At 41.2% G+C, this 243,413-nt stretch overlaps 12 protein-coding genes across 18 annotated transcripts; 8 read left to right on the top strand and 4 right to left on the bottom strand.

Annotated features, from left to right (window-relative positions):
- Positions 1 to 8,659: 8,659 nt before the first annotated feature.
- engl (endoglin, like) lies at positions 8,660 to 30,646 on the top strand. Its single transcript, XM_061712619.1, has 17 exons — positions 8,660 to 8,706; positions 10,086 to 10,191; positions 10,598 to 10,770; positions 13,939 to 14,076; positions 14,172 to 14,346; positions 15,487 to 15,658; positions 15,747 to 15,891; positions 16,569 to 16,761; positions 20,798 to 20,967; positions 21,468 to 21,623; positions 25,016 to 25,096; positions 25,290 to 25,550; positions 25,691 to 26,236; positions 26,749 to 26,890; positions 27,889 to 27,990; positions 28,519 to 28,637; positions 29,977 to 30,646. Exons 2-16 carry the CDS (start codon positions 10,125 to 10,127, stop codon positions 28,626 to 28,628), a joined length of 2,631 nt encoding a protein of 876 aa, XP_061568603.1. The 5' UTR covers positions 8,660 to 8,706; positions 10,086 to 10,124; the 3' UTR covers positions 28,629 to 28,637; positions 29,977 to 30,646.
- A 1,118-nt stretch (positions 30,647 to 31,764) lies between these two features.
- Positions 31,765 to 38,957, bottom strand: LOC133422486 (zinc finger protein Gfi-1b-like). The gene is made up of 6 exons (XM_061712495.1): positions 38,874 to 38,957; positions 37,897 to 38,131; positions 36,641 to 36,807; positions 35,169 to 35,318; positions 34,210 to 34,375; positions 31,765 to 32,174 (listed from the first exon to the last, which is right to left on the bottom strand). The coding sequence occupies exons 1-6, from the start codon at positions 38,949 to 38,951 to the stop codon at positions 31,978 to 31,980; spliced, it is 993 nt and encodes a 330-aa protein (XP_061568479.1). The 5' UTR covers positions 38,952 to 38,957; the 3' UTR covers positions 31,765 to 31,977.
- A 26,827-nt stretch (positions 38,958 to 65,784) lies between these two features.
- si:ch211-106h11.1 (volume-regulated anion channel subunit LRRC8D) lies at positions 65,785 to 76,878 on the top strand. The gene is made up of 5 exons (XM_061712270.1): positions 65,785 to 66,126; positions 67,887 to 68,474; positions 70,833 to 71,083; positions 72,333 to 72,710; positions 75,345 to 76,878. Exons 1-5 carry the CDS (start codon positions 65,785 to 65,787, stop codon positions 76,465 to 76,467), a joined length of 2,682 nt encoding a protein of 893 aa, XP_061568254.1. The 3' UTR covers positions 76,468 to 76,878.
- A 2,753-nt stretch (positions 76,879 to 79,631) lies between these two features.
- On the top strand, positions 79,632 to 86,000 carry ddx39ab (DEAD (Asp-Glu-Ala-Asp) box polypeptide 39Ab). The gene is made up of 10 exons (XM_061712620.1): positions 79,632 to 79,728; positions 80,420 to 80,641; positions 82,576 to 82,703; positions 83,034 to 83,310; positions 83,421 to 83,539; positions 83,636 to 83,767; positions 83,995 to 84,104; positions 84,305 to 84,449; positions 84,569 to 84,716; positions 85,061 to 86,000. Exons 2-10 carry the CDS (start codon positions 80,434 to 80,436, stop codon positions 85,075 to 85,077), a joined length of 1,284 nt encoding a protein of 427 aa, XP_061568604.1. The 5' UTR covers positions 79,632 to 79,728; positions 80,420 to 80,433; the 3' UTR covers positions 85,078 to 86,000.
- A 247-nt stretch (positions 86,001 to 86,247) lies between these two features.
- si:ch211-106h11.3 (CCN family member 1) lies at positions 86,248 to 98,351 on the bottom strand. Its single transcript, XM_061712621.1, has 5 exons — positions 98,155 to 98,351; positions 96,762 to 96,975; positions 93,231 to 93,671; positions 91,519 to 91,697; positions 86,248 to 88,455 (listed from the first exon to the last, which is right to left on the bottom strand). Exons 1-5 carry the CDS (start codon positions 98,203 to 98,205, stop codon positions 88,150 to 88,152), a joined length of 1,191 nt encoding a protein of 396 aa, XP_061568605.1. The 5' UTR covers positions 98,206 to 98,351; the 3' UTR covers positions 86,248 to 88,149.
- Positions 98,352 to 110,636: 12,285 nt separating this feature from the next.
- On the top strand, positions 110,637 to 119,675 carry txn2 (thioredoxin 2). Its single transcript, XM_061711404.1, has 4 exons — positions 110,637 to 110,745; positions 115,006 to 115,277; positions 118,554 to 118,677; positions 118,793 to 119,675. The coding sequence occupies exons 2-4, from the start codon at positions 115,006 to 115,008 to the stop codon at positions 118,907 to 118,909; spliced, it is 513 nt and encodes a 170-aa protein (XP_061567388.1). The 5' UTR covers positions 110,637 to 110,745; the 3' UTR covers positions 118,910 to 119,675.
- A 7,528-nt stretch (positions 119,676 to 127,203) lies between these two features.
- LOC133422827 (myosin-9-like) lies at positions 127,204 to 169,319 on the top strand. 2 transcript variants are annotated; one of them, XM_061712925.1, is made up of 41 exons: positions 127,204 to 127,385; positions 141,152 to 141,483; positions 143,068 to 143,224; positions 144,443 to 144,470; positions 144,582 to 144,675; positions 145,238 to 145,258; positions 146,878 to 146,970; positions 147,071 to 147,134; positions 147,242 to 147,340; positions 147,439 to 147,582; positions 147,665 to 147,760; positions 148,613 to 148,884; positions 149,619 to 149,792; positions 149,917 to 150,090; positions 151,510 to 151,624; positions 152,807 to 152,994; positions 153,644 to 153,765; positions 154,343 to 154,412; positions 154,504 to 154,664; positions 154,831 to 154,939; positions 155,970 to 156,101; positions 156,193 to 156,399; positions 156,503 to 156,640; positions 156,764 to 156,887; positions 156,972 to 157,143; positions 158,138 to 158,350; positions 158,499 to 158,643; positions 158,734 to 158,940; positions 159,032 to 159,136; positions 160,431 to 160,583; positions 160,703 to 160,951; positions 161,816 to 162,028; positions 162,111 to 162,323; positions 163,132 to 163,293; positions 163,399 to 163,527; positions 163,622 to 163,710; positions 163,824 to 163,947; positions 164,470 to 164,678; positions 165,692 to 165,800; positions 165,924 to 166,096; positions 167,641 to 169,319. In XM_061712925.1, the coding sequence occupies exons 2-41, from the start codon at positions 141,157 to 141,159 to the stop codon at positions 167,759 to 167,761; spliced, it is 5,895 nt and encodes a 1,964-aa protein (XP_061568909.1). In that variant the 5' UTR covers positions 127,204 to 127,385; positions 141,152 to 141,156; the 3' UTR covers positions 167,762 to 169,319. The 2 variants fall into 2 exon arrangements, with proteins under 2 accessions (XP_061568909.1, XP_061568910.1); XM_061712926.1 differs by lacking the exon at positions 145,238 to 145,258.
- A 4,269-nt stretch (positions 169,320 to 173,588) lies between these two features.
- Positions 173,589 to 178,355, top strand: LOC133421794 (mitochondrial glycine transporter A-like). The gene is made up of 8 exons (XM_061711559.1): positions 173,589 to 173,795; positions 174,601 to 174,666; positions 175,362 to 175,486; positions 176,630 to 176,714; positions 176,841 to 177,020; positions 177,122 to 177,290; positions 177,379 to 177,539; positions 177,633 to 178,355. The coding sequence occupies exons 2-8, from the start codon at positions 174,652 to 174,654 to the stop codon at positions 177,753 to 177,755; spliced, it is 858 nt and encodes a 285-aa protein (XP_061567543.1). The 5' UTR covers positions 173,589 to 173,795; positions 174,601 to 174,651; the 3' UTR covers positions 177,756 to 178,355.
- A 1,844-nt stretch (positions 178,356 to 180,199) lies between these two features.
- Positions 180,200 to 183,069, top strand: rpsa (ribosomal protein SA). 2 transcript variants are annotated; one of them, XM_061711558.1, is made up of 8 exons: positions 180,200 to 180,256; positions 181,115 to 181,286; positions 181,491 to 181,609; positions 181,847 to 182,092; positions 182,341 to 182,469; positions 182,552 to 182,711; positions 182,798 to 182,839; positions 182,932 to 183,069. In XM_061711558.1, the coding sequence occupies exons 2-8, from the start codon at positions 181,154 to 181,156 to the stop codon at positions 183,024 to 183,026; spliced, it is 924 nt and encodes a 307-aa protein (XP_061567542.1). In that variant the 5' UTR covers positions 180,200 to 180,256; positions 181,115 to 181,153; the 3' UTR covers positions 183,027 to 183,069. The 2 variants fall into 2 exon arrangements, with proteins under 2 accessions (XP_061567542.1, XP_061567541.1); XM_061711557.1 differs by having other exon boundaries at positions 182,798 to 182,845.
- A 3,870-nt stretch (positions 183,070 to 186,939) lies between these two features.
- Positions 186,940 to 199,674, top strand: ubn2b (ubinuclein 2b). Of its 4 annotated transcripts, none has more exons than XM_061711445.1 (17): positions 186,940 to 187,537; positions 189,833 to 189,961; positions 190,136 to 190,237; positions 190,576 to 190,707; positions 190,883 to 190,989; positions 191,214 to 191,736; positions 193,030 to 193,100; positions 193,190 to 193,319; positions 193,584 to 193,690; positions 193,779 to 193,889; positions 194,011 to 194,154; positions 195,136 to 195,186; positions 195,274 to 195,316; positions 196,013 to 197,293; positions 198,144 to 198,351; positions 198,860 to 198,928; positions 199,172 to 199,674. In XM_061711445.1, the coding sequence occupies exons 1-17, from the start codon at positions 187,262 to 187,264 to the stop codon at positions 199,216 to 199,218; spliced, it is 3,531 nt and encodes a 1,176-aa protein (XP_061567429.1). In that variant the 5' UTR covers positions 186,940 to 187,261; the 3' UTR covers positions 199,219 to 199,674. The 4 variants fall into 4 exon arrangements, with proteins under 4 accessions (XP_061567429.1, XP_061567428.1, XP_061567431.1 ...); XM_061711444.1 differs by having other exon boundaries at positions 193,560 to 193,690; XM_061711447.1 differs by lacking the exon at positions 190,136 to 190,237 and having other exon boundaries at positions 193,560 to 193,690.
- Positions 199,675 to 200,743: 1,069 nt separating this feature from the next.
- Positions 200,744 to 202,433, bottom strand: trir (telomerase RNA component interacting RNase). Of its 2 annotated transcripts, none has more exons than XM_061711275.1 (4): positions 202,335 to 202,433; positions 201,607 to 202,034; positions 201,190 to 201,261; positions 200,744 to 201,103 (listed from the first exon to the last, which is right to left on the bottom strand). In XM_061711275.1, the coding sequence occupies exons 2-4, from the start codon at positions 201,910 to 201,912 to the stop codon at positions 200,996 to 200,998; spliced, it is 486 nt and encodes a 161-aa protein (XP_061567259.1). In that variant the 5' UTR covers positions 201,913 to 202,034; positions 202,335 to 202,433; the 3' UTR covers positions 200,744 to 200,995. The 2 variants fall into 2 exon arrangements, with proteins under 2 accessions (XP_061567259.1, XP_061567258.1); XM_061711274.1 differs by having other exon boundaries at positions 202,142 to 202,427.
- A 3,524-nt stretch (positions 202,434 to 205,957) lies between these two features.
- Positions 205,958 to 223,018, bottom strand: LOC133421502 (protein Hook homolog 2-like). The gene is made up of 22 exons (XM_061711136.1): positions 222,823 to 223,018; positions 219,951 to 220,033; positions 219,411 to 219,483; positions 219,242 to 219,292; positions 219,015 to 219,147; positions 218,650 to 218,717; positions 218,324 to 218,389; positions 218,118 to 218,192; positions 215,097 to 215,263; positions 214,737 to 214,877; positions 213,452 to 213,653; positions 213,255 to 213,365; positions 212,334 to 212,421; positions 211,967 to 212,033; positions 211,552 to 211,689; positions 209,838 to 209,925; positions 209,285 to 209,319; positions 209,119 to 209,201; positions 208,928 to 209,031; positions 207,965 to 208,066; positions 207,819 to 207,890; positions 205,958 to 207,706 (listed from the first exon to the last, which is right to left on the bottom strand). The coding sequence occupies exons 1-22, from the start codon at positions 222,865 to 222,867 to the stop codon at positions 207,578 to 207,580; spliced, it is 2,121 nt and encodes a 706-aa protein (XP_061567120.1). The 5' UTR covers positions 222,868 to 223,018; the 3' UTR covers positions 205,958 to 207,577.
- Positions 223,019 to 243,413: the final 20,395 nt, after the last annotated feature.

Genomic DNA, 243,413 nt, shown 5'->3' with positions numbered 1-243,413 from the left:
CCCTCTTTCACACTTTAACTGTTTTGTTACACTTCCACTTGGAATGAAGTTCCATTTATGTGTGTTATGGGTGCTTACTTTGAAAAAAAGAAAATAACTGGCACTTTTTATTAACTTTAACACAGAATAGTTCCCGCTCCGTCCCCCTGGCTGGTGTCTGTTGCTGTGCAGCCACCTTTACATCATAGCTCAGATTCTCAGTCAGACTGAGCTCCAGGTCTGACTAGGGCTTTCCAACATACCTAAAAGTTTACCCTTAAATCAACCAAGTGTTGCTGTAGCACCACGTTGAAGGTTGAGTGATAAATTGGATCTGTGGACAGAAAATCTGTGTTGGGGGGCTCCGTGGCTCGTTTGGCCTCTCTGTTACCTCTCACACTGATGCATTCCTTGCTTTGTCTGAGTTTTAGTAATAATGACCTTTCTTGGCAGCTGTGTTGTGGTCAAATGTACCAAAAGTCCATCCATAACAAGATCTACATGCTGAACAAAAATAGTACCAAAGATGACTCAAAACAATAGAGATTAGTTTGGGAACTCATGGTTTGGTTAGGTTTTGAGGACAAAAGGATGTCATGTTCTACTTTTTGAAAAAGATGGATTGACTGGTGACCAATGTTCCGCTCCTCGTCTGAAGTTTGCAGAAAGTTTGTCTCTGATCTGTCTAGAAAACTTTGGTCTTCAGTGTGATTTGTGCTTGGTGGTTTCCTGTCCTTTGTGGTGCTGCAGACTGGCTTCTTTCATGATTTGATGAATATCTGTTTGAGAAAAGGTTGCACTTCTTTTGCACCGAGGAATATGCACTTGAATGTAAAACAACAAACAAAATCCCAAAGCCTCTTCATTTAGATTACAGGTTAAAATGCAACACAAGCGAGAGAAGTAAATGTCCAAAGACGCAAGGATACTGAAATATCTTGAATTATCTTAAACTATACTCTGCAAAACTAATATTGCAAATAATGGTAGGAGTTTATGAGTCTTTTTGTCATGAAATTACAGCGGTTTAGTATTCAGTTTAGTTCACAAAACTGAGTTAAGTCTTCCTAAGGCACTGTACACAATCAAGTCCAATTAACGACTAATAAAGGACAATCTGATTCACTTCTGTTACATTTCAATTCATTGCAATTCACTTCAGAAATTAAATTCTGTAGTCTAGATTCAAAGTTCATATCACACCATTTCATAAAATCAAGGCGACAAAAAACAAAACAAAAATAAAAACAAACTCAATGACCCTCCAAAAAGTCCTACAATTATTTGACTTCCTCTTTGTGTTATTTTATTGTATATCATTTCAAGACTAAACTAAGATTAGATCTGGATACAGTAGCTCCTTTAGAAAACAATTAAAAAGGGAACAACTAATCAAAAGCCTCCCTGAAGAAATTTGGAAGTTAAAGATTTAAAAAGAGTGAGTGCAGAAGAAGATGGAGAAAGAGAAAGTTAACAATAGACTGTCAGATACTCCATGACAAGAATTGAAAACTAACAAGTGCAAGACAAACTCACCTAATAAAGCCAGTAACTGACAGAACAACCCTTTTATTCTCAACAACTGATCGTTTGATCATCCTCTTCCTATAATAACAGTTAGTGAATCTACAGTTGCTAAATGTAAACATTTTGCAGTCACCTCACAAGACGACTAATGTTCAACCAAATCTGCTCCAAGATAAGAAATTAGGTCGCAGAAATACTGGAGGAATGTGTCCTGGCTGATGATCCTGGCTAAAGTTATCTCTCAAATGAAAACAGCTGTTCCCACATCCTTTAAAAAATCCTTTTATACTTGTTTTATCAATGATTTACTTCCAATAGTAAATTATTCTCTTGATGATGCTTCAGATGGGGCTGCTTTAAGATCACCATGGTTAATCCCCTTGTGAGCGATGAGTGGTTACTCCGTTTCAGGATGTGACCAGCCTGGAGTTTGTTCAGAGGAGTTGGAAGGAAGAAGTGACAGTTGGTTTTTACAAAACAAAAAGTTGTTTTATTGCAAAGACAGACGGCCCATAAATAGTTCACAGGTCAACAAACTGAGGATGGAAAAAATAAACCAAACCAAAAGCAGAATAACAGGTTTGTACTTTCAGCACTGTTGCTGCTCCGGCAGGCCAACAAAGTACCCTCATCGCTCTCTAGACCGGATTGCAGGCACTCTTAAGTAGTGATATCACCTTCTTACATTTCCCACCCTTTCTGTAGTCTCGCAAGCAGGTTGGCGAGACAAGAATTCTGCAACCGTGGTCTGCCTGATTTGGTGCTCTGTACCGCAGCACGTAGCAGTAGGTCTTCAACCTGAGGCACTGGATAAGCATCAAAGTGGGACTGGGCATTAACCTGGTGGAAATCACCGCAAAAGTGCATAGTCCCATCTTTCTTTGGCTCTAGTATCAAGTGGTTACTCCACTCACTGACAGACCTCTCAATCACACCCGGAGCCAACATCTCTGCCTACAGGGATGGCAGGAGACGTTCTGGCACCAGGTACATTCGCCGACACACAGGGGTTGTGTCTTTGAGAGGTATGCAATGTTCCACCACCGTGGTGTAACCTCTCTAACTCCTCCTACTGGTGGGGGGACAGATGGGAAATGTCAATGGTGGCTAACTGTTGGGTGGTTTGGGAAGAACTGCCCGTGACTCTCCTCCTCCTCCTCCTCTTCCTCCTCCTCCTCCTCTTCCACAGCCTGCACCTGGAGCTGTAGTCCCGGCTGCCTCTCATGCCACTCCTTTAAGAAGTTGACATGGAACGTCTGTCGAGGCTTGTGATCCCGGCTAAAGTTATCTCTCAAATGAAAACAGCTGTTCCCACATCCTTTAAAAAAATCCTTTTATACTTGTTTTATCCATGATTTACTTCCAATAGTAAATTATTCTCTTCAGACGGCCATGATGCTTCAGATGGAGCTGCTTTTAAGATCACCATGGTTAATCCCCTTGTGAGCGATGAGTGGTCACTCCGTTTCAGGATGTGACCAGCCTGGAGTTTGTTCAGAGGAGTTGGAAGGAGGAAGTGACAGTTGGTTTTTACAAAACAAAAAGTTGTTTTATTGCAAACCAGACAGCCCATAAATAATTCACAGGTCACCAAACTGAGGATGGAAAAAATAAACCAAAAACAGAATAACAGGTTTGTACTTTCAGCACTGTTGCTGCTCCCTCCGGCAGGCCAACAGACCTACCCTCATCTAGACCGGAGTGCAGGCACCCTTAAGTAGTGATATCACCTCACATTTCCCACCTCTTCTGTAGTCTCGCAAGCAGGTTGGCGAGACAAGAAGTCTGCAACCGTGGTCTGCCTGATTTGGTGCTCTGTACCGCAGCACGTAGCAGTAGGTCTTCAACCCGAGGCACTGGATAAGCATCAAAGTAGGACTGGGCATTAACCCGGTGGAAATCACCACACAAGCGCATAGTCCCATCTTTCTTTGGCTCTAGTATCAAGTGGTTACTCCACTCACTGACAGACCTCTCAATCACATCTCTGCCTACAGGGATGGTAGGAGACGTTCTGGCACCAGGTACATTCGCTGACGCACAGAGGTTGTGTCCTTGAGAGGTATGCAATGTTCCACCACCGTGGTGTAACCTCTCTAACTCCTCCTACTGGTGGGGGGACAGATGGTAAATGTCAATGGTGGCTAACTGTTGGGTGGTTCAGGAAGAACTGCCCGTGACTCTCCTCCTCTTCCACAGCCTGGACCCGGAGCTGTAGTCCTGGCTGCCTCTCATGCCACTCCTTGGAAAGTCAGTCGAGGCTTCCTCTTCCCCGGCATATTCACCTTATCCATCAGCATCCATCTTCCGGACAACCTTGTCGGCTAAGAGAGTTTTCTGTAGTGGGCAAGAGAAACAAGACCTTCTAGCGAGGCTGCAGGTTGCGCTTCAGTCTTGTCAAACCAGGTCTTCTGGTTTGCCTGAGCCTGCCCCAGGTTAGCCTACACCAGTCCTCCATTTTGTCCCTCATCTTGAGGACATGGGCCAGGATGCTGTGGGTCTGGGGTGTCCCAGGTCCGTCCCATGTCTCCCTAAGTACATCCAAAGGCCCCCTCACGTGTCTTCCATGAAGCAATTCAAAAGATGAGAAGCTTGTGGAGGCCTGGGGAACTTCTCGATAGGAGAAGAGCAAGTACGGCAGCCAGCAGTCCCAGTCTTTCCCTTTGGCTGCCAAAAACTTCCTCAACATGTTCTTCAGAGTTTGATTATAGCGTTCAACAAGGCCATCCGTCTGGGGGTGGTAAGGAGTGGTTCGGAAGCCCTTGATGCCAAGCAAGCTACACACCTGTCTAAGGGTCTTGGACATAAACGCAGTATGCTGATCGGTAAGACCTTCCTGGGGGATTCCTACCCTGGAGAACAGCTGTAACAGAGCTTAAGCTATGTGGCGAGCTGCAAATTTCCTCAGGGGAAAAGCCTCTGGGTAGTGGGTGGCAGAGTCACATAACTAGAATATATCTATGGCCTGTTTGGGATCTCTCAAGAGGACCTACCAAGTCCATGGCAATGCAGGAAAAGGGAATCCCAATAATGGGCTTTGGCTTTAGGGGATAAGGTCCAGCCTTTCTTTTGCTAGTCAGCTAGGCAGCTCTTGCACTTCTCTATAGAGGCCTGGCCAAGGAAACCTTGTGGCTACACCCTCATAGGTCTTGGAGTTACTTAGATGCCCTGACCATGGTACCTCATGGCCCAAAATAAGTACTTTTGCCCTGAGGTACCTAGGGACAACCAGTTGCTCTGCCCTGCCCTCTCCTGGCTGAGGGTACAACCAACGCTCTTTCAGCACATAGCCCTCTCCAGACAAAGCTGGGGCAACACCAGTAAACACATCATCGATGAGTGTGGAAAAAAAGAAACCAAACCAAAAACAGACTAACAGGTTTGTACTTTTAACACGGTTGCTGCTCTCTCCAACAGGCCAACAGACCTACCACTGCGTAAAAAACCCAAGAATCAAATGAAGTAGATTTCTTGTTCGGAGCATGCCAAATTCCAAGAATGGGAACACTTTTATACTTGCCATACTGTACCCCGGAGTTCATTTTCTTCCCAGATACTCTAAGTTTCCCCTTTTGTTATTTCCCAAAATTGACCTTAAAACCATTATCCCAACACTGCACCCACCATACCCACTATGGCCTGCACCTCCTATTCTCATATTGATATGTGGCTAGTTTTTCTGCATGACTAAAATAGCATTTGTCTAGTTTTTGCAATGCTACAAAGATGGAAGAAAGTAGTAATTGGACCTAATGTGTGATTCCAAGGACTCATCCTCACAGTATTACTAAGTGAAAAAGTGATGTCATTCGGAGTTATTAAATGACTAGACACTCCACTTCTGGAGTATTCAAGCTCAACAACCTTGAGTTTATTATAAGTTTATTATAAGTTTAATAGCATTTAATACTTTCTCTCTTTCTGGTAGGAGAACGCAGGAGAGAATCTGTCTTTTACCATCAATTTATGGTAAAGGTTAATAACAGGAATCTTGCTACCCCCTTCGGTTATCTTACAATCTTACAAAGACTCCAGTTGAGACTGTTAACAGCTGCCCAAGATGTGAGCCAGACTCATGTAAAGAGAAGAAGGATTGTGCTTTTACTGCAAAACAACAGCATCATTTTGCATAAAAGAATATTAGATCTCACTTTTGTTACCAAAGCTTATAACGACTGAAATTTTGCAAAAATGTGCTTGAACTGTCCAAAACATTATGAGAAAAATGTTTGACTAAGTGTTAAAAAATAGAAACTTATAATTTCTTTATTCTTTACTGTATATAAGCTTCAAGATGTTCCCCAGGAATATGCATGTTATTTTATTTGTGGGGGGTCATGCTAACATCAGTCGGACGTCAGTAATAACATCAATTATCTGAACTCCCGGAAGCTCAGAAGTATTTTGTGGACCAAACAACCCAGTAAAATGTAACAATGCAGGATAAAAACATCTTACTGGTCCCAGCTGCCAGTACTAATGCTGAAATGGCCATGAAGATGAACATCGGTGGATCTATTAGTGGGGGTGAAAGCGGACATGGAAAAAAATTTGTAGAACAAAACACGCTCATGCAAAAAAAGCATTTAATAAAAAATGTTATTTCTCATTTTAAAACGGAAGTAGAAATTAAACCGTTAAAGCCTGAGAAAACAGAGAGAAATGTCCTGCAATTCTGAGTCATCATTTTGTTCCATAAACAAAATGTTCCCGCTTACTTTTAAACCCTGTCAACTCCACTCGTCTGAAAAAATGGAAATCCCTCAACTACATAAAGACTTCCCAGTTTATGTGTCGTCACGCTCTTAACGTAACGACCCATGTCATATCAAATTCTTCAGGAAACAGAATAAAACTAAACCAAATTATTTGGTTAAGTTGTTTTTGTCTTTTGAACCTCACATCATGGGATGGAGTGGTGTAAAGCACGCCGACGCTGGACTGTGGAACGTGGAGTGGCCAATCACGCTTCTCTGCTCGGCGTTCAGGTGGGCACGTCTGACTGTGACGGTTCCCAAGAGAACTCTACCTGTCCTTCACGTGCTACCTGTGAAGTTTGGTGGAGGAGCGGTATTAACATGGAGGTGTTCCTCTGGGTTTGGGCTAGGAAATTCTTCACCGTACCAGGACAGTCTGGACAGTGTTATACTTGCATCTTTGTGAGACGACTTTGAGGAAGGTCTGTTTCTACTCCAACAGGACTGTGCTCAGTGTTGGGTAGAATATAACTTATTCCGTTACTTTGTCTAAATACAGTATTGTATTCTGAATACTTAGAATACTTCACATTGATTGTCATTAAATCTATGTATAAATATGGCGTATAATTACCAATTACATACTCACCATTAATCAGGAACTCAAACTGTCCTGGCAAATACATAGGAGCAGGAACAGAAGGCATATTAATGCCAAAGTTAATTTATTTACTGGATAAAAATAAAAGCAATAACCAATATATTCAAAAACACGTAGACGGTTGCTCTTAATATCTATTTATTATTTATCTATATTACTTATCTTTGGTGGGAAAGTAGAAAATATGAAAGTATTCAAATGGTATTACGAAAGTATTTTAAATGGCCCGATTTAAAAGTAACTAGTCTTTGAGTAACTGTACCGGAATACAGTTACTCAAAATATTTATTGTAAATACATAATGGCGGTACATATAAACCGTTACTCCCCAAGACTGACCGTGCTCTGGGAAATGGAAGAGTCGTTGTGGGCCAGATCTTCTTCATCAGTGCCTGATCTTATAGAGGCTCTACGGAGCGAATGGGCACAAATCCACTCATAAAACACTTCAACATCCTGCAGAAAGCCTTCCATGAACAGTGGAAGATGTTATAGCCACATATCGAAGTATACATATCTGAATACATTGTCTTCACAACTTCGATTGCTTCTTGAGTTAGGGTGGTGCACGAAAACAGCTTGGTTAGGTTTAGGAATAAACCGCTTGTTTTGGTAAGGAAAATAAATAAAGCAAATTAAAACTACACACCTCATACATAGGGCAAGTTAGACGTGAAGGCTGGATTCATTTGTTGCTTTCATAAAGGGGCTATTCTTTACTCAAGAACTTATATTTAGATGTCTTAAGTGATTGTAGACTCATTAAACTTTAATATAACACAACCATGTAATTTTATTTGGGGCCGTCAAATTCTGAAAATGTATGTCATCCACTGAGTCAGTTGCATATGTAGGACACTTCAGAGAAGGACCAACTTCCCTGTCTGTATCTCCACGTGTGTGTGTGTGTGTGTGTGTGTGTGTGTGTGTGTGTGTGTGTGTGTGTGTGTGTGTGTGTGTGTGTGTGTGTGTGTGTGTGTGTGTGAGCGGTAGTAAATGTAAAGCTGTAACACAGACTTTAAAAACGTAAGCCTGTGGAAGAGGGTGTTGTATTTGAAGAGAGTAGCCGACTCCGACCCCCTAAATGCTGCTGCTTTGAACAGAGATATGAAGAAGTGGTTGAAAATGGTGCTTTTATCAGTCTGGTATTTCGATCAAACTGTCCCGGGACTTTCATTACTACCTCAGGGAATAAATAATCTTTAAAAAATGCTGTGTCATGCTTCTCCAAAGAACTTTTTGATGAGCAACATTGAAACATTCACACAACTCAGCTTTATTTTTATAACTTCCATGATTTATTGAAGTGGGCAGTATAAAACAGTTTACAGAGGACCAGTATCCCAGAGAATAAGAGGCAGATGTGTCAGACTTTTCTCCCCCCCTTCATGTTTCACCTGCCAGTCAAGCTGCAGGTCCTCCCTCCTCCTCCTCCTCTTCCCTCCTCTCTCCCTCTGGTCCTCCTTCCTGTTGCCATTTACGCTTGGAGACGTATCCAAAGCCTTTCATTCCTCTCCTTGCCATTTCTCTCTCCACTCTGTCACACCACCCCGCAGTCCCTCCCATAGATGTGTCTTTATAACTCCTTCACCCCTTCAGCCCTTCTCCTTGCATATGATTAGTTTTTTATCCCATTTTTTCTTTCTTTCCTTCCCCCCTCTTGTTCAGACGCGCATCAGCTGAAGATGAAGTTTGAGTGTTTTGTTTGTTTTTCCCCTGTTTAGAGATGTACTTGAGACGGCGTGGGTGTGTGTTTAGGAAATGAGGAGGGGGGGGGGGAGTGAAGACTTGGAGATAAAGTCCTGAGAGTCTGCAGCCACATCTGGATCAGCTGCGCCGCAGGTGAGTCGCACATCTGTCTGTCCGACCCGGTTACTGGCGAGGAAGAACTGTTTCTGTGATCCACACTGAAAAAAATAAACCTAAACGCACGTAAATATAACATATTTAAATCTGTGATATTAACAATTAAAAATGAAGTTTGTTGCTTTACATGAATGCATCTAGTTTTGAACTTAACCTGCATTTGTTAAAAAAAACAAGACATTGTGCATTTTGTTTCCTTAACAAGCAGTATTTATGTAATCCCATGCAGGCAATCTTTTCATTTACACACAAACAACAAGCAATGATCTTGTTGTATTTACTTTTCCTTTAAAAATCTTAATCTATTGGGCAGATTGAGCAATGTTTAGATGAAACATGCTTTATTTGTCTAAGTAGAACACCATAGTAAAAAATATCTTGCTTGATCTACTTTTAAAAAATTAAGGCAACTTTTTTGTATGAGATTTTTATGTTGATCAAGAAAGACTAGTCTTTGTATAAACGACTTAATTTTTAGTATGTACAAAATTCATTTGCAAGTAAAGTCAACTTTATTTTGGTAAATAAAGTCAACTTAATTTTGATAAATAAAGTAAACTTAACACAATTAAGTTGATTGCATTTGCAAAATGTATTATTTACATACAAAAAATGAAGTAGTTTATACAAAGACTAGTCTTTCTACATAATAATCTCATGCAAAAAGTTATTAAGTTATTACTTATTTTTTTTAAGTAGATCAAGCACAATATTTGTATCAGTGCACATATCCTTCAAAGACGACCGAGAAACACTAAAGACATAAACAAGAGGAAAAAAACTGATAGAGATTTTATATGGAATTATTAGGATAATATTTGACCTATTCAGTCTGTATCGTGCCTCATATAAAGAAGTTATACTTGTAACTGTTCTTGCCAAATGTGTTTGAACATGTTGAACAATTGTTTTACTGTTATCTTAATGAACAAACTTGAAACAAACTTGAACAAACATGAAATGTATTTTATCAGTTTTATCATTGCTTTCATTTTCATTTTGACTCAAGGTCTTCATTATGATTTTACATCAAGTATTAGTTAAAGACTAAATGAAGATTATTATTGTTATTGTTATTATGTTATTTTTTCAACTTTCATCACTACAGCTCAAGGATAAATGTTCATACAGTCACGATACACGTTTTCATCGGCCATTAGTGCTAAATATAAAGATGATCATTTCACAACTACATGACAAACAATCATCAGTGATGAACAACCGATTATTGCTCTTAATGAGTTGTTTGATCAGATCATTTTACACACATGATGCTAAACTGCTCTCACGGCTGCAGAAACTGTTACTTCAGCCGTTACAGCTGGTCAAAAATGGTAAATGTGTTGCTTTTGAAGATATTTTCAGGGGCTTCGTAGCGTCAGTCGAGTCTCATCATGCCCTCCCTGACAGATATGAGCTGGATTATCTTCTGCCTCCTTTCGTTGTGTGAGAGACCAACAGGTACGGTGAAAGCATCAGGGTGGGGCTGCACACATTTAGGACAAAAGGGACTTTGTTGCAAAGACACAATACAGTATGTTTCAAAAGTTGTATTTTATTCACACACACACACACACACACACACACACACAGACACACACACACAAGAAGGCCCTTTATAGTAAGTGTCAGAGTGAAACTGAAATTGTCTGGGAAATGTTCCAATCCCCTCTGGCGAAGATTAAAACAGACTGTTCAATCAAAAGGAATGTAGTGAGCCCAGGGTAGCAACCCCTGACCCGTCATTTATCACTTTAAACAAGAAAATACAAGAAAATGCATCCTTGCATCAGCACATAAGTTAACCTTTCTTTTTGTTTGGTTTCTTTTTCCACTTAATTGTCAAGTTTCTGCCACTTCTCCTCAGCTCAAAGTGCAGACGAGTCCTGTTCCCTGGACGGTCCAGTCGGGTCAGAACACCCTGTTCAGGGGCTGCTGGAGCGGTTTGAGGCCGGACCGGGCTGCGCTGCTAGAGAGCACGGAAACAAGGAAACTCACGTGGTGGCGTTGGGAAGAGTGACAGACAGCCCTGAGGGCAAGGTAGCGGATGAACTTTCACTTCTAACAGGATGAGCAAAATGAATGCTTTCAAACCAGTCTGGCCTTATATGAAAAAGTATCTGTGATTGTGATTAAGGATGAAAGATCAATTAAAGCTGCAAGCAGTGATGAACGGGCCCTCGCGCGTGCAATTTTTCACCCATAAAGATCAAGGACTCAAAACTAAGTCCGATGACACCACCTATGACTCTTTATGTCAAACCATTCAAACAATATGGCAGAAAATAGGAACTATCAAATATCGACCAATCAGAAGAAGGGGCGGGGCTAATTTGCACCAAGTAAGGTGAAGGACTCAATACCGAGTCCGATGACACCACCCACGACTCTCTATGTCAAACCATTCAAATGTTATTGCAGAAAATAGGATCAATCAAATATCGACCAATCAGATGAAGGGGGGGGCGCGCTTTTTGGTGTCTATCGTCGCCACGGTAACGCTTTTGACTGAGAAAAGTAATGCGCGTCGTCGCAGGATGGAGACGCACATTTTGATGTATAAATTACGGTTCGGGCCGTATTAACGGCCAAAGAAGTGGCATAAATTGCGTCAAAATTACGCGATTAATTCAAAATGGATGACTTCCTGTTCGGTTTCGGCCATGGCGCCAGGAGACTTTTCTTTAAGTTGCGACATGATACAGGTGTGTACCGATTTTCGTGCATGTACGTCAAACCGTATTGTGGGGCATGAGGCACAAAGTTTTCTAGGGGGCGCTGTTGAGCCATTAGGCCACGCACATTAATGTAAACCATTAAATATAAAATCTTTCGCCAGACCTGGCTTGCTTGCAAAATGTGTTGACTTTTGAGGCACGTTTAGGGGGGCAAAAATGGCCCTCATTTCGTCGGAAGAAAAACGATAAAAATTCCTGCAGATACAATAGGGCCTTCGCACTGTCAGTGCTCGGGCCCTAAAAATTATATAACATGAAGTAGCCTGAAAGATCCCAAAAGGCAACACATCACATTTCAATCTAAAGAAATTCAAGAACAGATGAAGGACAAAGTAATGGACATCCATCTGTCAGAACAGGGTCACAGAGACATTTCTAAGGCTTTGAGATCCAACAAACCACAGCGAGAGCCGTTATTCATGAATGGAGAAATCATGGAACGGTGGTGAATGTTGCTCGGAGCGGCCAACCTACAAACATTACTCCAAGAACACACTGACGACTCATTTGGAAGTCAAACAAGATCTTAAGCAGGTTTAACTGGCCTCAGTTAAGGTCGGTGTTCATGACCGAACAGTAAGGAAGGTAATGGGGAAAAAAGTCCATCCATGGGAGAGTTTCAAGATGAAAACCAAAGAGGTGTGGTTTGGAAGGTGTGCATCCTGTTTCATCTGGCCTCATATGGACAGTCAAATGTGGTGGTGCTAGTGTGATGGTCTGGGGCTGCTTTGCTTCTTCAGCACCTGGACGACTTCCCATAATTGATGGAACCATGAATTCTGCTTTATACCAGAAAATCCTGATGTCAGGCCCTCGGTTCATGACCTTAAATCCAAGTGCACTTGGATCTAGCAGCAGGACAACGGTCTGATCAGCATCAGCAAGTCCACCTTTGAGTCCAAATAAAGGTTCTTGGAGTGGTTTGGTCACAGTCTGGACTTAAATCCAATTGAGATGCTGTGACATGACCTTTTATGATTGAAAACCAATGAGACTGACTTGTAAACTACTCTGCAAAGATTAGTGGACCAGAATGCTTCCACAGGGACGAGAAAGACTCAGTATCACAAACACTTGCCTGCAGAGTTTGGTGCCAAGGATGGGACAACCTGTTATTACGTCAATGGGGGGTAACTTTTTCACGCAGGTCCAGGTTGGCTTGGAAATGTTTTTTTTCAGTTGATAAATGATTAATGATTGATTATTATTATAAAAGGTTATCTTTGTCTGATATCAAAATTAGTTAGATCATGTCCATGTGACAAAAATGCAAAAACCAAGGAAATTGTATTAGGAGCTTCATGAGAGACCAGACCACCTTCATTTTTTGTGGAGGAACAGGAATCTGGTTTGCTCCAACTTCAGCTATGAGAAATTTAAAATTCCTGTCTCCTTCCATCAAATTTGACCAGAGAATGTGAAAAATGGAAAAAGGTCAGCAGACAGTAAACCACTAGACGTCAGCCTGCGTCCTCTCACACAAACTCTTTGTCTTCTGCTCGCTGCAGACAGAACTGAACCGTATCCAGGACAGATTCAAATGTTTCTTTGGTGCAATTGCTCATTGTTTATTTCCACTTTACACCTAAATTTACAGAGATAATCTGAATTTTTATTCATTTGGCATAAAAAGACGCAAAGCACAACATGATTTTGGCCTTTTGTTATTACGATTTCTTGTGTAGTGAAGTCATATTAGTCCTGTCTAGATGGTCACTTTATCACAAGATGAAATTATAACTGAAATAAAGTCAAAGAAATGGGTACCAGAAATAACAAAATACCAGAAAAACCATTAAAAATTAATATTCACCTGCCACATCTCGAATGCTCAAAGTGAAGAGTCAATGCAATGTATTTATTTCTTTAGCTGGATTGCTTTTTATGGATTTACTTCAAATTACTGTAAAGCAGTTTTGATGAATTAGCCTGAATTCGAATCAATGTCATGATAAAAAAAATTGATTTATTTGATAATAAATAGTATTTATATTCGCTGAACTGAATTGTATTTGATTATACTTGCACTCAATTAGCTTACTTTCTTTGTAAAAACATTTTCTTATGAATTAGTGTTATTGAACTGAAATAAAAAAAAATTTCAATATAAACTATGGTCTGATTCAGAGTAAAATAGAAACGTCATGGCCGTCTTGTGTCTGAATTCCTGCTGTACGATTCTTATCCAGCTGTCATGTTGAGTTTTTAAAAAAACTAAGAAAGTTATGACAAAAATGTTCAACTTTAGACTCCAAAACTGTGAACCACAAACCAGTTGGAACAGTTAATATTTTAGCTGGGCACGCTGTTTAATCTCTTTCTATGGTTATTTAGTCCTGTTGTATACATATACGTGCTGGAAAAACTTTTGTTGTAGAAAAAAGTATGGTCCAGAAATCCCATCCTTTTGTGTGTAAGCATCGAACAAGTAGCTTTTTGTATATTTCCCCCGTTTGTCTCCCGTCCACAGGTGACGGTGCTGCTGAAGCCTTTGCCTCTGTCCTCCTCCCCACTCAGACCCGTCCAGCTGGTGCTCAGCTCCAAAGTCCCGGTCACCTGGTTGCTGGAGTCTGAGCAGCTGCCGTCCAACCTCTCAGTGCTGGTGCAGGTCAGTCGTCACACACTGAGAACAAAAAACCTCTCATTTTGTTCACATTTTGATTAAATGGTCTGTTATTTTTGCTTCTCCTCCTTTCCTGGTAGGTGTCTGCAAGCTCTAGCGTGCGGTCATACACTCTCCATTTGCGCGTTCAGACTGTTCCTTCAGTACCTTTACGCCCCCTTGCCCTGCACCGCTGGGCCCTGAAGCACCATGGCAACCTGTCCTCTATGACGCACGCTACACATGGCAACCGTGTCTACATCCGACTGGGAGAGGGTAAGCCACCATCAAACGATACTACATGGAGAATTCATATCAAAGTACAGCAGTGGTGGTTTGTAGTATAAATGTGAAATAGTAAGGATTAGATGATTATGTATACTAATATATACATACATACATACATACATACATACATACATACATACATACATACATACATACATACATACATACATACATACATACATACATACATACATACATACATACATACATACATACATACATACATACATACATACATACATACATACATACATACATACATACATACATATACATATACTATACATACATTCAATTCAATTCAATTCAATTCAATTCAATTCAATTTTATTTATATAGCGTCTATTACAACAGAAGTTGTCACTAGGCTTTTTCCAGAGACCACAACATGACCCCCGAGCAATTATTACATAAACAATGGCAGGTAGAAACTCCCCTAGTGGGAGAAAAACCTTAAGCCAAACAATGGCAAGAAAAACCCCCCCTTTAGGAGGGAAGAAACCTGGACCAGGACCTGGTTCATAAGGGGGGACACTCCTGCCGGAGGCCAGCTGGGCAGAGCAGGAAAAGAGAGAACAGACAGAGAGATCAGAGGTGGGACTGCAGGTCAGCATGCAGCTCCTGAAGCTCTGGCCTGCAAACATGCACAGAAGAGAAAAGGAGGGGGACGGGCAGAGCACAACAAACTAAGAACAATGGAGAACAATGACAATATATATAAACCAGACCATCACACTAGAACCACCAAATTTGACTATATGTATGATTCTCTTTTTCTAAAATGCTGTGTTTTATGCCAGATGAAGTGGATACACACCTTCCAAACCACACCTTTTTGGGTTTCCCCTTAAAACTCATTTTCCCCATTTCCTTCCTTACTGTCGAAATTTAATTCACCAAACACAAAATAAAAGGTTCAATGTTAAAAGAGAACAAGTGTCTTTCCTTGTGGGTGCACGTGGTTAATCTTAACATCTGTGACATACAGTTTTGCTCGCTGTGGTTATATTTCAGGTCAGTTCACGTCTGTGTTCTCGGCAGACAGAGCGTGAGGTCGATTGCAAGTCAGTAAGACTGTCCGAGAAAGATCTTGATAAAAAAAAACTCTGTTTTGTGTCAATTTTAAAGATTCGACCCTGCCTGCCGTGTGCCGACTCCAGTCCATGTTCGTCTCCCACAACTACCTGACCTCTGACCTGCAGCCACAGGAAGTGCGGGGCTGCGCCTACGCCCCCGTGGAAGGAGACGGTCCTGAAGTCCATGTGATCAGGCTCCATTCAGCCGGCTCAGGGCTGTGTGGGTGAGAACACGCCGCTTCTGAGAGTCCTGACAAAAGCACAAACGTTCATCTGTTATACACGTGAGGGTTACGCTTGTCCTCTCTCCAGCTTTCTCCAGGTGGAGGTCATTGTCTCTCTCCTGCCTCCCGTTGCCAGTTTAAAGGCACAAAAGGTGGTGCTGATCCTCAGCAGCTCGGTGCCGGTCAACTGGGCGATAGTTGCTCACGGTGTCCGCGGTCAGATCTCTGTTCATGTATGGACCACGTCTCTCATCTTCAGATAGCAGTTGAAGTTTTTCATTTACCGTATTTTCCGCACTATAAGGCGCACCTAAAAGCCTTCAATTTTTTCAAAAGCTGAGCATGCGCCTTATAATCTGGTGCGCCTTATATATGGATCAATATTGAGCAAAGGCTCTGTGTGTATTGTTGAAATGTCTTGCGACATTTGACCGTTTATTGTTAGACAGTTTTTCTCCACAAATTAGGCATGCTGGTAGGCCACTCTCATCAGAGGTAAATGCAAATAAATCTGCCCAGGCATCATTGAATGTTCGATTTTCTTCAGATATTTTTCTTTTCTTACATTTCTCCATACTTGGCCTTGCTGGGGTTGAAAGTCGCGACGAATGGATGCCGTTTTGGCGGGTATACCGGCGTTCACGAGTATGACGTTTATTTTGAGCGACGAAAAACAAGAAAGCAGCGGAGCCACGGGTTGCCGACCCTTGGTCTAATGGATACATAACGTAACCCCAGCCTCTACTGAAGCGCCTTATAATGCGGTGCGTCTTATAGTGCGGAAAATATGGTATATGGTCATGTTTTGGTCTCTGTCCTTCTGAGATGAATCCAGCACCCTTCACGTCTTTGTCCTTGACAACCGTGTGATCATGTGCTTGTTTTATGTGTCTTCTGTCTCCTTCCACAGTCTTCTAACAGTATTTCTCCACCCTATCCACCTGAGCCTGGCCTAACCCTGTCCAGCGCACTCAACTCTGACCTGTCTACCATATCTGACCTTCTCGCCTGGGCCAGGGAGTGCGGCTACAGAAAGGTGACGTCATACACTGAGGCTGACTTGGCAAATCGCTTTGTGATCCAGCTAGCTGAGGGTGGGACAGGTCAGGAACCCTGTGTGTCTCTTGTGTCCATCCCTGTGTGAATATTTCCCTTTTATTTTCTCCGATTCAGTAACTTATCATTTTCATCATGTGCCTTTTTTTTCCTGTAAGGTTTTGTTTTTAGTCAGAACTTTTAAGTGAGAAATGGTAGGTTTATGCCACAGTTCTCAGTTAACAGTTAATGTCCATAGTGAGACGGCAGAGCTTGACTTGAATGATGTAGACCTGAACAGAGCACAAAGATCTTTCCAAAAAGACACAGCAGGACAGAGTGAGTTATAGTGAAACCTATTCAGACAGAAGATATAAATGGAACATAATGCTTTAATGATCAAGATAATTTGTGATGGTTGAAAGAATATGGATTACAAGTTGTAACACTGAAGCTAACTGCAGGTCTTCATACACCCTTGTTACTTTGTCCATTAATTTAATCCACATTTACCCATTTACACACTCTTGGTCCATATACTGTACTTCCTCTTTATTCAGTTTTCTCTTTTTGACAAACACTCTTGACATGCAGACTTCAAGGGCCGGGATCAAACCTTCAGAGCTCCTAGAGGGGAATGAAAATAAAAAGCACACAGGCTTACTGTAGCTCTCAAAGCTTTGCAAAAAGCTCTCCAGACCTTGAAGGCGAACTGGGACCCTAAACCAGATATCATAACAGGGGACATTTGTGGAAATAAAAGGTAACGTGGACCAGCAATCATTTCACAGGCAGATGGAAGTTTGGGCAATGCTACACAGTCAGTTGCTGTGGAAAAACAATTCACTATGCTTAATGTTACTGTGTTGACCTGAAAAGGAAGCCAATAACAAAGTCCAAAGAAAGAACAGGACCCACTGAGGTCCTGGGACGGGTAATTAATAATAATTTAATAATAATAATAATAATACATTCTTTTATAGGCGCCTTTATAGACACAAAAGGTCACCGTATAAAGTTAAAAAGGCAATGAGTCCATCAAACACTCAAAAAAAGCAGCAATAAAATACAGTAAAACAAACAAAAAGTAGTACTGATACCAGGGATGCAACAAGTTGATAGGGAGAAAGCCTGTCTAAAAAGATGTGTTGTATTTAAAATTGACAGTAGAAGTGGCATGCTAGATGTCCTATGATAGGGAATTCCAAAGGTGGGGGGCTGAGCAACTCAATGCCTTGACCCCATGGTATCCAGGCAAGTTGGTTGGAGGTGGATTGAGGAAGAGGACCTGAGATATCGGGCGGGTATTTTGATGTGGAGGAGTTCAGAAAGATAGGGAGGGCCAAGATTGTTGATGGCCTTAAAAGTGAGGATAAAGATCTTGTAGATGATGCGATGTTGGATGGTAAGCCACTGACGTTCCTGCAGAACGGGTTCTATTGTTGAGACTTTTGAACCAGTTGCAGTTTATGGATGGACTTGGCAGGCAAACCAAGGGGAGAGAATTACAATAATCTAGATGGGATGTGACAAGAGTGTGAACCAGAATTTCAGCACTTGAGTAGGAGAGTGAAGAGTGCAGGCAAGAATGATTACATAAAACAAAAAGTAAGTAAGCTGACCGAGTGACATTATTGATATGGGACTTGAAAGATAGGGTGGTGTCCAGACTCTTAACCTAAGGAGAGGGGGAAACAGATGCATTGTCAATGGAGATGGAGAAATTATTTATTTTCGAGAGGGTGGAATTGGTGCCAATGAGTAGGAGATTTTTTTTGTTTGATGTTTTATCACTGTTGAGCTTGAGAACGTTTTTAGAGAACCAAGATCTCATTTCCTGCAAGCATTCGGAAAGGGAAGTGGGGGGCAGGGATGTGGTGGGTTTAGTGGACAAGTATAGGTGTGTGTCGTCTGCATAGCATTGGAACTTGATGTTGTATTTATTGAAGAAGTGGCCAAGAGGGAGAAGGTAAATGATAAACAAGAGAATTGTAGTAGGGGAAATGGATGAATTAATGAAAACAGTGACAACAGGAGACAGGAGATCAATTTTATGACTAGAGACTCAAACGACCGCTAAACTGGCACAGAGATAGACGAGACATTCCAACTCCCTCCACCGTGTCCAGTGGTTCAGGGTTGGCAGTTGTAAACAAACCCAAGGGGAATTGCTTAGTTCAGCTCGGAAAAGTAATTTGCTTTGTTGCCATGTCTCTGTCAAGCTTAAGAAGTCCTACTTGCAGTCATTGATGAGATCTTGGAGGAAGTGAGCGGATGTTGAATAATGCAAAGTGGAGATCCATATGGGCGCTCTTGTGAGAGACATTACTGATGTTAGTTGACCTGGCCAGGCTGGCTAACACAGCGTGGTCAACTTTCCTGCTGGATAATCTTGGTTGATGGGGAGACCAGAGGGAGCTAATTGTAGTAGAGTCATTGATGCTGAAACTCTGTCAGGACCCATCAGGAAGATATCTCCGACAAGGTAAACGAGTGTTGCCCAGGACAGGGTGCAGTGTTGATTGTAAAGCTGCTGGAGCAGTTAGGTTAAAGCGAAGTTTGAGAAGTTCAACAGCTGAGTATTGTATAACAGGGTTGACAAGGAGTTTATCAAAGAAAACACAGTAATCCATATTAGTATAGCCGATTTGATGATCCACATTCTGGCTCGCAGAGCAGGACCGGAGAGAGGCAGGTGTAGCCAAGCATGCTCTTTGATCGCAATTACAGTCACACACTGAGCTGATCTGAATATTATAGCGTAATTTCAGCATAAATTATCAACAGGGTAACAGACGGTAGGAGAGCAGCCGTCAGATGAATCAAATTAGTTAAAAAGTCTGTTGTTTTTCCTTCTTTAGATAGCCGGAGAGTAGTGGTAGCAAGTCGCGGCAGCAGGTCGCACCACCGTTCACTCACCGTGTTTACCTTATTTGCTGTGGAAGGTTGGCTGAAGGTTTGAGGTTGACCACTACACAAAAGAGGGAATAATATTTATCATGTATGTTGTAAAGTTATTTTTAATTTAAGGTCAAAAGCTTATATTTTCCACCTCTATTAAGTAGAAAAACACATTTTAAGTATTGGAGTATAAAGAGTGCTCTCTGTGGCTCTGAAGGTGGGGCATTAGGTGGAGAAGGAAGGATCAACAACTAGAGGCAGATGTTCAGCCTGGAAACATGGACACCGAGAGAGTTGAGCTTTTAAAGTTGCAGCTTTTTATTACCACACAGTTCACCACACCACACAAACAATCACCATACTGCACACACCGCACCCATTACTGTCTCATCTCTTTTCTCTATCCTGTCCTTGTTCATTTCACACAAGTGATTTTAGTCCTCTCTGACAGAATCATGGATTAATAAAATGTGTTAGATCAGACTGTCAAAGAGGCCTGGTGAAGCACACACACACTCACACGCACAAGATATCAGCTGCAGGATCAAAATGCAAATATGTCTGACTTTTACAGGTCGATTTACATGTCAATAGCCATGCATAGCAATGCATGCTACTAACTATTGATATAAATATTCTGATAGTTGTTAGAAATAATTAAATAAATAAATAAATAAATAAATAAATAAATAAATAAATAAATAAATAAATAAATAAATAAATAAATAAATAAATAAAAGTTGCCCCTTCAGTGGTGACTTGACTTATTTTGTGAGATGGATTTAGGGATTGAGCAGATTGGTCACTCAAGCCCAAAGAGGTAAACCTTATCTTAAGATCTCTGTATGAATCACCCTGGTTCTGTGTCCAAGGGAAGCTCTGCACGGTCAATTTTTGCCAGTTTTTCTATTAGTCTGAACCCTTTAGCTAAGACTGAGAAGCAGGCGCATAGTTTACCAAACTTCTTCCATAATTTTCATAACTGCAAGTGACAAGAGGGCTGATCACAAGGTGGGCTGAGTAGGAGGAGGACCTTTACAATAAGATATGTATTAAATAAAATTTCCTCCACTGGGCTTTAGTCACCAATCAAACACTTTTTCAGTCACTTGCTCCTGTTTTTTTAACTCAGGCAGTTATGTCATGTACAACACTGCATAGCTGTTCTTCTGTGTCCATGTCCCATCTCGGTTCGCACCACAGATGAGATGGCAGTGGGGAATTTTCTGCAAGTGAGGCCTCCTTGGGCAGAGGGGCGCAAGCTGAGGCAGTGGCTGATTACTGGAGGCAGAGCAGCAGGAGGCCGAGGGAGTTTCACAGTGAGCTGCGATGATGGACGCCTCAGCGTGACCGTGGACCAACTCATCCTGCAGGTATTATATTAGTCTGACATGCAGTTATAAATTACATTCACGCAAAAGAAGCTAGAAATATAACTTGTAATGTTGAGAGGTGTCAAGAAACAGTTAATGATGTGCATAAAATTCAAACATTTCACTAAATATTGGATAAAACATAATAGTCATTCTTATCTAAACCTAGGTGGAACAAATATTACTGAGATAGTTGTGGACAAAGTTGAATGCAAATCATGTAATTTGAAAAATATAATGTTTATGTTAATTATTAAGTTTCCCTGTCAACAGAAAATGTTCAGGTAGACACAAAAACAAATGAAAGCTATTTCTGTCTTAAATTCGAGATATCGTTGCTGTTAAGGTCTAATTAATCAACATTTGTCATACTGAGTAAGTGCTTAGGCACTGTTGTAATATATATATATCCACCTGTTTAATTGTTTTTTTTCTACTTATGGTAGACATAGTGTCTGTGATTGGCAGTTTTACAGCCTGGCATTATTTCTCTCCCTCAGAGATTGTCTCCCGCAGTCGCTGCCGTGACTCTTCGGGACACGACATGCCAGGCTCAGTCCAATGGGAGCCATTTCCTGTTAGTGTTCCCAGTGATTTCCTGTGGGACAGAGGGCCTGCTTTTGGGAGAGCCCAGAGGGGTGCAGTATACAAACACGGTGAGATTACAGGACAGACAGAAAGCAATAAGGGACAACATTTCTGTATCTCTTTTGGTTATGTGTTTTCTACATATTGTTCAATTTATTACACTCAAAGTGACTTTTTTTTTTTTTGTATTTTCAATTCAAATATAATTGTTTCACTACATTTTGAAAAGGTTTGGGCCTGCTTTGGTTCAACTGCATTTCATATGATCAAAAACTAACAAACAAAGGTGTCCGAGGGACAGACGGAGAACTGCAGAGGTGTTTTAAAAAGAAGCACACAGCAAGACCAGAATAAACTTCAGCACAAAGAGAACATGAACTAAGAAAAAGATGATATTATGCCCATTTTAGCACGTTTATGTTGTTTTTACATGGTCCCTGAATGTGTCTTTCACATTTTAGCTCAAAATACCACATAGATCCTACAGTCTGTGTGCCTTGTACACTCGTGTTTTCTTGTCCTGAGTCAGCAGTGCTGAAAAAAACAAATCTGGTGCATAATGAACATTTTAAATTGTATCTGGATGTTCCTCTGGTGCAAGTCATTACCCATGTCATCATGACCAGAACACAGCAGTTATATCCCAACAAAAATTAGTATCTGCAGAGAGGCAAATTAAGTGAGCGGAAAGCTCCAGTTCAGAGGTTGAAACTGGAGGAAAGGACAGCTAAAAATTAAACAAGCAACAGAGGCACAGGGATAGTGTTTTGGAATACTGAATTAAAATATACAATTTAATACATTCTATAATGTGTTTATTGTGTGTTTTATACAAAAAACACCCTTTGCTCCTTTTCTGTCAGCATATCTGCTACCCAATGAAGGGTATATGCCAAAGCAGCAGAAAAACAAACAAACAAAAACATCATTGACAGCGTCTTCAGCTTAATAAGATATAGAAGTAAATTAGTTTCTGTTATCACCTGTGTGTCATCAACATAAAAATCACACTTGGAAATCATTAGTGAATAATGATCCTGAAAGGAAACACAAACATAAAACAGCAGAAGACCTAAAACTAAAACTGAGCTGAACAGATGTAGATGGGAACTTACCAACAGTAGCACACCTGGCATTATCATCTTTGAAAATGTCCACCCCGCCAAGGAACAATAAATACATTCTACTGTTGGTCATTCAGGTTTTCTCTGACCTGTTTTTGTTCTTATTATTTTTTTATTATTATATTTTTATATTTTAAATTACAACTAGAGGGGTATACTGTACATACATAGAACACAAAACCCCCACATCTCAACTTCCAATAAAAAATCAAGTCAGTCAAATTCCATACACACCAAGACATATTTCATAGTGCTATAATCATGCCAAATATACTGACCAAAAATTATATTCATTACACTTGTGAAAATACCAGATAGTACTACCATATCAATGACTCTGAAATAATAATTAAATAGTTAAATAGTATTCCTACCATACTTCATGATGAAGGGGACTTATCCAAAAAAAAAGTAGGAAACACTTGTCATTGTTTTCCTATCCTAAGTTGGGGCTGGTCCGTTAAAGAACCAAAATGATGTCCAAACATATACCCTCAAAACAAAACGGAAAGAAAACCAAAAACCTAACAAAACAGACAGACAAACGGTGGGAAAACCCCACTTAAAACAAACAAGACAACAAAACAACACAAACCATTGCACTCAGGTCTTATCATTGTTACTATGTCTTACATTGACCTACGAGATTCTTAAAGTCAAATTCTATATGAGATTGCCATATTTTTTTAAAAGTCTGGGGATCTGCCTTTACTCTTGTAATAAATATCGTCAAGTGTAAGGTAGCTTGAGAGTTCATTCCACCAGTGGACTAATACTGGGGGTTTAGATTATTTCCAATTTAGTTATACATTTCCTGGCTGCCAACATAGCAAGATCTATATATCTGCATTGATATTTGTTCCACTTGTCTGACATACTAGTTCCCAAAAGACATAAACAAGGTGACAGATAGACAAATACAAGTATTTATTTTTTATGTGGGGCGTAAAGCGATCCAAACCATGATAGCGTTAATTCAGGCTCGTGCCATAGGCATTTGGCATGATGGGAGCACACTCCACCTATCACAGCGGCACGATCACCGCCACATGATCTTTTTCATCGCTTCAGACAGAGTCCAGTCTTTGTGATCCCTCCCATATTTTCTGTAAATCCTTAGTGATCTGGTTTTTCTTGAGGCCATACAGTTCTTAAGTCCCAATACCTTGAGTATTCTATTACCTTTGCATACGAACATATTTAATTTCATCCCCACCCCTGATTTTCTCCTAAACCGATTCACCAAACATTAAAGTGTTCTCTGACCACGATCCTCCAACATTTTTTCCCAACCACATTTGTCTGTTTAAGATGATCAATCACCACAGGCTTTAATAGTCCTGGACCCAGTGTTGGTTGTTTTATTTTTGGTAGGTTTTTTTTGTTGTTGTTTTGTTTGCTTGATTCTGACCAGCCGTATGAGTCTTCTGGAAAAGGGTAACATCTTTTCCTCGGCAAGAGGACGTGTCCTCCACCACAGTTTTTCAAGGACGTACTGCGTCAGTAAAGGTTAAATAGCCTGAGGGATATATAGTTCTTAGTGTTCATATCACTATTATTCCCTGCTCCGTACACTATTGCAGCAGGTGAGGTAAAAAGAAAAAATAGTAATATTAAAAACACACACAAGCAACAAGCATAGAGGATGGCGGATCAGCAGCAGCGTTAAGATAATCTGGTACAAAAATGAACTGAAGTGCTGCAGAGGAGCAATCAGTGCAACTAAAGCACACAGGCAGGGAACAGGCTGCAAAGGAGTATGGATCAATGAGAGGAACAGTCAGGACAACAAGAAAATAACGCATCATGTGGATGAAATTACAGACCAATCACTCAGGCAGCAGTCGAGTACTGTACATCCTACAGTAACACTTTTTTCTTTGAGCTCAATCTTTTTCCCCCCACAAACCCAAGTCTTTTTTCTATTTTTTATTTATTTCACAAGGTGATTTAAAAACTAATTTACAAATGCAAACTGAAGAAATTTGTAAACAATCCTTTTTAAAGCTCAAAATCACATTGACTAACTTAAGTTTATATGCAGTACAAACACGAAGCAGCATGTGAGCAGAAAACAGAATGAGGCCCAGAACCAACCCATGGGGTTCTCCGCAACCCAGCTGAGCCAATTAGAATATAAAATAGTGTCAGAAGGGATTCATTTGGGATTGTATGGAAATAATAGTACACTTTTCGTTTCCTACCCAGGACTCTGCATGATGCAAGTAGCTTTTAAGAATTACATTCAAGCTAACTTCTTCTTTGCTCTTAGACTTACAACTACACCAGATTTCAGAGAGCGTGTTGCTCGATTTGGCTCTTGGTTCTCTGTCCAGGTGTTACTCTGGAAAGACAAGCCTCAGACCACGGTGGCTCTCACTGGGACGGAAAAATCCAAACGTCCACTCAGCATACATGTGAGATATTTGTGTGTTTGTACCAAAGAGACAGTTTACACCAATAGTCATCTCAAAGCGCTTCAAGCATATTCAAGTTTGATCCAATTCAATGTAATCCATTTACAATCCAATTATCATTTTCCCATCATGCAAATATCAATGCAATGTTCCCATTTGAGATTCCTCACTTGTAATCTTGTTTTTCTACCAGTTTAGTTGCTTAGCTGCCATCTCCAGCCACCCCAGCCTCCCAAATCCTACTGCTGTTAATGAGAAGGTGAACTATCCTCAGATGGGACTGGTCCCATGGGCGTCACGGGGTCCAGTGTCCAGTCCAGGACTCGGGAACAAACCACGTCCCCGACACAGATCTGGTCCTGCTCTTACTTTGGAGATTTTTGTCACTGAGAACTATGAGCAGATGCAGAATAGGCCCTGCATCATCACTGCTGAGCGGCGTGTCTACGTTCAGGTCTGGGTTTGCCCCATATGTTGTTTTTACATTTTCATGCAGACTATCATGTGTATTTTCATGTTCTTTGGTTAAGATTTTGTCACTAACCTCAATGAAACATCCCTGATATGCACTTGTTAATATCTGTTCTTCTGTAGATTTCAGCCAAACCGCCCCTTGCAGATGTCATACAAGTGAAATCATGTGTCATATCCCCGGGGTCCGACCCCAAAAAATCCCCCTTCTGGACCTTGATAAGCAACGGCTGTTCCTCCGACCCCTCGTTGATGCTCAGCACAAAGACAGAAGACGAGGAGGAGGAGGAGGAGGAGGAGGAGGAGGAGGAGGAGGAGGAGGAGGAGGAGGAGGAGGAGGAGGAGGAGACTGAAGAGGATGATGAACTGGAACAGGAGAAGAGTGAGGTGGAGGAACCAGAGAGAGGCGGAAATTCCCACAAAGCAAGAAGAGGCGCAGGCATAGACAAAAGCACCCGACGAAAAGGAAAAACGGAGGAGGCGCAGAATTTAAGATTTAGTTTCATCCTGAAGCCGGTTTATAACAACTCTATGCAGTTCCTCCACTGCAGTCTCCGCATGTGCGTCTCTGACTCAACAGGAAGAGAAAACTTGAAGGAGGAAATTAAGAATGACTGCCAGGGTGGGACACGCATCCCTCCACTTGTATCTAGATCACGAAGACATCAGGTACTGACGCTAAAACAGATCATATTACTGAACAGGGTTATTTTGTATTTGCTCAGTTTACTTCTTGATTATGAAATGAGATCAGGCACATGGGGGAGCCCTCTGACATTCTAAGTGCCCTTTCTGTAGAGAAGGAACATTTCTAACATAGCTTAACACTAAATCGCAGCCACTTACGTGGCTATAAGAATACACTTCTACAGCTTTCCAAATGACAATAACTTAAATGAAATTCATCTTTATTAAACATGGCAAATCTTTGCTGAGGTACCTAAACTTAAGCCTCTTACTGTTACAGTTTTCTTTCTTTTACAGCACAACTGCTGTGACTCAAAGCATTTTTTACAAAATTAAATTATTTGCACTTCATCACAGCTTACCACAGCATACCACAGTTTTAAAAGAAAACCCCAAAAATCTACAGTTGGATTCAAAAGTTGTGGAAATGAATGTTTTCAATCCAAGATGTCGACACAACAACTGACACTTATTCCCCTGCGTTCCCACCTCAGTGCGAGACCAGAAACCTCTCCAGACCCATGGTGGTCACCCATCCTATTAGTTCACTGGCGCCCAAAGTGCGGGCTCCCGGTGGTCAGAGGACCAAGAGGCTCAGTTTCACTCCAGAAGCCTCTGCAGGCCTAAAGCATGCACGTGAGTATCATTTATACAGGAACCCCAGTTTTCTGAAGTATTAATGACATGTCTGTGATGTGTTTTCATCTCAATGTTAGAGAGATTCAGTATAAAAGCTCCTTTCTCAGTCACGCCTTTGCAGTCTTGCTCACAGCAGCTGATTTAAGGGGGCGGAGACAGTCCTCCCTACCTGAGGCCCCTGCTTGCTTTGTGCTACTCACAGAAAAGGAAAATGCAACCAGTGTAATTGGGAGAAACAAACAAGAGGACGCAAGATCATTTTACTCAGATCTGGATGTGACATTATTCTACAAATTTGAACAGATCACTGAAAAACATCATTTAAGACCTAGTGGAAACAAAATTTGAGTTTGAGTTTGAGTTTGAGTTTATTTCGATCAGCAATCATTGAAAAATGTCCATCCAACAAAACAAAAAAGGGTACATAAGTCTGACCGAAAGGGTTAGGGCTGAAGCTAACGAGCTTATAGATGCCCTAACCTTTATACCATCAAATCATATACAGTACGCACACATACACATTGATACATTCATGCCTGCATCTACACCCATATACAGTGCACATACTCATACACACATAGATTTTCACACGTACACACATACCTACCAACTATACATATAAATACACATACACAGCTAATACCAAACATAATACCAGAGATTCAGTTCAATTGCCCCCTAAATGGTGATTATATACCATCATGTCTATACATATCCAGAGTATTGTTTTTAAATTCTTTTTTGAATTGCGCAATATTTTTACTTTCTTTGATCTTGTCAGGTAACTTATTCCACAGCTTCACCCCATGGACAGATACACACATGCTTTTCCGAGTAGTATGTACAATCGGTTGTTTGAAATTCCATCTCCCTCTTAGCTCATATCCTCCTTCTCTATCACTAAACATGTCATGACATTACTAGAGTCCTTGGCAATAAAATACAGTCAAATATATGCTCTCAAGGTGCTTAACTTATCCCCACTCTGTCTGTAGACCCTCTGGTGCAGACGGGGCCGGTGATGGGAATCGTGTTTGCAGCGTTTGTGATGGGGGTCAGTCTGATGGGGGCGATATGGTGCATCTATAATCACACAGGTAAGGACTTCAGCTGGCCACACATTTTGCCATCTCAAGGTAAAAACAAAAAAAAGAAGTATTTTTCATCTCAGTGAAACTTTATGTGATTGCAAATTTAAAATAAAGTTGTGATTTACAGTAAAACACCAATGTTAAGTACAACCTGTCAAAGCCTCTACTGTCACTTTCAAGTCTTTTATGTGTAGGGGTTTCAAAATATTGTGGTTTAAAGAGAAAGGATTTTGGCGTAATGAAGGAAGTGATATTTGTAATTTGGACATTAAAATGTTGTGAAACTTAAAGACATCCTGTAATTTACCAACAAAAGGATTTGCCTTCTGTCAGAAGTGCACTCCTACACATAAATCTGCCTTTCAGCAGTAAACTATGCACAACACTACATAACAGCTTTTCTGGGACTGCCAGTAAATATCATGAGACGTGCAACTAAAATGTGGAAATACATGAATCACTGTTGTCTGGAAGTGGTGGTATTTCCTGAGTAGACATTTTAAAACAGCAGTGTGTGTGTGGATTCTTTTGAAGGCGGACGCCCGGTGTATTTGGGAGAGAGTTATTTGACAGACCAGACTTGTGGGGGCCACAGCGTCTGGAATCCTCCCTCCCCGCCTGATCAGTCCTCCAGCTCTGTGTAGAGACACCAAGTAAGTGAAGGATGTGATGCAGACACTGGACACATATTTGAAATTCCTCTCCAGTCAAGCTCCTGTGCTGATCCGTATGAATATTATCACCTTGAGATAAAGCTGCTGCCGTTTCTCATCTTTGACTGCTTTTATGTGATGTGTGAAAAACTCAAAGATACTTATCTGAACATAAGAAAAAGACCCCAAATCTGTATCCACATGTGATGTTATGTGGCAGTACATGCAGAATAGGATCAAGGTATGTTCACATCACGTCAGACAACAGCTCATAATGGTATATTTAGCTGAAACCAACAGCTAGAAAGTCAATGAAATTCATTAAAATGCTTGAAACTACAATATTAACCGCGTCATTGAGTACTGGGCTGAAATCAAAAGCTCTAGCCTGAGTTTATTTATATGTTAATTTCTCTCCAGGGTGGCCTTCTTCATGGCTGAACAATTCTCTCTTCTCACTAAATCCAGCTGAGGTGTGGCGTGCCTCAGGGGTCAGTTCCAGCCCCCGTTCTTTTTTTATTTACCCGCTACCACTTGTAAAACCCTAATCAATATCAATATTTTTATTCTAATTGCCCTCAACTATACCCAAAGATCCCAAAATATCCATCTAATTCAATGCAGATACACCTTTAATGAACTTATACCAGGTAATGCACGCTCATATTCACTCTTGTGACCACTGAGGGTGACTACAGTCTTGTATTAGTGTCGTTTACAGTTCGTCAGAAATGTTCCTGTCACAGTCAAAGGCACAACTCCATCATTTCAGTGTTTGCTTCCCCGTTCTGGCTCTCTGATGGAGTTTATACAACCACCCTTCAAGGCCTTGAGCAGCATATGGATGCGTGTCGCGATAAAGGGAGATCAGGGTTTCCTCTTTAGAGTTTATGGAGCTCCCGTCCAACAGAGCTTTATAAAGTTTTATAAAAGCTAAAAAAAATAAAAAAAACTCTTGTATTTGTGAGGATCTGTTACTGGCATCCTATTATTATTGTTATTTGATGAAAATACATTAACATTTGCTGGTCAAATATACACTACACCATTTTATGAAGTCTTCTTTTTCTTTATCACACTACACAAAAATAAAATCCAACAAATAGCTAATAATAGCCAATCAAACCATTTAGATCTCTATCCGCTACTTTCCCCTTTTTGTTCTAATAAAAGACAGCACAATTGTGCACGGTACTCCAGCTGGGCGGAAAGAAGTAAACTGAAGCGGTTGGAGGCGCCGCCAGCTCCAGAAAGAACATGAGCATTAGACGAGCACCTGCAGATTTCAGCTCCGATATGCTGGATAAGTGTCAACCCCTTTTTCTTTTATCTCTTCTAGGATTTCCTTCTGCAAATCTGAGAGAGAAGAACTGGGACACGGGTTCTACCAGCTGTGTGTGTGTGTGTGTGTGTGTGTGTGTGTGTGTGTGTGTGTGTGTGTGTGTGTGTGTGTGTGTGTGTGTGTGTGTGTGTGTGTGTGTGTGTGTGTGTGTGTGTGTGTGTGTGTGTGTGTGTAGGGAGCCGTTTTCTGCACCGCTCTTCTCGTGAATATTGTTGATGCTGTGCAGCAGAGTTAAATGAGGCCAGAAACCCTAAATACAGTAGAAGTTACTCATGGCAGCGGTCTGCAGGGCCAGATGTTTTGATTCAAACTGAGATGTGACTTGTTTGATGTTTGCGAGCCATTCTGCCCCCACATCACCTCAGAAGTGGCAGCGGACACGGAAAGGAAGCTTATGTGGATGCAGTTGCATCTAAACATGTTTGGAGTGACTCAAACAGAAAGTACCCAGTCGTTGCCGCCGTGAAATCTTTGTGTCCGTGTGGTTAACAAGATGTGTTAAATGAACTGAGGTCTAATCGACTTGGTTTTTGTTTTGCATTTCAAATCAAATAGTGCTCAAATAAAACAAAGGAATTGTATGTGTTTTGATAATTGACATGTTGTAATGTGCTGGATGTTGTATTCTTGTATTTCTGTGAAACATTAATAAAGGATTGTGAGGCTCTCAGGGGCCAGCAGAGGAGGTTTGGAGGATGTCAGTTTCATTTACAGTATGTGCACATCCTGCTAAACGCGGCGCAAGATTCACGTGAAGATGTGCTGCTCTCCATCAGTTTCAGCTCTCTTGGTCGGTTATTTCAGGAACTTGCCATTCAATGCAGAGATGACTGAGATGACTAGCATTTGAGAACAATTTTGTGGAAAACAAACCTAACAAGAGCAATGAGTTGCACGGTGAAAGGTGACTAAATCCTTGGTGGAGCTGAGATTCTTATGACTGCCAGTGGCTCCTTTTACAGATCCTTTTTTATTTACAGGACTGTCTCAGAAAATTATAATATTGAGATAAAGTCCTTTATTTTCTGTAATGCAAAAATGTCATACATTCTGTATTCATTACGAATCAACTGAAATATTGCAAGCCTTTTATTATTTTAATATTGCTGATCATGGCTTACAGCTTAAGAAAACTCAAATATCCTATCTCAAAAAATTTTAATATTCTGGCAATCTTAATCTTAAAATGTAAGCCATAATCAGCAATATTAAAATAATAAAAGGCTTGTAATATTTCAGTTGATTTGTAATGAATCCAGAATGTATGACATTTTTGTTTTTTTAATTGCATTACAGAAAATAAAGAACTTTATCACAATATTCAAATTTTCTAAGACAGTCCTGTATGTATGTATGTATATATGTATATATATATATATATATATATATGTATGTATATATATATATATATATATATATATATATATATATATATATATATATATATATATATATATATATATATATATATATATATATATATATACATACAGGACTGTCTTAGAAAATTTGAATATTGTGATAAAGTATATATAAAGTATATATAATATATATATGTATATATATTTTTTTATATAAAGATATAAGATATAGTTCAGTGAAATTTTAAATGTTTTCACCTGCACTCGTTTGAGTCGGTACGTTTTTTTAAAAGACCTCTCGATGCGACGCTTGCCTTTCTTTCTTTCTTTGTAACTTTTTTGTCATGGAGGATAATAAAGATTAATAAAGAGGCAATAATACAGGAATACACAACACCATTTTTGCATTAGTGCTGGTTATTTTATTTATTTATGTAAATCACATCATTAGAAACTGCAAACAAAGCAGATACATGTTTGTAGAGCACACAGTCCAACTGTATTCATGAAGACTTTCCATCTTTAAGGCCACACGTGTTTGCTCAAAGCATCTTTATTTAGTCTTTTTTTTTTACACTTATGCATGATTCAAAGTTCTGTACAAATGTCCATTCCTCCTGTCTGTGCGTGCGTGTGCTCAGGTCTGGCTGTACACGGTTCCGTAGCCGCACTGCGTCTCTTGGTGGCGCTGCAGGTCCACCCTGCGCTGGAACGTGTGCTGGCAGCCGGGGCAGCTGAACGGCCTGTAGCTGCTGTGCTTTCGGCTGTGGGTGATGAGGTTGGAGCTCTGGCTGAATCCCTTACCGCACACCTTGCAAATGTGCGGTTTCTCACCTGAGCAAGAACCAGAGCAGAGAGCGTGACCAGTGGCGTCAATTCAGTCCAAGCTAAGGTATGGCAATGTTACGAGTCACAGAACTTAACTAGAGTATCAATCAACACGTCCCGCAAATACTCATCACAGAAGTCTGCTATGTAGCTTATCTGTGTGCAGAGCCGGATTAAATAAATGGACTACACTAGGCAGACTGTGATTTTCGGGCCCCCCTCCATCGATGTTATTTATGAAATCTTAAACTTACCAAAGTTACTAATAAAACTTAATTCACATTTTACATAGCAAAGTCATAGTCAAGTTGGTTCTTTGTATTCCAAAATAAGTCATGTGTTGTATATTAAACAGTCTATCAGACTATTTTTAGATTTTTATTATTTATACGTTATTACAATGCTCTATTAAATGCTATTAAATTATCCTTATCTTATCGATTGTGAGCATTTTGCAGAAAATCTTAATTAAATGTGTTGATTAAATTGAATAGTTAAATAAGAAGTCAAATCTACAAAGACCAATACAATTTGCAGTAAGACAAAGTGTGCTGTAGTATGTATGTCTGTATGTGTATATGTATGTATGTGTATGCGTATGCAGAGCCGTTAGAGAGATTTGCGAGGCCCTGTGTGAAATAGCCAGGGTGGCCCTCGCGCGTGAGCGTAGCGAGCGCGCGCGAAATTTTGGGGTTTTTCGGGTCGGATCTGGTGTCTCTATGCGCAATTTTAACTCTCCAATTAGCAAAATACTGATGGATTAGCAAATCCCCTGATGGAAATTTCCTGAATCTGTCTCGTTTTCTCGACATTGTGTGACAGTTTGTTCCACCTCCACCCGTCTGGATCAGAGCAGCTTGTGTCTGCGCTTGGTCTGATCATTGGATTGAACAACAGACACGCGTCATCATTGCACATTTATTGATATGCACAGACTAGTACACATTTAGGTCTGTAATGGAACGTGACTGTTGATATTTATAAAGAAAAAAAAAAAAAATAGGGGAAAAAAAAACGGCCCATAGCGCCAGGCCCCTTGGGGCGCCAGGCCCCGTGCGGTCGCACGGTTCGCACATCCCTTGCGGCGGCCCTGTGCGTATGTATGCGTATATATATATGTATGTATACTAAATATAGTAATAATGCACATATATATATGCCTTAGGTTTTTACCGGCATGTTATCAACCATTAATATGTGTGCAGACAAAAAAAAAAAAAAAAAAAATTTTTTTTTTTTTTTTTCCCCTCTGTCTGGGCCCCCCCCCTGTCGGGCCCTAGGCACGTGCCTACTCTGCCTCTCCGTTAATCCGGCTCTGTCTGTGTGGTCAAGAAAATTGGAACTTTTTCAAATGCAGTTTCGCTCACTGCAAAAACTAAAAAAAAAAAAGGAATATTTGTCTTATTTCTAGTTAAAATGTCTAATTTTTAGTCAAAAAAATCTCATTACACTTAAAACAAGAATCATCACCAGAAAAATAACTTGTTATTTTACCATGTTCGCCTGTTTCAAGTAAATTTTCACTTGAAATAAGTAGAAAAATCTGCCAGTGGGACAAGATTTATCTTCTCATTACAAGCAAAAAAATCTTGTTCCACTGGCAGATTTTTCTACTTATTTTAAGTGAAAATCTACTTGAAACAGGTGAAAATGGTTGTTTTTGAGTCTTGTCTTAAATGTAATGAGATTTTTTTTTGACTAAAAATTAGACATTTTAACTAGAAATAAGACAAATATTCTTGTTAAGACTTTCAGTTTTTGCAGTGTACAATAACTAGTGAAATCGATCATGTTGTTCTGATTTGCATTTGTAGTTATTCTATATGTATTAAGTAATAGAATAATCAATACAAATAGACACAGAGTAATTCCATAAATGTATTAAAAAAACAAACATTTACATTTTCCCTTGAAGCCAAGGTGTGGCGGCTGCCATACCTTGCCATACCCAATTGACGCCCCTGAGCGGGAGACGCCCACTTGTGTTCAGAGTCTGGTGCTTGAACTTCTGCAGGCCGTGTTTACCGTGGTCTCCACTCACCTGTGTGTATGAAGGTGTGTTTCTTCATGTCTGATTTCTGGTGGAACCTCTTGCCGCAGTACTGGCAGGGGTAGGGCCGCGTGTCGGAGTGGATGAGGAGGTGAGTGGACAGCGTGGACGAGCGCTTGAACACCTTCCCACACACCTTGCAGCCGAAGCTGCGCTCCTGTTTGCACACAAAGCCCACGGTGAGTTGGTCCCACATTCAGCTACAGCTGGACAGAGGTGTCAAAAGTATTCACATTCATTATACTCAGGTAGAAGTATAGATACTAGAGTTTAAAAATACTCCTGTAGAAGTTGAAGTATCATCTCAAGTTTTTTACTCGAGTAAAGTATAAAAGTACTGGTTTCAAAACTACTTAAAGTATAAAAGTAAAAGTAATGTAAGGGGGGGAAAAAACATTAAGGACAAGGCCATTGAAAATGAATGTATCTTAGTATAATGCAAATATATTAAAGAACCATATATGTGTACTATTGAGCATTAACATGTGTTTCAGAGAGCAGGAGATATGATGACTAGTTGCCTATAAGTATTGTAATGGTGCAAAAAGTCAAACTTCAGAGGCATGTTATCATTTATCCTAACCTTTATTGGAATGTACATCCAAGTTTAGTTGCAGGAATCTGAGGGAACGGATGTAAGAACAAAACTGGACAAGAACATCTGAAACAACCACAACCAAATTCACTCTATCCGGATGGAGCAATTTAACTGGATAGTTTTTTTTAAAGGCAGAAATGAAATAGAGTAACGAGGCTGTTTTTAAAATGTAAGCAGTAAAAAGTACAGATAATTGCGTGAAAATGTAAGGAGTAAAAGTAAAAAGTCGTCTGAAAAATAATTACTCCAGTGAAGTATAGATAACCAAAATTTCTACTTAAGTAAGGTAACGAAGTATTTGTACTTCGTTACTTGACACCTCTGCAGCTGGACACACGTCCACGGCCGGTACCTTGGCTCTGCTGTAGCCGCCCACCGCCCTGAAGCCGAAGGGCCCGTGAGACACGTGCAGGGGTCCCAGTGTCCGCGGCAGTGGGACGGAGACGCCGTCGCAAACAAAGTCCTGGAGACCACTTCCAGACATGAGGACATCCGACACAGACTGGGAAGAGATACGATATGGCTTCAATGTTATTGCCCTGAGGTGTTAAACAGTTCTTAGTGTGGAAGCAGGAACTTTCTGGAGACTCCAGAACAACACAGACATACTTGGTCATCTCTGGTAGTAAAGGACTTTGAAAATGTTGTACAGTAAAATCATAATGATCAAACTTTCAGCACTGGCTGCCATTTAGCTCAACTCCATAAGAGCACTGCAAAAACTCAAAATCTTACCAAGAATATTTGTCTTATTTCTAGTTAAAATGTCTCATTTTTAGTCAAAAAATCTCATTACACTAAAAACAAGAGTCATTACCAGAAAAATAACTTATTTGACAATTTTCACCTGTTTCAAGTAAGTCTTCACTTGAAATAAGTAGAAAAAATCTGCCAGTGGAACAAAATTTATCTTCTCATTACAAGCAAAAAATCTTGTTCCACTGGTAGATTTGTTCTACTTATTTTAAGTGAAAATCTACTTGAAACAGGTGAAAATTGTCAAATAACAAGTTATTTTTCTGGTAATGACCCTTGTTTTAAGTGTAATGAGATTTGTTTGACTAAAAATGAAACATTTGAACTCGAAATAAGACAAATATTCTTGGTAAGATTTTGAGTTTTTGCAAAAGCGCCCCATGATCAAAGACTAGAGTCCTGCAGGTCCACGACCCGGCCTCTGGGCCTTTACTGGCTGTCTGCCCTCAGTCTCAATAAAGGCCACTAGAGCCAGAAAAACAGAGATACAAAGCCACTACCATCACATCCTGCTCAAGCCTCGTAACATTTGATGTTTCTCCATGAGTACAAGACCACGGGGACGATCTGGTCCTTGCAGCACAAGTGCATCACTCACAATGTTTATCTTTCATCCTCAGACTAAAAAGAGGAAAAACTTCATCAGTAGAAACAGAAGCAAATCTGAGAGTTTACTTTGATAGAGTTTGAAATGTATGATATTCACTGCTAATCAAATCAAACAACCATTGTAAAGATTCCAAGTAATGTGGGATTTCTTTGGTTTTAAGGGTTTGGCCTCATCTTTTACTCATGTAATCAAGATGTCTTCATTCTTGATCATGTTAATCTTAAAGTTTAACTTGACCACACAATCCTGACTGTAAAAGCTGGACATTTTGCTAAAGAAGCGCTGTTTTTGATAAGATGCGGCTAGTGACAACTTTAAGCTCCCATACAAATTAAATAGATGTCATTCCCCCCATCCCCATCTTCATTTGCATCACGAGCAGCAGATACTTTTATTCTGCTTCATTTCTGTTTTTCATTTCAACGGCGAGCTTGAGGACGGGCGATGAACCCTCTCACCTTTTCGCAGAGCGGACACTCTCTGACGGGCGACTTGAGGTCGGTGTGTGACGTGTGGTTGAGCAGCATGAAGACCAGTCTCTCCAGCTGTCTCTCTCTGTCGGACCCCCGTCTGCCTGGCAGCCACGCAGAGCCCAGTGGAGAAGAGTCTCCTGTCTCAGCCGGGGCTTTGGTGAGAGGATGAAGGGATCACATCAATGTGCAGAAAAATATATTTTTAGCTTGTTTATTTTAACAGCTTTGGTTCAGGTTTTGTGGGTTTGACTTTACAAATATGAATGCCGAACATGGATTTAGCTTTATACTCTCTACAATCTAATAGTTTTTTGTTTTTTTTTATGACCAACTTTTTATTGATTTTCAAAATAATTTTAGCCCATATTTCAAACAATATTCAAGAAGAGCATCAACATTTCAAAGATATACTTGTAACAGTTTAAGAGAATGACTGTAACCTTAATGTGAGTGTCAATAGGAGCACTGGTCTTATTTGACAGAAATCTAAAGTATATTTTGTAGTAGAATTTCCTTTTTTTTTACTGTTTTCTTTTCTATTTTTCTTTTCTTTTTCTTTACTACCTCTTTAGGTTTGCTTTTAATTTTTGTCATGTACTGTATATTATGTGTCGGAAAAATAGCTGCAGTTTTGCTGCAGCTAATGGGGATCCAAATAAAACTATAAACTATAAACAGTATAAAAATTATCAAAGGAGGATGCTCAGCAATTATAATGTGCACTGAATCCACCCACCCACCCCACCCCACCCAATGACTGCAACTGATCTCCCCGCCCTCACCCACCCTCCTCCTTTCTTGTCTTGACAAAATACATTCAAGCGTTATCAGACTTAACTTAAATACCACATGAAACACAATTCTTATATGAAAAACAAAAACAAGCACCAACAAAAAATAGAAAAAACACTAAAATACACATTACAATTACATGTAACTCATTTTTGCAAGAGAGAATCTGCTTTCTGCACAGTTTCTTTTGCTGCACTGTGTAATCGCACAATTGATAGATCCAAAGACAGTACATCCAAAAATAATGAAAAACCAGTGACATATATTAAAAACATTGCATCTCATGACTAGAATTTTCTTAGCTGCTGTTAGTCCACACAATAATATTTTCTTCTCAATTCTATTTAGAGTGATAGAGGAGTCATCGTTTGACAGTATAATATTAGGAAGATAAGGTATATGAAGGTCAACTATCTAATAGTTTTGATATAATGTGGTTTCATTCATACCTGGAGGCCAGAGGTCGTCGGTGTGAGCGCGGTCTGTCCTCGGTCCTTCAGCCAGCAGGTCTCTGACCCCCAGCACGGCGGCTTCAGGCCGCCCACCGTGCCCCGTCACCTCCTCCTCAGCGCCTGGTCCAGGCTGGGGCTGTTTTCTGCAGTAGTCCTTAGACGGGCCGGGCGGGTGGGTTCGTTTGGCCCTGACGAGGAAGGAGCGCGGCATGGCAGAACGCTGGCTCTGGAGCTGCAGGGGGGGTAAACATGCTGCACTGTAAATCTGCAGGAGCCTCAGAAATCAACTCTTTCATGTCACTGTTGGAGCCTCGCGCGCTCAGATGTCAAACACCTGCAGGTACATCTTCAGTTACAATGCCGGAGCTTGAGGTTTCCTTAACAAACGCAGCCTGCCACCTGCACGCAGGTCTGGGGGGCTTTCACTGAGGAGAACCCCGCTCTACGCACAGTTCACAAACACACTCCAACACTGCTTTTTATGCATTCTGTTCAAGTCTGTTTGAAAGCTGGTCTAGAAATGTTTAATGTGATCTTCCATATTTTTAGAATAAAAAAATGAAAAAAGAAGTTTAACATCCCATTTCAATGTTGAGCTAATTTGTAGACAGGTTACAAATTGAGTCAGAAAGAAAAATCCCTGAAAGAAAAACTAAAGAGGGCAACGCGAGAGGACTGCACCACAGACTGGCAAACTAGCTCCTCCAACTTTGCTTCAAAAGCTTTACAAAGAATTTGAGGGAGAAATGGTAATTTATTTATTTTTAAATATCATAAAAAAAATATATATTCTTGTGTCTATTTTATCTAATATCCAGATTGTCGCCCGTAAAAGATTAACATTTTCTTTCAAAAGTCTGAGTGGATCAGAGGACTAAAAAGTCATCTAAAAAGTGATCAAATAATGTGAAAAACGGGCATAAATCAAACTTTGACTGGGTAGCAACATAGTTGAGACAGATTGATGGTCTTACCTCTGTACTGCGACGCTGAACTGACTGCTGCTTGTCCTGCTTGTTGGCAACATCCTCGTTTCCCTTCCTCACACCCATCAACTGATGACATGACACAAAGAGATTTGATCTGATTTTGAACAGGCTGCTGCACTTTGTTTTACTGTAAGCATACACACTTTAGCTTCCAATTAATCTCCCAGACCTCGCAAAGGATTCAAAACTGCTCTTTCCAAAAATGTAACGACAAGGTTGAAGGCTTTCCTTCTGCTGTTTTATCTAAATTATTACCAAGCAACAGTCAATGAAAATAGTTTCCTCTGCCAGAGCTTACCAGTCGTGTCATCACGCCAGAGTCAAGAGTAATTGTCTTTAATGTGGGATCCACCTGTGACTACGGGCTACACTCCACGGTGAGCGTTCATGTGGGCGACTCATAAACACAGAGAGCATCATTTTGGAAAGTTTGAATGTCATGTGAACGTGTGAACCTTTATTCTCAAGCAGGGATATTTTTAGGTTTGTCAAGTGTTATTATTTGTGGAAAGACCAATCCGTTTTAATGTTTATGTTCATGTTCATCTAGCCCACAAGTGAGTCATTTCCTTTATTAGGTAAGGTCTCTTCATTTATCTTTAGAGGTGGGATTGTTTAGGAGATTTGATCGGAAATGGCCTCTGCTTTCTTTTTTTGTTCTACTTTCCCACCATATATTTAATTTGGTAAAACAGTGCTGTTGTCATGGTTTATAATCTCAATCAAGGTTATTTAAATACATTGCGCTGTGATGCTTTGAAGAGAAATAAAGTTTTTATGATTCACTGAATCAAAAGTGAATTCTGAATAATCTTCTGTGACCTCACAATAATGTTTATTAAATAAATCACTCAGGGTGAAACTGCTGCCTGAAACATCTGTACAGATGTTAATGATAAGGACAAGCATCTTAAGTAAAACCTGTTTAAAAAAAGAAGATAAAAGGTATTATCTTTAAATTTATATATATATATATATATATATATATATATATATATATATATATATATATATATATATATATTTAGAGATAATACCTTTTATCTTCTTTTTTTTCTTTATTTTTTTTTAATGCTTTTTCCCCAATCATATTTTTTTCAGTTTCCTTTCCACATTTCTGTTTGATTAGGAAATTAAGGAGAGCTGTAAACATTTTCAGCAAAAATATTTCTTCAGTTATCAGTTTTTGCAGCATTCATGGGCATATTAATTTATCTTTTGTGCCTTTCACGATTTTGTTGTTGCTATCGCTCTCAGACCTCCATATTTCTGGGGTCCCAGTCTCATCTTAAAACCATCGGCACCTTCTCTCAGCTGTGTCTCAGCGTTAAAGTGAGAGGCCACAGGCTTTTCCTGCAAGACTAGTCAAGATAACAACTAAGCTCTGCAGCAGTCAAGAAATTCCTCCAGTTTCTAAAGAAATGTCCAAACCACAGAGATTTAATCTACAAACAGCCCCCTAAAGGGAGAACAAAACCGTTTCCATGATTAAATGCATACTGAGAAAGATAATTTTCTTTTCTTCTTGTCTAATTCCTCAGTAGTCCATTCATCACTTTACGATAACATGGGTTAGGAAAGATTCAAGCAACACAACAAAGAAGAGTGAAAAGAGAAAAGCTTTCATTACCAATAAGAAAACCCACGTTCCCCGTAACAGAAAAGCAGAGACCTACAACAGGCTGATAAAGAGTAATATTTTTGTGCTGATATACACTTACTAACTTGTTAATCCATTTAGTTCAGAATCAGCATGTTGTATTGTTGTTCTTTGGTCTGTACTTTAGTCTGTGCCATTTGATCAGTCTTGTCTGTATTTGTGTTTTATTTTGTAGAGCTTGTTTCCTGTGTACTGTTGAGGTCTGCTTCCGGTTTTGCTTTCGTCATTTTCATCTTGTTTTTCATTAACTCCCAGATTTGTTTTATTCATTGCTGCTCTTTCAGATTAGGATGCATGCATTTTGAAATTCTTTGCATTTCTTGTGGCCCTGGTTGGGCTAATGGGCAAATTTATGGTGATCCAACTAAGGTGTTCCAGCCAGTTTCCAGGCCTGCTCCTTTCACGAGATTTGCAACATGATGTCATGGCAACGAGGTTTCCAGATCACATTTCAGGACAATCTGTGGTTAACGTCACAGGAGGGTTGTCTCGTTCTTCTTTGTCACACTGCAAAAACTCAAAATCTTACCAGGAATATTTGTCTTATTTCTAGTTAAAATCTCTAATTTTTTGTCAAAAAATCTCATTACACTTAAAACAAAAGTCATTACCAGAAGAATACCTTGTTATTTGACAATTTTCACCTGTTTCAAGTAAATTTTCACTTGAAATAAGTAGAAAAATCTGCCAGTGGGACAAGATTTATCTTCTCATTACAAGCAAAAAAATCTTATTCCACTGGCAGATTTTTTCTACTTATTTTAAGTGAAAATCTACTTGAAACAGGTGAAAATTGTTGTTTTTTCCAGTGATGAGTCTTGTTTTAAGTGTAATGAGATTTTTTTACTAAAAATTAGACATTTTAACTAGAAATAAGACAAATATTCTTGTTAAGATTTTGAGTTTTTGCAGGGCACGTTTGTAGTCTAAGCTTGGATACTTGTTAGCTGTTGTTCCCCGAATCTTAAACACGGTAACAGAGCAAATGAAGCACATCTTATTTGAGTTGGAGCTGGTAAATGTGGAGCATGTTTCTTCTGGTCCATGTCAACCCAATGTTTAGTTACATTTAAGGGGTCAGGTCAGGATCCCCAGCTACAGCAAACATAACGCTGTTGGTTTATTGTTATACACTAACTCTATACCGTCCTGTTAGCTCAGCAGGTGAGCATAAAGCACAGTAATAAGAGGACAGGTCTGTCTCGGATCACTGTTGCTGTTGTTTGTTGTGATGTGAGCGTTTTGAACGTTGGCTCTCTCAAACATCTAATAACATTGACTGGTTGAAACTAACTCTTGAGCAAAGGTTGAAAGATCAATTCCTGCAAAAATGGCGAAGTGAACTCTATAGGATGACATCATGTGATATTTATGTAGAGATTAAGTAAAAGATTAACCTAGAACAGTACTTACTATGTCAAAATCAAAAGTATAGACAGGCCATTTGTAATTTTAGGATGAATAACAGCATAATACCAAAAGTCACTGGAAGGTATAAAGGTCTGAGGAGTCAGAGATTCTGTAACTCTGTAACGTCAACCGTATTGGAGATGAGTTTCATATTTTGTTTGAATGTAAAAATGTAAATATAATGAATCTCAGACAAAAATACTTACCAAAGTATTATACAAACCGCCCATCTATGTTTAAATTGATTTTGTTACTTCAATCTAATAAGTTAAATGTTATTTATAAATTAGGCGCCTTTTTGAAGAATGTCCTTCCTCTGTTTAAATTTTTATTTATTTTTTTTCTTTGCCAAATTGAGCATTTTAGTTGAACATGTACAGCCTGCCACTTGCTACAAATGTACAAATGTTTGTGTTCTTGTGCTCCATACCATGTGATCATGGTCGTGAGTTAAAATAAATGATTGATTGATTGATTCAAAAGTCAAGTAGTGATAATATTGATAATATTGAGGGAAGCTACAGATTGGATACAGCTTGTTCTGCTGTGATCATACCCGTCCTTCATCATATCACGTAAACTGGACTGGACCTCAGCAGACCTCAGCAGCCTGGCAGCTGAAACATGAGACTTCACTGTTGGAGAAGGAGCCGGAGCTCATGTAGGATACCAGAGATACGGGTATTTGGCCTCTCCTCAACACACAGCAGGGACTATGAAAACGGTCTCGGTGTGAGAGAGGCTAGACTTTATTCTACTCTGGACTTTCCCATGGTAAGATGTGGGGGTGGGCTTCCTTGTAAACCCTCTGTCTCATCACTGAAATGCATGTTTTCACATGCAGGAGAGTCCACAACAAGCTCCACGTTGGAGCCTAGATAAGCTCATTTAGGACCACATCATCCTAGATTGGAGGTCAATAATTGATTTTGTAAGTACACTCAAAAAAATGAAACATTGACTTTAATTAAAATTATTTTAATTAAACGAAAGTGTTTTATGTTAGTTCAAAGCAAAAATGTGAAGGTCATCTAACTTTATTAACTTGTATTACATCAACACAATGTGAATTGACCCAACTAGATACAATTATTTATGAGCAACAATAGTTATTTAAGCTTATCCAACCTTATGTTACATGGACATAAATAATATATTTACAGGCTACATATTTTACATTTATCCTTAAAACATGTATCTTATTAGAAGTAAAATAATACATTTAAGTTCAATTTATTAAAATAAGTTTTCATCCAATTTATTTTATACTAATTACCGTAATGTGACCTAATTCTAGTTTGTCAACAGGTTCCACACAAATGAAATTGGTACGCAACATATTTTTGGTATTTCCTTTATTCCCCAATATACATTTAACATTTTGTTGCCACTGCGTCCAAAATACAACCCCACAACTAACCCTAGACATTAGGGTGCAGCAGGTTCAACACTATCAGTAGTAAACTGCCTTTATGTCATTGGATCTGAAATCCCTTATTTTGAATACTAAGTCGAACAGAGGAACTTGGGTGCTTTAGAAAGTGACTTTTGTGCAAACTATGAGTACTTTGAATATAAAATTAGGAAAATGAAAAGTTTTTTTCTTTCATTTCTGGTATGAAGTATCTTAAGCCCAAAAGAGAGAATTAACCTGAACCTGTCTCAAAAATGGAGGGAACCTATACACTCGGCGTCTGTTGCCATGGTAACTTAATCTATGAACATAAAGTTGTTGAGTTCCTGTCTGTCTCTCTCCCAAAGCTTTCATGGGCTTAATTTCACAAGACAGTTGGTGTTGTAATGCACATTTTTGAGATGTCTGTCCTTCTTTTGATGAAGATGCTCCGCTGGTGAGAATGGAGCTGCTTTTGTGTTTTGTGGTTTTTTTGTGTACATTAAGACTCCAAATAGATGGTTTGGGGCTTACATGATCTGCACTGATATTCCCATCAAAACTCATTGAAAGTTTTTGACTTTTTCTTTTTTTCAGGATTTCACCTCAATGAAAGGTCAATCGTAGGTATGATACACATGCGTTCTACCACTTGTCACTTGCGCCATATTATAACAGTCATTAAATGTTGAGATTGTACACTCTTTCACTCTGGGATTTCTCCCACACCAACTCTCTTTCCTTTGCCACCTCAGTCAACTTATGTTTCTGCAGAAACATGTGAACTAATTACAATCATAAACTGTAGTCCCTAGTAAGTACAGCTTCAGGGTACCAGTACATTCAAAGTTTAGTATGTATTTTCAACACTTTTGGGTGTTGGATCCTGCCTGAGCGACTTTTTCTCACTGTTTTTGTTCATAACTTCTTTAAAAAAAATTTGTGGGCACAGACGGGTTGAAAGGTGTCCAGTTCAATCATCATAGGATTGTATCTTTGCTATTTTCAGGTGGTGTTTTCCTGATTGAGCTTGAGAAGGCGACTAGGGAGAGGGAACTCTTTTCTCAGATTGTTGCCCATGCAGATTGGTACCAGATAAGCATAAGAAATAGATGGATGAACACCGGGATGAATGTTTTTGCTTCTTGCAAAGCCCCGGTTTGTCATCTTTGTGTCCAGTTGTTCAAATGATGGCACTTTTCCACTAGTACCTACTCAGTGCGCCTGTAGTCGCCACACCCCCGTCTTGCGCTTCTCCACTACGGGCCGAGGCGGGAAGAGGCTGTCCGAGTAGATACTTTTTCTGTAACCATTCTGTCGAGATTCTAAGCGTGCTGAGTCGGCCCTGTGTCTGACGTCATCACAATACACGCCACTGATTGGTCGGGGGGCCGTCAGACGTTTGAATCAGGAAGCGGGAGTCAGCGGGAGTCAGCACGAGAACGACTCGCGGCTCGCGGCTCTTCATTTTATTCAACAGGCAATGGCAGCGCAAAAGTCTGTTTGGTGATCCAACTCTGAGGTGCAGATGTTCATAAACCTGGTGTCTGAGGAGAGAATTAAAAAGGGATCTAGACGGGCGATAAGGAACGACTAGATCTACCAGAAGCTCGGTCACTTCTCAGCCGCTCGCGGCTCTCAGCTGATTTCTCATCAGCGCCGACATGAACAAAATAAAAAAATAAAAAGCGTCGCCGCTTGAAGCTTCTTTCACTCTCATTTTTTAACTTAATATCGAACAGAAGCCACAGACCCAGCAGCACATCTATCATCTCCTCCAGGTTCTACATCTTTAGTGTTATTGTCTTCTTCATTTAGATACACAATTAAATACGTCACAGCAGCTTCACTCCAACCTCCTACTTCTCATCTGGGTGTTGAAAAACAAACGAGGTCGAGGCGAGTGGAGGCGGGACGCGCTGAGTAGGTACTAGTGGATAAGCGCCATAATGGACCATCCTTTGTGGTTCTGGACATACGCTGGTTTATAGCGCCCTCGGCTCCTCGGCTGAGCAGCTCGCAGATCTCCTCGTCTCCCCAGTTGCTCACTTTGCTAATATAGATCCTATCTGTGGCTTCCAGCTGCTGCCGTTACTTTTATCAGCTATTTGCTTATTTTATAAAATAATAATAAATACATTTTAAAAAAAAATGTAATTCCCAGGTGTGTTGTACTCAGGTTACGTGATCAACAAACTTCTCCCACGACCCGCCACCCCGGGGTAGTTCTGTTTACATCAGACCTGACCCAGTTAGGACCACCCTCAGTTATTCAGGGCAGAAAAGGTACTTTTTTCAGCCATGATCTGCTCAAAAATCTGATCTTGGTTTGGTTGCACTGTTTTCAATCAGTTTTTAACTGTATGAGCTTGAATGATAGCTAGAAGTGACAATTCTTCCTTTCAAGTTTACTCAGAAAAATTACCTTGTATTTCAAAAGTCATAAACTCCATGTGACCTCTTTGTCTGTCTCTGAAACTCAGTGAAGATGACATTGCACGTTTCCCATCTGGTAAAATGATACCCAGACAACAAAACCATCATGAAACACCTCACTGTTCATGTTACATGCTGCATTAAATTGATGAAGAAAAGAAAGATTTTCCAGTAAAATATTTTTTTAAAGCCAAAATATTGCTTTAAAAGTAAAATATCGCCTAGATCAGTGTCTTCCAACCTGGGGTCCGGGTCCCCCCTGGGGGGGCACCAGAGATCTCTGGGGGGGCGCGAAACTTTGTCTGCTTTGAGGATATGCAGTTGTAAAAATTATATTTGCGAATGAGACATTCATAAGACATTGTTAGGAATAATTTATGAATGTCTTGAATATTTTTTGTGTTTTTTATACACTGGTGACAAACACAGGAAATTATTTAATTCCTTATTATTATATCATTACTCAACATTTAATCTACTCCGACAGGTTGTTAAAGGACAAATGTTAAAAACTTTGGTCTCATATTAAAGCAGCACAACGTAACTTTCAGCTTTTCTGAGTTTGGCGGCATCTTTTGGACAAAAGCGGTAGTGCTTTACCAGAAAGAACACTACGTTTCCCATGAGCACCAGCGCGTACTGCCGGAAAACTCCTGTCCCGTCGCTGCATTTGTTTTGAGAGAAGACGGGACGCTTTTCTGGTTCACCAAGTGAACAGACGGAACGCAAAAAAAAAAGATGTTAAACTGCTGGAAAGAAACTGGAATTTACCGGGATACCTTACACAAGGAAGCCAGGGAGCGGTGTATATGGAGAAAATAATGATTATTAACGGTCTGGATCCATATGAAATCCCCTATCAAAGAATGGAGCTCCTCGTCGGAGCTGCACTCTTTAGAAGGATTTACTGCCGCAGTTCTGCAGAACCACCGTCTCCGGCTACCTTGTTTAGGAGTGTTTGGCAGCTGCTTTGGTAAATGTTTGACTTGCCATGTGTTTCAATAAATTAGTATAATAGTACAACATACAGTACATGTTTTGTATTACTCTTACTTTTCTTTTCTTTTTTTTGACTGCTATATTATGTTGAAGAGGCTCCGAGGCATGAGCAATATTTTTTTTTCCTCGTGAGATAATTTTTTTCCTCTGCAGCTACAAATCAAATAGTTAATATTTTTTCCTCAACAAAATTAATCGCACCGCAGAGAGCTGGCCAACAACTGCGTTTAGCTGGAGAAGTGGGGAATAAAACCCGTTTGAATGATCCGACCCCGGTCTGTGAGTGTTTGTTTGTGGTTTAATAAACCCGTGTTTTGATCCGACGCCCATCTGTGTGCGTGTTTGTTTGTTTACTGAGGAACGTTATGTTTGGTCGGACTCGTTACAGCCGCGATCCAACCGAGCCGACGACTCTTTTACTCTTTTAATTTGTTATCTCAGATAATTGGCCGGCCTCCGTGGTTCTGCCTCCGAGCAGGAAAGCGGTGAAAAGTTAAACCATTAGCGATCTTTTCCCCACGTCTGTTATGTGTGGAGCTGCTGCAGCCACAACACAGCAACGGGTTACCAGCTTCTGCGGAGCTCTGCGCTCCAAGCCCCGCCCATTTTCGTCTCGACTACGAATCGGGAAGGAGGGGGAAGTGACGTATGCCGTAAAGCAGTCAAAGCCGTTTTTTAGTGTGGCAGGGTTCCTACCATGCTCCTCAAAGTTACATAGTGCCAGTGAAGGCGATACAGACCCCCCAGACCATGACAGAGGTTCATTAAACCTGTTGGAAGTTGATGTACCATCACAATGACTCAATGACATGGAAATATGATATTAAGGTGGAAAAGTTAGTAGTGCCGCTTTAAAAGAGACATTTTTCAGAAATATTTTTATTTCCTTTTATGTCCTTTTGTGCCTATTTTATACATTGGTGACATTGGAGAAAAACAAAGTCATCTGTATACAGAGTAAACCAAAGAGAAATGTATCAAAAAAATATAATTAATGTTAATTTTTTCAATTAAAGACTATTTTGGTGCTAGTACGTACGGGTCGGGGGGGCCCGTCTGGTCTTAAACACAAGTAGGGGGGAAACAAGGAAAAAAGGTTGGGAACCACTGGCCTAGATGATCATCCTTTTTTACATAAAGTTGAGTGCTGAATCTTGAATCTGGCCTGAGATTGAAGACAATCAACGTGAGCTGAAACCAACATATTTCTCAGTGTGGCTACATTTTTGCAAGCGTCTTGTTTTCCTCCTGTTGTAAGAAGTATAAAGTGTAGCTGAGCTCCTTGTTCTGCAGGAAGGCAGTCATGGCAGGGGCCTGTGGTTGGTGTGGTAGGGGGCTCGAAACCTTCTCCTGGGGGCTGCTGGCAGAGGAGACGCAGGAGCGCAGGGAACGAGACGGGCTGGTGGGTTCGGTGGGTTTCTGCCTCATTTGTTTTTTATTGGGGGGGGGGCTTTTTTTTTTTTACCCTGGTGACAGAAAACTGCCTTTCTAGGAACCTGAAACCTGAGGAGGAAGAAGGAAAGAAGTGTGAGTGTCAATAGCTCATTTTTTTATAGCTTTGTTTCAGACCTTTTAAATCCTGTTAAATGTCAAATACAACATGTGAGAGGTGAATGGTATATGCTGAATATGAGATAAATTAGGTTTTGAGGAATATATTTATGAATAAATACTAATACACTGCCTTTTTGTTTACATAATTTCAATTATGTGGTCATTTCTTTTTGTGAAATTAAAACTTGTAAAACTTTTTTCTTACCCAAACTGACTCCACATTAGAAGCTTCAACAGAGAAATCACCCTTTAACTTCCTCGTTTGGTAGTACACTATGGTAAAGTTGGTGCATCCTGGTGTTCAGATTAGGCTATCTTTTCAATTTTTTTTTATTCAAGTCGCAGATATGAAGGGGGTAGAGAGAGAATGGGGATGACATGCAGCAAAGGTGCGCAGGCCGGGATTCGAACCTGCGACCGCTGCAGGAGGACTGTAGCCTCAGTATATGAGCCCCTGCTTAACCCACTGCGCCACCGAGCGGCCCTATCTTTTCATTTTTTTACCATGTTAAAGTAAGTGCGATATTCTACCGATCATCATAAGGACGATCTTTCATCCAGAACCAAACTAAAGTTGGAACCTCCTGCACTGAACTTTAGATGGATTTGTGAGCTTCTGTTGCTGCTGAAAAAGAGACCCTCATGGTGTTTTCATACTACGTGCAAAGTGACGTGCACGGCTGGTGTGATTACACAGGAGATAAATGGAAGGATGGAAGCACAAGTGTCTGCATGAGTTGAAGATCTTTCGACTTAAGCAACACATTTGCATGATTGTTGCAGCAGCCTGTCAGCATTTAGATTCTTCAAAGCCACCCAGGGTGAGAAATTATAATGGTTACACTTTACTGCGTATAAAAATTACTGGCTGAGTTTACACTTAGCACCTACATTTTCAGCTAAAACTCAGGACACATTTATTTCATGTTTATCCAATTCAAATTCATGCGCATACTTTATGATCCACTTGGTTGTATTCCTCTGTTCTAAGTCGCTTTGGATAAAGGGCCTGTTAAAAGTACATGTATTGTAAAATATATATATATTAACACAATGCCAAGAGGGAAATACATAAGCAATGGTCTTAGAGAATAAATTGTTGCATATCATAAGGATTATAAAAGCATTTCCAAACAATTCTGAGTTCAATGTTATACAGTTAGAAGATTATTCACAGCTGGAAAGCATTCAAACCAGCTGCCAATATTTCCAGCAGCGGACGTCCTTGCAAATATAGACAGAGTGTGAAATAGTCAGAGGAATCAGGAAAAAATGACCAAGAGCCATACAGTATGTCAACACTAAAAGACTTGCTGAGCGTGGTTAAGTCCTTGACCTCGCTAATAGAAGATGACTACACATGTATGTTTCGGAAGAGTTACCTGGAGAAAACATCTTTTGTTCAAAAAACTGAGATGCACAGCTGAAGTTCACAGAACTGCCTCTGAACCAGCCACAAAACTTTTAGAGCAATGATCTATGGCAGCTGAGACCAAAGTTGAGTTGTTTGGAGCCAATGTCCTGAGCCAAGTTTATTGAAAACTAAATACAGATTTTCAGCTGAAAAACCTCATGTCCACTGTCAACCAATAGTATGGGGTAGATTTTTCAGCCAGAAAACCGAACCATCATTGTTGAGTTTATATAAACACCACCCTGAACCAGAATATGCTGGAGGAACTAAAAGCTGGAGCAAAAGCTTGGTCAAAATTGAGTCATGCAGCGGGATATTGAGCCGGACCTCAACAGAAAATCTCCAAAACAAAACAAACTAGACAAAATGAAATCATTCAACCCATTCTCACATCGAAATGTGAAATAGCAACGTTTGTCCACAGTACAAAACGTGGCCTCTCAAATTGTGACATATTCACATTTTTTCCCATTATTTTCTATTGGCCTGCCGAAAAGTCATGTGACTGCCCGCAGCTGCCTTTTAAAAATAAAAACATGTCTGTGATCCTTGTCTTTTTCAGTGGAAATGCATTATTTTAAGGTAGTTTTGACATATAAAAGCGTTTTGATCATATTTCTACACTTCCCTAGTACGTCATTACTCGTGCTGCTACACTAACATAAACTATCGGCTTTAAAACTGACACCAGCTTAGACTTTATAAGTTGTTTTGCTCCTAAAGCAACCTGTACACTACAGTACATGATTTTAATAATTCAGTGCAAATCCCTGATGGAGGAAAAGGGGTGAGCAATCAAGGATTACAGGTAGGTAGTTTCCAAGCAGCACATGAAATTTGACATGTAAACTATTCAAGAACATATCAGCAGTTGGCTTGACACCCTACCGGGCGATCTTCAACACCTGATGGTTATCTACCGTTGTTGGAAACTCTTATCCAAGCAACAGCCAATGAGGGGACAGAAACAGAAGTCACCATAAGGAAGCGAGGGAAAGTTGTTCAACTGTCAACGAGGAGACAAAAATGAAGAAGCAGCAGGATGGCAACATTTCTATTTGCAGCCAGCTATTACCTTCAAGTCACTTTCAACAAACTGTTCCATCCGCGGTTTCAGTATCAGTGCTTGTGTCACTCCCGCATGTGTTTGGTTGACAAAACATGGTTAGGGGGAAAATCAGAGTCATTGTTGTCAGACTGTGTATCGTGTGACCCCTTTTATTGATCAGTCATGTAGTGTGAACACCACAAAAACTCAGCAATGTGGCCATGTTAAAAATGACTGTAGTATAAAGCTGTCCTCTGCAGCCGAAATATCAGCAGCTAAACTAAAGACCTAAACATTAAAGGAGCCTGAGGCAGGATTGAGGCAGGATTTATGAAAAAAAATCGTATACGTTTGAAGTTTTCTAGTAATAATGTCAGATGAAGCGTTCCAAACCAAAAAGAATGAGCCCTCTAGTGCAGGGGTTCTTAACCTTTATGACCTTGGGGCCCATTTTTTTCAGTACAGAGTGGCCCGGGGCCCATCAAAATATTAACACTGTATAGCAGGGGTATTCAACTAAAACTTTAGGAGGTCCATTTAGAGAAAATGTACTCAAGGGAAGGTCCAGAACATCATAAATATATATATATATATATATATATATATATATATATATATATATATATATATATATATATATATATATATATAATGTGTGTGTGTCCAGCAGTTTGAATTTCCCCTTTTCTTCGTTAATTGTCTCAACACATCTTAACAATTGAACAGTTTTGCAGTTTCTCTTTCCTGCCAGAACTTAAATCTGGGCTGGATGTGCATGAGATTCTGACACCATCCAGCCCAGATTTAAGTTCTGGCAGGAGAAAGCTCAGTTCTCTCACTGAACGACAGAAAGTGGGGGCATAAGATTATAACAGGGGAAGAAAGAGAAACTGCAAAACTGTTCAATTGTTAAGATGTGTTGAGACAATTAACAAAGAAAAGGGGAAATTCAAACTGCTGGTAGAGAAATAAAATAAGATACCATTTGAAAAATAAAATAAAATCTATTTTATTTTTAAGAGAGTGTTAAGTGGCAAATATGTACTTTTTTAATATAACAGTTATATATATATATATATATATATATATATATATATATATATATATATATATATATATATATATATATATATATAAAAAACACACACACACACACACACACACACACAAGCATACAAGCATACAAGTGTGCATATTTAAAAATAGAGCAGGATGATTTTACATTAAGTTATTTTACATTAATAAGTTGTCAGGACTGCGCGCGTCAGGTTTCATCTGAGCCTGATCAGCTGCGACGAGCACGAGCCCGCCGCAGCTCTCTGGCTGCTGAGCAGCAGTCACTTTCCGATGCTTTTGCGAGCCCGAACAGTCCAGTCCAGCAGACACGACAGCCCACGCATCTACATCTACCATCTTTCACCAGTAACGACGGAGCCGCCCGAGCGGCACCGACCTCCCCGGCCGCGGGGCCGCGGGGACGCGCCGGGGTAAATGATCACGCCGCGCTCGCTCGCTCTGGGCGCAGACCCAAGTAATCGATCCCTGATCCTGGCGGATCTAAACGTACTCTGTGCAAAATGAAGGATTTACTCTGTAAATACACACCAATTCTCTTACTATTACACGTACAGCTAGCTGAGTGTCTTCTCCTCATTTGGTCGGGAGTTGCTATGCAGTCCCGCGGCCCTCGCGGCCCACATGTACAAAACTGATTTTTTTTTTCGCGGCCCACTAGATGGCGCTCGCGGCCCTATGGTTAAGAATCACTGCTCTAGTGTATCTCTCCGTTGCCTTGAACAGGCTGTGTGCTGCAAAATGTGCTGCAATTCTGGACCGGAATTTCCCGCGCTGTCCTGCGGATGTGACGTCACATGACGCTGCATGCGCGTTCTCCCCGTTCTCCCGTGCCGGCTTCACTGTTGGCTGCAGTACCCCCGACGGCCGTCGTGGCGAAGGGTGGCGCTATAGAGTCTCATTTCTTAAAAAGAGCCTCATGCTCCTTTAACAGAAAATGTGAAAAAGTGGAAGACTTTTTATAAAAATGGTACTGGAAGATACTATGTTACGTTTCCAGACATGTAAAATTTATGTTGACTTTTGAATAAGACAAGAAGTAGTTTATAAATAAACATGAAGATCAATTCCTGCAAAAATGGCGAAGTGAACTCTATAGGATGAACATCATGTGATATTTATGTAGAGATTAAGCAAGAGTTTAACCTAGAACAGTATTTATTATGTCAAAATCAAAAGTATAGACAGGCCATTTGTAATTTTAGGAGGAATAACAGCATAATTGCAAAAGTCACTGGAAGGTATAAAGGTCTGGATTGAAGTCAGAGATTCTGTAACTCTGTAACGTCAACCGTATTGGAGATGAGTTTCATATTTTGTTTGAATGTAAAAATGTAAATATAATGAATCTCAGACAAAAATACTTACCAAAGTATTTTACAAACCGACCATCTATGTTTAAATTGATTTTGTTACTTCAATCTAATAAGTTAAATGTTATTTATAAATTAGGCACCTTTTTGAAGAATGTCCTTCCTCTGTTTAAATTATTTTTATTTTATTTTTTCTTTGCCAAATTGAGTATTTTAGTTGAACATGTACAGCCTGCCACTTGCTACAAATGTACAAATGTTTGTGTTCTTGTGCTCCATACCATGTGATCATGGTCGTGAGTTAAAATAAATGATTGATTGATTGAAATATCATCATTTCAGAGCTTGTTCATCTCATCAGAAAACTCTGCAACACCGAGACTTCAAGGCTTCATCTTTACTTTCCAGTTTACCTCGATATGTTCTAGCAACATTCAAATTCCTCACTGAAATAGAGAGACGAAGCCACAAAGCACTTACAGGCAATATAAACAGATATTTGCATGAACAAACGTACTTTCTCAATAGGCCCCGGGTGACAGGCACATGTAGTGACATCACTATCAAATGAATCATTACCGATCACAGCAAGAAAAACAATTCTCCGGCAGCCTCGCTGGGCCAGACCGCAGTTGCTTCTTGGTGTTTATCAGCGCAGCTACCAAGGGCTGGCGGCCTACCATGGTTTCAGTCATGGGACCTGAAGAATGAAGCGCTGCACTACTTTCTCACGGCCAACAGCTTTGCTTATGCCCCCTGTTCACGCCTACCCACTCCCTTTACGCTCAGTCCCTCACAGTACTTAGCTTATTCTCACTCTGGCTGACAAAAGAGCAAAGGTTACGGCGAGTGCAGGACTTTCTTTTCCTTCTGAAGGAAAATGTTACAGCATCTTCACGTGATAGTGAAGGGAAGTGACACAAGAGACAATAATAGATTATAAAAATAACATTATTATTGTTTATTTACTTATATTTACCACAGATTTACATATTCACAAACCATATTTTACACAGTCTTGTACTAAAGTAAAGCCACAACTCTCTCACAAAGGCCCGTGCCTCCCACTGAACAGGAAACAAGCATTTTGCTGAGGTATTTTTCTTTCTAAGTTACATTCTATCATATCCGCCCACACTTTGCAATCAATTGCTGTCAGATTGAGAACATCACAGATTCAGATTAAAACCATATTGTGGTGTTCCTCATCTATTGCAATACATTACAGAAGGAAATGAGTCTGAAGGCCGAAAAAGTGTCCTGACATTTGCTTTGTGCAACATACGAATACAAAATTTACATTCACTAATTTCCACATGTCATGAAAACTCGCAGGGAAGGCAGTGAAAATGATGGGGACGATGACGATAGTAATTATAGTAATGATGACGTGTCAAACTCTCAGATTCAGCTCACAAACGGGCATCCCCACTCCCACAAATACAACCAAGAGAAATTTGAATCACTGTGTCAATGCAGGGTTACGGAGCGGTAAGGGGGTGTGAGAACAATAAAAAGACATGGTACCCACGACGGCTCCTGGAGTTTTACAGGTCAGGCTGCAGATCTGCAGATCTACAGAGTCTAGAGATGACATTATGGTACACTGCTTGTGCAATCTACCTTAAAAAAAAAATAAAAAAGCAGAAGGGAAAGTGTTTCATGCAGGGCAATTCAAAAGGAAGTGAAGTTTCTGTGACTGCAGCCAAAAACAAAAACCTCATTTACGTGTAAAATATCATATTCAAACTTTGTTAAATGATACGGAAACAAGCCTGGTGAAACACGATTTCACTGAAAGTAAAGTAACTCAGCAAGGAGTTGTTTTGGATATGACAGAAGCGCATGCATGCCTGTGAAAAACAGGGGTGGGAGTATCATGATCCGGGGGTTGCATTGGTACAGAAGGTGTTGGGGAATTAATGTCTGTGGATAAATTAAAATAGCAGAAGATGAGATGACTCAAGCTCGGAAATTTGACAGGAAGACGATGCCAGCTCTGAAACCGTTCTAACCGTGATCACCTTTCAAAATGACCGGCCAAAACCGTTCAGTTTTTACAGATAAAAAAAACAACTTAAATACTTAGTATTCATATTGACTTCACAGCAGACACTGGCAGTGGCTTGGATACGAGTCGACAGCTATACTAACATCTTATATGAGGCGGTTGCACTTGCATTGGGACATTCAGCAGAAGGATATCATTACAAAAACATAATCCTATTATTATAATTAAAGGGGACCTATTGTGAAAAAATACGTAACGCATTTTCGTTACGTAACCAAAATGCAAACAACTAAACACTGTGTAACTGCATGCGAGCGTCCGACTATCGCATAGCACTGCGTGACATCGGATGCTCTCTGTCCATCTCCCTCCAGCAGCTGCCACTTTATTGAGGTTTTTGTAGTGAAATTAGGAGGAATCATAGAGATAACTTCTCATTTCAACTAACTGGATCAGCCGTTCCTCGTCCGTGACTGTTTCCTACAGCGCTTTCAACCGGCTTTCAATGCGAGCGGCAGGAAACGGCCAGCTCAAAACGGCGCGTCGCGCAGCACTGCATCGCTGCGTCATTGCGTCGCTGCAGCCAGTTAGGACAGTCCAATAGAAAATAAAGCAATGGAATTGATTTTGTCGCTGACGCTCGCTCGCATCGCATGCAGTTATGACACGGTGTTAGGACACGGTAACTCCGCCGGCCGGAGCTTCCACCATTTTTTCATAGCAGTGTATTGCGTCATCGCGTCAGGCAACCAATCAGCACAGAGCCTCATTATCATAGCCCCGCCCACTCAGAATCCTGCATAGATAATGAGGTTAGAGAATGAGAAGATAAAGACATGGCTCAGAGACTGAATTTCTAATTTATTTAGCAAAAACAATCAAAAGCTTGTTTTTAAGACATTCAAGGCCTGTTTAAAATAGGTATTAGACGCCATAATAGGTCCCTTTTAATAAAGAAAAAAAAATGCTGTTCACAAGCCCCGATCAAGCTTACGTTGTTCTGGCCGGAGGGTTATTGATACCTGGGCGGTTTAACTGCATCACATCATAACAGTGTGTCCTGTCAATTAATCAAAGATGAAGAATGTAATTCAGCTGAGAAAGGACAACAATGGACGACATTGATCCCAACACATTCTGTCAACTTGGAAAAAAATAAGTTGACCTTTGTTCAAGGAAAGACACACAATTAAGTGTATCTTGTGTCAATCTTCATGTCACACAGAACAGAAGTGTTTGTTGTGTTTTTAGCCCCGCCTTAAGTGTGTAGTACTAATACAGCATGGTGCGTGTGTTTTGGTATCATTTGCAGCTTTTATGATGTAAACACGTATAATTTCATGCTAAACTGTACCGTTATAGTAATTTGTGGTCGTTCAGATAGAGAGGACTGTTTACAGTACTTTGATCTCCAAAGGTGAGGAGCGTGCACATCCTGCAGCTGTGTGCAAGTGAAATTTAAGAGGAGGTGAAACGTCACAGATTACCTCTTCTTTTCTTTTCTGCACCTTCAAAACATATTGTTCTTTGACAGAAGCATCTATTTCTTCCATGAGCTGTCATCACAGAGGACTGCTAAACCATCCTTGTGCTGGAGAAGTGAAAAGCACATCCTTGTGCAAGACTGTGGCACTCAATATGCCTTCATGAAAGCAGCAGTGGACACGAGTTTGAATTGGCCTTGTTGACCTTTAGAGATTTGGATGAAAGGATAAATGGCACTTGTGTGTCTATGTTGTGAAAATAATGAAGAAAGCTGAATATATAAAGCAGCAGAGGAGAATAACAGTGAATGGCAGAAAATAAAAAAGCTTGAGTTTGATTAACTTATCATAAACATTGGAAGCAGATTAGCTTGGCTCTTCTCTATGAATGAAACATCTGCTTGCTAGCCGTGTCAAAGTTCGGTGATAAGCCCGAGTGCTGACAACATGATGGGCGTGTGAGGCCTTAACTGTTTACTTATCATTAAAGATACACACAACATTTCTGATGTGTGAGATCTGTAGCACACTTTTCACTTTCTCATGATATGGACTTGTGAATTCCTTTAACATAACGCGACTCCACCCTGCACGTCGCAGCCTCGGGGCAAAGACGTGTCTGCATCGAGTGTGTATGCTTTTATTGCAGAAGTCAAGGTGTGAAGCCGCATGCCATTTCACTGCATAACTTTGGGTGTTGGGTGTTGGTACTATATGGTCCACTTGTTACATTCATCTAGCCACAAAGCAGACCTGCTGCCTAATTTTAAAACTGTTTTCTTGGAAGAGCTACACAAACCTCAAACAGTTTTACAGAAATTTTACAGAAACAATCACACGACGGCCCCTTAAAAGAAATAAGAACAAGACGAGAAAATGTTGCGAGAAAGTTAGAGATTAGTCATCGCAAAACTTTATGTAAAGATTATGTATATTTAGTATTTGTTTAAAAGACAGGATATCTGAAAACTAAAATAACATTCACCCATCATCCATCCATCCATCCATCCATCCATCATCCATCCACCCATCATCCATCCATCCACCCATCCATCATCCATCCATCCACCCATCCATCCATTATCTATAAACACTTATTGGCGTTCAGGGTCACTGGGATCTGCTAGAGTCAATCCAATCATTCCTCTGAAAAAATCCATCAATCAATCAAACTTTATTTATAAAGCACTTTTCATACATATATGTAGTGCAATTTGCTTTACATGTTTAAAAATTGTATAATTTAAAAAGTAAATACAGAGCCCAAACCCCACTCCCCCGCATACAGACACACAACAGACACATCATAATAATTCAAATGTAGAGTTAAAAAGGCAGCGGTCCACCCTGTACGGGTGGACGTCCATCGCAGGGTCCTAAAATAACAAGACATCAACCAACGCACTGCCGAGACGGTATAGATCTCAGATATCCTCTTTATTATCTTCCTTTTTAAATCCAGTGTAGTGGACATTTAATTTAATGTGTGTCTGCCTATCTTAACATGACCGTGTTTTATAGAAATCTATATTTTAGAAGTAATCTGCAGATGCTAATACAGTTAGTGAATATGAATTCTGGCTTGGCAACATGGTGGGGCTTGTTGACATCAACACTTGGATTGTTGATGAATTCATGTTTATGTGGCACGTGAGTGGCGCCCCAAAAATGGTGCATGTTTGATTTGGTTTTTATGCTGTTTTATTGTTTGGTCTGAACTGCCTGGGATCCGCACAACATGTCATACATCAATACATCAATAAAGGACTATCTTATCTTATCTTTTCTTAGTGTCTACAATCACCCACTTTACATTTACTCAATAATAAAATAATTTAATCATAAATTGCTATTTCATGAATATGTGAGATGCCAATATTCATAACGATGCTGCCAGGTTTTTGATGTTTGGTTCTCTCTGCTCTACCTGTTGACAGTATCAGCAGCACACTTGTAATAAAGAAATAAAATGTTAATGGTGAAAGCCACTCAATCAATCTTTATTTAGCACAGTTTTTTTAACAACCAGGGTTAAACAAAGTGTTTCACAGTTAAAATCAAAACATAAACTGGGAATGAATCATAATATATAAAAAATAATCCATTAAAAAGCTACTGTAAGACTGAAGTGGCAATTTTTATAAAAATAGAAGCTCCTATAACTGTGCTTCATAAGATGTGTGGCAGCTTCTTACCTGGAAAAAGTGACTAATGTTAATTACTTTCAAAGGCCCTGGCACCACACTGTACTGATTGTCAAGAAATGACTAGAACTTTGCATTACTACACATAAAAAAATGATTTTCAATTTGACTAAGGCTGCATTCACACTGCATCTCAATTCAGATTTATTTATTTATTTTGCCCCTCCTCCTTAGCTTATGAGATTCTGGGATGTGAACCCCCTCAAAAATTGAATTTTTGTTCCAAAACTTGTACTCCATCTACAAAACTTCTGCTGGTTTAAAGTCATTTGGAAATATGTTGCTTTAGGCAACACTGGTGTCTTTAAAAAAAGATAAGATAAGATAAGATAATCCTTCCTCAATGGGGAAACTCACTTTGTTCAGCAGTAGTACACTTAACACACACATGCAGGGGGGGTTAAAAAAAGTAAAAAGTAAAAAATATATATAATTACGAAATATAGACAGTATATACAGTACATTGCAATGGAAATAAAGTAGTGCGAAAGACAAAAAAGACAAAAAACAGTGCAAAAAAAGCAGGTAGAATGTGTGTGAGGTAGACAGACAGATATTGCACATATGGTATTGCACATCTTGTTATTATTATTATTGCACGTGTTATTAACGTGCATTTAAAAGGTTTAATGAACAGATAACCCACACAAACAATCATTTTCACACTTCTACACAAAACAGATTCACAGAAGACACTCGCATAACTGCATAGATTCATTTTCACGCTTCTGCACAAAATACAGTCGTACATAAGATACACACAGAACAGCTGCGTAGGGTAGCTCTCATTGTGGTTCATTGTCAGTTTGCATCTAAACTCAAGATTCCCAGTGATCTAAATACAAAGCATGTAACGCATAATGAACACAATGTGAGCTTTAAACTTGCAGGAAATGAGCAATAATTAGGTTTCCTAATTTTGGCCAGAAGCACAGACCCTGAGAAGATGAGAAAAGTTGAAATGTCAGACAACCACACAGATAAACGAGTGACCGGTCGAGGTTCCAGCAGGAGCTGCCACACTGGCTGCAAAGTCAAATGCAGCTGTTGCAACTTTCAATTCAGTGACTACAGCATCCTCTGCTGGATCATAGGGAGTATAGTACCTCCAACTAACTGACAGAAACGTTCGTTAACTCCCTCAAAATGAGAATATTGTGTAAAATTTTAATAAAAAACAGAATGTAATGATCTGTAAATCATTTGAACCTCATTTGGTTGACAACAGTCTAGAAACAATATCTTGAAAGGGAAAAATGTTCTTGAATTCTGAAAAGTACTTCACGTTTTGCTTTGATGTATTTGTATATCAATGAAAAGCTTTCAAAGAAGTTGGGACACAGGGATGTTTAACCTTTGTGATGTATCATCGGTTTGGAGGTTTTTTTTCTCTTGGAGCAAAACCTTTAAGATACCAAATGCTTTTCTGGTTCTTGTTACAGGACTTTTAAAGGGTTCAATGTTGTCAGTGGTTGAAGTGTCTGAACTGTCGGCGAGCCAGCAATCTAACCTTCTCCACAGAGACCTTCTATCTATGATGCAGTATATCAAAGATGTGGTAGAGAATTGTGTTTCTCAGTTAAGGTCTTCACTGAAAATGATATCCGGACCATATCTTGGTCCTAAACCTATAGCTACTGTTCTGCATTAAAGATCATATGTTATGAAAGGAATTAATAAACCAACTGTGCTTAAAAGCATACTGTATGTATACCGGTACTAGGAAACCCAACTCTTCATCGCCACCAACGTCTCATCACACTACATGTGCTCAGGTGAAAGTCTTGTTCCTCCTCTTTGATTTTTGCTATTACTGCGAATTCTCAATAACTAATACATAATTAACTTAAGACAAAAATGAGGAAATATTTCATTTTACTCATTCATTTAGTCATTATTTAACCTCTTTTACAACGGAGACCCATGATTGTCGTTACATTCAAAGGTGGGAAAAAAACAGCTAACAATATTTAAACTCTCAAGCAGACGAGGTAGACTGAGAGCTTTGAACTCATTCAGTGTAACAAGTTTGCTGCTGAAGTTCAGATTTTTATTCCAAAACAAGAAACTGCAATGCTTCCAGCTGTGGGGATGACAAATCGCAGAGTATCCATAGATCGGAAATAGTGGCTGTCACGTTTCCTTGTTAAAAAGAAGACAGATAGGAAGGAACGACAACCAGAATGGTTTTGTAAATAAACAATAAATATATACCAATAACTGGGGCTACAGGTACATAAAACATCGGGTTAAATGTAAAAAACAAACAAAACACTTTAAAGGAGACCTATTATGGCATTTAATGTATATTTTAAACAGGCCTTGAATGTCTTAAAAACAATCTAAAGCTTGTTTTTTCTACATAAATCATAAATCCAGCCTGTGGGCCCTGTCACTAGTTTTACCGCTTCTAACCTCTTTTTCTGCGCCTCATTTTTAGGGAAGGGGGGGGTATGATAATGAGGCTCTGTGCTGATTGGCTCCCTGAATGACGTGTAGGAGGGGAGGAGCATAAACCTCGCTCCGCCAGAGCAGCCCGAGCCTGTAAATTATCACAACACTGAATTTCCACAAATGGAAACTTTATTGTTAAAAAAATAAAATATGAGTTGTATATAAATAACATTTATGCACTATTTAAGCCGGATCTGCCCGGCGGATGCTGAACGCTGCCCCGGAGCTGTGCTGGCAGGGTGAGGGGAGACCACTTTATATATGTTAAAACAAGAAAAAACTTGTTTTTCATAATATGTCCCCTTTAAAGCAGCACAATGTAACTTTCAGCTTTTCTTGAGTTTGACGGCTCCTTTGGACAATAGCGGTAGTGCTTTACCAGTAGTGTGGAAGGGTTCCTACCATCCACCTCCAAGTTACATAGTGCCAGTGAAGGTGATACAGACCCCTCAGATCATGACAGAGGTGTCATTAAACCTGTTGTAAATTGATGTTCCATTACAATGACTCTGGAAATATTATATTAAGGTGGAAAAGTTACATTGTGCTGCTTTAAAACAGAGTACACAGCGGTGAGTAAGGGGACCACAGTTGGTAATGAACGTCCGTGACTGATACACACTGCTACACCATCATATCCACGGTCAAAAACGGGAAAAAATAGTGTTTCTACCCATTTCTGTTCCACACTAAAAGACAAGCCAGACTTGTTTCTGTAAAATCCTAATAAGAGGTGCAGTTTATTTTTAATTCCTAGGTATTTAGAAATCAATGCCACCTCAATTAATTGGCCATTTCTTGTTTTAAATCTTTTCAGATTGATCTTGCAGTTGTTGCAGTGTTAAAAAAGCATGCGTATTGTTTTGTCTACATTTAGAAGAGGTTTCAGATAGAAATGCTGTTCTTGGACCTTATCAAAACACCAGTTGCAAATGCTGAAAGATCTCGGCAGGAGTGGGGGATGTGCAATATATGACGATGGCATCACCATAGAATGGAACAGATGCATTAAGAATATTCTCTCTGGGATCATTTATATAAATAGTGAATAACAGTGGGCCCAACACAGAACCTTGAGACCTGCCCTTTTTTCAACTTGCAATACTTCAGAGACCACATCTCTCCTGTGATGGCCTCCCTCCATCAGGAAACATGTACCATGTTACATAAACATGAGTATACTACACAAATGTGTATCAAAAGAGTCTAAGGGCCTGATTTACTAAGATCCTAAATAAAGAGTACTAAATTGCGTGTGCACTGAAAAAGTTTGCACGTGCTGTTGTTGTGTGTTTTGCGGGTGATCAACTAAGAATGCTTGCGCAATTGATAACAGGTGCAAACCGCAGTATTTAAATGAGGTGTTGCGTGTCTTACGGTTTGCGAGCGCAAAATTAAATTTGACGAGTTGGAGTTAGAGATATTAGTGGAAGAGGCAAATTGTTGTGCCGTATTCCGCACCCCTGCCGTGAAAAGCACCCCCTCGTATATTCAATGATAAGTAGACCAAGAAAAAAAACAACACACTGACACTTCAATATATTTATATATACACACTCACACAAACACATACTTAGGAGTTTATATTATATATATTTACAAATATTATGGAAGACAACACAGTAAGCAGGCTATTAATTAATGACATCAATAACCATTTACCCGATTTTTGTTATCTGTGACTGTGATTGTGGGAAAGTATGACTATTGTGGAATCCATGAGCGCATTTAAACATGAATCATTAACACAAAACTGGACGCTAAACAGAACGTGACACGGAATGAGAATATCATTTTTGTCAGACGAGGGGGTGCTTTTCACGGCAGGGGTGCTGAATACGGCACAACACCGGGGTATGACAACTGCAAAACAAGTATAGGCGCACAATGAGAAACACTTTTTTCTCCATGAAAACACGTGATTTATTTATTATCACAAATAAAAAAAATGAAGGTGCCTCCTGTGGCAACCTTTTGCTGAATAATACTCGATTTAACATTCAAATAAAATATTTCTCCTTTTGCATGTGGAGAATCCTCAGCACAAGTTGAGCCATCCCCACCCCAGTCCTCAAATCAGGCACCAACAAGCATCCCTGCGTAATGCTGGGCAGATTAGCACCTTCCTTTCGAACGTATTAAATACAGACGCAATCACAATCCCCGCAAAAACTTTCAGGCTTGGTAAATCTCATTGCGTGTGGTAAAAGGAGATATTTGCATTTTCCCCTCCCAGTATTTAGCGCTTTCTGGCGGGTACGCCCCATATTGATTATTCATCAGGGCAAAAGTACTAAATGAACAGCGTGTGCTATTTTGCTCATTTGAGAGGCGCAGTCCTCTTTGCACGCTGTTAGTAGATCAGCTTGCACATTGGTTTGCGGGTGATGTCAAGTTTGCACACGTTTTTACGCACGCAAACCTTTAGTAAATCAGGCCCTAAGTGTTTTATGTACCAATCATGACTATATTATGATGAGAATATACTGAAGTTTGAGTCCACATGATTCCCCATCTAGCTGTTGGCAAATGATAAAGGAGTCACTTTCTTGATCCATCGCATTGATGAAAATGAATAACACACTTAAACTCAGCAATGCAGTAAACATGTACCATACCATCACAGTAACAGCTGGAGTTTAGGAGGACCAACCAGATTATTCGGGCACTTACGTCAACAACCAAGTCAAAACGACAAGCTCACAAGAAGCCGCGGTTTGTTTTGGCCTTTCCAACTCGACATGCTTTAAAGGATTAACATTAATCATTCAGGGGCCTGCTAGCGGCTCACGAGCTGTGCTTGCTTTGGTGTTTGGGATGCTTTCAGATAAAATACCTTTGCACTAACATTAACACCTTCTGTCATCTGTTTAAAAGGGATAAAACTGACAAATACGTGGGCTGGTTGTCTAAGCAGCAACAGAGATGGCTGACTCCGGAGAGGAGAAACCCCCCGAGGCTTGATAAAACTGTCTTTGGAAAATGTCCCGGTAAGAAACTTTAAGGAAGAATGAAGCTCGACTAACACAATGTAACACAGCATAGTTGAAGAAGGGGACTATTGTTGTATTGTATTGTTAATATACATATATTTTTTTGTCCTCTTCTTCCTATTTTACTTCTTGATTTGTCAGTGGTAATGTAATATGCAGCATGCCCTACATTTGTGTGACTGCCCCCATCAGTCACCCCTTCATTTGTTTCCCATCGGGCCTCATTTCACTTTTGACAGCTCTTGGAGGAAAACATTGCACATTTTCTTTTGTATCATGTTTTATCAATGTTTTTCTCTGTAATTTCGTTCTGGGGGCGTTAAAGGCCGGAGGCAAGCAACAGTGGGCCCTGAACAAGCTTTGAACTTTGAATTAGGTATTTCAGCCACATATGCTCCGCTGCCATGGCAACGCTTGAAAAGCTGTGTGTAGGCCAGCTCAGGGGGAGTTTGTTGTAAGTATGAGGACTTTTGCACAACAGAAGCAGACAGCGCTGGCCTGAAGTTTCTCTAAGGCGGCTGAGAGCTGATCAGGACTAAAGACAGTAAAAGCCGCCGAGCAAGTTTTTATTCAGGTATGTCGAAGCTGATCTATGATGTAAAATATAAAGAATGCATGGATGGGTCAGGTTGGATCTGCACTTCTGTGGACAATGTTTTTTATTTATTTGCCTAACAGTTCACTCTAAGATGAGGTTTACAAACTCTCACATGTTGCAGATTGTGAGTCAGGCAATGCTAAATCCTACTTAAAGGGGACCTATTATGGAAGCTAATACCTATTTCAAACAGGCCATGAATGTCTTAAAAACAAGCTTTTGATTGTTTTTGCTAAATGAATTAGAAATTCAGCCTCTGAGCCATGTCTTTATCTTCCCATTCTCTAACCTCATTATCTATGCAGGATTCTGAGTGGGCGGGGCTATGATAATGAGGCTCTGTGCTGATTGACTGCCTGAATGACGCGATACACCGCTACGAAAAAATGCTGGAAGCTCCGGCCGGCGGAGTTAGTTGTGGGCGTGGTTTCACGCAATCGGAGGCCAACCAATGTAAATCGCTCCCGTCGTTACGTAATGACGGGAGCAGAATCTGAACGGCTCATAGAAGCCACATCACTCTGGACGGCTCATCCGGGCGGCTGTACAGACACTGCAGAATTTGGTTGCTTTCCTCCTTCTCTGAGTTGGCAGGCTGAGGGGAGACCACTTTACATATGTTAAAGCAAGAAAAAACGTCTTTTTCATAATAGGTCCCCTTTAATGACAGAAAAAAAACAGGAACTCTCCTTTTTTTTTCTTAAAAATCTATGCAAACTATAAAATCATCTGTCATTAAATAACATTCCATAAACTTGTGCTTGTAATAAATCATGCCTTTGATTCTGAGAACTGTCATTTTTCCTAATGTTGTCACTTTACAGAAGTTGCAGTGTAATCCAGGGAGCGCCATGTTTTCCCTGTCGGAGATGGCTCCCCTGAATCAGCATCAGAACAGCTGTAAACTCCTGAAGCCCTGGTGGGAGGTCTTCATGGACTACCTGGTGGTGCTGATGCTGGTGACGTCGGTCCTGGCCTGCACCGTGCAGCTGTCCAGGGACAAAGTGGTCTGCATCCCTTTGGATCCACTGGTCACTGAAAACTGTAGTAACCACAACGTTTCACCGAGCCTGGATGTGGCCCGGACTCCTGCTTCAAAGAGCATTCCTCAGGACATCGGTCCAAATCTTCTCTCTGAAGCGCGAGGTCGGCGTACACATCTGGTCTACCAGCAATACATCTATATTAGCCAGGTACTGTAATCCTACCTTGGTTTTGCCGGTTTGAATGGAGAAATTAGATACTTTTTGACAAAACCTGGAAAACCAATCGTCTTTTATTAAATCACTTAAATTTGCAGGATACTAGGGGCCAGTACAATGTACAGTGGGTTGATGGGGCGCCATTTATATAGGCTGTAGTAAAAAAAAAATATATGTATAGGCTGTAGTCCTCGTGCGGGCAGCGCATGTTCGAGCCCCGGCCTGTCGCTCCCTACTGCAATGCCCCCCCCCTACCCAATTCCTATCTGCTTACTTTCTAAATAAAGGCCACTAGTGCCACAAAAAACCTTTTAAAAAATTGGCAGGATACTGTTGCATCCCAGGCACAAATCAGGGTAAATTATCCAGCTTCCCCTTGTTTGACTCAAGCCAACTTCACATCAAGCTGTAGTGTAAAGCAGGAATTACAAAAGAGGCGTGCCCTCCCGAAGAGAAGGGTGTAGTGCAACGCCTCTGTGAAGAAACACAGCTCTGATGTAATGGATTGTCTGAGTCCACCCACTAAAACCAGTCGCTATGAACAGAGCTGTAAAGGCATGGTTGAAAAGGATGGCTGTTGTACCTTATCTGTTTGGCATTTTAACTAAAGTATGTCAGAAACATTTCATTAAGACCTCAAAATTCATGAGCAGATGAGAGGAAAGTGGCAGAAAAAGGCTTACTTGTGGTCATTGTTTTGGCTTTGGCTTACTTCTTGTTTTATTTTGAAACTCTGTTTCCTTGCGTTTTTGCTTGACTTCCCTCGTCCAATCTTCCTTGATTGTTCAGACTTGTGTCTCTTTAACTCTGTCTATGTATTGGCTTGTGTTTTTTCCTTCCTCTGTGCTGGGTTTTCTGTGCTTTATCTTGGCTGTTTGGTAACCCTTTTATGAGTTTTCTTAAGTTCTGGTAATGGAGGTCTTCTTTCAGTTTAAAAAAAAATTATTATTATTATTATTCCTGTTTGTGCAGCTTTTTAATTAAATGATGTGTGTTTGACCTCTCCTGCCTTAATCTCCTGCCTTTGGGTCCTCAACACACAATATGTGACACCTTTAAGGCTCAGCTTAATCTTTCGATAACGTATGAATCTCTAGTACAAACTCTGGGGTACTGGATCATAGTCACGTTTCCACGTTTCCATGCAGTCTACATGACTGCAAAACCTATATATCACAAAGAAAAACCTGTAATGGAAACCCCTCTAATTTAAAAAAAAAAAAACTACCAAATGTTCCAAAACATTATTATGGTTTCACGGGGTGGTTTTTCAGACGTCAATGATCCAAAAGTGTAATGTGGAAACACTTTCTCTGGCCACACTGGATGTGACACAGTCAGTTAATCTAAAGTTATCTAATTTTCAGCTGTTTTTGGACTTATTAATATAATGTAGTTGTGCTATAACTTTATCATTCAAAATCTTTTTTTTGTTTGTTTTGAAGAGAAGTCTCACAGAACAAGATACGAAGAGATACGGAGAGAGAACTAGGAGAGTTATGACACTAAAAACAAAAACACCATTCAATGGAAACTGTTCACATTTAAGGCTATTTTGGTTTCATTTTAATCATCTTTGAGACAGGAAGCTGTGAAACTTATTGCAGCAATATAATCTCCGTCCATCAGGAAAGAGGTTTTACAAAAAAACGAAGACAAACCTAGAAATTCATCAAAATGCTTGTTTGCAGTTTGTTTTCGTTTTTCCAAATTGGGCAAAAGAATCATTTCTTCTGTGCTTGTCTGTTTAGGTGTGCTACCATGTGGCTTTGCCGCTGAGCTCCCGCTTCTTCCCCTACATGGTCTTGCTGCAGTCTCTACTGCTGGTAGCCAGCGGCTCGTTCTGGCTCCACTTCCCTCACACCTCCTCCCGCATTGAACAGTTCCTATCCATCCTGGCCAAATGCTGCGAGTCGCCCTGGACGTCTCAGTCCTTGTCCCATGCCGCCCGCCAGGAAAGCATCCACGAGCTAGTGAAGGGGGGGAGACGGCCACTGCAGCCTCCTCCATCTTCAGGGTCCTCTTCCCCCCCAGAGACCCAAACACAGCGCTCAAGCATCGACTCGGGGACGGACAGCCCCGTTTTGAAGAGGTCGGATTGTGCACCCTCAGCCCCCCCACCATCTCCTAGTCCGTCCACGCTGTCCTGCAACTCCACCATGTCTTCTATAACCGTTGGTTCTGAGGTCCACTTTCCGTCCTCCAAGCCTTCAGTCACAGTTGACAGTCCCCGGCATATAATGTGCCTGGATAAAAGTGATGGGGAGCAGGCCAGAGCGCTGTTTGAGAGAGTCAGGAAGTTTCGGTCTCACTGCGAAAGCTCAGCTGTCATTTACAAGGTAAGAGAATATCTTTCTATATATATATATATACACACATTTATATATATATATATATATATATATATATATATATGTATATATACTGTATATACAGTGGGGCAAAAAAGTATTTAGTCAGTCACCAATTGTGCAAGTTCTCTCACTTACAGTTTTTCACAATTGTTTAAACACATTTCCTGATAGACTATCTCACTTTCTCAAAACTCTAAATAAAAATTACAAAACTCACACACAAAATGCAAAATCCTAGACTTCTCTTGCAAAAGCACACTCTACCCTCAAAACAGTGTTAACTCTTCACTAAATGGTATTTCCTTCTCAAATGCCAAACACATACATCATTTGAGTAGACATTTCTAAGCACCCACTGAACACTGATGTGCAGAATGGAAGACACTATAGTATGAATGGAAAACACTATATGAATTCCTCAGTGTTACACCTTCAGCTGTTGGATGTAATATATCACCATATAGTACTCTTATGTATAGGCTACTCAAATAGAAAACAATACACAATTCTTTACTGTAACAACAAATAATATTTTACAGTATTTGGACTCAAAATGTCCGGTCCACTGGACATCACAGCAAGCTGTGGATGAAAACTTGACAGAAAATAGAAACAGAACAAAAGTATTTGGCTGCATCCTGCCTTTCATCCCTGGCTGGCCACAGGACCTCGTCCACGTTGCAGGCGATGTTCTCCCTGGCCGAGCAGCGGGGGAAGAATCTCCTACAATGCTGCATGACGTCTTGACAGGCCTCAGCAGTGACATCGCCACATGCGTCCTCCGTGGCCTGCAGCAGTGGGATCCGTGTCTGAGGATTTATCTCGTATACCTTCCATCTCCAGGCAGAGAAAAACTCCTCAATTGGGTTGAGGAAGGGAGAGTATGGAGGGAGATATAGGACATCAACTTCTGAATGGACCCTGAACCACTCACGGACCAGAGCAGCCCGGTGGAAACTGACATTGTCCCAGATAACAACGACCCTGACCACCTCTGTGTCCTCCATCTGGTCTGGCTGGACAAGGATATTGTAGAGCTGGTCCAGGAATGCTAGAAGAAGTGCAGTGTTGTAGGGGCCAAGGGTGGCATGGTGATGGAGGACGCCGTGGTGATTGATGGCAGCACACATTATGTTCCCTCCACATTGGCCAGGGACCTCTGTGATGGCACGCTGGCCGATGATATTCCTCCCTCGGCGCCTTCTTTTCACAAGGTTGAACCCCGCTTCATCAATGAATATGAATTCAATGGCAAATTACTGATTGCATATTACACAACAGCCTTTGGAGTTTAGAAATGTGATTGACTGTGTGTTCTGTGTGAACAGCAAGAGAGGGAATTCAGGAAGAGTGTGCAGGATATTGGGAATTGTGTGTAGTGTTGTGAGAAATGTGTGGTATGGAATGGGAATTTGAGTCTAGAGCAGTAAATGTGCTTGGAGTTCAGCAGGATTGGTTCAGCCACCTGAAATATGAGTTTCAGGTTGTGCACATTGTGTCTGATGTTCCAATAAATGTGTTTAAACAATTGTGAAAAACTGTAAAAAGATGAGAGAGGCCTGTAATTTTCATCATAGGTAACTTTACCTATGAGAGACAGAATGGCGGGAAAGAATGCAGGAAATCACATTGTAGGATCTTTACTGAATGAATTGGTAAATTCCTCTGTAAAATAAGTATTTGGTCACCTACAAACAAGCCAGATTTCTGGCTTTCACACACCTGTAGCTTCTTCTTTAAGAGGCTCCTCTGTCCTCCACTCGTTACCTGTATTAACTGGTTATCAGTATAAAAGACACCCGTCCACAACCTCAAAAAGTCACACTCCAAACTCCACTATGGCCAAGACCAAAGAGTTTTCAAAGGATGTGAGAAACACAATTGTAGACCTGCACCAGACTGGGAAGACTGAATCTGCAATCGGTAGCAGCTTGGTGTGAAGAAATCTGTGGGAGCAAATATTCGAAAATGGAAGACATATAACACCACTGATAATCTCTTATTATTGACCAAATACTTATTTTCCACTATAATTTGCAAATACATTCTTTAAAAATCCGACAATGTGATTTTCTGGATTTTCTTTTTTTTATTTTTGTCTCTCATAGTTGAGATATACCTGTGATGAAAATTACAGGCCTTTCTCATCCTTAAATTAAATATAATCTACTAAATACTTTTTTGCCCCACTGTGTATATATATATATATATATATATATATATATATATATATATATATATATATATATATATATATATCTTCTGACATATGATATCTGTGCATTTTGAAAGCATCAGTCAAACATTATTGCTTTCATGTCAAACCTTGTGTTTTCTCTTCAGGTCTACTTGGCTCAGACAATATTCAAACTATTCATGGTGACGCTGATCATCAGTTACACCATCCCTCTTCTCGCCTCCCTCTCCTTTAACCACATCTGTCACCCTGCCGAGCGTGCGTTGGTGGGCTACGATACCTTTGAATGCATCCATGTGCTGTCCTCACTGCTGCACAAGCTGCTGGTGGCCTACCTGACCCTGCTGGGGCTGTACGGCCTGCTGCACTTCTACACACTCGCCTGGATCTTTCAAAGGTCTCTACTTACAGCAAGTGGATACACATGATAAACATGCACCTCTGTGCATCAACAGTGTTGAGAAAGGGAGGAAAAAACCGTCCCACATAGTGGAGTTTTTAGGGAATGATGATTTGGCTGTTTGGATTTTGGAGCTCTCTCTTTGCTGTTATTCTGGTTCACTGGCACAACCTGCCAGCTCTGAATGCAGCAGAGGGTAACCCACAGGAAATAAAGCTCTGACATGCTCAACAACCTCATAACAGAGCCAACAGACAAATGGGATATTTCCACATATGTTGTTTTAACTGTAGGAAAGCTCATTTCCAGCATTTTAACGGGATATGAGGCTAAATCAAGTTTGTTGTTGTGCAGCCCCCAAAGTGGCCACAAAGTTCATTTATGTACCGTTAGTTCATGTTAAAAGATCTTGTTTATATTTCTGAGATTTTGAATACACTGAAAAAATAAATCTAAGCGCATGTAAATATAACATATTTAAATCTGTGACATCAACAATTAAAATGAAGTTTGTTGCTTTACATGAATACATCTAGTTTTGAACTTAATCTGCATTTGTTCAAAAAACAAGACATTGTGCATTTTTTTCCTTAACAAGCAATATTTATGTAATCCCATGCAATCTTTTCATTAACACACAAACAACATATTTGATTTTCCTTTTAACAATTTTAATCTATTGGGCAGATTGACCAACGTTTATATGAAACATGCTTTATTTGTTGTAGAACACCACAGTAAAAAATATCTTGCTTGATCTACTTTAAAAAATATTAAGGCAACTTTTTCGCTTGAGATTTTTATGTAGATCAAGAAAGACTAGTCTTTGTATAAACTACTTAATTTTTAGTATTTACAAAATTCATTTGCAAGTAAAGTCAACTTAATTTTGATAAATAAAGTAAACTTAACACAATTAAGTTGACTGTACTTGCAAAATGTATTATTTACATACAAAAAAATATGTAAAAAACAAGTAGTTTATACAAAGACTAGTCTTTCTTGATCTACATAATAATCTAATGCAAAAAGTTGACTTTTTTTTTTTAAATAGATCAAGCACAATATTTGTATCGGTGTAGATTTATAGAGCTAAGGGGTGATTGTTCAAAGCAAGAAAAGAAAAGAAAATGCCCAGGAGCTAGAGCATACCAGAGACACAATAATAGGATTAGAGTGTAAAACCGTAGTTTGGGCTATACTGTGTTTCTTATTCCCTGTTTGTTTTTGCTCTGTTCCTACTTAGCTGTCTTCGGCAATATTCCTTCCACTCTCTCAAGGAGCTTTGGTCCCTCAGAGACGTCCCAGACCTGACGAACGACCTGGCCTTCCTTATACACATGTTAGACCAGTACGACCCCTTGCTGGCCCAGCGGCTCTCCGTGTTCTTGTCCCCCGTAAGCGAGAGCAGGCTGCTTGAGGAAAGCTTGGAGAGGCTCTGGGGAGAGGAGAAACTGAAAGCCATGACCACCGTGGAGGCCGACGGCTGCACCAGACTGCAGCTGGTGGCGCTGCCCCGGCTTCCTCCAGCCCTCTTCACCCTCGGCCAGCTCCGGGTCCTCAAACTGGAGCTCATCACAAACGCCAGGTTCACTGCACAGACGGCTAACATGACCTCACTCAGGTGAGCTGTTCGGGGCGACTGGTAACATGTGTATTATAGATTTGCTTGTTCCTGCTTTGTTTTCCACATTTAAATTGGGGCCAGTCCCAATCCCCCCCCTACTCCTACTTTTCAGCCCTACCCCTAAATTTTGCGCGTTCCCGTGAGGGTAGTGGTGTCCCAATTCCTCTTTGCATGTAGGGGTAGTGGGCATAACGAGGGGTAGGGGGTATGAATCTAGCCCTTAAAAGCGAGGGATTTCAGATGCTGACTTCGCGACCGAGGGCTAGAGAAAATTTGACCAGAATGCTTTACGTCATCATTTACAGACGGAATCAAACAAAAAAACATGGCGGACATTTCTCATTTTTAGTGAATAAAATCAATATTTTGAGTTAGTTTCTGCATAAAAATGCGTTTTGATTACATTTCTAGCGAGAAATATATATTTTACTTTCATAATATTCAAGGCAAGGCAAGTTTATTTATATAGCACAATTCAACACAAGGTAGTTCAAAGTGCTTTACATTGACATTAAAAGTAGCAAGACATAATTAGACAGTAAATGACAAATAAGATTGAATAAAATTATGAATAAGATGATAAGAAAAGAAGTAAAATAATAAAAAGCACAAGCTGTTAAAAATAAGGGCAGTAGAGTACAGCAGGTAAGTTTAATTTAAGAGTATATGCTTCAGTAAACATTAATGTTTTTAGGCCTGATTTAAAGGATCTACAGTTGGAGCAGACCTCAGGTCTACAGGAAGTTTGTTCCACCGGTGAGGAGCAGAATAACTGAACGCTGCCTCACCTTGCTTGGTTCTGGTTCTTGGGAAACACAACAAACCAGATCCAGATGAACCTCAGGGGTCTGGGAGCTTCATAGGAACTAACAGATCCAGCATGTATTTTGGTCCAAGACCATTCAGGTCTTTGTAGATCAGCAGTAAGATTTTAAACTCTATCCTTTGACTCACTGGAAGCCAGTGTAGTGATTTCATGACCGGTGTAATATGGTCCAGTTTCCTGGTGTTTGTAAGGACTCTGGCAGCAGAGTTCTGGATCAGCTGCAGCTGCCTGATTGATTTCTTGTTAAGGCCTGTAAACGTGCCATTGCAATAATCCAACCTACTGAAAATGCATTCAATCAGTGAATGTACATAATCACTTGCTTGCTCGTTGTTGTGTTGTATCTTCAGATCTCGCCAGAATAAAGGCTGATTTATGGTTCCGCATTACACCAACGCGGAACCATAAATCGCCGGCGGCTCTTCTCATCCCCCGAAAACATCTCAACTCAACTCAACTTTATTTATAAAGCGCTTTAAAGGTATTGTGACATCATTTTTAACATGCTTTTAACACTATTAAAAGTCTTGGCCAACATCCCTCAAATGTGTCTAAAAGAGTGTAACAAGAAAAACTTCACTCTTAGTACTCTTTTCCTGGCTTTTTATTACAGTGATTTTTGCGCCGTGAAAAATGCTTCCTTTCCCCCCTTTCCTGTCAATCATTGCTCCGCTCCTCCTCCAAACCTCCTCCTCCTCCAGCCATACGCTCACAGCGGCGTCGGAGCGACAGGCGAAGCATGCACGGAAGAGCAGCAGGGAGAACCACAGCAAACAATCATAAAAATAAAGGCATGCAAGCAGCACTGTCCCCTTATCTTAAGTCCACTCAGTGGCCGCGGGTCTTCTTAGCAGTTTTCCTCCGGTGATTAGAACAAAAGACGCTCTAAACAGCTCCGTGTTAAGCCTCATTTATGGTCCCGCGTTAAATCGACGCAGAGCCTACGCCGTAGGGTTCAGCGTATGGTGCGCGTCGCAGCGTAACCCTACGCCGTAGGCTCTGCGTCGGTGTAACGCGGAACCATAAATCAGCCTTTATGGTGCGCTGGAGAGGAGCGGAGGCAGGGAGCTGGGTGGAGGGGGCGGTGATTTAGCGGGCCGTTACGTAACGGCCCGCCACCAAACCAGGTGCGCCGTTTTTGCACAGTTATGCGGAAAATCCCAGAAAGCACACAATACACTGAATGTTAAAAGTTCGTTGTTTTTTGGGTGTAATTGATGTCAAGACACCCAACAAAACACAAAAAATCAAGAAAAATGTGTTTTTCATGTCACAATCCCTTTAAAACAACCACAGCTGAAACAAAGTGCTGTACATGAGAGGACACACAATCAACGATAAAAGACAATAAAAACAATTAAATAAACAAATAAAATTACATAAAACCACTAAAAACAGAGCGAGGTCTCATACTGGGTTAAAAGCGTCGGAGCAAATTTCTTAACGGACGTTATTTGGATAAACTGAGCCCAGGTTGGGGATCTTAACGGTTACTTTTACGCTTGAAAAAATATTAAAACTTAATAAAGTGGCATATTAACAGCGCTACAGCTGAAATTAAAACAGCTTTTATCTCTCAGCTTCCTGATATGGTGTGACGTATGTGCAAACGTAACTACGCAGTCGCTTACGTACCCGAACGTAAACCACGCAGTGACGTAGCAAGTGGTGTCCCAATCCCTAGGGAAGATTACAAGGGCCCTACACCTGTGGCCTCATTTTTAGGGCTAGTGGTAGAAAGTAGGGTGAACATTGGGATTGGCCCTTGATTTTTAATTATTTTTTTGACTATTTTCTTCCAACAGGGAGCTGCATCTTTACCACTGTGTGGCGGCTGTGGATCCCAGTGCACTTGCGGTCCTCCAGGAACGCCTGGAGGTCCTGCACATCACCTTCACTCAGGCATCGGAGATCCCCAGCTGGGTCCTGTCCCTCCGCAGCCTGCACGAGCTCCACCTCTCTGGGCGTTTGAGCAGTGAGGGTGGCGTGGGGCGTAGCTGGGCCCTGGGGAGCCTACGTCAGTTGCGTCACCTCCGTGTCCTGGTCATTCGAGGCATGTTGCAGAGGATCCCCGGTGAGTTGAACGAGGTGGCGGGCAGCTTAGTGACACTAAAGATCAACAACGAGGGCACGAGGCTGCTTGTGCTTACGGGCCTGAAGCGGATGGTGGACCTGACGGAGCTGCAGCTGCAGGACTGCCAGCTGGAGCGTTTGCCCTCTGCACTGCTGGCTCTGACCAGCCTGCGGACATTGGACTTGCAGCATAACAAATTAAGAACCCTGGAGGAACTGCTTAGTCTGGCTCACCTGTGGCGCCTGTCTTCCCTCAAGCTCGCCTACAACCGTGTCGTGGCCCTGCCGGCGAGCGTTGCCGTTCTCCGAGGCTTGGAGCTTCTAGATCTCTCCAACAACCAGCTGCAGAGTCTTCCCCCGGCACTCTTTACTCTTCGCCGCCTTCGTAAGCTTCTGCTGGCTGGCAACCTGCTGGAAGAGCTGCCTTCTGACGTGAAGGTGCTGCAGCTGCTTACGGAGCTGGACCTGAGCGGTAACAGGTTGGAGAGTCTTCCCTCCGGCCTCTTCCTCAGCTGTTTGGAGCTACGCGTCCTCAACGTGGCTCACAACTCCCTCGGTTCATTGCCAAGCGGGATCGCAGCTTTAAATCAGCTGTGCAGGTTGGATTTGCGCGGCAATAGTCTGGAAGAGCTGCCTGTGGAACTGGGCTGCTGTTTGGGGCTGTGTGGAGGAGGCCTCTTGGTGGAAAACTGGCTGTTTCTTTCTTTGCCTCCAAACGTCAGGGACTTTCTGAGCCACTCTCACACGACCAGCGGCAGGTGTTCAGAGGATCGTTCCCGGCCAGATTCTGACTTTTTCCCGTATTTCCCTCCTGCACAGTGGTGCTTCTCTTCTGCTCTGGAATCCCAAATATAGGACGAATGACGGACTCAGTGCTAAGAGTCATAGTAGCTACTGTGCTTATTTGTAAAGTGAAAGTTTATACTTTGTGCTTTTTAACTCCTGAAAGACTCTTTTTCCATTCTTAATTTTTTGCGCCACGCTGAGCGAACTCTAACAAAGTCAGCTACTGTATTCAAATTGTTGGGAATAATTGCTGACCTTGCACAGAGTAGTGTTTTTGTCAGCACTTTAAGAGCGGACGTGTCTTTTACAGATGGACAATGGCTAAAAAGGAATGACTCTTGAAATGAAAGGGAATAAAAAGATCAGAAAATATTGTCTCTGAGGGCCATTTCTAGATTTATTACATAGTAAAGAAGTTTGTGTTATTTGATATCACCCTTATTGTTCGCTCTAAATGAAAAATATTAATCTTATACTGTTACTAAAAAGCAATAAACACTTATTTTGTGAAGATTTCTGTTGCTCTGCTCATTTTTTATTATTGCAGTGAATCCTTACATCATGTAATACATTCCATTAATGAAATGTATTTTAAGGTGCTTTTTGAAGTCCCTTTTGTCCACAAACTCGACATGTTGAAACCAGCCGAAACAGGCCCACCTTATTCCACCATATGGTAATATTGGACGCTAAATTTAAAAACAGACAGGTGCAGAGATGATTCACCTTGGCTCCCGCCTCCTTCAGCCGAGCCATGCCGGAGGTGCTAGAGCTGCCGTGAACATTACCAGCCTGCATTCAGCCTTCACACTGTTACAACAAGCTGCATAGCCAAGCTTCATCCAGGCAAAAAACAAGCGGTCGCACCAGTCCGTTACTAGAATTGAACACAATAAAATTAATTATCCTTAAAATATGAACCATTATGCTGTCATAGGTCTTTCTTCACAGCTCAGATGCTACAGTATGCTCAGAAGTCTTTACAGTGCTAAAGGCTAAGCTGATAAAGTGATGTCATTATTCAAAGTGCAGTTCAACAATCAAATATCAACACTCTTAATTATACATGTCTTATGTGATTTTTACTGTACAAAAAAGTCCACCCCCCATACAGTTGTCATGGATGTAAAATCTACCGATGGAGACCAAAACAATTTTTTGAACCTGGCCAGAAATATTCTGCAGCAAATTTGGACATTTGATTTGACATGAGAATCGATGGAGACTGACTCGCAATTGGAGCTCTTAGTGGTCAGTCGAACTGCAATTCATCGTAGTTTCCTGAGGTAATTGAATTGAAGCAAACAAAATAAAAAGTCAAAGTTTACATTGATATTTGTTTTCATTCCTTAAATGTATTTCATGTCATGCAGTAAAGTTACCCATCAGGCAGCACCACATCCAGTGAGCGCCAAAACTGGACCTAAGTAAGAGGAAGAAGCTTCTGACATTGCAGATGACTTCACTTAAACATACATACTGGACAGATGAATCATTCAATAAATGCTAACTACAAAGTTTATATTCAAAAACTACAGTGTAGAAAAGTTTAAAAGATGCAATGGCTTAATTTAAAATGTTTTCAATGTATAATTTTCAGAAAACAAGAGTTTTAAAGTGTGCAATTAGAAGGACCATGTGAGCTGTTGCACATCCTCAATTTTTGTGTTTGTCCTATACTCTTATCATCACGAGTCTGTATGCATCGCCTTCGTTCGTTCGTTCGTTTTGTTTTTTTTCGAACATGTATAAAAAACAAGAAAAAAGATAAAACAAATACAGGTGGGCATTCCACCACATAAAGAAAAAAAACATCAAAACACATATTTCAGTTACATGTTCGAAAAGGAGTGGGGGGGAGTATAAATCTATTTAATCCCACCCCCTTTCCACATTAAACATAAATTATATGTCTGTATTTGCTTTTTATACACTAATTTGTATAAATATATATCATTTTTACAAAAATAACCTGTTTAATACCAGATGTAAGCTCTATCATAAATATAATATAACTATGACATAAATACAATATAACTATCATACAAATATAATATAACTATGATATAAATATAATACGTATATCTAAGTATATAAACATACAAAGACAACATGACGAAATAGCAGAACACACACCTTAAAACTACATCCATTTTCCAGCCTTTACAATTTAGATAAATAAATGTGCAAATTAATAAGTGTAATTGTTGTTGAAGAAGGCTACAGGGGTAATGGAGCACGATATGAACCCTCAACTAGAATAACATTCTTGCCCTGTGGCGTGGGTAAATTTATGTGATCATGTATTTCGCTCCAGTAACAAATGCAACTATAAAGGTGCTGGTGAGGTAACAAAATGAAAACATTGCCAAAGGGCCAAGAAGTGAGTGCAGCACAAGATGGCGAACATTGCAAAAACTCAAAATCTTACCAGGAATATTTGTCTTATTTCTTGTTAAAATGTCTAATTGTTAGTCAAAAAATCTCATTACACTTAAAACAAGAGTCATCACCAGAAAAATAACTTGTTATTTGACAATTTTCACCTGTTTCAAGTAGATTTTCCCTTAAAATAAGTAAAAAAATCTGTCAGTGGAACAAGATTTTTTTGCTTGTAATTTACAAGCAAAAAAATCTTGTCCAGTGATGAGTCTTGTTTTAAGTGTAATGAGATTTTTTTTGACTAAAAATTAAACATTTTAACTAGAAATAAGACAAATATTCTTGTTAAGATTTTGAGTTTTTGCAGTGAAGAGGTACCACCATTCAGTTAATTTTATATTAAATATTTGATTGACATTTATTCAAACTGTTCTTGACCTTTAAATTGTTCAAATCTAATTTGCGAGTACAAACTACATAATCTCTCACGCTGAAAGCCTGAAAGTCGAATTTCAGGGTTCAAAGACCCTCAAAATTGAAAGGACAACCTCAAAATGTGTTTTGTATAACAAAGAAAGGACGCTCATTTATTTGTAATCCAGTAATCCAGAGGTTTATTTAAGATTTTGTGCTCAGAAGGCCCATCATTGTCTTCATTTGATCTACCAGTTTATATTCTTGCTCCTACATGTTCACCAAAATACATTTTATCTTGTTTATTTCCATGACCCACATGAGTTCCCATACATACACACGTCCCGCTTTTTTCAACCACCGGACTGCGGCGCACATTTCAGCCAATCACGTGCGTCCGTTCTCCGCCGGTGGCGGAGCTGACCAATAGGAGGCCGCGCTGGGCCAGGGGGGCGGGACTTCCGGCTGCTCGTATAAGCGCAGGCCTGCCCATGCGGTTTTGATCCGGTTACACTTGGAGCTCCGACCGTACAGGTAATAGGTTTAAATCCACCTCACCACCACTCTCAAAGCCCGTTTAAACTCGTATTCAGACGCCCGGGGAGTATTGGGTTGTAGTTCATTTAATGAATTCAACATTGACTCCGCTTTTGACTGAAATTCATTGTTAGCTTCAGCGGAAAGAACCAGCTAGCCGATGCTAGCTGTGGCTAACTGGAGCTAATTTGCGGCAAACTTGTCTGTTATTTTTCAAATACGCGACCTTTACCGGGGGGTTTTAACATTTTACAGATTGAGACGTCGTGATATCGGTGTAATTTGGGCGGGGGTGTGCGGGACAGCAGCCGGTATGTGTGAGTGAGTTCAGGCGGATTTATGGTCCGCGTTACATCGACGCAGAGCCTACGGCGTAGGGTACGCGGCGACGCGCACCGTACGCCGTCGATTTAACGCGGAACCATAAATCAGGCTTTAGCTCGCCACGTTAGCAGCCGTTATGCAACACAAGGAAAACTGCAGTTTGATCAGAACCAGCGCGTTGGGAGAGATCAGCACCTCTCATAATAACTATTATGTGTGTATTACATGGTTAAAACGTTACGGAGGAGCAACAGGTAGAGTTTAAATGAGTCCCACAGTATCGGCCCAGTCCAGGGCCACTAATGGCTCCCTCTGGTCAAATATTATATCAGTAAAACAAGGTTTTGTTTTAAATCTGTTCCAGACTCTTAACACACAATGGCTGAGAATGATGTTGATAACGAGCTGCTCGACTACGAGGAGGACGAGGAGCCCCAGGGAGCCCCCGAGAGTGCAGCCCCCACAGGGAAGAAGGAGGTGAAGGGATCCTACGTCTCCATTCACAGCTCCGGCTTCAGGGACTTCCTTCTCAAGCCAGAGCTGCTCCGCGCCATCATCGACTGTGGGTTTGAGCATCCATCTGAAGGTACGGCTCCTGTGGTTCTCCTCTATTCTGTTTTTTCCCCTTCAATTTAAGCATCAAAGCTCTGATTTGTGCTTGCTATTGCAGCATTATAGTCCATGGGCCAGACCAGATATCAGTACCACTCAAGGTGACCAAACTAACTTGTGATTTTTGAAAAGATCCATGTCTGTAGATGATATTTTGGTCTGATAACCTTCCTGAGAGGCAGCTGGATCATAGTTATCAGCTCATGAAGATACACACCCCCTTCAGAAAATTACATTTTAGATGCTGCTGCATATCCTGGTTAAGACTCATGTACAGGATATCTCTTAATGTGTCATAATATTGTCTTTGGTATCATTTTAAGCATTCATTCAAGCTAAGATGTGAATCTTTCTGACCAACATAGAGCTCACTGCAGCTCTTTAGACTATAAACAATGCCCATTTTTACACAATTTTTGCCTAAATGACTATCTTTTAGCCCTGTGTCATCTAGGAACAACAGACACAAAATACAAAAACTGGAATACTCACAGGACCATAAGGTTTCAGGAAATGTATCACATCTTAGATTGAATGAATGCTTAAAAGGTCCCCTTTAAAATGATACCAAAAACAATATTGTGAAACATTGACAGATATCCTGTACATGAGTCTAAACCAGGATATGCACCAGCATCTAAAATGTAATTTTTTGAAGGAGGTGGTAACTTCATGAGCTGATAACTATGATACAGCTGCCACTCAGGAAGGGTTATCATACTAAAATATCATCTATAGACATGGATCTTTTCAAAAATTATAAGCAAGTTTGGTCACCTTGAATGGTACTGACAAGTGAAATTTTCGGCTCTGGCCCGTGGACTATTAGTTAAAAGTAATTGACTGTCCCTGCTCCCTCACGGGGAGTGACCCCTGACATGTCAGCTGTTGTGTGTTACACTACACTTTTAAACAAGTTTGGCCTGCTTTCAACCTGCTTATTTGTATTGGTAGTAGTAACCAAGGGGGGCTGTTGTTGAACTTCCAGAATATTAGAAATTAATGAATAACCTATCAGTCTCAGATATGTCAAAGACTCTACCAAATTAAGTGAACATGCCTCGAAGACGGGATAGGCAGGAATGTCTTGGCATCTCACATTACTAGCGTCTGCATTCCTGCACCCATTGAAGAACATAAAACGCGCTCTCTTTAGGATACGTTTTTAAGACTTCTTTAAAACTTCATGCCCAACAGGTTGAACTGCCAAATTCAAAAAAGGGAGCATATGCCGTGTTTAGCATTAATAACAGGAATAAAGCTAGTCACAAGCTCACAGCTTGTTCCATCTTTATGGTGTGTAAATATGAATATGCCTGTTTATTTTTAAATGGGTGTTTATATTTAACTAATGTCCAGTGACCGGGGATGCTTTATTTAGAGATGTCAGTGAGTGATCTGGTGTTGTTTTGGAGAAAACATATACAGTACAGACCAAATGTTTGGACACACCTTCTCATTACCATTACCTGTGAAACTGATTAATGGCTTAAAATAATTAAATCACTGTCCTCACAAACTCCTGAAAAATGAACAATAAAATCAGCAGAAGAATGAAATGGAAACCAAAAACAAATTAGTGAGTTTAAAACTTATTTATTCTCTTTGACTTTTAAAAGATTGTTTAAAAACAAAAAATTCTGTCTTTCTGATAGTCGACTCGTTGCAAAGTTGCAGGGCGATTACTGACTGCAGATGCCTCCATTCTTCCCCTGACCTGAGTGTATAAAGCAAAATGTGGCCGTAGCAGGTCTGACAGATACTGTGGGACAAGACATATAAAAGCCTTTTAAATCAACCCAGAGAGCCAATGACGTGACACTAAAAGTGGGGTGATGTGCTGATGATCCTGTTAATGTCATGAATGTGCTGGCATTAATGAGTGTTTGTTTGTTTTTCTGCGTTCAGTTCAGCATGAATGCATTCCACAGGCCATCCTGGGCATGGACATCCTGTGCCAGGCCAAATCTGGTATGGGCAAGACTGCCGTGTTTGTGTTAGCAACACTACAACAGATCGAGCCGGTTGATGGGCAGGTTAGTATCTGTTTTTAACTTGTCTGTAAAGTTTAATCAAGTTAAGGACCACATGTCAAGTGTAGGAGACGGTAAAAAAAAAAACATATTGGACCGTTTCTTAGCTTTTTTTGGGCTATGAATCACTGTAGACTTGTATCTTATTTATTTTTCAGATATTGCATTGAACTGTAAGCTTTAAAGCCTTTTATTAATCACAATGTACAAACAGCTTTGCATTGCAAAGGGCTTTGATGAAAACATGCTGTTCCAGCTGTGCATGTTTTGAATGAATCAATATATGAGAATGCAAAACATCTTGGTCTTTATTTTCATACCTCTGCCCCTCAGGTGTCTGTATTGGTTATGTGCCACACACGAGAGCTCGCCTTCCAGATCAGCAAAGAGTACGAGCGTTTCTCCAAGTACATGCCCACTGTAAAAGCAGCCGTATTCTTCGGTGGTCTCGCCATCAAGAAGGACGAGGACGTCTTGAAGAAGAACTGCCCTCACATTGTGGTCGGAACGCCAGGTCGGATACTCGCTCTGATCCGCAACAAGACCCTAGCCCTGAAAAACGTCAAGCATTTTGTCCTGGATGAATGTGACAAGATGCTGGAGCAGCTCGGTGCGTTCTCCCTCAAGTTCCAACTTTCACCCACTTCTGAATTATCTGGGATATAAATCAAATACTTCGAATGGTCAGAATCTCATCTAATGTGTCTCTCTGTGTGACAGACATGAGGCGTGACGTCCAGGACATCTTCAGGATCACGCCCCACGAGAAGCAGGTCATGATGTTCAGTGCCACGCTGAGCAAGGAGATCCGGCCGGTCTGCCGCAAGTTTATGCAGGATGTAAGTGATCCGCGCCGAAGCTGCAGGTCTTGGATGTGTGGCGTTCATGTTTTCCTAATTTACAACTGAAAAACGAATTGACTTTCTCCTGTGCAGCCGATGGAGGTGTTTGTGGATGACGAGACCAAACTTACGCTCCACGGCCTACAACAGTACTACTCCAAGCTGAAGGACAGCGAGAAAAACCGCAAACTCTTTGACCTTCTTGATGTGTTGGAGTTCAATCAGGTAACTTGTTTGTACAGCAAATATCAAGCCTCCTGCAGCAGCCAATTAGATTTATTTATCTTAAATAACTGGAGACATTAAGGTGGCTTTGTCCAGGGCTGATGCTCCACCTGGTGGGTGTAAGAGGGGCATAAAGTAGCATATTCAGTTACTTTAACATGAACACGTCAAGAAGCTTGTTGTTGACTTTTTTTTTTAATTAACAAATTGCTTGTGCTCTCCTCTAGGTGGTGATCTTTGTCAAGTCAGTGCAGCGCTGCATCGCTCTGTCTCAGCTGCTGGTGGAGCAGAACTTCCCTGCCATTGCTATCCACAGAGGGATGGCTCAGGAGGAAAGGTGAGACGCCGATGCTCCTCCTCGACCCGCATGCTCTCGTAAACGTATGCTCTGGCAAGCTCAGCTTGCTAAGTATGTTTAAGGGGGCATGGGGCGCCATCATTTATCTCAACACGTTACTGACTTCAAAGGGGGTTGTGGTCCAGTAATGGCTTCAGCAACTGTTATTAATCCTCTTGATGACCCACCCCTCTCCTCAGGCTGTCCCGCTATCAACAATTCAAGGACTTCCAAAGGCGGATCTTGGTGGCCACTAACCTCTTCGGCAGAGGGATGGACATTGAACGAGTTAATATCGTCTTCAACTATGACATGCCAGAAGATTCTGACACCTATTTGCACAGGGTGAGGGACTGAAGCCACTTTTTGTTGTTTTTTTTTTTTTTACTCTGCTTATTGTGTAATTGACAAATGTTTTGTTGTTGGATTTTTTTTTTTTAACACAACTGTCTTGGATCCATCAGGTGGCCCGTGCTGGAAGGTTTGGCACCAAAGGCCTAGCTATAACCTTTGTGTCTGATGAAACCGATGCCAAGACTCTGAATGATGTGCAGGACCGCTTTGAGGTCAACGTGGCCGAGCTGCCAGATGAGATTGACATCTCGTCTTACAGTAAGTGCCTCGCATGACTCTGAATGCCGGCGAAAAGCAATTCTTCTCATGTTAGGAGTCTGTCATATGTGCTGGAATGATTGTAACTTGTTGATTGAAGGCTTTTAAGGTGTTTATAACTTTCATATCAAAATATCAGTGGTCAGATGGGCTGAGATCCTTCTGCAGATAATAAGTAATGGCAGCAAGAAGCAACAGCTGGTGTTGTCATGTAACCGTGGGGCCTTTACCAAATCCCACACATGTTTAACGTGCTGGTGAAAAGTCGGTATCCTCAGCTGTTGCTCATTGTGCAGATCTTTCACATGCTCGGCTAATGTCCCTCATCTGTCCTCTCCCCTCAGTCGAGCAGTCGAGATGAGGCCGCCAGCCCCGCAGAAGTCTCCTCGTCACGGATCTCGTCTTGTATCTGGAAATACATGTACTTCACCGTCTTTCTGAAGGCTCGGCACATTCACCAAACATCTTATTTTTATTGTTTGTTTTTATGTAAGGGGATTGTGGTTTTAATTTTGTCTTTTACAGTTTTTTTTTTTTGTTTTGTTTAATTAAACCTTTTTATAAAATGCCATTTCTTTCATTGTGGTCTCTTGTGAGACTTTTGTCTCTTGTTTCAGTGTTGAGCTCAACTTCAGGGAAAAATTCAGTGTAGATCTGAGGAGTATCGGCAGTTTAAATTGTTTTGTTTTTTTTTATTTTTCTGGCCCCCAAGTTAGATGTTTTTTTTTCTAAAACTTTTTTTTTTTTACTCCAATGGAAAAAAAAAAAAAACTACTCTCCTTTGGCCTTTAGTTGGTAGTTAATCGTATAGTGGCATTTGAGCAATTGGCTCACATGGCAGCTCTTTTTATGGATTTCTAACTGAATGCCTTTTAATAAATGAAGTCACCCAGTAGACTCCTACTGATTTTGAAATTTTTGATTAAGGCATGTTATTGATAAAATGTACAAACATGTTACGCTCACTGTTTGTTTTGGTCTGGATAATTGAAAATGCATTACAAAACATTACAAATTAAAAGAATTTGGCACTTCACAGTAGATTTTTACTGCTTGGAAAAGGTTTATAGACACTAGCAACGAGACTAAACGAGTTGCTAGTTTCTAAAGGTGAATCACACCTGAACACTGAAGTAACTGAACGTGTGATGTCGTCAACTCAGTGTTTGGATTTAATTTCTTTAGTTGATTACCTGAACTCCTTTAACTGATTTGTTATACTCTACTGTTCCTGTATAAATAAAAGTTGGCAGGCTGACCCGATCAGCTTATTGATAAATCTACCGTGAGGTGTTTGGATGCTGATGCTTGAGTTTCCTTGCATGGTTTTATTGGGCATTTCATGGTGGATTGGATCATTTTATATCAGATTACTTCAAATCAATGTGAATATTTCTTTATCACAATGTGTAAATTGACGATTAAATCCACCTAAAACCAGTTATGAACAGACTTCCAAAAGAAGTGAGGAAGATAAAAATAGTTGCTTAGATTCAAGATTTTTTTTTTAAACAATTTATACGAATGATTTTATAATACAGCTGGTATTAATGTACACTAGTCATACAATCATGCTTTCAAACACACATAATGCTCAAACATCTGAACCCTCCCTCGTTCAGTGCGTGGCCTATACGGGACTAGGCTATAATGTTTGGCCCTTACGCAGCAGACGGAGCGACAAACGTTAAAAAGCATCTGTACATAGCTGCTCTACAGTGTCCCTTTAGAAAAATACATACAGTACTAACCACATCTACATGCACAAATGCCAACAGAACATTTTTATCACCTGTAAAGTTTAAAAACCTCTACAAGCCAGTAGGGTGGCAGACGCTTTTTTTACAAGAACAAGAAAGCTTTAGAAGATGCAACTTTCCAAGATCAGAAAGCTTCAAAATCGAATGGCACACCAGCAATAAAAGTAAATGCTGCTTCTGTTGGGTTGGAGTCACCAATAACACTAAACTAACTTCTAAACAACTTATTCTAGCTGTTTTACACGTGCGTGAGACAAGATTAGGTTATTAATAAAGTTGTGCAAACTACACAAAGCGTCAGTTACCGCCGGGGTTCTTCAGTCGTGACACGAGCTGAGCCACAGAAATCAAAAACAGTTCTCTTTAAGTGTCCTTTATAAATACGTTGGTGCCGTTTTGCAGCGTCGGTCGTAACTTAAAGCTGTTCCCAGCCTTTCCAGTCGCGTCACTTCTCATAAACACACACCTCTTTAACACTAAAAGGCAAGGAGTTCTTGTTTTGTTTCATCGACATGCAACGCTGCTCAATTACAGGCCAGATTAGGCACCAGAGCGGTTCCACCCACAAGTCACAAATTACATGTTTACCTCAGCACACGCGCAGTTTTTAGATTTTATTTTCGTAGCAGACCAAAGAGTGGCGGATTTTTTCTCTCGCTGCCCCCTCGGAGATTGTAATTTGCTCAGAATTAGGTGGTCGACTTCTCGACGCCGAGATCCCTTGCTTGTTATTCTGGTGCTTTGCTAAATGTCTCAGTTTCTCAAGGAGGCAAAGGCTGAAGATGAGTCCAGCTGTGTAAACAAGCTTTAACATATCCTCTCCAACTGCATTCCCTCAAATCATCAAGTTCATCCGTGTCTTTTTCCACTTCTTCCCCCCGGTTTGCCTTCCATCGATAGATATGGCTTCTCTGACTGATATGACCCCGGGGGTCAAGTCCTCCCCACCGGGGGATGGACAGCTCTCAGCTGTCCAGGTCCAGTCACACCGTTTGTTCCAAACATAGCGGCGCCGCCTCCCCCGGTGGCAGCTCCGCTGTGTCATGTCTGAACAATAAATACCAGTGAATAAATATCTGAAAAACACACAAACCACATTCTTCTCAGAACCTCCGAGAGGCTCCTCCACTTCTCTCACAATCCAAGTCCTGTCAGTTCCACACGAGTCCTCGATCGGTTTAAATCAGTTCTCACCTTTTGGCGTTGCACTGACAAAAAACGCTCCCAGCTGATTCGATCTGCTCGGTCATATCTATCCCTTAGCAAAAGCAGTAAGTGAATCCGCTGGTGAGATTCGGGAGCCGTGGCTCCGCTGTTCCCAACAAATGTCCCACAGTTCTGGGACGGCGTTGGGGAAATCGAAGCAAACCTTGCAGGTGACTGCAACCATATTTTACACAAAGATTTAGTCGCACTTTGAAAAAAAAAACATCCGGGCCAGAAACAACTTTCAGTCTACAATGAAGTCGGGAGTTTCTCTCGTTGCTGCCCATCCTGTTCAATCTTCTTTCCACAATCATCTTCCAGAAAAACATCCTTTGACGTGTGAACATTGGTTGTTTCTACTGGTGGATACAGAGAGGAGATCTACTCTATAATGTATATTTCTAGGTAGGAGTGAAAGCCTGCTTTAATGAAGGAATGTAGGTGGGCTTGGGGGGGGGGGGCTGGCGCTAGTCCTTGAACTTGTGTGTGTCTCCGTAGAGCCACTGCTGCGGCGACATGGCCACCTCGTTGAGATGGTCGCACTCGTCGCTGCACTTGCAGGACTGGATGAACATGACGGAGCGGCTGAAGCGCTCGCCGTCGGGACAGACGAAGGTCACGCTGGCCGTGCGCGTGCGGCGAGGGGAGCAGCAGCGGCCGTCCCTGCACACGCCGCAGTAGTTGGGCCTGTGCAGGCGAGTGCTCCTGCAGCCGGCGAAGGACAGGCGGTGCGGCTCCGAGGCCTTGTGGGTGCGGGAGCACTTCCTCCCTTTCTGTGGGCAGAGATGGAGGAAACAGTGAATAAAGCTGCACATCCAAAGATAAGCAGGACAAAAGTCTAGAAAACAGTTATAGGAGGTGGTACAAGAGTGGACATATTCTACCTTTCCACATCTTAACAAGAATATTTGTCTTATTTTTTAGTTAAAATGTCTCATTTTTAGTCAAAAACTCTCATTACACTTAAAATAAGAGTCGTTACCAGAAAAATGACTTGTTATTTGACAATTTTCACCTGTTTCAAGTAAATTTTCATTTAAAATGAGTAGAAAAAAATCTGCCAATGGAAGATTTTTTTGCTTGTAATGAGAAGATAAATCTTGTTCCATTGACAGATTTTTCTGCTTATTTCAAGTGAAAATCTACTTGAAACAGGTGAAAATTGTCAAATAAGTTATTTTTCTGGTAATGAGTCTTGTTTTAAGTGTAATGAGATTTTTTGACTTAAAATTAGACATTTTAACTAGAAATAAGACAAATATTCTTGTTAAGATTTTGAGTTTTTGCAGTGTGACACTGTTTTCCAGGATCAAAATGTCTGTGGCTTTGTAAAAAAAAATTAAACATCACAACAGCTCCTTCTTTTTACAGCAGCCAGATTAAATTTTTTTTAATTCAATTTTATTTATATAGCGTATATTACAACAGAAGTTGTCTCTAGGATCTTTCCAGAGAACAGAACATGACCCTCGAGCAATTATTACATAATGAATGGCAGTAAAAACTCCCCTAGTGGGAGAAAAACCTTTTTTGCCAAACAGTGGCAAAAAAAACTCCCCTCTAGGAGGGAAGAAACCTTGAGTAGGACCTGGATCATAAGGGGGGAAGAGCAGGAAACCAGCACAACAAACTACAAGAACGATGGACAACAATGATGGCTATGAGATACTTATAATTAATAAATGAAAAAGGAAGAGAAGAAGAAGATTCTGGGGGGACTGAGCCACTCTACTTCACTCCCATCTTCTGCAAGGCCTCTTTCGTAACCCGCATATGCAGCATAGTTTGACATTGGATGGAGGTCAAGATGGGTGGGCTGGATAAATATCTCCTCTGGGTATGTGATTTAACAATAACCTGTATGTTCTAAGACTAAAATAAATGCATACAAGCTGAAAAATGTTCTTTTTTTGGGTTTATTTGTACACCTTGTCCCGTTTCAAGCAAAGGAGTTTTACTGAGAAAGACGTGATGACTAACCCGGCATGCAGAGGCCGGCCAGGAGTAGACTCATTACATTCACCCCTTTCTGTCAATACTATTTACCCCGAGGTGGATATGAGTGCATGCAGCGATTTAACGGCAAACTGATCTAATTTTTCACAAATGTAATTCTATCATGGCACTTAAAGAAAAACTAGGGCAGAGTCTCCAAAATGAGACAAAAGTAGCAGTGACACAAAGACCTCCATAAAAGTTAAAGTGATTCATCTTCTTGACAGACTGGGAAACAAAAGGCAAAGCTGTGCTCTCTGAAGCTGCAAAATAGAGAACCATTCACTTTTTTTTTTATAACACCGCATCGCCCACTGAGTTTAAGAGTTGGACAAACAATGTTAAGAGTTAATTACAGAGACACGCAGAAACTAAATAAAAGGTCAGGGCAGCAGATGGGTGCCAGCGAGGGACTGACACCGGTGCACATTAACACCCACTGCAGCTCCGCAAACACGGGGAGATCTCTGGGAAAACAGGTGCACGGCAACCTGTGACACTAACGAGTGCTTTAACAGTGGGAGGAGAAATGTTTCTGAGAGCGTCGTCTGTGAAATGTGAGCGGGCGACAAAGTGGGCGAATCACTCTGTGAAGCAGTCAAGGGCACCCGCCACCCACGCTGGCGTAGTGTTAGTGCCGGAGCGCTGAAATAAAGAGGTTATCATCCCTCTGTCTCAGAAAAGTTCAGACTTGCTTTGGACAATCTGAGAAGGAGGATTTGCTCTCATTTTTTTAACAGCTATTTCTTAATGTAGATATAAAAGTTGTATGTTTCAAGCATTTGGCATGAAGCTGATCAGTTCATGTTCAACCACAGCAACAAGACTCTGATTGACAGAACGGACCAGTCTACTGGACTCCATCGATGCTTTTAAGAACAAACCCACCCGTTTCTCCAAGCTTTTAAACATCAGTAGTGAGAGGGTTGTTTTAGGACCACCATGTTGATTTTATGTACTTTTTTTTTTAAATCGTATTTCTACTTTTATTGTAGTGCACTGCAAAAACTCAAAATCTTACCAGGAATATTTGTCTTATTTTTAGTTAAAAAATCTCATTACACTTAAAACAAGAGTAATTACCAGAAAAATAACTTGTTATTTGACCATTTTCACCTGTTTCAAGTTATTTTAAGTGAAAATCTACTTGAAACAGGTGAAAATTGTTGTTTTTTTAGTTTTTGAGTCTTGTTTTAAGTGTAATGAGATTTTTTTTACTAAAAATTAGACATTTCAACTAGAAATAACTGGAAAAAACAACAATTTTCACCTGTTTCAAGTACATTTTCACTTGAAATAAGTAGAAAAATCTGCCAGTGGGACAAGATTTATCTTCTCATTACAAGCAAAAAAATCTTCTTCCACTGGCAGATTTTGTACTTTTGTACTTTTAAGTGAAAATCTACTTGAAACAGGTGAAAATTGTTGTTTTTTTCCAATGATGAGTCTTGTTTTAAGTGTAATGAGATTTTTTTTTTTACAAAAAATGAGACATTTTAACTAGAAATAAGAAATATTCTTGTTAAGATTTTGAGTTTTTGCAGTGTGTTTTATTCGTGTTATTATTGATGTCGTTTTATTTTTTGTGAAGCACCTTGTGACATTCCGCTGTCTGTGAAAGCTGCTATAGAAATACATTTTACTTACTTACTTACCAGAAAGCATCTCCACCCACTTGGACATTGAGGAGAATGGAAAGCATACATGCCGTGGCGTTAATACCAGGGCAATGAAAGCATTTCTATTCTGAATTTATTTAGCCTGGATCCCAGACTGCACGCTTACGGACCCTCTGCTCCACAAAATATCCTTTCATAGGAATCTAAAAGTGCTTTCCTCACCTTCACGGGCATGGACATGGAACTGCAGGGCCGGACGTTGCACAGGCGTGTCTCCTTGATCAGTTTACAGCGGGCATTGTCATTGGTAACACGAGAGGACACGCCCATGCCACAGCTCCGGGAACACTGGGCCCAGGAGGTGGTCTGGACCTCGCACTGGTCTCTCGCGGGACTCCAGGCTGGAAGAGAGGATGACCCACAATGGAGACGGTGAAAAACGGCGGGTTTGGACACAGAAACGCAGTCAGGAGAAGTTAAAGTGGGGAGCAACCGGGCCGTCGGGGAGTAGGAGGGGAAAGCAACGGTACAGGGATGCAAAGCACACTGGCCTTATTCACTGGACGGGCAACGCTGACACATAGAGGGTGATTACAGCGAGGGGAGAGCTGGGTGACACAGGCGTGGGCTGTGTGAGGAGAGAGCACCTTTGGTGTGCAGGGAGCCAGTGGAAAACCCGCCTCACGTACCCGCTAACACTCCCACAGTATATGCCCAGGAAAGGCCACATTGAGGCTGTTATGAAATGACTAAGACGTAAACATGATGCTTTACTGTGCAGAAGAAACAGAAGGACAGGGTAGGGCTGGGCGATATATCGAGATTTTAATATATATCGATATATTTTCAAACGCGATATGGTACAATATTGTTTATATCGAAAAAAAAAAATATGATTTTGATATAGCTTATTTTGTGACAAATTGACTTGGATGTTTTATTTGAGATTTGCACAAATGTTTTGTTATTTGCACAACTGTCAACCTCAGTGGAAAAGTCTGCCTGTTACTGTCTACATTGTATTAATTGCACAGTGTATTTTAATTTAATTGTTATGCAGGAAAGGGATATTTGTTTTATTTTATTCAAGAAGCATTTTATTCTATATATATGCAGACAGTTTATTTTTATCTCATTTGTTTTATACATTTTAGGGGTGTAACAATATATCGTGCCACAACATTTCGTGATACAAAAACGTCACAATACGTGTCGTGGAGGTGACAAAGTGTATCGCGATATTGGAATATTAATATTAATCTATTGTGTTGACTAGTAACGCACATCCGAAAAAAGAAAAAAGTCAAATCATACATGAGAGAAACTATTCAGTTTGTGGCAAAATATTTGGACTTGTATGAAACTGAAGATGCATAATGCAAACCTGACATTTACTTTTAGTTCAGTTTGTGGAAAATGGTTGGCCTGGCTTTCTCTTTAAAACTTAAACAGTTATAAAGCATTACAAACTGTAACAATAGGGCAAACGCACAGCATTGTTTTGTATTTTGTGTCTTTCAAATAAAAGACCATTTATTCCAGTCATATGTTCCTCATGCAAGGTTGTTAAAAAAATACTGCTATAATATCGTATCGTTATCGTGACCTCAATATCGTGTATCGTACTGTATCGTGAAATTAGTGTATCGTTACACCTCTAATACATTTTGATATTGTGCAGACCTCTGTTAATAAATGTACCTGTGTAACATTTGGCACGAGGCTTTGTATTAAAACTGACTGTTTTTTAAGGGTTTGCCTCAGAAAAAATGAAGCTAACAGAGATGCTATGCTATAATGCTTTGGGGGAAACCCCAATTATGGCACAGAAAAAATATCGATATATATCGAGTATCGCCATTCAGCTAGAAAATATTGAGATATGGCTTTTGGTCCATATCGCCCAGCCCTAAGACAGGGCAGCGCTCTCTTACCGGTCAGGTGCTTGTTTCCACGCAGCTTCTCCCACTTGCGCCCCACCTCCATCAGTTCATTACCCAGGGTGCCTTTCTCCTTTTTAGGTTTGTACGGGTACAGCTTCCGGTAGAGTTTGGGGTAAGGCTTGGGGTACGGATAAGCTGGGTAGGGCAGGACCGGGTGTGGTGGGTAAGCGGGCAGCGGGAGGTGTTCGTGTGCCGGGGTCACGGCGTTGGTTTCCTTATGGCACTCGACGCTGAGGCAGCAATGGCCCGGCACCTTCACCAGGTGCGGGGCGGGACAGGACGGGGAGGCCAGGGGGAAGTGGCTGGGGCACAAGGACACGCACCCCACGGCCCCGTCGATGCAGGTGCACTGGTGCTTGCAGCCGGCGCGGAAGTTCTCTCCGTTCTGGTACATCCGGCCGCTGTACTCGCAGGACCGGCCCTCCGCCTTCGCTGCAGCGGGGAGAGGAATAACCAGTCAGCCAAAACAGGACACGGTGCACAGAAAACTGATGTTCAAGTGTTCATCAGTGTGAGAAAACAAATCACAGGGAGAAGCTTTATATACAGGACTGTCTCAGAAAATTTGAATATTGTGATTTTCTGTAATGCAATTACAAAAACAAAAATGTCATACATTCTGGATTAATTACAAATCAACTGAAATATTGCAAGCCTTTTATTATTTTAATATTGCTGATCATGGTTTACAGCTTAAGAAAACTCAAATATCCTATCTCAAAAAATTAGAATATTCTGTGAATCTTAATCTTAAACTGTAAACCATAATCAGCAATATTAAAATAATAAAAGGCTTGCAATATTTCAGTTGATTTGTAATTAATCCAGAATGTATGACATTTTTTTTTTTTTTTTTTTTTTTTTTTTTTTTTTTAAATTGCATTACAAAAAATAAAGAACTTTATCACAATATTCAAATTTTCTGAGACAGTTCTGTAATCAAAAGTTTATATTCTGTCTTTTCATCTTACTTTTTTTTTTTTTAAATTAAAAACATGACTAACTTTGAAAAAATATAATCGTGGCCATCTTTTTCTAGAATTTTGGTTCCCATTATTCTCTGGTTTAGAGCACTTCATTGTCTGCTGAATGCTGTTTTATTGCTGTCATTTACTTTATGTATCTTATGTACGGTATCTGTAGGTATTTGAGTTTTGATGCCCCTATTATTATTTACTGATGTTATTTTCCATATTTTTATTCACTCACTCACTTTTTTTTTCTTTCCAGTTTATTTACTTTATTTTTTGTGTATGTTTTTGTGCTTTTTTTGGGGGGGGGGGGGCAGAAGTAGGCATGCGTGCACAAAAGAAAATTGTAAGACCGTCATTAAGGATGTATCTGATTGTCTTTCTTTTGTGAAATAAAAAGATATAAAAAAAAAAAACATGATTAAAACAATCTGATCATAAAACCTGAGATCAAAATATCAAAAATAAACCCAAAAAAGGAAAAAAAAAAAACATGGCCCCATGATTCATTGTCTTATTGATCCACCGCTGGTAACAATAACTTCAAATAGTCATTTCCTGTGTGCCTGCGTCGGTGTCCGAGGAGGAATTTTGGCTCACTGCTCAGTTTTGTCAGATTTGCAGGTATTTGCTTGTGCCAGCTCCCTTAAGGACCCGTCACAGCATTTTAACTGGGTTTAGGTCTGGACTTAGACTTTTGAGTCTTTTATTCCACATGCAATCAGATCTAAGGTGTGATATAAATGTTCCAGCACGCTTTGAATCATCGTCTTGTTGCGTGATCCGGCTCCAGCCAAGCCCGAGGGCAGGTGCCTCCGCGATACTCCGGTACACAGAGGAGTTGTTATTGTGGAATCAATGACTGCAAGGTGCCCAGGTCCTGTGGCGGTAAAACAACCCCCTAATCATCACCTCTCCGCCGCCGTGCTTGGCCGCGGGTATCAGGTGTTTCTGCTGGAATGCTGTGTTTGGCCTTCAACCAAGCGTCTCCACTTTGGTCTCATCTGTCCGGGTGACATATCACCAGAAGTCCTGTGGTTTGCTCAGATGCCGTTTTTGCGGATGTGTCCTGCTTCCATGTTCTTGTTGAACAGAGGATACTTTCTCCTTGGCAACCACACCAAGCAAACCATTGTGCTCTCACAGAGTTTAATGTTTAATTTGCTCAGTGGCTCCTACACGGCCTGAAATTTAATTATCTATCTTATATATTTACTTATCTCTAAGTGTTGCATCTGACTTTTGGGGTAAATTTACTAAGACATCCACTTTTGAGAAGACTGGCTACTTTCTTGAATCCTTTCTCCCTGTGAATAAACTTTCTCACTATATAATGAGAAAGTCTACATTTTTTGTAATTAGCTTTATAACCCTTCCCAGACTGTTGCTTATATTTTTCCTTCTTGGAGTTGTGTTAACACACACCAGATTGCTCTAGTCTAGACCAATATTTTGCAAAAAACCTCGGTTTTTTTCTTGTTTTTTAAGACTCTGTACAACTTTTAATGATCTGTTCATTAACTTATCCTCTTAAATCCTATGAAAATAGTAAGAGGGTACTTAATCATACCCATATGACTTTTTTTTTTCTTTTGGGCTTCATTTTTATTAAATAAATAACGGCATGTTGAAAAACAGCCACTACAATCAGATAATTTGTATTTATGCAAAATTTAAAAAAAATAATAATAATTACTATATTTTTTTAAGAACATGGGATTAAAAAACAAAGTACCTTTCGTCACATCTGTCATTGCACTGGGAAATCTTAATCTTAATTATTTTAACTCTGAGTTTTACTCTGCTATGAAGTACATCTTTGTGCACTGGAAGTTCTGTCTTTTCCACAACAGTAAAGGATCAACAATCTGCATCAACAGGTAGACATATGAAGTCCCCACAATATTCAAGCTTTAAAACCGACAGGAGCGACTCGTACAGAGTGGTGTAAGAGTTGCTGCAGTAATGTTCAAATATTCTGTGTCAAAAATGTCCTTTTTATTAACATCAAAGTATGCAAACCTATTATAGTTCACCTCAAGAAATAACCCTATTTTATCTATAAACAAGCTTAATACGGGCTCTTTAGTGTGCAGATAGATAAGAGGAAGAGCAGAAATATCCCTATTTATGGAGAGGTTGTGACTTGTTTATGATGTGCTGGGACTCCCCACACAACACCCCGGATACCCCCTCTTTTTATAGAACTAGCCCTGAATAAACATGCTTAGAAATACCAGTCTGTGTGTGCGTGTGTTTCATGGGGCTGTTTGTGTACACACACACACACACACACACACACACACACACACGCCTATATAAAATCTAAGAGTTGGCCAGCTTTCAGTCAGGGCTCATGAAGGTGCTCTGTTTTTGCAACACAGCACAGCCTTCAAACCACAAGCACCTACCAAAGGGAAACTCCGACCGCTTGGCTTGAAAGCTAAATTCCCCACCCTGAAGTTACACATTCCCCTCAGTCAGCCCTGAGTGGTGCCCAATCGAAGAAGTTCCCCGACCCTCCTCCTCCTGCCACCTCAGTGGTACATACCTCTGCAGATGCCATGGGTGCGGCCCACATCATTGCCATAGTTGCACTCCAGCCCTTTATGGTGGTCGCAGGGCCGGCCCTCGTGGCAGTCTTGGTTCAGCTGGGCGGCACACACCTTGCAGCAGCCGCAGCCGTCGGGGACAGAACTGATGCCTGGGGGGCAGGACGAGGGCACGGCGGGGCACTCACACACCACCGGGCAGTCAGCGGTCACCTGCAAGCAGGAGACAGACAGACACACCAGTTTTAACAGGAGGACTGGCAAAAGCAGACTTATTATCATGAATAATTAAGGAGAAGTCACAGCGGGACCGGGCAGGACAAAAGCGTGACTCGTGTTACCGAGATCAGAGAAATTCCTGAAAGAGTGTGCGGTTTATGCATTGCCTGAATGCCCAGCACTGTCACGAGCCCCACAGGGGTAACTATAACCCTACGTCGCCTTCCGCTTGGCATTTGTCTGGCATGCAGGGATGAAAAGGAGATTTTCTGACAACCTTCCACCCCTACACCATCCTCCTACTCAATTTGCTGCCTCTACATCTTTTTGTTTCTCACCCAATTTAAGTTTTTGTATGGAAATATATGCATGAGCCACACAAAACAAAAAACAACTAGGTTTTGCGATGACAAGACACCTTAAGGGATCCACTGTTGCTGGCCTGGCTAGTATGTGAGGTTCTTGATACAACATTAACCAATGCAATTAAAAAAGTCCTCCTTTAATAGCATAATAGCTGTTTACAACATGGGAATTGCGACAACTCCTAATGAAAGTCATATAATATTCCTCTGGGCATTTATAAAGAGCAACAAGCTCACACTGTGCTTAAGTGTATTTTTGTCTGCAATGGTCGTTCTGTTAGATGATATCACTGTAGCATAATTATAGACCTACAGCAGGACCTAAATCAATGTACAAAGAGCTTTTTTCTTTTAATAAATCCTTTAAAATCTGCACAAACAAGCAAGTGGCAAGCAAGTATAATTTCTTCTTATGATTTTTATGGTGCTTTATAATCTTCATCTATTTGACTGCATTTGCTTCTTGTTCCATTATGGATTAATATGGTACATGTATTGCCCATATAGGATGTGATGCAGTGTTATAGAGGGCAACTGACCTACAGTAATAATAAAGATATATGATAATAATAATAATAATAATAATAATAATAATAATAATAATAATAAAGATTCTTAAATACATAACATTCACAAGTTGTTTGTTTTCCTGCAGTCCTACCCATAGCTGGATGTCTGGAAAACTGGCTCCATAAACCAGACAACAGCAAACCATCTGGAGCTGCTGTTATGGTGCTGTCACGTGACTTTAGCCCCCAATGTTAGTCTGAAGTTAAACAACAACACACAACAGACTGCAAGTACTCACCAAACTGACTGTCGCCGCGCCCAAAACAGCCAATAATAACACTATCCCCATGCTGCAGGTCGACTCACATACAAGAGTATGGACGTGTTAAACGCTTTTATGTGACAAAAAAGTAATCCCCCGGTTGCTTCCGAAACAATAGATGTTGTCCACAAGAAAATAAATCCAACTTCGACAGTTATCCTTAAGACTAGTCCATCACCTGTGAAATTAAATCGATCAACGCTGGAGACTTGTTTTTATATCAGCGCCGAGCGTTTCGTGGTAGACACGCCCACTCCGGACCTGCTTCGACCAATCAGAGTGCAGGATCTCGGCCGGGGGGCGGAAGGGGGCGGGGCTTGCTGCTTCAACGCTGGAACCTGGGGTTTGGTGGCAAGGGGGCGTGGCTAAGCATGAATGCAGTCATTCATAAAAATTCAGAATTACTACATTCCAAAGCGGACCGGGCTTTGGCGTGTTTATTTATTTACGGACGAGCGAAAATAATATTTTTGATGCTTTAATGTTCTTTTCACACGCATACCTCTGTCAGACCGCTGCTTTGTGAACAGTAAAATAAACATTAATGTTGAGGGGAAGCCATGGAAAACAGTAACATATATCCCTCTCCTGCTTTATGAAACTACTTTCAGGCAAGTGTTTGACAGACAAAATGTATACATGAGGAAAGTGGGGTTCTGTGTTATCCTATATGTTGAAAAGGATTACAATAATCACTCATTTCCCCCCCCTCCCTTCCATATCCAGCAGGTTTGCAAATCTCCTGACACATGCACAAACAATACTCATGTCAATGAGTCTAGTTTCAAGTTCTTACTGCAAATTGCAGAGTTGAGGTGAGGATCATCTCCTTGTCATCCCTCAGCCACCCACACTGAAAACATCCACAACAGGACACCTGAGCTGCTGCTCAATGCACTCAGAGATAAACACTGACAACCTGTTTATGAAGGTTTCAAACAGATTCTCAAGCATTGCAGGAACATGTTTACCAGCAATAAAAGTGCACACATGGGATCTATGTTGAAGTTCAGTGGGAGGAAGTGTGGGAAGTCAAATGATTGTTTCCTTAAATTGTGTGATTTTCTAAAGGAATTCCTACTTTTGTTCGTGCCAGCAAGGATTGTAACCCTCTAAAGCAGGGATATTCAATTGGCGGCCCGCGGGCCACATGCGGCCCACCAGGAGCTTTTATGTGGCCCCTGGTCATATTTCAAAAAAGGGGGTGTTTGTTGAAAAAAAAAAAAAAAACGTATAATATTTTTATAACTGGCTACTATGGACTAAAATGCTTGTGCTCAATGCTTAATATAATATTCAAATAAGGAAATCTCTGTGGAAAGTGGTGCTTTGTCATTATGGCATGTTTCATTAAAAGTAGGTCAATATCAATTTCATTAAATTTGCACAATGCATGGTTTCAAAATGAACTTGCATTCAAAATAATATTTCTTTATCTGAATATTATATTTAACATTCACAATTACTAAATCTGGAGACAATTAATACATAATTCATATGTAAACTAGATATATTCAAATGTATAATACAAATGTATTATATTTACATAAGTCTTCGTCTTTGAGTGCAAAATACATTTTGAAAACCCCCACATTTTCAAATTGTGCGGCCCTCTCCATACAGTCCTTTTGCAGATGTGGCCCCCGGCCGAATCTAGTTGAATACCCCTGCTCTAAAGTTTACCCACGCACGTTTGAACAAATAGTTTGGTCATTCTGACAAGTATAAAAGTGAAAATGGGCATTTAACAAACAGATTTTCAAAGTGGATCGTTGAGCCAGCTCTTTTTTGCTCTTAGCAAGCATCAGAGGGTAAAACCAAATACTCTTAATTATATAATTACTGTCAGTGTGCTGACATCATAATATTATCACTAATGCACTTCTCTTGCATTTTCCTTTGCATGTTCGCCACAGTGAGTGGAGCTGAGTGTTAAGGCCTGCTTTAATGCCGGCTTCGTTTTTGTATTCTGTGTTTGTCGTAACCTGGAATTTTAATGAAGAGCTTTTCTTTCTAATCGCGTTGTCTGTTAATAAATGTTTTGCTGAGTGTCAAAGAGAAAGCAGCTGAGATTACTCAGCCAGTTCTTTGTGTTTCTGTAAATATTTCTTTGTGCGAAAGCTTAAGACTTAAACCCAATGCTGCCCAGAGCAAGTCATTTCTGGCTGAATCTGCACAAACAGCTGCTGAAAACAAAGGGTTAAGATAAAAAGCAAAGCTAAACTACTTCATTTTAGTCATGCATGGTGCCAAATCAATATGTACTATCAAATATCCATGCAGACAACAATGCTGTCGTTCCTCCTCTGATTTAGTCAAGTAAGACTAAATCAGAGGAGGAACGACAGCATTGTTGTCTGCATCTGTGTATTTTTACTACATTGATCATCCATTATTTAAAAAAATAGTTGTTTTATGTTTGAACTTTTTTACTCTGTAGTGTAAAAACAAAACATAGATGTTCAACAAGGGTGCGTCAGCTCCACTTTCATGTGGAATAGAACCACGAGAGCGTTTCCGCTGTACTTATTGATGATAATGATGGCTCCCTGAAAACACTAAGTGGTGCAGAAGAGCACATGGTTTCCATAGTGAAAGCATTTCATAAGTCATTTAATAAACTGACTGCATTTAAATGTAATGCTCTATGTGGAACTAGTTTTAAGGGGAGCACTGTTTTGCATTTACTGACATCTAGTGATGGCGTTTCAGAGTATAATCAAATGAATTCCTTGGATCACCATTTGGAGGAGACACTCTAACCTGTTTAAGTTGAATAGCTTGTTGTTTTGTTCATATAAATGCATAAGCGTATATGTCACTCAAAGAGAACAGTCACCTGAATAAATGAAGTGTTTAAACTGCATAATATTACATTATTCAATTTCAATTTCAATTTCAATGTATTTATTTATTCTGTATCATGGAAATAGTTCACATACACGTTCCATTCCATGATCGAAAAGGGGCAAGAAGAAGAAAGCCTTATATTACAAGCCCCTTTCTCAAAAGAAATAAAACAATTCGTATGAAGATGGTCTGTCCTTCTGTTCAACAGTCACTGCTTATATAATACCAAAAAAAAAATGAAAAAACAAAACAAAAAATAAGAAAACATACACAATAACTCACCAACAACACCAAAAACAAAAAAACAACATAAGATATTTTACCCGTTAAATTCATATTGTCTAATTGTGTGATCTTTATACAATTTCTTGAACTGGTGAATATTTTTACAATCCTTTAAATCAATTGTTAAGGAGTTCCATAATTTTACACCACATACTGAAATACACATTTGTTTTAAAGTAGTTTGTGCAAACGGATGTTTAAAATCAAATTTCCTCCTATGGTCCTTATTTTCTGAACTAAACACAAAAAAACGTTGTATATTTTCAGGCAATATTCTGCCTTTTGCCTTGAACATAACTAATAAAGTCTGTAACCCAACAATATCTTTAAGTTTAATTAATCCTGCATTGATAAAGAGTCCATTGGTGTGTTCTCTTGCCTCCTTTTTATGTATGATCCGTACTGCTCTCTTCTGTAAAATAAACAAAGACTTGATATTTGTTGTGTATGTATTCCCCCAAACTATTAAAGGAGCATGAGGCTCCTTTTAAGAAATGAGACTCTCTAGCGCCACCCTTCACCACGACGGCCGTCGGGGGTACTGCAGCCAACAGTGAAGCCGGCACGGGAGAGCGGGGAGAACCTGCATGCAGCGTCATGTGACGTCACATCCGCAGGACAGCGCGGGAAATTCCAGCCCGGAATTGCACCACATTTTGCAGCACACAGCCTGTTCAAGGCAACGGAGAGATACACTAGAGGGTTCACTCTTTTTGGTTTGGAACGCTTCATCTGACATTATTACTAGAAAACTTAAAACGTATACACATTTTTTTCATAAATCCTGCCTCAATCCTGCCTCATGCTCTTTTAAAGCATTTACGTAAATGTTCTTCCACACTGATCACTGCAGAAGCCTCCAGCACAAACATGCTTCCAGCAGGGCACCCCACAAGCAGTTATGACAAACACAGAGAGGACACAAACACCGTCATATGTACACCATGTCTCTCACACACGGGCCCACAGAGAGAGCCAAATTATGCATCCACCAAAAAAACCTCCATCCTCTCTCCACACAATCCATCTTTCTCTGCCGGTGACGTCACGTTCCCACATAAACAAACCCAGCGTGAGACAAGTACGGGCGCCGACAGAGCAAGAAATACACATATATAAATTTCATTGTTGTTGTTTCAACATTTAAGTTCCATCGACTCAACAAAAAGGGTCACTTTCGGTCTCGGTGCCGTCATAAAAAAAACAAGCTGAATTCCCGGCAGACGCCAAAGAGGAGGCATTCACGCCCTCCGGGAGACACGACACTGGGAACCCGTCCCGGGCTTTTTCTGTTAATGGTTTAAGTGACATAATTCTGCCTCAAGAGTTGCCTTGCAAACCCTGCTGCTTTTAAATGAATAGTGTTTTTGGAGATGTCAGCGGGAGAGGGAGTATAAAGGGCGAGACACGGCAGGTGAGAAACACATCAAACCCACAAAAACAAGTCGGTGGAAATAAATGAGGTTGGGAGGTGGAGGTCAGGCACATCCACGGAGCCAAGTAAACACTAAGCAGTGTATAAAATAAAACAGATAGCAGACTGAGGTCAGTGGAGCCAGAGTGGCTTTACTTTTAAACGCCAGAACGGCTTAAGAAAAGACTTTCTGAGTCTGGGAGAAAGAGCGTGTCTGTGCTGGGATGTGGGGAGGGAGACAGGTGTGGGCTGTTTGTTCAGGAGGGCTCCTGCCACACCTGCTGGGACACTCCTGCCCTCTGCAACCCACACGTAAACAAGGAATGTATGCTGAGATTATAACAGCATGTACCCGTGGAGGGAAACACGGAGCCCATCTGAGATCCGCCTCCATCAGACGCTGAAACCGAGCTGTCTGATCTGCGTGACCAGACAAATCCAAGCGTTCAAGGCCAGACCTAACTCGTGGCATGTGTGAGAAAAAGTTACACTTTGGTACATGCACAAGACAACGATTCTGCTGGTGGCACACCTAAGCTTTCATGTGATGAAAGCATGTGTACATGGTTAGGTTTGTCCAGATTTGATCCAGATTCCACTTTAGGATTTGTTTGATGCATTATTTTCTTTAAATAACATGCAAAACTGAGAAAAATACCTGCAAAACACTCTGATACCAGCACTGACAATCAAGGCACAGTGTTATTTTAGTGGTATTAGTATTTATCCTAAAGAATCGCCCCTAGGCCCCCAGTTCATACTGATTAAATAGCACACAGACTTTTGCAAGTATTGTGGAAATTGACATTTCTGCCAAAATAACAAAACAAGACCCAACAGTTAAAGGGGGATTCTCGTAGGGGAAAAAAGACACATTCTGTGTTTGAGGGCATCTGTTTGTCTGTTTGGAGTGACTACCCTCTCAAAACTGCTCAGATTTGCAGGGTACTGTGACATCACAGAACCAGATCAGGATAGTTTTATCAAGGTTCAAGGTTCAAGGTTACTTTATTTGTCATACCAAATATGTATCAGACATACAAGGAATTAAATTGTGTTTCCCTCTCATCCACGGTGCAATAAAAGCAGGTAAAAAACAATAAAAACAATACATAAAAACAGACAACGATAGTGCAACAAGTTGTGGCAATAAAGTGCTATGAAGAGTTTCATTTTATCCAGCCTTCCCAACTTTATTTTCACCCGGCTCCACCTAATAGCATAAAAGTAGCATAAAACTGTAACACCCATTTCAAAAGAGGAAGACCTTGCAGACGAGAGACTGGGGGGAGGACAGAAACAGAAACCTCCCACGGAGCAGAAGGGCAAAAGCTCGCCTGATCTTGATTTTCAGTGTGAGCACAGACTGTGAAAGAGGCGTCTCGCCATCTTTCTGACTTCTTGGGTTTAAATCTTCATCCCTGCTCTGAACAGAAGTGTTGATACTTGGACCAGTTTCAAAATCACACACTAAAGCAAACAAAAAAATGATGCCACGGCACAAAATTAAGTAGTGGAGTATTGCATTATGGGATATAGTACATGAGGTAGACTAATCAATTACAAGCTGAAAATTGTCCCATAAGTAGCACATCATGTACGGTTACTTGTACTTTAGGACCTGTGTACTAAATAAAATGTGCAACTGTTTCCATACTTTATACTACTAATGCTTCCATACTGCATACTACTACTGCTTCCATACTGCGTACTACTACAGCCTACATACTGCATACTAGTACTAGATACAGGACTGTCTCAGAAAATTAGAACATTGTGATAAAGTCCTTTATTTTCTGTAATGCAAAAATGTCATACATTCTGGATTCATTACAAATCAACTGAAATATTGCAGGTTTTTTTTTATTTTAATATTGCTGATCATGGCTTACAGCTTAAGAAAACTCAAATATCCTATCTCAAAAAATTAGAATATTCTGGAAATTTTAATCTTAAACTGTAAACCATAATCAGCAATATTAAAATAATAAAAGGCTTGCAATATCTCAGTTGATTTGTAATGAATCCGGAATGTATGACATTTTTGTTTTTTTAATTGCATTACAGAAAATAAAGAACTTTATCACAATATTCAAATTTTCTGAGACAGTCCTGTACTGCATACTACTACTGCTTCCATACTGCATACTACTACTGCATACATACTGCATACTAGTAGAATCAGCACACACCTGTAGTACAAAATTTGGTTTAAAAAACAGCCTTTTTGTACTGTAATCTTATAATATTTATAACATAGCATGAAAAATGTTTAACAGACCAAGAAAGTGTCAACCTTATAATAATAAAAGTAAAAAATAAAGGTCACATAAAGTGTTTCTTTTATTGTTTGGTGTTTTTTGAGAATTAACGAGTCTGCTCCTTCTGAAAACTTCCAATATAAACACGTTTCCTAAGCCTGTTTGGCAAAGAGAAAGCAACCTGATCCATAATTACTGATATTCCTCTGTGTGAGGGCGTGTGTGCGCAGCGTGGATGGATACAAGATACCGGCGTGCACGGCCTGTTCCAAAACACCAGAGAGGGGAATGAAAAACAAGTAAAGGGAGAGTTTACAAGGGTGCCAGGAAGAAAGGATGAGAGGAAGGAATTCAAGTCTAAAAGTTATTTTTACACTCAGAACAGGAACTCTACTGTTGACTTCCCAAACACTGAAACATAGATTGGAATAAGATGTAGATCCGGGAAACAGGGGAGACGGGGAGGTTACGCACACATGCCGACTAATACAGTCGTCAGCTATGTCATCCCAGACGCGTGAGCGCATCCATGTGCAGGCGTACCTCCAAACACAACATCTGTTGTATTTCATGGCCTCAAAACTATCACAAGGGCATGAGGTTGCACATCCCTCTCCGTGTAAACACTGTGCGGTCTGAGGCATTCATGGCCTGAAATTGTCCGGGAAAAATGAGCTTGCACTGCAAGGACTCCCGGTTATATCTGCGGACCAGTGATTCCCATACATATTTGGGGATGTGCAGTATATTGCACGCGTTCTAATTCTCTATAATCAAAGTGTGGTGTACATAAGGAAAAGACAAACTATCATAATTACAGGCCGGTGGCTAGCACAGGGAGAAAAAACGAGGACGCATAAAATGTAAAATATGGGAGAGCTTGTGAGGCAGCTGGGATGCATTTCCACACAAACTGAAATAAATCTCGGTGACAAAAACTGTTGAAGAACTGAAAAGTGTTTCACCAGGAAACATGAGTGAAGGTGAAGAGCCGGGATCCAGGTCCGGCCTGCCCTGATGGGGTCATGGAAAACTGGGTCACCTGCACCGTTTTTTCAGCCGATATGAATCTCGGTGATGGTCTCCACCAGCCACCCAAGGCAGGGTCGCGTCCTTCCTCAGAACTTGCTTTTGCATCTTCCATCCCTTCACCTCCGCGGAGCCACAGAGACGACCCTTGTTCCGTTCCTGCTGCACCTTTCCAACGGGACCCCTCAAAAATCCCAGATATCCCTGCAATTTCCGGTGCAATGTTTATTTGGCGGAAAGAGGGCTTAAGGTGGGTGAGGGGGGAGGGAGAAAAAAAAAAGGACCTGACTCACAAACAGTTTGGGTTGCGTTGGAGGGTAAACATGCGCCGGAGGGCTATGTGCCTGGAGGGGAGAGGAGAACTGAGGTCCGAGTGTTCTGGTCCTGACGCACAGATCCCACCTAAGCAGGGACATAGAGCGGCCCTGTGTTCAGGCCCCAACGACCACAGCCTGATTAACACCCCTCTCTTCCTCCTCCTCCTCCTCCTCCTCCTCCTCCTCCTCCTCCTCCTCCTCAGCAGCTCCCTCTGCTGGAGAAACTAGAACATGACGAGGAAAAAAACGCTCAAAGGAAACAAATGAAAGAGCTGGGAATGAATAGGCTGGAAAAAAGTATTTTTAACATTAACGATCATGTTAGAGGACAAAATGTGACACAGTTTGTTTTTTTATTTCTTTAAGTAAGTTTACATTTGTTCAAGTTTAGCTTTAATGAATCAGGACCCCTGTAATATGACATGTATTGAATCAAAATATTGCTGCCAATACACAGCACATATATGACACTATTGAGTTCCCACCCTCAGTGCAAGGGGAACATCCCAGAGTTTTCTCTGACTTTCTTGACCAAATCCCATATCCAGCAAATAAAGTAATAATTAATGTTTTTCTTAAAGGTATAGTTGGTCACACACTCCTCAGCAGAAGTTTTTCTACAAAACGGCAAGATATAAATCTACACTTTTTACACAGAATGGAGAAAACACAATAGGTTTCGAAATATCTAGCTCCCATTGGTCGTTTATATCGTTGAAAGAAAAGAGGTTATAGTGGGCTACATGAAAAGGAGTTCTTTGTATCTGCACTCGATGGCTCTTCCTCCGGAAGACCCGGATGTCTGGCTCTGTAGAATTGAAATTGAATTGCAAGAACTGAATTTGAATTGTGAGAACTGAATGTAGATTCAGTTTTTCGATGCAATGATTCAAATTAAACAATACAAATTCAAATTATGTGATTCAGATTCAGTTTTTTGATGAAATTATTCAAGTTGAGCAATTCAAATTCAAATATAAATTATTCAAATTCAGTTTCTAGTGGCACATATTTCTGCCCATACAGTGGTCTTGTTATTTTTTGGTGGAGTTCCTCCTCAGCGACGCTGGCTCCAGGAGTGTTATGGGTAGAGCATGGATCAGGGCGTCCCGGTGGGAACGGGGTGAGGGCCGGGGGAGTGTTTCAGGGAATCAGTAAGGGCACATGTAGGAGGGAGTGGGGCCTCCTGTCTCTCCTCCGGCCTGCCGCTAGGGCCTGGTTCTCTGCAGCTCTCCATCCTGCTGCATCTGGACACCAACAGCTGCTGCTGGCTGTTTGTGGCGGGGGAGCTCTTTGCATCGCCCAGACTTTCCAACCACTCGCAGAGCCTTGCATCCTCCTCTCTTTCTGCAGGCGATGGTGCTGCATGTTTCTGTTTCCTTGCACAGTCCACCTCGTGGCGCATACCCTCCTGTTTTACTGCTGCTTCTCCTTGACGGCATAATCCTCCGTTGTTTAAAACGGAGCCTCCAGTCTGGCCTGCCGCTCTCTGTATCTCCCATTGTTCTTTGCAGATGCACTGAGATGAAAGGACAACTCTCTCTCTCCTGCAGCTTGGTTTGTGTTTGGGGCTTTTTTAAGATCAGAGAGTTCACGGCTGTGAAAGGCCCCGATTCACTCCCAGCTCTCCTGCGTAGATCAGAGCCCACTTCAGGCCTGAGAGAATCCAGCCCTGTGCTGTGCCCCGAAGCTGTCTCGGTCTATCTAATGAAGAGATCTCTGTATGAACATGACTTCCTGTCTGCAAGTCTGAGGCTTCAGTAGTTATAGGAAGCTCTGGACCTGCCGAGTATGAAATTGAGTTGTCTGTGCGGAGGCAGGCCGGCCGGGGGCCCAGGAGGGCCGATGCTCCGAAAAAGAGGCGGAGGTTTAAGGTCAGAAGATGCTCTCAGGAGTCCAGTTCTCCTGGAAGAAACTTCATCCATCCTGAGCAAAAGTGCTCCAATATCATCCATGGAGACATCCAAAACAGTTCACACTGAAGATTTTCTTTGAACTTGCAAAGGATACTTTGTTTTGGGGGGAAAATAAGGAAAAATAAATAATCAAACTGTTGTAATGAAAAGATATTTTAAAGTATTACTAAAACCTTTCATCCCTACGAGAGGAAGCTTGAGGTTTCCTGTGACAAATATCCGCACCTCCAAATTGAAATGGATCAAAAACCTGCGTAGCTCCATCATGCATCATCTGGTCCCAGATGTGGTTAACCACAACGTTTTAAAAGTCCTCTCCGGTGGAATATTTCCACATCTGACAGTTCATCTCTCTCCTCTCCCCGGTGTCCAGTCTGTCTGAGCCTGACTGTTTTGGGTTGTTTTTTTCCTTCTTAGCTTTGAATGACACCCATCTACTGTAAGTTCAAACTACCCACCCACCTTTTCTTTCTTTCATCCTGCTGTCATCTTGGACATGAAAGGCACAAGCTGTTTTCTGTGCTCTTCCATCTCAATAAATTATGAATTAACGGGCCACAGATCACCACACAAACAAGCTATTTGGGGATTTTAAGCTATTTTTTCTTTCATATAAATTACATTATCTAATTGGAATATTCTGTTTGTGCAAACCTGAACCACTCAGTACTCGTCCTTTAGTCTTGCAAGAAGTACTCAAACCCACTGAAACACATAAAGTCACACAATGTATAACTACACATTAAGACGCACAATTAACACATGTTTTTAACACTATAGAGTCTACAAAATATGTAATTGACTGCTTAAAAACAAAGGTATTCTTTCTGGAGAACGTGCTTACGTGGTTTTATGATGCAAAAAGTGATTCGTCTGTATTAACAATTCAACAATTATATTCTTGTTAAATATTGAATACCTGAAGGAAACCATTAAGAATTAATAAGTAGTTATTGTTTTTTTTGTTACGGAAATGATAAATGAGCCAAAGTAGTATGTAGGTTTTCCACCTATACACCAGAGTAAGTCACAAGTCCTTTACTCTGACTGAGAATAAATGTGATCCTGTCACCTCAGTCCTGCACTGGCCTGTTTACACCGGCTTCCTGTCACATTTTAATGCTTTTTTTTTCAGTGTCTCAACGGCACAGCACCTCTTTATCAGTGTTAACTTCTGAAGCCCCTCACTCCAGTTACAGCACCGACGTTTATGAACCAGTAACTCCTGGATGTCCCCAGATCCAGACACAAACAAAACAGAGGTGACGGAACATTTTCGATGGCGGCGGCCGGACTGTGGAACAGTTTACCTTCTAATATCAGAGCTGCCAACACCATCAATCGTTTAAAAACTCTCTTTGAAACATTTATTTTGCTTTTAGTCATGACTTAGGAAAATGTGATTCTATTTTTCATTTTAGTCAAATAAATGACCATCATTTTATTAATAGAGGTATGTTACTTTATTCTTTATTGGCCTCGATGGAAATTCAGGTAACTCAACTGCTCAAGACGACATATATTAACAAGAAGACAGATATTAAAAATATGGATAAAAAAATAATGATACAAACATTCACGAAAGCAAAATAGAGTAAAAAAAATATATAATGTTTCTCTGAAAGTGCAATAACCTTCTCCCGCTAAATACCTATATTTTTGCACATGTATATATTATCCGTTTTTTGGGTTTAGTATTTTTTCTTGTACATTGCTCATTTTTCTACATTTTATATTGCTCTTTTTAAAATTATTTAGCTATTTCTTGGTTATTTTTATTTTTATTTTTTTAGGATATGCTTTTTTATACCTTGTCATACTTTCATGTGAATTTTGTAAAAACCGTTGAGCGTGTGTGTGTTTTGCTGCTGCACAATTGAAATTCTCCTCTGGGAGATCAATAAAGTCTATTCTATTCTATTCTATTCTATTCTATTCTATTCTATTCTATTCTATATAAATAGTAACTAATGTCTTTAATGTTTCCCCTGTCAGAATAAAGCACTTGTCTTTTCAAACTGATCTTTATCACAATTAGCAGCTCCATCAAAAGTAACTTCCCCTGCTATTCATTTTATTGCATTTTTTGGTTCTCAATTTAGTTTTTATGTTGACATTGCAAAGTTTTATCTGCAATCTGTACAGAACACTGGTCAACTCTGGTTATTTTAAACGTGCTTTAGAAAATAAACTTTGACCTTGTTTGACCTTCTTCTGCAGAGCAACCACAAATTTAATTGAATTTCTCAGACATTTTTAGAGCAGTAAACAACGTTTATCGTTTTGTTTTGTATTTTTATTTGTGGTGAGCAGAAATCAACAGCACGAGGAAGCTGTTGAGCGTCATCACGGCTGTGAGCGCCGTGGGCCAGGTTGGGTGCAGTTCACGCCCCGGCCGGGCGGGGGCGCCACCCGCGGCGCCGCGGCGCGGAGCGACGATAAAAGCAGCTCGGGGCTGGACGGAAGCAGGAGCGACCGACGACCACACCGGCACGGTGAGTCCACAAACCCCCCCTGGTTTTTTTTTATTATTAATTAATTAATCCCGCCGGAGGGGCTGCTGTCCGGCCGCGGGGGTCCGGGGGTCCCAGGGCGGGAGGGAGGCCCGGCCAGGGGGGGGAGACACCAGGAAGAGGGGGAGGACGAAGAGGGCAAAGTCATACGTAACACAGATTAATGGAGACCAGTCCGCTCTGAGTGTCTGTAGTAAACACGGTGACAGCAGGAAACACCTACAGACCTGTGGGGGGAATTATGGGTGACAGAGGAAACAGACATGTTAAAGCTGGTTATGTCAGCCGTGTTGGGGGCCGAGGGTTCGGATTGAACCCGAGCAAACATGGAGAGAAACCTGCTGGATTTACTGACATCCAGTAATCATCCCCCTGTAAAACTGCCATCCCCCCTTTCCATCCCTTATGTCATTTCATTAATGAATGTGATTTTACTGCTATTTCAACATTTAGAGTCATCACCAGGAAAATAACACCAGAAAAATAACTTATTTGACAATTTCCACCTGTTTCAAGTAAATTTTAACTTGAAATAAGTAGAAAAATCTGCCAGTGGGACAAGATTTATCTTCTCATTACAAGCAAAAAAATCTTGTTCCACTGGCAGATTTTTCTACTTATTTTAAGTGAAAATCTACTTGAAAAAGGTGAAAATTGTTGTTTTTTCCAGTGATGAGTCTTGTTTTAAGTGTAATGAGTTTTTTTTTTTTTTTACTAAAAATGAGACATTTTAACTAGAAATAAGACAAATATTCTTGTTAAGATTTTGAGTTTTTGCAGTGATCCATTTTACTTATCCTGTGAAGGACAGAGTCATATTGATAAGTTCAGAAAAGTGTTTTTTATTGTTGTGTTTTGTATTTGATGTAAGTCCAGTGGATATTTAAGGCTTACAGAAGGCTGCATTTAACTGCTGCTATGTCATTCCTGCAGTATTTCTGCAGGTGTTTTGGTCTGTGTTATTATTTAATATTATATTATTTGTAATCAGCACAAATTGTCTGTCCCCATATGATAAAATCCACCATCCCCCCTGATTTTCTTTTTTTACAACTCGAGTACTGCTGACATCCATCCTGCTGGCTGGACACACGAGACTCAGCTGATTATTATTATTATTATTATTATTATTATTATTATTATTATTGTTGTGAAGGAACAAAATGTAGTTATAAATGTATGCAAGTGAGTTTCTCTCATTGTGAAGCTTTACAACCAAATGTACTGTTTAAAAATATGTCTGATAAATCAGCACTGGGAGTAAATATTGTTACTAGAAAAGGGAAGGAAAACGTGGTCTAAACTTATTTTCTTCAGAATCAGAAAGAAGTTTATTGCCAAGTCATTCATGTTCTGCTTGCAATTTTTATAATGTATTTTTTAAAATGTTATATCCTCATAACTATATTGTTAAATGTTATTAGGTGGGGGCTCCTCATAAGCCTACTGGCTTGCTCGCTCCTCCCTGCACAGTTTCTTTTAACTGCACTTATTTGTGTGATATTTTTTTAATGTATGTGCTAAATAAAACTAAGTAGTTTAACACACACAAGGAATTTGTTGTGGTGGTTGGTGGAATACAAAACAAAAAATAATATTAAAGGATAAAATGTACAACAAGTTGGTTCTAAAGTGCCAGGGTAATGAGTCTGTAGGGGGAAAAAATGTCCATGAGGTGACCTTGGAGTGTGTTAATGTGACCCATAAGGTCAGGAGTGGAGTGTTTACGTTAATGTGATGTAGAGTGTGGTGGGGGGGACAGTGTGTGGTAGACGAGGGAGAGGGGGGTCCGGGGCCTTAGTTCTCTAAAGCCCAGAAAGGGATTTCTGATGAGCTCAAATCTAAAAAAGGATTGAAAAACACATGTTTTCATTTACAAGTTAGTATTTTTGTTTTGGGGTACTACTTATGTTTTTACAGGTCCTACATTTGATTGTGTTGTTGTTCTTTACTGTGCATTTCTATAGCCTTTTTCTTTTAGACCGTTTGTTTTTTTTAAACATGCACCAGGGTCGTAGCAATTGAGATTAAAAGAACCCCCTGCCGGACCTCTATATTGGAGTAATATAGCAACAAGACCTGAACTGACTCATTGGTCTGTCCACCGTTTTGTCATGTACTCTCAAAGTACCAAAATGTCTCTGGTCCAAATGCTGAAATCATTTGTATTGCACAATTTATGTCTACGTGAGAGTGCTGAAAGTGATTTAGAAATCCCGATCAGCAGGGTTGGTTCCTGTTGTCGAACCCGAGTACCTCTCTTACTACTGGGAGGTTTTTCACCCGGTAAAGGTTCCTGAAGGCCACTTTTACAGGGCCATTACTGTTAATGGAGGCGATAAGAAACCGCTTGGCCCCATAAACTCGATCAAAGTTGACATGGCTCTATGCATCATGCATTCGGGAATATTCAGGTCCGCTGCTCTTGTGGTTGTAGGAGTATGAAAACATGAAACTGTGGCTGTAGCTGGTCTCTCTATGGTCTATGGTCTGGTTTATGATCCTTCACTGCCTCCCTGCTGGGACGGAGAGTGGATAAATGCAGCTTGGAGGAGGTTGTTGGTGTTCTTCCTTTTTAGCCTCTTTTGTCCATTAAGTATTTTTCATTTATCCCAGCTCTTCAATCAGATTTAAAAGGTTGTTTTTCTGTGGTGTTCTGGTTGATTTTTCTTTTTTTTTGGGGGGGTGGTGATGATTCATTACATCCAAATAGTAATGTTGAAACCTGGATATGGCTGAAATATTGAAGTACACGTCTCCACCCGACCAAATGGGGGAGAAAGCAAAACCATCGGTGTACAATGGACACGTGGCCTGAGGCAGTTTGCTTTCACCGCCGTCTCACGCACACCCAGTCTGATTGTGATTCAGTCACCCGACTGGTCTCCAAAACCATTTTTGCAAACAAAATACACGTGAGGGGTGACCATAACGGACCATCTGCCGTGTTCCCACGACGATCGTGGTCCAACAAGCACATGCAGACCGCTCACCAGCTTTTTCATTTCATTTTATTCTTTAATTCATTCAAAAAATAAAACAATTCAATACAAATACAAATGTTCATAAATTGTGAATGAAAAGGGAGCAGAAAGAAGAAGAATCTTATCTAATCTGCCCCTTTTTCCAAGAAATAAATTCACAAATAACATAAATTTAAAAAAACAACTAAGTGAATAAAAAAATAAAATTACCGCCGTCTATGGGTATGTCAATCAAACATAACTAACATATTTCATTATATTTACTTAACATACAGGCTTTAATTGTTCTTTTGAATGTTATGTTTGATTTGGATTCTTTGTTTTCTTTATTCAGATTGTTCCATAAACTGATTCCTTTCACAGAAACACAACGTTCCATCAATTTAGTCCTGAATCTTGTTTTTTTTTTTTTAAATCACTGTTCCTTTTAAGTTATACTTGCTTTCTCTTTTTTTCAAAACTTTTCTGAATGTTGATTGGTAAAGTTTTTTTTATGAGCTTTAAACAGAAATTGCAGAATACTATAATCTACTAATTCATGAAATTTTAACTGAAGGAATAATGGATTTGTTGGATCTCTATATATCGTTTTCTACTGATTATTTTTATGGCTTTTTCAACATGATTGACGGAGCAGGGTACATCTACGCCACCCCTAACCTCCCTGTCCACCTTTAAATATACAAATGTTGAACAAATGCTATGATTTATTGCCCCCTGTGGTATGACACAGCAAATCTTTGTATTAACTAGGATGAAAAAGGGTTGTTTCTTTGATATAGATGTATAAATCAAACTAATGTAACTATTGTGCAACATCAGTTCTCTTTAGGCATGTAAAACTAGCCACCAGTAAACTGCTAACTAAAACTCAAATAAATGTTCCTTTGACAGACTTTTATCTGAAACCTTAGTCCTTAAATTGTTTCTCTCCCAATAGTCCTTTTTTTTTTTTTTTTTCATACTTGAGCTAAGATTAGTTTGCTGCGTTTGTAATTTCTGGAGCCTGCAGCATGTAACATAAGCCGCTACAGCCTCTCGGTCATGGAGGATCTAGTCAACCCTTGTTTGCTCTTTTAGCTGTACGGGCCTAAATCCCAGTGGGAAACCCGCCCACTCCTGCGTGGACACCTGTAAACATCCCCGCTTACATAAGTGTCCTCTCTTAGCGCAGTAGTCCTTCAGCTTTGGCCTCAATCAATGAGAACCAGCTCTGTAACGCAATAAATCAACTTTTTTCTCCTGTCATTTTGTGCAGATGGCTCACAGGCTGCTCTCGCGTAGAATCTGGAGGATATCTGTGAAGGATATCCGCTGCCTCCCGTCCTCCGCCGTCACCTCCTCCTCCTTTTCCACCTCCCTGCAGCCCACCAGGAACCGGGTCACCTTGCTCTCCCCATCACGCACGCTGCCCCGCGCTCTTCCTCACACGCCCCGCCGGCAGGTCTCCTTCAACGTCCAGGACAGCGAGGACTTCACAGAGAGGGTCATCAACAGCGAGCTGCCCGTGTTAATCGACTTCCATGCACAGTGAGTGCTCGTTGTGAAGCTTTTATTTCTCATCATGTATAGTTGAGTTGAATTTAGCACATGGATCCCACAGTAATAACTCTACACACCTTTTTAACCTTACAAAGCCCCCGAGGGTTACAGTGGGGATTATTTCTGGCCTACTTCTATGTTTCTATGTAAAGAAACAAGATTAAAAGGAAAAGTTGATGAGTTGGTCCTGTCCACTTATACTAACACTAACACCAGCACGTTATCAATAACGCGTCTAGGGCTGAAACGATTCCTCGAATAATTTGATTACAAAAAATGATCGAGGAATTTTCTCTGCCTCGAGGATTCGTTTTATTTTGCAGCTCAAAGCAGGTGTTTCGCCCGGACTACATTTAATGCGGCACAACCCGCTGACGCTGCGCACGTAAAGGAAGAAGAAAGAGGCGGCGGATATGTTTGGTTTTAGTAACATGCTCAGGCAGTCTGCAATGGCCCAGACAGGAGACACGTGTAGCTCAGTGCTTAACTTTTATTTTCAATCCACGCTATATTCTTCTGGTCCGTTCTCCTATATGTTCCCCCTCTAACCCAGTACATACATAGGTTCCTCTAAACATCTGTTCCCGCTACAGTTTTAACTAAAAGAAAAGGCAGAAAATGTCAGAAAAATAAAAACGTAATAAAGCTAACTGGGTAGTTTTCAATTTTAGCTCTGTAGTCATTCATGGATAAAACAAGCAGCACTGGAGCCTAATGTGCTCCAATACAGCAGGTCTCATAATTATATTTTGAACACGGCAAAACTCAAAATCTTATACTTTAACTTAAAACTTAACTAGCACTTAAAATTAGCTTGACACAAATGAAAGTTCAATTGAAACACGTGGGAAAAACACCTAACCTTTTAAGTGATGTGTGTTATCAGGTGTAATGGCATTTTTAGGTTAGAAATAAGAACATTTCTTGGTAAGATCCTTAGTTTTTGGGTGAAGGCAGTGAATTTGGTCAACTGGTGTAAGTTCAGGGTTTTTAAATACACAGCCATGAACCTACTGTATTATATAATTTAGTCTTAGTGATGTCAATTAACATCTAACATCTTATGTATATTTATAATTGCTCTTTAACTAAACAAAAATATGTTTTATCCGATTAATTGATGGCATTTTCAGTAAAAGACTCGATTACTAAAATATTCGATAGCTGCAGCCCTAAACGCGTCCATCACTGTCTTCTGTCCTTCTGTACCTCACTGTTTGGGATTTTTAGTTCCCTCTGTCTCGGGTCCCGATGAGACGCGTAATAAAAATGCTGAATATGAACAACCACAAAACAAATGGGATCTTGGGAGTCTTGATGATCTCAGCATCATTGACTGCTGCGGTGTGAACGTAGCCATTTAGACAAACCACACAAACACTCTTGTGGACAATTTTCTGTGGGAGGAAACCTGTGGGATCTGAATCTGTGGGAGGAAACCTCAGACAAAAACCCACACAAGCACGGGGAGAAAATGCAAAAAAAGTTACAGCTTTTATTGTTACATCGCTCTTAAAACTGCATCAGCTGTTTTGGGATCTTGTCACGGAAACATAGACTGTGAGCTGGCATGGACACACCCACCGCATGTCAATCACAGCTTTGCTCACAGCTCCTTCAGCCAAACCCCCCCGAAATATCTGCAGAGCTGCCGTCAGACACTTATAGCATTAACTTGTTGATTTAAATCAAAAATGACTGGCGCGTGTAGCCGTCGCTGGGTTGATACAAACAAGCCAGTCAGTGCGGTAGCATGACAATTATGGATCAATCATATTAGAATTAAATTTAATGCTTTTATATAAACTCTCCTGGCACCTCAAGAGTTGTCATGGGTGTGAAATCAAACGGTCTTTTGAAAGAGGCTGTAAATATATGTATTTCTGCTCTAAAGTTGGACATTTTTAACATAGCGGCCAGTCCAGGAACTAGACCAATCTCAGTTCCACATGAACCTCCACCCAGAAGTTAGGTGGTTGGCTCTAAACATTTTAATAGTGTTAAACTGGCTTGAGAATAAGTGGACCATGTCATTTTGTTTGGTTCACGATATGGTAGAAAATCTAATACGCCAGTCCCCTACTGTAACGTTGTCAAGTTTCTCTGATAAGATGAGAATAAGCCAGCAGGCAGATCCAGGACTTCTGCTCTGCCGTGTCCAAGGAAATCATTTTAAATGTGATTATTTGCTGTGACAAACTCCTGTAAACTCAATTTTTTTTTTTTTTTTTTTTAAGTCTGCTGTGCAGACTTTGTTCCTCTGTCACAATGTCCTTACTTCCTTCAGTTCAGTCTCCTGGAAACTAATACAGGTTACCACCTGTTAAAGTAGAGTATGTTGTGATCTGAGGTGCAGTTACACGATATTGAGGTCACGATAACGATATGATATTATAGCAGTATTTTTATTTTTTTTAACAACCTTGAATGAGGAACATATGACTGGGAAAAATGGTCTTTTATTTGAAAGACACAAAATACAAAACAATACTGTGCGTTTGCCCTATTGTTACAGTTTGTAATGCTTTATAACTGTTTAAGTTTTAAAGAGAAAGCCAGGCCAACCATTTTCCACAAACTGAACTAAAAGTAAATGTCAGGTTTGCTGACAGGTTTGTTGTACATCATAAAAAAGATTGATTCATGCTCACCTTATAAGTGTAAGAGGAGATTTATTTTTGTTAAGGTTATTTTGGTAATTCAGGGTTCATTATTTTATAAATATATTCTTTATATTCTGATGTAAATCAGGGACTATAGTGACACTAGTCAGTTTATCTGTAGTGATTAGTCTGTTTTAGATTGGGCGGAGTGATACGCCACAGTACGGCACTAGGTGCTGTGTTGATGTTCTAAAATCCTACACTGTTGAGGGACATTAAAGTACACTGGAACTCAGCAGAAGTTGTCCCCGTGTTTATCCTACTCACAACCCGAAAAAGGTTTAATTTAATAAGGTACGGCTTAACTCTACACCAGCCTTACATAAGTAAAGGTTCAGAGCTCAAAACGGGACTAGTTTCTTCTGAGCGGCGTAAGATTTTGGTCCGCGGGTCGAGGCGCGGTCGGATGCGCGTTAATAGTCAACACAATAGATTAATATTAATAAGCCAATCTCGCGATAAAGTTTGTCACCTCCCTGACACGTATCGTGACGTTTTTGTATCGCAAAATTTCGTGGCACGATATATTGTTACACCCCTAACATTCATGTACTTGGTTACAGTTCCTGAGCGTCCTGACCCTGCATGTGTTGCTCCTTAGGTGGTGCGGTCCGTGTAAGATCCTCGGGCCGAGGTTGGAGAAGGCGATTGCAAAACAGAAGGGTCGGGTTGCCATGGCAAAAGTGGACATCGACGATCACACAGATTTGGCTATCGAATATGGGGTGAGAGCTGCTACCTGAAGTGTTTTTTAATGGCTAAAATAAGTTTTCTTCTGTGACCGCAGCTTTGATGAAATGTTCTTTTACGTTGGTTAAAAGCAAGCTACTCTGTCTCCAGGTGTCTGCTGTTCCCACGGTCATCGCCATGCGCGGGGGAGACGTCGTCGACCACTTTGTGGGGATCAAAGATGATGATGAACTGGACTCATTTGTCAGCAAAATCATTGGACAATAAACCACTGCTTTCATCCAGCCATAAACCGCCATTATGGCGCTGATGTCTGTGATTCTGGCGCACCCGGCCGCTGCCGGGCCGACATTTTGAGCCTGTTTAGCAACCACCAATAAAAAAAAAAAGGTTTGGCACAGTCTCAAATGCTCACACCCATCCCCAGAGAGGCTGCTTCTGCTGTTCGTTCCTTCTTTCTCTTTCTTTCTTCCTTTCTTTTTCTTTCTTGTTCCCCTTTTGTTTAGTGATGGGTGTGAGCCTCCATAAACCATTCAGTTCACTATGATCTGAACAGCCGCTCCATTTTTCTCTCATAATGTGACATCTCTGTAAATCTTTGCTATTGTACAAAGCTGCAAGATGGTGTGAAGCAGTTGGCTGTAATAGAAATGGGGGTGGGGGGGTAAACGCTGTACTGTATATCATGAGGGATGAACAGTTCTAGTTTAACCAGTGCAGAGGATTTGATTAACCTGGCTTTGGTTTGTGACAGTGTTACTTGTAATTCCGGCTTTTGTCCACACGGGGGCAGCATTTCTCCATCGTCGCAGAGCCACACGTGGTCGTTTTACACCGTTATGCCTAATCTGAGGAAGGAAGATGTTTGCCAGCGTGTCTGTGTGAATCTGTGTGCTTCTCTGGGTTCTTACTGTGAAGCTGAAGTCAAGCGGGAATTGCAAACATGAGTTTGATTTAGTTTTATTACAGAAATGAACTATATGTTCCAGAAACATGACCAAGTGAAGTAATAAAAGAATCAAGATGTTCTGTATCCGACTGCTGTTTTTGTTTGTGGTTTCAAACCGGCAAATGGAGGAGCTTTATTGTCTCCCAAGACACTCGCAATATGGAAGTCGCGTACTTTCCCTACTGTAGATGTTGTGACATCATCATCATCATCATCCTTCAAAGGATGCAGACAGAAGCTCCACATGTATCAACTTCCTTTTGGTTTTCTCACACTGGAAATCTTACTAACCTGAAGGTCACCAGATTTAATTTAAGGTTTCCAGTGGCATTAAAAAGTTTGGATACCCTGGAATTTGTTTTAATTCAGTAAGTGAAGACGGTCAAGAGCCAAAGATGAAGAAAATATTTTCCCTCCCTTTAGTTCTCTTTTTGACGACTTTCTTTTTTTCAAATAACATTAAAAAACATGGAGTGAAAATGAACGCAGGAGCCCCCTCAAGCATCATGGCTTGTAAACGTTGATTGTAGCCATCCTAAAGTGTTATAGCTCATGTTCAGGTGATCTACGATGAGTGCCGCTCTGCTGTATCTATTGGGGTGCGTTGAGGCCCATGATGGAACCTCCAGACCAGACAGTTGATAATTTCCACAAACAAAGTTTTAATCAAACATGTCTGACGCTGTATTTTGTGGCAAAGACGCAAGAAATTGTTTCCCTGTGGTGCCTCTTCCACGAAGGTTGTGTTTGTGCAGGTGTTGCTCCATGGTGGAACGGTGCACTGATCTCTCCGGAGCACGCTAAATCTTTCGGAGAGTCTTTTGCAGTCAAAGGAGGGATTTAATGTGCCTTTTTAAATCCTGTAAGAAGCTCTCTTGGAAAGTTCTCTCATTCCAGACCTTTTCTTGACCTGATAACTGCCATTTCTTAATTCTGGGATGACACCAGCTCAGGAAAACATCACCTTTTTAAGAGGATTTTTGCATCCATCGATAGCTACATCAGCATCATCTCTTATACAGGACTGTCTCAGAAAATTAGAATATTGTGATAAAGTTCTTTATTTTCTGTAATGCAATTTTAAAAAAAAAAAAAAAAAAAAAAAAAAGTCATACATTCTGGATTCATTACAAATCAACTGACATATTGCAAGCCTTTTATTATTTTAATATTGCTAATTATGGTTTACAGATTAAGACTCCCAGAATATTCAAATTTTTTGAGATAGGATATTTGAGTTTTCTTAAGCTGTAAGCCATGATCAGCAATATTAAAATAATGACATTTTTGTTTTTGTAATTGCATTACAGAAAATCACAATATTCTAATTTTCTGAGACAGTCCTGTACGTTTAAGTCACTTCGATGAGTTAAAATCTTTCATGGGGTGCCCAAACTTTTACTTCATTCAGTGAAGGTATAAATAAATAAAGCAGGAGATGTAACAGTAAATCTTTATTGTCAAATGAGTGGCAGGCCCCAGAACGACGGAGACTGACTTATCTTTAGTGTTTGAAAAGATTGTTTAGGAGATGACAACACTTGCAACATAACTTTTGCTATGGTCAGATAACATCAGTGAGGTATTCCCTCTATCTCCGTCTACCTTCTGTCTAAACAAGTCTTTGTTACTCAAGCAGGTCACAGACCTTTCATCCCTTTCACGCCCTCATACAACCCTCCACTTGTTGCGTCTCACTAAATCACCACCTTCCCGTCATCCCCTCACAGGCAGCGTCTGCCTTTTGTTTCTCTAACGCTGGCCTTCTTTCTCGCACCCGAGCAACTTTTCAAGCCAGGTCTCTCACCTCCGACAGAGCTGATGTTAAAAAAAGTACAGCAGCTTTTATTTTTCAACATTATTTCCACTGCCTGAGTCTCTCCAGCAGTCGTGGCTCCAGATTATAAAAATGAGAGGCATGGCGTGGCACATTATCAGGAGAGATTATAAATAATTAACAGTGGGATGATAAGGAAGGGTTTTTTTTTCCTCCTTTTTTTTTTAATAGCACTTATCAGCAATGAGGAAATTAAAAAAGTACTTTGGAAAGCGGTTCTCATGCAGGAACCCTGTCCTGATGAAAGCTGAGTAAGTGCCCGCGAGGAAGAGCCGAGCAATGAGGTCATGAGGCAGAAGGAGACAAGAGATCACCTGCTGTGAGTCAGAATAGTCAGAATTTTTATCACTCCCTCTTTTCACATGACTTCCTGGCTAGGGAGCGTATCTAACGCCGCTGGCCGTCCTACCCAGACATGTCATTACCCGGCACTGCAGCTGACAGCATCACGGCCGGGGCCTTCACACTGCTTATTACAGGGGTCCTCGTTTGTCATACTGCATGTGAACTTTGAGCGGTTGTGGCGTAGATTAGATCATTGCAAAATGAAGCCCAGCTGCTCAGCAGCAGGGCCAAGGCAGCGAAGTAAAGGGGGGAATTCCACCGGTGTTACATAAGCAGGTGCGACTGCAAGCCGGTGGCCCGCATTCACAAAGGAATTGTTGTGATTGGGATCAGAGGCATTCCTGCACAGGTTTGGGATGTCTGTGTGCCCACACACAAAAGCAGCACCCCCTCTTTGTGTGAGTTATCTACCAGTTGGAGTCTGACTCTGCCTTTTAATCATTAATGACTGATCTCAAGGCCTCAGCTAGCTCGTGCACACAAAAGTGCCCGTCCGTCGAGTCCACTCATCCTCCTTTGTCTGCTTTCAGACAGGAGAGAGAGCGTCGACTGACTGAGGAGATGACGACAGGCACCAAAGGTTCAAGAGCGTGCACGTAACCCTACACGTCTTCCGCCAAAAACAATAGACCACACCTCCACCCTCGCTCCCTCTGTCCGCCTCTCTTACCCAACCACTCTTGTGACCATATAAGGCAAAAAAAGACAGGGGAAGCCAGCGGCGGCGGCTGCTGCTGCTGCTGAGCAAAAACTGCAAGAGGCAGAGTTGCCAGAATTCTTCCAGAGAGTCCGTCCCAGTTCCCTCGCCTCAAACTGTTTAGTGTTTGCTCTGCTGTTTTTACGCTTCTTTTTATTTATTTATATAATGAAACTGTCTAATGCAGGGCCGTATGGTTCAGTAGTGTGTTCAAATGTGTGTGTATGTGTGTGTGTGTGTGTCTGGGAGACAGATCACCTCTGGAAACGGTCCGAGAGCATCCCGTGTTGATAGTAAATATGTAGCCGTGTTTGTATTTCAAACACACGCTGCCCTCCACCTTGTTAGGTCTCCAATGGTTCCAGACAAATGCCAAACCCAGCAGCACACACACACACTTACACACACACTTACACACACACAAAGCAGCCACTGTTGCTTTTTATATCACTCCATGTAGCAGACACATGCCTCAGAGTATCACACGGTCTCAGCTCACATTAGAGATGCCAAATCCACATGGATGATGATGGACGAGCAGGCTTCTTGTGTGTTTTTTCCCTTTACTCCACATTCTTTGGGTTTGTGAGTCAACATGTGCCTTATCACTACTTCCTGTGTACAGATTACTAAGGAAAAGGAGGAGGACGGAGCAGTTGGCAGCGAAGGAGGAGACCAAAAAGCACAGAAAGGGGAATACACAGTCTGCTATTACGGCATTATCTCAAAAGCTGCTGTAGCTCGCAATTATTCCCTGCGGTTCTTGGTATGCACACACTTTTAACGCTGGAGGAACTCAAACGCGTATAGGGAAAAGTCTTGATACAAGCACGTATGGTGTTGAGAGTCTGTCAGATAACAAGTTGGAAGCCAGAGGATTTGTTTTAACCTATTTCCTCTCAGATCTGACACAGATCCGGGGCTCTGCTCTGCTCTCCGCACTCACATTCTCACCAAAACACTCATGCGTGAACACACACATGAATTCACGCGGGCAATCGCACAGCCAGGGCGGTTTAGCGCGCCTGCCGCTTAACGTGCTGTCATTGAATAGGTTCCTTTCTTGCAGAGTGGATGATATAATGGCCTTACACGCCCCGAATTACGGACACACCCTGGTGCTATTGCAACCAAGTGAAGGAGAAAGGGAGAGGGAGCAGAAGGGAAAAGCGCAGGGAGGGAGGGAGGGAGGGAGGGAGATAGTGAGGTCAGAAGTGTCCATATTTGGTCATTCATGCCTGAGTTTTATTCCAGTGTCTTTTTCTGTGCCCACTTTGTTTTGTCACTTTTCACTGAAGGGCGTTTGCATTTGTAAGACCTTTCCCTCTCTTCCTCGTCTACCCTGGCTCCCCTACTCTCTCTCTGCATCTGGTCCCGCTCAAGTAACGTGCAACCTTTGACCTCTCAGGCTGATAATTCGGCCATTTCCCCATCCATCCCGGGGAGAGCGATAGCATCAGAGTTATTGACTCTTTCCCGGCAGGCACAACCAAACACTTTGCTCTCCATACGTGCGATGCCGTGCTGCATCATAAAGGGGGTAAAAGGAAACACGCAGGCGCATTCCTCCCACCATGACGCGCCGTGGACGTACATCACGCACCGCAATGAAAATGTGATTTCATTGAGTTTGTCGGTGGATGCCGGTCATGCCTGAGGCCTCTGCTCCTGAGGGTAAACAAACATAACTGCAGCCTTTGTTAGGAGAGCTCAATGTTGCTCCATGCATACCGTGAACTCCATGAGTTTGTGTCCGGTTTTGCTCAAATCTCAGAGCAGAGTTTGTTTTTTACAGATGGTCTTATCTGGCATCACTTGCTGAATGAAAAGAGAAGCCAAAACAAGAGGTTGAGGTCCGCAGGACCACCGACGGGCCTCATTCCTTCAAATCTGTGGCTCCAACATCTTTTTAACAACTACGTCTCTTGAGAGCACAGATCCTGAGCTGCTTTCACCGAAGGTTTCAGAGTTGTTTCTGAGTCAAAGGGCTGTTTTATAATAAAATAATCAGGTCTGTTTTTAGACCCCCACCATCTCTGCTGGGGATTACTCTACACACTGATGCTTTTAATAAAATTATGCACCGTTTATGATGAAATCATCAATTTCCTAACAGTCATACTTTAGAGTGAGAGGCATTAGTCTTCAAAATATTGAGTGAAACCCCAGCCCCTCTGTTATGTTCTCTTTGCACAGTTATGAATGACATGAGTTGGAAACTATTGGATTGTGATTTTATACTCTTACACAACTCTTTCTCAACTGATTTAGAGTTTGGGCAATAATAAATGACGTGGTGTTTATTTCTACTATGAATTTCCATGATTGTAGCCAGTACGCCGCTGTTGGTGTCTTTTTTGCAGGTCTTCAACCTTTGTAGAAGTAATGAAAAATATATAGTTTGACTCAGTATCACTAGTTTTTAAGTAACTGTTTTCTTATCTGCTGCTATCCTTCGGCTACTTTAAACTCTTATAGGCATCCAAATACTAACAGCTGACTTAATTTAGTGTATTTATAGTTATTTGAAATTCATTATGCTATTATATATTCATCAGGCAACCCCTGTAAACTGTACAACTGCCACCAGATGCCATTCCCCTGATGTATTTTACCACTGTATTTATGTTGCCGATCAAAGCTACTGGCCTTTAAATCAATTTTTCACGTTGAAACGGTGAAAAATATTTATGTTCCATCTGTAGTGACTCCCCGCGGGTTGTGACATGTGCGTTGGCTGTGTGCCCTCAGCTGCAGTCGGTAAACTCGGCTCAGATCCCCTCATCTGAATCTCACAGGAGTATCTGGAGTAAACAGGTTCATATTGTACCGTTCCACTCTCCTGTGTAGGTTTTGGCTGCGGATCTGCAGAGTTTTCATGACCACATCAATCAATTCCCACCATCACCTCCTCTTTCCTGCTCATGCTTTTCGTTATTCCCTATTTTTCCTCTGAGTTTCATTTCACATAGGCACGTGTCAGCTAACACACACTCTCTCTTTCTCTTTTTTTTCTAATCACCTTGCATAAGAGAATAAAAAATACTTATTTGGCAAATCAAATAAAAATCAAACGTCAGAAGTGATTTCATGGCTGACAGGTGGTTTGGCTCGATCACATTTATTGGTACATCACCTGCAGCGGTTCCCACATCCCGCTGACACGTCAGGGCATGAATGTAGGCTTACCTGTTTCAGTGCCCAGAATAAACTGTCATGCAACTGCAGCACACTTTAGTAGTAAACACTATCAAGATATAAAAAAGTGTGGGTGGATAGACCACACACACCGCACGCTAGTGTGGAAAAGCTCCCACGAGTTGTATTAATCAAAAAACTACAGGACTGTCTCAGAAAATTAGAATATTGTGATAAAGTTCTTTATTTTCTGTAATGCAATTAAAAAAAAAAAAAAAATGTCATACATTCTGGATGCATTGCAAATCAACTGAAATATTGAAAGCCTTTTATTATTTTAATATTGCTGATTATGGCTTACAGGTTAAGATTAAGATTCCCAGAATATTATAACTTTTTGAGATAGGATATTTGCGTTTTCTTAAGCTGTAAGCCATGATCAGCAATATTAAAATAATAAAAGGCTTGCAATATTTCAGTTGATTTGTAATGAATCCAGAATGTATGACATTTTTGCATTACAAAAAATAAAGGACTTTATCACAATATTCTAATTTTCTGAGACAGTCCTGTATGTACAGTTTTGTTGTTTTATTTTGCAGTTACATCTAACAAACATTTTTGTACATTATGCCAAAGAAATGTTCATATATATATTTTTTTTTCCTACTTTTATTTAGGACCTTAGCCAGGCAAGAATTAATTGATCTCAATGATGGAAACAGTGTTTAGTTGGGAGGAAAGATTTATTTGTAGTGCAGTGGCCTGATCTTTGAAGGTGGTGAGTTCAAGGACCTCAACACTCAAACTTTCCTTAGGCCAGACACTAAATTATCCTCCCTGCCTCTCCTCCACTGCTGACCACTGACATCCTTAAACAAACAACACAAAACCACTTTGGTGTATAGACTAAGTACTACACTGTAAAACCTATATGTTCTCTTTAATTACTGATAGTAGAGGTTCAACAAAGGTTAAACCACTGTCTTTTTCATACAATAATCATTTTAAGACCCTTCCTTTACCTTTTGTTGTGATATTTAGAGAATAAGCAGCTCTAAAGAGGAAGTCGGGCTGAGTACTTGCACATTTTCCACATTTTCCAGCAGAAATAGTATCAAACGACTGCAGCCAACAGTGCTACTTGTTTTCAAGGCAGATTGTAGTTAGAGTGAACCCTGCTGACACATGAAGTGAGACCCTGGATAAGGCAGTCCATCCTGAGACTGACTGGTACTTATATGGTCATAAAAATCCTTACCATGCACATACCACGCTCATTAAACACGGCTTTATCGGTATCCCCTCTCCGCCCCCCTCGCAACTCTTTCAAGTTCAGGCTTTTTTTTTTTGTTGCTGCCCTGTCACTCATCGGAAGGGCCCCGCCCACCTGCTCGAACGTGATTGGTCCAGGGGGCCCGAGGGGCGGGCCAGCGGCGCGGGGCCACGCCTCTGCTTGAAAGTGATTGGTCCATATTGCAAGGCCCCTCCCTAAAGAGGCGGGGACTATGCGCGGGGCCACGCCCCTGCTGGACCGCACCCCGACTGCAGCCTCCGGCGGCGGTGCGGGAGCCAGTGAGCAGCCGCGGCGAGAGGGAGGGCAAGGAAGAGGGGGAGAGGAAAAAAAAAAAAACGCCAGAAAGAGTCACTGAAGTAGAGAGGGAGTACGCCAGAACTGTACTCTAGCCTGAACTCTGCTGCTGTCGAGAGGAGAAGTTTTGACTCGCCGCGACCCCGACTGAGCCACCTCCGCAAGGCGCCCTGCAACCAAAAGCAGGTAACTTTTACCCTCGAAACCGCCCTTTTTTCTGCCTCTTTTCCTCGGCCCTAGCAGCGCTTTGGTAACTCGTGGAGCCTGCAGCAGCAGCCGGAGCTGGGACCGGGCAGCACGGCTAGTGACCGCACCACTCCCTCCCCCTGCAGCGGGGCAGGGCGGAGGGAGACAGACCGAGCTCCGCACATCCCAGCCGGGCTGGCTTTGACCCAGACACACGCTAGGATCTCCGTCTGGGGCCTGATTGCACACACGTGGCTTATATTTGAGATAAAAAGTCGCCCCAGTGCGGCATTAGCAGTGTGGCAGCTGGCGGCGGAGCTACAGGGCAGCGCCGCGGAGGCAGGAAGTAGTCCGGGGGGAAGGAGCTGCAGGGCGGCCCGGGGTCCGGCCTGGGGCCCCGAGGTTCAGTCCAGGGCTAGGGGGCCAGTGTGGGGCCCCGGGGCCGGTCCCTGGTCCAGGCTCCGGGGTCCAGCCCGAGGTCACGGGCAGACGCCGTGTGTGGTCAGTGATATGTCTGGCTGGCAGCATGACATCAGTGCTTCACCGGTGGACTTAAGGCTGATTTATGGTTCCGCGTCACACCGACGCAGAGCCCACGGCGTAGGGTACGCAGCGACGCCCCCCGTACGCCGTAGGCACTGCGTCGATTTAACGCAGAACCATAAATCAGGCTTTAGGAAAAAAGAAAAACAGGGTTGTGTATTTTCACCCTAAACTGCTTCAACCTGAGTGAACCATGTCATCTACATGTTTGTGCACTCTTATCTTTCGTTTATAGCCCGGGACACTTGGGACATCTTCGCTGGCTCCTGCTAAAATGGGCCATTGACTGTGACATGATAATTAGTAATCTGCATAAGTATCATTCTTGAAAGGACAGAGCTGAGTTAATGGAAGATCCCTATTTTGAAAGCTTGGTTATAATCTGTTAATATTAGTTTTAATATGGGACCTTTTTTGCTTTTTAAGTGTTGCCACATCTTATATTTTAGTTAGTTTATCTTTGAAGACGTATTTGCTCTCTTATCAAGTAACTAGGATGTAATTACACCATGTGCAAGTGGTATTTTATAATGGTTACATGCTTCAGAAAATTGGAGGCATCTTTTTAGATTAAATCATGGTCAGGAACCTCATTATTGAAATGAATATGCCCTAAAAACCCAGTTTTGCTAAATCAAAACTGTCTTACGATGGTGAATGTTGTCCGTGTACAGAGGATCTGATCGTAGGCAGATGAGCAGTGCCATAAATGGTTATTAATGAGCCAGATGTTTTAGGTAACAAGGGTTCCAGTTGAAAATGACTGGGTTCGTGATCTAATTACAGTGCAGCCGACTTTCATGAATTTTCTGTGGCGTAAGAGAAATTATGGGCTCAGTATCAAGCCAACTGTATTTAATATATCTAACCCAATGACACATTTTCTTCACAAGGCTTTATAAAATGTTAAACTTGTCCCCAACCTATAATTTGGGATTCTTCAAATGTATGAAAAAGATTTTGAGGGTTTCATGCACACTATGCTTGTATCTGGAGGAAGAAGCGTGGCCTCAAACAGGGGTTAGGTAGAAAATTGTCTTGGGGCATGTAAACCATATTCCCTCTGCATATGACTGATCACAGGAACTGTCTGGGGCTGATTCACATAAAATTGCATTGTGGAGGAGTCGTGCCCATAAGTCAGCAGATGATGCAGCCTGTTATCTTCTCAGATCTGTAGTTTCACATTCCCATCAGACCAGATCACAGCATTTACTGGTGTATCTACACAAGTATTGTGCTTTGTCCGTGTGATCCGTGTTTGCTCTGTTTTAAATAGCACGTCATTGTGTTTGCACTCTGGGGGAAGCAAACAGACTTTAGTTTGCTTGTACTCCCTAATCATTTTCAGTATTTCGTGCAGTGGGGGTCGGTGCTTGGAGGTAAAAAGCGTTCAAAAACAAAATAACAAACAGTCTGACTAAGGATCGAAACACTTGTAACTGGCACTCTTCCACCCAAACAAAGTGTTAAAGTCTCCGGGGTGGGTGGGTGCAGCACAGTCCGCTAATCAGAACCATACATTTCAAATCAGATGTTTTCTGCCAAGAAACTATAAAAAAACCCCCACTTCCAGATTACTATATTAATAATGCTTTGACAGTCAGATACCACAGTTATCCAAACCATGCATAACAAATAAAACAATGAACAAAACAACAACAATATTTTAGCACTCTATATTAGATTTGATATTTCCTCTGTTTATATACCTTGTATAGAGCAGTGTTAATAATTCTGAGTTTGAAACTTGTGTGAATCTCCAGCCTTACAGAGGCATATTGGGTGACGTGCTGTATATCATATCCTGTTGTTGCAGCTGAGTCATTTTGTTGAATTACATCCCGACAATGTATTGTGAAATAGCTGCTCCGTGGCCAGTTCCTTAGACGTATTCCCAGTTTCTGTGCTGTTCTGGAGCCCCCCTGCAGAGATCACTGCATTCCCATGATTCATGTGTCAGCAATGTCCATGCACAAACCCCCCAGGGAGAGCAAGGCACTGTAGGCTAGACTAAATTAAATGCAGACGTGTTAAAATATGAACAGGGTTCTGTTGTGCGTGGCTGTTCAATTTTCTCTGGAGAGGTCCAGCTTGAGTGAAGACGCCTGTGGATGTTTGGACGTCACTGAGAGCTGGTTCAGGGCAGCGTGACACTGATGCATTGCAACCTGCATCTGTGTTTTGTTATGACTTCTTATTGTTCATTTAACTGAGGGTATAAGATGGTATTGTTTTTTTTGGGTTATTTTTAGATGCACAAATTGCATTTTTGGAAACTTGCTTTTGGTTTAAATCTGTTTTGGTTTTTTTTTTTGAGGAGATATAATTGATAACAGTAAAATATTTTTTCCTTTTCTTTCTCAATTAAAAAAAAAAAAAAGTTTTTAAAAGTTAATAATAAAACAAGCTTCATTTTTTACCCAAACCTGCAACAGGTTGCATATCCTTCTCTCTCAAGGGAAGAAGGAAAAACATCTATTGTTAGTTCTGACAATTATTGATTTAAGTTGTATACACACAGCCCTCCACGAGGTGTAAATCACACGTTTCATCGAGATGAATTTGACTAAGTTGATGATTATTTAATGTATGTCTATATATCCACAGTACGACTTTATGATTCAATTCACGACTAACGATTGATTTGAGTCATGTTTATTGAACGGTTACTTCCATTCTTATCAAATTGCAATAACTAAAATATAATTTCACGTTCTTGGCGTTCAACTACAGCTAAAGGAGAAAATAATCATATCATTTAGATAAAGGCAGACTCCAAAAGGCCACCTGATAACGCGTATCGATGTCTGAATTCCATTTTGTACCCGTTATTGGATTGTTCATCATTAAATTGATCGGTTGTTACACCCCTATGTCGCACAAGGATCTGGTAGCACCCAGTAAGAAGACATTACTATTCTGATGCTCCTGTCCCATCAGATGAAATTATTATATTTGTATCTAGTACATTTTTGTATTTCTGCTGCAGAGTACAAGCTGGATGAGGAGCATTTATTGAGTTTGTGCATGTTTGAAAGAGGAAATGGAGCACGGACACTGGCGCGTTCCATCATAACCTATCTGAGGACAAATATGTCATTATTTATTTATTTATTTAAGTTGTAGCTGACACAAATTGAAACTGTGATGTCGATTGCTCACCGGCAGGTTACGAGCCTCCTCCCTCTACCTAGTTCTACGCTGCTGTCAGAACCTGCCTTCTTCTTTAAGTGGCCTCTTATGGTTACACTAATTTCTTACTAATACCTTACAAATACTGCAGTGTAAGCTTTTGACGTTCCCTATTCCAGTGAGAAAGCTCAGCCCCAAACAAAGGTGTGGCGCAGTGAGCACCCGAGCCACTATCTGCATGGTGTATTCACCTGAGATGAGAAAAACCGCCCCAGTTCCACCAGTTGTGGGTGGTATGACTTAAAATAGTGTTTCGGCTCACTAAGTGAGAATTGGAGCGCAACGTGTACGTAAATGTATGTCAGGACTCTGAGACACATTGTTTATCATTGAAATGCTCAGTGGAAGTTTGCAGAGCATGTAGTGGCGGAAAAAATAAACACGACACACTGGAGACCGGAGTGGGTTTATTTGTACAAGCGACAGCAGGAGTTCCTGTTTGTTGGGGCCTTTTTCACCGAGAAGACGAGCAAAGCGTCTGCCAGCTGTTGCTGCAGGAATCGTCCCAGCCCCGCTGCCAGACTTGACCTTTTTTTGTCGTGTTCTTTTTCCCCTTCAACATCTTGCAGCTTTTCTGTATTTGTGGTATCCACCAATATTTGCTGGGATTAAAAATCGGTACCTGGTGTTGGCTGCAGGAAAGCCGAGGATTCGGTGGTGACGTCAGAATATGTGTTGTCTCTTTTGTGTTGTTGAGGAGGTTATTCTAGCATGGTGGGTTGAAGCATGCAGCTCAAAAACAAACAAAGAAGCAGAATACTTGTTGTGTGACAGTCTATGACACCGCCTTCAACCGAGGTTATGAATACTTGTTTACTGTGCATGTGCGCGGGACTCTTTTCTCATTCCTTTTGAAAACTTTAAACAATAGACTTTGCCAGTTCTTTTTTTTTTGTAAACACATGCTTTTTCCTCACATCTCTTGTTACTAACATTAGCTTTTGCATGATGATTGACATGTACCGTATTTTCTACAGTCAACTGAGATTCATTCATGCAACTGTGACGTTCCAGAGCAGAGACGGCCTTTATTAACCGTGGCAGAGCCGATCATGTTTTTTCCCAGTAGAAACTCATGTGAATATTCAGGAATAGACATAATGCTTGTTTTTATTTCGGGCCAGTGTTTGGAGCAACATGACGTCATCTGTGTTCACAGTGCACCGCCTGTCCTGGGTTTTATATGCGACATTGCTGTGCTTATCAAAATGGTTGGTATTTTATTCAAGTCATTCAAACGGTGGCTTTAATTTGAATGGCTCTATTTCCTCCACTCTGAAACATATTTCCTGTGATTGATGCGACTAACTTCCCCCAACAAGGTTATGTGTTGAACTTACTGAGCTTAAGGATCGATTTGCAGAAGCGTCTACTGCAAAAGGTTTACCGGTACTATAAGGAAATCTAAGTGGGGATATCCACATTACACCTTTCCTGTCTGAACTCTGTTCTCCGTAGGTTCAACGCCCAAATCTTTCTTCCTCAATTCGATTCCTTTCTGCTTCCACCCCTCCCACGCGCACATCAGCACCTGTAAGGTTTCATTTGAGTCGAACAATACCAGGAAATGACTGTTCTCTGGCTTAGACAACACAAAGAAAGAACTTGTTTTGAGATTTCTGGCGTTGAAGGACAAACGGCTCGTGCCTGAAATGCATGGTAGCGATTTCAGTTTCGCGGCAATAATTACGAGGCGAGGCTCGAATAAAAGCTGCTCACCTAGTGGTTAGTGTTGAAGTATCGTTGTGTTTCTGTACTCTGTACGCCCGGGACTTTGACCGTGCCAGTGTGTGTGTGAGGCACACACCTGAGATTGTGAAACTCACTCACCGCAGGCGTTTCACATTCACCTTTGCACTATTAACTCTGAAACTTGCTGCGTAATTGGTCTGGCTTCTGACTGCGATCGGAGGTTAAACCTCTGTTTTTAATCCAAATCATACCGCATACCAGCTATCCAGGGTGTCGGACTGACCTGCTGCTTTGATGTCACTGAATATGCTCTTTGTTTCAGCTTTGTATTCCTGCGAGGGAGTGCAATAAGTAGAGTTAACGATTGATTAGCAGGGGAAAACACACACACACTTACACACACACAACAGGAAACCATATAACACACCACCTGGTGTAAGTAGAGGAGGCTGTGTGTCTGGTGCTGGATTCGAAACTGGTGCAGCAGTAAATGGGTAGTAGAAGCTGATGTCATTGTTGCTTTTGTCATAAATAAAAGATCAAGTAACAACAGTACTGCATTCCTCTTAAGATTAATGCTGACAAACAAATGTTTATCCGAACCCCCCCCTCCTCTGCATTCTTTCACTGTTCAGTCTTGTGTAACAGTCTGCTATCTCATGGTCAATACTGTCTGGGAGGTTTAGTTAAAGGGGAATCATGTCCTCTGCACTCTTTGCTTTCTCTGTCCTGAAAAGATAGGATCATGAGTGATGGACACGGCGTGTGTTTCTTTGACCTGAATTTCAGATTATCTCTCTTTTTTCCGGAGCCAGATGTGGCTGAAACACAAGTTTTAATGTTTTAACATGAGAAGGCTCTCGTGTAGCTGTAGCCTGAAGTTCTGAACCACAAGGGAAGGTGAGGTGGACTCGCTCAAACCCAGAAGAGGCCCGTTGTTGCGAGTGGAAAATGCCAGTGACCAGCTTGCAGTGCTGTGAAACTGGATCCCGGTCGGGCCCAGAGTGTGAGACGCTATATTGAAAGAGATTCTTCATTTTTCCCCCAGTAACAGCTTAATTTCCTTCAGCCCGCAGACGTGCTCAGTGTGTGTGTGTGGCTCGGTGTGTGTGTGTGTGCGCGTGTAAAGATGCCAGTTTTCCTCTTTCCTTGAAGGACTCTCAAGTTCCCCAAATGGTAAAATATTTTTCTCCGTTTGTCATTTCCTGCTCACTTCTCCTCTTGCCCCACCCTTTGCTGTAGGAAGGGTGGGGCAAGAGAAGGTCCTAGAAAGTGGGAGGGAACGTCTGAGACTTGTGAGCCTGTGATGAGTCTTGACTGGCTGTAGTTTTGACCTTAGCAGGACGTAGTTTGCAGACAGATCCTCTATCGATAGAAGGATGAGAGTGGCAACCAAGGGCCTGATGTACAGTAGTACGGGTAATGGACCGGTATATTTGCTAAAAGCCTCGACATAAACCGTTAAAGTGAAACAGTCAAGGGCGCCAGACGTGCAGAGCAACAACCACACGGCGAGGAAGACTGAGGACAAGCAGATTTAGTTCAGCTCATGCCGGTGGGGTGTAATGACTGGATGCGGCTGGTGGGAGAGCAGCTTTATTGACGTTATTATTTAATTGTCGGTGCTGCCGATGGGGCTGTCAGCAGAGCAGCGCTGGTTTATGGCTCCTGCTCGGCCGGAGGACGCTTCGACTCTATGTGGTCGAGCTGTGTTTGATGCCGTCATGACTTTCAGTTTTTACAGTAACTCAAAGAGAATGGGAGATGTGGGAGGAACGAGGTGGAGTCTGGTGGATGGATGGCCTCAGCTGACCCGCTTTTCTAATCTAAACTAGTTAAGATGCTCTAGCTCATCGCTTTTTATCTCCTTGTTCCTGAACTTTTTTCAGTGTCATTGCTCCTGTGTTATTTCCTCTTTAAAAAAATATAAAAATAAAATAAAAATCAGGGCTGTGGGGTTCCTCTTTTTATAGAATTGCCTCACATTATTTCCTTTTGGGTTCCTCTTTCATGTGGCTTACTCGACAGCAACGTGCTAATCCTGTTTTGATTGTAAGTTTTAGAGTGTGATCCTTTAATGCAGTATTAGTTTAACTCAATAAAATGTAGACACTTTGACTGGGGCCCCAGCGTTCCCCCAAAGTTTTCAGTTAGACCGGCTGATCTCATTGAGTCTGAGCAGAATAAAAAGGTGTTTGCACGGATGGAAAATCAGAGAAACCTTGATTGTTGCACCGTTGGGAGAGATCTGGCTGAAAGGTTGCAAAGACCTCAGCAGCGAGGCTTCAGTAGGATGTGATGAGTGTTGGCACAAACGGCTGTATCTTAATGTCAACATCCGTGTCATTCTGTCAACTGTGTAGCTCTGCAAGAGAAGGCCACGGTCTAAAATTAGCCGATGGGACTTCTTTGTCCCTCCTGTATCTTTTTAATATAGAGCAGCACTTGTCAACCCAAAATAGCAGAACATTTTCAGGCCTCATTCCTCTCCCTGGAGAACTAGTTTTAAATGTGTCACGGAGTTGTTATCTGTGTCAGTCGGACTGCGACAGATATCAACAGACTGGACTTTTTTTTCTCGCTTTGGTTGATTTTCTTGTTTTCAGCTAAGAGCGTCTCTTATGAATGGTTAGGGGTTTACATTTACTGTGAGTGATTAAGCGAGTAATGCAGGCTTAAACCATCTGCTGTCAGAAGCAAATGTTTGAGTTTCTTTTCATGACAACCCACTTTTTAATTTTTTATTTATTTTTTTTAAATCCTAAACTGACGCAGGACTAGAGTTTGTGTCCAACCTAGGGCTGGGCGATTTTGGACAAAAATAAAATCCCGATTTTTTTTTTTTTTTTTTTTTTTTTTTCCTCTGAAAACCCGATTTTGGTTTTTTTTTTTTTTTTGGTAAAACTACAAAAGACAATGGAATAAATTGTTTCAAATATTTTATCTTTATTTTTAAAGAAAAATAGCAAACAAATTTCCCTATTGGGAATGAAGTGCAATTGAAAGATACTGTAAATCCTCCTTGAGTTTAGTAAAGTGACAACATTTACAATTTTCTTGACCAAACAAAGATGACTAGACGAGCTCTGTCTGTAATGCAGCCAGCTGCAAAAAAGGAAAATCGATTTTCCTTTTTTTTTAACATCGTCTTTATTAATAAATCCGATTTTAGATTTAAAATCGATTAATCGCACAGCCCTAGTCCAACCTGCTTTTTTTTTTTTTTGGTTCTAATTTTTGCGGAGCAGCAAAGCAGCCGACTCCAATTGTGCAGAGTTAGTAATGCTCAGAAGTCTTAAGGAGAGTGAGAGGATCAGACTCGGTACATCAGAGGTGAAAGTGTTCAGACACCATTAATCTGAGTAGCTTATCTTCCAGTTTGTGATGCTGATGAGGCAGAACAGGTATGGTATGTTTTGATAACTGATCCGAGTGATACCGATAAACTCCAGGACTAATGTCGTTACCGCCAGTATTTAAATAATCTAAATTCAATATAAGCATCCATCCACTGACGATGATGATGGAGCTGCTGTCATCAATTACGCTTGACATGAATGGCTTTTACTGTCTCATTTCCTGAATTGTGGGCCAACTCTATTAAATATAATCTAAATGTTTGACTTTTCAGCAAAGCAGCCACTGCAGCTGTATCTACAGCTGTGTCGAGCTCTTCCAGCATAAACTCTCATCACATTGTGGTGAGACATATTACAAAAACAAGCCTGCTGCAATCATTAACTCCTTGTTTTTCATTTTAAGATTTTCCTCATGTAGGCTTTTAAATTGACCATGTGAGTCCGTTACCAGCCGAAACCTTATCAGGGGTCGTGCTCTGACCTTTTATCCCTGTTATACATTGCACTAAAGAGATTTAAACGGCAGAAAGTCCAGGTCACCAAGTTTTTTCAGAAAGATATTCCACTATCTCGCTCCGGGGGAGTTGAGCTGGATAACGTGGACTTTGTGGTAAATATTCATAATTGGTAATAAAGTGCCTATATTCTAGGTTGTTAGCGTACTTTGAGATGTGGTGTTGCAGTTGTCTTGACAACAACAGAGGAGTGACCAGTTTAACTGCTTATGATGATTATTATTCATATGTAGATAACTGAAATGCTGTTTATGGGTCATGGTTTATGGGAAAAACTGATTTTTTTTCAATTCAAAAAAGGTTTAAATGGATAAAAAAAATACCAAATATATAATTCCACATATGGACTCACTTGAATTTTACAAAAAATACTAGTTATTTGGGATTTTTTTGTTGTTTTAAGCGTCAACATGTCATGTGGTGCGACATTTGAAAACTTTTTTTGAAATCACTCTAAATGTTTTTAAATCAATCTTCTGCCCTATCTGGCATTCCGAAGTGTTTTGTAGTGTATAAGATTGCAACACATTTGTATTTATATTTCCATCATAATATACAAACAAAGTTTGACTGATGTCCATTTTATGAAATATAATGGGGCGCGACCATAAAAAAATACCATTTCTGTATAATACTGAAAACTTGTATAAAAAAAAGATGTCAAAATGTTAAGGAAATTTTATTATAATATGAATCATGGTTGCACCACATGACCTTTTTTAAGGCTAGTGCCAATTCATCTTGACAAAAAACTCAATTTAAAATGTTTATATGAATTTATGTGTACACAACATTCTTAATGTTTGAACTACTGCAATAGATATTCTTTTTTTTATTATTATTTTAAAATTGACCTGTTGAAAATCCTTATTCGTCATTGACCCTTATATGTCAACAAGTTCAGAAACCAGCAGTTTCTAAAGGTATCTCTGGTTAACTTTAGTCAACAAGTAACCCATATCTGGGTGTTTCTGAAGAATAAAATGTGTGAAAGTCCCGAATAAAGCAAAACAGCTTTTTGGAAAAGAAAAATGAAATTTAAAAATCACTGGGCACACAAACACACAAAGATCTTTTTATATAGACTTGATTTGATACTAATAAGCGTGGTCAGTATCAGTGAAATTCTGACGATGCCCATCCCTACCACTGAGTGGCACACGGATGGATAAGGAGTAAGTCCAGGGGCGAAGATGCAAGTAAGCTCCAGGAAATGGTTCTACACGCGCTGTAATAGGAGGATGGAGAACAGAAATGTGTGGAATGCCTTTGCTCTCTGTTTCTCCCTGATAAAGACAGAGTATGGGAGGAATGTGACCCTGAAAACGCTGGATAAATAGATAGGAAGGGTGGTGTTGGGGGGAGAGAGGGATGAGAGGCGAAGGAAGAAGCTCAAAGCCAGCTGAGAAGCACAAAAAGCCTAATTTTCCCCACGTTCCTTAGACAGGATGGGGGTCGGGAGACCAAGGAGGGGCTGGTAGTTTGTGTGAGCAGTGATGGCTCTCAGCTGTGGTGCAGCCTGACAGCCAGTTGATGTAGTGTGGAGAGAGGAGCGGGGTCATGAGAAGACTGGGTCTCCCTCTGCTTTCTTTCTCCCTGATCAGGGTTAATGTGCTGGAAGAGAGAGCCCTGCTAGATGCTGCATTCCTCCTCTTCTTTTCTTTTTTTCCCCAATCTCTTGAATGTTTCTCAAGAGTCCGTTGCTGAGTTTATGCAGTTTGGATTTAACAAAATGCCTCACCCTAGTTGATGCGTTTCTCCACAGTTTTTAAGCGGCGCTATACCAAAGATGGTAACAAACATGGCATAGACACATTCAGGACTTCTCAAGACGTTTTAAGGTGTGTGAGAGATGTGAGCTATGACAACGCCTCATACTTGTCATATTGCTTTAATTGTGTAACCCATCATCAAATGCTCACTCTTCAGTTCTTCCTCTCCTGTTTCTTTCCCGCTGGACTGCATTTCAAAGACAAATCGCAAGTGATGCAGCATTTTCATGAACCTGACCTTAGCTCTGATTTTCTGTGTTTGAACATGAGCGACTCGTCGTGTGCAAACAAGGGCAGCTCTCGGTTTCCCATTAGGGTTGTAGGAACATACGAGACTCTGATGACCCTAATGCTGTTGGACCAGCGGTGTCATGACCCTACTGGAATAATTATTGAGATGGTTGAAGCCTGGGGCACTCGTGTCACCGGATCACACCATGTTAAAACAAACCACAGCGTTGGTAGGGTGGCTTCGCTTAATCATCCTTTTCTTTTCTTTTTTTCCCTGGAACTGGTTATACTGGTTTTTTTTCACTCCCTTTTTTTAAAGGGTTAAATTGCCACAATTCATGTCAGCAAGTTGTTCATCAGTTTTTAGGAGTGTAATAAAACAGACGTAACATCAACTCAATAACGAAAACGATAATGTTTTGGATCCTTTCAGACTTTATGGTCATACTTCTACCTATAAAAATGGTCATGTGTTGGCTTAATATTGTTACAAAAATTTGGTATTTTGGCCTAAACAGCTGCAAATGCGTGCTCACATGATTATCAACAACTTTTACTGGACTTGTTCTCCTGGACTTTTTAGGAAATGTTTAGGAATGGGATTTTATTTCACGTTATTTTTTTCACCCAGAAGACAAGTTTGATGTATTTTGACATGAGCCACGGTTTTTTCAAATGGATGTGTACCCAACTTTGATTTATTCGGTTTGATGTTCGTTGCACATGATGCAGTCAAGCGTAGAGATCGCATTCTGACAAGTCACAACGGCTCGCACAGCTGGAACCGTGTGAAATAATGTATAAACGGATGTCCTTTTATTGCCCTTTATTCTCCCACAAATTTTAATTTATTTCTAAATTCACTTCTTTATTCTAAGATTCACTCGTGGATTAAGCCATTTATCTCATAAAGAAAAAAGTGTACTCTTTATATACCGAGCATAAGTTCTTTATCAGAAAATTGTATGACCAAATAACTCAAGTATTTTCCTTATTCCTTCGCCTTCCTCTCACCGAACAGAAGTATCCAACACTGAGTATGTATGCCAAGGTTTAGTTAGCAAAGGAAAAACTGTGGATTTGGATCAACATCAAAAGTTAATCTCAGTTAGGTCATGCTGTATTGCTTGCAGATCTGCCAAACACTTCTTGAGTGTTCCTTTTAAGAAATACAAAGCTACATAACTTTGTTGGTAAAGGTTAAAGGGCAGAGGATAACAAAGGAATGCAGGAAGGGGCTTTAGTTTCCTGGTTTTTAGTAACCTACTGTCAGCCCTCCACCTCTAAAGAGGCACCGCGACCAGAAGGAATCTCAACCAGCACGAACCCCCCCCGGCTTCCCACTAACAAACATATGGAGTATATCAGAGCCCTCTGTACACGGGATAAACTTTCATCTCTGTGATCCTGGACGTATGTTTCTCCTCTGACACCCAGACAGTCTGACAGCTGGAGACGTGATGAAGTATTCACCGTATTAGCCAAGAAACGGCACACAGCTTTGTTTAACACGCCTGATTTATGTCAACCTGACCTAACTTCAGCATATTATTACTTTGACTTTTGCATTCCTCAAACACTGCATAAGTCTCTTTTTCATTATTAATGATATGTAGCAAAGCCAAATGCACGTTGATTTCCTCGAGTTTACAGATAAATTGATTAAAAACAATGTTGTTGACGTAATTTTTACTGTTATTATTTGATTAGGGCTGGGTATCGATTCAAATATCAAGATTCGATTTCGATTCTTAAGATTCAGAATCGATTATCACGCTTTGATTCGATCCAATTTCGATCCGATATTGATTTGGGTTACTGTTAATAAAACTTTTTTTTCAGCTGTTGCATGAATTATGACTGTCTAGTTCTGCAACATATTACTACTAGTATTATATTGAGATTCAACAGCAAGTATTGGCAGCTAATGATGCTGTAAGGACCAATCACCTCCCAGAATGCTGATAGAACTGCTTTCAGAAACATCATGTGGGTCAGAATTACCAAACAGATCCAGGGAGGAAACAGAGGACGAAAGAAATGGCTTTTTATTTTCTCCCCATTTATGAGAATTTGGTTTTTAACATTTATGCAAATGTAACCCCAAGACAGTATATAAAGCAAAGAAATATAGACAATTTATGCAATTATAACTGAAAACTTTAATGTTTTCATACCTTTTAAACATATTTAAAGGCAAAAACATGGCACCAGTTATTCTGGTGTCCAACAAAATATTCCTTTTTTGAGCATAAACAAAAAAGTAGCAAAAGTTGTAATGTAATGATGAATTTTTATTTATTTATTTATTTTTTTTATTTTTTTTTATTTTCTTCAAACATATGAATCGATTTTTAAGAATTAATATAAGAATCGATTTAAAATCGGTTAATCGATCTTTTCAACACAGACCTATAATAACAAATGCTAATATTTTTTTTCTTTTCTCTCTGAAACAGCGACCATGTCAGACGCAGACAAGTTTCTGTACGTGGACCGTAACCTGGTCAACAACCCGCTGGCGCAGGCCGACTGGGCCACCAAGAAGCTGGTATGGGTCCCGTCCGAGCGCCTGGGCTTCGAGGCCGGCTCCGTGAAGGAGGAGCGCGGCGACGAGTGCGTGGTGGAGCTGGCGGACTCCGGTAAGAAGATCAGGGTGAACAAGGACGACATCCAGAAGATGAACCCGCCCAAGTTCAGCAAGGTGGAGGACATGGCCGAGCTCACCTGCCTGAACGAAGCATCCGTGCTGCACAACCTGAAGGAAAGATATTACTCCGGCCTGATATACGTGAGTACAGATGACGAGCCCCGTCTACGTCCAACCGTCGTGTAAGACGAACCATAGCGTGCAAATTGGTCCCTGGAAAGAAAATGTGCAATCGTTTAACCCTCATAAATGATAGATTTGTTCCTACTTTGAGTATTTTCTCCAGAACAGCCTTACTGCTTTCTGTCTTTTTTTTTTCCCTCTCTCTCATTGTTTGGAATTATCACGTAAACAGGAAGCTGAGGGGAACAATGCAGTCCAGCGTATGAGAGACGTTAAGAAAAAAATCACTTAGGAGGAGGGGGAAGTATTTGCAAAAATGGACATGGAATGTAACTGGTGTTGTAACCCTTCATTACTGCTGCTGTAATTAATGTTATTTACCCCCTTTTGTGTCCTGGGAATGATTTGATCTCTTTGACTCCAAGTTGTGACCCGGTCATATCCACAGAGCGCGTTTTCTCCTCCCTCTTTCCTCCTCTCCCTCCAGAGATCCAGGCTACGGATGGTTTAGCTGGCCCCTGACTCGGGCATCTCTGGGGAGACGGAGTGTACTAGAGACGGGGAGGGTTTCAGTGAAGGGGGGGTGTTGGTTCTTATTTGTGAGTTGATTTGAGTGTAAAATACGGAAGAGTATTCGGGCCGTGCAGGAGAAAAAACATTTTAGAGGGGAAGATTTTTTTTTTATTGTGCACTTCGAGAAAAAAGTGGAAATGTCGAGATTAATGTTGAAAATACAATTTCAAGAATAAAGTCGAAATGTTGAGAAAAAAGTTGAAATGTCGAGATTAATGTTGAAGTACAATTTCGAGAAAAAAGTCGAAATGTTGAGAAAAAAGTCGAAATGATGAGAAAAAAGTCGAAATGTCGAGATTAATGTTGAAGCACAATTTCGAGAAAAAAGTCGAAATGTTGAGGAGAAAAAAGTCGAAATGTCGAGAATAATGTTGAAGTACAATTTCGAGAAAAAAGTCAATGTTGAGAAAAAATTCAAAATTTCGTGAATAAAGTTGAAATGTTGAAAAAAAGGCGAAATTTTGACTTTATTCTTGAAATTGTATTTCAACATTATTCTCGACTTTTTTCTCGACATTTTGACTTTTTTCTCGAAGTGCACAATAAAAAAAAATCTTCCCCTCTCAAATATTTTTTCTCCTGCCTGGCCCTAATACTCTTCCGTAGTAAAAAGTAGTTGTATTTTAGAGCGAGGAATTGAGGTTTAGGAGGAAATATAATTGTCTGTAAATCTGAGATATGGTTTGATGGTCCTGTACTTTTACCACCTTGGATTCACTTATCAGTTTAAACTTGATGCAGGGCGGGGATGAAATTGCATAACAAGTCCAAAAAGCTTGAACTCTGGGGTCAAGAAAAGGTCTTTCTGTATAGACTGGTACAGCCCAGATGCCGATAAGAGCTACTTTATTTCACTGCAAGGCATTTTCTCTGAGGCGGGGCCCGCTGGTTTTAGCACTGCACATTCCTTTAGTGGCGTTAACGTTGTGGCTCCGTAGAATGTGGCTTTTATCCTCCCACAGATACTTTCACTTAAACCTCCATGTAAAATGGGCAGATTTTGTTCATTCTTCTGTGCCCCCCCTGCAGACGTACTCGGGGCTCTTCTGTGTCGTCATAAACCCCTACAAGAACCTGCCCATCTACTCGGAGGAGATCGTTGATATGTACAAGGGCAAGAAGAGACATGAAATGCCACCTCATATCTACGCCATCACTGATACGTCTTACAGAAGCATGATGCAAGGTATGTCCTCACTAATGCCGGATGTGCCGGGAATTCCACGAAAGGGGAAAGAATATATATATTCCAAGAGGATTATGAAATTTTCTGCTTTGCATTCCTGTTTGGATAAATACGGATTCCTTTTTTAAGTTTTCTTACCACATAACTGTTCTGGGGTTTAGCATATACAAAATATAAACATCGAGACTCTCTAAGGACTGGGTTTTATGCATGCAAGCTCTTGACAAGCGGGGGGTTTTTTATTTCCCCTCATAAAAGTAGACATTAGCCAAGCCAACTTTATTTATAATAAGCACTTTAAAAAACAGCAGCCACCGACCAAAGTGTGTCACAGATGGATAAAAAATACATGAGCATAAAATGAACAAAATTACCAGAGATGAATAAAAGCATGAGTAAAGGTTCAAGACATAAATAAAAACGCAAGTTAAAACAACATCTGAGTGGAAAACATGGACCTGTTTTTTTTTTAATGCAGATTTATAAACTGCCAAAGAAGAATCCTTTCAGGGATTTTACAGTGTTGATGCACAAGAGACGCACGTTTTTAAGTTTTAAATATAACCGACTGACTGTGGAGCAAAGCCAGATCATTATAAAACTAAAAACTGTTGTATTATAACTTACTTTTCCTCAGTTACTAGTATTTCCTTGTGTTCTGCACACTAACCCAACCCAAGTGGTGTAGTGGGGTTAACAACTGTGTTGAGCAAATATCCTGTCTGTTCCTGGCTAATGGACGTTTCCTGTGTTTACCACGTCGTCTATTTTAACTTTGCAACACTGTATAATTAAGCAGAGTTTTTGTGCCCTTTTTGAATTGACAATAAGAGTCCATGGGTGGAATTTCCTGCACAGCTTTGGTGACGTTTCTTTGCTCCACCTCATGTGTGCACGTTAGATTAACGCTGCAGCCTCCAGAGTGTCATCGTCTGTTGCGCGTGCCACTTTAGCTACTCCAGCAACATGTTTAGACTACGTTTCAAGACACGGTGGGTCAGTGCCCCCAAGTTAGAACCCCAGCAGAACGGGTCTTCCAGTCACAGGGAGGCAGATATTGGTTTCCCGTCTGTGGTCGTGGTTCCTGTTTTATATGCAAAAACCATATGCAGTGTTGTAGCGACATGCTCGTACTGCCTTTATAGCTTAACTGTTCCCCAGAGGTCACATAATCCACATTTTTAACATTTTGCCCTGGTGTTTTTTTCTCTTTTGCAGATCGGGAAGACCAGTCCATTCTCTGCACGTGAGTTACAGACCCTGCACACGACATAACATTTACATTTCACATTCCTCCGTATTTTATGCCGCTGTTCTCCCCGAATGTCTGTTTACTTTTCTTTCTCGGTCCCCCCAGGGGTGAGTCTGGTGCTGGCAAGACAGAGAACACCAAGAAGGTGATCCAGTACCTCGCTCATGTGGCCTCCTCTCACAAGACCAAGAAAGATCAGGTTGGTCCTGCTTCCCATCCCTTCCAGCTTTTTATCTTATGACTTGACCCGAATCCCACTTCATTCCCTCGTTTTTATTTGCACTTAATACTTTTTGAGGGATTTAATACGTTCTTTTGTTCTATTGGAGTATAAATTCTCTTTTCGTGTGCGTTTTGTGACTTATTGCATAAAGAGACGAATTGTTAGTCCGTCATCACTGCTCGTCTGGAGAAGACAAAAGTCCTCTTGCAGTACACGTCCGCAATAATAATCGCTATCAAAGGAGAGTTGAAGGCTACGGAGAACCAGTAGTGCAGATTTACGGGACCTCCGAGACACATTTTCGTACGCGGGAGACCCGACTTCATCTCTTATGCGTTTTTGGTTTTGTTGTTTTTTCCCCCGTCTCAGAATGAGTCAGTTCAAGCAAGTCGTACATTATGTCAGCTGTAATATGGAAAATCTGCACTACTGTTATCTGGCCTGTCAGCCCCGTGATAGATGCTGCTCAGAGGACAATCATAAAAGCCACATCTATCATCCCTTTTTGAGGTTGTTGTCTTTCTTTTCCCATCAACAGAGCAGCTCGGTCCTGTCACATGTGAGTTGATTTCTCCCACCTCATTCACCTCTCATCCTCGACCTGCTTCTGTTGTCACCTTCCTCCTCCGGTCCCACTCTCCTCCTCCTCCTCCTCCTCCTCCTCCTCCGAACTCTTTCCCCCTGCTGAAGCGTGCACTGGTGCGGGAGTCACTCTGTGTTAAGGGCAGAGGTGGCGTGTCTTGTCGCCAATGGGAAATTGTGAGGAAGTTTGTATGCAACTGAGTGGAAGCCATTTGTGTTCCTGTGAAAAATTCAGCCAGACAATAGCAGGAGAAGAGGGAGGGGTCTGTAAGGGGAAGGAGCAGGGGAGGCACTAAATCAAGCAATCTTAACCCCCCTCTGTTCATTTAGAAGCATTTTTTTTTTGTCTGGCTTAATTTTCCCTCATGTTTGTTGCTACTTTATGCTTGCATATGAATCCAAAAACTGCTTTTCCTTTTTTTTTTTTTTTTTTGTGGACACAATCAACATTTTTTGGTGAAAGAGGCTTCATGGTAAACCAGCAGAACATTGCATCCCATGTTGCATACATGTGGGAAGATGCTTATAAATCCCACAAGGGTGACTTTTACAGGACTGTCTCAGAAAATTAGAATATTGTGATAAAGTTCTTTATTTTCTGTAATGCAATTTAAAAAAAAAAAATAAATAAATAAATAATGTCATACATTCTGGATTCATTACAAATCAACTGAAATATTGCAAGCCTTTTATTATTTTAATATTGCTGATTATGGTTTACAGTTTAAGATTAAGATTCCCAGAATATTCAATTTTTTTTTTAAATAGGATATTTGATTTTTCTTAAGCTGTAAGCCATGATCAGCAATATTAAAATAATAAAAGGCTTGCAATATTTCAGTTTATTTGTAATGAATCCAGAATGTATGACATTTTTGCATTACAGAAAATAAAGGACTTTATCACAATATTCTAATTTTCTGAGACAGTCCTGTATATCATTATAATTTGATGTCACGTCACACAAGTGATTTTCATTTACGAGGAGACCTGAATCAAGCCGCTACGTACTCTAAATAAGCGTTGATGTACAGGCTGCTATTTAGGTGCAAACCTCTTGTGAGCCATGACTTAAAATAGGAATGAGAGGTGAGTTTGAATGAATGTTGTTTGTTTTTCTGGACTGTTTCACTGCAGGTAACAGGTGATGGGTTTTTGACACAACTCTCTGGGTTTCGGGCACTAACATGACAAATTTGTGTTGGGTTACATGCTTGGGTTGCAATGTGCGCATTGTTGGTGTGTGTTTACGTTATCCCTGTGTATCGCCGTTTGATTATTTACATGTTTTACTCTCCATCTTGTGATTTCTTGGCAAATGTAAGTATGTCATTGGTAAATACTCCACTAATACGATCCCAGTATATTTGTTTAAGGAGAAGCAGTTTGTTTTTTCTTAAGCAGTGATGTGAACTGCGAGTCGCTAATCTGACCTGAGAGCGGATCATAATGAGATTCTCAGGATTATCCAGTCCAGTTGTAAAGTCTTGTTCAGTCTGAGTCCTGAAAAGGAGGCCATTTAGCTACAATAGCAGTAATAAAGTGCAAACAAAAGTATTCAATGATGTGCTCTGGTGTTGTGCTTCTTCCCACCAGGGTGAGCTTGAGAAGCAGCTGCTGCAGGCCAACCCCATCCTGGAGGCCTTTGGAAACGCCAAGACCGTCAAAAACGACAACTCTTCCAGATTTGTATGAATTTCAGATTTTTTTTACAAGTTCAGCGAGTCAAGGTTTTGTTTTTTTTTTAATCGGTTTTCTGATGTGCTGGTCTTTTTTTAACTCCCCATAGGGAAAATTCATCAGAATCAACTTTGATGTCAACGGTTACATCGTCGGTGCCAATATTGAAACCTGTATCCTTGACACCGTGTGGTCAAAGCTTCTTTTACTCTTTATTTATTGGCACGTATCGTTTACTTTGTTGTGGAAGTGGCAGAATATTTCCTTGACGTACTTCTAGACTTGTTGGAGAAGTCCCGGGCCATCCGCCAAGCCAAGGAGGAGAGGACCTTTCACATTTTCTATTACTTGCTCACAGGAGCTGGAGACAAGCTGCGGAGTAAGCAGAGAATTATACACTTAAAATATTTATTTTTACAAGAAAAGTTATAGATCACGCGGTCAAACTTCTAACCTCCTTTTCGCCTTTCGTCTCAGGCGACCTCCTCCTTGAAAACTACAATAACTACAGGTTCCTTTCCAATGGGAACGTCACGATTCCTGGGCAACAGGACAAGGATTTGTTTACGGAGACTTTGGAGGCCATGAGGATCATGAGTATTCCTGAGGACGAGCAGATTGGTATGAGAGATTTGTGTCTGCGTGTTTTGCCAACACATCATGGCAAAGCTGTGACGCCTAAGCTCGTGTTCTGTTCCTGCAGGCATGCTGAAAGTGGTGGCCTCGGTTCTGCAGCTCGGGAACATGAGCTTCAAGAAGGAGCGCCACACCGACCAGGCCTCCATGCCCGACAACACCGGTAGGCCCGGCCCTTTACCAGCCGCCCATTCACGCTCTCTTATAGGGCTGGGGATCGATACAAATGTCAAGAATCGATTCGATTCCGATTCTTAAGATTCAGAATCGATTATCAAGATTTGATTCAATTCGATTCCGATATTGATTTGGGTTAGTGTTATTAGAACTGTTTTTTGAGCTGTTGCATGAATTATATGACTGTAGTTCTGCAAAATATTACTACTAGTATTATATTGAGATTAAACAGCAAGTATTGGCAGCTAATGATGCTGTAAGGACCAATCAGCTCCCAGAATGCTGATAGAACTGATTTCAGAAACATTGTGTGGGTCAGAATTTCCAAACAGATCCAGGGAGGAAACAGAGACGGATGAAATGGGTTTTATTTTTTCCCACATTCCGTTTTCATTTGTTCCATTTTCGGCCTATTTTGGTTTTTAATTTTTGAGCATTTGGTTTTTAGCATTTTTTGCAAATGTAACCCCAAGACAGTATATAAAGTAATGAAATATAGACAATTTATGCAATTATAACCTACTATAACACTTTAATGTTTTCATACCTTTAAATATACTTAAAGGCAAAAACATGGCACCAGTTATTCTCGTGTCCAACAAAACATTCCTTTTTTGGGGATAAACAAAAAAATAACCAAAAGTTGTAATGATGTAATGATGAAAAAAAAAAATACATAAATAATAATAATAAAAAAAAAATCGATCTTTAGACATATGAATCGATTTTTAGGAATTAATATGAGAATCAATTTAGAATTGGGAAATCGATTTTTTTTTTCAACACAGGCCTACCTCGCTGGCTCTAACGTTTCTCCCGTTTGGTTCTGTTGCAACAGCGGCCCAGAAAGTGAGCCACCTCATGGGCATGAACGTGACGGACTTCACCAGGGCCATCCTGTCCCCCAGGATCAAGGTGGGCCGGGACTACGTCCAGAAGGCCCAGACCCAGGAGCAGGCAGAGTTCGCCGTGGAGGCCCTGGCCAAGGCCACGTACGAGAGGATGTTCCGCTGGCTCGTCATGAGGATCAACAAGGCCCTGGACAAGACCAAGAGGCAGGGAGCCTCCTTCATCGGCATCCTGGATATCGCTGGCTTTGAGATCTTTGAGGTAAATGCAAGGAAAACCTGGATTTCTGGAAACCTTTTTTTAAACCTTTTGTGATGTCTGTTTATTTATTTATAGGATCCCCATTAGCTGATGTTGCGACTTCAGCTATTCTTCCTGGGGTCCCCAATGCAATTTTAGAAGAACATAGTCCATACATACACACATTTATCGCTGTTACGGATCACTGTAACACCGAGTCATCATAAACAGCAAACTTTCTGTCTAAAATACATTATTGGTACAAAGAATGCATCATACAGTCATTACAATACCACGAAGTATAACCCACAAATAAATTATAGCATGTGTTACTCATTTGTTACTCATTGAATTTTATGTAAATAGTCTTTTGCTACCTTTTATAAAACTGTATTTTGATGTAATATTTTTGATGTTATTAGGTAATGTGTTCCATCCTGTGATAGCTCTGTAATAACAGTGTGTTTTAAAAAGTTTGTTCTTGGCTTAGGTGTCAGTAAATGATCATAACATGATTGTCTGGTTGGATATTTATTGACATTTCTAGTGAGCACTATCTGATCTGCGAAATATTGTGGTTTTTTACTATTAATCAAAGTCCTCATGAAAGTAAGGAGACTTAATTTTAATCTGTCCACCACCAACAGCCATGATAAATGCTGATCCATTTTTAAGATATTTGCATGCAGTGAACAATTTAAAGCAATCCTAGCTGCTGGCGATGTCAATTAACAGAAGTTTACTTTTCATTTCAGCTGAACTCCTTCGAGCAGCTGTGCATCAACTACACCAACGAGAAGCTGCAGCAGCTCTTCAACCACACCATGTTCATCCTGGAGCAGGAGGAGTACCAGCGGGAGGGCATCGAGTGGAGCTTCATCGACTTCGGCCTGGACCTGCAGCCCTGCATCGAGCTCATCGAGAAACCCGTGAGCTGCATTTCCTTCATATTCTCACCATTTTATTGCTGGTTTAGTACTTAATTTTTTTTTTCCCCCATCATAATATGTTTAGCACAGTTTCACGCATTAAACGTCTGCACTCTCTGCCCAGGCCAGTCCCCCTGGTATCCTGGCTCTGCTGGATGAGGAATGCTGGTTCCCCAAAGCTACAGACAAGAGCTTCGTGGAAAAGGTGCTCCAGGAGCAAGGCACGCACCCCAAGTTCTTCAAGCCCAAGAAACTGAAGGACGAAGCCGACTTCTGTATTATTCATTATGCTGGCAAGGTAAACTAAATTTCATGTTGCACATCTTTAGGGACCGAGCACCAGCAAGGCTTGTGCGAAGCCCTATTGAAATCAGAAAGATTATATTATTATTTCATCCGAAAACAATTGTGTTTTTGAGGCGCATAACTTACTCGAAAAGTTGTGAAACTTGGCACGCACGTCCCATGTGGCAAAAAATTACGTATTCTAATAGTGTCAAAAAGGGGCGTGGCCTAACAGCTCAACAGCGCCCCCTAGAAAACTTTGTTCCTCAAGCCCCACAATACGGTTTGACGCAGATGCACGAAAATCGATACACACCTTTATCATGTCGCAACTTAAAGAAAAGTCTCTTGGCGCCATGGCCGAAACCGAACAGGTTTGAATTGATCGGGTAATTTTGGCGCAATTTTATGCCATTTTCACGTGTCGTACTTTAACAAACTCCTCCTAGCAGGATCGTCCGTTCGACATAAAACTCGCTTAGGAGACACAAAAGACGTTAACGATGAAAAGTTATCAAAATCGTGAATTTTCCTGAAATGCCGTGGCTGTGGCGCCGCGTCAAACAAGAAGTGATACTAGTAGCTGATTGGTCAATATGTGATTCTGCCATAACTTTTCAATGGTTTGACATAAAGAGTCGTGGGTGGTGTCATCGGACTTAGTTTTGAGTCCTTGACCTTAATTGGTGAAAATTAGCCCCGCCCCTTCTTCTGATTGTTCAATATTTTATAGTTCCTATTTTCTGCCATAACTTTTCAATGGTTTGATATAAAGAGTCGTGGGTGGTGTCATCGGACTTAGTTTTGAGTCCTTGACCTTAATTGGTCAAAATTGTACGCGCGAGGTCCCGTTCATCGCTGCTTGCAGTAGGGCTGTGCGATTAATCGATTTTAAATCTAAATCGGATTTATTAATCAAGATGATGTTAAAAAAAGGAAAATGGATATTCCTTTTTTGCAGCTGGCTGCATTACCGACAGAGCTCGTCTAGTCATCTTTGTTTGGTCAAGAAAATTGTAAATGTTGTCACTTTACTAAACTCAAGGAGGATTTACAGTATCTTTCAATTGCACTTCATTCCCAATAGGGAAATTTGTTTGCTATTTTTCTTAAAAAAAAATAAAGATAAAATATTTGAAACATTTTGATTTTTAATTGTCATTTTAATAAAGTTAAAAAAAAAATATTTGAAACAATTTATTCCATTGTCTTTTGTAGTTTCACCAAAAAAAAATCGAAATCGAAAATCGGGTTTTCAGAGATTTTTGTCCAAAATCGCCCAGCCCTAGCTTGCAGTTTAATTTTGTTTTGTTGTTGTTTGTTTTAGTCATACTTTGAATTTTCCCTGTTGCTCAACTAAATAACATTTCTTTCCCCAGAATGTTTGTCTTGAAAATGTTTCTTGACCATTCTGTGTAAACTTGCTCACCAGGTGGACTACAAAGCTGACGAGTGGCTGATGAAGAACATGGACCCCCTGAACGACAACGTGGCCTCACTGCTCAACCAGTCCACTGACAAGTTTGTGTCCGAGCTCTGGAAAGACGGTGAGTTCAGGCCTCGCGCTCCGTCGTTGCTTCAACCCAAAAACCTCCGCCTCGTTAGAGGCAGCGTTGGTTGCGGGGATAGATTTTACACTGGCTTCCTGTTCATACGTCTTTCTCTTTCTTTGCTTGTCTTGTGTCTGGACCTCTGTTTTTTACCTTTTTCTTTCAAACCCTGTTGGTTGGTTGTCCATTTCTCCTTCCGAAATTCCCTCTGTCTTTTTATTCCCTTTTTAATGGCTCTCAGAGGTACACAATTGTCAGAGAGCTTATTTTTATCAGCGCTTTCCTATTCTGCACTCAGACTCAGGTGAAAAGGTTTCTTTTTCACTTATTTACTTCTCCTCTTTTTCTCCCCTGCTGTTTGTTACATGTTTTTATTCCCACCTGGAAAAATTGATGTTCAGTGTATTTTTCCCCCGTTTCTCCTAATTTAACATTTCCTGACATTTCAATAGATTAATGTGAGGCCATTTCTGTCTGTCTTTGACCTACTCTGTATGCAGTAGCAATCTTCTGGCCATCTTACCACTTGTTGCTCTTTCATGAAAATCTCCTTTTCTCCCTCTGTATGATAGTGTGGTTTGGGGACCCCTGGTGTTGGTCATGGGTACTGCAAGAATGCAGCAATGGGTATATACTGCATGGGTTTGGTTTGTTTTTTGTCACTGCAAATATACATGCCCGCTGCAACCACCACAGTTTGTCACCTTCCTCACACACGTACATACTTCACTTAGTCATTGCACACAGTTTCACTCAGAACAACCAAATGGTTAGCAGTTACCGGTCGACAGGCCCCTCTCCTTCACTGCATCGAGTCCATATTTTCTATGTGTGTGTATTATGGTGTGTTGTCCTTCCACACTTCACTGGCTTCTCGTGACTGCCCTCTGTCATCCTCTCCCCGTATGGTTTCCCCTTCACATTCACTTGGTAACTGTGTGTGGTGTTTCACCGGTTCTGTGAACCACCTCCATCTACTGGCCTGGTGACGTTCTTTTACCAGGACGAGGTGCAGAGGCGCTGGTCATTCTCATTATTTCTTGTGATGTGCATTTCTGTATGAGTTTGCCAGGCTAAACATTCAAATTATTACATGTAACCCCCTATGAAGTATTTGTGTTTAATCTTCTTCTCTTCATTTCTTCTTCTTCTCTCTGTCTCTGCTGCTCCCTCCTTCAGTGGACCGCATCGTTGGTCTCGATAAAGTCTCTGGCATGTCCGAGATGCCCGGCGCCTTCAAGACCCGTAAGGGCATGTTCCGCACGGTCGGCCAGCTGTACAAGGAGCAGCTGTCCAAGCTCATGGCCACACTGAGAAACACAAACCCCAACTTTGTGCGCTGCATCATCCCCAACCACGAGAAGAAGGTACTGGCTACTCTTTTTTTGGTCCACGTTGTTGGGCAGTTAAAGGTGTTAAGAAGTGGTGAGAGTGTAAAACAAGCTAGAGATGTGAGAGACATGGTTCAAGTGTGTGTTCCTGAGTAAAATTATAATACAGGACTGTCTCAGAAAATTAGAATATTGTGATAAAGTTCTTTATTTTCTGTAATGCAATTCAAAAAAAAAAAAAAAAATGTCATACATTCTGGATTCATTACAAATCAACTGAAATATTGCAAGCCTTTTATTATTTTAATATTGCTGATTATGGCTTACATTTTAAGATTAAAATTCCCAGAATATTCAAATTTTTTGAGATAGGATATGAGTTTTCTTAAGCTGTAAACCATGATCAGCAATATTAAAATAATAAATGGCTTGCAATATTTCAGTTGATTTGTAATGAATCCAGAATGTATGACATTTTTGCATTACAGAAAATAAAGGACTTTATCACAATATTCTAATTTTCTGAGACAGTCCTGTACTTCTCTTTTCAATTTCAAACAAAAGGATTCCTGATATTGTGAAACTGAACTGTTTTTTTAAGTTTTTGGTAGAAACTTGGCTCATAAACCACATACCAAGAGTGTGATGAATACTGAAACTCAGCATTAAATGTCCTTGTTCTCAGGCGGGTAAACTGGACCCCCACCTGGTCCTGGACCAGCTGAGGTGTAACGGTGTGCTGGAGGGGATCCGTATCTGCAGACAGGGCTTTCCCAACCGCATCGTCTTCCAGGAGTTCAGACAGAGGTAACGTCCATGAGACCGTCCTCTGTCTAGTTCCAGGGTCGGCAACCCGCGGCTCTAGAGCCGCCCTAGTGGCTCCTGGAGCTTTTTCAAAAATGTTTGACCTTTTTCTTCTTTTTTTCTCTTTCTTTCTCTTTTTTTCTTCTTTTTCCTTTTTTCTCTTTTTTTTTTCCTTTTTTTTAATCTCGACATTTCGACTTTTCTCGACATTTCGACTTTTTTCTCGAGATTGTACTTCAACATTAATCTCGACATTTTGACTTTTTTCTCGACATTTTGACTTTTTTTCTCAACATTTTGACTTTTTTTCTCGACATTTTGACTTTTTTCTCAACATTTCGACTTTTTTCTCAACATTTCGCCTTTCGCCATTTGCCTTCATTCTAATACAAGACTTTTCATTTTTTGCGGGTCCAGACATATTTGTTTTTTGTGTTTTTGGTCCTATATGGCTCTTTCAACATTTTGGGTTTCCGACCCCTGGTCTAGTTTAAAGGGACTTGTCCCCACCACATCCAACAGAGACTGCAAAAATATGAAGATATGATCAATTTAATTTTTTTTAATTTCCCCCCTCTAGGTATGAAATCCTCACTCCCAATGCCATCCCCAAGGGCTTCATGGATGGAAAGCAGGCTTGTGTGCTCATGGTAAGCATGCTGTTAGATTGAAATCGGCTCAACGATCCATTATTCTTCTTCTGCAGCAAGACTGAACATCAGTTCATCCCCTTCCCTACAGATCAAATGCCTGGAGCTGGATCCGAACCTGTACCGAATCGGCCAGAGTAAAGTCTTCTTCAGAGCCGGAGTCCTGGCTCATCTGGAGGAAGAGAGGGACATGAAGATCACAGACATCATCATCAGTTTCCAGGCCTGGTGTCGCGGCTACGTGGCCCGCAAGTAAGTGGAGAGGAGGACCACCTGCTGTCCCTCGCTTCACGTGGTTGCCGGAGTGTTTCCTGCACGTGAAGCTGCTGAGATCTTTCACGCTGACGGAATCTCCAAGATTTGTTACATGGCTGATTTTATGGCCACGTGAAATGTGATGTTTGTTTTTGATCTTCAGGGCTTTTGCTAAGAGACAGCAGCAGCTCACTGCCATGAAGGTGATCCAGAGGAACTGCGCTGCTTATCTGAAACTGAGGAACTGGCAGTGGTGGAGACTCTTCACTAAGGTGAGTCTCACACGGTTCAGACGATTTGAAAAAACCTGGAAAAGTCATGGAATTTGAAAATGTCATTTTCAAGTCCTGGAAAAGTTTTGAAACATAAGTTCACCCCAAACGTTTTGGAAAAGTCATGGAATTTATTTTTCTCACAATATGTTTGTCATTTTTTAGTTTTTCAGACATACAACATTTACACATACATTACATAGACACATACACTTAGCTTGCACCATTTTCAATTGAAATATAAATAATATATTGAAATAACCAATCAGGGAGGAAAAATTAAATAAATTAAATAAATAAATAAAAAAAAAAATGAAAATATTTTCCACAATATTTAGTTATTTTCAGGTAAATCTTGCACTTTCATCTGTCATAATGTTCATATATGGTTCCCAGAGTTCAGCAAAGTCCTTTCGTTTTCCCTTAGCAATGTACGTTAGTCTTTCCAGTCCGATACAGCCAGAAAGCTCCTTATCCACATTCTCAATGTCGGAGCATCCATACTCTTCCAACATAGTGCAACAGCTCTCCTGGCCTGATATTTTTCTCACTTAATGATAACATTTAGTAATTACAGCCTATAAGGTAGATTTATTATTGATCAATAAATATTTCGTATAGAAAAGTCTCACGCGTTCTCACGTGTGACGTGCCTAGCATCTTGCGCATCATGCAGATCGGTTATTATTACAGTTATATTAGATTACTATACAACATATACTACAACATAGTGCTGGTATATCAGTGTTGGTTTAAACATGTTTATTTTGTATAAAACCATAATTGTCATTAGATTGCCACTGTAGTGACTTTTTACATAGTTCTATTCCTATATTTCATTCATACATTGTTTTCAAGGTCATGTATAGTCATGGAAACTTGCTGCCAAGTCATGGAAATGTGTTGGTTAAAATGTGTATGAACCCTGGTCTCAGCCCCCTCCAACATCCAGACATCCATGAAGCCTCCTGCTCATTTTACTCTGTTTTATGTCTTTCATAACTCTTATCTTTACAAATGTCTCCCTCAGGTGAAACCTCTGCTGCAAGTCAGCAGGCAGGAGGAGGAGATGCAGGCCAAGGATGATGAGCTGGTTAAAGTGAAGGAGAAGCATTTGTATGCCGAGCAGGCGCTCCGGGACATGGAGGAAAAACAGCAGCAGGTAAAGTTAACGGGACAACAGGACGATGCTTCGAGCAGCTCATGAACAGTTCCTCATTTTTGTGTATTTTTTTACTCTTCTGTGTTTCTAGCTGGGTGCAGAGAAGATGGCCTTGCAGGAGCAGCTGCAGGCGGAAACAGAGCTCTGTGCTGAGGCCGAGGAGATGAGATCTCGTCTGGCTGCCAAGAAGCAGGAGCTGGAGGAGATCCTGCACGACCTGGAGGCCCGTGTGGAGGAGGAGGAAGAGCGCGCTTCTCACTTGTCGTCAGAGAAGAAAAAGATGCAGCAAAATATTTCTGTAAGTAATTAAAAACACAGTCAACATATGTGAGTTCATACAAATGTTAAACTTCACTTGATGTTGATTTTCTTCACCAAACATCCTGTTCTTCTCCACACAGGACCTGGAGCAGCAGCTGGATGAAGAAGAAGGGGCCAGGCAGAAGCTCCAGCTGGAGAAGGTCACCCTGGAGGCCAAGATGAAGAAGATCGAAGACGATGTCATGGTTTTAGACGACCAGAACAACAAGCTGAGCAAGGTTAGACTTCACACAACCTGAGAGCAGAGCAACAAAACTGAGCTGGAACTAGTGACGAGCGTCGGCCTCTTGTGTCAACTTTATATATTCTACATTAATTGTTGAACGTTTTTATGAATGCAGGAGAAGAAATTGATGGAAGACAGGATCTCTGAGTTCACCACCAACCTGGCAGAAGAAGAGGAGAAATCCAAGAGTTTGCAGAAGCTGAAGACCAAACACGAGGCCATGATCACAGACCTGGAGGGTAGGAAGAACACGGATACAGCCACTCTGATTACAACTAATAAAGCCATCAGTACTTACTAATGTCCTACTTTCTTTCTATTAGACCGCCTGCGCAGGGAGGAGAAGCAACGACAAGAGCTGGAGAAGAACAGACGCAAGCTGGACGGCGACTTCAATGAGATCCACGACCAGATCGCTGAGCTGCAGGCTCAGATCGCTGAGCTCCGGGCCCAGCTGGCCAAGAAGGAGGAGGAGCTGCAGGCGGCGCTGGCCAGGTCCGTCTCAACCCGAAACCTAAAAAAACATGTAGATAATGTTGAACAGGGCTTTCTTAACCCTTGTGCTGTCTGCGGGTCAAGGGAGGGAGGGAGGGAGGGAGGGAGGGAGGGAGGGAGGGAGGGAGGGAGGAAGGAAGGAAGGAAGGAAGGAAGGAAGGAAGGGAGGAAGGGAGGAAGGGAGGAAGGGTGGAAGGAAGGGAGAGAAGAAAGGAAGGAAGGAAGGAAGAGAAGGAAGGGAGAAAAGAAGGAAGGAAGGGAGGGAGAAAGGGAGAGAAGAAAGGAAGGGAGAAAAGAAGAAAGGAAGGAAGGGAGAAAAGAAGAAAGGAAGGAAGGGAGGAAGGAAGGAAGGGAGAGAAGGAAGGGAGAAAAGAAGGAAGGAAGGGAGGGAGAAAGGGAGGAAGGAAGGAAGGAAGGGAGAGGAGGAAGGAAGGGAGAAAAGAAGGAAGGAAGGGAGAGGAGGAAGGAAGGGAGAGAAGAAAGGAAGGGAGGGAGAAAGGGAGAGAAGAAAGGAAGGAAGGGAGAAAAGAAGAAAGGAAGGAAGGGAGGAAGGAAGGAAGGGAGAAAAAAAAGGAAGGAAGGGAGAAAAGAAGGAAGGAAGGGAGGGAGAAAAGAAGAAAGGAAGGAAGGGAGAGAAGAAAGGAAGGGAGGGAGAAAAGAAGGAAGGGAGAGAAGAAAGGAAGGGAGGGAGAAAAGAAGGAAGGGAGAGAAGAAGGAAGGAAGGGAGAAAAGAAGAAAGGAAGGGAGGGAGAGAAGAAAAGAAGGGAGGAAGGAAAGAATGAGGGAAGGAAAGGAGAAAACAAGGAAAGTGTACAAGGGGAGGAAGGAAGGGATGGAGGAAGGAGAGAGCAGGAGGAAAGAAAGACAGGAGAATCAGGTCACTTTGACCCAAAGACAGTACAAGGGTTAACATATACGCTGAGTTCAGAGTTGGTGCTGTAGCGTAATCAAGTACACGATGGTTAACTCGTACTGGTGTCTTTCCTCCCGTCAGGATTGAGGAGGAGGCCGCGCAGAAGAACCTGGCGCAGAAGAAGATCCGCGAGATGGAGGCTCAGCTCTCTGAGCTGCAGGAAGATCTGGACCTGGAGAGGCAGGCCCGCACTAAAGCGGAGAAACACCGCCGGGACCTGGGAGAGGAGCTGGAAGCCCTCAAGACGGAGCTGGAGGACACTCAGGACTCCACCGCCGCTCAGCAAGAACTCAGGTGGAGATGCCGTTTCTAACATGTCGTTTTTTTAAAATGCAATGACTAAAATATAAAGAATAAGCTCCTCTTTGTCTTGTTGCATGTTGCTGGGCTCATCGTTCATATTAAGTCAAGTCAACTCGTGTCCCCTCTGCTTTTTCTGCAGGACCAAACGTGAGATGGAGGTGCAACATCTGAAGAAAACTCTGGACGACGAGGCCAAAGTCCACGAACACCAGATGGTTGAGATGAGACAGAAACACAGCCAGGCCTTTGATGAGCTCAATGAGCAGCTGGAGCAGGCCAAGAGGGTACTTATCTCCTCCACGCGACACCCGCTTCTGTTGTTCTGTTCTTCTCTTTGGGTTATGTCTCATCTGTTCGTCCTTCCTTCCCTGCAGAACAAAGTGTCGATGGAGAAGGCCAAGCAGGCCCTGGAGTCGGAGAGGAACGAGCTCGGCATTGAACTGCAGACACTCATGCAGGGTAAAGGAGACTCCGAGCATCGCAGGAAAAAGGCTGAGACTCAGGTGCAGGAGCTGCAGCTCAAACACTCGGAGAGCGAGCGTCAGAGGCTGGAGCTGGCTGAGAGAGTGACCAAACTGCAGGTAACCCCACATCCGTCCATCACTTCCATCCCTGCACCAGTGGGTCCTACGCAAGCCCAGTCCAGTAGTTGATTTGTCGTCATGTCCGCAGGCGGAGCTGGAAAATGTCAACTGCGTGCTCAGTGACGTGGAGGGCAAGTCCATAAAGGCGAGCAAGGACTGCTCTGCTGTGGAGTCCTCGCTGCAGGACGCTCAGGTACAGAGACGACACGGATGCTTCAGTCTCTACTGATCAGATCACATCTGAAATGTTCTCATAGATAAACTTTTCTTTCTTTTAAGTTTTTCAAGTCTATAAGTTGTAGGGGTGTAACGATACACTAATCTCACGATACGGTACGATACACGATATTGAGGTCACGATAACGATACGATACGATATTATAGCAGTATTTTTTTAACAACCTTGAATGAGGAACATATGACTGGAAAAAATTGTCTTTTATTTGAAAGACACAAAATACAAAACAATGCTGTGTGTTTGCCCTATTGTTACAGTTTGTAATGCTTTATAACTGTTTAAGTTTTAAAGAGAAAGCCAGGCCAACCATTTTCCACAAACTGAACTAAAAGTAAATGTCAGGTTTGCATTATGCATCTTCAGTTTCATACAAGTACAAATATTTTGCCACAAACTGAATAGTTTCTCTCATGTATGATTTGACTTTTTTCTTTTCCAGAAAAGAACTAAAATTGAATAAATAAAAGTAAATACATACAATTTTACATCATAAAAAAGATTGATTCATGCTCACCTTATAAGTGTAAGAGGAGATTTATTTTTGTTAAGGTTATTTTGGTAATTCAGGGTTCATTATTTTATAAATATATTCTTTATATTCTGATGTAAATCAGGGACTATAATGACACTAGTCAGTTTATCTGTAGTGATTAGTCTGTTTTAGATTGGGCGGAGTGATACGCCACAGTACGGCACTAGGTGCTGGGTTGATGTTCTAAAATCCTACACTGTTGAGGGACATTAAAGTACACTGGAACTCAGCAGAAGTTGTCCTCGTGTTTATCCTACTCACCACCCCAAAAAGGTTTAATTTAATAAGGTAAGGCTTAACTCTACACCAGCCTTACATAAGTAAAGGTTCAGAGCTCAAAACCCTGCAAGAGTCCCGTGATCGGGACCAAAACGGTACTAGTTTCTTCTGAGCGGAGGAAGATTTTGATCCACGGGTCGAGGCGCGGTCGGATGCGCGTTACTAGTCAACACAATAGATTAATATTAATAATCCAATATCGCGATACAGTTTGTCACCGCCACGACACGTATTGTGACGTTTTTGTATCGCAAAATTTCGTGGCACGATATATTGTTACACCCCTAGTTGGAGTTCATACTGTAATAGATGATTTTAAAAAGAACTCGTGCATCATTCGTCACTTCCTCACAAAACCATGAGCCGCTGTCGTGTTTCAAACGTGCATTGCCGTCTAATCATCTGCTCCACTTAACCGTCTCTCCATCTCTCCTACAGGAACTCCTCCAGGAAGAGACACGGCAGAAACTGTCTCTGGGCACCCGTCTGCGCCAGCTGGAGGACGACCAGCACAACCTGAAAGAACAGCTGGAGGAAGAAGAAGAGGCCAAGAGGAATGTGGAGAAGCAGCTTCAGATGGCTCAAGCTCAGGTAACGCTCATCCACCTGCGACCTTGACACTTGCCATTTGTCATTCAAATGAACCTTTTGTAGTACCTTTTCCAGCCACACAACCAGGTCATTTCATTCAACGTTTAATTCCTGTGCAGCTCACTGAGATGAAGAAGAAGGTGGAGACGGATGCTGGCTGTCTGGAGACGGCCGAGGAGGGAAAGAAGAAGCTCCAGAGGGACCTGGAGGGAACTTTCCAGCGCCTGGAGGAGAAATGTACCGCTTACGACAAGCTGGACAAGACAAAGACCCGCCTGCAGCAGGAGTTGGACGACCTGCTGGTCGACCAGGATCACCTCCGACAGATCGTCTCCAACCTGGAGAAGAAGCAGAAGAAGTTTGATCAGGTTTGACCAGCAACTGTATAACTATCAAACATGTAGATGGAGAGATGTTTAGTGTATCTGGACCAGAGGTGGGTAGAGCCAAAAATTGTACTAAAGTAAAAGTACTGTTACTTCAGAATAATATGACTCAAGTAGAAGTAAAAAGTAGTCATCCAAATTGAGTTGAAAATTGATTTGAGTAAAAGTAAAAAAGTACTTTGTGAAAAAACTACTCAAGTACTGAGTAACTGTTGAGTAACGTCTGATTTATTTTTTTAACAAAAACAAACAGACAAAAGTACAAAATAATCATCATCAGGCAAATTAAATCAATAAAATAATAAAATAAATTAGAATGAATAAAAAATAGCTTAAATTAAAATAATCTTAAAGTAAATTTGAGTACTTTAATAAATAATAAAATGAATAAAATTATAACGGAATAGAAAAATAAATTAAGCACAAGTAGCACAAAATGTCAAGCCTTTGTACTTTTCTTTTTTAACCAGGTAGAACTAGAACAAGCCCATGAACTCATAGAAACTCTGTGTGTGTTTGAGTCTGTGTAAATGTGACAAAACATGCAAAAACAAACATTTTTCCCAAAGAATCACTCAGTGATGTCATGAGATTGACGCGTACGCGGATAAAAAGGATAAAAGAAAAGTAAGAGCTCAACGTAGCCTAATGTAGTGAGTGAGAGTAACAGTTTCTTCTTCACAAATCTACTCAAGTAAAAGTAAAAAGTATAGTGATTCAAAACTACTCCTAAAAGTACAACATTTCCCAAAACTTACTCAAGTAAATGTAACTCGTTACTACCCACCTCTGATCTGGACTGCTCTGTAACTAAATAATAAACATTGTTGACCCAACCTTGTGTAGATGCTGGCAGAAGAGAAGAACATCTCCGCCCGCTTCGCAGAGGAGCGCGATCGCGCTGAGGCCGAGGCCCGCGAGAAGGAGACCCGGGCGCTGGCGCTGACCCGCGAGCTGGAGACTCTGATGGACCTCAAGGACGAACAGGACCGCAACAACAAGATGCTGCGTGCAGAAATGGAGGACCTGGTTTCCTCAAAGGACGATGTTGGCAAGAGTGTAAGTCCCGAGGATGTTTTTCAGAGGCGTTCCATCCCAAGCTGTGGGTTTCCTACTGAAATCCTCTCTCCGTCGTCTGCAGGTCCACGAGCTGGAGAAGGGGAAACGCTCCATGGAGCAGCAGCTGGAGGAGATGAAGACTCAGCTGGAGGAGCTGGAGGACGAGCTGCAGGCCACCGAGGACGCCAAGCTGCGTCTGGAGGTCAACATGCAGGCCATGAAGGCCCAGTATGAGAGAGACCTGGCAGGACGTGACGAGATGGGCGAGGAGAAAAAGAGGGCCCTAGTCAAACAGGTAAACGGTTCTTCAGTCTTCCATATCCTGTTCCCACGTCGTACTGTTCAGGGTTGTCATGGACTACGTTTACATGCAGTCAATAACCCTTTTAAAACCGGAATATTAGCAATAACCCGGTCTTGCACGGCCATGTAAACACCAATAACCCCTTTGAATAACCGGAATTTGCTCAAATTCTGGTTTTTAAAAACCCGAATATGACCCCTGGGTTACTCCTTTTAAAACCCGAATATTCGGTCATGTAAACGCCAAACGGGATATCCCCATCAAACGGAACATGAATTTGTTTTCTGCGCATGCTCTGTTCAAAAAGAATCTTTGTCTTTTGAGTCCAGGAAGTTCTTATAAACATGGAGAAATGTAAATGTAATGAAGGATATGAACATTTTGGCATTTGTAGACGGTAGAAAGTACCGGGATAGCGAGATTTACAAGAAGGTGAGGGAAAAGTTGCGCGAAGCAGCATTTGTTTTGAATTTGGATACAGGAAGAAGAAGCGGAAATGACGGGAATTGTGTCATGATGTTCTCCGCGCGTCGCTGGTTTGATCCAGATATCCCAAACGATTAATTACCATGTTTACAGGGATAACCCTGTTTGCTCACACATGTAAACGGAATATTTCTAATGTTTCAGTAACCGGAATATTAGCAATAACCCGAATTTTGACTGCATGTTAACGTAGTCATGGTTAATGGGGCCTATCCCAGGTGGATATGAGGCTATGTGCATCACCAGACCTTTTAAAGAGCTTAAACTGATCTCATTGTTGGAGTTAAAACATAAGCTATGCTGCATCTTTCAGGTGCGAGAGATGGAAATGGAGCTGGAGGACGAGAGGAAGCAGCGTTCTGCCGCCGTGGCTGCACGCAAGAAGATGGAGCTGGACCTGAAGGAGCTTGAGGCGGCCATCGACATGGCCAACAAGAACCGCGACGAGGCCCTGAAGCAGCTGAAGAAGCTCCAGGTGAGTACAGCAGAGAATTAGATGTTCACGTTAGTTGAAAAAGGTGTTAAATGGACCAGTCTGGGTCCCCGTTTCCTGAGCTCTGCCTCTGTTTTCTGTTTAAAGGCCCAAATGAAGGATCTTATCCGGGAGCTGGAGGACACTCGCATGTCCAGAGAGGAGATCCTGGCCCAGAGCAAGGAGACGGAGAAGAAGCTGAAGAGCATGGAGGCCGAAATGATCCAGATGCAGGAGGTTGGCGTGCATGTCCTTTTATTCTCACTTTGGTGCTCCTTTCACTTACTTCATTGGCTTGAAAGTTGTTTTGTTTTTCCTTTTTGATGTTCAGGAGTTGGCATCTGCCGAGCGAGTAAAGAGACAAGCTCAGCAGGAGAGAGACGAGCTGCAGGATGAAATCAACAGCCAGGCCACCAAGAAGTACGACCCTCCGCTTTCTATCAAACCACACAACTATACACTTAATGTCAGTTTTTAAGACTCATCGCTCTCGGTTTCCTTAAATCCCTGCTCTGCTTCTTATCACCCGTCAGTGCTCAGGCTGTGGAGGAGAGGAGACGCCTGGAGGCTCGTATCGCTCAGCTGGAGGAGGAGCTGGAGGAGGAGCAGTGCAACGCTGAGCTCATCAACGACAGGCTGAAGAAAGCAATGCTGCAGGTTTGTAGGGACTGGCAGGTTTTCTGGTGTCTTTCCGGTGTCTTTTTCAGCATCCGGAAGCATACAGGACTGTCTCCGAAAATTAGAATATTGTGATAAAGTTCTTTATTTTCTGTAATGCAATAAAAAAAAAAAAAAAATCCATACATTCTGGATTCATTACAAATCAACTGAAATATTGCAAGCCTTTTATTATTTTAATATTGCTGATTATGGATTACAGTTTAAGATTAAGATTCCCAGAATATTCTAATTTTTTGAGATAGGATATTTGAGTTTTCTTAAACTGTAAGCCATGATCAGCAATATTAAAATAATAAAAGGCTTGCAATATTTCAGTTGATTTGTAATGAATCCAGAATGTATGACATTTTAGTTTTTGTAATTGCATTACAGAAAATCACAATATTCTAATTTTCTGAGACAGTCCTGTAGTTACAAAAACCCTGGTTGCCAAAAAATAAGTCTGTTTCTCTCAGCATGTTGCTTAAGCCTGACTCGTCTGCATCGTGGTTGTTTCAGACCGACCAGATGACCCTGGAGCTGGGGGCGGAGCGCAGTGCCTCCCAGCGGGTGGAGGGGGCCCGGGCCCAACTGGAGCGTCAGAACAAGGACCTGAAGATGAAGCTGCAGGAGCTGGAGGGGACGGTCAAGTCCAAGTACAAGGCCAACATGGCAGCCCTGGAGGTGAAGATCGCTCAGCTGGAGGAGCAGCTGGAGATGGAGACCAGGTAACACGATTGCTACGCACACATTTCCACAGAGTAGTGAATCTTAATGAACGTGTCCAAGCAGGGCTGGGCAATATATCAAGATTTTAATATATATCGATATATTTTCAAACGCGATATGGTACGAGACAGTATCGTTTATATCGATAGCTTATTTTGTGACAAATTGACTGTACATCAACGCTGACCCCTCGCGCTGGCAAAAAAGTACCTGTACCTGTGTGCTGAAACCTGACAGTGTTGAAAGGTTAGTTTTTCTGGCACAAAATCTGTAAAATGTACAGTAGTCGACTTGTTGTAATTATTTGAGATTTGCTCAAAGAGATGCAATATCTGTTTACCTGTTTTATTTGAGATTTGAACAAATGTTTTGTTATTTGCACAACTGTCAACCTCAGTGGAAAAGTCTGCCTGTTACTGTCTACATTGTATTAATTGCACAGTGTATTTTAATTTAATTGTTATGCAGGAAAGGGATATTTGTTTTATTTTATTCAAGAAGCATTTTTATTCTATATATGCAGGCAGTTTATTTTTATTTCATTTGTTTTATACATTTTGATATTGTGCAGACCTCTGTTAATAAAGGAACCTGTGTGACATTTGGCACGAGGCTTTGTATTAAAACTGAAAAACTGAAAAAAATGAAGCTAACAGAGATGCTATGCTATAATGCTTTGGGGGAAACCCCAATTATGGCACAGAAAAAATTCAGCTAGAAAATATCAAGATATGACTTTTGGTCCATATCGCTCAGCCCTATGTCAAAGCAGAAATACAAATATTAGTCTTTACAGTCTACTTTCACAATAAAAACCATAATATAATACATTTTTTACTCTAAATTTAACAGAATTTCTGTTTAATTTTCCAATTAAGGTTCCGAGGGCATGTTTACTTTAAAAGTACAACCTTAGCTTGTAGTTCACCATTTATATAGAAGTGTTCCTGCTGTTGCCAAAGGAGTTGGACCAGCAAAGCTTGTAATTTAACCCACAACGTGTCTGATTCAGGGAGAGGCAGGGGGCCACCAAGCTCGTGAGACGCACCGAGAAGAAACTCAAGGAAGTCCTCCTGCTGGTGGATGATGAGAGGCGCAACTCAGAGCAGTACAAGGTCCAGGTGAGCAGTGTTCTTACTCTACTGTCGCCATGACGCCCATGAACACCTACAGAAGTACCGCCAAGGTGACCCGTCCATCAGTGTGGAACATCTGACGGACTATTTGGATTTGTGTGGTTTTAGACGGACAAGCTGAACTCCCGCATGAAGCAGCTGAAACGTCAGCTGGAGGAGGCGGAGGAGGAGGCCCAGAGAGCCAACGCCAACAGAAGGAAACTGCAAAGGGAGCTGGAGGACGCCACGGAGTCGGCGGATGCCATGAACCGTGAAGTCTCCTCCCTCAAAAACAAACTCAGGTAGGCGGATAAAGCTGACCATTTTCACGTGTTCTGGAGTTGTCCCTCCATTCGCAGCTACTGGCAGGAACTTAAGAACTGTATGGATAAAGCATTGAAGGTAAATCTTCCACCTACATTCGAGGTATTATACTTGGGGAAACTGGACATAGATTTTACAAGATTTGGAGACAAACATATTTTTAGAATAATGTTGATTGCAAGTAAAAAAGCAATTACCAGAAAGTGGATGAAGGATGAGGCACCTAAGGTGGAGGATTTGGTTGAGGTTATACACAATATATATGGGATGGAAAAGTTAACTTTCTCTGTGAAACTAGAGATGGACAGATTTAAAATAATTAGGGAAAGCTGATTAGAGTACATAAAACCAATTAGGTCAGACTTTATCTGAGATGTACATCTTGGGAACAAAGACCCCTAGTTCATAGTTCATTAGCTACAGATGTTGAAATGTTCTATTTCTTTTTATTTTATTTTATTTCATCATATTTGCAACATTGATGACATGGTAAAACCCTGTTAAGTCTACTGGTCATAAGGTTATAAACAGGCATAGTAATACTTAATCTTGATCCAAAGTAAAAGACAGAGGAATATTGTCATGTTTAATTATATGTTACTGTACTACTGGGAAAAAGGAAAAAAATGAATCATTGTGTACCAGTTATATGCAGAATATATGTGAAAATGTTCAATAAAAATAAAATAAAAAAAAAAAAAACTCGGGTAAGAAGCGTGAAGGTGAAGGCTTTCACCCGCACAAATCCTAAACCGTTTGTAGCAATTGTCTGTTGTTGAGCTTATGTTAACCTGTGTGTATGTATTTTAGCTTAGTTTTTTACCTCTCTCTATTCTGATTAGGGCTGGGCGATTTTGGACAAAAATAAAATCCAGATTTTTTTTTTTTTTTTTTTTTTCTCTGAAAACCCGATTTTCGATTTCGATTTTTTTGGTAAAACTACAAAAGACAATGGAATAAATTGTTTCAAATATTCTATCTTTATTTTTTAAGAAAAATAGCAAACAAATTTCCCTATTGGGAATGAAGTGCAATTGAAAGATACTGTAAATCCTCCTTGAGTTTAGTAAAGTGACAACATTTACAATTTTCTTGACCAAACAAAGATGACTAGACGAGCTCTGTCTGTAATGCAGCCAGCTGCAAAAAAGGAAAATCGATTTTCCGATTTTCCTTTTTTTAACGTCTTGATTAATAAATCCGATTTAGATTTAAAATCGATTAATCGCACAGCCCTAATTCTGATATAGCCTTTTTATTCGGAAATGTTTTATTGATTGTATCTAATAATTCTTTCTTTTAGGTTGACTATATTTACACCAGTCCAGGGACAGCGGATGCAAAATAGCCTTTTTGACTAATTCCGGCACATTTTACATTTGTTTAAATGTGTTATTAATGTGCATTGTCCCTGTTATCTAAACCTTTAAATAAATAAATAAATAAAACCGCGTTAATCTAAATACCAGATCTCACTGCACTATTTTACCACTAGCTCACTGACTCTCCTCTTCCGTTTCAGGCGCGGTGACCTCCCCTTCACCGTGCGGCGCACCATTCCCCGCGCCGGCCCTGAGAGCGACGAGGAAATCGAGATCAAGACCGACATCAAGCCCGATACGCCCGAGATCAAGCCCGAATGAGCCGCTCCCGCACGACTCCTTAGAACTGCATCACAATTAAACCGACCCAAATACACGAGAGCACATTTACCGTAACGCAGAGGAACACAAAAACGCTACAACCACGTCCAGATCAGAGGCAGCGGCTCAGCTCAGTCCTCCGAGTTCAGTCCCGCCGCAGTCTGATCTGTTCAAACAGTGACAATCTATGCATGAACGCATTTACACACAGACGCAGAAGCCAGTAAACTCAGACAATCGTTATACTGACACACACACACTCATACTCTCTCACGTGTGGTTTTGGGCCAAATTTTTCCTTTGCTTTTCTTTTTTTCATTCTCTGGGGATAAAGAGATATTTTTATAAGGAAACTTTCCACTTATAATAGTCCTGATTTAGGATCTATTTTTCTAATTCATGAAAACAAAGGATGAAGTATACATAAACAAAAATGATTTCTGAAAGGGGACCAAAGTAATATCTCAATCGTATAGAGGTGTATCTTATGCAGACGTGTTTATAATGGTTAAGAATGGAAGTGCTTCGTGTTCGTTACGCTCGTTGTCTTTCCTCAATTTATAAAGATTTATACAGTATCCTGAATTGTATTTTCTAAATTTAGCCGCAGTTATCGCTTGTTGCTATGCTTTCGGGCTCAGACCGTTTCACCCACATTTCATGTGGACACACAAAATTGAAGGCAGAGTTCAATGAACGATTGAAGACTCATTGACGTATTTTAATGATTTTGTGCTGAATTGTCTTAATTTTGCACTGAGATTGAAAACAAAAACGACAAACACTTCAAACTATATGTTATACCACTGCTTTGGTGTGTTTTTTCTTTAAATGGTGAAAAAGAAGTTTGGAAGTCTTTGAAAAGCGGTGCACATCCCCGTGTTGTACGTGCGCACGTGCTGCCGACTCACACTAAAGGCCTTAAAAGCAGCTCAGACTTCGTGGGCAGGTTTCCTGGCTTGTTATTTTTTTTTCTTGTGGACGTATTGATCTCTATGTTTATCATTCAGTGTTTTTTGTCATGTTCAGGGTAAAGTATAAATGGTGGGGTTCTTTTGTTGTCTTTTTTTTTAGTTTAAACTCACAGCAGACACTGTATTCTCAGGGCACAGCTTGATTTGAGAGGAGCAGTGAACCAAAGTCAGATTCAGGAGGTCTGGACGTCACCGTAACCTGCGTACACTAAAACTTTGACTCGTCCGTGGGGTTCGCTAGACACGTGGACCGAGGCTCGTCTGCGGCCCGGTTTCCCAGTAGATCGCTGGTTCTGTAGAGATGCAGGGCGGTGTAAACCTCTCGCAGGCTGTGCCCAGGGTCAGCTTTTGGCTCACACTGCTGGAAAGTGAGAGAATGTGTTGTTACTTAACAATAATGACTCACAAATTAAAAAGACCACATATTTCGCACTTAATTAACAATGACGATCCAAAAGAAAACGAAGGAAAAAAAAAACATGACATCTCAACTGTTTTGTAATGTTTGTCTGCACCTCTGGAACGAAAATCATGTTGTGAAGTGTGATGTTATTGCAATTAAAGATGCTTTCTAAACTGCTAAATATGCTCTGTGTCTTTTATTTTGTTTCCTGTGCATGCATCTTCCTTTTCTTTAAATAGAAAGCCTTTATTGTCATTATAATGATGAGATTAGGCAGCAGCTCCATAAGTGCACACATGTACAGGACTGTCTCAGAAAATTAGAATATTGTGATTTTCTGTATTGCAATTTAAAAAAACAAAAATGTCAGACATTCTGGATTCATTATAAATCAACTGAAATATCGCAAGCCTTTTATTATTTTAATATTGTTGATCATGGTTTACAGCTTAAGAAAACTCAAATATCCTATCTCAAAAAATTAGAATATTCTGGGAATCTTGATCTTAAACTGTAAGCCATAATCAGCTATATTAAAATAAAAGGCTTGCAATATTTCAGTTGATTTGTAATGAATCCAGAATGTATGACATTTTAGTTTTTTTAATCGCATTACAGAAAATAAAGAACTTTATCACAATATTCTAATTTTCTGAGACAGTCCTGTAAAGGTTATGTAAAAAACTAAATAAACAGGAAATATATATATATATATATATATATATATATATATATATATATATAATAATAATAATAATGACTTGGATTTATATAGCGCCCTTCTAGGCACCCAGAGCGCTTTACAGAAATCATTATTCATCCATACACATTCTCTCTGGTGGTGGTAAACTACATCTGTAGCCACAGCTGCCCTGCAGACTGACGGAAGCGTGGCTGCCATATCGCGCCTAACGGCCCCTCCGACCACCACCAACATTCATACACATTCAAACACATTCACACGGGGCAAGGTGGGTAAGGTGTCTTGCCCAAGGACACTACGACAGCAAACTGGGACAGAGCGGGATTCGAACCGCCGACCTTCGGATCATTGGACGACCCGCTCTACCACCTGAGCTACTGCCGCCCCAATATATATATATATATATATATATATACACTAGAAAATTAATGAATGAGAGAATATTGCACATGAATGAGTGAAGAATATTGCACATAATGGATGAAGAATAAAAAATATTGCATAGTATGAGGTAGCTTATTGGTTCAGAAAGTTGACAGCTTTGGGGAAGAAGCTGTCCCTGAGTGTGTTTGTTCTGGTCCGTATGGACCTGAAGCGCCTGCCAGAGGGCAACAGGTCGAAGAAGTGTAAACCGGGGAGGGTGTTGTCCTTTAAGATGTTCCTTGCCCTGCTGAGGCAGCGGGAGCTGTAGATGTCAGACAGGGAGGGCAGAGGGCAGTTGATGATCTTCCGTGCTGTGTTTGCCACCCTCTGCAGCCTCTTCCTGTCTGCTTCGTACAGCTGGAGTGCTACACTGTCCCAGCAGGTCAGCAGGCTCTGGATGGTGGAGCGGTAGAAGGTAGAAGGTCACCAGCAGCTGTGTGACCTTCAGGAAGTGTAGCCGCTGCTGAGCCTTCTTGACCACTGCAGTGGTGTTGACAGACCAGGAGAGACTAGACAGGCACAGACTGCAATGGACAATCAGGTCTGCAGAGATCTATCCAGGACCTGTACCGGACCAGTACCAGGAAACGGGCAGGTAGCATCTCTGCAGACCCCTCACACCAGGACACAGTCTATTCCAACTCCTCCCCTCTGGACGGCGCTACAGAGCTCTGTACGCTAAAACCTCCAGACTCAGAGACAGTTTCTTCCCCCAAGCTGTTGCTCTGATGAACTCTTACAAATAATAGTCTCAGAGAAACCAATCACTTGCAATAACTTGCGTGCAATACCAACAATAGCAGTAATTATAATAACTATCACATTCTGTAACAATGCACCTTCCAGCAACAATCATGTCTACCTCATTCTGCTGCACCTTTCACTTTAAAAAAAAAAATTGTACATACAGTATGTTATTTTATTTAGAGCCGTCATTTTTCTACCTCATACTGCTGCACCTTTCTAATTGTATATAAGTTAATAAGTGCCTACATTTGTTTATTTCCTACATTTCTTTATTTACTTTACTGTTTGCTATTTTTAAATCTGGGTACAGCGAGCGAAACAACCGCAGTCAAATTCCCTGTTGGACAATGTTCAAACTTGGCCAATAAAGATGATTCTGATTCTGAGAGGTCTGCAGTGATGTGAACGCCCAGAAACTTGAAGGACTGCACTTGCTCTACACATTCACCGTTAATGGTGATGTTCAGTGCCAGGTTAACTCGAGGGAACAGACAAGGGAGGGTAAATCCTGAACGCTGGACTGTAGTAGAGGTCTGTGCACTACTGGCCCGTCCTCGAGGGCCGCTGCCCTACATGTCTCAGACGTTTCCCTGCTGCAACACACCTGGTTCAAATGACCTGTTCACCCTTAACTGTCACCGAGGTCCACACAAGTCTGGGTCATTAACATTCGTTTGAATAAGATGTTTTACAACATGCTGGACAGCAGGCCTGCAGGGCTGGACTTGTCCTGCACGAGTGTGTATCACCAGTAGAGGGAGGCCAAACCACAGAAACATGCCAGAGATTTGCTCTACCAGGTGAAATAAAAGGGTGGGGGTGATTTTAAACTTTTCCTTTGAGACTTTTTGTTGTTGAATTTATTTTTTGGGGGGGAAATCCATTTCTAAGTTGTTTTTTATGTGTGTTTTCAAGCCATTAATTAATATTAGATCTTAAAACAATGTTGAAATGAAGCACATATCAAGATTTGATCATTAAAACATAAAGTACAACATTAAGTGGAGAAGAAATTGCCCAAAAGAGGATACACCTACTAAACTTATTTGTTACCCTACTTTTTTCCTTCTTTTAGTTTCATGTACTTGAGGGTGGAAGACACATCTTTCTTTAGTTATATATTCATGAACATTTTTTAAATCTTTTCTAGTATCATAATAACTGAAACTATATTCTGTTTTCTTTTGAAGTAGTTATTTGAATAGAAAATCAATCAATCAATAACTTTATTTGTCCCCAATGGGGCAATTAATTTTGCAGCAATATATACACATATACACATAGTAAAAAAGGACTATGAGTATAAATCTAAAAATCCAAGCCCCAAAACAGCTACCTTTTCCTCATGGAATTGAGAAGGGAGATGCAGAAGGTACAAAACAATGTTTATATCTGTTAGTTTTGAGAAGTGGAAGTCTGAGCAATGTACCCGATGGGAGAAAGTGAAACTCTTGGTGTAGAGGATGGAACAGTCCGATAGGATAGTTTTTGCTTTCCTATACAGCTGTTTGTTATAAAGGTCCTGTAGAGTCACCTGAGCAGAGACAATTGTTTTGCTACAGACATTAAATACCTTGGTAAGAACAGTTTTCTGCTTTACCCTAAGTGATGAAAACCAACAAATGAAAGAAAAAGTTAATACAGACTCAATGAAAGAGCGATAAAACATGGACATCAAGGATGAATCAACATGGACAGTAGGGTGTAGGACTCCAGTCCTCGAGGGCCAGTGTCCTGCATGTTTCAGATGTTTGATGACCATTAATTTGAATCAGGTGTGTTCATGCAAGGAGACATGTAAAACATGCAGGACACCGGCCCTCGAGGACTGGAGTCCTACACCCCTGTTTTAGATGTTTCCCTTCATCATCACACCTGATTCTAATTAATGGTCCTAATTAGCTTGTCATCAAGGCCTGCACAATTCTGTTGTTGACACAGCCACTTGTATCACGGTGTGCTGAAGCAGGGAAACATCTAAAACATGCAGGACAGTGGGCCTCGAGGACCAGGGTTGGAAAACACTGAATTAAATAAATTAAAAAAAAACATTTAAGACCATAAATAATTTCAAAACATTTGCTAAAGTCAAGAAAGAAATTTTGGAAATTAAAAATGAAACTGAATCATGTTTTCATTCAAAATAAGCTGACATTTGAGAGTAACACCAACTTAATTTACAAGAAAAGTCAGCAGTGTCTGTACTACGGATGCTGCTGACTTTTCTTGTAAATTAAGCTTATTGTGAATGAAAACATGATTCAGTTCCATTTTTAATTTCTAAAATTTCTTTCTTGACTTTAGCAAATGTTTTGAAATTATTTATGGTCTTAAATGTTTTTTTTATTGTGTAGGCCTTGATGACAAGCTAATCACGACCATTAATTAGAATCAGGTGTGATGATGAAGGGAAACATCTAAAACATGCAGGACAGTGGGTCTTGAGGACCAGGGTTGGGAAACTGATTTAATTGTATTTTTCTGTCTTTTTGTGGAGGTGGGCAGTGATGATGCTTGTTAACCAATCAGAGCTCTCCATCCTGTGGGCGGGGCGTGGTCACGTTGCGTCACGTCTAGCAGGAACCGGCCGGTTCTCCGGGTTCATGTCGTTCATGTGCAGCTGCCGGTGTTCTGCTGAGGCTTCTGGTCGCTGCTGTCTGCTGTCCCGGTGGAGGCTTCAGGGAGACTTTCAGCCAGACTTTAAGCTAGACTTTAAGCTCAGACTTGAGCTCGTCGGCGGTGTTAGTCGGAGCCCGGGCGGAGACCCCTGAGCCTTTCTGAAGGGTACGACCACCTCCTGACGCTGCAGACACACAAACACCGCCTTTTTTAAACTTTGCTGTGCATTATAGTTGTCTTCTCTGACATTTGTGTTTTCAGTTTAGTGACACTTCGTAAAATGAATGCTAAGAAATAATAACTGGCGACAAAGTTAATGCCAATTTCTGTAAAAACATATTATGAAAGCGGAGGATTTAAACATTTTTTTTTGTTTTGTTTAAATAAAAACGAACAAAGTCAGAATTTTTTTGCTATTTGTGGGTTTTAGTAAGCTTCCCATGTCATGTGGTTAATGACATTCATCAATAATTGTATTAATACTTAGTTTCGGTTTGTAAAGGTTGCCCTTCATGTAGGAGTAGTTGCTCCGTGTGTCTTATGGTTCTGCGTTAAATCGACAGCGTATGGTGCGCGTCGCCGCCTACCCTACGCCGTAGGGTCTGCGTCGGTGTAACGCGGAACCATAAATCAGCCTTTAAGGCGGCATTAAAGGTTTCACGCTCCTTTCAGACTAAATAGTTAGGACATTTTGATGAGAGGGGGGTCATGCATCCCCATCTCATTAAGAAGCTGCACAGTCACGAGAGGAGCGTGCTGCACGGGACCCAGATGATCTTCTCATGACTGTAATTCCCAGCTGATCGTCTGGTATTCACAAATGTGAAGCAGTGCGTTTATCACGTGACCCGGCATATTTAAGGGGCTGCACGCCTTTGCTGATTCAGAAGAGTTGTCTCCCTCATCATCCTCCCAGGACACTGCCTGATCCCTCCATCCCAGCCCTAACCTCTCCTCCTCCTCTCTGTAGGGGCTCAGAGTACCAGGACCCTCTTCTGATAGAGTCTACACCTCCAGCAGCATGGAGCTCTCACTGGTGAGTTTTCAAGCCAAAACAGTCACACTTTAGTTCACTTTTCATCGATGAGCAGTTTCCTTATCATCGTTGGACTGATCAGAAGCTCCATCCCTGCAGATTTTGTCAAATTCCTTAGAACTTAATCTCATCTTTTCAAGTATTTGATAATGAATTAGATTCAACTTTTCACTGAGAATTAGGGAGTCGCACCTTTTATTTTTTTATAAAGATCCAGTAGGGCTGGGCGATTTTGAACAAAAATAAAATCCCGATTTTTTTTTTTTTCTCTGAAAACCCGATTTTCGATTTTGATTTCGATTTTTTTTTTTTTTTGGTAAAACTACAAAAGACAATGGAATAAATTGTTTCAAATATTTTATCTTTATTTTTAAAGAAAAATAGCAAACAAATTTCCCTATTGGGAATGAAGTGCATTGAAAGATACTGTAAATCCTCCTTGAGTTTAGTAAAGTGACAACATTTACAATTTTCTTGACCAAACAAAGATGACTAGACGAGCTCTGTCTGTAATGCAGCCAGCTGCAAAAAAGGAAAATCGTTTTTCCTTTTTTTAACATCGTCTTGATTAATAAATCCGATTTAGATTTAAAATCGATTAATCGCACAGCCCTAAGATCCAGACAAACTGAGATATTAAGACCAGAGCGCCTGTAGAAACGCAGCTGAGATCTTCTCCTCTGGTTTCCTGACAGGTGCATCCAGCCGTCAAAGCGTTCATGTGTGGATCCCTGAGCGGGACCTGCTCCACCCTGCTGTTCCAGCCCCTGGACCTGGTCAAGACCCGCCTGCAGACCCTGCAGAGCAACGTGCAGCCTGGGTGAGTTCACACAGGCCTGACGCTTTGAAACACACGCCTGCGTCTGTATTACTGCCAGCAAAGATGTACTAATTTGTAGAAAAAAAGAAAGACATGTTTGTGATCCAAATTGTCTGTATTTATCAGCGAAACTTCATTTTTATTTATTTTTTTAAAAGCCGGTAAAAGTGGAAAAATTACTTTTTTCATGTCAGACTTGGGGGAAAATATATGAATTGACTCAGTCAGGAAGAAAAACAGATATGGATACACCCCATAATTTGGTTTTATATTTAAAAAAAAAAGACCCCGTACGGCTCTGAAAATGCAGCTTAGTTTGCACTTAAACAACCTGCTGACAAGCTTTTACAGCTGGCAGGTTAACAGGAAACACGGCTGTATGAGGAGGTTATCAGTTAGTGCTGCAAAGTATTATATAACTCCTAATAGCACAACATGGAGGGTTGTAAAAGATGTCCCTAGTTAGTTGCTCTTAAATTTCAGAGCAAATCCAAAGTGGAAGATTAATGGGAAAAATCTAGGTAGACTGAGGAAGATTTGAGCACTTTTGTTCCCTGATGATGTAACATTTCTGCATTTTCAACTGCATTGAAACTGTGTAGGAAAGGAAACTGCCAAACCCAAAAAATCTTCAACAACTAAAACTGTCCAAAAAGTAATTGTCAAGTGTCAATTACAAAATAAGAAGTAGGATTCATGATGATGGTTATGATGCATTTTTAGAATAAAGAATTTTTAAGCCTTTAAAAAAAAAACAAAAAAAACTTTGTTTTGGTGGTTCAAACTTTGTCTAAAAAGAATTTGACAGCAATTACAGGTTATTTTCTTCTTTTTTTTTTACATAAAAAGATATGGGAATTAGATTTAGACATAACAGATCTTTTCCTCACTCCCACGTGTATATAAAGCAGCTGAGTCAAACATCTTAACAGAGTGCCGACTGTACTTTTTGGCCGGGGTCGTAGTTCAAGTCACATGCTTTCTTGCCTTTTGCCCCCTCCAAAATCTGCTTCATTGACCAGCAGAGCACTAATCGCTTTACCTCAGCTACACTCTGTACAATACTCGTGGTAAAAAAAAAACAACAAAATTTGCGTTGGTCCTTTCAAACTTATCTCTGTTCTGTCACTTCTCTGAATCCAGGTCTGGCCGGGTGGGGATGATGTCAATTCTCCTCAGCGTGGTGCGGACAGAGAGGCTCCTGGGGCTGTGGAAAGGCGTTTCCCCGGTAAACACGCCTTCATTATTTTTATCCATTAAAAGTGCAGATCCCCTCGTCATAGAAACCTGCTCTGTATAAGATGAATCATCACTGCATCTCAAAATGTGCTCTTTCCTCCGTCTGCTCGCCCAGTCCTTCGTCCGCACCATCCCGGGGGTGGGGATCTACTTCAGCACCTATTACTCTCTGAAGCAGCACTTCCTGCAGGACGGCGCCCCGGGGGCGGTGCAGGCCGTGCTGCTGGGAGGCGGTGCCCGGGCGGTGGCGGGGGTCGTGATGCTGCCGGTCACCGTCATCAAGACGCGCTTTGAAGTAAGCAGATACCAGTTGGTATTATTTGGGCTGTGGAGTGAGTGTTTCCACCCGTTCAGGTGTGCTATGGGTGTTAACGGTGATGTGTTTGTGTGTCCCAGTGTGGCAGGTACAGCTACGCGAGTGTGAGCGGGGCTCTGCGCAGCGTGCTTCACACTGAAGGCCCTGCAGCGCTGTTCTCCGGCCTCATGGCCACTCTGCTCAGAGACGTTCCCTTCTCCGGGATCTACGTCATGTTTTACAGCCAGGCTAAGGCCTCGTTGCCCGACGGTAAGTACAGTACAAATGATGGTGGTTATGCTCAATGATGTATGCTATCTATCCGTCTGAATTAAACTCTGATCTGTGTTCTCTAAAGAGATCAGCACGTCTCCTTCGGCCCCGCTGGCGAACTTCAGCTGTGGTATTCTGGCGGGCGTTCTGGCCTCTCTGATCACGCAGCCTGCAGATGTCGTCAAGACTCACGTCCAGGTGAACACACAGCTGAAGACGGCCGAGGCCGTCAGATTCATCTACACGGTAGGAGTTTCCCTTTTCTAATCCTTTTATGTAGCATGTCTTTTTGTGCGATTATTGGTCAGATCTGATACCCGTCTCTGTTCTCTTTATTAGGAATACGGACTCCGGGGATTCCTCAGAGGAGCACTCCCTCGATCGCTGAGGAGGACCATGATGGCCGCCATGGCCTGGACGGTGTACGAGCAGATGATGGCGCACGTCGGGCTCAAGTCCTGAAGGGAATCGTTGGTTGGCAGAGTGATGAGCACAAATAAAATAAAAGTGCCGACAGGAACTGCTTTGGAAAGTAGCAAAGACTTGAAATATTTCAGCTGTGACGTGAGAAAAGCATCAAGAGTACACGCTCTTCTCAGTGAAAAGACTGATGTAGAAAGTCGACGGTACAAGGAGTTAGGTTGAAGCTGAGGAATCAGACGTGTGCCTTGTAATGCTGGAAGTGAAACTGTTTTGTTTTGAATTGCACTAAAAGTTGTACAGAAGGACTGGTTTCTGCGTCAACGGCTGCGTTTGGACCGGAGCAGAAGGACTTCAGTATCTCTGCTTTTTCCCTGCAGCGATACGGTAGCGATTCCCTTGATTATCACTCGCTCTCCCAGATAGTTCTGCTGCTCAGGTCTAAGTGCACGACGGATGTCATGCACTTTGACCTGAGTGGTGGTTTAAAACCTCCAGAGACTCCCTGCCTTACCAAAAAGGTTTTATATTGTAATGAGTTCAATTAAAAGAGAAAAAGTTTTGAATTTGCCTGAAATGTAACGACAAGTGGTTTTATAGGAAGTGCCTGTATATACTGTTTTTATGGATGTTTAATAAAATGATGTGTTTTAACATGAACCTGAGTATTCTTCTATGCAGCCAATTTTCTTAAAATAAATGATTAAGTGAAAACTGACATCTCACATTAGTGCAGCAGAACTGTTGGTGACCCGTCATTTATGAGCCAGAACTGGAAAAAGTCACCATGATTCAGCAGATTTAATATAAAGTTTAGCTGAAACCAGCATGGTGGTCATATGGTGCAAATGTACCTTTTATTTTCTTCAATTGCTGTTCAGATGTATGCGGTTAAACATATAGGTGTGTGTGTTCCCTATCAATGAGTCTTTTTTTTACATGTTTAGGACTTGCTTTATGACTTTCCTGTCATTAATTGAAGGGGATGTAAAACAATAAAATACATAACAGACGTATTTAATGATTCAGTTGTGGCATGAAACTGCTGGAGCCTTGTGCTCAGTGTTTAGCAAAGACCTGTGAGAGCCAAGCACTTATCACAGCGCTGACAGAGATAAGCAGCGCTGGGGGTGTGGTGACCTGACATCAAATGGGAGAAAAGGACAAGAGGTTCCCTGACATAACATAAGACATATGGTGGTGAGGCTGATGTTCCTGCTGAAACAGACTTGTTATTCTCTAACACTGTCTAATGAGAAAATATGTTCAGTCAACTTTATTGCTTAATCTTTTTATTTTAATTTGATTTAAATGGCAATCAATATAGAGACAACTACACGCTACACAGGCCACATACTACAGGACTGTCTCAGAAAATTAGAATATGTGATTTTCTGTAATGCAATTACAAAAACAAAAATCTCATACATTCTGGATTCATTACAAATCAACTGAAATATTGCAAGCCTTTTATTATTTTAATATTGCTGATCATGGCTTACAGTTTAAGAAAACTCAAATAATCCTTTAAGATTAAGATTCCCAGAATATTCTAATCTTTTTAGATAGGATATTTGAGTTTTCTTAAGCTGTAAACCATAATCAGCAATATTAAAATAATAAAATGCTTGCAATATTTCAGTTGATTTGTAATGAATCCAGAATGTGTGACATTTTTGTTTTTTTAATTGCATTACAGAAAATAAAGAACTTTATCACAATATTCTAATTTTGTGAGACAGTCCTGTATGTTAGGGTGTTTGGGATGAGTTCATTTATCTTCTGTGACACAATTCTCAGGAGTTTGAAACTTATAAATTAAGAGTTTTATTGTATTCATGCATTTTCTTCAGAAAACAAGCCCTGCTCATGTTTTTTACCTTCCTATGACACATCCCTCACATTACTTCTGATCCTTGTTTGTCAGATCCTCATCTAACGTCCTTGACATCTGTCCAAGCGTTGATTTGGAGTCAACACACCATCACACCGAGTTAAACTATCTGTATCCCCTATTTCTTCTGTCACTAACTACATGTTTTTCCTTCCTGTGATGTTAAGGTTTGGTATATTGAAAACTGTGGCTTTCCAGGATGGCAGTGTAACATAGTACACGTAAGTTTAAGCTTACTTGTCAATTTATCAAAAAATTTCTCAACGCAATTTCACATTGTGTACATATGATCGTGTTTCCTGGAACTCTTTATCTATAACAAACAGTTACAAGACAAGTCAGTCTTTCACCGAGAGGTCAGCGTCTCAACATTGTCTTAATATGGTCTTTCCATCTCCATTGTCTTAATATGGGATAGTCATCCGACCCGGTCAGCCGCCTGTGGCCTCCTCCCGTCTCTGCGGCAACAAACACCATCTAGTGGCCAAAGTGTGTAATTACAGAAACCCCTCTCAAACTCTAGCCAATCACAGCCTCACAAACTCTAGCCAATCAGCGCCTCGGAAATGCCCTATAAATATTACGTCATTTCCTCCTTGCGCCCTCTTTTCCACCGTCCTCTCAGATCTCCATACGGCGTTGTTTCGTGGTAAGAAAAATCGCTCTTGCTATACTAAATAACGTGGAAAACATGGCAATATGCATAAGAGATTGATGCATCAGTGCGTATTGTTTCTAATGAGACGTGTATGTACCACTTATTCCGTGCTGAACTGCCTATATTTGAACGTTATTGTTAATGCTAACCTTCAGAGCTAACTACTTAGCATCTACCACGCGTTCCTCACGCTTTCATCAGCTCATCCTTAACTTAATGATCTTACAGAAGTTACAGAAGTTAATGATGCTGTGTAACTACACTCGCAGTTTAATATTTAAATTGGCTTAATATGGGTGGGATGTATGGGTTTTGTACTAATAAACCGACTATAAACACTTATTTGAAAGTTTCCATCAACATCAATCCACGCCATGATCATTTTAGTTTTATCAAATCTCTTGTATCTCTGGAGTATTGAAGTTGTGGCATCCCATTCGAAATAAAAACAAGTCAGATGGCTTTATCTTGTAGTCCTTAAACCACTGCAACGTAAGAGCTGCATAATATAAAGAGAACAATACATTAACAGTGAACTTATACTACGTTAGCACCAAAACTTCTCTCACACTCAAACTGACAGACAAATAAAATATATTACCTTGTTGCCCTCGACTGGAGCTAACTCTCCCCTTTTGTCCTTCTTATTCTGTTTTACTCGTTTGCACAGTTTTACTGTTTACATCCCCTTTTCATCCATTTAGTTTCTCCAAAATAAAAGCACTTCCGTGTTGAAAGGATATAACAAAATAAAAGCAGCATAGTAACATTCATTTTTAACTAAACTATGAATTGGAGTCCTTTACAGAAGTTGAGCTGTAAATGATCAAGCCACGTCTTTTGTTGCAGCTATCCCACTAAACTCGTAACGCAGGGAAAGCGGTCACGATGTCCGGGGGTCTAGATGTCCTTCAGATGAAGGAGGAGGATGTGCTGAAGTTCCTGGCTGCAGGAACCCATCTGGGAGGTACCAACCTGGACTTCCAGATGGACCAGTATGTCTACAAGAGAAAAAGTGACGGTAAGTGATGCCGTAGATGTGTTAAAACGTGTTCATATCATAACAGAAATTAAGAGCCCAGGGAGAATGTTGGGATAATTATTATAACCTGCTTAAGTTTACATATTTCTCTATTTTTACATAATTTGCAAAGACCTTGTACATGCAAGTATCAGTTTACAGATATGGTGTCAAAGTAACATACTATATTCTCTTTTGCACCAGGTGTCTACATTATTAACCTGAAGAAGACGTGGGAGAAGCTGCTGCTGGCAGCCAGGGCCATTGTTGCCATCGAGAACCCAGCTGATGTGTGCGTCATCTCTTCCAGGAACACTGGACAGGTGGGTACATGACGTAAACGTCTGACTTGCAGCACACAATTAAAGCCGGGCACTTATGTGAGTGTTCTGGTGTCGGAAGTGTGCGAGAGTAAGAGGGCCGGGGTTTCGCTAACACCATGAGGAATTCCTTCCTATGACTGGCGTTTGATAGTGACCTGAGCCACAAGTTTATACTTGAGATGCGAGTTATTTAAGAGTTTTTGTGAGGTCTTGAAATTGTCTTTTGTCCCACCGTAGAGAGCCGTGCTGAAGTTTGCCTCTGCCACCGGTGCTACCACCTTCCATGGTCGTTTCACTCCCGGTACATTCACCAATCAGATCCAGGCTGCTTTCAGGGAGCCCCGTCTCCTGATCGTGACTGATCCTCGTGCTGACCATCAGCCACTGACTGAGGCCTCCTACGTCAACATCCCCACCATTGCTCTCTGCAACACTGATTCTCCTCTGAGATACGTGGACATCTCCATCCCCTGTAACAACAAGGTGAGAAACTTGCCAAAAAGGGTTAATGCCTGCACACTGTTAGAGCTCGGCGCTGTTCTCAGTGCAGCGCAGAGTGTAGGATGTGTGCTAAAGTAAAAGGCGGGACCTTTCTTCCTTTTCTCTGATCACTGGAAGGGGATTGGGAGGAGGTCTTGCAACAAAATAAATACATTGAGAAAAATATGCACAAAACAGCCTCCGCAAGTGTGGATTTCACTATTTACGTTTAGCCTGTTCTAATCTCTTAGGGTCACCACTCGGTGGGTTTGATGTGGTGGATGTTGGCCCGGGAGGTTCTCAGGATGAGGGGAACCATCTCCAGGGAGCACCCATGGGAGGTCATGCCTGACTTGTACTTCTACAGGGATCCTGAAGAGGTAAAGTGGATGTAGTGTTTGCCAAGTACAGACACTTGTGACATATTGGTGCATCCTGCTCACTGATTCACTCTTTCTGTAGATCGAGAAGGAGGAGCAGGCGGCAGCTGAGAAGGCTGTTGTGAAGGAGGAGTTCCAGGGTGAATGGAGCGCTCCCCCTGCTGAGTTTGCCCAGCCCGAGGTGGCTGACTGGTCCGAGGGCGTTGCAGTGCCTTCTGTGCCCATTCAGCAGTTCCCTGCATGTAAGATTGATTTTTTTTTTTTCCCATGAAAGGATAAACTGCTTTAGTGTTTCCTGGTGTTAATGCTCTTTTTTTTTAAATTTTAGCTGCTGCTGCCGCCGCCGCTGCTGCACCACCTGTCAAAACGGGTAAGGGTAAGGTCTATCGGTGTGATCACATCTCAAAGCATATGTATATACTTTATTTTTTTATTTACTGAACATCTGCTCTGCTTTTTCAGAGGACTGGAGCACTCAGCCTGCCACGGACGACTGGTCCGCTGCTCCCACGGCTCAAGCATCTGACTGGGGCGGTGCCACTTCCGACTGGTCTTAAATAGTTCAACATGGCAACAATAAAAGTGTTTTTTACACTTGGATTCTCTTCTGATTCATTTGGTGTTTTCCTGTGCTAATACCAATAGTCTGGTCCTAAAATAAAAATGAAACGCTTCAATGAACTTTTGTAGCCAGTGTACTAATCCTAACAAAATTTTCTTATTTATTTCCTAATAAATTATTTTTGATACGAGTTCTGACTTTGCCTTCAGCATTTAGACTTTAAATGCCTTTTTTTTTTTTTTTCTCTCTCCCCCAAGACTTTCTAGAAATGTACCATTTGGTCCTATATTATATAGCAAGTTTAATTATGAAATATCCTTCATGATCATTATACCTTGAAAAGGAGCCATGATGGGAAAGGTTAAAAAGACAGCTTTTCATGATAGTCCTTCTGAAACTAAGGTTTTGCCATATATTCCTGCGTATCACACAAAACCTTGATTGTGCACTTTCCAGAATAAAAATTATATTTGAATGCTTAAATTGGTGGCTGAAAACCACATCAAAGGTCTTCAATTCTGGTCCTTGTGGGCCAGTGTCCTGCATGTTTAAGATGTTTCTCTGCTTTAACACACCTGATAAGCAATGGTTGTCAAGGTCTGCACAAGTCTGAGTCATTTATATTGGTGTGTTGAAGCAGGACAACTAAAACATGCAGGGTACCGGAATTGAAAACTGCCGCTCTACATAACCTCAGCCACAGTCGCGTCCATTTTCTATACCTGATTAATCCTTACTGCATCATGGGGGTCTACTGGAGCACATCCCAGCTCATTAGTTGAAAGGGTCATAACAGTGAACTACAAAATAGTGTTTGTGTCCAGCCTGACCTCACTTAATGTCATATCTGCTCTTTTCCTGCTCTACTTAGCAGGAGCCCCCCCCCTTATGATCCTTGATCAAAGCGTCTTCCCTCTGAAATGTTTTCACGTGCCATGTTTTGTTTGAATATTTTTGCAGGGGTCATGGTTTGCATCTCTGAAAAGCACCTGAAGATGACATTGTAATGCTGTTCAAATGACATTGAATGGAATATTTTATATTAATATTCTGCATTGCTGCTTTTACACATTAACTGCTCCATACAACCAGTTTAATTTTAGTTTAGTTTATTTGCACATAAAAAGTATACAACTGCCAAAAATTCTAACAGTATGTAGAAAAAAAAGGAACAAAAAAAAATACAATGTAACAGAAAAATGTGCAGGAGGAACCAAAACAACCCATTAGGGCTTGTCGAGTGGTCCTATAAGGAAACATCTACAGAGATATGTAAAACATAGGACAACTAAGGACAATAAGCTAAATTACTAGAAAAACGAATCTGATGAGGATGTGCAGAGAAATTCTGGAAATTAGTTAAGTTTTGCTAAACTGGGTTAGCAAAAAAGTTGTGATTTGTTTTTTGAAATTATTTGTGCTCGAGCGTTCTCTAATATTGAGTGGTAAGGTGTTCCAATAAAGAGGAACCTCTGAACCTAAAATGGAGAAAAAGTAGTCCTGAAAAAGGTGGGATGGAGATTGTTTGCAGACCTAGTATTAAAGTGATGAATTTGACAATTGAATTGAAATAAATGAAAACGGGTTGGAAGCAGCTTGTGGATGGATTGATAGACAAAAAGACAAATCTGAAAAATATTTACCGCAGAAATAGGGAGAATACTTAGGGATTGGAACAATGGGGTGGATCTAGTAAGTCGATTGGAAAATTTAATCATTTTGATAAAACGTTTTTGCAGGATTAAGATACAGTTGAGGTTGCTCATGAAGGTACTTGCCCAAATGACATTGCAGTATGAAATATAAGGATAAATCATAGTATAATATAAATTAATACAGATTTTTCTTGGTAATAGATGCCGTATACGTCTGATTACTCCAATATTTTTTGCAATTTTTTGCAACCAGTACTGCTGTCTGGGTTAAATCATATCAAATATTATAAAAAAGTAATACACATGTATCTTCTACAGAGTTTTCTGAGATGGAACCACCTTCAATCCTGCGGATGAGATAAAAAATTAAGCCAAATGTGACATTTTCTGCATATGTCTTTCAAAATGTATCATGTATTTATTACTGTGGGGATGTAGCTTCTTAAATTTCATGAACACATTTTATACAAAATAAAACATGAATGCCTATAACATGTTTACAATGAGTTAATATAGGATCTTAAGAAAAAAATCATGGATTTTTACATGTATAACAGCAACATGTCTCCAGAAAGTTTACAACTGTCCAAAATCTCCTCTTCTTTTAACAGGGCAAGTGTGTCTGGGGTTTTGTGAAAGGAAAACTGTCTCTGCTTCTTCTGATATAGTTTTGTAGTTCCCCAACATTTCTGGGTTGTTTTTGTCGCATTTTTCATTTAATGATTACCAAATGTTTTCAGTAGGTGGACTACAGGCATGACCCCTAATCCTACTATGTATCAACACTCTTCTTAGTGGCCCCCTGAAGCCTCGCCCATAGTGACACCAGTTCATGAACTGTGTCTTTATTATTATTTTAGTTAAATGAGCAAGCTAAAGACTCAGGTCTTTAAGGAGCACTTCTAGCATCTAGTAAACGTCTCTGCTCATCAGGATTAGTTAAAATTAGTTAAAAGAAAGGGACTGTTGGGTTGGGCAAAAAAATAAATAAAAATTAATAATTCTGGTACTGGAATGGCAGCACCTGTGTCCAACTGGACTCTCAGCAGTCTGACCAGCACTGATCCAGCTGGACCCTCCTATGTGATTTCTTGCTTGTGTTCTCTCAGATGTAAGTCGCTTTGGATAAACGCGGTTGCTAAATGACAGTAGTAATAGTAGTAGTATGTTGTAGTAGTAGTAGTATTAGTAGTAGTAGCAGTAATAGTAGTAATAGCAGTAATAGTAGTAGTAGCAGTAATAGTAGTAGTGAAAGTAGAGTAGTAGTAGCAGTAATAGTAGTAGCAGTTGTAGTAGTAGTAGTAGTATTAGTGTTAGTGTTAGTAGTAATAGTAGTAGTGAAAGTAGTAGTAGTAGCAGCAGTAATAGTAGAGTAGTAGTAGCAGTTGTAGTAGTAGTGGTAGCAGTAATAGTAATAGTAATAATAGTAGTAATAGTGGTAGTAGCAGTAATAGTAGTAGCAGAAGTAGTAGTAGTAATAGTAATAGTAATAGTAGTAGCAGTTGTAGTAGTAGTGGTAGCAGTAATAGTAGTAATAATAGTAATAGTAGTAGCAGCAGTAATAGTAGTAGTGAAAGTAGAGTAGTAGTAGCAGTTGTAGTAGTAGTATTAATAGTAGTAATAGTAATAGTAGTAGCAGTAATAGTAGCAGTGAAAGTAGAGTAGTAGTAGCAGTTGTAGTAGTAGTGGTAGCAGTAAATGTATATGAATGTACTCTGTCCCTTCCCAAATAAACTGAATTGAATGAGTAATAGTAGTAGTGAAAGTAGTAGTAGTAGTCATAGTAATAGTAGTAGTAGTAGTAGCAATAGTAGTAGTAATAGTAGTAGCAGTAATAGTATTAGTGAAAGTAGAGTAATAGTAGCAGTTGTAATCATAGTAGTAGTAATAGTAGTAGTAGTAGCAGTAGTTGTAGTAGTAGTAGTAATCGTAGTAGTAGTAATAGTAATAGTAGTAGTAGTAGTAGTAGTAGTAGTAAACGAGAGATGTATCCAGACTTTTTTAATCTCTCGATGCTGTCTGACCCTTCTTCTCTGTGTGTGTCAGATAGCATGAAAGGTTTAAGCTTTAAACTAACTATTGTTCCTCAACTTTTCCTCTTCCATCTTTATTATTCTTCCCGGTCGCATCCTCCCTCCGCGCCTGCGCAGACCGGTCCGCGCGCACCTAGCAGGTGGGCGTGTCCCGGGCTGTGATTGGTCCTTGGCGGCCTTGGCCCCGCCCCTGGCCCCGCCCCCTCAGTGATGCTAATGCCCATCAAGATGGCTACCCCTGAACCCTCCTTGTGCTAGCGGAGCAGCCCCATGGAAACACGGACAACTACCGCCTATTTACGTGCACGACCCTCGTAGACGGCGGCGACCGCGCCGGCCGCGGTGCTATGCGGATCTCAGCGGCCTGAGCGGAGACAAAGGTCGTGGTTGCTCTGCCCGGAGCGCTCTCTCCGGGGCCGCTAGCTAGCGGAGCCTGCAGCTCGTTGTGTCTTCTCCGTCCCCGGACCAGCCCTCCCTCCCTCCCTCCCGCAGCGCGGCCCCCCCCCGCCGCGGCCCCGCTCCCGGGGCAGCAGCAGCGTCCGATGGCCGAGCCCAGGAAGGTGCCGTTCGTCACCATCTCGTCGTTCGGCGGTGCCGGAGCGCCGGTACCGCCGGCCCCGGTGCCGGAGAGCAGCAGGAAGCGGCGCCGCGAGGACGAGGCCGTCAGCCCGGGGGGGGATGGAGGAGGGGGCGGGGGAGAGGCGGCCCGGGGGGCCACCACCGTCCGCCTGCACCTGCAGCTCAGCGAGCCCGACGACCAGGGGTCCTCAGAGTTCAACTACGGGGAGCTGGTGCACCCCAGACCCGCCCAGAGACAGGTGAGACCGGGACAGGTGAGACCAGGATCCGGACCGGGACCAGCTCGGCTCTGACGGGCCGGTGTCACACTCCGCATTGTTTACCTGCGCCGAGCTCTCCTGTCATCATGGAGACTCTAGTCTAAAGCATCACATCCACGCTTGAATTACCCTAGTGCATTACCTGGAAAACTACTGGATGACGTAGGATGCACACTTGTTAGGAGTTCTTAAATATATATTTGTCTGTTTTCTTTGGTTTAAGGCAGTGGTTCCCAAACTTTTTTCGCCAGGGCCCCCTTTTCTGTAACGTTTTCGAGCCCGACCCCAACACAGACACACACATCTTTTGCATTCAAATGTTCAAATGCGACTGCAATTTATTTCATATATTGAACATATGTGCGAAAAAACTGTCCATCTCTGTAAAAATAGATTTTCAACCAGCTCACAGATTGAAACAACAACAATACAAACTAGCCAAAATCTGAACATTTGCTCTACAAAAATTACACTTTTAATCCCCACATATTTTCAGTGATGTGAGTGGGCTTGCTTCATGTATGCAACACATTTTTTTTTTTTCCTTTTTACTGTACAACAGTATGCATTACTTTCAACATATTTTTTTTCCCAAAAATAACCAGCTCCATGAGAAAAAAAAAACAGCAGCAACAGCTAAACAAATAATCAAAATTTCAACAATTGCTCTGCAAAAATGTCAGCTTTAATCCCCACATCTTTTCAGTAAGTGGGGTGGGCTTGCTTCATGTTACAGATCCCCCCTATTTCCTGTCTCTTTCTCACTGCACATATGTATTGAACGCAAAATCTTAAAGAAATAAAAAATCTTAAACCACTGGTTTAAGGTATTAATTAGATAAAGTGGAGTTAACAGGAAAGCACCGGAAGTATATTTTCTGGACTATAAGCCTATAAGTTTTCAACCATGCGGCTTATACAAAGATGCTATTCTGTGGATTCTTCTTCCACCGCTCGGGGCGCTCTAACCGGAATTAGAATCAAAACTAAGACAAAATAAATGCAAAGAAGAATACGCTTCTTCTTCTTTAGCAGATAAAAGTAGGTAGAAGTAGATTTCAAACAGATAAATAGATAAATAAATACCGGTTATTTTCTCTTGGTTCTGTCCCGTTTTAATCAGCAAAGTTGCTGCCGTGTTAAAAGACACTGTTAGAAAATAATCTATTTAGGTACAAACATGTACATCATTTACAGTTCAAAATCCTTCTGTACATGTAGTAAATATCTAATCTAACAACAGAAATATCTTCAGCTTGAATATCTTTTTTTTTAATTTTTATTATAAATAGAGCGGATGTGGCTTGTATGCAGGTGCGGCTTATAGTCCAGAAAATACTTATTAGATAAAGTGGTCCAGGTCCTGGTCCAGGTTTCTTCCTCCTAAAGGGGAGTTTTTCCTTGACACTGTTTGGCCTAAGATTTTTCTCCCACTAGGCGAGTTTTTTACCTGCCATTGTTTGTGTAATAATTGCTCGAGGGTCATGTTTTCTGGGTCTCTGGAAAGACCCTAGAGACAACTGTAATAGACGCTATATAGATAAAATTGAAATTAATTGAAATTCATAACAAAAGCCATTTCAAGAAGTTTAACAGAGAATACAACACTTGTATTAAATACATTTACTACAAGTGCAGTCAAATACAGCTAACTCCAGTTATAACGCTTTAAAATCAGTAAAAAAAAAAAAGCAGCTTCATCCTAATTCAATCCAGCTCCTTGTAATTGTATTCGTTTGACAGATGTTATACTTTATCAATAGGGAAGCTTTATGTCTTATTTTGAAAGCAACACTGAGTTGTTTCCACAAGGGACGAGTCTTAAAGCTGGAGACTGAGAGCTGCATCGCTTTCGGGATCTTAAGGAGCCATGGAGAAGTGTGTTGAGTGAGTGTGAAAGGCTCCACTGGGCTAATATGAAACATCAATCACGGCTTTAGATGTGAGAGAGCTCGGCCCGTAGCAGTGTTCAAGGAGAAGAAATTACAATTCTTAAAGTATAGTTTGTAAAACACCTTTTTGTGCTTTGAACCGCATTTTCAAGTCTTGACCCTCTTTTCCTCGGCTGCTTGAAATTACTTGCATTATTTATGTGATCAATATAATGCTCAAATTTTGATCAAAATGATATGATCAAAGCTTTGCAGAGCCCCTTCGGAGGACACCTGGCCTATGAGTTTTCAGGATTCTGCAAGATGCATTACTCTTTTAAGGAAACAAATAGAAAGGTCAATAATTGAGTTAAACTTCTCCATTGTTTGTGTTTCCTCTCAGGTAAAGGTTGCAGCCACTACGGTACCTAAAGGGCTCGCGCCCCCTCTGGACCCCACAGACCCCTTTGCCGATGATGACAAGGAGAGACGGGAGGTGGAAGAGCTGGCCAGGAAGTTTGAGAGTAAATATGTGAGTCCTGTGGTCTTCATATTAATGCATCAATGTAAACGTGGTCCGTCGTTGTACCAGAAAGTTTGACCTGGGGAGGAGAGAAGGGAAGGGGGGTCTCATAACTTCTACATTATATACAGTTTGAGGTTTTTCCTAAATTCATGAAGGTGTTCTGATCCTTGTTGCTTGCAGGGGGGTGTTTTAAAGAAGAAGAAAAAGGACAGGATGCAAGATCTTATTGACATCGGCTACGGCTACGATGAGACTGACCCTTTCATAGACAATTCAGAAGCTGTGAGTTTATTCACAGTTGTCAGTTTTGCTTGATTTCTGAAGTTTCAAGTTTTATTTTTCTTTGTTGGTTTTGTTTTTTTGAAGTGGTAGACTTTATAACATCATGCTAAAAGAAAAAAAATGGTAGATTAAGGGTAAAAATAAGTGCATGTGGCAACTTAAAAATATCTGCTTGGTATAGTGACTAAGTAACTCTTTACAACCGTGTTAATTACACTGTACATACAGTACGTAGTGTGAACTGCATGTGGGACAAGTGCAGCAGTGTAGAGCTTTTGCTGTACATGGTGGTGCAGGAAATCTAACGGTAATTAAAAATGATTATCTGTCGAACTCAGTACGATGAGCTGGTACCGGCGTCGCTCACCACAAAACACGGAGGCTTCTACATCAACACTGGCACTCTGCAGTTCAGGGCTGCGTCCGACTCCGAGGGAGACAACACAAACACAGACGATCATCACATCAAGGTAGGTGCCGGGCGGATTACGGGGGGGATTTTAATGTAATCCGGAGTAACGCGTTTAAATAAGCACGTGCCGTGGGAGCAACTTTTTCTATTAAAAATCCACAAAAGACGTAAACTCTGCTTTTTCTTGTACTGTTACGGTCTATATTTGTACCGTTTTTCTTTTTAATTTGTAGAAGCTGAAGGATGGTGAAGAGCGAGCGAATAAAAAACGACGGAAAAAGCAGGAGGGGGGAAATCTGGAGGACAAGAAACCCAGAAAGAATAAAGTACCAAAGCCTGGGTGAGGTTTTGGTGTTTTTTCAATTTTTATTTCACACTTCTCCTATGTAGGTAAAGTAAAATGCATGTCACCTTTGCAAAGTGTACAGCTTCATAACTGAGAAGAGTCCCGAGGACGACGACCTGCTCCGCTCCACCGCTCAGCCGCTGCAGATCACTGTATAAATCACTCCGTTCACGCTGCATTTAATGACCTCCTGTTCTCCGCGGCTTCTGTTTCTGCAGAGTTTTGGCTCTGAACCGGCCAGAAAAGAAAAAGAGGAAGAAGCTGATGAAAGACTCGCTACACCTGGCCAACATGCTTCGCCGCTTCACGCGGGAGAAGGAGGAGATGCGCAAGAAGAACATGGTTGTTGCTACTGTGCCGCGATCCACCGCCAAAGTGCCCAACACCAACAGTGCACTGCTCAACACGCACGCCAAGGCCGCCGTCGCCGCCGCCGGCGGCAGCGACTGCAACATGGGCAACATGGGCAACATGGGCGACCTGACGGCGGACGACCAGGCTGTGATGTCGCTGCTCGGCACGGCCAACAACGACCTGCTGCAGGACATGATGGGCGACCTGGACTTCAGCATACTGGACTCGCCCCAGCCGTCCAGCCCGGGGCAGGGGGAAAACGGCGCCTTCGGGATGGGACACAAGGCGGGCGGTGGGCGGGTGTCGCAGGGTAATATGATGCCCCCCCCACCTCTGCCCAGCGGACTCCCCGGCCCGCTCATGAAGCGCATCGAAGACTTGAGAGCGGTATGTACGTCGCTCTGGCAACTCATCCAGTCAGGGTTGAAGAAAAGCTGAGCAGCAGAGCGTCTCAGCGTTTCCACGTCTTACTGTAGACCATGTCGGTAGCTTTATCTCGAACAACAACAAATCATCAAATTAAAAGCGTCAAAATATCAAAAAAAGCTAAACAATTTAACAGTCTAATCCAGAAATAAATAACTACAGCAATGTGTTCGAGAGGGAACAGGAGGAAGCAGAACGCTTATTTAGTCCTGTCCCTTCCTCACAAAATCATATCATATGCCGTAGAAAATATAAAAATTAAAATTTTAAATAAAATAAGAAAAGACAAAATAATAACAAAATAAATAAATTCAACACAAACAATTAATAAACAAAGATCAAGGCACAATTAAACTAGCCACCTACAATATCCTAAACTCAAAAATGTATTTGATGATCCATGACCAGCCATGAATGCAGGTAGTTACATTTGTATCATATATGACGTATCACATAAGGAACAGAATAAAACAGTAATGATACAGTTGAAAATTAAGGGCGCATTAGATTTTTACATCCAAGCAAACGCTGCCGTCACAACGCTGTTGTCACCAGTGATGCTCTAGTTACCCAGGTGATTCTGGTGTGTGTGTGTGTGATCACACACCCCCTGCTGTTGAGGGAATTTCCACATCGGAAAAGTGTCGTTTTAAAACTAAACCTCAGAATTGTGCAGCGCAGCTGTCAACGATCCCTCTGCTCATTAAAGATGCACTTGTGTCTCCGCTACTGAGTTTTTAGATTATTTGGATTTAAATGACCTCTTAGTCTGTGGGTTTTAAAAAAAAAAAATGTATAAACTACCTGAGGAAAAAAGGCCTTGTTTTTGTCATTTTCAGATCTAAAGCTAAGTAGAAGAAAGGGAAAGCAAGAAAAGAATTACAAATAATGTTTCTGTTTTTCTTATGGAAAGAGGAAAACTGAGACTTTGGTTACTTGTGTTTGTGTGAACGATGCTGGCAGAACGAGGAGGAGTGAATCCAGTGGGGCGAGTTGTATGGGGTTGTTTTATGCCACTACTTTAATTTATGAAACATAAACAACCAGACTGATCTTGTTTCTATTTATTTTCTTGTCCAGAAAAATGAAAAATGTTCTGTTTTCTCAATTTGGCTCAGAAACAGAAAAGCTAAAGAATGAAGGTTACATAGATTCATCTTCCTCCTCAGACTCTTCGTTTGGTGACACGTCGTCCTTTTGATCAAAGACATAATTAACATCCTGCTAAAGTTTGATTTTTGTTCTTCGTCACAGGCATCACGTCTGTTTGATGAGGAGGGAAGGAAGAAGTTCTTCACACTGGACATGAACAACATCCTACTGGAGTTAGTACCATTTAGATTCTCTTCATTTACAGACTGGCATCAGAGCAAGTTAATGTTAATGTCTCTCTGTCTTTGTCTCTGTGCATCAGCATCGAGCTGCAGGTGCAGGAGCAGCCTGCAGATGTGCGTTCAGCTGTTTATTCTCACCTGGAGGCCTTTGTGCCCTGCAATAAAGAGGCTCTGCTTAAACGCCTTAAGAAGCTCAGCCTGAACATACAGGTGCGTAAGCGATTTTATTTATATCATCAGAAAAGTAAATGCTCTTTGCAGCTTTTTCTTAAGATAATGTTTACCTGCCTTAAGAAATGTTAGATTTTTCATAAAATACACCTTTTGAGGTGGCTTGCATGCCTCACTAAGTGGAACCGGTTTAATTGTCATCTGCTGGGCTGTGTGCCTGTTATCTGTCTAAATTTAGCATGTGAGCGTGCTGTCCTGGATATGCTTGTGTGATTTCAGACTCTGCTTGTCCCTGTCGCCCAGGATGACAGACTCCGAGCTCCCCTGATGAAACTGAAGCTGGCGGTGTGTACCGTGATGCCAGAACAGATCGCGCGCTACAACATGGACTGCATCGCCAAAGTTGCCAAGTAAGAACCGTTCACACTCTTACATTTGGACACCTCCCGGCTACGTTGATCGTTTTGGTTACGGGAATGTGCGTTCCTCCGTTTGCAGGCAGCAGTCGGAGGAAGGAGAGAAAAATGGGTCAGAAGAAGATGATGAGGAGAAACCGGGGAAGAGGGTGATGGGGCCTCGAAAAAAGTTTGTCTGGGATGACAAACTCAGGTGGGTTTCAGAGGATTCACTATGTTAGTGAATTGAAAATATCTATAATAATTTTGAATGTAATATTTCTGCTTGATTTGGCTCAGTTTCTGGAGATGTAGTGTTGGTGCTTGTTGTGCAGGACACTGCTGTGTAACCTGGTGCGGGTGAAGCTGGGCTACTACGAGCTGGAGGGGAAGAACTCCATGTCTCTAGAAGATTACCTGAAAGCCTTCATGGAGACGGAGGTGAAACCTCTCTGGCCCAAGGGCTGGATGCAAGCCAGGTATTCCAACACTAGCCTTAACCTTCATGACTTTAGGGGCGACTGAGTCTCGTTTGACTGTGATCTGGCGTTGGGTGTGAGCACGACCCTTTCTGGTTCTTGAAGATAACGAAATACAGCATGTTTATTATTTTAAGCCCCATTTTGTTCCAGATTTAACTACAGTGGGGAAAAAAGGTACTTAGTCAGCCACTGATGTGCAAGTTTTCCTACTTGGAAAGAGGAAGTCTGTAGTTTTCATCATAGCTACATGTCAACCATGAGGGGAACAAAATCCAAGAAATCATGTTGTAGGATTTTTAAAGAATTATTTGTAAATTATAGTGGAAAATAAGTATTAGGTCAGTAACAAGAGTTCAACTCAAGATATGGGGTTGAGGTCTGGAGACTGGCCAGGCTAGTCCTTGTTGCCTGAGCGGTGTGTTTGGGATCATTGTTATGCTGAAAGACCCAGCCACTTTTCATCTTCAATGCCCTGCTGATGGAAAATCTCACGATACATGGCCCCATTCATTCTTTCCTTTTACATGGATCAGTCGTCCTGGTCCCTTTGCAAAAAAACATCCCCAAAGCATGATGTTTCCACCCCTGTGCTTCACAGTAGGTCTGGTGTTCTTTGGATGCAACTCGGGAAGCTATTGTCTGGAGGTGGCCGGGGCAGCGTGTTGGCACGGCAGCCAGAGGTTCCTGGTTTCTCAGCATGATACACATTAGCATAAGATACAGGGATTGGTTTAAAAAGACGGTTTGGACTTGGCTCTCCCTTCCCTGGAGCACCAGCTGGTCCCAGTCTCTTGGCTCAGTTCATCTTCTCTTCCTCCTCCCATCTCTGGGGACAAAATCCTGAGAGAAACCCCACCTACTCTGTCTCTTATCCCCTCGTCTCACTTCTTTCTTTCTCAATTTTCCGAACGCAAGCACTTGTTAGTGGTTTAACTTGTGTTCATATTCGTACCTTGATTTTTGAATTTGTGTTTCCAGGATGTTGTTCAAAGAAAGCACGATGGCTCACGGTCATCTAACAGGCTACACGTGAGTCATGTGACTTCTTAACATGTTTCTCTTTTTACGACTTCTTGTGTTTGCTCTCATACGTTTTATTTTTTTTTTTTGCACCAGGTCAAAGAAAAAGATGGTCACCACTCCGAAGGCAAAGCCCAAGGTTGGTTTTAGGTTTCTCTAAATGTTTGTGCCAACAAATCAGCTCTTGACCAATTTATTTTGTTGAATTGACCTTGGAGCAAGGCATTATTCCTACTCATGGATCCGTGGGGGAGGCACGGGCATAGACATATATACGTAGACGCCGCACCGCCGTCATATTTGATGTGGCAAGACTGCGCTGTAAACTAATACAAGTAAATGGACTTATTTTCATAAAGCACCTTTCTACAAAGAAATTTACGTTTTACGTCTCTCTGGACACACGCACTAATATTGGGAAACAGTTATGCACCAAATATAATATATTATTATTATATTATAATATATAATATAATAAAACACATTTTCAAATAACAAAATAACATATTTGAACAATTTTTCAGACAATAAAATAACATTTGAACCATTTTTCAGAAAATACAATAACTGAAAAAATTTGAAAAATGGTTCAAATATGATATTTTGTTACTTGAAAACTTTAAATATGTTTATGTAAAATATCCTTTGTTGATGAGAAAATATGTTTCTCTATTTTTCTTAGTTTACAGTTTAGTTTACAGCGCAGACTTGCCACATCCAAGATGGCGGCGACGTTGACGTACGGCTCAGCGCTCAATGGGGCGTCTACGTATATAAGTCTATGGGCGCGGGTGTTGAGTCGTTTGTGTAAATGTCTTCTGTCCTCTGCTTCCAGGAGGCAGCGTGGGTTCAGCGGCCCACGTCTTCGGCGGGTGCCACGGCAGGTGCCACTCCCTCTCCCGCTGGCCCCGTTGCTAAGCGACCACCCCCGTCACCGTCAGAGGCCATATGCCTGGATTCCCTGGACGAAGCTCCGCTCCTCGACCCCATCTCTCAGGCGCTGTCCCTCCTCAGTAACGCAGCTAAGGGCCTGGCCCAGGGGGACAGCCCCCCGTCCCCGGACGCACCCAAGACTGTCCCCAGCGCGCCGCCGAGCGTCCACACCTCGCCTCTCCTGCAGCAGCACAAAAAGAACGCGGCCATGGCCCCCGGCTCCAGCACACCTCATTACATCTCTACCTCTTCACCTTCCTCCACCCCCCTGTCCCGGCCTTCCCCCGCCACCTCCTCCCTCCTGACCGCCGTGAGGGTGGACGGGCTGGGCGTGGTCAAGGCCACGCCACAGGCACATAGACACTCAGTTTTAAACACTCAGAGACCTTTAAGTGTGGGTGTGACGAAAGCGAACATGCCTGCCTCAGCGTCCCCGCCCAAACCTCGCCCCCCGCCTACCGCGTCTCCACTAGTGGCCCCAGGATCAAAGACGGGGCTCCCCACTCCTCCTTCCGGCCTCCTCAAAGGCAGCAATAATAAAGCCGGTGACACTCTCATCATCACATCGTCTCGACCACTAACCCTCCCTTCGGCCTCTCTTCTCGTCCCCAAGACTTTCCAGACGGTTCGCCAACCCCAGCCCCCACAGACCAAGTCGTCCCCGTCCCTCACGCAGACCCACCCCGGCGTTCAGCCCAAGCCCCAGTCCAACTTCATCACCCCCATGCACGCCACCCTCACCAAGTCCACCCACAGCAGCATCCCGCCCATCGTCAAGCTCACGCCCCGGACCCCCCACCCCATCGTCACCACTACCGCCGCGGCCTCGGTGAACATTTCTCCGAGTCCCCGGTCTCAGGCGACCCCCTCCATACATCAGTACTCCCCCAAAACCCCAGCAGGCTTCCGCCCACCGTTCTCAGGGGCCCCGGGAGGAGCGGCCAAACCGGGCCAGGGCAGCTACACTCCCACGGGCGGCCAGAAGCCCCCCAACATCAACAGCACCACCGTTACCAGCCTTATAAACACCTCATCCATAAGCAAGCATTCAGGAACCAGTGCCTCCCCCACGGTGGCCTCTGCCGCCTCGGCCCAACGCCAGAGGCCCGGGGGTGGGACGCCTCAGGGGGCCAAGCCAGTCGTGTCTGTTCCTTTGTCATCTGTCTCATCTCAGTTACCACAGGTGGGTGTGAGCTCGGAGGACGACGAGCAGGTTTATGGTGTGTGGGCTGCCATTTATGTTAGAATCGATCAAAAGCAGGGGCCGGATTCACCAATATGTTCTTAAGAACGATCTTAAGAAATGTCTTAAGATCTAAAATTAACAAGTTCATAAGAAAGTTCTTAAGTGCAATTCCTCAATATTTTCTTAAGAATCATCTTAAGAACTGTCATTTCTTACAAATTTCTTATTTTTCCTACTTGAGAACTTCTTAAAATATGGCTGTATCCGAAATCCCATACTAAGTACTACATGTTACATACTGCATCAGTATGTACTGTATACTGCATACTAGATGAAGGATTCAGTAGCCGCTCCAGCAGACCGTTCACACAGCAGTAGCAGCCAAGTATCCCAGAATTATATTATATTTTATTATATTTCATTAATATTATTAATTTCATTATATTCAGTCTACACCGGAAGCGAGACTTCACTACACCGATGCTCCACAATATTGCGGGTCTTTGTTTGTGCAAATGTGTTGAAAAAGGTGATATTAGAGGCTTTACCTTTTCACAGAAGAAATTTTAAGACAGGTCAAGGTTGTCTTAAAGTTAAGAAAAAAGTCAAGAACAAATTTGAGAACTTTATTTCAAGAATACCATTTATTCTTAAGTTTTTTCTTAAGAAGAAAGTTGAGAAAATACTTAAGAACTTTTTTGGAGAATATGACTTCTTCTCTTTTTTCTTCTTAAGACTGAACTTAAGAAAAAAATGACACTTAAGAAGATTTTTTTTCTTAAGAAATGTTTTGTGAATCCGGCCCCAGGTCTGGATTTCTTCATATTTCTGCATTTCTTCTCCTCAGGTCTCCACAACGGGAGGCGGCGGCCTGCTCAGCTCAGCCTCCACTCTTCCCCTGGGGTTCGGCATGCTGGGGGGCCTGGTGCCCGTTTCCCTGCCATTCCAGTTCCCCTCCATGCTCAACCTGTCTCAGCTGGGGACCGGAGGCTCCAACACGGCGCCGAGCAGCTCGGCGGCCAGTAGCAACGCGCAGTTCTCCACACTGACCCAGAGTGAGTAACAAGCACGCACGTTAGATCAGATCCCCTCTAAAAACAGATTTTAAATTGTTTTGAAGCAGAGCTAACGCTCCATAGAAGTTTGATTTGAATAAAATCTTGACATTGTAACGGAGCGATTACAAGTGCGTGGTTGAGGTGTCGTCTGTTCGTGTAGGCCATTTTTGGTGTCTGATGTGTGTTTTATCACCATATTGTTCGTCTGACCGTAAGATAAATGTAATTAATGTACAACATTATTCCATTTTGTTTGCTCCATTTCCCAAATCGTGTTTTTTTTGTTTTGTTTAATCAACAAATCCTGTATGTTTCTTCTCCAACTGTCACTCACCTGGCCTTGTATTTTATCTTCACCCCCTTGTCTGATGTCCAACCCTTTCTTTTTCCTCTTTACCTCCCACTTTTATATTCTTTTTTCCCCACTTATTCCCCGTTTTGTTTGCATTTGCTCCTCCCGCACTCTTCCCTCCATGTTTCTCGTTGCCCTGTCCTGTCTCCTCAGATCTGTTTAAGAGTCTCCAGTCAGGGTCTCAGGTTGCTCTGCCTCCTCACTTGCAGCTCGCTTTCTCAGGTAAAATCTGACCCTCCCTGAACCTCAAAGCCTGCTCCATTTCTCCTGTCGCGTCTCTCTCTTCAAATGTCCGGTGTTTTCTCGTCTCGGGATGTCTCGTCTTGTTCCGTCCTCGTCTGTGTTGGTGGCAGCATGTCTTCATGGAGTTACTTTAGCTGTCGTCTCACTGCCTGTGGGGTTTTTTCTCCGCCACTGCCTTTCTGCTAACATTTCAAGTCCTGTTATCATTTTTTTTTTACCCAGATGTCACTCAGAGCCAGGGAGGAGACGCTAAGAGGAAGACTCTGTGATCACGCGGGGGTTCAGCACCCATCAATAACTATCCAATGAAATATCTGAGCAGTCCAGGAGGGAATGAGTGACGAATCAGGTTTGCGAGGGTTCTGAAATCCAGAAATCAGCTCGCCTTCTCATCAACACATTATGGAGCGTCTTCTTCAAACAAGTTGATAAATCCTTCATAGAACTGTTAAATAAAATGGCAAATACAGTTTGTCAATGTTTACAAAATAGACCTATATCACTGTGGACAGGGAGAAGGAATGAATGACGTGACTGAGTGAGTGTGTGTGTGTGTGCGTGAGTGTTTGGACCTGTTAGGCTTGCTGGGCTGTGTACCTTTTGTATTTCTCCCACTCTGATGCATGGTCAGTGTATCTATTTGGTGCTGTTTTTATCTTAATGTAATTAAGACCTGTATGAAATGTAAACTGCAAATTGTTGAATTTGAGCTTTTTTTTTTTTTTTTTAAATAAGAGCTGTACATGTTTTCATTGTACTTGGATTCATTTCTTTCTGTATAGAACTCAAGTCTACTTTTAATTAAATTTCTTCCTTAGATGGAGCAACTACTTTATAAAAAGTGTAAATATTTCAGCTTGGTTTCAAGGGTTGGGTGTGAGACTGGTGGTTCTTGTTGTTGAATATATAGATATATTTTTTTTCTGTTGACTTCAATTGTAAACTGTTCACACCAAGCACTAAACCGAAAGCAGCCACTGCAATACTCAGACGCAAAGCGCCAGCTGCTCACGAGGAGCTGCTGCTGTATGTTTGTGGAGAAATACAGGACTTTCTCAGAAAATTAGAATATTGTGATAAGTCCTTTATTTTCTGTAATGCAAAAATGTCATACATTGTGGATTCATTACAAATCAAATGAAATATTGCAAGCCTTTTATTATTTTAATATTGCTGATCATGGTTTACAGCTTAAGAAAACTCAAATATCCTATCTCAAAAAATTAGAATATTCTGGGAATCTTAATCTTAAACTGTAAGCCATAATCAGCAATATTAAAATAATAAAAGGCCTGCAATATTTCAGTTGTTTTTTTTAAATTGCATTACAGAAAATAAAGAACTTTATCACAATATTCTAATTTTCTGAGACAGTCCTGTAAAAGAACAGTTCAGGAAATTGATCAAAGATGAGAAATGAGCTCTCATGAGAGCCACTTTAACATTTGACACTTTTGAATGATTCAGTTTGTCCTTGCATTTATCAAACAGGACATTTGTAAAAAAAAAAAACTAAAAACTATTATGAGCTCATTGCCAAAGGCCATCTGGCAGTATCTCTTAAGTGTATTCTTTTTATTTTATAGTTTTTCCTCTTTAAGTAGGGAGTTATAATTACAGCCATCTAGTTCTTGGTGTGAACAGGCATCAAATTTCAAATCACTGCAACAGACTAAGGCCCAATCCCAATTCTCCTTCACTCGCCACATTGATGGACAGTTGATTTAATTCAGACCTGGACTAAGCTACCAAATCAGTTTAAATTATAGATGCAGCAAAATAAACCAGACATGGTCAAGTTTCAAGACATGTAATAATTTGATACCAGGTTTCTCAAAAATGTATCAACACCAGAGCAAAAGAGGCAAGACAAAAAACAATTAAAAAAAAAAGATGAAAGATTGTGTCAATTATAAGCAGTTTGTGACACATTGCAGGTCGACGTGAACTGGCAGTATGAGAAGGTCCAAGTCGGCCTGCTCTCCCAGAACTTCTCACAGGTGGATTTCTCCCCCCAACAGTCACTTCATGATCCCCACTTGGAGCCTATTTGACCAGAGGCCTGGTTTTATCGTCGTCACCACACTGGTGGGCTTTGTACTTTTGCACCTCAGCCATGTACTTTAACCAAGCGTCGCTCTTGCCAGCTTCAGCCTACGGTGGGGACGGGGGAAAGGGCAGAAGTTAGTGGCTGTGGGAATTAAAACTTTACAACTCGAGCCGTCACATCCTCCACTTACGTCTGTGTCCTGTTTCTTCTTCTTCTGAACAATGCCGGTCTTTAGGAACACACCGCCTCTCCGCTTTCCCACCTGGGTTAGGGGATAGAAGACTGAAACCGTTACAGGAGCCCTTGCAGGTGGACAGCCAATGAAGGAAACTACACCAGAGCAGAGGGACTACATTCAGTCTCCTGCTGCACCATCAGTGAAACAGTTCAGGAGCATCCCAAGTCTTACTCAGATACCATTGTTGCATATCCATAACTAAAATCATCGTTCATGTATGCAAAAATGCTACTGGCAATCATAAATGATAACTATCAAGTATAACTTTAAGAGCCAGTTAGTGTAGGACTGTCATAAGAGTGGCTGGTGCTTGTATTTGGGCGTATTTAACTAGATCTATCTGATCTTACAACTGCTGAAACCCCTTACAAAGCTCGTCACAGGAGGGGCCTTCTTTTCCACTGAGGTCTGTCCTTGCTCGCTGGCCTTCTCATCTCCCCCTGATTGCGGCGTCTCCCTTTTCCTCTTCTCCTCCTCCATCTTCTTCTTGAAAATCTCCATGAAGCTGCCGTCGTTGGCGAAGGCGTTGGCGCTGCCGGCCCCCGAGGCCGCCGCCGAAGCCGCGGCGCTCGCCCCGGGCCTGGCCGGGCTGCGGCTCGGGGAGCCCGGGCTGCCGCAGCTCGAGTCCCCGCTGCTGGCGCTGCTGGCGCCGCCGCGCTGGGGCTTCCTGTCCATGGCTCCAAAGGGGACGGGGTTTTAGTGCAGACAGTCCAACGACTCAAAAGCGAGGGTTGGTTTAAGATCAAGTTGTGACTTTTGTTGCAGGAATCCTTAAAAACAGCAGACAAGCGTAGACCCTAAAAACATACAAAAAAACAAGAAATTCAGCTGCAAAGCCCGCCTCACGATGACGGGAATAAACCGATGTGAATTTTAAAAAAAGGGATCTAAAAAAATAAAGTACCAAAAAGCTTGAGTTTGCCGGGTTTTAAAGCGTCAATGTTGATGTTTTAACAAAAGCAGCTGCTAACGCGGCTAACGCCCGGCTCGATGGCTCTCAGGCGAAAAACACTCAAACTCGACCCCGCTGTCTCCCTGCGGACGCATTAACGCGTAAGACTGAATTCGTTGGGCTTGTAAAAAGATCCAGCACTTGCATGAATGTCAAGCAGGTTCGCAAATCTTCCACATCGCTCATCGACAACTTCCACCACATCAGCGTCGCTCCGCCATGCTGCCGTGACCGGGGACGCCCATAGACAGATAAACGTAGACGCCCCATCGAGAGCTGCTGCGATACGTCAACGACGCCGCCATATTGGATGTGGCAAGACTGCGCTGTAAACTAATACAAGTAAATTGACTTATTTTCATAAAGCGCCTTTCTACAAAGAAATTTACGTTTTACGTCTCATTTATTCATTCCCACACGCACTAATATACTTAGGAAACAGTTAGGCACCAAATATAATAGATACCATTTTCTCAGATGGCAAAAATAAGAACTTTATTGATCCCACATAGGCGTATTTCATGTTATATAAGCTATAGAGAACAAGGTAGTGCCAAAAAAACTATATATATCCCCCCTCACAAAAATAAGAAAAATAGAGAAACATATTTTCTCATCAACAAAACCAATTTTCAAATAACAAAATAACATATTTGAACCATTTTCAGACAATAAAATAACATTTGAACCATTTTTCAGACAATAAAATAACATTTGAACCATTTGTCAGACAATAAAACAACATGCTTATTTTTGTGAGGAGGATATATATTGTTTTTCGGCACTACCTTGTTCTTTATAGCTGATATAACATGAATTACTCCTATGTGGGATCAATAAAGTTCTTATTTTTGCCATCTGAGAAAATTAAATCTATTAACTGTTTCCCAAGTATATTAGTGCGTGTGTGAATGAATAAATGAATAAATGAGACGTAAAACGTAAATGTCTTTGTAGAAGGCGCTTTATGAAAATAAGTCCATTAACTTGTATTAGTTTACAGCGCAGACTTGCCACATCCAATATGGCGGCATCGTTGACGTATCGCAGCAGCTCTCGATGGGGCATCTACGTAAATTTGTCTATGACGCCACCGGCCTTACGTAAGCGCGCCGCCTAGCGGGCCGGACGGGAAGCGCACCTGCTGTCGCCTTGATTTACATTACATCTAAACAATGTTTTAAAAGTTGTGATTAAAGTTCTTTAAGAGTATTTAAATAGTTAATGATGCTCTACCAGTATAGAGGTAGATTTGTGTCTTAATTATTCAATAAAAAAAGATTGCTTCAATAAAAAAAAGTATATTTTCAATTAAAAAAAATTCACTTCAATCAAAAAAAATAATTTCAATTAAAGAAAAAAAAGCATTTGAATGCAAAAAAATATTTGAGACCCAAAAAATTGCATTTGAACACCTTTTTTCTTTGATTGAAAAAGTTTTTTTTATTGAAGTGGTTTTCTTTTATTTAATTTTTTTTTCTTTTTGAAGCAACTTCTTTTTTGATTAAATGATAAAGACAAAAACACAAAAAACAAGACTTCAATCAAAAAAGTTGCTTCAAACAAAAAAAAAAAATTCTATCAAAGAAAACATTTCCAATCAAAGAAAAACAGTGTTCAAATACCTTTCTGACTATAAAATTCAACCTCTAAGTTGATGTTTTAGAGAATTTTATTTATGAAATGGTTACTTGCTGGATTTAACTAATCAAAAAGGTAAGAACTTCCCATTTGAAAAGTATTTATATCTTTCAGATGACATTTAACTCCATAAATCAAAGTGATGGCTTATCTTTCCTTGAGCTGTCTTAGAAGACATCCGGAGGTGATGAAAATTAGGTTTTTTCCGGAAGGAACTGAAGCAAGCAAAAAGCAGTACTGAAACTACCATAATTTCTTTAAGAAGTGTCCAATTCTTCATTAAAACCTGGTAGGATGGTGATAAACAATATTTAGAAAGAAAGGGGTTAGAGAGGAATCTAATGATCATAGTCAGATATCACAAACATTTAGTAAAACTGAAGAAAAATCAAAAGTAGTACTCAAAGCATTGTTCAACTGTGATTTAAGATTGTTTCTACAAGCACAGCGTGAATAAAACATACTGTGTCAGGCCTAAACAGCTGTCTAGCCTTAAGAAAATCGATTATTGGAAAAAAAAAAAAAGGCTTCATATTTCTAGCAGCACAGAGGCTGGACATTGGAACGATGGAGACAAGACCACGTGGTTTCAGAATGATGCTGCACCAGGGCGAGCAGACCTGTAGATGGAGGTATGATCCAGCATGTCCAACACCTACTAAACAAGATCCTAATGGCTTAATTATTATCCAGGGCTGATTCAGGTTATATGGCCAAACATACTAAGGAATAACAAGATTGTATTTTCTTCCTTCTCTAATGACACCAGTGTACTTCATTAATAATGCCGGGACATATCCCTTGTGAGTTTGTGTCATCACGTTCATGCATGGATTGGAAGTCTCAAAGATCAGATCCAAATCCCACCGGGACACACTCAAAATTATTTTATGCAGCAGTTCATCACTGCAAGATTTGGGTGAAAAATTACAACAATTGTGTATGAAAATTAGTGCTGAAATGTAGCATAAACCTCTGGAAACGATACCACGAGAAATCAGTTCTATAAATCTTATATAAAAGATGTCAACGAACAGTGTGACTTTTTATTTACTAAAAACAGAGTTCATTGCCTCTGCAGTCACACTGATGGGCCTACTGGAGGAATGTGGGGTTCAGTGATTTAGTCCAGGACAACTGACACATGCTGAACTCCAGCTGTCACTCATCCCAGCAAAAATCAAGGGGAACTAAAGTTGCATTTTTAATGGCATAATTGCAATATACAATTCAGTCGAATTCAATTTTATCCATATAGCATTAATTACAGTTGTCTCTAGGTGGTTTCCTGACCCCCAAGCAATTATTACATAAACAATAGCTGGCAAATACTCCCCTATGGAGAAAAACCTTAAACAGTGGCAAGAAAAACTCCCCTTTAGGAGGGAAGAAACCTTGAGCAGAACCAGGATCATAAGGGGGGCCCTCCTGCCGGAGACCAGCGACAGCGGAGCTAGGCCGTTTTGAGTTTTATACACAAGTTATAATATTTTGAATTGGATTCTGAGTTTTTCGGGGACCAATGGAGTGAAGCTAACACTGGAGAGACGTGGTCTCTTCTGCTGATTCCTGTCAGCACTGGCGCTGCTGCATTTTAAATAAGCTGGAGGATATTCAGAGAATTACATGGACATCCTGCTAATAACACATTACACTAATCTAGCCTAGAAGATACAAACGCATGGACTCGTTTTTCCGAATTAACCTGGGAGAGGATGTTCCTAATCTTTGTGATATTACGGAGATGGAAAAAACACTGTTTTACAGAATTTCTAAAAGCACACCAACTAAACATCAATACTCAAAAGATGTCACCTTCAACTCTGCTCTTTTGTGTACTTTTACAGGATTTTCCTTTTGAGACCGTTTGCCAGTTACGAGGTGTACCAGTTCTGTGTGACTTGTGGAAACTGTGATAGATAAACAATACCTTCCCCACTTCACTTGGCTGTTTTGACAGTTTCACAAAGGATGTGAGAAGTTTGACTAATCAGCTCGGCTTTTCAGTAGCAACAGATCTAAAGTGTTCCCACAAGAGGAATCTGGGCTGAAAAACACCTGGTTTGGACTCCTCTCTCAGGTCTTTCTGGGAAGGTATTTAGAAAATAAATACAGCGTCAAAGTGAGTCAGCTTCATCTTTAAATCCCATTTATTTGTTGTGCAAAATGAGAACAGACAGAACTACAATTGTTTAACTTGCCTTCGGCTCCCAGTGTCAACAGCAGCTTGCTACAATCTACCCGACCTTTGTAGGATACAAGAGACTAAAGTGAACCTCTTCATACCATGCAAATGTGTCGAAATTACATATCCACACCACAAATACTATTCAAAAAAAATATGAAGGATCAGGGGAAAAAAATGCACACACACACACACACACACACACACACACACACACACACACACACACACACAACAGAATTAAGGGTCTGGAGATCATAGCACGAACACAGAAGTACAAATCACAAACTGCAGCTCTGATAATGGGATAAAGGACAAAAAAAAAACATGATTTGATTAAAAATGAAAATGGGGAGGTAGAGTTAAGGCAAATGTAGTGTATCATCAACGCGTTTTACATCACTGGCTCAAGCCTTTTATCTGGCGCTCACTTCCTGCCAGCAAACAACCAGAGAATTCCAGTGTTGCGTTCAACTTCCTTCCACTTCAGCCGTAAACGAGTCCATCAGCAGCATGAGCTTCGGCTTCGTTTCTAACTCATTAAAAAGGACCCTGGCTTTGTGTTTGTCCAGTTTTTAAAACCAGGATTCAGGCATTTCATCAGTCTAAAGAGGTTTTAGGTCCTACTCACAACCAGATACCCTGTTTAACAACTACAACAACAAAAAAAACAAAAAACCCCACATTTGCACAGATCATGTACTTGTATCAGATGCACATGAACCTCAATAATAACTTTAAATTAAACTATTTGATTCTTTTAAAAAGTAGTTTTTTTTACTGTCAGTGACATCCACAAAGGAAGTATTCAGAGAGGCACTAAGAAAACCCACCCTCCTATAGAGAAAGTGCTTTGGTGTATTCAAGTGAAATAACTAACGCTCTAATGTGTAAATTAAGTTTCAGAGACAAAGGTTTAGGTGAATACATAAGAAAAGCTCGACAGAAATCATCATACGCCCTCCACATGTTTAACATCCTACCATTTAAAACTTAAACTTCAGTTTCTGACAAAAATAAAAGCTATTACATTGAAATCAAACTAACGAAAGAAATGTGTAGTGAACTTGTCTAAACAGTCTATACATGTCGGTGCAGGAAGTGCTTGTTTTTCTCTCGCTGCAATACTTCTACAAAACACTCACCTACCACATAAAACTCTGACTAAGCCGGTTCTAGCTTACTGGATTACTTAAATATGAAATAATTAAAAAAACTAAACAAAAAAAAAGAAGAGGGTTTCAAGAAAACTAGTGAAACCAAGAGGAAAATCAGGAAAACGAGTGTCACCCTAAAAGGTGAAGAAGTCTCCTCTGTCTCCTTTAACTCCAGCTATTTCTGTTTAACTCAGTAGTACCAAACTCCTCTGAGGCTCCACAGAGAAAATGAAAAATCTTGCATCGTTACGAGCCAGCAGGGGGCAGTAGCAGCACGAGAGAAGGGGAAACCTTGAGGCACAACGATCCAGTCAACACATAAGGGCAGAAGTGCAGGCAGTTCTGATGCAGCAGATCAAGTCGTCCCCCCTTTGATTCATGTCAGAGCTGCGTCCTGCCTGTGGATCATCTCGGGTGGTGTCGGATCAGGCCTCTCCTGGCGTTGGTGGACTGTCTCTGCTGCGCCAGGAAGGACATGGCCTGGTTGGAGGAACCCTGTCGCTCGCCAGACACTTTCTGATGCAAAGCCATTCCCTGAGACGGAAGGGTGAGAAGGTGGAGGAAGCGGGATGGGAAAGTGACTGATCAGATTTGAAAATTAAGAGCCAGAATGTCTTTGTGCATCCAAAACAACAGAAACACTCACCATGTTGTACCATGCACTGATGATGAGCTTCTCCTCCAGGTCGTGCCGGGCTCTGCTCTTTTCATAGTCATGCTGTAAGAAAAACATCATCATGTATTGGCGAGCTCTAAAGATCTGGGGGAATGGTTCCAGTGTCGGCTGCAAACCTCCAGATGATGGATCTTTTTCTGCTTCTCCGTTAGCTGATTTTTCAGAGCTTGGACGTCAGGAGTCGCCGGCTGCTGCTTGGGATCCAGAGTTTTGATCACCTGCAGACAGGGAGAACATTTCTAAAAAAGAAAAACAAAAAGAGCCCTCCACTGACTTAAGACTGTTCTCCGAGAGACATATTTTAGCTGAACAGTAAGATTTAAACAGCTAACCACAACCCCTGATCTGTATTCAAACTGGAAGTAAGGCATGTTTCACCAAAGGAAGCGTGTTTACGGCAACATCAAAGCTCACTAACCAATCAGATCAAAAAAAGCATGACACACTCTTTCTTTGACCTTGTTTTTGTTCACTTGTAAGAAAAAACAAAATATTGCTGGTGTAGGTTACTCTGGGGGCATTTGGAAAAACTTCCAGTCAGTGGATCTTGTACATATTCTTGGAAATAAACATCAAACATGAACAAACACAAACAAATACTGCCGTCGCACCATAAGTAGGGACGTGTATTGTGTTTTGGCCACAAAGTAAGAGCTTGAAGTCTGGCAACATGGATGTTTGCACAATTCACAAGGAAATCCATCTGCCTTACGAACTCAGCTGCAAACTATTCAGCAGTTAAAACCCTACATCAAACACACGGACAAATATTTTGCCTCAGATATGTTTTATCAGTGTTTTACCTTCACAAAGTGTTTACAGTGCAGGTGAAAGAGGTGGAGATGCGTCAAACAAACTAGCTGCTACATCAGGCCTTTTTGAAGCATTTAGTTGGTGTTGATGTGAAAAACAAAATAATTAAAAAAAAAAATCTCAGATTCTACATTATATTGGTTTCATCTGTGTAGGATTTAAATAGTTTGCAGTCACTGCGTTAAACAGTGAACGGGCGGTGCTTCTCTGAAGGTGAAGCTGGCGTCTCATCCTGGGCGGTGTGTACTTTGTCGACATGGACTGACCGTTCTGGCCTTCTCCACATAGCGCTTGCATCTGTCCTCCATCTGTTTCATGTCCTCATCTTTCTTACGGAGGATCTCCTGGAGTTCATCTATTTTCTTGGCCACTAAGAAGAAAAAAAAAAGACTTCACTTTTAGAAGGAGAGAGAGAACATGGACACAGAGATGGAGCGGCTGAAATGACGTCTCTCACTGCTGTTGTCCACTTTGGGCTCCAGGTCATCAATGACTTCTTTCTTCTTCTGGAGGTCTGAGTGCGCTTCGTGGAGTTTCTCTCTGAAAACAGTCGCACATTTAAATTAAGTCGAGTTGGTTTGAAACTCCTAAAGATGGTCGAGCAGCGGTAATAAAGTACTCACAAATGCTCTTCAAGCTTCTTCTTCAATAAAGAGGACTTTAGGGAAACAAAAAAGAGAGAAGAATTGATTAAATTAAAAATCACATCCTTTTTTAAAAAGGCTCACATGGAAAAAAAAAAAAGGACGGTATAAAAGCAGTGAAAGTCAAGCTTTTTTTAAGGCAGGTAAATCATGGGCCAGGTGGAGAGAGGCTGGGCCGTACTTACAATGGCCTGATTTTTGGCCGAGGTGACGGATTGGGGCAGGCGGAGAGAGACAGACAGAGAGGGCAGACGTTAACGGGGAGTCACCACAGCAAACATGGGTTAAAGTCCCACACAGCACGTATCACAAACTAAGAGAAACAACATGCGGCCCTCAAACGCCAAGTGTTTTTAACATCAGTATCCTCAGTGTGCCAGACAAACGCTGTGTTGTTGCAGGTTCAATTACAGATTATATGCATATTAATACTGGTGTCAACTGCTTTCACTGTCACACTGATTATAGTAAAACCTTTTGCTACAAAAGGAGACGTGCATGAGGAGAGAAGGGAAGACTTTATCCGACTCACGTCCTCATTCTTGCTGTCCTGCTCTTGCTGGGCCTTCTGAAGCTCCTCCACCTGAGAACGCAGCTCAGAGATCTGCTGCTGGTTCAACCTTGAAAGACGGGGAAGGGACGGGGTTAGAAAGGAAACGTGCAGTACAGGGAGGGGGGACGACCGAAACAGAGAGAGGTTTATAGTGAAGAGGCGTGAACCAACGCGAGGTGCTTCGTAGGGCTGCAACGATTCGTCGACGTTGTCGACAAAAATCGATAATCAAAATTGTCGACAATGAATTCCATTGTCGACAATTGTCGCCAGACGTGTTTTTCCAATGGAGTGAGGCATCTCACTTCAATACAATCTCTGCGTCTCTGCCGAGCGGTAGCGGTTAAACAAAAATGACGGCGTCCTGTACAGCAGCTGCATGTAACAAAACTTCAAAAGTTTGGGAGCATTTTAGCCTCGATACGATGAATAAAAAGATGACTTGCAAGGTTTGCAAAGCATGCTTATCACGGGAGCACGTCGGTAATGCACGAGCATTTGAAGAGAAAGCACGTCGGACAATTGAATGAAATGGACTCGCCTTGGTAAGATATTAAGCGTATTTTGGCTTTAAGCTAATTTTGGCTTTAAAGGAGAGCTTTAAGGTTATGCCTGACTGTGCTTGAGAAAATCATTTTCAATTAAATGCACGCAGACCGAAAAAGAGCCACCATGGACCCCTTTCTGCAAAAGAAGCAGACGTGTTCCTGCAACAGGCGACTGCTCTCACTCAGTCAATACTGCAGCTGATCTGTGATATGAGCAGCTCTCCATGGTTGATGGTGACGGGTTTCAACAAATGATGCACCAGTTCAACATCCTGCCATTCAGAACCCATTTCACCATCTTGATGGAGAAAAAATATGAGACGTTTTATTTTATTCTTTATATAACACAATTGCCTGTCCTTAAAAAATAAAAAATAATGGCCAGAGGTTTAAAAAAAACCTGTCCTTGGTTTTAGATAGGACATTTTATTTACTTCTTGTATAAACAGCAGCAAAGTTGAATAAAATATCTATTTTTCATTGAAGTACCCATCTTTCTCGTGTTTATTATCATTTGCCACATAATTAAAGCAACCTCATACTAAAGTTAAGAAAAAATTACTAATTATCCGATTAGTCGACTAATCGTTTCAAGAGTCGGTGACTAGTCGACTATTAAAATAGTCTTTAGTTGCAGCCCTAGTACTTCGTCCACATTGTGAAAGATGAAAGTGAAGTTCTGAAGCAGCACTTCTGGATGTCAGTACAGCGTCACGTGTTATCATGTGTGTCTGCTGCGGTCGGCTCTCAGCTGTCCCAGCAAGCGTGACGCCTGGCCGTTCCCCGCTCTGCACGACTGAGCATGCTCACTCCGCTCCTCTCCTCGTTACCGAGGATGCTTCCCACACCCTTGGCCTGGTGTGGTAATAGACACACACACCGAGTCCACCCACATGTCCACATGCCCACAGGCATGTAAACACACACACACAGTGGAGGGACAATCTGGCTTTCTGCTGTCTGTCCTCCAGCCCAGCCCACACAGCTCCACGGAACACACAGTCCAGAGGGTGAGTTGACATTTAGGCAGATATCACTCCTCCTCTCAGCCAAACCGACAGCTTAAAGTCCAGGAACGCACAATATGGTGGCCCTGGAGGAGAGAGGCTGTTTAACGCCGCCCTCCCCTAGTTGGATCCTCCTACCTGTTCTGAGTTTCCAGGCTGTTCTTGCTGCGCTGAGCCTCCTCCAGCTCAGTCTCAACCTCCACAACTTTCTGTCTGTAGGTCTCTTCCTGAACGCATAACATCTTGTTTTCACTCTGCAGACGGACCACCGTCTCCCTGTCAACGATGAGGGAAAAGAAGGACAAAAAGGTTAAGGGAACAAATGGACCAGACAACGCCCGGAGGCCAAACGTGCCATGTGTCACTATTTCATTGGACAACTGTACATTTGACTTCTAAAAATAAACTTTTAGGGGGCTGCGTCTATGAAATGAGTTCAGAGCCCAAGCGAGCTTGAAATAGTTACGCCGTGGCAAGCATGGCACTAATTTGGGAGAGCTGCCCTGCATACAACACACACATATAACATATGATAACATAAAAAAGGTCATACGTGATCTCAGTTGGCATAATCTCTGCAGCGAGGTTTCCCACCGCGACTCCACTGTCACACATGTCGCCTGAAGAGAGAACGAGAAAGTGCTTATAGTTATTAAAAACAGGCATATTGTCAACCTTTTTCCTGTGGAATAAATTATTCGTTTGATACTCTCAATGTTTCTAGTGTTCTAGTTGTCAGTCATTATTTGTTTTATTTCATTTAATGCTTTCTTCTTTCCCTTTAGCTCTAAAAATAAAACGTTCCCAGACAAATGTTCAACCATCCAGCTTGCTGGACTTGTTAAGAGTAAAATACATTCAAGCGTCATCGCTTTTCATGATAAACAGCTGGCTTATCTGCGTCATTAAGAGCCGCTCACCTGCTCCACTCAGACCTCTCTGCTGCACCTGTGCACACCTGAGCTCATCATTAGTCTCCCGAAGTGTGTCTCTCTCTGAGATCAGACGCTACAGAAAAAAACAACAACAATCCAACATAAGCTTCAGCTGCAGTTTAAAGTATAAAGTATAAAAACAGAGAAAAGTCATCTCATTTTTGCTGGAAAATTTTACTTGATGTTTTAGTAAACTCAACAGATCAGAGGTCACTTTTAGATTTTAGCCAAATTAGGATTTTTTTTTATCTTGCGTCTTGAGGAGCAAACTGAGTGGGTCTGATTAGTATCACGAGCCAGTATTAATGCACATAACAAGCAAGTGCTTTATGTATTAATTAGGGCTGTTAAACGATTCATTTTTTAAAATCGCGATTAATCGCATGTTGTACATAGTTAACTCGCGATTAATCGCATATTAATCGCACATTTATTCACACATCTTTTGCTGTTATAAATTACCTTAAGGTCTTTTTTTAATGTTTTTAATACTGTTAACAACATGAAGCGGCTGCGCTGCGCTCTCTGCATCGGTCGTGTTTGGATGTAAGTGAGACTCGACGTACTTCGATGGTAATTCATTTCAAATCACACATGCAAATAACTTTAGTCTTGTCCAGCGAACCATCTGGCATCTTTTTGAAAGTGAACTAGCCGTTCAAAAGTCCCTTTTCATTCTCCATCTTTCAGTTCACCATACTTTTCCTCAGGCTACGGGTGCCGTCGAGCGCCAGAACTTATATAATGCTCTTTTTTTTTTATCCTGCGCGTTAAAAAAAATTGTCGGCGTTAAGAGGACGATAAGTTAACGCGTTAACTTTGACAGCCTTAGTATTAATGCGTGATTCTTTAAAGCAGCCCCACTGTAACCCAAGTCAATCATGACGAAAGCCTGCTATAACTCACTTCCTTCTCCTTCAGCAGCGCATCATATTTGTCATTGAGGTTCTTGTACTCAAACTGCCACTTCTCAGCTTTCATGGCCTCTGTTGAGTGCTTGCTGTGGAGCTCGTGAGCCTGGAGGTCAGAGATCATACAAGTCATCGTTCTGTAAAACCCGACCCGTCATCCTGCCCCCGTCTCCGTCCATTCCCCCAGCTCACCTGTCTCTTGTAGGTGTCCAGCTGGTTGCGGACGGCGTTGGCCCTGCGCAGCTCCTCCTCCAACTCACAGGTGCGCTGCATATACACGGTGTTTCGTTCCTCCAGGAGGCGCACCTGCCTGCGCAGGTCGCCCAGATCCTCCAGCTTCCTCTTGTACGTCTCCACTAGCGCTTCCAGCTGGTTCACCCGGTCCGACGAGTGTCTGAAGTGCAGGAAGGTAGAGTGTGGGAGGGGCCGGGCACAAGGATGCTTGTGTTTTTTGTCCGGATATGTACTTAACGACTCAGAAACCACATTGCAACTGGGACTTGATTGTTAAGATGATTTATAGGTGGATGAACTTCATTATAATACACCACTTGATTGAATCTCTGCATGTACTGTAGCCAGTACTCGAGTTGAGGGGGGATGGCATCCCCCCCTGAAATAAAAACGGTCAAAATCATCCCCCCAATAAAACTGCCATCCCCCCTTTCCATCCCTTATGTCATTTCATCAATGAATGTGGTTTTACTGATATTTCAACATTTAGAGTCATCACCAGAAAAATAACTTATTTGACAATTTTCACCTGTTTCAAGTTAATTTTCACTTGAAATAAGTAGGAAAATCTGCCAGTGGGACAAGATTTATCTTCTTATTACAAGCAAAAAAAAATCTTGTTCCCTTACAGATTTTTCTACTTATTTCAAGTGAAAATCTACTTGAAACAGGTGGAAATTGTTGTTTTTTCCAGTGATGAGTCTTGTTTTAAGTGTAATGAGATTTTTTTGACTAAAAATTAGACATTTTAACTAGAAATAAGACAAATATTTTTAAGATTTAGAGTTTTTGCAGTGATCCATTTTACTTATCCTGTGAAGGACAGAGTCATATTGATAAGTTCAGAAAACTGTTTTTAATTGTTGTGTTTTGATGTATTTGATGTAAGTCCAGTGGATATTTAAAGCTTACAGAAGGCTGCATTTAACTGCTGCTATGTAATTCCTGCAGTATTTCTGCAGGTGCTTTGGTCAGTGCTATTATTTGTAATATAATATTTGTAATCAGCACAAATGATCTGTCCCCAAATAATAAAATCCACCATCCCCCCTGATTTCTTTTTACAACTCGAGTACTGACTGTAGCCCCTTCTTTTATTTTCACAGCCACGTTTGAATAACCAGTGACAGAATGATGAAACCATCAATGTTTCTCATGTTACTACCGTGACCAGCGTTTTGGCATGCACGACCAATCGAGCTTTAAGGTGGAGCATGCCGAGGAGTGTCAGAGCTGCTCTCACCTGAGAATGTCCATCTCGTCTTTGAGGGTCTGGGCCTCCTGGGCCAAGCTCGTCAGCTCCTCATTACGTTGCTGCAAGTCGCCAGCCTCGCGCTCCAGTATCTCTGCTCGCACTCGAATGTCATCTCGGCTGTTCTCCAATCTGACATAAGCAGTTGTTTATGCAAGTGTGAGAGCTTATTGTAAAACATTGAAGGAAGCAAAATGATTCACAAGCATCGTAGTGTCAAATACTTTGAGAACTAACAACACTACATGTTCTTGTTTTTTTCTTAGTTAGCATGTGACTTAAAGTCTGAAAAAAGGTCTGGAGTTGTTTCCCTGGTCTAATCAATATCTCCCTTGTGTTAATCACTTGTACCTGTAGTTTTCCTCCTGGAGCTGCTCCATCTGACTCTGCAGCAGCAGCAGCTTCTTGCCGGTGATGGCGGTGGTGGAGACGTCCAGAGAGTCAAAGCGGCTGAGCTTCTCCTTCAGGGAGCAAATCTCCGCCTGTAGTGAGGACTTCTCCTCCAGAGTTAGTGACAACTGTTAGAGGGGCAGAGACAAGCAGAGCACCGTCACCGCAAAGACTAAGCAGTACAAAACGTAGTCATGGGAGGAAAATAAAAAAGGTCAATACATAATGAACATGGATCAAAAGCAGAAAAAATTATCAAGATCATGAGTATTTAAAAAGTAATAGTTCAAGAAACATGCATGAAAAAGCCACCGTGCTGGACGATGATGGGCGTAAAGGGGAAGGAACACAACGCAGGGGCACACTTCTGACGTTAGTGAAAAGAGGACTTTAAACACATGCTTTGTTCCCATTTCACATGTTCTGTTGTGAAAAAAAAGCTCATTGATCAGCTGATTTGCAGCGTTTTTCTCAGGCAGATCCTCATTGGTGCAGTTGTTTTAGCCCTAAGGGTGCGCTTCATGATATAAATAGACAAACATGCGTGGCTCATTTGAGGCCAACGAGTTATACTGGCGATATTGTAAGTGGATCGCTCGAGGGGGAAAGTTTTAAACTCTGGGTGTTGAATATGGTTGAACAGAAAAAAGGGACATGATTTAATAAAGTTCAATTTGTCCCTGGCTTTACAATTTAATTTGCGAATTATTTGTGTCGGACATTTTTAGGTTTTTTAAATACCCGACTTGTTTCGGCAAAAAAAATGTCTTGTCCGGAAAAAAGAATTAGCAAATTAAAGAAATAGGGACAGTTACGTTCCCAAAGGCTTTCCCTCCAACTATTATAAAAAGGGGAAGTTTCCCCTTTCCTACAGACGTATTTCCAGTTTAAAATACTGCAAACCCCAGACTGAACTTTAAGGACAGATTGCAAGCTACAGCTCTGGCCCAGTAACAGTAAATAGCTACTAAACACCAATGACTAATCACCAACGCGTGGGCTGAGTAAGTAAACAACCAGGTGGGCTGAGAGCAGTACACATTATTGTTGGCTACTGCTCCGTCCCAAGGCAACGTGTCAGTTTTATCTTGATGTTATGCAATTATCGACTAGAATGTATCTGAAACCAACTTAGTCCATTCTCAGTCGGGAATGCAAAAGCAAGCTAAGAGAACAGAGTGTTTCCTGCGGGCTGATCAATACAGGTTCAAAGCACAAAAGCACCACAAGTACAACAAACAATGTACAGCAAAACGAGGCCTCGGAAGTTTCTCCAAGTCAGTAAACAGAAAAAGGGGATGGAACTGAGTTTTACCAAACTTCAGACACCACTATCCCCCATTTCAATTCAAATCTGATGATTTTCAGCCCTTTTGATATCACACAGGTCCGTGGTAAGTCTTTGAGGAATGCGCATACATTTATCCAAAAGATATTTGTATTTAGAATATTTATCTTTATATTATGGTCCTCACATGGGCTGCTGTGCAGCAGCATCAGTTTAGTTTGTTTAGAGTCAAGCTCCAAAGCAGAGAGGATGAAACATTGAACTGTATCAATGACCAACAATTAAATCAATGCTATTCAAGAAGAGCAGAAGATTTTGGATCAAGGCCAGTAAAAGAGGAGAACTGACGTACCACGAGTTGCAAAGACAAAGGGTCTGCAGAAATGTAAAAATGAAAAATTGTGATCCTTTGCTATCCCGCCTCTCTTTCATAATTACAGAAAGAACAAAACTATAGGCAGGAAGAGTTATACGCATGCAGATATTTGTTTAAAAACAGAGCTTCTTGATCACATGTAAACCGGCAGCAAAAGTAGAATATGACTGGTTTGTTATAACCTTCTTCTAAGTCACAACATTAAACATTCAGAGTATTGGTGGAAAAAGTTAAGTGGTGCCATCAATTAATTACTTCAAGGAAAGAGAGTTTCCACATCTGTAGTCTGATTAATGAAATGAGTTAAGAAGCGTCTTCAATAAAACACTCAGACATTTTAAATTTACTCTCCATAAGAAACATCTGCTGACGTGAGCCATGCCCCCAAAACAACAAAAACAAAACAAAAAGAGATCTCTGAAGACATACCGGTACAAAAGTAGCTGACCTCAAAGTGATACGGCTTCAATCAGTTCCAAGTTAAATCAACTTCCTAAACACGGACAAACTTTAGTTCTGTGGATACTCTTCCTCCCAGCCAAGATGTCTCCAAAAGACACAACAAAGAATAATCAGTGAGCTAAAGAAAGATCTGGAAGTAACAGATAAATGCTTGACGACATCACGGGAACTTGCAGACATCTGTGTTCATGGCTCTATCATACAAAGTCCCTGAAAACAGCAGGGTGTCTCCAAACAAAGACTGCTGCACGCCTCAAGGTTGCCAAGAGGACCGTGGCAACCTGCAGAGCAAACTGAATAACGGGCTGTTTTTATGCGGCATTTAGAGAAAAATAAAAAGGTTGCACATGTCAAATTGGAAGGAAATCATCTTAACTGTATGTTTTCAGCAGTTATGCATCTCATCTTAATACACAAAATCTTAAAGTACTCAAGAGTGTTATCATGTTAAATAATGAGCCCTTTATTAAACTCATGTTTTTTCTCTATAGAATTTCTGGAAACCTTATTCATTACATCACACTTGTTGTTGGGGTTTTCAAGTTTCATCAGAAACGACTACACAAGGATTCATTTCCCTTCAGGGATTAATAAAGTATGTTGAACTGAAGGGTTACAACTTCAAGACAGTTGATCTGGAACAGTGGTCTCCAACCCCGGTCCTGGGGGGGAGCCATGTTTCCCTGCTTCAACACAACCCTGACAGACATGACTGCCATTAACAAGAGTTGTGTAGCCCCTGATGACAAACTGATGAGTATTTTTAGAATCAGGTGTGTTGATGCAGGGAACCGTCTAAAAACACGCAGAACCAGCGGTGGCGACCCCTGACCTAGAGGGAGGGAAACCAACCAACCTGACGTTCGAAGTCTCGACAACGCTGGCTCAGGTTGTCGTCTGAATCCTCACTTAGAAAATAATACTTCCTGGACTGCAAACACAGAGCGTGTGGAGACATGTCAAACTCATTGCAGCAGCAGAAAGCAAAAACAAAGTAGCTTAAAATAGATTTGCTGAGTGCAGAGCAATAACTCAAGTGGAGGAATGAATGTTGAGTTTCACCTGGTAGTCAAAGTCCCCATATGTCTCTGGGCTTCCTGGTTCAGATGAAGGCTCCTTTGCTAAAAGCTAAAACAAGAAAGGGGGTAAAATAATGACAGTTAGGTAAAATTACAAGGGAGGGGAATAAAACGTTATGCTGCATTAAGGAAGGTTTTTTTGGGGGTGGAGGGGATCTAGATATCCTTTTATTTGAAGACAATGATCTTAAGGTCTATTTCCTATCCACTCCTACTGCACTGGCTTATCTTATGTTATTTGATTGATACCCATTGAAAGGAGCTGAATTGATAAAAAGGCCAAAAAAGGGTAAGAAAGGAAGCTCTCACCTCCTGAATGGCTGTCATCACAACATGCTGGACAGATTCCTCAAGCGTCATAATCTGCTGGATTTGCTCTGCAAAAAAACAACAACAAAAGAAATAAATAAAAAAAAAAAAAACAGTGAACACAAACACACCCCTCAAAACCGAACTGGCTGAGTTTCCCTTTATCAGAAAAACAGTGCTTACTGTGCTAAAGTACATACAAGTGATTGTTTTTTAAGTCTTCTGGATGATAATGTGTAAAACAGCATGTGCTCAGTTTAATAACTTGTGTTCTTCGTTCAATTACATTTTCAGAACATCACAGATGATATTTCATGCCTCAATACATGTCCTTTATTTTCTTCCTCTTCCATCAGACAGCGTACCTTGTTTCTTCTCACAGCTGACAGCACAACCCAATACGAGTTGGACCAGCTTGCCCAATTCAGTGACATCTCCCATTTCCCCTATCAGGTTAATGTCTGGTAGGTGCCGATCAGACACCTGGTGACCGAGCACCTGATTATGGCAGAAAGTGAGACATTAGATAATAATCACGAGCAAAGCTGCAAGCAGGGGGTGTCGAAGAAGTAGAAATGGTAACATTTCTTACATCGTGATAATATTCCAGCATGCTTTTGAGAATCTTTTTCAAGTTGCTGACCTGAAAAGCATGAAACAACAGTTACTGCCTTGAAACTCATTTTAATCAAGAAAAAGGAAGTAAAAAAAAACATATTTTTTAAGGGTATTCTGTCAAGTCCTGTTGTTTCAAAAATTACCTTGAGGCGCCAGTTGGCCCCGCTCTCCTCCTTGATGCTGCCTAACCATGTCTCATTAAACCAAGAGTGGTCTCTGGTAATGAGAACAGAGATGAAGAAACAATACATCTCTAGATATCAAGATTCACAGGAGGCCTTAGGGCAAAGCAGAGCTCAGCCTCTGTTCTCCCAAGCACAATGACTGAGTACGACTGTTCATTACAGTTGCACGACATGAAAAAGGATCTTAAAACAGTTCAAGTGGATTAAAAAGCAAAACATATTGTTTGATTTAGTTTTGTTCTTTAACAGTTATTATAAATACAGAACGTCAAACTAGAAAGGCGATGAGGTCAAACAGAATCGCTTTACACAAAATAAGACTTTTGCCTGAAGCCCCGAAGGACGCAAACTGGACAAACACAAGATAAGATAAACTCATACCCACACTTTAGCATAGATAATAATAGGCTTGTGTCCAATCCACAAGGCAACATGGTGAAACCACAAATCACACGGTTGATGTTAAACAGGACTATGACATTAACAACATATGCTTACATTCTGTGCAGTACATGTGCGATGGCCACGCCGCCCGTGAGGTCGTACTTGCAGTTGCATGACGGCACCTGAAATGTCTGCAACTGAGAGTCAAAATGCTAAGGGTTAGCCATTAAACAAGTAACTTTCAGCAAAACAATGTCACCTTTTATTTATATGACACACATCAAATATTTTATTTAGCATTTACTGTGTCACAAATATAACTGTCGGAACAGATAATTGTTCATGCTTGTGTTAAATGAGTGACTTCAGTCTCAATGTTTATCAAAAGTCCCTTTATACATAAGTAATGAGGGTTGAAATCTACTTCGATACAACTGCAAAGTTGTCTGGACTCTTGGCTGATAATGCTGGGAACATGAAATTACACAAATGCATAAATTGGTCATTTCCATACTTATGTTGCAGGAATCTCCATGCAACCACAGATACCCAGTTTACCATCTAGCAGTCTAATTTAAGGGCCAATCCCAATGTTCACCCTACTTTCTACCACTTCACCCTCAAAATGAAGCCACAGGCATAGGGCCCTTGTAATGTTCCCTAGGGATTGGGACACCACTTGCTACGTCACTGTGTGGTTTACGTTCTGGTACGTAAGCGACTGTGTAGTTACGTTTGCACAAACGTTACACCATATCAGGAAGCCCAGAGCTAAAAGCTGTTTTAATTTCCGCTGTAGCGCTGTTAATATGCCACTTTAAGTTTTAATTTTTTTTTCCAGCCGTAAAAGTAACCGTTAAGATCCCCAACCTGGGCTCAGTTTATCCAAATAACGCCTGTTAAGAAATTTGCTCCGATGTTTTCGGGGATGAGAATAATAATAATTTCAATTTATATAGCGCTTTTCACCTGAAGCGACATAACGCAAAGCCTAGCTACTAAATAAGATAAAGTTGTGGGTAGCAAAAAAAAAAAAGAAGAGCCGCCGGCTCGGGAGCAGCAGCTGGTTCCGCGTTAAATCAACGTAGAGCCTACGGCGTAGGGTACGGTGTATCCTACGCCGTAGGCTCTGCGTTGGTGTAACGCGGAACCATAAATCAGCCTTTATTCTGATAAGATCTGAAAAAAACTTTGCAACAACAAGCAAGCGAGGGATTATATACATTCACTGAGTGAATATTATGAAAGTAAAATATATGTTTCTCGCTAGAAATTTAATCAAAACGCATTTTTATGCAGGACCTAACTCAAAATATTGATTTTATTCACTAAAAATTAGAAATGTCAGCCATGTTTTTTTGTTTGATTCAGTCTGCAAATGATGACGTAAAGCATTCTGGGAAATTTTCTCAGGCCCTCGGTCGGCAAGTCAGCATCTGAAATCCCTCGCTGTGAAGGACTAGATTCATACACACTAACCCTCGTTATGTCCACTACCCCTAGGTGAAAAGAGGAATTGGGACACCACTACCCTCACGGGAATGTGCAAAATTTAGGGGTAGGGCTGAAAAGTAGGGCTAGGGGGGGGATTGGGACTGGCCCTAAGACTGCAACAAACTGAACTACCCCACTTCTCATGTCCCGTCCGAGCTTCTAAGTGACAGAGAGAAGAGGATCCGACTGCAGGCTTTGGTGAAAGTGAAACTGCACTTTAAACTGGAAAAACATGAGTGGCTTGGGTTAGGGCAGGGGTGGCCAATCCTGGTCCTCGAGGGCCCCTATCCAAAATGTTTTAGATGTTTCCCTGCTTCAGCACACCCTGATACAAGTACCTGTGTCAACAACAGAATTGTGCAGACCTTGGTGACAAGTTAATGAGGACTATTAATTTGAATCAGATGTGTTGGTGCAGGGAAACATCTAAAACATGCTGGATAGGGGCTCTCGAGGACCAGGATACCCCTGGGTAAGGGTGATTTATCAGGGCAAGGTGCTGGTGGAGAAGAGGTCAGACATCTACAGGGGGCCCCACGTCCCCCCCAGTGAGCAGCCAGAGAAGACCTGCAACGTGTTTATATAGACTATGCCCGTACAGATTTAGGAAAAGCACATGCTACTTTATTTATTCATTTAGCTAACAGACCACTCCAAACGTTAAAAAAAGGTTAAAAAAAAGACAAAAGTATGCCAGCCCCAGACCAGGAAACTGAAATGTCCACTCCTGCAGCACTTACACACACCAAATTTTCCAGTTTCACCCCAATAATGACTCTTTTTTCCCTCTTTAAGCTTTGTATTGTTCCATAATCATACTTATTTTTACATGAGACTATTTCCAAAAGCTATAAACTAAACCTTTTTACGCTTCAAGTAGCTGTTGTTCGTGTGAGTAATGTAATTAGTCTCTCTTAACACATCCTAAATAACCAAAGCTAAAACAGTGATGGATTACAGACTTAACACGCTATTAATATAGGTTGGTGTTTCACCCCCCACCCCTACCATGAAAATGTGCCAGGCAGGTGGATTTACCTTGATCTGGAGAAGACACATCACCATGTTGGAAGCCTAATAATAATAATAAAAGTGTGACTGCAGAGCCCTGCAGCTCTGCTATGGAGGTTTGTTTGTGTAACAACTTTTCTGACCACCGACACTAAACTTACAACACATCTAAAGCCAGTTAGCTAGTGAAGGCTATTGGCCACATGTGTCCAGCTCGCCAGGATTGTGTGAGTTGACAAAGTCTGCAAAGCAGGAGTTAGAAGGTGGGCCCTTCAGAAAGTAAAGGCTGATTTATGGTTCCGCGTTACACCAACGCGTAGCCTACGTTGTAAGTTACGCGTCGACGCGTATTCTACGCCGTAGCCTACGTGCGTCAGTTTAACGCGGGACCATAAATCAGGCTCTACCCCGTCTCTGGTTCATTAGGACACCTGCCGTCTCCTGCTAGCCGCGGCGGTAGCCTTGCTCCCTCCAAACTTACCCACGTCAACAGCGAGTCGCACAGCTTTGCTTTATCCAGACTCATTGTGCTGAGCGAGGCGACACGGCAGGAGCGACCGGGTTTGCCTTCACGACTTGTTTTCCCCAGAAGTTGGTGAGTGACTCCAGCCCCGTCCACGTCAGGCTCTACCCGGGCATGGCCTCCTCCGCTGCTGCTGCCGCTGCTGCTTTGCGTTTCCTCTGTTATCCCCGCGGGCTTCCGTACAGGGGGCGTTGCCATGGAGACGGGTCAGGTTAGGTTAGGCGAGAGACGTTCAATAAACAGTTTATACTGTATACTGTATAGAGGATCTTTGGTTAAGCGCACCTGGAAAATGGCAAAATAATAGTAATAATTATGAGAATAAATAAATAAAATAAAATAAATAAATATTGTTGAGTTTAAAGTGCTATTTTTAAATGTTTATTTTCAGTCATCCAGAACTGGTAGGCAGGTATCCAGACTTGTATCTATCTATCTATCTATCTATCTATCTATCTATCTATCTATCTATCTATCTATCTATCTATCTATCTATCTATCTATCTATCTATCTATCTATCTATCTATCTATCTATCTATCTATCTATCTATCTATCTATCTATCTATCTATCTATCCATGCATCCATCCATCCATCTATCCATCCATATGTGTGTGTGTGTGTGTGTGTGTGTGTGTGTGTATAAATATAATGTAATTTTACATACACATATACATATATATATATTATATATATATATATGTGTGTGTAACATTACTAGTTCTCGGGCCCCCGTCCTGCATGTTGCCTTGTGTCAACACACCTGATTGTAATTTATGGTCCTCATAAGCTTATCATTATGGTCTGTACGAGTCTGTTGATGACACAGCTACTTGTATCACGGTGTGCTGAAGCAGGGTAGCATCTATTCTACAGGACAGGCCTGAGGACGTGAATTGAACAACACTGATCTAACTGAAGCCAGCCCTGAAGTAACAGGAAGTGCAGTTCATCAACTGACCACTGGGGGCAGGCCCCAAAAGTGAGTCCATCTCCACTGTCTCCTACGTTTAAACGTCCAACTTTGCAGCAGTAATATACATCTTTACAGCCTTGTTCAGAAACCTGGTCTTCATAGCTAGATTTTAAATTCATGACTACCGTGTGTGTGTGTGTGTGTGTGTGTGTGTGTGTGTGTGTGTGTGCGTGTGTGTGTGTGTGTGTGTGTGTGTGTGTGTGTGTGTGTGTGTGTGTGTGGCTTAGTTAGTCATGGCATCCTCAACAGTCATCCGCATGCTACAAAGCTAAGCTAGGCAGTTAGCACTAACCCAGCATCAGCTCAACACAAAGGTAATTTCTGATTTTTCTACCAAACCAATATCTGATGTCCGTAGCTACGTCAGCACTGCAGCTTCCATGCTCTGGATTGGCTGAGCTGAGCTGGTAGCCACGGCTAACTCTGGCCGCTTGAGGTAGGTGTGTTACAGTAAACTTTCCTATTTGCTTCATGGTGCCACGCAGTGCGAGGAAAAAGAGGCTTCAAAACCGCTTCTTAGAAAACCTGCGGATGACATCATGATAGTCTGACCAATAATTTACAGTCTATGGGCGACACAAAGGACCTCTGGCTATTTTAGCTCCTTGTGTTCCCCTTTGGTGTGGAGGTTAAGTCGCTTTTACGATGCCGTCTAAGATTCACTTTTATTTGGTCTGTTGTCACGCTCCCATTTTCTCTTCTGTAATTACTTTCTCAAGTCAGTCCGCTTTGTCTAAAACGTCTACATTAACCCTGTGAGCTTGACCGATGTTGGCGAATTACGTAGTGCCATAAAACAATAGACAGATGTCTCACTGGGATCCTGGCTGGCAGAAATACAGTTTTATCAAGAGCCGTCATTTTAAAACAATACAAAGCTGCTACATACGTAAATGTGGCGTAAGTATGACATCTCTCAAGACGTCATGGACTGATTATTCAGTGGGGCCTAAGAACACCTGTCGCATTGCGGGGCATGGCAACCATGTTGGTAGCAACAGAAGTGGATAAACAAGTCAAGAGGTGACAAGTTATAACAAGCAAATGAATAAATAAATAAATTAATTAATTAATAAACACGGGAAGAGAATCAATAAAACCTGTTAAATCAAGACTCCTAATAGTTTATTTTCCAGTATAGTTGTCATTCCATTATTACCTCTTATACACGCTCTTACACTCATACACAATAATTTTACAATTATACATAACCATGTTCTTTATTTCAGACTTTTTGTGTGTGGACTTTAAAATGACACTTGTATCGCTTTCTTTTTTTATTGTTATTTGCTGTTTCTTTCTCTCATTGTTGTTGATCTATTTTTAGGGGAGGTGCTTTTTATAAGCCTATATCAGGTTTTTTTTTTAACCTCTCCTGCATTTACTATTGTTTTATTTCTGTTTTTTGAAATTGTGTTTTCTTATGTACAAATAAAAACCCCCCAAAACAAACCTGTTTACCACGACAAGCAGTCAACTGAAGTTAAAATGCATTATTGGGAGAAGATGGAGCTCTTGTGAGGTTTAGTGGCTCATGAAGCTCAAAGACTTCACTGATGACTCCATGTACGAGTACTTCCACTGAGACAAGCGTCTTAATGTATTTAGTATCTGTCTTGCACTGCTTAACTACATAAACTATTGTCGACATGAGGGAAGTCTATTTTAGCTCTTTCAGTCATGACATTATTAGGGCTTCAAGTAAGCTTGGTAAACTGGGAAACTGACCAGGAGTACAGGAGGATTTACTGTAAACCTACGAATGAGACTGTCATGTATGAATACCTCAAGTAAACGAGCACAGTAGAAACAATTCTTTATATATTTATATATGTCAGGCGGGAAAATGGTGAAAATGTATCTCATTATCTCGTTTTGTGAAACGTTTCCTTTTGGTCTTTTTTTATTTCCTTAAACCGCCGCTGGGGGGCGCTGTTTGACAAAAAGCGTTGATTGCCAGCACGTTGCACAACTGCGGCGTCGCAGATTACACTGCGAGCGTGATAATAATGTTTCCAGTAAAACATTTTCCATGTGTTTTCTATGTAACCAGTATTTGCCCACAAAATTATGTGGTCCATATTCCATAGTGTCTGAGACTTTATTGAGCAACTGTGAACATGTTTCCAGTGTGGGGATGCCCTGGAGGTTTCACAACAAGTCAGGTTTCTGTCAGTCACCTCTGTCACACACCTCTGACATGTTTTCCCACACGTACACCTTCTCAGGAGGAGCGGTTTGAATATCTCACGTCCACTTCTGTCGCATTACCGCATTCTGTGTTGTTTGACCCTGTCAAAAATAAAACTATCAAAGCCCAGGGACAGGTCACGGCGGAGAGCTGCCCACTGCTTCCTGTTTGCTCTGGCAAGCCCCGGGGAGAGAGAACGTGTACCAAGTCCACTCTGCCTCTTGAACATCTGCATGACATGAAATACTGTATCTGTCATGCCTCCAGCGGTCCGTCCCATTCAAAACCAGTCCGGCCACACCACAGCACCACCTTACATCTGGCCTCGCCACATTTGTGTGGCCGGAGTTCCTGTTTTTCTGGATGGTTCTTTGGTAGGAGGAATGCAAATGTTTATCATTTTCCTTTAACCGGCTGTTATTAAAATAGCTTATTGGAAACTGGCTAGTTATCTCTCAGTGGATCAAGCTTGGTATCAGTGTTTCCACATCTTTCTTTCAATCACAGCAATCTACAACTCCAATACATACCGCGTACAGTTGTACAGTTGTACAGTTGTGGATATGTTTGTTTCAGATTATTAAAAACTGGACGGGGGTCCGCAGTTGGAGCGACCTGGACTGAGACACCCAGGAGGAAGTTGGGTCTGTAATTTGGGAGAAGGGGGTATAGCAGAGGAGTTAGTCACCCGCTGAGGGGTAGTTCATGTCTGACTAATGCTTCGGAGGCAGGAGGTGCGGTAGGGGCTCTGGCAAGGCCAGACTCAAGCAGAGGCCCGCTATTTTTGGCCAGCTCCTCTTCCTCCATGCCAATTCCTCTTTTCACCCGTTCTCTCTTTCCTTATTCCCCAGATGTGTTTCCTTCCTGAAAGTCGAGAGGCTTTACTTCTCCTCTTTTCCAACCCTTCATTGACGCACTTGCTTCCTTTTTGGGGGAAGTGGGAGGGTGGAGGTGGGAGGGCCGGCAGCTGAGATTGAGCAATTTTTTTCTTATTTCGAAGTTTGCGGTTTTGTAGTTTGGAAAAAAATGGGGACGGTTCCCTTTTTTTAAAAGCATTCTTGAAGCTCAAGAAACAAGTTGTCTTCTGCATTCTTCACACGAGGACACTATTTATGAAATAAACCAAGATATTTTTCCATTTCTAGTTTTGTCATTCTTCATTGGGAAGCACATCGGGAGGTTTAGCCTCCGTGAACGATGCGGTATATGTGCCGGTTAACATGTTCCCATGGCCATCTTTTGAACATCATTTACACTTTTAAAGTGCTGTGTTTACCACAGGCCTTTCTTTTCCAGTTTCCAGCCTAAACAAGCGTGATGTGGCCGGTGAAATGAAACCTCTAGTGTCTGTATTAGTAGCCAGCTACTTTTGAAGTGTGTGGACGGGGGGTGGTGAAGACTTTACACATTTATAGTTTCTCGTGCCAAAGAAGGGTGTATAATTTGAAAACTCCTACGATCTAATCTTAAATTGCAGCTTTATCTCCGTAGCGGGAATTATTAGCAATCTCACAAGGAACATGAAAATAAACAAAACTTCAAGCCAGTCCGCAGAGAGAAAAACAGAAGTACTCCGAGTCCTTCGTGTACTTTAGACGCAAGCTGTTCTTGAGGAAACTTTTGTCCTGATCAAAGTTTTTAAACATGTCTTCTGGAAACGGGTGTCATATGCACTATTCTTTCGTTTTCTTAAAGAAAAATATCATAAATCATCGGTGGAAAAAAAAAAAGCCAACGAGCATGTTATGTGTGAGCACTGTGTTACGGAGAGACAAAGAAACGCTGCACCTTTAAGCAGGAGAATGCCAGCGATTTGCGGCCGAGCCCGGGCATTTGGGGCTGGAATGTGTTGGCAGTGGCTTGTTTCCCCTACAGCTTTCCCAGGTGTTACTGGGAAAGGAAAACAACCAAACCACAGAACAGAGATGGACAGGCCTCGAACAGAGCAGGAGGTGTGCAGCTGGAGGTGAGAAACACCCAGGAGTCTGCTCAGAAAGCCCGTCTCCAGACATGAGGTCACACATATAGGTGCATGTTTGTCAGGACATGTAAAACAAGAGGAGGGAGAAAACAAGACGTTTATGGCCATTCCTGCTTTATCAGCTGTCTCCTCCCTCCGCCACAGATTTATGTCCTTCAGCGGTGTTAGGTAGTCAACAACAACTTCAGCCATGGATCCTACGTTCAAATATGCACGCAGGCAAAAAAAAAAAAAGTCTGCTTTCAGGGTCTGCTTGTAAAACCCAGCTCTGAAGTCTGGGCTGAATCGTACCGTCTTGAACACATTTCTCCAGCATGACAATGTTCAGCCGGTTCATTTTCTGGTGACTCAGGGATTGTTGTGTCTGTGCCCATTGAAAAACACAAGTTTTACTCATGTTATGCAACATGAGAGAATCTAAATGACCTCGATACATATTGATCTTGAGTCTTGAGATGACTCATGGTGACTATAGCTCCGTTCTGTTCGTTTCAATCGCGCCCATCCTCAAAGAGACAGATCAGCTGTTCAGCCGATCAGCTCTTGTAGCAGACACACCTCACCGTCCATCATTGTTACATTATTATCCATTGTTTCCAATAACAGATGTGCTCCACCTGCTTTCCATGTACCCTCACCAAGTTCTGATTTACTCCTTGTTTTCGACAAGAAGTCCTCTCTCAGTCTCGCTTTCTGTTTTGAAGCCCTGCCCTCACTCTCACAGACACAAACAGGCAGCACATGGCCAGCGTGGATGAGTCAGTGGACTGCTAACAAGTGCCTCTTCTCGGGGAGAGTCCCGCCGCCGTCTTCTTATGACAGGGCTAATCCCTGTGAGTGTATCAGGTGCAGCAGTCCCCCCGGCAACGTGAGATTTATCTACCACCGACTCCAGGTTGGCAAAGCACGGGAAAAATGATACATGTAACATGGAGTCCAAGAGAAGAAATATCCCCGCATTTATCATAGTCATACTTCTGCTGTTTCGGCCTTATTTTTTTTAAATATAACACATACACATACACACAAAAAATGGAAATATGAAATCATATGTTATGAAACTGTGGAAAATACATTACTTCAGTCCATCTGGGACAGGGCGGTCATCTTGGGAAGATTGCCCCACCTACTGTTTTTGCTTATAAAGTTGGTCAAAAGCATCACGTTTGGTGGAGATGGTAAGGAGTGGCATTAAGAGGGGAGAGAGAGAGAAGGGCTCTTACTGAGAGGAATTTAATCCCTCTACTAAAAAACAAGACAAACCACACAGATCTAATTGCTGGAGAGGATTACCAAACTTGATACGGTTGCTCCTCTCAGATTCCTGCGTATTTGAAACTACTTTTTTGGACTTACAGGATACAATGTTCAAGACTTTACCGGTTACAAATACAAGGACGTTCGCAAGCATCTTTTTTGTGTGTAAAATCTGCTGACTAAATAAACCACTTTTGCGTCCCTGCAAAACCCAAATGCATTTTATCGATTTATTTTGGACTCTCTTTAAGAGAAAATATGTTTTTTCCCCAAAAATGATTACTTCAAGTTATTGCTGCAAAGGGTCTTGCTAGCTCATGCTGTGTAAGTCAGATGTATTTGTAGACATTTTTGAATTATGGTTTTATGACAACTTGCACAACACATTCTTAATGCACAACATACATGATCTGCAAAGATTTGACTTGATTTAATCTGAAGCCACAGCTAGTAATACTTTTTTTTTTGAACAAGGAACCTAATTATTATCTTAACGAGTTTCTTACTTACAAAATATTGGATTCACACATATCCAGGCTCCTAAGCCACCTCCAGAATCACAGTTTGATGAACTTCTTTGATAAACATGCATTTTTTCTTGTTTGAAAAGTCTTGTTGATTCAACAATAAAATCATGCAATCAACAAAATCCTATTTTATAGATCAGAGTTCTCATTTCTTCTGAAATCGTTTGTCTGACAGCACAGGCAGCGTCGCCTTGCTGATGGCTATACTTGAACAGTGTTCATCTGTCGGCCTGGGAATCTCCAGAAACACTGAACAATCATCATCCAACTGCTTTTGACTGTTAAATTTAGATCAAAAGTTGATCATGTTGGTAAAAAAGCCACATATTGTTTATGAAATATATATTATGTGAATCAAATTTTTGTAAAAGCTGGAATTTGACTTATTTGTGACAGCATTCACATACTGTGGTACTGCTATTTTTATGGATGTGAATGCCTCTTCCAGCGCTGTCTGCTCCATGTGTCAAAGCAATGGGGAGGGCTATTTTTATTCAATCAATGATTCACTCCCCATTGTTGTTGGCCATGCAGAACTACGGCTCAAGTGGCCTGTCTCTCCGAAATAGTCAAATGGTTTTGGACTTCTTCCTTTTTAAATTTTTTTTCAGAATCCAGTAGGTAAGTATTTTTTTTCTGTTGACGTTTGATTACCTGTCACAAGAGCAGGCCGCACCGGTTGGGCAGCATGCAGCTGCAGCACGGATGGCTGCAAAGCAAGAAGCTGAGAGCGCTCTGCATTGAACTGTCAGGCTGCCAGTCATTAGGGAGAGACTATGGCACTTTTGGCCTTTTCCACATGCTTCCACACCACACGCCCTTTTACTCAAGCAGTGAAAAGCAAATTTACTGACTGACAACGTTCCGGCGTGAAATGAGGAGACTGACAGCACATGTACACACTGAGCAGAGCGAGCGGGAGCACACGACCCTCTGTGGTTACGGGTTATTGGCGTTTTGATTTCAATCTGAACCTTTCCTTCAAAGCTGTTCAATTATTAAGAAAGAAGAATTATTCTTTTTAAGTCTTTCTTATTTTTTTGTTTTAGGTCTGCAGAGTCCCACTTTTCTTTAGTGAAGAGGATCCAGATTAAGGCAGGATTTGGGTCCAGAGAACGTGGCTCTTTTGTTTGATATCGCTTGTGTATGGTTTATTGTGTGGTGGAGTTTCACTTGCATGTTCTGCATCTCTGGAGAGCGCCTAGAGAAAACCTGTTGTAATAGATGCCATATAAATTGAATTGAATTGAATCTAGCGATACACAGGTCACCTACGATCAACTGAAGTGTTATTGACTTCAGTATCAGTTTTCAGCCTTGTACCTTGCTCACAGAGATTCTCACAATGTTTTTTATGTCGTTCTGTGAAGATTGTTACACTTAAACTGCAGAATCTGTTATGACATTTCACAAGAAGATAAAAAAAAGGTCATCTGTGCAGGATGTAGAAGTGAAACAGAGAAGTCATTAAAATCCGTTTGGTTCATCTTCTGAGCACCGTGAATGTTCAGACAAACATCTCATTTCAGTCTCTCTCGTAGTTACTACGACGTCTGAGTAAGGAACCGATCGACCAAACAATGACCAGAAGATGATTAGGCTACCATTCATTACACTGAGGGCCTAATTGAACCTTTTTTGACATTGCATCCATCTATTTGCCAAAGGATCTCCCAGGACTTCAAACTGGGAATCCTCTTGCTGACAGGTGATGATGCTGCCCAGTTCACACACTGCTAAAAGTATTTTTTCATGCCTGAGATAATTTATTTGGGGATTGAAAGGCACCACTAACTTAAAAACAACTTTATAGCTTCTCCCATGGAAATACGTCATTTAGTGACTCATTCAGATTTACAGGGTATTGTGACATCACAGAGCCAGATCAGAGCAGAATTATCTAGTTTAATCTCTACACAAATTCACATTATTTTACATTTGCTGTACCTCAAAAGTGGGTTGAGCAAAGCTTTAACACAGATTTTACAGGACATGCAATGCATAAAAAGGGAGGTGGAGTAGGTGAATACCTGCGAAAATTGCCACATTTTGTGAAAAGATATCATATCATCTTTTTAAAATTGGTATTTTCATGCCGCTGATTATCTCAATCCTTCCGCTGACTGACACATAAAAACACATTTTTCACTTCTACCAGAAAGCTCTTTTGCTCCCTTTGAAACCCTATTGTTTGTATTTGCTCACTGAGGCCACATAGTTTATGTTTGTTTATTTTAATAACATAAAAAAGCATATGATATTGCTGTCACCAGTTATGCACGAGGGAACATCTGCTAAAACAACCTCTTAAAGCACGGCTAAGAGGAGCTTCAATATGGTGTCATTAGTGGCTATGAGTACAATAATTACCATGGAGAACTAATAACAGGTTAAAGAAGCCCGCTTAAGCCTACTCCTCCCAGCACATGTTCACAAACCAGCAAAAACACACCTCACACACCCACGATCAGCTGGAACAATAGCAGAGCGTGCAGTACGCTCCACCTGGTGCAGGCGCCCTCCACCTTGTTTGTTCTTTCAAACACCTCTACACACCCTCTTGGCAGGGCAGTGTGTCCTTTAAAGATGCTAAATGTGCTGGATTGTGACTTGGATCACGAGGCCGGACTGGCTGGACTGACAGTGGCAGGGTGTGCATGGAAACAAGACTTGGCCTGCTAGAGGGCCTGTTTTCCCAGTAAAGCCAGTAATCAATGCCAGTAATGCAGAGAATGAGGAGAGCTGTTGCAAAAGAACTGGTGACTGCTCTGTTGGCTTGAAAAGAGATGAAGTTGGAGTTAATAACTTACATGAGAAAAAAGGCAAATTACTACCAGAGGTGTCAAGTAACAAAGTACAAATACTTCGTTACCTTACTTAAGTAGAAATTTTGGTTATCTATACTTCACTGGAGTAATTATTTTTCAGACGACTTTTTACTTTTACTCCTTACATTTTCACGCAGTTATCTGTACTTTTTACTCCTTACATTTTAAAAACAGCCTTGTTACTCTATTTCATTTCGGCCTTTAAAAAAAACTATCCAGTTAAATTGCTCCATCCGGATAGAGTGAATTTGGTTGTGGTTGTTTCAGATGTTCTTGTCCAGTTTTGTTCTTACATCCGTTCCCTCAGATTCCTGCAACTAAACTTGGATGTACATTCCAATAAAAGTTAGGATAAATGATAACATGCCTCTGAAGTTTGACTTTTTGCACCATTACAATACTTATAGGGAACTAGTCATCATATCTTCTGCTCTCTGAAACACATGTTAATGCTCAATAGTACACATATATGGTTCTTTAATATATTTGCATTATACTAAGATGCATTCATTTAAATGGCTTTTATCCTTAATGGCTTTTTCCCCCTTACATTACTTTTACTTTTATACTTTAAGTAGTTTTGAAACCAGTACTTTTATACTTTTACTTGAGTAAAAAACTTGAGTTGATACTTCAACTTCTACAGGAGTATTTTTAAACTCTAGTATCTATACTTCTACCTGAGTAATGAATGTGAATACTTTTGACACCTCTGATTACTACTACTGTCCTTTAGCAGCAAATGATCTGTCTTTTTAGATTCTTTTATTGATCCCTCCTCTAATTCTGACCAAAAGTTAATTTGAAACTATGGCAGACATTGAATATATTTGCAGTTCTTTTTAAAATGGCTTGTTGCTCCTCCCGGTATAATAAATATTTCAGTCCGTATCTTCGTGTTGCTTAATCTTCAATAGTCACCGGCACTGAGTTCAAAAGCCGCCATTCTTGACCGTTTGCTGGGCGTGAGAGCAGGTCCCAATGAACACGTGCCAGAAGTGGCAACCACACCTTCGACCTTGCACAACTTCCCTATTCTTCTACCGTGCACGCGCTCAGCAAACACACCCAAGCTCCTGAGTCTTCCGCGGAGTGCTCTGCAAACCAGCCTGGTTAAATTGATGTCCTTCGCTAACAGCCTTAATTACACGGCCCGGCTTTGAGGGCAGAGAGCGGCCTGTCAACAAACGCAGCCCCAGTGAAGCCTCGGCCCTTCACCCACAGCGACAGTTCACTTGACTCAGCATCACGCAGCCGCTGTTTACTGGACCTGTCCACCATAATTAACACTCCTGCGTCTGGCATGACTGTAAGTCTGCTATTAACCCCTGCACCGCTGGGAGAGATGGAGCGGTACACAAAGGGAAGCCGGCGTCCATCCTCGTCCACCACAGACCCCCAATGGTTGAGCAGGGCTTCAAATAAAGCTGTAAGATGGCTTGCGTGACGCACAGCGGCGCAGGCACAGGAAACCACATTAATTACCCTGGTGAAAACGTTCAGTTGAACTGGATTTTTATTTTGCCGCAGAATTCCCACATAATGAAAAGAAAATCAGATCACAGTTCAAATGGGAAAAAAAATGTGTCTCGCAAGCATGAATGTAACAAAATCAACCTTTATTAATTATATAGTGTGATGTATACACAGTACAGTACATTTAGTGACGTCTGAATATGAAGTGTGGATTGTTTTACCCCATGTAGTGCACACAATCTATCCAACAATACATCATTAGAAGGTGGGTCAATGACGTGACACCTATATTTTCTGAAAAACAGATTTCTTTTCAATTCAAAAAAGGTTTAAATGGATATAAAATACCATATATATGACCTACCTGTCCCACATATGGACTCACTTGAATTTGACAAAAAATACTAGTTATTTGGGATTTTGTTGTTGTTTTAAGCGTCAAAATGTCATGTGGTGCGACCGTCCGACCATGACTCTTGTTTTGAAAACGTATTTGAAATCACTCTAAATGTATTTAAATCAATCTTCTGCCCTATCTGGCATGATTTCTGAAGTGTGATGACTGATGTCCATTTTATGAAATATTATGTTGCGCGACCATTAAAATAACCATTTTTGTATAATACTGAAAACATGTAAAAAAAAAAGATGTCAAGATGTTAAGGAAATTACTGTATTTTCTGGACTATAAGCAGCTACTTTTTTCATAGGTTTTGAACCATGCGGCTTATACAAAGGTGAGGCTATTCTGTGGATTTTTCTTCCACCGCTAGGGGGAGTGCTAACCGAAATTAGAATAAAAACTAAGACAAAATAAATGCAAAGAAGAATACGCTACTTCTTCTTTAGCAGATAGAAGTAGAAGCAGATTTCAAACAGATAAATAGATTAATAAATACCGGTTATTTTCTCTTGTTTCTGTCCCGTTTTAATCAGCAAAGTTGCTGCCGTGTTAAAAGACACTGTTAGGAAAGGATCTATTTAGGTACAAACATGTACATCATTTACAGTTCAAAATGGTTCTGTACATGTAGTAAATATTTGATCTAACAACATAAATATCTGCGGCTTGCATATCTTTTTTTCTAAATAGAGCGGATGCGGCTTATATACGGGTGCGGCTTATATATATTTTTTTTATTGTTTTTTTTTTTAAATAGAGCTGATGCGGCTTATAGTCCAGAAAATACGGTAATTTATTTTAATATGAATCATGGTTGCACCACATGACCTTTTTTGAGGCTAGTGCCGAATTCATCTTGACAAAAAACTCTGAAATCACTTAATTTAAAATTTTTATACGAATTTATGTTTGAACTACTGCAATAGATATTCTTTTTTTATTATTTTAAAATTGACCTGTTGAAAATCCTTTTTCGTCATTGACCCAGTTACGGCAGTGATCCTTGATGTTTCATCTGCGATTCAACAATGACACAAAAACAGCAGTAGTGTCTGAAGACTTCATCAGTGATGGCTTCATTGGGACTTCAGTTGTTACTTTTCTCTAATGAGACTCTCAGGAACTTCTGGGGACAAACTGTCTGGGTCGTATATAGCTGGAAGCACCGAGTTAGCTCAACAACTTGCTGCTCCGTTGTCCGTCTTTAGCATCATCAGCACAAAGTTGGTGGGAACTCTCCAACGGAGGCTGATCCACGCCGACAGCCGTCCATAGTGAGTGAGCGGGGCACGGCTGAACCGACTGACACGCCGTAGACACGGCAATGACATGCCCGAGCTAAAGCTGCTGACCCCACATGTTGTCTCATTTCTTAAGGATCCATCATCCAGAGTGAACTGGCGTTGAGCTCTTCATGCCTCTGATCTTGGGAGCGAGGCCCCGGTCGGTGATTGAGACACCGAGCTGCGAAGTTCTTTCAAGTGGCGATGGCTATCAAAAAGTAAACACTAAAAGGTAAAAAGGTATGTAGCTGTCACACACCGCTGTGTGCAACACTACTACAAAGAGATACTGTACACACACACACACACACACACACACACACACACACAAGAAGCAATAGCAGCTGTGGTTGAAAAGATAATTACAGGAGAGTGAATAAAGGCTGAGTTTGAAAGGTGCTTGAAAAAGGAGTTGTCACGCAGGATTAGAGCCTTGTTGAAACGATAACACCCGTGACCCTTCAACTCGTGCTGTATGGGGTCAGAACCCAGTCCTCCCAGCTGCGCCTGCAGCAGCTCTCCACCACAGCCAGGCCCATGAGTTAACTCCCACTTCCAGTCACAGCGCTGCGTGTCGGTGGGACAACTCATTTGTAATCATCAGGAATTTTATCAAATGTTTTACCTTTGCAGCAACTCACATTTATTGTCACGGATAAAGAGCCGCGCCTTTTAGTTAACCTGGAACCTTGAAGTCCAAGTTATATCGTTAACTCCATCAAGGAATAATTCAATATAAATAATTCACTCACTGTGATGTTAAATTCCTTGTTTTTCTTTCACAGGGTGGAACTTGTTGGCTTGTTGATCTATATCGGCTTCTTACCTTTGTGCTACACACCCTATCCACCTTATTTTATACTATATACCAAGGACATCTAAAGCAACACAGCATTAGTCATGTTTCCATATTCTCAGTTTTGCGGAAAACCTAAATATTGCAGAGAAAAACCTGCAACGGAAACGGCCATGATTAAAAAAAAAAAACGCAAAATATCCAAAAAACCCTTTTTACACTTTCATGGGATGGTTTTTCAGATGAGTCGATAATCCAGTTTAATTCAATTCATTTCAATTTTATTTTCTATAGCGTCTATTACAACAGAAGTTGTCTCTAGGATCTTTCCAGAAACCCAGAACATGACCCCCGAGCAATTATTACATAAACATAAACATAAACAGTGGCAGGTTAAAACCTCAGGGGAGAAAAACCTTAACACTTGTACTGTCTTTGGGTCAAAATGACCTAATTCTCCCATTCTTCCTTCCTTCCTTCCTTCCTTCCTTCCTTCCTTCCTTCCTTCCTTCCTTCCTTCCTTCCTTCCTTCCTTCCTTCCTTTTTCCCTTCCTTCCTTCTTTCCTCCTGCTCTCTCCTTCCTTCTTCCCTTCCTCTTTTCTCCCTTCCTTCCTTCCTTCCTTCCTTCCTTCCTTCCTTCCTTCCTTCCTTCCTTCCTTCCTTCCTTCCTTCCTTCCTTCCTTCCTTCCTTCCTTCCTTCCTTCCTTCCTTCCTTTTCCCTTCCTTCCTTCTTTCCTCCTGCTCTATGCTTCCTTCTTCCCTTCCTCTTTTCTCCCTTCCTTCCATCCTTCTTTTCTCCCTTCTTCTCTTCCTCCTTCCTTGACCTGAAGACAGCACAAGGGTTAACCCAAACAGTGGCAAGAAAAACTCTCCTTTAGGAGGGAAGAAACCTGGACCAGGACCTGGATCATAAGGGGGGAAACTCCTGCCAGCTGGGCAGAGCAGGAAAAAACAGTTGATTGCAAAAGTGGAATGGAAACACAGTTTTTGCATTTGCACGTCTCTGGCATTGATGGATGTGACGGATGTGGTGAATGTTGAGAACGAGGAGAGAAAAACACTGTCTAAGGGAAACACAGACACTCCTGCAGCTGCACCTTTGTGGCAAATGCAGAGTGTTGCTTTTTTATTTTGCAAAAAGAAAGGTGTAATGGAAATCCACCTAATCATGAAAAATGACACTGCTCTATAAAAACTGACAGAAAATGGACAAATGGCAATTAGATGTAACAAACAACTCAAGTTAAAAACATGGTGCTCCCTCGAGCCTCAGAGCATAGCAGGGTGGTGCTGGAAGAAGATGCTGAAGGATGTTTAAACATGATGCCAAACGTTATCTTTCAGAGGTGTCAAAAGTATTCACATTCATTACTCAGGTAGAAGTATAGATACTAGAGTTTAAAAATACTCCTGTAGAAGTTGAAGTATCAACTCAAGTTTTTTACTGAAGTAAAAGTATAAAAGTACTGGTTTCAAAACTACTTAACGTATAAAAGTAAAAGTAATGTAAGGGGGAAAAAAGCCATTAAGGACAAAAGCCATTGAAAATGAATGCATCTTAGTATAATGCAAATATATTAAAGAAGCATATATGTGTACTATTGAGCATTAACATGTGTTTCAGAGAGCAGAATATATGATGACTAGTTGCCTATAAGTATTGTAATGGTGCAAAAAGTCAAACTTCAGAGGCATGTTATCATTTATCCTAACCTTTATTGGAATGTACATCCAAGTTTAGTTGCAGGAATCTGAGGGAACGGATGTAAGAACAAAACTGGACAAGAACATCCTTCATTGTGCCACAACCACAACCAAATTCACAATTTAACTGTATAGTTTTTTTTAAAGGCCGAAATGAAATAGAGTAAGGAGGCTGTTTTTAAAATGTAAGGAGTAAAAAGTACAGATAATTGTGTGAAAATGTAAGGAGTAAAAGGTCGTCTGAAAAATAATTACTCCAGTGAAGTATATATAACCAAAATTTCTACTTAAGTAAGGTAACAAAGTATTTGTACTTCGTTACTTGACATTTCTGTTATCTTTACACAGCAGTTTGGTTTCTGGTGACGACTCACACGGTTTTTATTGCTTATGAAGAAAGTAGGATGTGGTTGAAACGTTGAAAGTGCAAGTCTGTACATCTTGAGGTAAAGATGTACAGACATCCTACTGTACATCCACACTAGCACTTTACATCATTGTTAATTTTGGTTTACTGTACTAGTGAAAATTCATGGCTCATAAAATCCACATAAATCACAATTTAGCTGTTTTCCCAGCACCTTTTTTGAGCTTTTTGTTTTTTATTTTTTCCACAAGAACCTGGGAAGATATTGCAAAAGACGGCCCTTGAATGTTGAGGTACCGTGACTCCTAATTCCTATCCAAATAAGCTTGTGAGCTCTGTCAACTGTAAGTTTTACCACAAGAGTAACTGCTGTGGTTTGTAAAAACAAACACCGAAAGTCACCTAAACATTCCCACCTCAATTAGCTGAGAAGATGGTGAGACAGGCCGAGGTGGAAAACGAAACATCCATTGTGACATAAAACGCACTGAACCGAGGCAACAAAAAAAGTTAATCTCTAATAGTTTAACAGTGATTAATCTCTGAGCCACATGGAAACGAATGAAACCTGAAAGAAAGGTGTGACTTTTAGCTGATGGGTACTGTACTTTCGGTTTTACAGTCAACGTTTTGTGCCATGAAGGCCAGATGGCACGAGGAGGGACAGTCAGAAAATCTAAGTGATAAAACCAGTAACGGATATTTTCACAGTACTTATTGAACTGAGTTGCTCTCGCTGGTTGACTGGTAGACAGCTGTGTGAGCAGTGTTGCATCCCCAACTATTGAGTGGGGGAAATCAAAGGGGAGTCGTAATTTATCCTAACCTACGCTGCACATTAGACCTCAGCAAAGGAGCAAAATATCTAAGGTTGAAATAACCTTTTTCTTTCTCGGGGGGAAAAAGTCTGGGGCATTAACGTGCACCGATGCCGTTGGTTAAAACGATCTTAAAGGCTTCAGAGATTCCCTTGTGTAGTACACACGCCAAACAAAGCAGCTTATGAAATCACTTAAGTGCCTTTAAACCATTTGGTCCATTAAAATCTCTTTAAGAGAAGTAAAACCAACAAGCTCATTGCAATTGATCGTCTAATCGCGTTTAGATTAAGAGGACAGTTGGCACATCCCAGCCCCGCTGCTGTACACGACTAGTGTAACAGGTTTAGTTGTGTTGCAGAACAAAGGCTGATCTGTTTCACAAGCAAAGTCTCCATCAATTCACACCGTGCCCCCACACTGCTTACAAACTTTCAACTGTCCGCCTTGCATAATTAGAGCCGTTTGCCAGATTGGCCCCTACAAGAGGGGGATGAAACGAACCCACAGACAAACATTAATCCAGGCCCTGACCCCGCAGCTTGTCAAGAAGATGAACGTCTGAGACTGGAGGGGAAAAAAAAAAACATTCCACTTCCAGTAAACCAGGAAGGGAGAGGGAGGGGGATTTTGGGAAGTTCAGTGACTCATCACTTTTTCTTTTTTACCGGCTCGCTCCCATTTGGCATCGCGGCGCGGGAGCTTGAATACCTCCACGGCAGATTGCTCTGCTCTGTCATGCTCTCAATAGCTCCCTTTGACAAGCGCCTCGCATTGATCGTTGCCGGCAGTCGCAGCTGTCTGCCCGGCTGTCACCGACATGAGTCTTCTGTGTCCGGGCTGATGGATGCCTCACTTTGAAACATGAGCAGATAACAAAACTTAAAAAAAACTGAAAAAAACAAGCGTGCAACAACTTGAACGTCCGCCTGCTCACACCCCCCCTTTGTTCCCATGAGTGAGCATACGACTGCGTTTAACAGTTTTAGGTCAGATACAATGATTCAGTGCATCTGCACAGCCATGCTTAGCGTTTATTATTCGCCCGCTTCATCTTGTGTGACAACAACATGCTGACAAATGCTTGCAAAGTGATGACAGTGCTCAAATATAGCAGCTTTTACAGCAGTTTTTAGAGCACCCCATAATGGAAAGTGCTTAAATACTCATAGAGAAAACCACACATTTTATTGGTTGACTTTCTTCTCTGATTTTTATGTCAGCTCTTTTGTGCGACCGTTCATTTGTTCTTATAGCACTCTGTACTACTAACTGATTTGTGGTCAGGTACTTTCCCCAAGGGGCCCCCTGTTCACCACACAATAACAACCTCAAAACTCCTATTAGGGGCCCCTTCAGCTCCAGGGCTCAAGTCTGTCTCTCCGCAGTTTCACGCTACCCTCACAGATGCTTGGAAACAGGATATTTATCACTCCTAGATGACAGAGTCCACAATGGGTGATGTCACCTACCGCAACATAACAAGGTCCGACAATGGGGCAGACATCCCACTCTCCTCTTAGCGGGACCACAGTGACATCACGTGACTGATGGACCTCCGTCTTACTGGGCTCTTTGTGCCGGTCTTTGCTGTGGTATGTGCCACATGAGGCCCTCGTATTGCTGCTGCAGCTACTGGTGACTAAGAGTGAGTAATCAAAACAGTCGTAGAAACTGGCTGGTTTCAAAAAGAAAGTTGTTACCATTAAAATGTCATTTAGCACTTCGCATGAGACGGCGCTTGCTCCACTACCGTTCCTCGGGTTGTGGGCGGCGGATCGTCTGTTTATGTTGTCTCTGTGCACAGCTTTTTAAAAGCACCGCAGTCACTGATACACTGTTTACATTCACAGGACACTTTTTTAAGTGTAAGTGACTAGTACCCGCCTGCACCCACTTTCGCCCCTCAAGCAGTTTTAATTATTTGTGGCAAAGGTTCAACAAGGTGCTGAAAAGATTCCTCTGAGATCTTGGTCCGTAATGGCATGGTAGCATCATTCAGTTGCTGCAGGTCTGTCAGCTATCACCAGGTCCCAAAGGTTCTCAATTTGATTGAGATCTTATAACTGTGAAGGCCATTTGACAGTGACTTCATTTTCATGCTCAAGAAGATCATTTGAACTTCCTGACATGTCATCCAGCGGAAGTAGCCATCGGATGTTTTCACACAATACTCGCTAAGGCTTTGGTATTTGAACAACGTGTAATTGTTATCAAGCTCCCAAAGTTTACACAGAAACTGTTCCCCATACCATTATACCCAGTACTGGAGTTGAGGGGGGATGAGGGGGGATGGCATCCCCCCCTGAAATAAAAACGGTCCAAATCATCCCCCCTGTAAAACTGCCATCCCCCCTTTCCATCACTTATGTCATTTCATCAATGAATGTGGTTTTACTGCTATTTCAACATTTAGAGTCATCACCAGAAAAATAACACCAGAAAAATAACTTATTTGACCATTTTCACCTGTTTCAAGTAAATTTTCAATTGAAATAAGTAGGAAAATCTGCCAGTGGGATTTATTTTATTTATTTTACTTATTACAAGCAAAAAAAATCTACTTATTTCAAGTGAAAATCTACTTGAAACAGGTGAAAATTGTGTTTTTTCAAGTGATGAGTCTTGTTTTAAGTTTTTTACTAAAATGAGACATTTTAACTAGAAATAAGACAAATATTCTTGTTTTGAGAAGATTTTGAGTTTTTGCAGTGATCCATTTTACTTACATGTATCCTGTGAAGGACAGAGTCATATAAAACTGTGTTTTGATGTATTTGATGTAAGCCCTGCCCAGTGGATATTTAAAGCTTACAGAAGGCTGCATTTAACTGCTGCTATGTCATTCCTGCAGTATTTCTGCAGGTGTTTTGGTCAGTGCTATTATTTGTAATATATTATTATTATTATTTGTAATCAGCACAAATTATCTGTCCCCATATGATAAAATCCACCATCCCCCCTGATTTTTTTTACAACTCGAGTACTGATTATACCACCACCACCAGTCTGAATCCTTGACGCAAGAAGGCTGGATCCATGTTTTAACATTGTTTCTGAAAAACCTCCCCAACCCTACCCGAACCTTGTAACAGGCTTGTGAAGGACTTTCCAGGGTGCACCCCCGCCTTTCTTCCAAGAAAGCTAAATTAAGCTCCAGCAGAGCCCCATGACCCTGGATAGGAAGACGCAGGCACGGGGATGGATGATTTTATGGATGGAAGTTGAAACGCATCATTCCAGGACTCTTATCACGACCCTGTGCTTCTGTTGGGTTGTTGCATTGTTTTTCTGTAGGCTTAACTTCTTTCTTTAGGTTTGGCCTTGTTCTATGTTCTTCCTGCTTCATGTGGAAAGTCTGGTTCCTATGTATGGGTTTGGTTCTAGTTTAACTGCCCTGGTTGCAATGTTTCCTGATTGTTTGCATCTCTGTCTCATCAGTCCTGTCATGTCTCTATATGTCTGCACGTGGCAAGTACGAGTAGAGAGAATGTACTTTTGGAGGATGTGAGAATGCAGGTCTCTCTTTCTGCAACTGGAACAGCATCGTACTTGTGTTCCTGATGATGTCACACCTGTACTGTGTTGCACTGTACACACAACATCCACGGTTTAATTGGTTATAAAAATAATCAAGCTTATTACTAAAACAACTGAGAAGGGGCTATATATTACTCTCGCTTAGGATTTTTACAACCAATACTTTATATGATGTTTTTAATGGATTTTACATTTTATTGTATACCAGACAACCTCAAAATGAAGTTGGGAGGAAGTGGAAAAAACAATTCAGAAAATGTTGGAGTACATTTTAAATGGACTCTATCTTTATAACTTTCCTGCAAATATAAAGTTATAAAAACTAAAACTCTGGGTTCAAAGTTCACACCAAGCTCCAGCCATCCAACTGCCTGGTCGAGGCTCATGCGGACTAAGATCCAT

Source organism: Cololabis saira, chromosome 21 (assembly GCF_033807715.1).
Source record: "Cololabis saira isolate AMF1-May2022 chromosome 21, fColSai1.1, whole genome shotgun sequence".
Lineage (NCBI taxonomy): Eukaryota > Metazoa > Chordata > Actinopteri > Beloniformes > Belonidae > Cololabis > Cololabis saira.
The sequence above is the reverse complement of the archived record's forward strand: the minus strand, read 5'-3'. Positions and strand labels throughout refer to the sequence as shown.

Bases quoted from the DNA above. Each gene is read 5' to 3' on its own strand.
- engl (XM_061712619.1), top strand. From the start codon at position 10,125: ATGCCCTCCCTGACAGATATGAGCTGGATTATCTTCTGCCTCCTTTCG. The intron at 10,771-13,938 runs GTAGCGGATGAA...TCCCGTCCACAG, and splicing joins CAGACAGCCCTGAGGGCAAG to GTGACGGTGCTGCTGAAGCC. The intron at 14,347-15,486 runs GTAAGCCACCAT...TCAATTTTAAAG, and splicing joins CTACATCCGACTGGGAGAGG to ATTCGACCCTGCCTGCCGTG.
- LOC133422486 (XM_061712495.1), bottom strand. From the start codon at position 38,951: ATGGGTGTGAGGAAGGGAAACGAGGATGTTGCCAACAAGCAGGACAAG. The intron at 36,808-37,896 runs GTATGAATGAAA...CTCTCACCAAAG, and splicing joins CGACGACCTCTGGCCTCCAG to CCCCGGCTGAGACAGGAGAC. The intron at 32,175-34,209 runs GTGAGTGGAGAC...GTTCTTGCTCAG, and splicing joins ACACACCTTCATACACACAG to GTGAGAAACCGCACATTTGC.
- si:ch211-106h11.1 (XM_061712270.1), top strand. From the start codon at position 65,785: ATGTTTTCCCTGTCGGAGATGGCTCCCCTGAATCAGCATCAGAACAGC. The intron at 68,475-70,832 runs GTAAGAGAATAT...TTTTCTCTTCAG, and splicing joins GCTCAGCTGTCATTTACAAG to GTCTACTTGGCTCAGACAAT. The intron at 71,084-72,332 runs GTCTCTACTTAC...GTTCCTACTTAG, and splicing joins CTCGCCTGGATCTTTCAAAG to CTGTCTTCGGCAATATTCCT.
- ddx39ab (XM_061712620.1), top strand. From the start codon at position 80,434: ATGGCTGAGAATGATGTTGATAACGAGCTGCTCGACTACGAGGAGGAC. The intron at 80,642-82,575 runs GTACGGCTCCTG...TTCTGCGTTCAG, and splicing joins GTTTGAGCATCCATCTGAAG to TTCAGCATGAATGCATTCCA. The intron at 82,704-83,033 runs GTTAGTATCTGT...TCTGCCCCTCAG, and splicing joins TCGAGCCGGTTGATGGGCAG to GTGTCTGTATTGGTTATGTG.
- si:ch211-106h11.3 (XM_061712621.1), bottom strand. From the start codon at position 98,205: ATGGGGATAGTGTTATTATTGGCTGTTTTGGGCGCGGCGACAGTCAGT. The intron at 93,672-96,761 runs GTATGTACCACT...TCCCCGCTGCAG, and splicing joins CACCCATGGCATCTGCAGAG to CGAAGGCGGAGGGCCGGTCC. The intron at 91,698-93,230 runs GTAAGAGAGCGC...CCTCTCTTCCAG, and splicing joins TGGAAACAAGCACCTGACCG to CCTGGAGTCCCGCGAGAGAC.
- txn2 (XM_061711404.1), top strand. From the start codon at position 115,006: ATGGCTCACAGGCTGCTCTCGCGTAGAATCTGGAGGATATCTGTGAAG. The intron at 115,278-118,553 runs GTGAGTGCTCGT...GTTGCTCCTTAG, and splicing joins TTAATCGACTTCCATGCACA to GTGGTGCGGTCCGTGTAAGA. The intron at 118,678-118,792 runs GTGAGAGCTGCT...CTCTGTCTCCAG, and splicing joins ATTTGGCTATCGAATATGGG to GTGTCTGCTGTTCCCACGGT.
- LOC133422827 (XM_061712925.1), top strand. From the start codon at position 141,157: ATGTCAGACGCAGACAAGTTTCTGTACGTGGACCGTAACCTGGTCAAC. The intron at 147,761-148,612 runs GTAGGCCCGGCC...CTGTTGCAACAG, and splicing joins CTCCATGCCCGACAACACCG to CGGCCCAGAAAGTGAGCCAC. The intron at 154,665-154,830 runs GTAAGTGGAGAG...TTTGATCTTCAG, and splicing joins CGCGGCTACGTGGCCCGCAA to GGCTTTTGCTAAGAGACAGC.
- LOC133421794 (XM_061711559.1), top strand. The intron at 177,291-177,378 runs GTAAGTACAGTA...TGTTCTCTAAAG, and splicing joins TAAGGCCTCGTTGCCCGACG to AGATCAGCACGTCTCCTTCG. The intron at 177,540-177,632 runs GTAGGAGTTTCC...TCTCTTTATTAG, and splicing joins CCGTCAGATTCATCTACACG to GAATACGGACTCCGGGGATT.
- rpsa (XM_061711557.1), top strand. From the start codon at position 181,154: ATGTCCGGGGGTCTAGATGTCCTTCAGATGAAGGAGGAGGATGTGCTG. The intron at 181,610-181,846 runs GTGGGTACATGA...GTCCCACCGTAG, and splicing joins CTTCCAGGAACACTGGACAG to AGAGCCGTGCTGAAGTTTGC. The intron at 182,093-182,340 runs GTGAGAAACTTG...CTAATCTCTTAG, and splicing joins CCATCCCCTGTAACAACAAG to GGTCACCACTCGGTGGGTTT.
- ubn2b (XM_061711444.1), top strand. From the start codon at position 187,262: ATGGCCGAGCCCAGGAAGGTGCCGTTCGTCACCATCTCGTCGTTCGGC. The intron at 187,538-189,832 runs GTGAGACCGGGA...GTTTCCTCTCAG, and splicing joins CCAGACCCGCCCAGAGACAG to GTAAAGGTTGCAGCCACTAC. The intron at 190,238-190,575 runs GTGAGTTTATTC...TGTCGAACTCAG, and splicing joins TCATAGACAATTCAGAAGCT to TACGATGAGCTGGTACCGGC.
- trir (XM_061711275.1), bottom strand. From the start codon at position 201,912: ATGGACAGGAAGCCCCAGCGCGGCGGCGCCAGCAGCGCCAGCAGCGGG. The intron at 201,262-201,606 runs GTAAGGGGTTTC...CCCCTAACCCAG, and splicing joins CCCCTCCTGTGACGAGCTTT to GTGGGAAAGCGGAGAGGCGG. The intron at 201,104-201,189 runs GTAAGTGGAGGA...TCCCCACCGTAG, and splicing joins AGAAGAAACAGGACACAGAC to GCTGAAGCTGGCAAGAGCGA.
- LOC133421502 (XM_061711136.1), bottom strand. From the start codon at position 222,867: ATGAGTCTGGATAAAGCAAAGCTGTGCGACTCGCTGTTGACGTGG. The intron at 220,034-222,822 runs GTAAGTTTGGAG...TTTGACTCTCAG, and splicing joins GCGACTCGCTGTTGACGTGG to TTGCAGACATTTCAGGTGCC. The intron at 209,032-209,118 runs GTGAGAGACGTC...TTTTCTTCTTAG, and splicing joins GCCCAAAGTGGACAACAGCA to TGGCCAAGAAAATAGATGAA.